At 39.6% G+C, this 243,793-nt stretch overlaps 10 protein-coding genes and 1 long non-coding RNA gene across 44 annotated transcripts in view; 5 read left to right on the top strand and 6 right to left on the bottom strand.

The window, feature by feature from the left end:
• Positions 1–2,121: 2,121 nt before the first annotated feature.
• On the bottom strand, positions 2,122–5,623 carry LOC113121946 (C-C chemokine receptor type 9-like). The gene is made up of 3 exons (XM_026292838.1): positions 5,545–5,623; positions 5,356–5,405; positions 2,122–3,490 (listed from the first exon to the last, which is right to left on the bottom strand). The coding sequence occupies exons 2-3, from the start codon at positions 5,398–5,400 to the stop codon at positions 2,444–2,446; spliced, it is 1,092 nt and encodes a 363-aa protein (XP_026148623.1). The 5' UTR covers positions 5,401–5,405; positions 5,545–5,623; the 3' UTR covers positions 2,122–2,443.
• A 5,312-nt stretch (positions 5,624–10,935) lies between these two features.
• lztfl1 (leucine zipper transcription factor-like 1) lies at positions 10,936–18,100 on the bottom strand. 2 transcript variants are annotated; one of them, XM_026292908.1, is made up of 10 exons: positions 17,828–18,100; positions 16,942–17,066; positions 16,588–16,782; positions 13,997–14,054; positions 13,436–13,507; positions 13,258–13,323; positions 13,098–13,175; positions 12,644–12,820; positions 12,042–12,145; positions 10,936–11,853 (listed from the first exon to the last, which is right to left on the bottom strand). In XM_026292908.1, exons 1-10 carry the CDS (start codon positions 17,828–17,830, stop codon positions 11,835–11,837), a joined length of 897 nt encoding a protein of 298 aa, XP_026148693.1. In that variant the 5' UTR covers positions 17,831–18,100; the 3' UTR covers positions 10,936–11,834. The 2 variants fall into 2 exon arrangements, with proteins under 2 accessions (XP_026148693.1, XP_026148694.1); XM_026292909.1 differs by having other exon boundaries at positions 12,644–12,802.
• A 3,471-nt stretch (positions 18,101–21,571) lies between these two features.
• dnajc13 (DnaJ heat shock protein family (Hsp40) member C13) lies at positions 21,572–54,980 on the top strand. 4 transcript variants are annotated; one of them, XR_003294727.1, is made up of 58 exons: positions 21,572–21,734; positions 24,317–24,397; positions 29,987–30,062; positions 30,778–30,927; positions 31,174–31,215; positions 31,447–31,647; positions 31,778–31,984; positions 32,736–32,831; positions 33,076–33,167; positions 33,452–33,618; positions 37,271–37,350; positions 37,461–37,630; positions 37,717–37,749; positions 38,458–38,557; positions 38,664–38,771; positions 38,922–39,077; positions 39,260–39,316; positions 39,416–39,537; positions 39,704–39,779; positions 40,062–40,157; positions 40,260–40,400; positions 42,008–42,025; positions 42,864–42,946; positions 43,254–43,407; positions 43,621–43,724; positions 43,825–43,984; positions 44,095–44,157; positions 44,258–44,359; positions 44,552–44,656; positions 44,938–45,140; positions 45,304–45,388; positions 45,491–45,645; positions 45,867–45,912; positions 46,014–46,168; positions 46,291–46,492; positions 46,610–46,725; positions 46,878–46,956; positions 47,043–47,178; positions 47,346–47,530; positions 47,649–47,723; positions 47,848–47,967; positions 48,298–48,693; positions 48,792–48,905; positions 49,315–49,431; positions 49,534–49,711; positions 49,830–49,921; positions 50,004–50,103; positions 50,199–50,273; positions 50,368–50,480; positions 50,574–50,743; positions 50,883–50,925; positions 51,008–51,181; positions 51,285–51,464; positions 51,911–52,051; positions 52,157–52,300; positions 52,410–52,509; positions 52,782–52,888; positions 53,935–54,980. XR_003294727.1 is itself a non-coding variant. In XM_026291936.1 (57 exons), the coding sequence occupies exons 2-57, from the start codon at positions 24,330–24,332 to the stop codon at positions 54,030–54,032; spliced, it is 6,819 nt and encodes a 2,272-aa protein (XP_026147721.1). In that variant the 5' UTR covers positions 21,572–21,734; positions 24,317–24,329; the 3' UTR covers positions 54,033–54,980. The 4 variants fall into 4 exon arrangements, 3 of the variants coding, with proteins under 3 accessions (XP_026147721.1, XP_026147723.1, XP_026147722.1); XM_026291936.1 differs by lacking the exon at positions 52,782–52,888; XM_026291938.1 differs by lacking the exons at positions 37,717–37,749; positions 52,782–52,888.
• A 971-nt stretch (positions 54,981–55,951) lies between these two features.
• On the top strand, positions 55,952–73,271 carry topbp1 (DNA topoisomerase II binding protein 1). Of its 2 annotated transcripts, XM_026292634.1 has the most exons (29): positions 55,952–56,135; positions 56,372–56,465; positions 56,556–56,690; positions 56,782–56,925; positions 57,186–57,367; positions 57,751–57,777; positions 58,351–58,544; positions 59,499–59,675; positions 59,811–59,974; positions 60,122–60,285; positions 60,861–61,105; positions 61,222–61,550; positions 62,299–62,471; positions 62,922–63,133; positions 64,708–65,015; positions 65,138–65,323; positions 65,571–65,686; positions 65,768–65,891; positions 66,074–66,232; positions 66,462–66,531; positions 66,628–66,760; positions 66,939–67,159; positions 68,431–68,573; positions 69,496–69,592; positions 69,955–70,118; positions 71,369–71,497; positions 71,603–71,692; positions 72,317–72,478; positions 73,039–73,271. In XM_026292634.1, exons 2-29 carry the CDS (start codon positions 56,379–56,381, stop codon positions 73,165–73,167), a joined length of 4,464 nt encoding a protein of 1,487 aa, XP_026148419.1. In that variant the 5' UTR covers positions 55,952–56,135; positions 56,372–56,378; the 3' UTR covers positions 73,168–73,271. The 2 variants fall into 2 exon arrangements, with proteins under 2 accessions (XP_026148419.1, XP_026148420.1); XM_026292635.1 differs by lacking the exon at positions 57,751–57,777.
• Positions 73,272–75,274: 2,003 nt separating this feature from the next.
• Positions 75,275–122,362, top strand: tmem108 (transmembrane protein 108). Of its 2 annotated transcripts, XM_026292622.2 has the most exons (5): positions 75,279–75,762; positions 101,060–101,143; positions 116,423–117,685; positions 119,350–119,501; positions 121,651–122,362. In XM_026292622.2, the coding sequence occupies exons 1-5, from the start codon at positions 75,627–75,629 to the stop codon at positions 121,765–121,767; spliced, it is 1,752 nt and encodes a 583-aa protein (XP_026148407.1). In that variant the 5' UTR covers positions 75,279–75,626; the 3' UTR covers positions 121,768–122,362. The 2 variants fall into 2 exon arrangements, with proteins under 2 accessions (XP_026148408.1, XP_026148407.1); XM_026292623.2 differs by lacking the exons at positions 119,350–119,501; positions 121,651–122,362 and adding an exon at positions 118,826–119,305 and having other exon boundaries at positions 75,275–75,762.
• Positions 122,363–125,488: 3,126 nt separating this feature from the next.
• Positions 125,489–141,939, top strand: cdv3 (carnitine deficiency-associated gene expressed in ventricle 3). Of its 3 annotated transcripts, none has more exons than XM_026292133.1 (5): positions 125,489–125,912; positions 126,992–127,068; positions 127,847–127,980; positions 129,899–130,061; positions 140,984–141,939. In XM_026292133.1, the coding sequence occupies exons 1-5, from the start codon at positions 125,727–125,729 to the stop codon at positions 141,003–141,005; spliced, it is 582 nt and encodes a 193-aa protein (XP_026147918.1). In that variant the 5' UTR covers positions 125,489–125,726; the 3' UTR covers positions 141,006–141,939. The 3 variants fall into 3 exon arrangements, with proteins under 3 accessions (XP_026147918.1, XP_026147917.1, XP_026147916.1); XM_026292132.1 differs by lacking the exon at positions 140,984–141,939 and adding an exon at positions 134,630–136,269 and having other exon boundaries at positions 126,995–127,068; XM_026292131.1 differs by lacking the exon at positions 140,984–141,939 and adding an exon at positions 134,630–136,269.
• Positions 136,480–138,902, bottom strand: LOC113121541 (uncharacterized). Its single transcript, XR_003294746.1, has 4 exons — positions 138,833–138,902; positions 138,283–138,333; positions 136,770–136,841; positions 136,480–136,593 (listed from the first exon to the last, which is right to left on the bottom strand). It is a non-coding gene; the product is annotated as an uncharacterized LOC113121541 (long non-coding RNA).
• Positions 141,940–145,121: 3,182 nt separating the features above from the next.
• On the top strand, positions 145,122–159,409 carry kif9 (kinesin family member 9). Of its 4 annotated transcripts, none has more exons than XM_026292503.2 (21): positions 145,122–145,189; positions 145,308–145,414; positions 149,879–150,050; positions 150,231–150,337; positions 150,433–150,663; positions 150,782–150,865; positions 150,998–151,090; positions 151,321–151,468; positions 151,556–151,620; positions 151,717–151,794; positions 152,583–152,651; positions 154,246–154,350; positions 154,450–154,505; positions 154,601–154,688; positions 154,826–154,956; positions 155,938–156,111; positions 156,206–156,414; positions 156,789–156,929; positions 157,091–157,170; positions 157,482–157,586; positions 157,697–159,409. In XM_026292503.2, the coding sequence occupies exons 2-21, from the start codon at positions 145,319–145,321 to the stop codon at positions 157,784–157,786; spliced, it is 2,322 nt and encodes a 773-aa protein (XP_026148288.1). In that variant the 5' UTR covers positions 145,122–145,189; positions 145,308–145,318; the 3' UTR covers positions 157,787–159,409. The 4 variants fall into 4 exon arrangements, with proteins under 4 accessions (XP_026148288.1, XP_026148286.1, XP_026148289.1 ...); XM_026292501.2 differs by having other exon boundaries at positions 154,598–154,688; XM_026292502.2 differs by having other exon boundaries at positions 145,150–145,196; positions 154,598–154,688.
• Positions 159,410–159,510: 101 nt separating this feature from the next.
• Positions 159,511–222,502, bottom strand: scrib (scribble planar cell polarity protein). Of its 19 annotated transcripts, XM_026292488.1 has the most exons (48): positions 221,462–222,502; positions 198,598–198,715; positions 197,086–197,164; positions 194,410–194,499; positions 193,556–193,612; positions 193,103–193,166; positions 192,226–192,300; positions 191,877–192,021; positions 190,989–191,107; positions 190,643–190,842; positions 190,083–190,249; positions 189,689–189,816; positions 189,295–189,420; positions 188,875–189,060; positions 188,374–188,724; positions 186,780–186,842; positions 184,315–184,404; positions 184,104–184,181; positions 183,695–184,003; positions 182,022–182,102; positions 180,118–180,366; positions 179,577–179,687; positions 179,270–179,446; positions 179,023–179,139; positions 178,649–178,837; positions 178,198–178,317; positions 177,576–177,632; positions 176,956–177,012; positions 176,353–176,433; positions 172,928–173,350; positions 172,237–172,308; positions 172,038–172,091; positions 171,391–171,444; positions 170,746–170,868; positions 169,979–170,089; positions 169,558–169,608; positions 168,352–168,519; positions 167,802–167,961; positions 167,528–167,714; positions 167,349–167,438; positions 167,078–167,260; positions 165,852–166,004; positions 165,124–165,263; positions 164,852–164,889; positions 164,248–164,322; positions 162,575–162,629; positions 162,413–162,442; positions 160,935–161,072 (listed from the first exon to the last, which is right to left on the bottom strand). In XM_026292488.1, exons 1-47 carry the CDS (start codon positions 221,618–221,620, stop codon positions 162,426–162,428), a joined length of 5,997 nt encoding a protein of 1,998 aa, XP_026148273.1. In that variant the 5' UTR covers positions 221,621–222,502; the 3' UTR covers positions 160,935–161,072; positions 162,413–162,425. The 19 variants fall into 19 exon arrangements, with proteins under 19 accessions (XP_026148266.1, XP_026148270.1, XP_026148274.1 ...); XM_026292481.2 differs by lacking the exon at positions 162,413–162,442 and having other exon boundaries at positions 159,511–161,072; XM_026292491.1 differs by lacking the exon at positions 164,248–164,322.
• Positions 222,503–227,490: 4,988 nt separating this feature from the next.
• Positions 227,491–237,279, bottom strand: LOC113121440 (poly(U)-binding-splicing factor PUF60). Of its 5 annotated transcripts, XM_026291940.1 has the most exons (12): positions 237,190–237,255; positions 236,556–236,652; positions 236,230–236,325; positions 234,186–234,275; positions 233,581–233,631; positions 232,336–232,497; positions 232,108–232,200; positions 230,856–231,069; positions 230,545–230,777; positions 229,879–229,993; positions 228,285–228,532; positions 227,491–228,130 (listed from the first exon to the last, which is right to left on the bottom strand). In XM_026291940.1, the coding sequence occupies exons 3-12, from the start codon at positions 236,305–236,307 to the stop codon at positions 227,831–227,833; spliced, it is 1,584 nt and encodes a 527-aa protein (XP_026147725.1). In that variant the 5' UTR covers positions 236,308–236,325; positions 236,556–236,652; positions 237,190–237,255; the 3' UTR covers positions 227,491–227,830. The 5 variants fall into 5 exon arrangements, with proteins under 5 accessions (XP_026147725.1, XP_026147724.1, XP_026147727.1 ...); XM_026291939.1 differs by lacking the exon at positions 236,556–236,652 and having other exon boundaries at positions 237,190–237,279; XM_026291941.1 differs by lacking the exon at positions 236,556–236,652 and having other exon boundaries at positions 227,831–228,130; positions 230,587–230,777; positions 237,190–237,279.
• Positions 237,280–238,117: 838 nt separating this feature from the next.
• nrbp2b (nuclear receptor binding protein 2b) overlaps positions 238,118–243,793 on the bottom strand; it is a 32,425-nt gene continuing 26,749 nt past the window's right edge. Inside the window, exons 8-18 of the mRNA XM_026292399.1 lie at positions 243,758–243,793; positions 243,029–243,084; positions 242,331–242,426; positions 242,109–242,241; positions 241,661–241,763; positions 241,519–241,569; positions 240,939–241,074; positions 240,598–240,651; positions 240,339–240,402; positions 240,028–240,083; positions 238,118–239,860 (exon numbers count right to left, since the gene is read on the bottom strand). The exon at positions 243,758–243,793 is cut by the window's right edge and continues 51 nt beyond it. Of these exons, the coding sequence (XP_026148184.1) occupies positions 239,774–239,860; positions 240,028–240,083; positions 240,339–240,402; positions 240,598–240,651; positions 240,939–241,074; positions 241,519–241,569; positions 241,661–241,763; positions 242,109–242,241; positions 242,331–242,426; positions 243,029–243,084; positions 243,758–243,793 (872 nt within the window). The 3' untranslated portion in view covers positions 238,118–239,773. The remainder of the gene's footprint in view (positions 239,861–240,027; positions 240,084–240,338; positions 240,403–240,597; positions 240,652–240,938; positions 241,075–241,518; positions 241,570–241,660; positions 241,764–242,108; positions 242,242–242,330; positions 242,427–243,028; positions 243,085–243,757) is intronic.

Here is a 243,793-nt window from a genome sequence, read left to right as displayed (position 1 = left end):
CAGACCGGGGGAGAACACACAAACTACACACAGAAAGGCCCCAGGCTGAGTGGGATTCAAGCATGGAATTTTTTTTTTTTTAAAGCCACTGAAAACAGATAACAGATAGTGACTAATAAATAGATGAATAGTTGATAAATATTTTTTGCTGCCCCAAATTACATAAGTGGGAAAGAATATTGACTGATTAGTCAAGGATCCAACAGAGACTATCAAAACAACAAATACATAAAAGGGGTAGTTGAGCCAATGGGATTGTGAATTTACATCTGGGAACTGCTGTTTTAAGACAATCCAATGCAACCGTTGTAAAACCATTCGCTGTGTACAATGTTTCTTACGATAAATAGTTGGCCACAAATTATTCGGTGTTATAGTGCATCATATTGTATGTTGTTTATTTTGTCCAAACCCTGTGATTCACAGGTGACCCTCACAGGAATGAGTTGTTCAACTCACATGGTGTATTTATGTCTTAGTCTGTATTTAGCTAGGGTCAAACTAAATCCACTGATTTATTCACACAATACAAACTCTCCTCCAACACAGACCACATGTCAGTTAGCATGATAAAAAGCATTTTGTAACAGGATATGACACTTTTTTTTGTGTTCCTCCTTTGTAAAGAAGTGTGGGATACAACAGTAGTCGGCTGCCAGACTATCAGATGGTCTATGGCTCCTACTCTATGTACGTTTAAAAAGACAAGATTTATATTACATTAACATGCAAGAATTAAAGCAAAGTATGTAGATTAAACAGCAATATACAAATCCATTCAGAGTTTAACTGAGTAGTACATTGGCATTAGCACTGCGTTTTGGTAAGACAGATTCAAGGCACCTGCAAAAGTCCATGAAAGCATCCATAGTGAGGCCTCAGTTCTGCAGTTGAGCGGGAGCATGTTGTTATTGAATGATGATTTCCTGCTTTGAGAGGAAGGAACACATTTAAAGAAAGAAAATAAAAGTGTCTCTGTGGTCTCACCTGAATTCAGCAGGTAGGCTGCAGATGTCTGGGCACAACCTCAGTGACCACAATAACAGTACAGGTTTTGTTTTTTATTGTTGATGTGCTACAATGTAGTTAACATGCACCTTGTGATCTTTCTCTGTTTTCCTCTTTCATCTGTCTTTTCTCCCTGTAATGTGCATGTAGATAAACAATAGCATCTGACAAAATTCACCTTAAAGATCCTTTCATTTAATTTCCATATCTAAACAAAAAGTTTACACCCTAACCAAACACCCTAACCTAACAAGCACACAGGCCTAGTGTTACTTTATGTCTTTCACTATTTCATGTGTAAATATTGGGTGGAGTGTGTGTTTCTTTGTGATAGAAACAGAGATATAACAAGCCAGGCTGCAAACCTCAACCTCAAACAGATTTAAATCTACTTTTGTTCAGGGATTTCAGATTTTATCAGATGTTTTTTATTGAATCTAGTGGTGAATCTGGTGGTGTCATGAAACTGTGAATATGGAACATATGGGGCTTATCGCCCACAGCTCACCCATCAAATAGAGGTAAAAAGCAGGCCATCAGCCCACCATTTATGTTTTCAGGTTTTTATTGGTAGTGGCCAAAACAAATATTTTGAACTGAATTTCACTTTTTACTGAAAAATATCCAAGAAATAAGTGTGCTGCTCTTTGAAGTTGTTAAAACTGAAATCCTATATAGCAAAGTAAAGCTGAGACATGCAAAGTTTTATAGAGTGACACTTGTCTGCCTGTTTGCCACCTGGCTAAAGCCAATGTGGGAAACTTATTGCATGCCAGTTTGAACGGGTACTTCTTGTGAAACTGCCAAGTCATTGCCAGACTCAGACAAGACTCAGCAGTTAAGAGCATCAGCACAGACAATAGCAGACTGTCAACAGGAGGACATCTACTCAGACCGAAAACATTGTGGATTGGACTAGCCACATTCAAGCGTGTTTCCCACCACATTAGGTACGTTACACCGGTGAAAGCTTTTGAATACTTTCCCATGTATAGTCAATACAAAAGCAACAAAAATCATTTATTTATACTATTATACTTAAAACAGTGGCTGCACCTCCTTCCCTCTTGTTTTTGTTCTGGATGGATTTAATAGCAATAAAGACAACTGCAGTATGCTGTAGATTTTTCTCATTTTTAATTGTTGAATTACATGAAAATAATAATAAAAAAAAACAAACACTTGTTTTATTCTGTTACTGCTGCACACAACGGAACCAATGTAAAAATACAAACACAAATTATTTACACACATTTACAGTTTATGGGGTTATTCCAGAGAGAATTGTATTTTTGACTGCCTGAAAATGAATGTAATGAATATAAACTCCAACTACTGTAATGCTGCTTTGATTGTTCTGCTGGTAGCAAGTAATGCTTAAGGTACTATATTATAGGTTCATGGGTCAGATTTAGGATTTTAGGACATTGTGCATTTATATGGAAAGGGCAGGAGTAGTATCAGTGTCTGACATGACAGAGGGACGTTTGGGAATTGTCTGTGTTTTATTGAGTCCCCCTTTGCCCAGACCACCAGCACATGTCTTTGCAATCCTTAAGAGGTCTTGTCTGAAACGAACTCCAATGAAGACATAGAGGAATGGGTTCAGGCAGGCATGAGTAAATGCTAAGCTCTTGGCTACCTGTCCGGCTACATCAAAACCAATTACAGTATTACAGTCTGTGATGGTAGTATTAGCTGCCTGGATGGCCTCCACTATCAGAAGACTATTATAAGGCAGCTGCGAGAGGATAAACACAAACACCACAGCGAAGATGACACGTAGGGCCTTGTGCTTTTCAAAGCTCTTGGCCTGCAGAAGTGTGCGGATGATGACAGAGTAACAAAAGAACATAACCAGTAGAGGAAAGCAGAAACCCATGCAGATCTGCAGACACAGCACCAGGATCTTAGTCCAGTTGTTTATGTTGTTTGAGTAGACCAAAATACAGAAGGACTGCCCTTGGTTCTGCTTGACTTGAGCAAAGATAAACTCAGGGAGGGCCAGCAAAGTGGAGACAATCCAGACACCTAAGCAAGCCAGTTTACTGTAGAATAACCTCTTTTTCTTAAGGTTTTGGGCCTTGATGACTTGTACGATAGCGATGTAGCGGTCGATGCTAATGCATGTGAGAAGGAACATGCTGCTGAAGAAATTGATCTTGTAGACAGCAGCCACCATTTTGCATAGACTGATTCCAAAGTTCCAGCCCCTGATGGCATCGACAGCCCTGAAGGGCAGCATGCACAGGAAGAGGAGGTCAGCCACAGCCAGATTTAACAGGTACACATCAGTCATTGTTTTCAGGCGGTTGCGCACAGTGGTATAGATCCAAACCACCATCAGGTTGCCCACAGCACCGAGGATGAAGATGATCGAGAACAGAGGCGGTTCGTAATGCCCACGAAATTCCCTGACTGAGCTTTTATCACACATCCCTGTGATTTCAGTTGTATCATAGTCTGCGTAGTCAGAAGTGGTCTGCATTTAAAAACAGAGAAACAGATTATCTTAATGCTGTGTTAAAGAAAGAGCCCCTCCCCCACCCCAACAGACATTTGGTGGAATAAGCACTATTATCAATTCAATCAAATTGAATTATAAAGCACTTAAAAACGACAGCACGTCGACCAATGTGCTGTACAAACATAATGTATAAATAAAATTTCACAAAAATCATACAATGCAGACAAATTTCTAAAACGAAAACATTGTCAAAAATAAACAACGTACAGTGATCAACTCTAATACTCTTGGCGTTGTGGTAACGAGGTGAACTGCTGCATTCACAAGGGTTTGGAGAGAAACTGGTTAAGCGTGATGTATTTCGCAATACAATTTCACAACAATAGTCTAGAAGTCACAAAAGCATGAACAGCTGTGTCCAGATAAAAAAAAAAAAGACCTGAGCCCACTCAGAAGCCACAATTGATAAAACCCAGTTAGCAAATGTAATTTCACAATCAAGTAAAACTCCCAAATTCCTAATTATTGATTTCATATACAAAACCAAAGAGCCCATCTCAAGAGATCAGCCACCTGAGAAGTCACTGTCCCCCATAATGATACATTCTGCCTTTTTTCATTTAAATGAAAGAAGTTGTTTGATAGCTGTAATCTGGAAGTTAATATGCATATCATTAGCTTAAAGATGAAAAGAAAAGCCAAATTTGTTCACAATAGAATCCAACAGGAGAACATTTAAAGAGAACAGTGTCAGACCCTGGAGGACATATGATGATAAGGACATATGATGATAAGGACGGCTGTAGAAGATGAGGAGCCACCAATATGTATTTGCACAGGTTCTATGAGACAAATATGATCTGAACCATTTAAGGGTCTTTCCTTGAATACCAAGTTGCTGTCAAAACCTGAGGGGAGTATGTTGTGCATAACTGTGTCAAATGCTGCTATGAGATCAAGGATAACTAAGAGAATCATCTATCAGCATCCATAGCAATTCAAATATAAATTACAAATATGCAACAGAGCTGTGTCTATGCTGTCTCGATTTAAACCCAGGTTGGAATTTCTCATCTATTCCCTTATTTCTTAAAGCCGACTGAAGGTCTCTGCATGCAGATACACTGCCTCTTTTTTCTCATTTTCATTTCCTGTCAGGCATACTGTGTTTTTCTGTCCTTGTTACCCAACACGCTAACTGCTTTCAGGGTTTCATAACATAACATACTTTTAGTGGGGCTACATTGATATGACATCAAACACTGTGTGTGACGTACAAGCTGCTCTCAGGTGCAGGTGTTGAGGCTGTGCCAGCAAAACCACACTGCTGCACAACTTCCTGCTGCTATCCAAGCCTCAGGGGGGTGGGGGGATAAACGATCCTGAGGGGCTCCAGAAAGGGGCCCACAGCAGAACTCAGTACCCCAGAAGCATCAGGTTTAGATGTAGGCCAGAGATATACACCTGAGCGAAGCCAGGGCTTCGGTTTACATAAACAGTGGAAAATGTGTTGCTGATACGACTGTGAGTCTTGACTGTGGCATTTGAGTATCCTACAGATGTCTGCCTCTGATAAATCTACTCTACCTGGGTCATGGAATTATCCAGGGATAGGTAAATGTTACAGGGTAAATATTTAACTACAAAAAAAGATAACATATCATGTAAGGACTGTGTGCCATGTGCACCGACTGATTTAAAGCGTCAGTGACAGTGTTTTACCTTAGTCTTAAAAATATACTTTAGATACAGCACAATAAATTAACACTGCACTAAAGACAAATGTAGCATCATGACATTTCTTGTAGTGAATCATACACTATATACTGCTTTGTGAGAGCTGTCATCACAATTGAAAATGATCTCAAAGTAATACTTACATATTCACTATAATCAGTTTCCATGGTCACATTTCGAACATCCATGTTATCTACAAAGAACCGGAGGATATTAACAAAAGAGAACACAGCAAAACGTTTTTAATATTTTAAAAATCTAGTCTAAAATATGAATAAATACAACATATGTTGGGAAATTAAAAATTAAAGGCAATTCAGTAAATCTCTTACCTATTCAGAGATAAATAGAGCACCCTCTCATTCACAGTTCTCTTTCTCTGTCTGGGTAGTATGCTACATTTGACAGCTAGTCTCATCTTCATATTTATATGGTTTCCCTTTCACCACAGGATCACGTGCTGATCAGCATCATTCCCTTCTGCCTCAGTTTGCAGAAATAGAGCAATGCACAATCCTCTGTGCAGCACATTGTTTACCTTAAATGCGGCTATGCAGCACTACAACTACTACAAACACAAAACTGTAAGACAAGTGGTTTCGAAGTATGATATTTGAGCAGTGACAACAGTGAGCTATTTTCATAGGATGCTCTGACCTTTAGACTTTACCCAGTGAACCATGGCCAGCAGACTTCAACCAAAATACTACACCCACATGCCCTCCACAGCCGATTAAATTTCAATTCAAAGCACATTTTTGACACACTTTGTGTACACAGGTGGAGGACTCAACACCACAGATGAGTGATACCTGAAACTGAAAACTATGAGGTGTTATTGAAGTCCGAACCTGAATGAGGTAGGATGTTGTGTTGTTGTAAGCCCCACTGTTTCATAGCAGTTTTAGCTGTCAAAAGCTCAAACACTGAGTCATAGTTCCCAAAATGTCTGACAGACAGATAAAACGACTCACCACTGTCATTACTCTACAGTAAAAGTATTGAAGCTGGGGGCCAAGAGATGGTTGGCTTAGCATAAAGACTCAGGGCAGACAGCTCCACAAAGTTACCACGTCTTGGGTTTTTGATGGATTAGCCAAACAAGGTGTGACGTGTTTACCAGTCAACCTTAGAGGAGCTGGACAAAACCAGGCTAGTTCATTCTCCATTTCTCGATTACATGCTGAGACAAGCTAACTGGCTGGTAGGTGAATTCACGTAGTTACAAAATAATATTATACAGTCCACAAATTTCAGTTTTGTGGACTGTATCACATACTGTAGGTATCCAGTAATTATAAAAATTAACTAAAGTTTAATTTAGGACCTTATCATAAAATGTTCAAAGTACCAGTAGGAACCAGTAAGTATTTTATTAGTAGCTCATGCATATAATAAAATTGCACTGTCAATTTCCAGCTGTATTACAAAGTATTACCATTTCTGTGAAAACAGGGAATGGCACAGTTCCTTGGTATGACCCAAAGGAAATTAATGAAATGTCAAAACGTCACACAGCAAGGTAGAAAGTCCCTGTCACGTTAACTTCTTCATCTGAAGCTCAAACCACAGCAAAAAACAAACTCAACATGTGATTAGAAAGGGGCATGAATAAAGTGACTACATTTAAGCCAGCAATGACATAGGTTCAGTCTTTATTAGTTAAGGGAAGGGAGTTTTCTGATAACATGCCTTGTAAGTGGGAGTCTTGTGAAGCGCTTTTGGCTCTTGTTCATTATGTCTGTAGGACAAACTAGGTGCTTACCCTTTCACGCATTCATTCTGCTGTGTTTAACTTTTTCAGTTTTAGCACATCATGAACACTCAATACTAGAGACTGAGTTTGTGGGCCATCAGCTCTTCGGATTTCTACCAATTGTTGGTTGCATTTCTCATTTTCAGTCATGGTATAACACACGGAAACGGCTGTGTCACGATCAGATTATTTTCTATCTGGGAACAAGCTGCAGAAGAAAGTGGCTGACAGAGGTTTCACTCACCAACTGCCAAAGTGCAGCTGATTTACTGCATTATTCTCATCTGTGAACCCAGTCTGTATAAAATAGACTGTGCATCATACTGCAAAAAGTTATAAAAATGTGTTCATTAATAAATAAAAACAGAAAAAGGTTTCACATCAGATGCCCAGCCAAAGATTATACGTATGCATGATGCACTTTTATCTTTGCAAAGTGGGCTGTCCTTAGATGTGCACTGTGGTCTGTGTGTCTGGTTAGAGCACAAGAGTAATCACAACTCTGACATCAACATATGACAAAATGAGGGCAAGCACTATCCAGTGAAGTCAATATTCTAATAATAATATGTCCATTAATCAAAGTAATGATTCAAATTAAATTAACTGACATCCTATTGTTATTTCTGTTTGGTTTGCTGAGGGCTGAAGTGATTTTCAGTATTAACTCTGTGTAAAGATAGATAGCCTTCATTTTCCCAAGAGGAAATGTATTTCCACTGCTGGGATATGCTCATGTTTCACCTGAAAAACACATTTCTGTACACAATAGATGTAACCATTCCAGAGGAACAGGTATATGGCCCTTTCTATCATGACTTAGAAAACAAAGAGGCTTTAAAAGCCTTATAATCCACAAAGGTCAGAGATGGAAATTTATTTTTGGTCCTTGCAAGAGCAGAGAAGATGCCAGATTCACCGTACTTTAGTTTTAATGCACATAAGTGATTTACGCTTAAGATATTGCAGCATGAATAGCATGAATAGTACAGGAGCCTATGTTACGGTCATATGTTAGAACTAAGTCACAAGTGTTTGATTCTCTTTTATTTTGGTGTTTCCTGTTTATAGCTCCAGTTGGATCATCTGACTGGCAAGCACCTGATTAGCTAATTTGCTGTGTTTGGGGTATGGACCAACTATTACACAAGGTCTGAAAATATGCATAGAATATGATGCAGATGTTTTAGGCACATTAGCTAGTACAAAAAGAATGCTTTCAAAAATAATGCAAAAACACGTTTTATCTATTAATTTATTGCAGTAAACAGATAACTCAGAACAATATTTGCTGTGTCCACCCTTTGCCTTTTAAAAGGCAACAGTGCTCCTCTGTCCACTGTACTTGGCAGGAAGGTTGATCCAGAGCTGGATCCAGGCACTGTGGGGAATATCTCACAGTTCTTCTACTGATATAGGTCATCCTCTGTACTCTCTGATTTGAATCCCAGACTGACCTAACCATTGCTTTGTGGGTGTAGCAGTGGTATTCTTGTCCTTTGCACTCTGACCTGACCGCAGACCTTGCTGAAAAAGTCGAAGCTCTATACCTGGTCACTATAAAGCTTGGCTGTTACCCTAAACATCTCCTCAACCAGCTTTTCTTAGTACCAATGGTTGTCAGAAAAGGCCCAAGAATGTCCACCCCCACTTGCACTATTAGCCCCCACTCAGAAACCTTAAAAAAAAACCTTGTGTTTCTAGAGTGTGGCTCTAGAGAGATCGCAATGTAGGTCAGTGTGTCAGCCGATATTTTGGACTATTCCTATTGCAACGTGCAATGATTTGCATCAGCCTCATGTATACTTTGTGTTTAGTGCCAATTTGTATAGTGTGTTTTCAAGCTAAACCACCCAGTCCATCACAGGGCCACATAGAGACAAACAACCTCACACACTCACACTCACTCCAATGGGCAATTTAGAGTCACCAATCAACCTGACATACATGTTTTTGGACTGTGGGAGGAAACCAGAGTACCTGGAGAAAACCCACACAAGCACAGGGAGAACATGAAAACTCCACACAGAAAGGCCCCTGATGGGTTTCGAACCCAGCACTTCTTGCTGTGAGGCAAGAGTGCTAACCGCTAAATCACTGTGCCGCCCCAATGTTTTATTTCTTCCTTTAAAATACATCATCTTACTTCTTTGGGTCTTGTAATGAAAGACCAAAAGGTTAAATCTATCTTTTATTACTCTAAAACTCACCTTCTTTTCTAAACATAGTATACTTTGGACATCACCTACATTGCCAAACTCTATTTAAATGTGCAAAACTCTCACAAGCAAGGGTCTACTGGTTGATTCTCAAGAACAAGCCAAAAAAAAAAGCTTTTGTTTTGAAGTGAAACTGAGAAAACCCCTTTGATGCCATGTCTGTGAACAGGAAGCTACATGTATTAACATTTGTCCCATATTGTGGGAAAGTACTGTCACTGCCACAAGCTTAAATTTGGTACTGACAGACAAATCACCACTTCCCGTGTACCTGCTTGCAGTGATTTATTTCATGCACTGGTAGACAACTGTTCAGTGGTTGCATCCTATTTGAAATAATCTGTTTTCCTATGGTGGTTGCTCTCCATTGCTACTAATAAGAAACAGATCCACACACATATATAGATTCACATACATACTGTAAGCACGCAATTGAAAACAATAACAATTTTCTGGTCTTTGTTTTGGTATGGGAATAAAGAAATTGAAAGAAAAGAAACACCCTTTCGTACCACTTTTACCTCATGTTTTAAGGACTACTGTTTTAGTGTCATAAGCGTATGTGTTTTTTTCATTGGTGCTCTTTTCCCTCCACCCCTTTTTTGTGCACCTATAGAAAAAAAGGTACACAATGTATACAACTCCTGCACATGATGTGAAAGCAACACAGGTTTAACTCAGGACATACTGTGGCTTGAAGAGTTTCACTGAAAACAACAAGGAGTTGACGGTTAACTGACTGGTGACCACTTTTTTTTCTTACTCTGCCACTATCAGACTCTTATCAAAGCCAAGGCAAAAACTTTTTTTTCCCCAGGACCTTAAACAGCAGAGGGAGTGGATAAAGAAATTAAATTTGAAGCAAAAACAAAAAATACAACACAACCATAATTAGCTTGTCAATAATCTATGGTAGAGTTTTGATATTAAATAGCTGAAGGATATATATCGTGATCTTATGACACTTCTGGTTCCCTAATGTTTAATCAGTTCAAACAGAGATGACATTTTGGTGTCTTTTCTTACTAAATTGGCAAATCTCACATTAAATTATAAAAACCAATAAATATACCATGTCAATAGTCTCACTTACTGTTGGAAAAATCTGTGAATCTGATATCCCACCCTGGACTGTTCTGACATATAAAAATTGCAATTTAACATAAGTTTGCTGTGTTCTGGTGGGCCACCATGCAACAAGCAGAACAGAAGTATCTCTACTCTAGTTAAGGACCTATTGCAGGACATTTACTATTCTCTCTACATATGCATTCCTAATAAAGCATAAACATAACATACCTTGTATTTGTTACAAATATCTCCCTATGTTGCTGAATTCACAATCCAATCCAATGCTGACTTCATTCAGGATGATTAAGAAATAAAGGGCACTCTAAGCTCTGGTCCGTCAAACAGAAATTACAAAAGGATATATTTGAAAAAAGAGACAAGCATTCATAAATATCCTTCCCTGTAAATCTACATAGTGATTAACAATGAAGCAATCCGCAACAACTCCAGATAATACTTAGATCCGAGATAAGGTCACAAGACCATGGACTCTTATGTTATGAGTTTTTTCCCAGTTTATGGAAAGACAAGCAATCTATCTGAATATGCCCTATACATTATTTCTGCATGAGAATTTACAATTCATCCATGTTTTTATTGTTTTAAAAGGTGTCTGAAGAGCTTTTCCTCAATAACCCTGTTTTTAAACAGGAATATCTCCAGACTTGAAATTATATGGTAGCAGCTTTTATTAACCCATACTACAATACATACAAATATACATCTAGTGTAATATAGAGTAGCTGTATCATACTCTACAAGGGCAATATTTCATAAACATCATGTATATATTTATGTTTTTCTTTTACTCTCCATCACCCACAGCAATAGAAAAAGTACACCATTTCCAGACAAAAATATTCTATACCAGTTTTACGTAAGCAGGGAAATTGATCTAGTTCAATATCTATATCAGAAAAAAATAAATGTACAAATCTGCTCAATGATCGCACTTTCACAGAATGTTACATCACTGGAAATATCTTGTGTGAAATCCTACTAAATGTTTTGGTAAGAAATGACAGCTAATTAAACTAGGTTAAGGTTTGGCTGAAACTCTCAATAATGGATTGAATTCTGACTATGAGATAGTCCACTAATACTACTGATTGGCAAAATAGCAATAATTACCCACACTCATCTGGTAGATAAGATTTCAAAGCTTCAGTGTTACCTGTTCAATTCAATAAATGGACAAGGCCTCATCAAACATGGAAATGACACTAATTGCATAGAGCAGAGGAAAGTCCACTAGCTACCATAAGTGAGCTCCAACCTGGGACCTAGAATAAAAGCACAGCTGAGGAAGTCTATCAGTTTTATAATTTAATTTGTGTATTCAGCTGTGAGTACTGTTAGCCCCATGCTATTCTATTAACCCCGCTCTTCACTTAAGCCAGGAACTACTGAAAATGCCAAAATAAAGCATCAAAAAGCAATTCCTTGTGGAAGTATTTGGAAGTCTTTCATGTGTCATATCAGTGGAACTGGTGGTTTCTTGTCCAAACCACAGTGAAAACCTTTGGTCCTGTCTTACCCTCTGGACACGTGTTGAGACAGCTATCTTTACCAGAGCTCATTCAGTGGGTTCATATCTGAAACAAGCAAAACAAATCAGTTTAAAAAAAAACAAACAAAAAAAAAAACAGTGAACCAAGAAATTTAAATGTACCATATCAGTGCTTCTGCTTATTTGTTATTTTATAACATACCACAGTGTTTTATGTACAATTAAGTATGCCATTGTTGTCTAAGAAATGTATACTTATTGATGGATGCTCACCTCTGCAGTCTCTTTCTCATTTCTTTGATTTGCTCATTCTTCTTGGTCAGTATCTCCTTCATGTTGCGGTAGGCCGCAGTTTGCTGGAACTTCTTCTCCAAGTCCTACGCACAAAGCATATACAGTGTATGAAATCCCAACAATAGAAAAGGCGTTTTCTTGTTAACAAACTTACCGATTATTCATGATTATTCATGATTCAGGTGACAATCTGAAAGCTGAAGACAAAAAAAAATCCTTTGGTATCCTTAATTTAAAGTTTAACTCTCCAACCATCAAATTTTATTCATCAGCATTGTGTGAGAGTGATTTGATCAATTGAAGCAAACCACCCTGCAATCTGTTGAATTTTGATTCAAATCTTGCTAACTGGTGCACAGATCTATGTGGCATCGTCTGAGCCCTGCCCACTTCAAACTTACGAGAAAAAGAAAAAGATACAAATACACAATCTGTCATGTGATATAACCAAAACTCCTCCATCTGTGTCGGAATACAAATCATGACCTATCATAAGAAACTAATTAGGAAAATATCTTTCTGTGGTTATAACTTTAGATAGTGGTTACTGTCAGAGGGAGATAAGGGCAACAGCAATGCACCTTCTCTGCTAAGACCAGCTGCTCTTGCACTCGAAGAAGCTCATGTTTGGCAGAGATCAGGTTCTCCTGAAGATCCTTCTGGGATGCAGCATTGACACTAAGAGACTTTTCATAGTCCTCCTTCAGAGCTGCTACTGTATCCTCTAGACTGCTGATCTCCTGGGATTGGGCAGCCATCTTAATAAAACATAGATGCAATGAATGGCAAACATTGCTATTACATGTTTTTACTACAGAATAAAACCCTTCTAATCCTGACTTTGGTCAACTACATACATACCAGTTAGGTCCAAGTTAGCATACAAAAGCAAATGACAGCAGGTGTTCAGATGCAATCCAATCCGAAAACAAAAGAGTTAAAAAATAAAAGCGTTTAAACGGTAAGCAAACTCAAAAGCAAAAAACTTTCAGAATCAAATATTATTTAACTTCCAAGTCAAATGTTTAACTGTACCTGCTTTTCACCTTGCACCTTCCTAAGGTCTTTCAGGGCTCTTTCTGCCTTTGTTTTCTCATCTAGAGCACTCATGGCCTGATAAAATGAATCAGAATTTAAAATTATTTATGAACTAGTCTGCTTTAAAATATAAAATATATATGAGAACATTTTATACCTGGGATTCTAAAGTCCGTAACCTGGCTTTCAGTTTATCATTTTCCCCTTGTAGTCTTGCTATCTCCTGGCAAAAGAAAAACAATATAGAAAGGTAGAAATGCAGGAGCATAATAATGATTAAGCAACTTTCTATGCAACTACTCTGTACATGTAATCTATGCAATGTGTTTCTTTACCTTGTTGAGAAGTTCAGATACCCCACCTTCATTCAGTGGCGCTAACTTGGGTTTGCTTAGATCCTGGTTCATCTGGAAATAAGTTAAAGATTGTAAAATTGTAAGGAGAGAACAGGTTTCACTTCTGTGACTAAAACATGTTAGGTTCGTTTTCTGTTACTGTATGTAAGAGATGTAATTGTTTAAAACAAATGCCATTTTTATGCTCATTCAGACTTGTTGTCTTTTTCTTCTTTTCAAATTGTCAAAATAATCAGTGCCTACCTCTCAGGAAGGTGTGAAAAGTCCAACCAATGAAAGAGTGAAGTATTGCATTACACAGTTGATTTGTTTTTCTTTTAAAAGGCTCCATAAAACCACATTAGCCTCAGTGATGTGTGACTTCTGAGCAAGACAGCTACCTGTCTGACATATGAAACTACTTAAAATGTACAGGAGTGCCGCACTGCTCTCTTCTTACTGAATGCTATGTGGGTGTAAATGTGCTTGGAACACATGATTAATGACATCTACACTAATGGTGATGTTTTCGCATCTACATGAGGTGCACAATATACTCACCTTATCAGGGGTTTTAAAGTCAGTCTTCTCAAATTCAGCCACTTGTTCTAACAGCTCCCTATATGGGTAAAGAAGAGTAAAAAGACAAGTCAGAATAATCAGGAAACGCTAAGTAGAAGCTATAAACTGCAAACTAAGGTTAAGGTAAATATGTTGCAATCAAACAAAAGTAATGTAATAATCTGTGATGTAATGTAATATAATGCATAAAATAATGTGTAATAAGTGTAATGGGATGATCTGACACAACTATGAGTTTGCCACTACATTGTTGTTTTTGACATTACAATAATCTACAATTTGGCAGTTATGATTGTTTTGTAAGGAAACAATGACAGTTTAGCACTTATGAAATATGACATATGCCTGTGGTGAACAGATGAACTCGCTGAAAAGCTTAAATGTGGTTTTAAAAAGCAGCCAAACACACGTAGACTGTAACATGGGGCGTATTCGTTGCTTTAGACACCATATCAGTCACGTAGACCCTGAAAAAAAAGCTACAGAATTTGTTTATCCACCCACGACATTCACATTATAAACAAAAGAACATTTCACACATGTAGTGCTTGATCAAGGTTAAAGGTTAGACAAGGTCAAAAGGTATATGAAGTTCATCTGAATATTATCTGCTTTGTACTTTGGATCTTTACAGTGATCAAACTGGCCAACTAGTACTGGCTTACTGCTGAAAATGTTTGTAATTTTATGACCTTTTGCTCTGATACTGAAGATCATCTGATAAAACATGGAAAAGACTTGCTTCCTTCCTTTCACTGGTAAAAAAGAGGAACAGGGTGACAACATTTGACGTGTAGTTTGATTTTTGCATTTGTATTTTAAAGCCAGTAATGTGAAGAAACTCGACTATAATTTCATAACAAATTCACAGATTCTTCTAAACTGTGTCAGTGTGAGTTATTGTTAATCTGTAAAGCCTCCATGACCTGATAATATTTGTGAAAACCTCACATTTACCAAGATAGCAAAGTATGACAAGAGTTCAAATGATGATTTATCTTTGTTACTAGTACTAAATGTGTATGCCTATATTGCTCTATGTTTAGGCTTTTAATATAAAAAAAGCATGGGCACTCTTATATATATATATATATATATATATATATATATATATATACATGGTCACAAGCCAGTGGTGCATGACCACACGACTTCACACAATATACCAATTTGTAAATGCATTATAATGTGAAAATTTTAAATTGCAAATTTAATTCTGCTAGGTGAGATGGTTAAAGATTTAGTTCAGCTAAATTACAAATTACTTTTTTTCTATTATTTACTCCTACTGGTGCCAAACCATGTAAACAGAATTACTTTTAGTTGGAGGTCCCTGTTGCAGAGTTCTGTAGTGTGTGGAAATTGGAGTGTGTTTCTGGTATTAAAAGCATTAAAAAAAATTTAAAAGCACAAATCCTAATAAAATGCTAGGACTGAATGTTTTTCTTACTCATTAGCCTCACTATTATCAGATATTGCTGGTACATAACATAAACCACAGATTAATGTCTTTTGAAGTGTTTAAAATCTGACATGTAACTACTTAGTTTTGGTCAGTTACTTATCAATCTGTTTCCTATGAAAGAAGAAAGAAAAACAATGTAAATAAAATTTGAGAAATTAACAAAAGGGACATTGCTTGTTATGTGATACATTGCCTTAACTAACTGAGTCATTAACATTCACTTATATTCTATCAGACCAAAAGGTCCATTTAATAAGATTTTATACATTGTGTAATAAATCAAGCGACAATAGGACAGGTCATGGTGTCTGTCTGTGATACTGCGCCCCCTCATGACACATTGCTACCTACACCTCTTCTGGTGCTGCTCGGTCTTCTGTAGCCTTTGTTTTATGGTCCATAAATTAGTCCAGCCTGTCTCCAACTGGACTGGAGGCTGCCTTTTGTCACTAAACATCCACAGTTCACATAATAGAGAAACAGAACAGGAGGAGCAAATGCCAGAAGGTTTTCTCTCACTACATGCTATAACAGCTGAAAAGAAATTATATAGATCGTTTTTAAGGTAGAGTTCTTAGTGATAGATACTTTACTCTGCATGGCTCAGAACAAATTAGAGATTACTAAAAAAAAAAAACTTGTAATGCAGGTGAAGTGGAAGATTATATTATAAGTGAACATCATTGTCAAAAGGAAACTTATGCCACTGTGTGTACATGATGCTTGTCAGTGATCTTTTTGCCTGGCACATGACATGCAACAAATCTAAATATAAGCAGTACTGAGGAAAAGGATGTCAGTTGTACAACTGAAGGAACTTTTCTCATGTACACAAACGTGTATTATTTACAGCTCACTTCCTACTCAGTTGTCACATTGATGTCACATTCTGCATCCAAAATCCTAATCTTGTGCATAAGAGTTTTAATTTTGTGCAAACAAATATTATCTATTGTAAATGTGAGGTTGTTGTATATTCCATAAAACTTTAATTATATCATTTATCCTAAATTAAAACGTCATCTTCCATCAAGTGCTTATTAGATGATTTTATGTTGTTAATAATTACAGGAGGCCTTTGTCTGCTTCCTTTCTCACAGCTCACCTGTTCTCCAGTTCTGAGATATCACTCTGCAATCGAAGGTAAAACTTCTCAGCCTGAGAGAAGAGCTGTCTGAGAAGCAACACGTTGGTGTGTGCTGTGTTGATGAGCTCCATCTCCACCTCCCCTCGCACCACAGCCTGCAGCCCATCCAGCATCTCCCTCACTTCGTCCACTGTGAAGGTTTCCTCCACTAGCCTTCAGACGAAACATACATGCACATAGACATACATATCACAGATCCATCTGAACTGAAAACCATTGGTTATATTTTCTTTCAACATAATGTGAGTCTTAAGTTATAGTTAAATTTACATAACAACAATGACACAAAATGTGCTGTTTATGAACAGTCACCTGCTATCTTTGAGTTCCTCAAAGCATGAGTCAATCGTCTTGAGCCTCAGGACTCTTTTTGAACGTGCAAATCGCATGTAATTGATGACTTCATTCTGATGGTGTTCATTAAACCCAAATTCAGCCTACAGGGAGACAAAAGGGTATCATTGGTAAAAGGATGCTGAGGTTAGAGCTGCCAGGAAGGAGGCCTAGAGGAAGACCAAAGAGGAGGTTCTTGAATTTAGTGAAGGAGGACATGAGGATAGCTGGTGTGGGTGACGAGGATACAGAGGATAGGGTTAAATGGAGGCGGGTGATTCACTGTGGCGACCCCTGAAGGGAGCAGCCGAAAGGAAAAGAAGAGAGACAAAAGAGAAGAAATTAGCAATGATTGGCATCAAGGCAGCACAGTGGATTGGCACTGTTAGCACTGTTGCCTCACAGCAAGAAGGTCCCCAGCAGGGGCCTTTCTGTGTTGAGTTTGCATGGCCCTGTGATGGACTGGTGACCTGTCCAGGGTGTAACTACCCCTGCCTTTCACCCAAAGAGAGCTGGGATAGGTTCCAGCAGATCCCTGTGACTCTGGTTAGGAATAAGCGGGTATAGATAATGGAAGGATGGATTGGCATGGAAGACAGAGAGAGAGAGAGACTGTAATAGCGACCACAGTTAGCTGATCAGCTAACTTGAAGAGGATTTTCCACTGCTAATATGTGACAGGGCCCGTTACCCATGACCGTGTGCATGCTGGTATCTAAGAGGATGCTTGCTAACAGGCTACCCGTTTTTGAATCCAGGCTGGACACTGTGTTAAGAACAGAGGTAGCCTTTTAGCATGCTAACTTCTAAAACCAAACGGGTGGCCTAGTTACCTGTAAAAGTTAAATAACAGCAGAAAACTCACCATGATGGCTGTGCGGCTACAGTTAACGTGACCAAATTAGCTTGCTTATGACGTTAAACCAAGCAGATCCAAATGGAAAATGCGTGTTTCAACCTCCAATTTAGGCCACGTAGCAATCAGACTTGAAGCTAATGTAAAGGGTTCTAATAAACTCTTTTGTACTTAAAGTATGACTCGGATAAGAATCTAAATGAAGTCTACTGAAAGCTATAAGATTATCTAGCAGACTGGCAACCTTAGCTATCCAGCTAGCTAAGTGTTTGTCTTGAGGACGCCTTGGTAACGGCGAATAGCGTCATCACCTTGGTTACTGTGGTGCGTTCACCGTGCTACGTAAAACATGGAAGTCTCATCGTTATTAAAATAAAAGACAAATCATTGCAGCAGCTTTGTTATAGTAGCCACATTTCAAATACATAGAGTAGACTAGGTCATACAACGCGAATTAAATGCATTTCGATATTATCCTTCCACTGAAATTGATTTTAAATACTAGCTACTGTGTAGTAGCGAAAACTGAATAAATACAGTTCTGATTAGTGGCTGTGAGCTCTTCCTCATTATAGGATTTTTTAGCACTGTTTCCTTATTGTCTTGATCATCAAAAGCAAACATAAGGAAGAGATATTCAGGCTTATGCACCCACAGCTAGAACTGTTCTTTAAGGTCACAATTAAGGTCAAGATTAAGACTTCTATGTTTCATATATTGTACTTTCATACTATAATTAAACTTTAATGCACCCTGTTATTTATCATTTTATTGTCATTATTTTTTTAGTTCATTTCATCCTCTATTATAGTCATTTTAAATCCTGTTTTTTAAATTTACATATACACAGTGTTATACACACAGTGTTATACATACCTTCAGTTTCTTGTAGAATCCTGTTGTGCTATACACATAAGTTTGTCGTAGGCCTATCTTTTATTTAGCAACATCACCTCTAATCTTACTCATTCGTGTTTACTCATATCAACATATTTTGTAATGTTCTACATTACATCAGTCCAGCTTCAAAATATAGTGCAACAGTAGATGGCAGTATTTAGTTAAAAAAGAAGTGTGAGAGGAACACAGCATGCTATTGTATTAACACTAACAAAGTATTATTTACAGTAAGGTACAGTCTGAGAGCTACTATGGCTGGACCAGGATTAACTGCATGTCTGTCACATAAACTATTGCCATATTCTGTAGTATTTTAGTTTTTAATTTTAAACACATTTCACCATTGATCACATAGCTCACTATTGCATGCCACTATTTGTTTTATTTGCAAGTTACAGTTAAAAGAATTAGTATTATTTGTATATAGGTTTCAATTAATTAACTGACAGAACACAACATAGCTGGTTCCCTATCCATTAATTAAACTTATTTGAACTCATGTGAACCAAATAACTTCACAGAGATTCATGGTCCTATCCAACCTCCATCCACCATTGAAGGCGAAAGGACATCACTATTCATTTTGTTAGGTAAGGCCCTAAGGAAAAAAAAACTTTTTCCCCTCATGTCTCTCTAGATATAATTAAATTAGACTAACGGGCAGCGCATGGTTGGTCACTTAATCAGATGCTTCACAATGTGATCACTCTGTGCTGTCCCGCTCAAGTTCAGTGTGTAACATCAGTCAGTCACAGAGGCCAGGATGTTTCCCCTTTACCTTGAATCACGGTGAGTCACATCCAATTTCAGACAGGGACAAGAAACTACTAGTTTAACACCATATTCAGAAGGAGTTCCAAGTATTAGTTTATGCTTCTCAGTTTTTGTAAGAGTCTCGTATGTTAGTACTATTGTTCTACGGTTAGTTGTCATTATTAACGTAATTTTTAGCTCTTGTGCAGATCCACAATTGGTGTTCAACAGCTGGTCTATGAAGTACTTGAGCAAACTGTCAAAGAATTGAATAAATAAGAAATAATAAATTACACCATACAAGGGTTAAGTGCAGGTTACCGATTTAAAGTAACTAATGATCTCTGCTGCTCTATATTCCTGCTCATATATAATATCTTGACACATGCTTCTGCAAATCATTATCTCTAAACATTCAGGGGTGGTGCTTAATTACACAGATTATTTTTGTCATACAACTTTGTCTGCGTGTGTGTGTATGTGTGCACTTTGTCTTTCTGAGGAACCTTCAGAGAACAATTCTATTGGAGTGAGGTCATTTTGGCTGGTCCTTCGGACTCCTGTTTGAGGGTTTTGAGGGAATTAGGTTAGGGTTAGAGTTGACATTAGGCATTTAGTTCTTATGGTTAAGGTTAGGATTAGGGTCTAGGGAATGCATTATGTCAATGAGTGTTGACATAATGCAAAGATGGAAGTACAATGTGGTTGCATGTGTGAGTGCTCAATCTTTTATACACCCTGGCTGGTCTTAGTCATTGTGTAGGCCTGATGCTGCAAATACTGTACCCTGTCTGAATCTGAGGTATTGTTGCATTGATAGGCCATGTCCCTGGAGGGCGCAATACACGTGTTTTAAGAAATATTCTTTATACTACTGATACATGAAAACCTGCAAATTAAAAAAAAATGAACAGGTTGGATTAACTTTTCAGTATTCTTTCAAAGTCATCTAAAATATCAAGAAGAAAATTACACGGAGAGAGAGTGGAAAACTGAGAAACTGAGAAGAAATAAAGTGTTTTCCAGTTTCCCTATTCATCGGGTTCAATTCACCAAGACAATTTTTTTCAAGTTGACTCTTTGTGAATAGAAAATGTATTCGGTTTTATCTGTCTTTATCTATCTAGCATTGGTGGAGGACATGTTCAGGTCCTTTACTTAAATAAAAGTACTAATAGGCTGTTGAACCATCAATGCAGAAAAATGGCCACTGGGATACTATCATGTAGTCAACCTACTGTATCATTTATTAATACCCATCCATATATGTAGGATTTTACTGTGGCAGTTGGTTGAGATGAATTGCATCCTTAACTACCTTGTGGGTTATCAGACTGTAGAAAATTATTATATTCACTAAAGATTATTTAGCAGATTGCTGATTAGTTTTGAATGATTTATTGGGTTTGTAAAAATGCCATCGCAGTGTGAAACTTTACATAAGCTTTGCTTTGTCTCAACAAAACAAAATTATTCAAAATTTGAAATGATTAGGAAAATCAGACCTACTCACATTTTGGGAGCTGGATGCATGAATTATTACTCATCAGCTCTTTGGCTAATGACACCTAAAGGCCTATTTTTATTGAACCATTTAATTTACATTGCATTATATATTTACAAAAAACATATCATTGGTTCATTAAATATGATGCTTTGTTATAAATTAAACTGCCACAATTCAAAATATATATTTTATATGCAAAAAATCTAGCTATTAAATAACTGTAAGAATGTTTCCTGTTCTAATGTAAGGCAGTAGTTGCATGAAAAGCAAAGATTCAATTAAATGCTTTTAAGTAACGTTACAGTATTTGAGAAAATGTATTTCTTTAGCCACTACGGTACGTTTTTTATACTGTCGACTATTAAGCCTTTGTTTTCCAAATGGAAACAAATTATTCTCCTATTCAATCAGTTCCGCAGTATCCAGTCAGATCATAACTGTTCCGAGCTCTGTTTCGGCTGCGACCATCCAGTGAAACCCTGAAGACAAACTGATCTAGAGTCAGATATCGCGATAATTCCGCGTCCAGATAAGCCAATCAGCTGACAGTCGCATGACAGACATGTATTGCGCATGCGCCGGAGAACGCTCTAAGCATCAGGAATATGGCAGCGTCCTGAGACTTGTTGGGGAGAAGACGGCATATCTGAGCAGCTTCATCACCACAGGGGGGAAACTGAGACCACACGGCCGCACTTTGAGGAGGGTGGGGGTCTGAGGGACGGCTACGAATATCACCCAATAGCGGTTTTACAGGTAAATCCAGTCGTAAGTGCTTGTCGCTTCCATCCATCTTCCATGTTTGGTTGATCGGACCCCGCTGCTAATGCGACTCGTTAGCTGTTAGCTTGTGGCTACCCGAGCATCATCCTGCCACAGCCCCTATTTTACATTTTGGTAAACAAACGCTGGGGATATGAGTGTCTGGGCTATGTGACGTTTTACTTAGGTGGAGCAGTAGTATCGACATCGTCAACACGGTGCCGTTGCGTTTGTTTTTAAAGCGGACACTTAAACGTTTAGGCCTGCTGCAATGAAGCAAAGTTTGGCTAGCTGCAGGAGAGCCAGGTAACGTTAATGCTACTTGTCATGGATTTACCTGACAGATCGAGAGCCAGCGCTCACCCTCAATAAGACGCTTTTTGTCTAACTTCTAGCTTTAAATGTGCAGTCACGTGTTTAACCTGGTTGAGTTTTGCAAGAGAGTCGTCAATGCAATTCAAATGCAGTCACACGAGTTAAAGTGAGGGTCAGTTTCACGGCTGACAGTTCCTGTCCTGGAAAAGAGATTGCTTCATATAATTGGTAAATAAATCAGGGGCCTTGCAAGATTAGTTCTGCAAGCTGTAAAGAGGAAAACCACACCACAGAAACCAGCATGATGTGCACTTATGTTTTTGCCTGTATAAAATGATTTAATTTGACGTTGTTGTAAACCTTCACCTTTTTTGTTCTGTATGTCATTTTACTTTGCTTTTCTTACACTATTGTAGCTTTATATTCAACAAAATTTGAACTGGAGATGTAAAACATTACAGCCATGTAATGATATAATAACACATGATAGGTTGGACCTTGTACCTGAAGATTTCCTGTGGTTTATACTTAGGAAACAACTGCTCTACCTCTTTTTCAGGGCAGCTGTGAAAAACAAGGTAGGAAAAGGGTTTGCTAGGAGTTAATTGTCAGGACACATAACCCGTGGCTGTTCGTCAATGCCCAGCCAATAATTTCAGCATGTGGTTGACATTTTCTACTGAGATGGTTGCCCTTGAGGTCTGATTAAAATCCTATTAGCATGACCACTTGGTGGATCTGAGTGCCAGTATACAGCATATGTTTGTAAAAAGTGTCAGATATATTCACCTAACAGTAACGATTATCTTAGCATTGATCAAAACGTTTATTTGTTAAAGTTTGAGAAAAAGTGGTGAAACCTGTCTGGAACACGTTATCATGTAAATGCGGAGTGTTTTGCTTTGGACTGCATTGCATTTATATTTACTTTCCTCCTGTTTACTTTTTTCTCTTTTGCTAAACTGTTATCAAACATAGCACATGAATAATTTACTATTGATTTGCATACAGACAGGAAGAGCTGGGATGGGCAATCATATGACCCAGTCCTGCAATCTGCTTTGTCTTTTTTTTTAATTTTTTATTCACCAGAAGAGTACAGTAAAACTACACTGCCTTCTTTTGTAGCAGCAAAACACCATGTTGTACACTCTTCACTGCTGACATATATTGTGCTCTGGATTAGATTTATTGTGCAACTCTATGATTTAGTGTTGTAAAAAACTGCTGATGCAAAACTCTGCTCTGGACCGTTCCTTGCACCTTTGTTTCCTAAGCAAGGGGGTCAGTCATTGAGATATAGACACTCACATAGGTCCTCAGTCAGTGTGTGGCTCCTGAAACTAGCCTGTATTTGTGTCCTGTCTTCTTTGAACATGAGGTGCTCTTCCCCATTGATGAATGTTGGATTCCATAATTTCAATGTATTTTGCTGCTTCCTGCCTAGTGTGCATGCTGAAATAGAGAGGAAGGAAAACTGGAGTCTGATTTTTCCAGGATCCTTGCAGATTGCTGACAAAGGTTTCCTCGCAGCTGCCAGCAAATGACTGTAATAACACCAGGAGAGGTCTATGGCTATGGTCTGGTGAATGGTTTGTCTTTGAAGCCTTCATGTTAATTTGTTTGAAATGCTCTGGCACGAAGTATGATATTTAACCTTTATGTTACATCACTATTTTACATAGCTCGATGTCTATATAAAGATGATCAATGCGCCTCAGTGGCTTTCACCAGACTATTGACACATGCTCTGGTGGTGCACTTTTATGTTGACTTTGTGTCAGTGCTATCAGCATGAAGTGGAAGACCTTTTAAAATTCTTTTTTGATTTTCCTGAGCATATTCTATCCCAGTAGTTCCAAAAATCAGTCCGTGATATTGGGATGCATTAATCTGTCTTGTTGGATAATTACTGTTTACCCTGCATTAGCTCTGTAGCAGAGGGAGTGTCTTGTGGGAGTCTTTCCCTTTTAGCTGTAGAATGTTGAATGACTGTGTGAAGTGTGTATAGCAGTATATTGTGAGTGTAAGTGTGTTACTTAAACTTAATGTAGTGAGGACTTCTGGGTTCAGGTAATTTATTTTGTGACTTCCCAATAGAGAAGACCTCAATAATTTTGCCGTGTTACTAAAAATATAATGCTTTCCTTCAAGTGATGCCCAAATAAAGATCTTACAGCTTTTAATTTTCTGAATTCTGTGTTGAATATTTAGAAAATCTTGCTGTTTGGTCCTGGTAATTATTTTTCTCTGTGTTGTAGGTCCTGTAAAAAGATGAATGTCATCAAAGACAACAAAGACCTGGCCTGTTTCTACACAACAAAACACTCCTGGAGGGGAAAGTAAGACATACTTTTTTTTAAATTTATTTTTTTAACCACACTCCTGATATTTCCGGACAGACTTGCCTATTTCATATCATCTTTGTAACATATTGGTTTACAAGGCACCATTATTCTTAGCTCATTACCTTGTGAAGGAGGTTTAGGAAAATCCTGAAATCCTGACTCAGTGATTCCATTGTGTTGGCTTCCTTATCTCAGTTAAGGATAGGAGGTCTGTAGGCCACTGTCTATAGTCACAGATCAGCACAATGGACTCGTTTTGTAGAGGTCTTATGAAATGTAACCCAAAAAACAGGCAGTAAACAATGCATTGAACTAGTCTTAAGGAAGATGACTGGCCTTCATTTTTTTGTCCAGATACAAAGCATAAAAAGCTGCCAAGTGTTCCCTCACAATGTATTACATCAGGTAATAGAATAAAACAACACCTTCATTCTAGCACTGTGCTGATTACAGTAGATGTTACATACTCAATATAAGACATTCATTACCATTATAGACTAGGTTGATATCTGCCTTTTATCGTTACTTTATAAGTTTTACAAAATTGATAATTATTTGCAAAGTAATTAATGTAGGGGAAGTGTTGGATTTCAAATTTTTTCATTAATTGTTGTCTTCCTTTTTTGTTTATTTAGAACAGAAAGGAAGTGTCACTATCATAGCACATATGTGCAGTTTGTCTTGTGGAGCTATAACACTTCCTTTATCCTTATGTGAAGATATTTATATAAAAACAGTACAGTATATTACAGTCAACATGTCTGAATGGTCCTTTGTTTATGAGCTTTTGCTGGTCAATTATATTTTATATGATACAATATCTGAATTCTCACTTTGAATAGGGTTTTTTTAGATAATGGTTAAATCACAGTGTATACCTTAAACTAGATGGGATGTTATGTTTGTACTTGGTGGCTCTCAAAGCTAACAGAATAGGCAAGCTCCTATTTGAACAATAGGCCAAGGGGATCACATTACCAATACCTGCTTTCCAAATGTGTTTGTCCCATTAGGGCCTGTCATTGACTTAGGTAACTTAAGCAGAGCATTATCCATCATCAGAGCTTCATCCTGCTAATGCTTCCTCGAGTGTCTGGCGAGACAAGTATTGATGTATGTGTGGTGGACAATAGAGGGAGATGCCCCGCTTAGAACAACACAGTGACGCAGTTTGAACCCACAGTGGTGGTTTATCTGACTGAATCGACATGTCAGCTTACCCTTAACATTTATTGGTTATTTTTATAGAGAGAAAGAGACAGCAAAATGAAAGTGTACAGGAATACAGAATGTGCATAGAGAAATGAAAATGAAAGTGTTTGGTGCTTGTGTAATGTGATTCTGTGGTTTATCTGTGAAGTGCAACTAAAGTTGCACACATAAATGTACAAATACTGGTAACCAAAGATTAACATTTGACAGCAGTGTCGTCCATCCACGCATCCATTTTCTATAGCGCTTATGCTGGAATGTCCAGGGTTGGTGTGCTGGAGCCAATCCCAGACACTGGTCGGGAGGTGCAGTACACCCTGACAGATCTCCAGTCTGTCGCAGGGCTGACACATAGAGACAAATACTACAGTATTCTCATGAACAGATCAAATGAAGATTAAAGAAAATAAATACAGCATTCAAACTTATTTTTTCTCCAGTGTCAAAGCAAAGCAAGCACAGCTGTTAGCCAAAGCAGAATGTGCCAAGTTTTGCCTTTAGTCTAATTGCCCATGTCCCAATACAGGGTAAGGTAGACACAGGATAATTTCTGATTTAAAGAGTTATATTTAGCACATACATAAAAGGAGCATAGCTACACAACGTGCAAGCAGAAAAGATTCTTTTTCAGTCCTTTTTCTTTTTTTTAGCAATTATAGTCAGTATTATTTGTTGTGCAGTTTTTATTTGCAGAATATTTCTCTTTTATACCAAGTGCTGATATTTAAAATGTCAGTTAAAATGAAAATAGCACAAGAATTAGTAAATTTGATGCATCGGCTCCAACGTTTCTATCCAGACCAGATGGGTCTGGAGAGATGTGGAGAGTATCAGCCATCTGTTTTACCAAGTGTTGAAGTTTGGTGTTGGCTTTGTAGTTTCCCCTGTTTTGTTGTCCTTTTAAAACAGTTGTGTTTTTTAGTGTTTCAGGCTGTATGGTGACAGTCAAATTTGTAAAAATTGTTGAAGCACTTGGAGTCTGAGTTACATTGAAATCTGGCCTGAGAAACGTTTCTGAAACAGTTAAACTACAGTAGACTTCAACTCTTGTAGTATGTGTCCAGCTCTAGTGGTACAGTGACATTTTCCACTCTCTGTCCTCATGATCATGTTTAATTCAAGTCTTGTGACTGTAGCTTTTAGAGAATATTAGATTTGTTGGTATGTTTCCTCCTAATGAAGTATATTTTTATTACTCTTAAGCAAATACATTCTGAGTTTCCTGTATCATTTTTTATTTCCAAATACAGGGTTTCTGTATTATTTTTCATGAAACTGTAAATAACAGTCTTCTTTGAATCTTTTTAAAAGCTGTTATATGTCTGAATATTGTTCCTTCAATGAGGAAGCCTAGCTGCTATTTGCTCCATTAATATTTTTCATTAATTGTTTTGTATACCAGCACATGTATGTTTGTTCAGTCTTTCACTTGGTCCCTTTGTTGTACAGTATATTGTTCACATTCAACTCTCCCTCGACCACCCTCTGCGTTTATGAAATTCAGTGTTTGTTGGGCCTTGCTTTGATGATTATGGATTGTTGTCTGAGATTTGTATTGAGTCAAACAATGTTTAATTCAGCCTTCACTGTGAGAAAGGGACCATGTTGTGCTAAATGAATAAGGTGGATGTTTTTTCACATCATCTGTCTTACAAAAAGCCCATGAAAAGACCAAAACAACAATGAATTCATCTTAATGGCATGTATTGTTTGTTTATCTTAAACCTGATTTAGTTCATTCATATGTGCCATAGAGCTCCATCTTCTTCTTTTCCTTTCGGCTGCTCCCTTCAGGGGTTGCCAGAGTGAATCATCTGCCTCCATTTAACCCTATCCTCTGTGTCCTCCACCCCCATACCAACTATCCTCATGTCCTCCTTCACTACATCCAAGAACCTCCTCTTTGGTCTATGTGCTCTAGAACTCCATGGTTGTCTAAAACTACAAAAACACATCAGTGAGCCAAAACCTAATGCTGGATGACCTTAAACTTCTTCATTACAAAAAATTTTACATGTTAGTTTATCATATCTTCCATTTATTGTCTTTAAGTCTGTATACAATAGTACTTATAAGACAGATTTGACTAAATAAGCTGATGGCATAACTTTCTGATGGAGAAAAGTAACTCATCATGTGGTCAGGAGATTCAGAAACTTATTCAGAGTTTTTAATTTTCTAATGCTTACTTTTTTCAAATTCAAAGAAAAAACAGCAGTTGGTTACAGTACATTGGAGCTATGTTCCCAAGTAGGGTCAGTGGTCTCTGCCTTACAGAACAAAAGTGCTAATATTTTACATAATATGTGGCTGACTGATTCATTTTTGAAAAGTTTTTGCATAAGCAAAATCATATTTCAGTTACACAGGCAATGTGTGTAATCAGTTAAGGTGGATTTATTGATGTTTTGGGTTTTTTTTTTTAAAGAAAAACATAGAAAATCACCAGTTTTACTCATGTGGAGAGGCTGCTGTGAAAAGACATAGTGAGATACAGGAAGTTGCTTAACATGATCTATTATGAAACCTTTTAAGTAGGAGGAATATGACTTTCCATATAGCAGCTAAAATGAAGAATAACCTGTTACTTAATCACAAACTATCTGTGGTGTAGGTTGGTGTAACTGGTGTTACCTGTAACACTTATTTATAGCTTAAAGTGTTAAAGGAACATACCGAATGCTTATATTTTTAATATTTAAAGACATGCTCCAGCTATTAAATGGCTGAAATTAGACTGTCAAGTACAGAATGAAATGCATTTAAAGTCATTTAGATGACACACTTTGAGATCACGACTATAGTGGCTGGCTTTGCATCTAGTGTTTGGTGCACACAGTTAAAATGAAACTTGATGTATTGTTAGCCTTAGCAATACACACTAGCTGGGGAGGGTTAGATATTGACAGGGTACTAAGATAGAATTAAGGAAAAAATTAGCCTCACAGAGAATGAATAATTGACTAGGTCTGTGCTGATACTTAGCACCAAGGTCAATATGTCTGAAGATGCAGCATGATGAGATCAGACGCAGTTCTACAGGCTTTCTAATGGTGAGGTATCTAAAAATGACATGGTATTTTTATAATTGTCAGGGAGGAATAATACCGCTGGTAGAACGTGCATGGACCTAATATTCCACTGGTTTTTCCTCGGGCTGTTCTCTTTTCTGTCCATTTGTGTTAGTCATGTACTCTATACAAAAGTAGAAATGCATTACGTGGAAATAACCATTTTGATTTCCTTTTATTCTGCTGTGTGATTAAAATTAACTGTCTAAATAGTAACTTCACCAGGCTCAATGAGGATGTGTAAGAAAGAAAAGAACCAAGTCAGGATGTTCAGTGTGCAGTGGAGGTGCCAAAGAGTATTATATTAAATAAGGATATATACTGTATATATGAGATGCATTTATTGTTCTCATGTGTGAGATTAGACAACAAGCAGAATGTTATGAACTGGGCAAAAAATACCAGCTGAATCAGTTCCCAAACTTCATTGTGATTAAGCACACACATACGTGCTTGCATGCTGATATACACACACACACACACACACACACACACACACACACACACACACACACACACACACACACACACACACACACACACAAACACACACACTCACAGTGTTAAACATGAAGATTGGCAAACTAGAATTTCACACTTCCTTCCTACTATGTTGGAAGGCCCAACTCTAACAATTCTGATGAATTCGTGTTGTTACAATGTGAAAGAGTGACTCATTACAGAATTGCTTATGTCCATGGAGCTCATTTCTAATCACTGTGACCTAATGTGGGAAATTAAACTTAAAAAACTGGACATAATGTATAAATATTCTGAAATCCCAACTGCACCAAAAAAAATGCTTGTAACAAGTGACTAATACTTAACAGGAAGAATTTAAGCTACATGTTCAAATTTTCAGTCCAGCTCTGCACCTAGTTTTTCAGCATTTAAACTGGTGTTCCTGCTTATTATCTTTTTACCCTGTTGGTGTCTGTTCTTGACCAGTGACTCATACAAATGTCTGGAAACTGACAAAACAAACCTGGATGATATCATTAGGTAACTGAGCCCCCCAGTGACATTGCCTGCCCTTGAATCATTATTAGCTTATAGAGGGCTACAATGGGATAGCAGATGGACATGCTCTTCTTACCATCCAGCCTTCTGTCAGACGTATTGGAGCTTTAGTTATAATGTGATATACAACATTTGGCACATAGGAAATCTTCAGATCGTAGTTTAACAGTATTTGGAGTTGCCAAAACTAACTCTTTGCGGTCTTACATGAAAAAAAAAAAGGCACATATTCACCAAATTTACAGTTATCATTCTAACTCATCTCATCACTGCCTTCCAGGTATAAGCGAGTCTTCTCAGTGGGAACTCATGGCATTACCACGTACAACCCTGCCACGCTAGAAGTAACAAATCAGGTCAGTATACATGCAGCCTGTCATACAGAATCTGTGTCTTCCATACAGTAGCTGGTGCCAGCAAGGTGTGCTGGTCTTGGATCCTTGTGACTACTGAAGAACATAACTTTTGCTAAGAGCCGAAAGCTGTATTTCATAACTTGGGCTTAGCCATTAAATATGCTATGCTTTCAGTACTGCAGTGAATGTGCAACCGCATGTCTTAGAATAAGAGCAAAAATATCTCAATCAATATCCATTATGCATGAAAGCTACTATTTTAACCCCTTCGGTCAAGAAAATGGCTAAACAGGATATCATTGTGGGTATTTTAACGAAAAAGTACAGTAAAAATAACATCGGTAATACTTTAAACCACCTCTTCAGCATTTATACACAGTATATAGTCATTTAAGAAATGGTTTATAACATGTTCAAGTAATATTATGCAGTTCTAAAGACATTTTTCATCATTGTACCTTATTTTATGTAGACACATTTATATTAGTAACAACAATTTTAGTATATTTTCATTCATTCATTTTTTTTTTTTGTCCAGCAGAATCCACTTTTCGGTGGCCACAGAAGGAGTTATAATTGTGCTTACATTAAACCATTTACAAAAAGTTATAAATAAGTGTAGTGTGTTTGCAATAAATGACACATTTTTGTTCATTTTCCTTGTTTTAATCTCCCAGCATATTTATTTTTTTGTTGTTGCTATCTATGTTGACAGTGGCCTTATGGAGACATCTGTGGCATTGGTCCGGTAGGAAAAGGTCAGGGAACAGAATTCAACCTCACATTCCGCAAAGGCAGCGGCAAGAAGTCAGAAACGCTCAAATTTTCAACAGAGCACCGAACAGAACTGCTTACAGAAGCACTGGTGAGGGAAAACTTTGCTGCCATTATTCTGGATGACTACAGACAGACCTAATTTGCATATTCTTAAAATATAATGTGGTGTTTGATGTGGTTTTTCAAAACAGCAGTATTAAGTATTTCCTTTTAGTTGTACTTTTATGATGTAGACAATGTTTTTAAAAGTCTTAACTGTGATTATTTTCTATCTAGCTGTGTAAGTCAGTATTATCATATAATATCATATAATATCTTTTTTTCTTATTTCCAGAGATTTAGAACTGAATTTTCAGAGGGAAAGATAACTGGAAGGGTAAGTACTAAGATCTAGTAAAACAAATGTTATGATAAAAAAATAAATAAATAAATATATATATATATATATATATACACATATATATATATATATATATACACACACACACACACACACACACACACAGTGGGTACGGAAAGTATTCAGACCCCTTTTAAATTTTTCACTCTTTGTGTCATTGTCAAAATGAAATGTCTTATGCTGGCATGTTCATTGAATTCTTACCAGCGTTACAACTGCTACAAACACCACTGGAGTGACACACGGAAGCCTGTGAGTTTAGAGGTGACACCTGGTGGCATCGACCAGATTGACCCTCACACTAACCGTGTGGTGTGTTCCTACGACTATCGAAACGTAGAGGGCTTTGTCGAGGTCTCTGATTACCAGGGAGGTTTCTGCATCCTTTACGGGGGCTTCAGCAGGCTGGTATACATTCATAATGATTGTATGCATGATTTTTATGCATGTCTGTGTGGATGTTTAACTACAGCTGATATGCTATCAAAATCTAAAATTCCTTTTCCTTTTTTCCTCTCTATTGCCTCAATTCTCTCAGCATCTGTTTGCCTCAGAGCACCGGGATGAAATCATCCGCAGCGCCATAGAGCATGCTGGAAACTTCATTGGCATAACGCTACGCTTGAGGAAGGAAGCTCTGACCTTTGAAGGTTTTGTGACGGACAGGTTGGGAAAGTATAGCTCAGACGAGAGCATCACTTCGCTGGCCGAGTTTGTGGTGCAGAAGATCACCCCTCGCCACCCGGTCAGGACACACTGCTACTCCTTTTTCTTCTCAATGTTGCATGGTAAAAGTATGACAGACAGAATAGTAGTTTAAGATCTTAAAAATATTAAGAGTTGTTTTTTCACCATACAGTGTCACTCACTTACTATACTAGAAGTTAGACTAGTAATACAGAAATGAATATTCTTTTCACAATGTAAATTGTCTAATTCCTCTTTTTTTTGTCTTTAACATCATTTGTGGTTTCAAAACTTAGGTTATTAATGTGAAAATGTTTGGTTTTGTTTAATTTCATTACTCTAAATTTAGCTTCCTAAAACATATTTTGTATGATTAAGGAAATGGGATAAATAGCCAGATATCCAAGTTATTTAGGTTTTTGCTGTAACTGCCCCCTTTTATGTAGCAGTAGATTTTATTGCACTATTAAATTTGTACAATGGGTGCTCACTCATATCTGCTGTCGTCAAATAAAGTTTGTGTACTTATGGGTGTTCTTTGTGTACCTAATACTGTATCATATTATGCTCTGATGAGTTTGTTGATATTAGCTGACATAATATTTCAATTGCCAATATTAGCAGGGCCAAGGTAAATCATTGAATCAGGCATTGTCGGCTCCTTCACTTACTTCTTCAGTTTCAAAATTGCATTTAATAATTAAATCCATCAAAATCTCTAATTTTTATACTGCATAAATGCACTGCATATTTAGAGCTGTTTGATAGTATTGTTACTGAACTTTAAGTGTTGTGCTGGTCTCTTCCAGGAGCCTGTTAAGCGTATCCTTGCCCTGACTGAGACATGTTTAGTTGAGAGAGACCCTGCTTCATACAACATAGTCACCGTCAAACCCTTTGGAGAGGTGAGTAATTAACGTAGCATAAAATCATAAAAACGTGATGCAGAAACATTTATATTCAGAATCTTTTTGCTCAGTCTAGTTGTGCTGTTGTGAAGATAAATATTAATTGAACTTTCTCTCTGTTTTATTATGTATGAACTGCATCACTGCAAGTTAACAGCTTCGATGAAAGCTCTTGTCTGTGTGATATGAGTAAACACCCACCCCCTCTCTTATACTCACTCTTCCTCTCATCTCTTTTCAGGTATTTGCTCTTATCTGTGATGTAGACAATCCTCAGGTGTTTACAGTTGAATTCATCAGAGGTCAGATCAGGAAGTTCTCCTCCACAGAGAGGTAAACAGACATAACGCATACACCTTTATTTATGTACGCGATGACCACTACAGACTGTGTGGGTTTGTTGAATGTTTGGGAGTATTTTTAGCCTCGTGTATTTGATTTTTTTTTTTTTTTTTTTCTATACAATATACCAAATTTCTAAGATCAATGTTTTTTTTGTGTGCATGTCTGCTGTATAGCCTCAACTCTTTCTTGTTATTCTGTGCTTACCATCAGCACTTCACACCACTGACTTGTGATTCATTTGGCTGAGTCTGTTTGTACGTGTGTGTTTGTAGGGACTCCCTCTTAGCCAGCCTACTTGATGGAGTCCGTGCATCAGGCAACAGAGACGTGTGCGTGAAGATGGCCCCCACACAGCGAGGGCAAAGATGGGGCTTACTGAGCATGCCTGTGGATGAGGAGGTGGAGAGTCTGCATCTCAAATTCCTGGCAGCACCTCCTAGTGAGTCAGTGCCCTGGACCTCATGATATTCGTGAAGCTGAGTTGGATTTTATATCATATGTTTTAGTTGGTTTAGATTAAGATTTTATTTTAATTTTGAAGCTTTGGCAGTGGTATCCACTTTATTAGTGTTTTTGCTTCTGGTCAGGCGTTTTAACACTTTGGTCCAGAACAAAATATTTCAACAACTGTCAAGTGTTGAAAGTGATGGAAACAAACTTAACATCGTCAGTGACATCATCTATGATGAATGCATTAAGTGATTTGGAGAAGCAGACAGAGACACTCATCAACAGAGGAGCAAAGCAGACAAGAAAGAGAACTCTGACAGCTGGTGAAGGAAGACAAGGGTATTGGGAAGAGCAGACAGCCAGGAGAGGATAAAGGTGCAATGAAGTCATGTGTGGAGGCCAGCTTAAAGGATCCACAAGCAAAGGAAAGAAGGCCAAGAACTAAGTTTGTTAGAGGCCCCTTTTAAAATGGTGAAAAATCTGCTGGAGGAGGATCGAACTGTCAATGATGGAGAAGGACCTGGGGGCAACCTACAGCCCCCAGAGTTCAAGTCGGGACTACCTAGGCTAGCAAAGTGATGGCTATAGTTAAGAAGCCAACGCAGGTTTTAGCCATAGTCCAAACAGTGTGCCATACACATTCTACAAGACTTGCCCTTCAGGTCCTGAGAGGCTTGTGGATGAGGAGAAAACATCTGGTGAAATGGCAAAGAGTAGTTACTATCTTCATCCCTTAAGAAAAATAATCTTTCTTAATAGAGCAGTTGGTAAACACTGATGAACATTAAATACAGGGTTTCCTTTTCTGTGGTGGTGAAAAATTGATGAACTATCTTTATTGCCTATTATTTAACCATCTTTATTGATACCAGCTGCCAAAAAGCAGGAAATCCTGGATGTCCTTAGTGTGTTGATCATACTTCAGTAATTTTGGACCAAATCCAGACAGTAAAAAAGGGGACCTCCATGTTACCTGGCAACACCTGGCCAACATATACTGCCATCAGCAAATCAGCTATGCTCTGTGATTTATCTATGTTCAAGAGTTCCTAAGACCTGAGGATCTGCCACTTGTTAGGGAGATACATAACATGCTGGCAGCAGTTGGGAAAGGGTATATTTGTGGCATGCTCCCTCTCCCCAGTTTTTTTCACTGCTCCTTTTGAAATGGTCTTAACAGGAGTGAGCACAGTGGCCAGAGGAGTAAAGAAGTCAGACTGGAGAGTGCCAGCCATAAATGGTTATGTGGATGATGTGACGAGCCTGTTCCTAACATTAATGTGCATGTCCCAACTCCTGAAAAGATTTGAAGAACTTCTATCATGGGCCAGAATAAAGATGAAACCAAAAAAACATGCAGTATATCCACCAAGAAGGGTGACGAGAACAAACATCACCTTTAGTGCATGAATGGAGAAGATCCTGTTTCTGGTGGAAATAGCCCATAAGGGGTTTTTACAGAGTATAGAACAGATAAGAAGATACTGCTGTCTGTCATGGAGCCTCTCAAAGCAAAGCTGGAGAAGATTGACCTTTCTTGTCTCCCTGGGAAGTTCAAAGTATTATGTTACCAATGTACCCTCTACCGTCCGATCACATGACCTCTGAAAATTAGTGAGATCATGGCAAACACATTGGCTTTAGAGGTCCAAGGACAACAGTTTCATCACAGAGTGCCTAGGGCTACCTCTCTGAATCATTATTGTCCGGCAACATCATCTGGAACCCACAGTCCATATGACTGCACTGTAAGCAAGAGAACACCAGACTAGTGCAAGAATTGAGAGTCCAACAAGCATTGTGTCTAAGGTGCCTTGGACCCAACTCCAAATAGAATGTACTGGAAGTCTGTCCAGCATGCCATCTCCAGATTATAACATCAACAACTGGGAGGGAGAATCCAACATGGAAGAGAATTCCTTGGATTGGGAGAGCAAGGTAAGATGTGGTTACCAGTCTATGAAAGAGTATGGATGAACATGGCGGTCAAAGTAACCAGGATGGAAGAAGAGTGGCTCTTTATGAAAGCATTGGAGTCAGAGTACCACATGGAAAGGCATCCTGGAGAGACTTATAGAATGGAAGGAACTGTAGCAAATGTCCCAAGCTTGTTTGAGCTTCTTGATGTGGGACATGTATGACACCATTTTGAGTCCAGTTAACCTTTTGTGCAATGGTGAGCTCAGAGATGTGTGCCCTCAGTCCAGAAATCTAGAGGAGGCAATAGATTCAGTTTGTCACTTCAGGCAGCATTGTCCAAAGGCGAACTGTGCAAGTGCCCTCTTGTTCGTGGCCCCTGGACAGGTCTGGCAGAAGATGGTAGACTTGGACTAGAAGGGAAGGCCAGATGTGGTCATCTGCTCAGCAGCTAAGAAGAAAGTACCATTGTAGAACTGATGGTACCCTGGAAGGAAAGCATAGTGAGGGTGCAGAAGAGGAAGACAGCATGCTGCACTACTTTGGTAAACAAGTGCAGGGCCAATGGCTGGAAGGTCATGGTCTACTCATTGGAGATTGGCTGTTATGACTACTTAGGTCACTCAAGAAGATGTTTCCTCTGAGATGTGGGAATGCAAACAGCTAACCTCAAGAAGGCTGTGTGAGATCTGGTGGAGGAGGCTGAAAAAGGAGTCTTGAGTCTCTGCTTAAGAAGAAAGGACCGGCACTAGTGGGAAGAAGCCAATGTTCCAAGGGTCAGCTGCAGGACAGTGAGACGTCCCTGATCACTACCACACCTCCATGAGATGTTCCAGGGTTAAAAAAGGAAAACATCTGTGAAAGTTGGTCCCTGGCTGTTGACCCTCCAGCTGCCCCTTTGACACCAGTGGAAGTGATTCAGTAGGAGCAGGAGCAACCATTACAGATATTTTTGGTTGCCAGAGGATAAAACCTTCTGACAACTGTGGTTCCTTATCTTTTCTTACAGCACCAGTGTCCAATACATTGGTTTATGACCAAATACCAGCAAAACTATCAATAATTTGTAATATGGATAGCATGGCAATTGTCAGTATGTTAGCATTCACATTGACAGCACTGTTGGTTGTTACCATTAACCTGGAATCCAAGCTATTTTTTTAACAATACCATGTGATATTTCAAAAGCCTTTACAACTAATGTAAAAGTATTTCCAGAGTTGGAACACGACTCTCTCTCTATATATTTGTCTTCCTTGCATACAAGAATGAGGCGATCTGAATATTGGAATCACCTCTAATCATAATACAGTCCAGTACAACATTACTTTTGATAACCACAATAATACATTTATATTGTAATTAAAGTCATGACAGTTCCTGAAAATTTCTGAGCTTCATAAACATAAAACAGTCTGTCTAGGTGACTGTATATCATTGCTAGGTTCCTGGATTCAAAATAAAATGAAATGAAACAGAAGACTGGTAACATTATTTTTGGTTGTACAGAAACAAGTTTTGAGTTTGCCCTCACAATGGGAATAAGTTGTCTTACATGATCTTTTAAATATGTGTGACCTGAATAAAATGGTAAGACATGAGCTACAAACTGGGGCTATGTTGTGCTTAATTACCACTAGTGTGGCTGTAAGATCTTAATCTAAATTTTTCAGCTAACATATTCTTTTGGTAATTTTTTTTTCATCCTCCTTTCTTTGGTTCAGATGGAAACTTTGCAGATGCAGTGTTCAGATTCAACGCCAACATATCCTACAGCGGAGTGCTACATGCAGTAACCCAAGATGTGAGTGTGTTCAGTTCCTGTGTGATTGATGTTTACTCCTCCACCTGAGCAGGATTTGCACTAATATTCCCGTCTTTATCTCTTTCTGTTTATCTGTCTTTTCTTTTCAGGGTCTTTTCTCTGAGAACAAAGAGAAGCTCATCAACAATGCCATCCTGGCTCTTTTAACCCAGGAGTCCGAGCTGCCGGCTCACAACGCTGAGCTTGAGAGCCATTTCCAGGCCATCCGACGCCTGGTAGCCTCCAAGGCTGGTTTCCAGGCTTTCACTCAGCTGCCCAAGTAAGAATGTAGCACATATGTTGCTTCGCTTTCCTGCTTTTACTTTTGTTGAGCTGCTCATAACAGGCATGCTCTGTCATTCCAAGGTCTGGTCAAGGGTCAGGACTCACAGATGCAACGTAAATATGAATCCATACATCTCAGTCTGCCCTTTGTCTGTCTCTGGAAAAGAATAAGAGGGAAAGAGTCTTTCTTAGCTGTCTTTCAGCCTCCTCTTCTTTTATCTTGGCTCTGCTTTCATCTCAGGCCTTTTAGACAGGCACTTCAGAGAAGAGGTTATGTCACTTTGCTCTGTTCAGTTGAGCTGTCTGCCTCGATTTTTCTTGACCCTTCTACTCTTGCCCTCTCGTCTTATTTTTGTGCATCTATATTTCTCCCACTACCTGTTTTGTCATCCTTTACATTTTTGTATATCATATATATTTTTTAAGTCTTGTAGTCTTTCTGGATACTGAGATGTATGAGAGGAACTGTATTTACTGTTTATTCCATGTTCCATGAAGCAAACGAGCCTAAATTGGTTTCCCCGAATGATTCATTGCTGGAGTAGTTTGGTGTTTCACCACCGCAAGATGTAGAACAGTATAAAAGTATAAATGATTTATCTTTGCTTTAAGGACAACTACCTTTAGTAGTTCAGTTAAAATTGTGACAGCTGGTTAGAACAACAAGCCGCTTCGTAAGCAATGAATATTTTGTGTTTCCAACCCAAGACCTCTTTTAATGATGTAATATTTGTGTGGTTTATATTCGGTTGTGTGTTTTTTCAATGCATGGTTCAGGTAGGAATGTTGTTAAATCCATGAACGTATGTTTTTCTGTTCCAGGTTCAGGGAAAAATTGGGGGTTAAGACGGTAAAAGCTTTAAAAAGGAACAACAATGGTGTGACACATGCTGCTATTGACATGCTCTGTGCCCTTATGTGTGTACGTACCATCTAAATATCTAATTTTAAACCATTGTAAACCAGATACTGAATGCTATTTGGCTGAGAGCATTTTTTTTGGTTTGTTTTTTCATCTTTCCTTTCAGCCCATGCATGATGATTATGACCTGAGGCAGGAACAGCTGAACAAGGCCTCTTTACTATCCTCTAAGAAGTTCCTGGAAAACCTTCTTGAAAAATTCATCACTAATGTGGTATGTTTCTTTTTATTTCCTCCTGTTGGTTTCATTCTGAGCTCATTAGAAACCTTAAATAGAATATTTTCTAAGTTTCTTTATTAGAAGGCTTTTTAGTTTCTCAAATCTTATCTTTCATGTTTTGTGTTGTTTGTTTTTGTTTGCCAGGATCATGGAACAGGAGCTTTGGTCATCAGTTCTTTACTGGACTTCTTAACGTTTGCTCTCTGCGCCCCCTACAGTGAAACCACTGAGGGGCAGCAGTTTGATATGCTGCTTGAAATGATTGCCTCCAATGGGCGAACCCTGTTCAAACTCTTCCAGGTAGGGCTATTAAGGCAAAGAGCCAAAGACTAGAAGTATGTTCAATAGGAATACTACTATTGTAATTAGAGTTGTAATAGTTTCCTGACTCCATGTACTTCTCACTTAAAAAAAAAAAAAAAAAAAAAAATCTGCATTTATGATAAAATTGTAAAAATGTATTGTGCTCTTCTTATCGCTAGCATCCTTCAATGGCCATAGTGAAGGGTGCTGGGCTGGTGATGAAAGCCATCATTGAGGTAAGTCAGGCTTGGATGTGAATAAATGTATTAGGATTGAATTGTCTTTCGTGTCCATGCTTTATAATAATAATAATAGTGCATTTGTTTAATAATTAGGAGGGAGACAAGGAAATAGCCACTAAGATGCAGGAGCTTGCGCTGAGTGAAGGGGCTCTTCCGAGGCACCTGCACACATCTTTGTTCACCATCAGCGCTGACCAGAGGATGCTTACAAACAGGTGCAAGCTTGCTAAATATCTCACACACTAGTTTAGTCATGTGGATTTGTGGTTCCAGCTGCTACTGGTTTCTTCTTAGTTACAGTTCACTAGTAAACTTTTTTTTTTTTAAAACATAACATGGAACAGTAGAAGAAAAAAAACTTATGTCACTTTTATTTATCAGGCAACTGAGTCGTCACCTGGTAGGACTGTGGACAGCAGAGAATCCTGTTGCTATAAATCTCCTGAAGAGGATACTGGTATGCCTCCATGTCAGCTGCATTTGTAGTTATTTGATGCCTGTCCAATACCCTTAGCAGAAAGTATTGATGGTTGAACCATGTAAAGTGTGCAACACCAGGCACTATTATTTATATAGCACATCTGGAACATGATGGCAAATCAAGGTCTTTACATAGGCAAAGAAAACATTACAATGACAATCAAAACATGAAGCAATAAAGAAAATAAAAGCACCTGAGATTTACTTTTTTAGGTTCTCATCCATTTCACTTTGTATTCCATTTTCTGTGCCTTCTTAGCCAACAGGCTTACTGGCTTACCTGGATAGTCCTGACCCAGTTCCAGAGAAAGATGTGGACAGAATGCACATCCGTGACAATTTGAAAATCGCCACGGTATCTAGACTTAAGCATAAAATTTTCTTCCAACTGCACACAAAGTAGAAAGTAGAATTTACCTTATTTTGAATGTAAATGTTTATAATTTGTTTCCTACAGGACCAGCTAAACCGAAACAAGGTGCCTGAGTGGCAGCGAATAGCAGGCAAAGCAGCCAAAGAGGTGGAGAAGTTTGCCAAGGAGAAGGCTGATCTAGTATTAATGCACTGGAGAGATAAGATGGGCATAGCACAGAAGGAGGTGAGGATTTATTTGCCTTAATAACAGGACTGAAGATTTGCATTTTATCTATTAGACAAGCTTCTGCTGCTGCTCAGGTGTCTCTAAAAGTTGCTGTTCCTGCTGTTGCTGAACAGTACTGCTGAATGCAGAGTCAAACGCAATATCCCACTTTTCAGTTGCTGCTGTTATTTTGCATGGAAGTCTAAAGCTATTCTGATGCTGCCTGACCTCATGGAGACAGAATATGACAACATAAAATCACCTTTGATTTTTCTGTGCTTTCAATATTTGCCGTTTACGTTGCTTGTGCACCTTTTCTTATATACCATATGTTTAATAGGTTTTTTTTTTTTGTTGTTTTGTTTTTTTTTTTTTACTGAGGAATGAAAACAAAAATTCATTATAGGTATATGTTGTCTGCGTACCTTATTATATTCTGGCCAAATTCTTATTTAAAGTCCAAGACCACCTCTGTGATTTGTTCCCAATGCCAGTGTTAAACTGTTTATTAAAATCTTTGGCCACTACTGTCTGCTCTCCAGCTTTTCAGTAATTCAAATCTGCATTCAGGTAAAGCTGTAACACAAATCCCTTTTCACCTGAATGTATTTAGGCTTCCTTTTCCTTTCAACACTTTCAACAATAACTCAAATCAGCTGAAACTGATCAACTATATATTTTGATGGGCTTGCTTTCACTGAATATTTCCTTAGCCACATCCATCATTCAATGTTTGTACCACATTGTTTGGATATGTTTGGTGGAAGCAATTCATACACAAACATACACAGTTGTGCTCAGAAATTTACATATCCCTGTCACAATTTGAAAAATATTGGCCAAATATAAATGAACATGCAAAACGTCTCTGCCCTTTTAAAGCAACACTATGTAACTTTTGCTCACGGTTTCCCCCATCTGGTTGAGAAGCACAATTGTCTGTTACCAGTGTCGCTGCATAAGTTTCGCCGTGGGCAGCATAATACATGTAAATTTGTTGACTAAGCTGAAGGAACCAGCGAATCCAGAGTGTAAGCCGGTCCGATATTGATTTGTGCTCGTGTCCGATCACTCTCTCTCTCTCTCTTCGCTTCCTTCGACCGACAAAACGTTAGAATTGGTGAGGTTAAGAGTTGTTCTACCCCTGAAATCATTTTAAAGACATTTAAAGACAAGGTAAAAAAAATCACATAGTGTTGCCTTAAAGTCACAATGACAACTCCAATTACTAAAGATACTATCGGACCACCTATAACAAAGAGTTTTCTGTGCAATCATTTGAAGCTTTTAAAAATGGCCAGTATTTCTGAAATTGTGCTAGTATTATTAGCACTGTATATGCAAAGTTCAAAAAATACAAATGATCACACAGAAAACTTTCTTTTCTAAGTGGTCAGATAGTACCTTTAGTAATAAACACATTTATTGGGTAACTAGGAAATAAATACAATGAATTCACTTATTGGTTTGTGTGTTCAGTTTTTTTGCATCAGTAGTCAAATGACCTGTGACCCTTTTTGTTGCGACTCATCTGTGTTTTATCCAAGGAACAATAATCTCTCTGTGTTGTCTCTGCCCCACCCTTCCCTTATCTTGTGTGGTTTCTCTGCTGTCAAACATTGTAGCAGGACAGAAATAACCTGGTAAGTTGGATTGACCAATGGGATCCATGTTGTTTTCTTTCCATGTTTTTTTTTTTTTTTTTTAAACTCCTCACCAAACCATTTTTCCATCTTCATATGACTTACTATGTGTGTTTTTTAATTCAGCCAGGCAATGAGTATTATGATCTACAAGGACTTTCCAAGTGTCTTAAAATATATGCAAGACAAGAAAAATAAACAAAAAATCTGTTATACATTCAGTATTAAAAGCATTGATTTGAATGTGTCGTGTCAGTCAAGAGTCTCTGCCAAGTAGTGTTAGGCCTTTGAGGAAGTGTTTTACTTTGCGCAAATCATTGCTGATTATGGAGGAAACTGGTCGCATTGCTTTAGCACCAAAAGGAAAAAAATGTTTGCCTTGCAAGTCCTACAAATATAATTTGCAAATAAAAAGTAATACATATATTAAATTTGTAGAAACTAATTAGCAACATCCGCAACTGGAACTTGCTTTTCTAAATTTGAAAATTTTATTTTCAGTCCAATCTTGGCTGAGACATGTTTTGCCTGGCAAGAATTACAGAATTCACCAAATTTTGGGATCCCATCATGTTTTTTGTTTTTTTGGTTTGATTGCATTGTTTTCGATGTTATGTTGTTTTTTGGGGGTTTTTTGTCTCTGTCGGCCTTGAAGATTTCTTCTTTCATTTTTCCTCACACTGGTGCCATTTATCTCTGGTGTTCATGTCTGTGTAAGTTGTGGGTCATATTAACATCAACTCTCTTTATGCCAAAAGCTGAAAAGGGACAATATTTGTATGTTGCATGTAATGATGAACTAATATGAAGCTGATCATTTGCCTTTGTTTGTTTTCAGAACCCTAACCAAAAGCCTGTCATCCTGAGGAAGAGACGCCAGAGAATAAAGATTGAAGCAAACTGGGAACTTTTCTACTATAGGTACAACATGAACCCATACACCTATAAAATCATATCCTACTGATGTTGACCCCATAATTTGGCTGACGTGTGATGCTCACACTTCAGCTTGATTTTTATTACACTCTGGCACCCAAAGTCAGCTCCAGCTCTAGGTGTTTTCTTTTTTGGTTTGGTTCCTGCATTTTTTTTTTTTTTTTTATATTTCACCTGTGTAGTTTAGAGATACATTGATAGGATACATGTCAGTTTTGACTCTTGAATAGCTTTTGCATAAATCAAACTGTACAAACTCAAATTGTGAAACTTTACCCTCTGTTTTCTCAAGATTCCAGCTCGACCATGCGCGGTCCAACCTCATCTGGAACCTGAAGACAAGGGAGGAGTTACGGGACGCTCTTGAAGGAGAGATGCGCGCCTTCAATGTGGACCGTGAGCTTGGCAATGCCACCGTCATCTCCTGGAACCACCAGGAATTTGAGGTTTGTGCTCTGCTACAGTGTACTGCTCTCACTGTCATCAGGATTTTAAGGCTCTCATATCCACCTGTCACCATGTGTAAGTCATGTAGCTTGCAAAACAGTGGCAACCAGCCTATTGTAGTACTGCTTGCTGAAACCACAGAGCAATTCATATTTTTCCCAAAACTGATAAATATACTGTAAGCCACATCTGTTTGTGTTCTTTACTTGCAGGTGAAATATGAGTGCCTTTCAGATGAGATAAGGATTGGGGATTATTACCTGCGTCTACTGCTTGAAGAGGATGAAAATGAAGAATCAAGTGCCATCAAGAGATCGTAAAACTAAACACAATAACCCAAACTGCATTAGTATTATCATTTTCTGAATCCCCACAGACGAACATATTAAGTTATTTCTCCTTCCCTTTTCTTTTAGATACGAGTTCTTCAATGAGCTCTACCATCGCTTTCTGCTTACACCCAAAGTTACAATGAAGTGCCTGTGCCTGCAGGCACTCGCTATTGTCTATGGCAAATGCTACGAGGAGATTGGCCCCTTCACAGACACAAAATACATTGTGGGCATGTTGGATCGAGTGAGTACAGTCAAACTCTGTATATAAAAGTGTTTTCATATGTGAAGCAATGACGCTGTTTTGCATCTTTTAATTATTCCTCAAATTTAATTATGCTCCTGTGGTTACAGTGCACAGACAAACTGGAAAGAGACCGACTTATTCTCTTCCTCAACAAACTTATTCTCAACAAGGCAAGCTCATAGAGGAAACAACACCTGTTGGTATTAAATACTCAGTTAACCCATACTACTTTAACTGTGTCTTGAGCAATCGTTCATTTTCGTTCCACAGAAAAATGTGAAGGAGGTGATGGACTCAAATGGAGTGCGTATCTTAGTGGATCTGCTCACTTTGGCCCATCTTCATACCAGTAGAGCTACTGTGCCCCTACAGGTAAGAACAGCGCTATAGCTTTTAGATTGATGCTCATAAGAAGAATGGCAGAGTTGATTTGATCTGATGTTGTATGTCTCAATGATCTGTAGATGAGCTGTAGATCGGATTAATTCAGCTTTGACACACACATGAAAATCTTTTAATGAACCAGTCTGCAGTGTTGAACAGAGGTCTGCTTAATTTCCTCAGAGTAATGTGCTAGAAGCAGCACCAGACATGAAGAGGGAGAGTGAGAAAGAGTGGTACTTCGGTAATGCGGACAAGGAAAGAAGAGGACCTTTCAGTTTTGAGGAGGTATGTGATCCTCTTAAAACAATCGAACACTACAAGCTCCTTTTTTCACTCTAAAAAATAAACATGAAATGCTTCTCTGACATACTGATAAATCCAAGACTACTTTTCTGATTTCTCATTTTTATCATCATATTATTATTATCCATATAACTGTGTGTGGTGTTATTTAAAAGAGACATATTGAGAAACTATTGTTAGCCCAGTTATTTCTGAATTGTTTGATTAGCTAACAGCTCTAGGTTCTTTACATATTTTTTTTTTTTTTTTTTTTTTGTCTTCAGATGCAGGAGTTTTGGAGCACTGGTGTCCTAACTGCAAAGACCCGCTGCTGGGCTCAGGGGATGGACGGCTGGCGCCCTCTGCAGGCCATACCACAGCTGAAATGGTGCCTCCTGGCCACTGGACAGGCAGTGATGAATGAGTCTGACCTGGCTACACTAATTCTTAACATGCTCATCACCATGTGCTCCTACTACCCTAGCAGGTAGGGACCACAAATTTCTCTGTGGTTGTGTGTTTTTGTGTGTGTTACATATTGTGATTCTTCTAGATATTAGTGTAGTGTTTGTTGTCAGTTTTGTTTAGATGGAATTATGTGACCATAACTCTGTACACAACAAACCTCTTTATTTTATTTTTTTACACAGGGACCAAGATAACGCCATTATTCGCCCTTTACCTAAAATCAAGAGGATGATCAGTGACAATGCATGCCTCCCACATATTGTACAGGTAATGCATAATTTTAATATATTTGTCATTGCTGAAATATGAATTGATGAATAAAACAATATATGATGAATGTTTCCAATTGTTTTACTTTGTTTTCTACAGCTGTTGTTGACTTTTGACCCCATCCTGGTGGAAAAGGTTGCCAACCTTCTGTATCTGGTGATGCAGGACAATCCCAATCTGCAGCGCCTCTATTTAACTGGGGTCTTCTTTTTTATCATGATGTATACCGGCTCCAATGTGCTTCCTGTAGCAAGGTGTGAAAATGCAACAAACACACACGCAAATATCTTGTACCAGCATCCTAGCATGCCACCATCATGATCTTCAGAAGTTTTTTTTTTTGGAATTGTGGTATTTGATGTTTTGTCATGAATGCATGATAAATTATTTTCGTTTTAATGATTTAATAAAAATTATTCCTGCAGCTGTTAAAAATACTGTGATTTATTTATTTATTTATTTTTAATATATATAGGTTCCTGAAGTACACACACCTGAAGCAAGCCTTCAAATCAGAAGAGGTAAAATTTATTTTAGATTTAAAAAAAAAAAAAAAAATCATTCTAAACATGATAATGTTTATTGTGTTAATGACAAAGGACATTTGGTGCTGTCTTTCCAGTCTAAAGGTCAGGACATAGTGCAACGCAGTGTTCTGGGACCAGTGTTGCCTGAGGCCATGGTGTGTTATCTGGAGAACTACGAGGCTGAACGGTTCTCAGAGATATTCCTTGGAGAATTTGATACACCTGAAGCTATTTGGAGCAGTGAAATGAGGTAAAAATTTGCCTTTGTCATATTAAATCTCCTTTAAAGGCAATGTTAAAATATTTTGAAATGCAGCAGACAAGACAGCAACTAACTTGTTTAATATTTAATGATGAAATTATCTCTTTCAGGCGGCTGATGATCGAAAAGATAGCAGCTCACATAGCTGACTTCAGCCCTAGGCTGCAGAGCAACACACGTGCCCTGTACCAGTACTGCCCCATCCCTGTGATCAACTTCCCTCAGTTGGACAATGAGCTTTTCTGCAACATCTACTACCTCAGGCATCTCTGTGACACCACCCGCTTCCCCAACTGGCCTATTAGAGATGCTGTAATGCCTGTGTTTTATTCCATAGTTATCCAAATATGTAGTTCCTAATGAATGACCTGCTATATATCAAAGAAAGGATTATTTTGACATTGACATCAACCATCATTATCCCTACAGGTGAAGCTGCTGAAAGACACTCTTGAGGCCTGGAAGAGGGAAGTAGAGAAGAAACCTCCCTCAATGTCTGTAGATGATGCCTATGAAGTCCTCAACCTCCCCAGGGGACAGGGGCAGTGAGTGCCCTTGATTTGTTATTCCTTTTTAATTTTGCATCATCTCTAGTTATTGTAGCAATAGATTCATGCAGTCTAGGACTGAGAAGAGTTGAGACCTATAAAACAAATCTGTAAATTACCTTTATATTTGGCATTTTTTTTCTCTGCAGGCATGAGGAGAGTAAAATTAGGAAAGCTTATTTCAGACTGGCGCAGAAGTACCATCCCGACAAGAACCCAGAGGGCAGGGTATGTGTCATTATTTTTTTGTCTATAAGGCTTGTGTTCAATTTGAGATTTAGGATTTGTTTTTAGCAACTTTTTGTATCTTTCAGGACATGTTTGAGAAAGTCAATAAAGCATATGAGTTCCTTTGCACAAAGTCTGCCCGAATTCTGGACGGTCCAGATCCAGAAAACATCATCCTCATCCTCAAAACTCAGAGCATCCTGTTCAATCGACACAAACAAGGTATGTAGATCTTTCATCTTCATTCTAATAACACATCTGGAAAGAAACAAATTCAGGCACTGTTTTTTAATTAGTAAAATAGTGAACCTAAGCAAAACTGGGTTTCTTGTTTGTAGCTTTTTCAATAATCCTGTGAATCCTCTCACCACTTTCTTGTCTGTAAATAGAACTGGAGCCTTACAAGTATGCCGGCTACCCCATGCTCATCAAAACAATCACAATGGAGACACAGGATGAGCTGCTTTTCTCCAAAGTCTCCCCTCTGCTTCCAGCTGCTGCTGAACTGGCCTTCCACACAGTCAACTGCTCAGCGCTTAATGCAGAGGAACTGCGTCGTGAGAATGGCATTGAGGTATATCAAGTAGTGTTAATCAAACATTATGGCTGTTTATGTATATGTGGACTGGCATAATGTGGTGTTTGGGTAGCTGTGACTGAATAAATAATAAATTGTTGCCCTGTTTACTCAGGTATTGTTGGAGGCTCTTTCTCGGTGTGTTGCTGTATTAACTGCATCCAGCAAGTCTGATGACATGGCTGTACAGGTAAAATGATTACAAAACACTGAGCCTTAGTTGACTCTTTGTTCTTAGAGAATACTCTATACTGCATACTGCACTCCTTGTAATGATTTCTTTAACACTTTTTTAACACGTTAATGTCCCACAGGTGTGTGGACACGTCTGTAGGTGCTACAGTGTTGCAGCTCAGTTTGAGGAATGCAGGGAAAAGATCATTGAACTTCCCAATATCATCTGGGATCTCTGTCACATCTTGTACTATGGAAAGGTGAAAATTTTACATTTACTTAATTCTTTTAAGTTTATGATTATATTCTAAGTCTGTACAAGAGCGACACCAGTAGCACTTCAGAGCCTGGAGTTAAACTTAGAAATACTGCACGTGATTATTTTCTTTTGCATAAGTCATTGTTTTTTAACATGTTCAGTTAAAAAACTGTAGCAAAATATAGTTTCTTATAAATGTCCACTTTTTGCCAAAAAGCAAAATCTTGCAGTTTAGTTATCTTACCCGTTCGTATTCCCGTCATGTGCTGATTCTTCAGCAATGTTGAATCTCTCAACCTTGAATCATGTTATCTCCCTCGCATCCTTTTAGGGTCTCCCAAAGACTGCAACCTTGGCAGTACAGTGTGTCAGCTCCTTTGCAGTGGATTTCTTCCTACAGACCCATCTGTACCATGCTGGTGTGCTCTGGCACCTGCTGGTCCACCTGTTCAACTACGACTACACTCTGGAGGAGAGCGGCGTGCAGACTAGCCAGGAAACAAACCAACAGGAAGTTGCTAACAGCCTAGCTAAGTTGAGCCTAGTGGCTCTCAGTCGTTTGGGAGGCTACAACCAAGCTCCACATACCACAGATGGAAACAACCCTGTTTCAGAAACTAATGGCACTGAAGGTATACCCCCAGAGAACCCCACCATTCGCAAGAGCTTAGCGGCCATGTTGACACCATATATGTCAAGAAAGCTGGGAACAGGATCTCCTTCTGAGGTCAGTTGAAAAGGTGGTTATGACTGTCACAAAGCATTTACTTAAACAGACATCTACTAAAGACTTGAGGTTTTTTACATCTCTTGTTTTGCATTGAGGTCTTGAAGCTGCTGAATAGTAACTCTGAGAACCCGTACTTGATCTGGAACAATGGGACACGAACTGAGCTGCTCGAGTTCCTGGAGGGTCAGCAAGAGGGGAACATCAAGAGAGTAGGAAATGCTTTTTTTTTTTTTTTTTCCTTTTCCAAATTTAATTTATTTAATTTCCAAATGTCCAACTGTATTTGAAACTCCAATGATGCTATTGAATTGACGTGAAAAAAAAATTAAAAGAAAGATACAGATTAAACGTACATTTGTGACTTTAGTTAAAAGTCTGATCTTTACCTATGAGGCATTTATATATGTACAGTACCAGTCAAAAGTTTGGGCACACTTTTGCATTCAATTCAAGGGTAAAGTGTCCAAACCTTTTACTGGTAGCGTATGAATAGTTCACACACAGATGCTAGTGTTAAAGATATAGTAAAGATGTAGTAAAAATGTATAATAAATATAATTGAATCTTCATAGTTATTGCTATAATTATTAATGCATCCTCATTGTGGACTTTTCCCAGGGAGAAAACGATAAAAGTTTTGGTGCAGAGTTTGTGTTCAGTGATCACAGCAAAGAGCTGATAGTTGGGGAGATTTTTGTTCGAGTCTACAATGAGCAGCCATCTTTTCCACTTGAGGTGAGTATAAAAATATGATAGTTATACAGTCACATTCAATAATAATTTTTTTTTTTTTTTTTTTTTTTTTGAGCAAACAAATGTTTTATCATTTGTTTTTAGTACCCCAAAGCATTTGCAGCAAGCCTTCTGGATTACGTTGGCTCCCAGGCCCAATACCTCCACACCTTACTGGCTATGAGTCAAACTAACAAGGTAGAGTCCCAGCAGCACGCCGAGAGGCTTCGCTTCGCTGAGATGGCTTTAGAGGCACTCCGTAATGTCATCAAAAACAACCCTGGTAAGATGTGACACTTCTAGTCGTGTTTTAGAACACATCTTTCTGTTGTTGCTGCTGTCAAAACAAAGATGTATACAGTATGTTACTTTTGTAAATAGTTCTCCCTTTATAATTACAGGTTCGGAGTCTGAATGCATTGGCCATTTCAAGCTGCTTTTCTCTTTGTTGCGGGTTCATGGAGCTGGCAGAGTGCAGCAACTAGTGTTGGAGGTAAAGCCTAACCTTTTTCTGAAATGAGTATCCGATGTTTTCTAAAGTCTCTACATTTAAATTAGGTTGGTTTCCCCTGCAGGTTGTGAATACAGTTACATCAAATCAAGAATGTGTGAGCAACATTGCTGAGTCTTTAGTGTTGTCCAACCTTCTGCTGCTGCTGCACTCGCTGCCCTCTAGTAAGAAAAACAACTCACTGTGTAATGTTTAGTTTTTTTCCTCTATATTTATTCTGGTGTTTTGATCTAAAAGATGTTTTGTTGCATTATTGTAGGTAGACAGATTGTGCTGGAAACCCTGTATGCACTAACATCTAACACAAAGATAGTCAAAGAGGCTATGGGCAAAGGTGAGTACATTTCTGCATGTTTTTTTTCTGAAGAGTGCCTCATATGTGAAATTCTGAGTTCCCAGAAGCTCCTGTTAACCTTTGTGTCCCCCAGGTGCTCTTATCTACTTGCTCGACCTCTTCTGTAACTGCACACACCCCCAGGTTCGCACACAAACTGCAGAGCTCTTCTCAAAGATGACCTCAGACAAGCTGGTTGGGCCAAAGGTCAGACTGAGCATGAATTCTCTCCTTATTAGGTTGTCAGGCATCATTGTATGTCCTTACCTCCCTAATACTTTCAATCTTTCATTCTGTTAGGTGCGTCTAACACTGATGCGTTTCCTCCCTGGTGTGTTCATGGATGCTATGCGAGACAACGCTGAGGCAGCAGTCCATATATTTGAAGGAACGCATGAAAACCCAGAACTCATCTGGAACGACAGCTCAAGGGAGAAAGTGTCCACCACTGTCCGGGAGATGATGCTTGAGTATAACACTTTAATTCCTTACTTAATCAATTGATAGCAGAGTGGATAAGAATGTGACAAACATGAAATGCTACAGTATATTAACTGTCTAATATGATTCTCAAAACCATGCTTTTTTGTTTTATTCTATCCTTTCTAGTCACTTTAAACAGCAGAAGGATAATCCTGATGTGAACTGGAAAGTAAGTACAATAACACATTGTTTTTGTTGAACAGTCATTTTAGTATGATTCAATATGACAGTTTTTTGGTCTATGTCCTCAGCTGCCAGACGACTTCACAGTAGCTTCTGGAGTAGGACAGGGAGAGCTTGAAGTTGGTGGAGTCTTCTTGCGGATCTTTATTGCTCAGCCAGGCTGGGTTCTGCGCAAACCTCGAGAGTTCCTGGTGTCACTTATGGAGACTCTGACTGAACTGCTGGAGAAGAATAACCCCAATGTGAGTTTTCTTACTGAAACTAAAACACACATTATTTGACATCTTTTACCTTGATGTTTTATCATCAGTTTCTCATATTACTGATATCTCTGGTCTCATGCAGGGTGAGGCCCTGGAGACTGTTACAACAGCAGCAGTATGTCTGTTCAGCACACAGAGCCAGCTGGCTGACCAAGTTCCTCCTCTGGGTCACTTACCTCGTATCCTGGCAGCACTCAACCACAAGAATAACGCCGTGCCCAAGAGCTCTATCCGCCTCATCCATGTGCTATCAGACAATGAGGTGTTTATGTTTTTTTAGACTAACCTCTTCTTAGCTTTTATTTTTGACATTTTTGATATATTTTTGATACATTTGTACCACTTGAAAACAGTTACATAATTTTTTCTCTGATTGTGGAGTGCATGCTCGCAAGAATGAGAAAAATGGCAATTACACATTTGTGGTGTGAGGAGGGAGGATGGCGTATCATAAGAGGATGCAGCTTTATTAGAACTTCACCCATACATCTTTGACCCATTGCATTACACTTACCCATTACAAGTCTCAGCTTTTTATGAAATGCAGTATTAAATCACTGAGAATCCCTTTTGAGGATTCAGACTTAAATCAAAGCTTAGACTCAACATATTTACAATATTCACAGTGAAACATTGTTGCTGCTTGTGTCTCCTTACTGAAACATGATATATTAAAATTGTCAACTGAAGTAATATTGTTTTGTCTAGCTATGTGTTCGGGCCCTGGCCTCTCTGGAAACTATTGGACCTCTAATGACTGGGATGAGAGTTCGTGCAGATATGGCCGGATTAGCTTGTGAAGCTCTCAATCGCATGTTTCAGAAGGAGCAGACAGAACTGGTTGCCCAGGTAGAATGTCACCATTATTTTCTGTTTTAAATCTTCTTGCTATATGTTTGATGGCCATGTGCAAATACTACTGCATAATACTGTATGCCGTTATGACCTGAACAGGCTCTAAGAGTGGAACTGGTTCCATACCTCCTGAAGCTACTGGAAGGAGTCGGCCTGGAGACATTAGACAACCCTTCAGCTACCAAGGCTCAGATTGTAAAGGCTCTCAAGTCCATGACTCGCAGTTTGCAGTATGGAGAACAGGTACTGCTAAATGATTTGGATCAGTAATTGATGTTTATCAGCCATTTAATTGTTGAAAGTCTATTGTGCTTGTTTATTAAATGAAACATTTTTTTTCATTGATTTGCAGGTGAATGAGATCCTAGCAAGATCCGCAGTGTGGAGTGCATTTAAAGACCAGAAACATGATCTTTTCATCTCAGAGTCTCAGACTGCAGGTTACCTAACAGGTAAAGTATTCCTCTAATGCAATTCTGCATAAAACCAGACACTTTATGAACAAACAGTTATTGAAACATTTGTGGTGAGTGCGTACAAGGTAGGCTTTGACTATATTTCTCTGAGCTGTGTTGAATCTTAAACGCTTGGCTTAATCCTAATCACTACCTTGTGGCTGACTCCTCACTTGTGCTTAAACCCAGCAACCCTTTTTCTCTCCACATCCTGTAACCACCTGGCTCTGCCCTTTCCTTCCTCTTTGTCCTCCACATTTCCTCCTCAGGGGTATCAACTCCTTCTCTCCTGGCTGCCAGCAGCCCACTGCGAGGTGGGCTCTAGACTCCTGAGCTGGGCCCTCACAGCCCTCCTCTCTCTCTTGCTCTGATGCAGGTAGACTTTGACCTTGCTCCTAATGCCATTCCTTGCCTCCTTAACTCCCTTCACCTATGTTTGACACTCCATTTCCATCCTCAGCTCTTCATTTTTGCCGTGGTGAAAATATTGTCACGAGTCTGGCAGAATCAGACGTTCCACTCCACACAGGGCTCTGGTTAAATTATTTATTCAAGAGCTGGAATGATTCTGTACATTATTGTTAATGTTGTAATATATTTAAGATGCAGAAATTAAATAAGTGGTTCAGTGTTTTGTAGAAAAATGGCATTGTCCTAAGAAAATGCCCATAAAATTTGGTTAAACTAATAAAAAAAAAAAAGTTTAAACACTAAATTTACCATACCTGCAATATTTAAATTATTAAGTTGTGATTTTATAAGACTATATGTTTTTGGCATATAGCATATTTGCTTAGAATAATTCCTTTCATATTTCCATTCATGTTACTGAGCAGAGCCTGATTAATACTCCATCTGCATGAAATCACATCAGATTTTATTCAAATCATCTTTTTTTGCTCTCATAGTGTGTCTTATGCAAATGAAAAATACGTCTTTGTGAATATACAAGACAGCATGTTTGTATGTTTGCGTATATGCTATAAAGCAGTTGGACTAACAAATTTTTATTAAAATTGGCCAAATGTTGGTATTTTCCAGATAATGTAACATTTCCAATATTAAGTTGCTTTTTCCACATTATAACATGGAAGTGCATCACTTGCACAAAAACAAAAAAATAATCATAAAATACTTATGTTCCCCATAAGCCATAGTCGTTTGGGGTTTTTTTTTTTTTTTTCACTACTCACACACATTATTTCCAATTGCTGTCCTGAAAAGAGACACATGAAGCTCTTTCCATTTCATGAGAATCATTTTTCATTACTATACATTTTAAATGTGTTGCAACAGGGCCAACACAGGAACACTGTAGTTATCATTTCCACATATGTCAAGTAGTTATTGTCTTAGTTTTGTATATCACTGTAGTTTACCATCCCTACACTATATCATGTGTACTGTTTTTTTCACCTATAGGTCCAGGAGTGGCAGGTTACCTTACAGCAGGAACTGGCACCACGGTAATGCCCAGCGTCCCACCCCCAGTGGACAACGACATTGGAGACCAAGGCTGACGTTCACACACAGTCACGCTCAGGCACCCAGACTGCTCTGCAGCACACAGCTCAGAGAGCAACTGAGCAACCCAGACAAGAGGATGGAGAGAGAGATGAGTGTGGGCCATCACTGACTGTCAGCAAAATCTCTTCCTCCACACCAACTGCAGTATCACTTTCCTCTCCCCTTAAAAATGGCACTCAAGTCTTCAGAAACACTTTGAAATTGTTTTAACCAGTGACCACATTTGTTTTCTGTGCTATTTTTCTTTATTCTTCCAATGACACAGAGTTTACTTTTTGTATGAATATATTTTTTACTCTAGATTTTTTCATCAGTAAAACATTGGAAGATTGAGGCATATTTTTGAGTAAATTGTCTCTTCTCCATTATCTTATTCTTCTTTGTCATACCCTGATTGGCTACATTTACCCCTAAAATCCCATCTAACACAGTACTAGGCCTCATCTGTGACACATTTGTGCACAAACCAGCTCATACATATATGTATATCATTTAAGAGTCTACATGCCAGATTCTTGTATGGAAAAAGAAATGGAAGTGTATGGTTTCACCACCAAGCTGATGCTCACCTCTGTCTAGTTTGGTTTGGTTTCAGACAGATTTTCTTTCCAAATGTTCAGCCTGTTATCTAAATTCATAGTTCATTCTGCTCTCTCTTTGAAGGCTTCCCTTTCTGCCTCACATTTTTAAAGTAATTCTCCTCCCCAAAATGCAAAAATGCACTAGAATATTTATAAGCGAATAACTATGGAAAAGAGCTTCTGCTAAGATGTGATGAATGACATTGAGTTTGATTATGAACCTCTGTGAAAGACCAGTGCAAATTGTGACATGTTCAATGTAATATTGCATATATAAACTTTCTATATTGAATGTACATTAAAAAATAAATCAGTCGCACTTGTACATAAAATTTTAAGAATTAAAGGGAACCCACAGTGTTCTTTTGTATTTTTGTTCTTCTGAAAGGACAGTAAGCTGTGTTTATTGTCCACTGATGTTTTTAAAAAAAACAAAACAAAAACCTTTTGTGTTTAGAAACTCAATATATCTACCAAAGAGTGAAATAATCATATAGTATGTGTTGGAATTTTCTGTGCCAAACCAAATCTCATGGTCATACGCTTGTGTCATATAAAACATGGCTTCCAGTGTTAGAGGGCCAAAGATACCCTTGAAGAGACAACAGTATTTTTTGTATTTTTTTCCCCTAGGAAGTACAGAATTTTACTATTCTGATGGATATTTCATAGACTGATTTTTTTCATTGGTAGACTCGAGAGAGAAGAAAGTAAAAGAAACAACAGAACAAGGTCTTAAACAAAACATGATCTTGGGGGCAGAGAAGCCCCTTGTTCCATATTGGGGAAAAACATTGTAAACATTTTTATAGTGGTATTGGTGTATAGACACATTTGGGCTTGTCGATATTGGTATCCTTGCAACTCAATTTAATTTTTGTTCGGAATGTGCAGAATTTAACATAAGAGGACTAAAATAATAATTGCAGGCAAATTTGTTAAATGAATTTATCATGATTGCAAGTTAAAGGTTGTACTGCCATGTGAAGGGCACATGTTTGAAAGAGTTCAGTCACAAGCTCTCAGTATCTTAAACTTTCACAACCAGTATTTTATTTATTTATGTTTTGTGGTGTTTGTATCAGTCCTCTCAGATAAATGTCTCTCGTAAGCTTTTTGAAACAATTTCTTCGGAACCAAACTGGCTGGCATATTTATTGGTAGGAAGCACTAGGCTTATAGGTGTATTTTAAAAATACAAATACCCTTACAAGATACGTTACAACAGAACAAAATAGAAAGCTTGATTCGCGTTTAATAGCGTCATGACGTCGCTCTCTACGCCCTGCAGCGGATCTTTTGGACGCTACATTTTGACTCCACACGGTTAGATTAGTAGGGAACACCGGAAGCTATGACAAAGGCGCGAATAACATCAACAATGAATTTGTTTTAGTTTTCGCTGCGCTGTTAAAATTACTGAAACATGTCGGTGTGTGTTTTCTACAATTTGGAGAAAAGTACACGTTAACAAATACCCTCTGATTGTTTGGACGTTAACCATTTAATTAAAAGGTAAGTCAACGCAGGCTCTGTCTAACTAAGTGTATGTTGGCGTTAGCTAAACTTTTATTTCGAGGGGTTTGTTGACAAGCCATAATAACCTTACGCTTCTTCGTTACTGTCGCAGCATGAGTTAACTATAGCCTAAGTCCATTTTTACAGATAGTTTTTTGCTAATATTATGTTGTACCAGCCCATAGCCATCTTAGTAATCGCTCACTGAAATGTCAAATTCCTGATACATTTAGGTTCATCATGTCCAAAGGAGAGGAGAAGGGCTTCCTTGTGAAGTTAGTGGAAAGTAAAGGACAAAAAACAAAGTATGCAGAAAAGATTTATCAGGTAAGCAACCTTATCTGACTCCAGCTTATTAAGGTTTACCTTACTGTCTGTGTTTGCAGCTGATCCTAATATTTGTTTGTGTGTATTCAGGCCATACAGGAGATGCAGTCTGAGAAATACCTGAAAGCCATTGATGAGGATGCTGTTTTACAAATGGACCAGAAAGACAAGTCTCTCTTTGTGTTCAGCAGCTTCACCACTCCAGCCTTTCTGCACTGCAAGAAGGTCTGACTCAAACTTAAATACATTAAGAATTGGAAAACATTAGAATAACAATTGACTCTTTTTTACTTACACTTGTTTATCTGTCAAATAGCTTGGCTGCCGTGTGGTGAGTCCACTGGTGGTGTTATACTGCCTGCAGCAGGAGCGCTGTGTCCCCAAAGCAGAGAAGCCCATTTATAACATGGCCATGGCTGATGTCACTATTTGCTGCACCAATTTGGATAGAGAAACACGGGTTAGTTCACTGCATCTTGAACTTTGTAGGTTGTTACTCCTTACAATGCAACAGTTAAGTTAATGCCAGACATCAGTGAGGATTTGAGTGATTGAGACATAAAGCTCAAAGCAATAATCAATATTGTTAAAATAAACATAGACCTGTAATGTAGTCAGAATGACTTTTGTCAATAGTATGTTAAGAAATAGTTAGCCAACACAGTGTCTTTTAAAGGTTCTTTATGTTTAGACTGTCTAAATAGGTGTGTTTCTCTACAGGCAGAGGTGATGGATTTGGTACAACTCATGGGTGGAGAGGTCCGCCTTGACCTAAATTTAACTGTCACACACCTGATAGCAGGAGAGGTTGGCAGCAAGAAATACCTGGTAGCTGCCAACCTGCATAAACCAATCCTGCTGCCCACATGGGTCAAACACTGTTGGGAGAAATCTCAGAACAGGTACTTCATTGTTTGTGTTACATTGTTGGTGATCCTGGTCCTTTGTTGGGGAACCCTTTATTTTTATCTAGATTATGTCATTATTACACAAAGTGCAAAACACCATTGAAGAAAACACAGCTACATATCAGGTTATGAAACAGCTAGGGATAACACGCTTGTTCATGAATGGACAGACAGAACCCAAGTTAATCAGGCTTAGCCAAGACTGCAGGAAGTAAACCTTGATACTATTTGTGAATATTTATGCTACAGGGCCAATTTAACTTGGGTTTGAAAGGGTGGAGGAAGGTAGGTATTGAAATCATTAGCGGCATTTCAGTGAGGGACATTAATATTTCATTCTTTATAACATCCAAACTTTAAAATGCTTGTACTCTTAGGACAGCTGGAAGCAGCAGCAGCTACTGGTAAGAATGAGCAACTTCTTTGAATTCATATGGAAACTCCTTAGAGACACATTGCTGATTTAATAGCTGCACTTACCGTCCCTCATTTTATTCTGCCCTAGAATCTATAGCAACATTAACACACTGCAACACAAGGACCAGCTAATGTCCTAATGTATTTCACTGAAATGCTGTTTAAGATTTCAGTACCTCTGTCATTAACAAACAAACCATCCATCTATCAAACCCAGTTTAAATTGGATCAGTCGTATCAACATTCACAGATATCAGTGGGAGTTTATTTTGGTATAGTGTTAGCTGACTTAGAGCCTGTCCAATCACAAGCAAGTCCCTGCCATTTTCTATCCATCTGAAATTTTATGATTTCGCTTTTAGCATTGTGTTTGAGGAAATGTTGGGTTTAAAAAAAAAAATATATATGTTTTGCACTTAAGGACAATTATACTACATATATATGTACATCACATCAATATAGAAATAATTGTTAGATTTGTGGAAGTTAAAATAATATAGCCTATAAAAAATATGTGAAACTGATCGCAAATTGTCTCTCACCTCCTTCTGCTTCTTCAGTCTTTTCAGGTGTACAGATTTACCCATAGAGGACTATCTGTGCCCTGTGCTGCGAGGTTGCACTGTGTGTGTAACAGGACTCTCCAGCACAGGGCGCAAAGAGGTGGAGCGGCTCTGTGAGCAGTATGGAGCCAAGTACACTGCTAAACTCATAGTGAACGACTGTACACACCTCATCGTTGGTGAACCAACAGGTAACACAAGCAGTTTAAGAACATTGATCATTTTTTCCAACTGTGTGAAAGCATATCAGAAATTTTGTCATTTTATTTTGAATGATTAATATTATTACATTCTGTAATACAACTTTTCCCAAAGTCCAAAACACAAATAATACAATAGATTATGATAATGTATTCTATCACATATTTAAGAGCTATCTATATGGCCCTTTTTGACCCACACATCCATCCATTATCTATCTAGTCCCAGCTAACACAAGGAAGGAAGTGGAGTACACCTTGGACAGATCACAGTTTATCACAGAGATGACACATAGAGACAAAACATTCAGGCTCACATTTCACACCTAGGAGCAATAATTATTATTGACACATTATGACATTAATGTCACCTGTCAATTAAACATGCATGATTTTGAGAACATGGAAACTCCACACAGACCCTGGTCATTGTAAGGCAACAGTGCCAAACAGTGCTCCACTGTACCACCGCTGGTTGGCACATTTTGAGTGTGTTTTGAACATATCTGACATTTTATTTACCAAAAATTTGGATTTGTCTAAAACCAACAAACAGCCCAGAGTTTCTTTAGCAGTTATTTCTGAAGTTATAAAGATAAGATTTATTCATGAGCATCTGCTCTGATTTGCTTGAGGTGATGCTACATGAATAAAACTTATCATATCTTCACCCCCAGCCAGTCACAGTAGGACTGAATGACAATGCAGGGGTGGACATATTATGTATCTGATTTCCAGTTGGGTGTGACGACATAACTGCTTGCTCTTGAGGCACCACAGAGTTAGAGCTAAGTTTTAGACAGCATAACTGATGTTCCTTTTGTTTCTTATTCATCATACAGATATTCTACATATCCTTGCACTACCTAAATATAATCAAAATATTTATTTTAGCTGTATACTTGAGCATGCTGTCCTCGTTTGTTTTTGTTTGTTTTGGTACAGGTGAGAAGTACAATTGTGCTCAGAAGTGGAATGTACATTGTGTGTCTCTGCGCTGGCTATTTGACAGCATAGAAAAGGGATTTTGTCAAGATGAGACAAGGTATACTGTGAAGTTCAAAGCATCAAAGGCTACTCAACCGCATACTTCTACCCCCACAGGCAACAACAAAAAAGAGGGTGAGGCATGAATGGATGAATCTCTCACTTTCATCAGGCCACAACAGTTGTTCCTTGCAATTTCTGATTTGCAGTGCTTAATGCTATAATGAAAATGTCTTTGTTTTGTTTTTTTTTGTTTTTTTGTAACTCTAGAGAATCTATCTCTGTTGGGCTTAAGCCACATCTCTGTCAGTGCTAGCGTGTCCATAAATGACACACCGCTCACCGACATAATCAGCAATATGGAAGGTCCAGATCCCTTAGATAGCCTAGACCTTACTGTCTGCCCAGCTGATGATATACTGGATGGCTGTAAGGTAAACAAAGAAATATTCCTTCTTGCATATGGTGCCAATTGTCTTTTCCCCAATGTTGCTGTAATTATTTCCTTTTCATGTGAAATATACATTTATAATGCAAAAGATTGCATCATAAAGTAAGGCTCAATTTCATGTGTTGTGCAGCTATATCTGTGTGGACTGCCAGAGAAGAGACTGGAGAAGTTGCGACGTCTCGTGAACGTTGCAGGAGGTCTGCGCTTCAACCAGCTCAGTGAGGAACTCACACATGTGGTCATGGGACACCTGGACCAGGACCTCAAGAATTTTCTCTCCAAACTGACTCATAGGTCTGAACTACATAAATTGCAAGAGTTTATAATATTTATATATTATATTTAAGTCTAAACACATGTCCAAAAGCTTCTGACCAAAAGTCAAAATATTTTCCACTGGTTTAAAGAAAAATGTGTATAACATGCAGAATAGTGCACCTAGGATTTAAATTTTTATTTCATTAAAAATTCTGCTTAGATTTGGCTGTTTTACTCAATGTACTGAAACCATGAAACAAGTTGATAGAGGATATATCTGTAACTGCTTTATCTACTAAAGATTAAAAGAAATTTTAGGGGGTATTTAGAAACATTACCATTCAAAGGGTTTGGAGAGTCTGGGTAGTTGAGTGGTTGCAGTGGAAAGAATCTGATGTAAATGCAAAATTATAAATAACCTCTGTTACCTTCAGTCCTTTCTAAGGACACACTCTGATCTTGTTCTTAATATTAAATTTATTTTGCAACATTATGTCTCGTCAAATATGCAGAACCCTGCAAAACACATTCAAATTACGTTTCAGCGTAAGATTGGGCGTGATGTCATGCAGTATATTAAATTGCATAACTGTTATTTTTTATTTTCCCAGACCTCATGTAGTAACAGAGCAATGGCTGCTCGACTGTTTTTCCAAAGGCAGTCTGCTTCCTGAAGCAAGTTACCTTCACCCTGACTCTCTGCCTCCTGGTCCAGCTGCTGTATCTGTGTCGACTCATCACACCACTGTATCCCGACCTTCAGTTGGTCCCCCTGCAGCAAGTCCTAGTACTCCCAAGCAAAAGAGAGCAGAGGAGGATCTTTTGTCACAGTACATGGATGATGAACCTACAATAGGTATCAGTTAATGAGGCATTTAGCAGATGTTCAGTGAAATTATTTGCTAATTTGCTAAGATTGTACAAGACATTTGAAGCCTGGTGGTTACATTTTGTTGGCGTTTTATTCTCCAGCTGATGAACTCCCACCATTAGAGGGCAACAGCAGGAGATCTGTCAAAACATCTGCAGAGCCTCAGCCTGAAACCTGGGAACCAAACCCCACCAGAGGACCAGAGCCAGACACAAGCCTGCAGGCCAGCGAGGCAGGGCTGTTTGTTGGGAAATGTTTTATTCTTATTGGCTTTGATACAGAGACAGAGGAGCAGCTCTCTGTGCTGGTGACAGAAAATGGAGGCAGGGTGCGGATGGGCACCCGTGATGTGGCAGATTATGCAGTGGCACCACTGTTTGGCTGTTCAGTGGAGGCCACAGTAGACAAGGTGGTCACTGACACCTGGCTGGTAAGATCACAGACATGATGGTTTCAGTCATGGATGGTTTCTTTTAATCTTTGTAGGGAGCAGTTGTGGCACTTTTGGTGTTTGCAGTGCAATATGTTGTTTTGTCAGCAGACCAACTGGTTAATTATCTTTTATTAAATGGCAAGGTGAGTTCATTTGTGTTGCACATTTTGTACACAAAGGCAATTGAGAGTGCTTCACATAATAAGAAAAAGTGCATTCTAAAAGAATATATGAGAAAATAGGATAGATAAAAATATTAGTTGAAGAGCCCGTGGAGATCTGAGACACATCACCATGGCGGTTGGCTTGTCTCATTTATATACAACAGCCACAGTCTTTGAGCCTACACTAGTCAAAGTCCGCCACATGTTAATAATCTGTTCATTTAGATCAGTTATCCAAAAAAATCCATATATTGTTTGGTTACACCTTTTCAAATCTGAGCTTTCTGTTTCAAATTATTGTGAATACTCTCTTTGAGTTTAGCATTGCTGGTCAGACAAAGATGTGAAGAAATCTTTGAGCTTTGAATTTTTTTTTACTTTTTAAAAGATAGGATAAACTTTATTAACCCCCAAAGGGAAATCCAAGACTAAAACAATTATTTAAAAAAAGGATTGATAATGCAAATATTTATTAGCATCAACCCCTCACAATTTAATTGACTTGAAACAGTTCTGGTGCTATGACAGCGCTTTGTCAGTTTTATATCCAAAATTTAGAATTTGTTCTTGTTCGTTTTCAGGCAATGTGTATGCAGAAGGAGTGTGTTCTGCCAGTTTCCTCCAGTCCTTTGTTCACCCCAGTACCTGTGATGGACGGTCGTCTACCTCTCAAGGATTGTGTTCTGTCTTTTAGCCAGTTCACCACAACAGAGAGGAAGTCTTTGGTGGAACTGGCCAAGCACCTGGGGGCCATGTATGTCTGTCTTGTCCAAAGCACTTCTACTTTTAGTTTTCATAGCATAAAATTTAAAAACTGCATAGGGGTTATGTATTTACCTTGTATGCACTGATGTTGGTATGTACTTTGGTCCAGGAATTGTTTCTGGTATTTTAATGTCATGTGCTCTATATTAAAAAGCTACATTTTTCAGGTTAACCTACCCTATATGAATATAATGTAGTAACAATACTGGTATTATTAGGTGTATTATTATGTATGGATACTGTAATAGCAGTTGTTTTTATGCACAGGAGAAGATTGCCTTTATATGTAAAATTTGCTGTAGAAGCCTGGGCTGTGAGATGTTAACTACTAAATTACTGTAGAGAAAATGCTGCACTGTATGCATTGCTCTAAAAATGGTTCACTTTGTGGCATTTTCATTTTTTAAAATGTACATATTTTCTTCTCTCCCTCCTGCAGTGTTCAGGATTACTTTGTGTACCTTCCCAACCAGAAGAAAGACATAATGACCAGCACTCATCTGGTGCTGCAGAGCCCTGAAGGCACAAAGTACAAGGCAGCAAAGAAATGGGGACCTTATGCTGTCACCATGCACTGGATACTAGAGTCTGCCCGGACCGGCCTGAGGGCAAAAGAGGAGCGATTTCTAGTTGACCAGCAACCCTCATCAGGTTAGACGGACATCCTGGTCAAAGCTTCTGTAATAATTATAATCATAGGAAATTTATATTTTATTTTTATTAGTTGATTAGATTCATTTACCACAGCAAATACATCTAATTTTAGCAATTAGTGTTTTTTGCTAATTTGAGCAACGCAGCTTGATTTGCCAGTATATAAATTGCCAAAAGCTCTTTTTTAAGTGGTTAAAGATTGAACATTTATGCTTGACGTGAAGATATGGCTTTATGGTAATACAGGTAGGTGTAAGATAATAGGTGGCCAGTTGCCATGGCTGAGACATGGCGTCTAGATAACTTCACTTGGTTGACAGAATCTTCACAGATATATTTCAGCACATTTTTGGAGAAAAACCCTGAAGTTGGTGCAGGAATATGAAGGGACAGCAAGGAAAGCAGTAGATTATCCCAGCAAACACCTGTGATCCATGGGGAAGAGCTACAGAGACAACAAGATCCTTCTGAAGTTACAAGAACAGCTACTCAATTAGGGGATTCGACAGGTCCACTTCACCATAAACATTCTGATGTAAATTACAGTCTTTACCAAGTACTATCCACCACTCTGCCCAGACTGGTTCAGGATGCAGTCATACAATATCCAGTTGGCACCATTGGCTCAACACCAAAAAGAGAAAGAGAGAATGAAAAGTTTTGATACCCTTCCCCTCTGTAGAGAAGCTCGCTGGAAAGAGAAAGAAGGATGGGAGAACTACAGAAGACACAAAGGACAAATAGATAAAGAACCTCTCAGACCCAACCAGAGAGAGCTATCTTAGCTAAAGGCCAAAATTTTGCAGTCACACTCAAGTATGTTCTTGTGCACTTCATCACAACCACAGAATCCGCCATCAAGAATGGCCTGCCTGTTGCAGAAGCGTACGTTTGGCTGAAAGTTACCCCAGCTTTTTCCAGTGTGAGGCCCCCAGTGCCTCACCAATGAGGAGGGTATGGCCCTGAAATCCCAAAGGATGAAACTTTCACCATCCTGCCTGTTGACAAAGGAAAATGCACATTCATCCTGAACTCAGTAGACTACCATAAGAAAGTCACCTCCTTTTTTGAGGACCAACACAACTAAGGCAAAACAGAGATGACCTCATCAGCACCTACAAAAACCCTCCTTTAACAGAGGTGGGGTCTCAGACAAAACCTTTTCCTTTCCTGCCATCTTTCATTTGTTCCTAGGAAGAACATGAACAATTCACATGTCCTTCAGAGAGGACACACTCTCCACCACATTCTGGATCAGAGGGAGCACAAATTGACCATTAGATCCTACTGACACTCATCTTTGGTCACTTTCCTTATCCAGCTAATGAGCCTATTCAGGCTAGGTGTGAAGTGAAACCTGGAGGATAAATTAAGATCTCCAACCAAATTTCGCCTTACGCTGACGAAGCCATTTGGATAATTGGTAAAATGTTTTAACTCAGTTAAAAGTACAGTTTCAGTGACTCAGCTTCTAGATTACGAGTAGTCAACTGCAGTTTATATCAAATTATAGGCCCAGTTAAGTATATCATTATCTATGGTTTAAGAGAATGATTTTACTTCTTTCACAGAGAGTGCTGAAGAGAACTTGGTTGGTAATTCCAGCATGGTTGTACCAGCTTGTTCATCTCCAGAGATCCCTTTGCTGGGTTTCCAGACCATTAAGGCCATCACTCCACTGGATTTAAGTCGCTTTCAGAGCAAAGCATTCTGCTCTGTGATGGAAAAAATGAAGCCCAAAGAGGATATGAGCAACCCTAAACAAAACCAGGAGGGTGACAGAAGGAACCCACTTCAGAAGGAGCCCTTGTTGCAGTTAGACACTCCCTCTCGTTTCCTCAGGAGAAACCAGCTCTTCAAGCCCTCGTTTAATGTCAAGGTTGGGACACATTGATTAGAAACAGAAGCCAGTGCCAGAATTATGATTTTTTTTTTGCTCAGACTTGTAGCATTTAATGTGCACTGACATTTGATAGATAAATCATAGCTTCTTGTATTTAGGATGCACTAGAATCTTTGGAGATCCCAAGTGGGAAATCAAAGCCAGGAGAGAGAGTGGAGACCCCCCTGACAGAAGTCATCAACAGGAATCTGAAGGTTGCTCTGGCTAATAGCAACCGCAATAATGTCTTGGATATGCAAGCAGCCTCTGCTAGCCCACAGTTTTCCAAGAGCACAGACAGGGAGGTAAGCAAAAATACATAAATATGAAGTTATTGGTTTATTCTCAGAAACACTGCATTTGTTGAATGTAATGCACAGAATAAATTACTGGTAATGCTGATAGATGATCTGAGTTACAGAAATCTTTACCATGAGACATTAAAATCTCATTTATAGTATAAAGGAAAGTGCACATACAGTATCACAGTGTGTGTTGTAACCTGTATATAGGCAGTTATCAACAAAAGCATTACCAATTTTGTTTTGTAAGGTCCCAGCAAACGATCCTGGTCCCCTGACTGGTGTTGTGATCTGTGTGGGAAAGAAGCTGAGCAAAATACAGAGTGAACTAAACGCCATTGCTGCCTCTCTTGGAGCTGACTTCAGGTACTTGACACGTTTTAGTTCTTAACTTAGATGAATATGGATGCAGACGGTATAAATATATATTTATCAACTTGTTTTTAGGTGGGCTTGTGATGATACAGTGACACACTACATCTATGAAGGCCGTGTGGGGGACAACACACGGGAATACAGAGGGGTGAAGACGAGAGGAGTACATGTGGTCTCCCAACACTGGCTGCATGCTGTACGTGTCCCAGTAACAAGTATAAGCAGATAAGTTAATGATAATCTCTTATGTAGAGATAAATATCAATGGGGACTGAAGCCTATCCCAGTACATGTTGGCAGAAGGCATGACACCAATCTGCCATCGCACACTGGAAACATAAGCCCATCTCTAACAAAACTACTGGTTGTGTTTTGCAGTGTGCTGACGAGCAGAGGCATGTCCCAGAGTCTCTGTATCCTTTCACCTACAACCCCAAGATGAGCCTAAATCTCAGCCAGATACCCAGCAGCCCTCAGAAGTCTAAACCTTTAACACCAGCCCCAGTCAAAAACACAACTCAGACAAATGACAACATGGTATGTCTATACATTTTGTTTTACTTCTGCTTAGAGTTTGTGTATTTGTAAGGCCAAACTCAGCTGTTGGATACTGTTCTGTAGTGGTGTAAAATAAAAATTCTCATAGGATTTAATATTTTATTTTGTATTAGTTTCTAATAAAGAAGTACTGCATTGATATGGGGTATTTCTTTTGATTATTGGTCTGTTTTTCATATAAATATATGTTCAATTTTGTGTCCCTCAGTCTGAGCATAATGCCACAGAGGAAGCTACAGTCCTGTCTCATGTAAGTGATAGAAGCACTGATCAGGAAGGTGGGTGTCTTTTTCCAGTTTTCATTTAATTCCACATCTCTCATCCGTAATTAGAGAACCAAGCATTTTATTCTGCTGATTATGTCTTTTGTCCAGACACTTCAGAGACTCTGGAAATGAGAGAGAACCTACAAAAACAGCTCCAGGAGATCATGTCAGCCACAAAACCAGCGATAGGGAGGCGTAGCCTGGCCAGAATCAGCAGCAGACGTACTCTAGAAGCTCTAAGGTACAGACATCATCTACTGTTAAGGCAATTAGTTAATGTTTAGAACTATACTAGTTTGAAAACAAATTGTAAACAAAAGCTTTTATTCAGAAGTTCAAATTGTGATGGAGCACATGTTCCACTCTCTATACATTTTTTCTTGTCAAAATAAATTCACATCATTCTGTACTGATTTCAGGGTATCCAGAGAAGCAGCTATGGACCTAAACACAGAACTGTCCCAGAGTGAACAGATAGTTTGGGATGACCCTACAGCCAGAGAAGAGAGGGCCAAGTTAGCTGACAATTTACAGTGGCCCTTTCAGAACTCAGAGCCCCTTGCACTTCCACCTCCCATCAATACAGAAAACACCGTCCAGTTGAAGGACTCCATGACAGACTCTGAACTAGTTGAAATGGGTAAGAGATGAAGAGCTGGTTGAGCTGTTCATTTAAAAAAATAACTAAACTCAAGAATACACCAATTTAGCTGAAAACCAGTGCATATTGATATTTAGTAGTGTTGATTGATTCAGGTCTAAATCTTGACATTGTAGTGTATTTTAATTCTTCAGTGTGTTACAAACATGCTGCAATTGAATTTTTCTATTGGCTTAGCTGGTGGCAGGTGACATGTACAATGGCAGCTTTCATCACATCAACACCCCCAACTTCTTATAAAATCATGTCTTATGCTGATGTAGACAGTCATGAGAAAGGAGTTGAAACTGCAGAGTAAATAAAGTGATAGTCAGGTTGCTTGACTTGGCGTATAAAGCATGTAAATTTCTGGTATTTAGTAGGTTTGTTAGTGATATTATATAGTTAATGGATTCTTAGATTTACAGTTTCAGTAGTTGTACAGTAGCTTAACGTTAACTATTAGTTCAACTTTGTGTGTCTTAGACTTCATTAGCTTTGCCACCGTGGTCCTCCACCCTCTGCCTGCTTCAATGGATTTAGGAGCAGACTAGTTCTCCTCCTTTAAAAGATCTCTCTGGACCATAGGTGCTCTGTGACTCTTGTCACTTTTCCTCAGTACAGATTTCACACTGTCCAACTCCTTCCTCACACATCCACAATCCAAATTTGTCAACATTTTCCATAATAATGAATTGGGTGGATCAGACTCATAGGTTTAGTTACTAGGTACTGCTTATAACGATTATTTGCTAAGTGCAGGATTATATGCAATTAAATTAAAACTCTTTAGCTACATAAAGAAGTTCTCACAAAGGAAATAGTTCTTCCTGAATATAAGATGAGGTGAACCTTTATTTGTCCCACTTGGGAAATTTCAAACATCACACCAGCATATAGACATAGAAGAAAAAATACCAATACTTAAAAAAAAAAGTTATTTACAAGGCATATACAATAAGAATATGGTGAAATAGAGTAACAATATAATAAAATATAGAAAACAATAATAAAAACAATGGGGAACATATTGCACTCTGGTGTAATAGAATATTTACAGTCTTTTGATCACAGAGGGATGTGGGGGAGTTCTCTAGTGGGAGCAGTACAGTCTGATAGCAGCACCTACTCACTGCCTGGAGTAATTGCTGCCAGCCAACTGAACAAAACAGAGAAATCATGGTGTCTCATGTACAATAGGCTCAGCTTTAACTGATGAAATTGACTTTTGGTTGATAAAACTTTATTGTATTTACTGTATCCTTTCCCAGCTGTTTGTGATGTCATTGACCAGCATATGGGCCAAAAGGTTAGGACCCCTGCACCAAATGGGGAAGAAAAGAACATCACCACTCCTATAGCTCAGAGCAACGCTGTCCCTCTCATCAATACCCTAGTTGCACCAGAACCACAAGTAAGTAATCATCTTGTTAACAGCAAGCTGATGAGCATGCTGCAAATATTAAGTGGCTCCCAGAGTACCAAAAGGTCATATATTTATATATTTTTTATATATATATATATCAAATTGAATAAAAACTACAAATGATAGTAATAGTAACAGTAATGATGTGCAAATTGAGTAAAAACTACAAATGATAGTAATAGTAACAGTAATGATGTGCAAATTGAGTAAAAACTACAAATGATAATAATAGTAACAGTAATGATGTGCAAATTGAGTAAAAACTACAAATGATAATAATAGTAACAGTAATGATGTGCAAATTGAGTAAAAACTACAAATGATAATAATAGTAACAGTAATGATGTGCAAATTGAGTAAAAACTACAAATGATAATAATAGTAACAGTAATGATGTGCAAATTGAATAAAAACTACAAATGATAATAATAGTAACAGTAATGATGTGCAAATTGAGTAAAAAGAACCATAAGGATAATAGCAGCAGCAACATTAGCAAATGTGCAGATTGATTAGGCCCGTCAATGGTATCTGAGGCCACATGAAAAGTAGAGCAGAACAAAGAGACCCTGAACTAGAGCGAGTAATTTAATTTTGCAACTAAGTCTTATGAGACTGCGCAACATCTGTGGAACCTGCCGGAAACGGCATATATTAGAAATTTGATTCTTGGATTTTATGACTCAATATCGGATCTTTCAAATGAAGATCCATTTGAATCAAATGACAACATGGTAGATCTGTACATTTTGTTTTACGTCTTGTCGGGTTTTTTCAAGTTCAGAGTTAATGTAGGAAGTAGATTAGAGATGTGGGAAATTGAGTGTGTAACTCTGACAGGTAACATGACAGCACAGGTTGTCTATCACAGATATGTTGCTGTTGCTGAAAGATTGCTTCTGTCTTTCAGGTGGAAAAAAAGGAAGAGAAACAGTCACCTATATTTCAACTATCCTCCCTTAGCCCACAGGAACGCATCGATTATGGTCACCTTATAGAGGAGCTTGGTGAGTTTCTCCCCTAATTAGGTCTCTAACAGTGTTTCATCATGCTGCAATAAAAGGCAGACATCACAAGCCTGAAATCTGAGGAATTAATCCCAGATGAGGATGTGCTTCTGGGGTCTTGGAGTACTTCCTCCTGTATAATCAGTCAGGTTTTCACTACTCAAGAAAGTTTTAATTATTTTTGCAATTTATACACTATAATTTTCCAAAATGCTTCAAATATTTTAGAAATGAAGCAGAGGAAAGTAGAAGTAAAATTTTCTCTAATTATACCATGAATGGGGGATGCGTAGTTACGTCTTTAGTTTCTGTTTTTATGTTGTTTTTTTGTGTGTGTGTGTGTGTGTGTGTGTGTACTGTAGGTGGCGTAGTCCTAGACAAGCAGTCTTTTGACCCCAGCAGCTCCCACATCATTGTAGGGACTCCAATGCGCAACGAGAAGTATCTGGCAGCACTGGCTACAGGAAAATGGATCCTGCATCGCTCGTACTTGGAGGCCTGTAGATCTGTGGGTCGCTTCATTCAGGTCAGCATCTGAAGATTTCTTCTGTATTGTTATAGCCAGATATTATTATTATGCATGGCAAACAAGGCCACAACTAACTCAACAGTAATATTTGACATTGAGACCTAAGACGAAATGTTTCACATTTTCTGTCAACAAATAAAAACAACAGGAAACTGTCAATGTATCCTCCAGTGGCCAAAATAGTGTATTTAAAACTTTCAGTACCATTCATAAGTATTTTACATCTTTCAGTCTATTTCATCTCAGTGCTGTTTTTTGGAAGAAAGCACACGAGTTACAATCCACTGAATGTCAGAGAAAAAGACTCAAAAAAACAACTGAGACAAACTACAAAAATGCAGAGAGTGTGCCAACATTTATAAAAAGGCCAGACAATTTATCATGAAGTGCTGTGCATGTAGATGTTACATTGAAGTAAGTTTCAGTGACTTTTTCATCTTCTGTGCTGCCATCGAAAGGAATGAGTGATTTCCTGAATAAATGTCGGCAGTCTGCAGCACGGTGAATGAGTGGTTAGCACTGTTGCAAGAAGGTTCCTGGTTTGAAACCCAGCAGGGGCCTTTCTGTGTGGAGTTTGCATGTTCTCCCTGTGCTTGTGTGGGTTTACTCCAGGTACTCTGGTTTCCTCCCACAGTCCAAAAACATGTATGTCAGGTTGATTGGTGACTCTAAATTGCCCATAGGAGTGAGTGTGAGTGTGTGAGGTTGTTTGTCTCTATGTGGCCCTGTGATGGACTGGTGACCTGTCCAGGCTGGACCCCTGCCTTTCACCTAAAGAGAGCTGGGATAGGCTCCAGCAGATCCCTGTGACCCTGTGTGTGTGTGTGTGTGTGTGAGAGAGAGCGAGAGTAACAACTCTACAAACAAACCATTAATTTAACCTCTGTATTACTAGCCAACATTTTTAGAGCATGAATAAAATAAATAAAGCTAAAGTGAACGGAAAAAGAACTCTCCAGCAAAAGCCAAGTTTCTGTTGTGTATTGCTGTTGTCTTGTGTGTATTTTAAAGACTAAGGCAAAGCTGGATTCTTGACCTAAACAGTCATTTTTCTGCTTAATCTGTTTTATTGGAGACCAGCAAGTACAGTAGTGACACTGTACACCTTCAATGTCAGATAAAACATCTAAAGTTGAAATAGAGCTGACAAAAAAAATACACCTCACTACAACAGTAACCAGAATATCTAGTGCAATTTCTTTCTTCATTAATAAGATTTTAAAGCTCTGTGGCCATTTGTTTTCTAGGAGGATGAGTATGAGTGGGGCAGCAGCTCTATCCTCAACGCATTGCCCAACATCACCCACCAACAGCGAGCACTGGCACTGGCTGCCATGCACTGGAGAAAAGCCCTGCAGGGACGCCATGAAGACAGGGTACATACACACTCCTACACACATAGATAACTGTTGAGTCTGAAACATTTCTTCTCTCTAAATAAGTGTTAATGATAATATTATGATAATAAGTGTATTTTTCAGGGTGCCTTCAGTGGGTGGACAGTGATGCTGAACATTGACCAGAAAAGAGAATCATGCTTCAGGCGGTTACTGCAAACTGGTGGAGCGAAGGTTACTGCTTGTTGATTGTTATGCCAAATCCATCATCATTTGTCCTTTTCCCACCACTGCAGTTATCAAAAGCCAGACAGCATTGTCATAATGGTTCTGTGGAAAATCTCAGACCAAATTGCTCATGGGAGAGACTGCTAATAATCCTATATTTTTATTTTATGAATTCATCAATAAGCCTGCATTTAATTTCTTATCTAATCATGACAAATACATATTTTAGATGATAAACCAACCATATCTTGACAAATCTTGCCCTGTGATCAGTTTAGTTAGATTAGTTTAGCAGATGGCAGCTTGAACAGTAGTCTCAGTCACTAAATCTGTGGAGTTTTCTGTATCGAACAGTCCCTCTGCTCCTTTTCCCTGAAGGTGAATGTTTCATTTGGATTTACTTCTTTCTTGATGTTTGTAAGGCTGGTCTTTCCTTTAGATGGTATTGCCCATTTCTGATTTAAAGCACAGTGGCAGGCCCTGACACGCCTACTGTCAACACTATAAGATTTTGTAGTTCTGATAATAGAGTAATCATGAAAGAGCAAAATGCTGGCACAAGAGTCAAAATTAGCTCTAAGTAAAAAACCATAACAAATCACAGCAAACTGACATGCAATTCCTTTCCAGGTCCTGCCCAGTCCCTCCCCTTCGTTGTACAAGGAGGCTACTCACCTGTTTGCAGACTTCAGTCAGCTGAAGCCTGGAGACTTCAGAGTTGATCTGGCAGGGGCTGCTTCGCAAGGAGTTGCGTGCTTGAGGCCAGAGTACATCGCAGACTATTTAATGCAGGTTAGTGGAGCTCTACACGTGGGTTATCACTGAGCCTGTTGTTTTTAGTGTTTCCAATGTTTTTCTAAAACCCTGTTCAGACATGCACTGACACTCTGGACTTTATGCCTGTTTGCTGAATGTGAGAACACAAACGTCTGACGTTTCCACCTGGACTTTCAGTGGACTTTACCCTGCCAGCTCCGAAATACAAATCACACAAAGTCAGATTAAGCACATGTGACATCAAGCTAAACACCCAAGGGTGAAGAACAGCCATTAACCTGTTAGAAGATGCCAATAAAAGATGACAATATTCTGAACTTCTGTTAATCGGGGTTTGGGCTGAAATTGTCAGCCTCGGTTGTTTATGATCAAATTACACTCTGACCTCCATAGCGTACTATTGCATCATGTCTTGGCTGCGTGCTCTATCCAGGTACCACCCTTCACATGAGTATTAAGAGTATGTGAGAAGACATCTGACATCTACACACATACACACACACAATGTTTCACTGTGATTAAATGCTAAAGATTGGCATTATTGTACTGACACTGCCCCTCTTTCTTTTCCCCAGGATCCTCCTCCACCTATTGAGCTGTACTACTTCACTGAAGGTCCCAGTGAAGACACCGCAGGCACTTTGTCACGTAAACGTAAAGCTGCAGCAGATGCTTCCAGGCTGAAAAGGTCACGTCTAAACTAAAATTTACTCATAAATATTGTCATCATAATAATAACATCTGTGAAAATGATTGAAAATGTGATCTTTTATGTATTGATGTAATTAAAATAAATGTGTCATTGGTTTTGTGATGTTTTCATTTTTATATAAGGGCACTGCAGTTGCTGCCTGCACTATGAGACTAGTTGTGATAGATGACTCAATGAAGATCTGCAGAAAATGTTGAGTCACGTTTTGTAATTGGGTGCAATTATATGCTTTGACCCACAGAGGGCAGTATATTGTCACAGCATAACTCAGACCTCGTGATTTCTCACCAACAGAATGAAAAAAAAATGCTTCTAATATGCTACTTTCTTTTTTTCTTTAAAAACTTGATTACCCAATGTTACCAACAACTGTATTACTTATGCTTAAGTTTGACTCAATGACATTATACTCAAACCAGAGCCCCCCTAGAATTGGATATTTGCTGCACCACCTTGAAAAATGACTTCAGTTTCCCCTTGCATTGTTTTCTCAAGATAAAACATGCATAATTAGATTTTTTTTAACAGAGGCTGTTGTGTTTTAAGAAATCATCCAGGCACTCAAATTACTGATGAAATGTAAACCCAGATCAAACAAGCCTGCACTTCCCCACCCAGTGATTATGCACATCTTGTAACGGGTGTTGATCTCCCCAAACTGTAAACACCAGATTTAGTTCACCTGGTGTTTGTTTAGGTCTTTGGTAAGGCAGTGTGCTGTTTCATACCGAGGTGCCAGCTGAGGTTAGGGTGTTCCCTCCCACATGGACAGATAAGTGGTTTAAACCTCAGAATAGATACACCAGCTGACAGCCTCCCTACAGATTTAGGGTTGAGCTGTGGTTTGAGAGGTGTGGGATTAGAGGAGGAAGCACTGTTCTGACAGAGGAGACGTGACTCAGACTTCAGGGCCCCCTAACAAAGTAGGAAGAAACTTCAGGTTACTACCATACTGCATGAAACATTGGCATTTTGGTTTTGTGGCAGTAAATTGTGAGATCTTCTGTCAGTGATTTTTAAGATGTGTGAATAATTTAAAACTTTTAAACATTTCGTAAGAATGAAAAAGATACTGTTGTTTTGCTCTTATATCCTGTGTTGTAACCCCACAGATGTATCACTGGGTGTCTAGTCTCAGGTTGAAAACCACTGGACTGATCGAAAGTCTGTTAAGATCATTTGGATTTAACCATCAGATTTGGCCTGTGTGACAAGGCTATTTATTATAAATGGGGGGAAAGAAACTGCAAGTATATTCATCTTATTTATCATTCAGCATTAACAAAATGCTGCTTGGAAATATAGTAATGACTGCATTCATCTTTTCCTCATTATTGATTCATTTTTATGTAATGCATCAATTTAAGATGAAAAAATGTTGTGTCAACATAAGATTGATAGAATAAAATTACATATTTTATCTGACCGAGTGGCAAAAAGCTACTAAAATAAAACAAGATTGCTTTATCAGGTTGTAATAGTGGAAACAAGCAAGTGAATTCGAGAAGCTGTAGAAATGTATTTTATGAATAACCTTATCTCATATATGTGCTCTGTCTAAATGTTGCAGCTCAAGTCTCAGCCCTGTCTTTCTGCAGCAGAGCACAGAGAGAGAAGGGAGTTACAGAAGTTAAATAGTGGATGATGGCAGTGTTTTGTCCAGGATGTCTGAATTATTTGAAATCAACAGGTGTCCCACATAGGTGGCCAATCAGACCCGTCCAAATTCAAAGCCGGGCCCATCGATATTGATTATTAGAAACTGATATATAGGTATACCAGTGGTTTCTAACACGGCGTGTTGCAATCTCAAGCGTTTTTACATCAGTGTAGTTTTCATGAACAACACATATTTTTGTTATTTTTAAGTAAAAGCTGGTGTGTAAGGAGTATTTTAAAATGTTAAGACAGTAGAGGGGCAGTCAGGGCCCATAATGACGGGTAGGGGCCAAATGTCTCAGGTGGCCAAGAGTTGAGTTTCATTGCGGGTTTGTTTCAGGCCGCCCCCTTCCTCTCTTGTAACGCAACTTTAAGGTTTTCCAGTGTGGACACGGGATTTAAGCACGACTCTCCGCTCAGGGAGGAAACTCTGCAGCAGTCCTCATTAAAATTCCCTGTCCGTACCACGAAAACCTCCTTCTGTGGGTGGCACCAGCGTCCTGCACGCCTCTTATTTGTGCAGCAGCCACAGATCACAGTTTAAGCACCGGGGGCCGCGGATCACGCTGCTCCGAGGCGGAGAGTTTGCTTCATTTCCCGCTATTTACGGCGTCGGGGGTGAGACGGGAAAGGTGGGCGCAGAGTCCCAGAGGTCCAGCAAAGGGTGGTGTCCTGAGCCTGTGGACACACTGTGACGCTTCCCGGGGGGGGAGGGGGGCCGAGGGACCCACGGCGACACGGTCCGCTCCTGCAGACCGCTGCCGGGGCTGCGCTGGCTTCTTGTTGCGGCTCATGATCGCGGCATTTCTCGGTGCTTACTGGCAACATGTGCGCTCGGATGGTGTGAAGTGTGACACAGCGGCTTTTGGGGTTGCGTTTCTCTCGGATACGCCAAGTACCCGACGTTACGGCGCACCTTGTTTAATAGGTAAGTCCATCAGTTTGTTCTCTAGTTGTGCCGCTGGTGTGTTTTATTGACTGCCCCTGCGCTGCCTCTGCTGGATCGATTATCAGCATCCGATTTTTTTGAAACCTTGAATGAAGGTTTTCAGAAGATTATACCGCGCTGCGTCCAACTAAAACCGCAACATTTTCTTAATCATGTCCTGTCCATTCAGAGCACCATTAACGCATAGCGCATGGGACTGACAGGGATCTAAGGATGGGGCAATGCCATCTTGGGAATTTCAGCTGCTCCTGTTCCTGGGAAATCACAATTTTATTGGGAAGGAGGAAATTATCTTTTTTCTCTCTCTCTTTTTTACATTGCTCTGATTATGCTCTATTTAGTCAAAAGTCTGGATACCCTGGATGAAAACATTGACTAAGTGAGGAAATTTGCCCTGAAGTGTTTCATTAGACTTTGGATGACAGTTTTTGACTGGTTGGCTGTAGTCCCAGTTCATTTACAGCAGTGATATAGTCTTGTTTACTTACGGAACTAATAGAGAAATCCATCAGTTTTACCTTAAAGTGAAGATCTCTGCCCTAATGCCCTTCAGGTGGTTTATCTTCACTGACAGCTCGGTACCTCAGGTAACAGGGGAATCTTTTAAAAATGACCAACATGACCAAACCAGCATCACCCAGTGCAAAGCTCCAGCATTGTTTTCACATGCTGATTGAACCTGCCAGCCACTCTGCATTGTGATCTCTCTCTCTCTCTCTCTCTCTCACACACACACACACACACACACACACACACACACACACACACACCACTCCCTTGTTCTGGGGGAGCGACTCTTCAGTGTACAGTGGTGGGGGTAGGGAGCAGGGTCAGGAGGGGTATTGACATCTGTGGCTGACAGCTTCTCTGGGGCAAGCGGACATGCTGTGATACCATGAATGGGTATTAGGGAACATATGAGCAAAGCACTTAACACTAATGAGGACATTGATTCTTTGTTCGCAACACCGGGGGGACCATTTATTTATCTTAGAGAGATATAATGCAAAGCTACAAATTATTTATTGACTGTAACTTGGCACCTAAAGATGACTGGTGTCATAGGCAGCTATTTTGATAATCGATTAGTTCCTAAAGTCATTTATCAAGCAACAAGACTAAACCACAACCATGTAGCAGCTCTGTGAGAGCACTGTGCTTAAACACTAACATGCTGATGATTAGCAGCTGTAAATGTATGTATAAATAGAGTTTATTTATCCTATTCACCGTTTTTACCCCTGCCTTTCACCCAGAGAGCGCTGGGATAGGCTCCAGCACATCCCTGTGACCGTGAAAAGGAATAAGCAGGTATAGATGATGGATGGAATCAATGGATTCACCATTTTTGTTTGTATGTTTAAACTTAGCCCCGATCATCTAAGCGATCATCAAAATTAGTTGGAATACGTTCTCTGGGGACCATTAGTGTCTGTACAGGATTTCACACTAATCCATCAAATGACTGTGAAATATTTCTGTCTCACAGACCGATAGTCATCCCTAGAGCCAAGAAGCAAACGCGTCTAAAAACATCAAACGCTGTCTGCTTTCAGCTTCTCAGGATGTAGTGGTTGCACAATACAAACAACTTGAAGATTTTGCCTCGGCCTCTAAGATGGAAATTTAGCAGTGTTTTCTGCCACTGAGGGATGAATCATAAGTAGCTGAGATGAAATTAAAAAAAATAATCAGTTTTTTCTACCCAAATCACAACTCCCTCTTATAGATGGTTTCACAGTCATGACACTCTCAATTTAGATAAGGACAACCTCCCAAAAACTTCATGGCACGTCATGGAGTCGAGAGCCTGAATGAATGACATAAAGAGGACAGCTACAATTTGGCTCAGCGGTTCTCGCCAGACGTTATCACCAACAAATCCTGTCAGTTCAAAAAGATGGAGAACTAAGTGTCTGTCAGTCATTTCAGCACCTTCCCATGTGGTGCGAAATCTGCTGTCAACATTAGAAAGGGTTTTCAGAGGGCAGTGGCTGAACGGTCTCTACAGCTGCTCTCTTATCACCAAAGTCAGAAAAAAAAAGTCTATGTTAACAATGAAAAACAACCGGAAAGTATCAGCTTTCCCATCCACAGTGACAGGACCTCCCTTAAACAAACTTATCAGGGAGGCTCCAGGAAAAGGGAAAAAAATCTGGTTTCTGAGTCTTGAAAGTCTGAGCTTCTGGGAAAGTTTTGGAGAGCATGTCTGTGTATAGTGTGAGCAGGTTTGAAACTTGTATGTGAGCACCCGTCACGATGGCACACCATGAGGAGGAATGCAGCCCCGTGTGTCCCCTCATCCTTCACATGTGTGTGCTCAGGATGGACTCTGTACTTTCCTCCCCTCCTGTCAAAACAGCGAGTGGCCAAAACAGGATTTCATCTCAGCAAATCCAGGAAAAATCCAGCTCGTGCCTCGTGTTTTTTTTCCTTGTGTTTTCTAAATGCCACACAGCATTAACGAAGCCCCCTTTGAAATGGGTTATACACGTGACCCACAGGGGGAGGTGACAGTCTGAAAAGCAAATGAAAGCCACTCTGCTGAACAAAGGGAAAATATTAATTTTTTCACATCCTCAGCCACTTATTATTGTATCAGCCAAAGAGCGCTCCCTTAGGGCCAGAAGGAGTGCATGCGAGTCATGGCTCAAAATAAAGGGAAAAACCCCCTCTTTTTCAAGGTGTTGACATTTGAAAGCCATTATACAGTACATACTAGTACAGTGCAGCCTCTCTCAGCCCATTGGGGGGTATCAGAGTGAATAATGCACCATATGGTGCCAAGTAAACAAAACATTTTAATTCTTGATCGTGGCAGTAGCCACGCCTGTCCAGACCAATCAGACGCCACAGGAAAAGCAGATAGAAGAAGAAGAAGATGAATAATGAATAACTAACCATTATGATGATTAAAGTCGGCGATGGCCATGGGGAGATAAGAGCGTGACCGTTCGAGCAAGAGGTGTTTACAAGGGGAATTCCTCACATTCCTCAGCTGCAGCCATGCCACTCCAATCTGCACCTCCACCCAGTGATGGTCGCTGACTGTACCAAGGGTGACCCAAGGGGCAAAAAAAAAAAAAAAAAGGCCAAATTATCTCATTGAACTGCGGATGCACGTGTTATGTAAGGCGAGGTTCGTCTGTTGCTTTAGAGATTCCTAGGAGTATATGATTGAGCAGGCTGAGAGATACGTGCAGTAGATCCACAGAGAGGTAAAATCAACACAAAAGCTTGTTTTTTTAGCTTTGAATGAAAGAAAAGGAGGTTTCCAGTCAAAGCTGGAGCCTGTAGGTTTCCACACGTTTACAGCAACACTATGGAGATTTTACTGTCGATTTCATATCAGTGTTGATGGTTTAAAATTGTCCCGGTGAATCTGGTGATGCAATTACAGTTTTATAAATATGCCAAATTAATTAAATTACATATCATAACAAATCAGGTGCAGTGCATCAAATGAACTGAAAATTTCTTGATGAGCGTCCATGGCAAAAGTTATTTTAGTTCTGCGAGCAGCACAGCTTTAGAGAAGGCAAAGTTGGTAACCACAATGTCAGTTCACCACTTTGGTTCTGAAATATTTGGCCCTGTTAAATGAATTCCCAAGAAGGGGCAGCACAGTGGATTAGTGGTTAGCACTGTTGCCTCACAGTAAGATGGTTCCTGGTTAGAAACCCATCAGGGGCCTTTCTGTGTGGAGTTTGCATGTTCTCCCTGTGCTTGTGTGGGTTTTCTCCAGGTACTCTGGTTTCCTCCCACAGTCCAAAAACATGTATGTCAGGTTGATTGGTGACTCTAAATTGCCCATAGGAGTGAGTGTGAGTGTGTGAGGTTGTTTGTCTCTATGTGGCCCTGTGATGGACTGGTGACCTGTCCAGGGTGGACCCCTGCCTTCCACCCAAAGAGAGCTGGGATAGGCTCCAGCAGATCCCTGAGACCCTGGTTAAGGAAATAGCGGGTATAGATGATGGATGGATGATTTTTCCAAATAAATCCTATAAACTTTGGTGACTTTTTGTCTAGTGCTGGCAAAAATGTAAAAAATGTTGGATGGATTGCCATGAAATTAGTTTCAGACGTTCATGTTCCCCTCATGATGAACTGTAATAACTTTGGTAATTCCTCCACTTTTCATTCTTACCTCCATTATTAAGATTAGATGTTAAATTTGTCCAAAACTTTAATATATAGCTAAATACCTGCAAATGCATTTGTTCGGTGCTTATTAGTAAATATTAGCACATGAACATTGTACCTGCTAATCATCAGCATATTCGCATGCTAACATCAGCACTTAGCTTAAAGCAACACTGTCACAAAACCACTGTGTAGAGCTGCAGACCTTTAGTCTTGTTTGTTTTCTCTTATCTTAGCATACAGAAAATTTGTATTTCAACATTAAATAATTCCCAATGAATTTCTCACTGTTTCATTGAGTGCAGAGCTCACACACACACGTCAGTTAACATATGAGGTAATACAAAAAGCTATTAAAAACACATGTAAATGTGTCTTGCAGAAACATTGAACCATCAGGTAATGAACCAACTCAAATATGTATTTGTATTTAAAGCTTAGTTACAAAATACTCTTTAGTCAAAGGATGTAAAAAATCTCTGGTGCCTTTTCTAGGACAAAGTCGTAAGACTGGGCTTAACCCCCCAAAGTCTATGAAACAAGTTTTTGCTTTCTTATATTTTTTTATAGGCACAGCCTTTAGGCTTAAGAGTTATTTGTTGCATTACTTTTTTCATCCTGTCTGTTTGAAGTGTTAGTTTGATGGTAAAATCTGAGATCCCCTTTAAAAATCATTCTGACGAGAGTCAGAATATTTTTGTGGTGTGAGAGGTGTGTAATATCCATGTGGGAAAAGTGAACCACAGGAGAGATGAGGTCTCCTCCATAGGGAATAGGGTTTGTGTTTCAGGATCAGCCAGCATTTTTTTTTTTTTTTTAATGCAGCACAGATGACTGAGTCTAATAGGATTACAGTATGAGAAGGTCTGGTGGGAAGAGAAGTCCCTGGGACCTGCATGTTACCCCTCCAAAATCCGACCTGAGCCAAACGTCTGGGGGTCATGTGATGGAGGGGGACAATACAAGCAGGTGTCAGCCTGATGATTAAAGGGTCTGAGGCTGGGCTATGAGGATTAGTCCGAGCCTCTAATGGATGGTAGGTTGTGATCCCAGCAAAGAAGGAAGCAAATTGTCAACCTCTGATGCAGAAAATGCCATCCTCATCCAAAAATGTTCTTCAGTATGGATTTTTATAGTATTATCTTAGCGCTAGATTTCTCATTTATGAATTGTGAATTTTCGAATTGTAGTCAGTGCTGATTTGTACACAGTATCTTGTAGTTATGGCATTTTATTTTTTTATGTTTGCGCAATCAGTTAAAATGAAACCTTCTCTACTTGCCAGACTCATCTGATAGAGGCTGCAGATTAAAGTGGCACCATATGCTGGGAACTGATGGAGTCCCCTTGGAGCTTATTATTGGGCTTCTGTGTCACTCTCAGCGGCTAATTGTTGCAGAGGATTGAGGTGGAAGGGGGAAACAACTTCCAAATCTTGTTTTAAATGCTTGGTCATCTCTACTTTACCGTTCTCTCTAAATTGAAGCATTTCCATTTTCAAACACACAAAGACACAGCCCATTTGTAATCACCCTGCCAACACCCAATTTCATTTAAATTTCAAGTTATTTTAATCCAAGTTGCAGCAGCCAGGAAAGGAAATCTGAGCCTCTGACGTATTTAAAACCATTGTTTTTTGTTTTGTTTTGTTCTCTGTGCCCTGCCCATGCAGTAGATGGCTCATTTCATGGCTGCTGGACAGCCTGATTGATGGGCTAAAGAGCAGTGGGGCTGATTTTTCTCATGTACCGCGCTTGGCAAGACAAGCGAAATATAGAGGAGGTGTTAGACAGAGGAGGGTCGGAGACTTGCAACGGAGCCTGGTTTGTGCCAAGATGCTCTTCATAGTTACCCGTTTTGTTCATGCAAGTAAGTCTGGTAATACAATGGTGTCTTCTCAGCCTCAGGTGCCATTTGATTGTAATTATTACATTAACAACCACAGGGAGAGCTTCTCAGATATGAAACTATCAGTGCTTGTCATCCCCAATTAAAAACTGTTTATATAGTTTTGCTTCCATTCCCCTATTCTGTCCCACTCTCCAGTCTAAGAGGTTTGTGGCCCCACGAGACTGCAAAGCTGTCTAGTAATGTGAGACAGCATAATACTAACTAAGACTGAGCAAGGCGTTGTTCCCACAAATTAATTTCCATGCAACCGTCGTGTAAAAAGCGGTAAAATGGCACAGTGGGATTTGTGTGTGTGTCTTAGTATTTCTATCTTTGTGAGGACATTTTGAGCACATTTCTATTGGAGTGAGGACAATTTGGCCTCCTTTTTGAGGGTTACCACTTGGTTTTATATAAGTGTTGAGGTTCGACATTTAGCTGTGATGGTTAACGTAGGATAAGGGTCTAGATAATGCACTATGTCATTGAATGTCCTCACAAAGACAGAAGTACCAGGGTGCGTTTGTGGTGCTTTTAGTGGTGGCAGAGATGGTTTGTGGCAGCTACATCACCATGGAGACAGTGGCATTATTTCAAAGGAAGGACATTGATGCTTGAGTAACAGCAATGGCAAAATCTGAGTGGACAGCAGCTGGACAGATGTCTGTTTGTGAAAGACAGTAAACTTGGAAATATTTCCTTTTCTTTAAGTGACCATCAGCATCTTTCACATCTATCCCTCCACTTCGTTCTGATTTAGACCCACTGAACCATGAGATCCATCTTCATACCTGGATTATCTCATATGTATGTACAGAGAATGGCAGTGCTCTGAACGACAGGCAGCATGAACCAAATAAAACTGCAGCTGGAGCTGCTGGAATGACTCCCCCCCCCCCCCCCCCCCCCCCCCCCCCTGAAGAGGAGAGCGTCCTTTGGGAAGAAGAGATGGCTTAACGTTTTGGGTTTGTCAGAAGCTGAATATAAATTGAGCACCCATGTCACTGCGCAGGCTGTTTGTGCTGTAAACAACACTGCAACTTGCTGTAGTATACAATTTGTCAAACATGCTGTCATAAATGCAATGACTTTTCACTCCCTCTCCACAGTGAGTTTATGAATCTGGAGTTTTTTCAGTTGGTTTCCTTAAAACTATTTTTTTTTTTTGGCAAACGTAAAGGACCATATCTCTGTTTTTTCAGGTTTTAGCCCTATAGAATTATAATCCTTAACAGTTTCCACTTGAACAGTCCCATTACTGGGATCAGGCTGGATCTGTTATTAAAACGTGACCTGCTGCCGTCCTGTTGAGGGGTTTGCGGAGCATGAGGTATATTGGCTCTTTAAAGCCGCCAACTACCTAAAACTGTGAGTATTGTGCTTAATTTGCCGTACATTGCATTACTTTAAGTATAGTTGCAGTTTAGAAGTTTTCAGACAGGTTCAACAGCAACAGGAAAAGCTTTTCAAATCTCACTCTGGCAACATGGAAAGTTACTGTATTTCAAAGTTCCCCTAAATGTTGCTCATCCATTCAGCACTAGGGTGACCATTTAGTGACTACAAAGACTATGTAAGTGCAGCTATTGTCTCATCTGTACCTAAAACAGCCCCCTTTTTGTCACAGAAGGCAAGTCTGTGTCGGAAAATGGCCTAAGTGGTTTGTAATAAATTATCAGTAGCATCTAAAACCCTGGAACGGTCTTTACATTGCAATGCACCCACAGCTTTGTTATCTGCAGTGCAGAAATCATGTCCTGCAGAAATTGTCACCACAGCAACTCTTAAAATAATGTCAGTGAGGTTTTGCTGGCTCCTCTTCTTTCCCCATGGGCATTCACTTCATTGTTAACTCTTACACTAATAATAGACCCTACTGCTCATCTCTGAGTATTGTGCCCTGCCCAACAACACACAGGAAGAGAGGAGCGGCAGCGTGATGAACGGAGAGACACCTGCGAATTCTCTCCCAGTCAGCTCTGTCTTCCCGCGGGGCATACCATTTGACATTTAACTACGAAAGCCATAAACAGGCCTCTGGAATGCCATTCACATTCATTTTGTCTGGCACAGTTATTTATTTTTTTTCATGTGTGTGTGTGTATGTTGGGTGGGTTTTGTCTCTCTGCAGCTCTGCTCTGTCGCACTTTAAACCCAACCCTGAATACTTTCTGAGACCAACAACACTGAGGATGCTGGGTAAAGGTAAAATTGTACTGCAGGTGTTAGCAAACCTTTTACCTCTTGCACAAATAAGTTCATTAGTAAATTACTCAGCCAACAGCCAAGATTACAGAGGATAGATAGATTGAACTATAATTCATAGATTGAAAAAAAAAACAGATTTGTGATTTTTTTTTTACTCTTTCAGTTCGTTGTAAAATGATTTTAGTTTGGTTGCACAAAAGCAATTTAACTAGTACTGTACTAGTGTTGCAAACCAGAAAACAATGAGACGCTCTGACCAAGTGTTAGAACAAAGGAATTAATTATTATTATTAGCAACCAGATGGATTGTTTCATTACCTGGCACATTAACTCTCTTATTCCTGGTTTATACATGCAGTAACTGAAGATACTGTCTGACCACTTTCCTTATGAGGAAGCGTTGGTTGTGTGTTCATCAGTAAAGTGGGTGCAGACAAATGTAGCAAACATATTATGAAACAGCTGTAGGCCCAGTTCAGCCAATGGTTCAATAATGTATGTCTGTTATGATAAAACCTGATGTTTAAAAGTGACAGTGCGCTGTAATTATCAATAGATACAAGTGAAAGTGAAAAGTGAAGTGAAAGTGACTTGTGTAGCCAAGTACGGTGACCCATACTCGGAATTTGTGCTCTGCATTTAACCCATCCCAAAGTGCACACACACACAGCATGAACACACACCTGGAGCAGTGGGCAGCCACTGCTGCGGCACCAGGGGAGCAACTGGGGGTCCGGTGCCTTGCTCAAGGGTCTCACCTCAGTTGTGGTATTGAAGGTGGACAGGGCGCTGGCTATTCACTCCGCCCCACCGACAATTCCTGCCGATCCTGAGACTCGAACTCGAAACTCGAAATAATTTAGCAGTACAAAATCAGAAAAAGAAAATACAGAGAATGAAATCAAATAAAAAAAAACATGGTACTAAGACACATGTTGTTGCTTTTCTTCATATTTGTTCATCTCTAGAAAGGTGGAGACTAAGACCTATGATCACTCCTTGGACAGTAAATATTTGCATCATGTTGTTCATTATCTTTCCTGTTGCAAGTCAAAACAAAAGGGTGTGTATCTGCTGTGGTTTATCACCTAATCGTAGGCTTTGTGAAGCTTTCCAGACAAATCGCTCCAAAGCTCAGTTCTTCTTCTGAGCTGCATCTTCTTCAGCCTACCACGTCATTGAACCACGACTTCAATAATAACATTTAAGCACTGCTGACACTGTGTGCACCTGCTGTGTCACAGATTTCATCCAAACCATGCTGAGTCTCAGTTGGTCAGTTAGCTATTCATTAATTCAGCCATGAGTGATGGAGGGGACAAACTAAAGCTCCCTATCCTCTGGTAATTAAACGTCTGTTGATGAGACACTTTTGTCATGGAAAAACACACACATACACACACATACACACACATACATACACTTGCTCTCTGAGATACTGCTGGTGGGTGTCCTGGGATGGCATTGGTAATTAGTGTGCTGAGTGGTTGCACTGATAGCTTCATAATTTCTCAGATAGGCTACTGTGAGAGATATTTGATGGATGCTTGGCATTAATCCATGCTAAAGCTTTTATGCACATCGTGTTCTTAAAACACTGAGAATACTTCACACCTAAGATCCCATACATCCATTATCTATATGGCTCATCCAGTAGAGGGTCACTGAGGGGCTGGAGCCAATCATAGCTGACATTGGTACACCTTGTACAGGTCGCCAGTCTATCACTGGGCTGACACATACAGACAGACAAACACTGACATTCCCATCGACGCCTACTGACGATTTAGAGTTAACCACTGCTCCACCATGCCTCCCTGTAGGAACAATGTTTTTTTTTATTTAAGTTACATTCCTCAAAGGAGCTTACATGCTGATCCTGATCCTCCTGCATCAGACTAGCTGCAATTGTGCAAGTATTCAACATAAACACATGAATCCAGTTTTAGCTCGCGTGCACCAATGTAGGAGCTTTACAGTTTGAACGAGACATGTTTCTAAATGTTCATCAGCAGGGCTCAGAGCCTCCTCAGCTTCATCTTAAGACTTCAAGACTTGGCAAGACTTAAGACTTGTTTTTCTCACAGAGGTTCACCGATGTGATGCCATGAGCAGGACAGATATTATTAGCTGTGTAGCCCAGTTGCAGAGGCGCAGATTATTTTTAAATGCTACAAGAAATGAGAAGATTTCAGTCATTGACAACAATGTTTAATCAGTTTGAGACTGAAGACTTTTATACTGGTAAATGTTTCAGTTGACAAAAATCAGAAAATTAATAGATGGCAACTTATTGTTTGTTATTTTTAAGGCATTTTGCTCGCAGCACATTAGATTAACTGAACTAAGATCATACCTCTTAGTATTTTGGTTGGTAATCATAGAGGTAATGAACAATAATTATCACTGCTGAAAATAACCATTATTTGCTGCTGTGTCTAAATTGCTACTGCAATATGTAGACACATGCTATGTCTTTGGAAAATCTTCATTTTTTGTGAGTGTGTGAATGAAGGAAAGTGGATTTTCTCCTCTGCTTTTATTGCTACTGGGCATAAATCATCTTTGTGCATTTTCAGATATTTTTCTGACATTGTAATTGTTCTAACTGTTCTAACAAAGTATATAGGCGTGTTGCATTGTAACTGTGAAAGAAAAAAACAATGTTGAAGACTTAAACTAAAGGCGGTACAATTGTGTGCTGCTTTTTCTTTCTTCTGCTTCTTTCAGAGATATTTCTTTTTATATAGCATTTATCTGCCTAGTAACGGTTCAAATTCTGCTTCTTCTGATACATTTAATCTGTGATTTGCTGCTTGCTAACAGATTTTCTGAGCACTGACTCAGAGTGCTGTGTCCGCTCTCTGATATTAATCCAAACAACATGTCACAACCGTGCTCCCCCAGCACCTCCTCTATTCTAACTGGACTCCCACTGGATCAGCTTCAGCAGGATCTCACTTTAAAATGTCAAACCTGTCAAGTCCCCACGTCATCATATCTTTTGACATCTCCAGGTAAACACCGGTCCCAGAGACACAGGGGGCCCTGCCTCGAGTCATTGCAGCTGCAGCTGCCACAGTTTCCTTGCCATCAAGTATTATGCTTCCACCTGCTAATTAAATATTATTTATTTTTATTCATTGCTCTCTTATGTGTAGGGTGAAGAAGAAATGTCACCCCTGTCTGGATGTAAAACTCTAGGCTCTTATCATTCACAGCAAGATCCACAAACGTTTTTGTGTGTGTGTGTGTGTGTGTGTGTGTGTGTGTGTGTGTGTGTGTGTGTGTGTGTGTGTGTGTGTGTTGCACAGAGTTTGATGTAATTGGCCTGTTAGCCCTAGAGTCTGTTTGGAGAATTGAACACGCTCATCCAGAGCTGCTCATACATAAATACATTCTCCAGATGCAGGCCAATTGTCCTTGTTGTGTTTTTGTAGAGTTCATCTGCCTCTGTCTGTCACACGCAGACAGCCTAATGTGACGTGTGTGTTTGTGTAGTTGTATTTCTGGCATTGCGAGGACCATTTTGAGGATTATTCTAATGGAGTGAGGACTTTGGGGCAAAGTGAGGACGTTTTGGCTGGTCCTCACGTTTTCAGACCCCTGTTTGAGGGCTAACACTTGGTTTTTGGGTTAAGGTTACAAAGACAGAAATATGGCGAGCCATGCATACCCTCAGGACTAGCAGCTCATGGAGTTAATCCCTCTCACTAATAGTGGGGGTTGGAGCAGAGGGGGGGGGTGGGGGGGGGGGAGGAGGGGAGGGGAGAGACGGAGGGCAGAGAACAATACAACATCTCTCTCTCCGTCCTTCTTGCTTTCTGGCTTTGGACACGTGGTCGTCACCAGGCGGGAAATCTCTGGACCTTGGACGTTCTCTAAGGATGTTGCTTCTCTCGTTCAGTCCTCCCATCTGGCTCTCAGTGGTCCCTGCTGCACTGCTGAAGGAAACGAGGTACAATACACTCACCCCCTCCAAAGAACACATTCCCCCACTGTTTTTTGTTCCTGCCATTGTTACCAGACAAGAGGCTGCGTCAAGAGGTAAAATTAAGGTCGTGCGTATTGAATAAGGAACTTCCTGGACTTTTAGTTTTTTCTTCCTCACTGAGGTTTTTCACTGCCCATGTTTGCAGCCCATGAAGTACAACAGGATGTATAGTGACACACTGACTGTGATATGTATTTCCTCCTTTGCAATTCAAATTCTTGTGTACAGCTCATGATTGCTGTGTCTACCTCATGGACATTCCTTTATGTGCCAAAGGGCCTTGTTTCCTGTCCTGCACCAGACATTAGCTCTTGTGTGGTTCGTAGATGTGTTCAAGCTTTTCAGATCATTTCTCGACAGGAAAGAGTGAATTCCACTGTCTATTGTCCCTTTACGTCGTGAAATCCATATTATAGTGTCGTTCTGGAACAAAAGGATTTCCTAAGTTTGGTATTTCCTCTTTGGTTACCTCAGATTAGACTTCCTAAGATATGTGGGTTGTGATTGTAACCCAGTATTTCAATGTGGAAATTCATTCTTGATCTCTAGATCATCTCAACTCGAGGTTCACATACTAGCTTTTTGGCATTTCAACTGCAGAATGTAAGGAAACAAATTTCTCATGTTTTAAAAATCATTTTATGACACATTTTGATTTTGCCTAGTGACTCTATGGGCATACCAACCTCTGAGTTAGAAATCACTGTTATATTAGTTTAGATTTGTCTGCAATGGACTGGTGACCCCTGCCTTTCACCCAAAGGGAGCTGGGATAGGCTCTAGCAGATCCCTGTGGCCCTGATAAGGAATTAGCAGGTATAGATAATGGATGGATGGATGGATGGATGGAGGTATAGATGATGGATGGATGGATGGAGGTATAGATAATGGATGGATGGATGGATGGAGGTATAGATAATGGATGGATGAATGGATGGTTTTAACCCTCACTAATAAAGTAACTATGAGTTGTTACAGCTGTATAGATGATCACATGACTGTCATCAGACTAAATTGCTCACAGCTCCGCAGAGTTTGTTGTTGCCCTCATCCCCTCAGCCTGAAATAGTTAAGACACTTACACCTGCTATGTTGATTTGAAGGGATTAAGTTTGTTTTTCGTGTTATGAACTGTATGTTTGTGGCAACCCATCGTGTCTTATTGTGCATTAAATAAAACCTAGAATAGAGGGGCTGGGTTCACTACCACAAGGTACAACCATTGTTTTTCCATCTTGCACCACTACATTTTTAATCTTCACCCTCCAGGCAACTAAAATTACTTTCATGTTCATGCATGATACTTTGCTAGATGACATGAATCATTTAGACATGCAACTTGACTGTCCTTTCATAAATAAACTCTCTTAATATCCATCTTGTTGTCTGAGCTCAACTGGATGTAAGGGCACTTCAGTTAACCCCCACTGGCGAGTGAGTCACCATTTCTTCTGAGGCCAGTGAACCAGGCTTTAGACCGCTGCCTCTCCTCTCCTCGGAAACAGCATCACTTTGAGTGGAAAGCATTTTCACAAGTGGTTCATCTCAGTTTAATGTTGCAGCAGTTGGGCTGAAGTGCACTAATTGTGCTTCTGCTCTCGACGGGCCCAAAGTTTAGCTGCGCTGAATCAAAGCGTGTGGTTATGCTCTGGCTGTCTGTGACTAAGTGGTGTTGGCTTTCTTTAATGATTTACTTGCTTGTCATAAAAGGCTAAGGTGCGCTCAGGGAGACCTTGTGTTAACTGTGATGCCCACTGGGAGGCTGGAGGATAGATGGTGGCTGACAGCACCCTTGGCGTTGCGGTGCTAGTGCTGTGTCATGCTATTTTGCTGTGGTATTGCCTTGTCTGTTTGTCTCAATTTAAAATCTGTGTCTGCTTTTATCGAACGCGTGGAGCTAAAAATACCTGCTGCCTTACCAATCAGAGCAGAGAACAGATTCAACAGGGAGATGAGATTGGATGGGATGTCCCACAGATGTTGCTCACTATTGTCTTAAGAAACAGGACTGCAAATCCTATGTATACATCCAATTTTGGATTCATTATATACACCATGCACACTTTTTTCAATGATCAGTTCTTTTTTTGTAGCTCATGGAGATGGAGAAACGCCGAAAATCTTCTCCACCTTTTTGACATTTGTTTGCTGTTTTTTGCAAGTGCTCTGAAGTTCCATCCTGTGCTGAAATATAAGAAAAATAAGACATATATGCAGGACTCCAGGGGTCATCAAAGGTAGCGCTCGCTTACATTTCCAATTTATGATTTTTAAAGTGGGTGTATATTTAGAAAAACAGTACATGGTGCAGTTTGAATAAATTTCCTCTAGACCAGTTAGACCAAAATTCAACTTATTAATCATTCAACCTTTGAATAAAAAAAAACAGAAACAAAGAAAAGTAGTTTGAGTCATTTGAGCATCTTGAAAGACACTGTTTCTCCAGCTAAGTCATTCTGTTTCTGCCAGTGGCGACTCCTAAACTGTGTCAGCTTGCCCCGGAGGGCAGTTTGAACTCCAGCAGGTCAGACATCACCTTGACTGGCAGACAGTGAGGTGTGACAGGTGTTCAACCTGCTGGTGACCTACTGTCAGATGGAGGAATCTCTGACCATCAGCATTATAGTCAGTTTTTCACATCATTTAAATTTTGGCACAATTACACCAAAAAAAAAAAAAATCTCAAACTAAGTTACACGATTTTCTTATCTGCCGCTCTCAGAATTACTATTAATAAAAATGCTTTGAAAAACACTTGCTGGGCTGAATGTAGGAGTAGGGCAGATGTGTCCTCAGATCAATTTTTTTTCTACCTGATGCTGGAGTTTGTTTCTAGGTGCATTTAGATGATACACTGGGGCTTTTCCCACATTGATTCTGCTGCTCAGGTGGTCTTTTGTAATGCTGTCCTATTATGCATCTTGGATTTTTATCTCAATTTTGTTGTCACTCTATCGTACTACCAAAGCTAATAACAGTGAGATTTATTCCAAGTGTTTTTGTTTAGACCCTCCGGTTGAAAAAAAACAGCCTTTTTTAGTGTAGAAACTGGCATTTTTCTTTGAGATGACATTTGCAGGATAATTTTTAGGTTGCTTGAAGAAAAACCAGAATCTTGAAAATCATGTTTCTGGCACCCTAAGTCCTAAATTCGCTCACAATTTTATCTCCCGAGGGAAATATCTGGTTGTTTATCTTCAGAATATCCCTATCTGTGCAAATGATCGGGTTCTAATTTTGTCTGCTCTTTGCTGCAGGAAAACATACAAGGTTTTTTTTTTGTTTGTTTTTTTTTTTACTGAAACAGGTGCCTGCTGCTGCCAGTAAAATAAGACATAAATGATAAAGTTGTGAGCCTTAAAATCAAACTAGTACAAAGGCTCCTTTGATGAAAAACTAAAAATCTCCTCGAACTTCAACCTATTTTGAAACTGTAAACTTAGTATTCTGTTTCTATGAAACAAAACATCACATTCTTGCATACTGTTAGTCGAAGTGTCTTCTCAGTCTAAGCACACTTAAGACTTTCACATAGCCAGAGCCATATAGTCACAATAAATCATAATAAAGGTTGAGATTTTGCGTACTAGATGAAAGTCTTTAAATTATTTATCATATTTTTTAACTCCCATTTTTAAGCTTGAAGACTCTGGCAGCTTTAAATTGCCTCTTTGGTTCAAGGGGTTGAGAACATGAAGACCAAGTCTGAAGTAAAGATGAGGGAACAGAAAGAGGAACGCACTTATTTCGATGAAAGCGCAACATGACATTAAAGAAGTCGGCAGCAAAGAGAGAGATAGGAGATGAAGGAGAGAGGCGCTGCAGCTCAGGGCTTTTCTACAACATCAATCCCAGTGTTGCCCAGAGATGTTGCCGGAGATCCCTACATAGAGCCATAAAAGCCTCTTGTGACGCCTCCGGACGTCAGGGACTTAGACACACAAGTTCGTCTATCATTCCCAGCCTTTGAAGGAAAAGAGAACATCCGACAATGAAAATGATCACCAAGTAGACACTCTGAGAATAGCCTTTCCAAATGTAATGTAATGCTTATGAAGTTAAATAAGAAGATTCTGCAGTGGCATGTCTATCCAGGGGTGGTTTCATCTTTGAATGATTAGGTCAGATACTTCATCAAAGGTCTCCTAGCATATCTTCCTGCTGTAAATTTAGATCTTTGACAGCCATTACGTGGAGGATTATGCGCTTGCTATCTGGTGCTGTGGCCTCATTGAGCGGGACTAGTCTGATAATCAATGTGGCCGAGCAGGAGAGGCAGACTTTACATATCAATCTGTTGGTCGGCCTGACAGTTTACAGCGGCACTGTGAGATGTAACAGTCTGGAGATCTGGCCGTGAGACAGACGCCAAGAATGAGGCTTTGATCAAATGCTTTTCCCCAGGTGTTTCAGATCTAAAAAAGAGCTCAAAGAGAGAAAGGTTTGCTTTTCATTTTAGTCAGGTAAGGCAACTTGCTCTAATAATTTACTTATCCTCAAGGCTGGTGGTCAGACGGCTTCTACAAGATTGTTTTTTTTTACATTATTCATCCTGCTTTGTTCACTTCTTGTTGTACAAACCAGCAGTTTGTACAACAAATGCAGAATCACATAGAGAAAGAGGAAATTGGAGACAAATCTAATAATTCCTGTGAAAACACCCCAGTCTGGCCTGAGGCTCCAAAAGTTGCTAGAAACCACTAACACTGTTTTGTTAAAGTGCTTTTAAATGTAATTTTTGAACAATTTCAATTAGATCTGTCAATTTCGTTTGTGTGATCAAACCAAGGCGGTGTGTTAGGATTGAAAAAAACACTATTATTAGTATTATTTCCATTGACCATGTGCTGTAGATTTGCTCTGACATGACCTTCTTAGAGCGGAGATGAATTAAAACATGCATTTGTTTGCAGCGTCTGTGCTGTGTTCAGACTGAGCCATGAAACCCCAGATGACTGTGGGAAGTGTCACCATGCATTCAATGAGCGTGGTGAATTTAACCATCGCCCTAAGCCCCTTTCACCTGCTTTGCAGTCCAGTGTTATTTTTTTGATTGTTCTACCGGTTGTGACAAGCACAGAGGGATGTGACACGCTGTAGTTTCACTTTACTCTTTATCATCAGTGAGCTGCTCACAGCAGCAGTCAGCTACTTAGTCAGGGGTCACATAAGGACGGAAAGAAGAAAGAGGGAGAGAGTGACAGAGAGACGGAGATAGGGGGAGGATATTTATGACTCAGACGGTGGTGAGGGTGAGCTGCATCCCAATGTCTGTTCCTTTACTGCCTGGCTCAATAACTCTCAGGAGAGTAGGTATCAGCTTGTGCCAAGGATTTTGCTAGTACCACAGGTCTCTAAGTCTCCCAGGTGTGTTAGTGTCCTGACCATATACTCTCCACATTCATTAAATTGGACATACTGTTAGGTGTCATTCAGCAGCTTTGGTAGAGTATTGTAATTTACTTTTTTTTTTTTTATGTACACTTTCTCTTCAACTGGTCTTTTTTGGGGTTTTTTTTTGTTGTTTTTTTTACTCTACCCATAATCGCCCACTCCCTTTCTTAAAAAGCATGACATTAGTTGACATTTTTGTATCTTTCGTAATAGATTTTCCTTCTGAATGTTAAACTTTGGTACAAAATAATAAGCTCTTAGTCTTTGATTCGCCTGACCATTTTCCATTGTCTGTTGACGTGTCAAACTACACTGCAATTTTGGTAATGAAGATTTCTCTTCATGCTCTTGACCTGTTCTGTCTTCAGCTCTTACCACCTCTATCCACTGACTGCAGTTTTCCCTCAATCTCTCCAAGTGCTTGATATTCAGTCTGCAGTGTCCTCTTTCCACTGATATAACCAGCCTGTCAGCAGTTCTTCATTGGGGCTCTGTTACCTGTCTCAAAACCCGACCTGAGGTATGTGTTACACAGCGTGGCTAAACTCATCACCACTGTTTCAATCCCCTGCTGAATGAATCAGACAGTATAACATTCCTTGGGTTTTATTCAGACTAAGACTTGAGACTTGGGTCATCCTAAAACACTGAAATGAGGATTTGAGGCTTGATATGGATGTGAGTCCTTGAAGACCTGACTTAAAATATGATACTAGTACTTGAGCTAGACTGAAGTCACAAAAATAACAGCTTGAAGGCTGGATTGGACTTACAGAGATCTGACTTAAGTTTCTCTCGACCGAAACGGTCTTGAACATACAGATGGAAAGACAGAGGTTTAAAGGAACCAGTTCCTTGGAAATATTATTATTTTTTCTTCCATCTTGTCTTTGTTGCATTGATGGTGTGCTGTGTATTTTAGGATTTTTTATTTACTATTAATTTAAAGATTCCCTCGGTGACGACTTAAAGATGTAGACCTCGAACACCAGCTGGACTGATTTGGACTGTGGTGAATCTTCACCAAATCGATTGGAATTTACGTCCTGGCTTGTGCTGGACTGTTATGAAACTTGACTAGCTAAAGACGTGGACATGAGTAGACTGAAGTCAGAAAAAATAAACTTTGAATTGACTCCTGCGACACTTGACTTACTGAAGATGTGACTGCATGTAGATGAACTTTGTGGCAGCTGTACACATCGGCCAGATTTCTGTCTGTGTCTCACATGTTCGCACACCCACAGATAGGCCTTCGGCTACAATGCCTCTGATGAATTGCTTTAGTCATTGGTCCTGGCTGCATGTGTGTGTGTGTTGAGTAATGAAGAGGCCGATGATGCTGTTCCACTCCTCTTCAGTCGCCCCTGAACACAGGTGCTCTGATCTTCCTGAGTGGGAGTTCTCCACTGAACGAGTGAGAAATTCATTCATCCTGTGACAGCACGAGCAGGATTCTTCATTGTTAATGTGATGTGGTTATGAAGCTGGTAGACAGAAGACGTCTAAGGAAACTAAAGAGAAAAAAAAAAAAAAACTCCAGTAACTCTGACTAATGCAGACTCAAAAAAAGAAAGTTCCTGCTTCTGTGCTCTGTTGCTTCTACATTAATGACTATTGACAGGCACATCATCTTTAAAGCTAAACCGTCCTCCTTTCTCTGCACTAACATATACAATATGTTAAACTGGGGACTATAGCCAAGACATTGATATGAGGCTGACAGCATGCTCACTGTCACATAAAACCTACCTGTATAAGCCTGATCTGGCATTGGAGGCATATGAGCTGAAACCTGGAGGCATTTTTATTGTTGAAGTTAATGTTTTCATACCTGGAAATTTGTTCGGACTCCCAGTTTGATAAACATTTTGGCCTGTAGCCTGATAATAAGTCTGATGTGTCATTTTGTTTTACTTCAGTATTCACTTTCACGTCATGCCCAGAAGAGGTTGTTGTTAAGGTGTTGTTGTTTTGCCTTCAACAGTCTGTAGCAGGTGATATATCCATCCTGATGGCATCATTTTAGTCGGCACAGACAAAACTCTATATAGTCTTTATATAGCACAACTACCAACTTATTTGAATTGTTTAAAAATCTTATATATAAGCAACAACTCTGAAAAATACATTGGGGCGGTACATTACCTCACAGCAAGAGGATTATGGGTTTGAGTCCCACTTGACCTGGGGCCTTTCTGTGTGATGTTCTCCCCATGTCTGTGTGGATTTTCTACTCTGGGTTCATCCCATAGTCCAGGCACATGCAGGTTAGGCTAATTGTTGACTTTAAATTGTGTTTGTCTGTCTCTGTGTCAGCCCTGTGGTGGACTGGTGATCTGTCCAGGGTGCACCTCATCTCTTGCCCAATGTCAGCTGGCATTGGGTCCTGTCCCCCTGCCCTGCAACCCTGGACAGCAGGAAGAAGCAGTAGTAATACATTTAGTACAATCCAGTTACTGATGATTTGTCCAAGCACAAAATGTTAGGGGATGAAACAACAATAACAGTGAAATAGTGCTTTTTTTTTATTCTCTGCTCTAACTTGGCCCTAGACTTCACTTTGGTCCACATGTTCCATGATGGTCATACTGTCTAACCAAAAGGTTTAGGCACTTTAGATGTTTTAGATTCTTATCACACAACATTATCAGGTGTCTGATTGATCCCAGGTTCATAGTGCAGGACATGAAGAACTATTTTCAGATGCAAGAAGAACCAGGAGTCCTGCAGCAGATGGTCTGACCCCCCACAGAGCCCTGATCTCACAGTGTGGAGTCAGTCTGGGATCACATGAAGAGACAGAAACACTGGGACAGCCTGAATCTACAGAAGAACTGCAGTAGCTTCTCCAAGGTGCTGCAAAGTACCAGGAGAAACTGTGTGCAGGTCAAACCAGAGAGATCTGCTGCTGTTTTGTTTTTTTTTGCACAGTACTATATATGCAGTACTAGATGTTATATACACTAAGATTTTTAATATACCTTTTTTAACAACGATATTTTGAAGATAATATCATTTGCACTTTGTCAGGTTCATAGAAAGTAGGCTACATGTACAGTGTAATACATTACCTGCTCTTCTGTAAACAGCAGTGTGTACCCTCCATTGTTATAACCAGGGTGAACATCCCAGCATACTGGGAGCTTAATGCTCTTTTAATGGCTGGTGTGTTGCTGTACCACGGGCAGCGCCCGGAGGGGAGTGATGGTGCTGATTGATAGCCCACGCATTCTCCACCAGCCTTCATGACGCAGCACCAGCAACTCATCCTGCCAGGTTTTACCATCCAGGGCCATGACAGCGACTCAGCAGTATGAGTGCCTTCAGGGATGGGAGGATGCTTGGACACGTATTGCTGTTTGTACTGCTTGCTGCTTGTATTTAATTTAGGCCTATTGTTACACTGAATCAATACTCATAATCAGTCAGTTGTGTGTATCCTGCCTGGACAATTAGGTTTTCAAGAGCCCCAGAGTCTTTCTTGTGCTTGAGTCACTGGCAGTGGCTTTTAACCCTAGAAAAAAAAAAATGGTTTCATAACTGAATTGTAATCAGCTTCTCTGTGGTTGCTTGAGCATTCGGTTGCACTGCAAGGTCACAAGTGCGTATCAACACCCCCTGGCAGTAAGGCCATACTCCTGAGTCACCACAGCCCCAGGCCAGCAGCACAAGAAACACGTGGACAGAGTAAGACTGAAACCCTGTTGCTATCAGGCACTGTTTGATCATTTCCATCAAAGGGCTAAAACAACATTGGAAAAAAGATTGAATGTAGTTTGTGTGGGCACGTCCCCTGGGTGGAAGGGCAGGGCTGAGGGAAATTGTTTTTGCACAACTCAAGATGGAGCTAAACTCTCTGAGATCATATCAAGTTTAGATTGTGATGCTGTGAAATCACTGAGGCAACCAGCTTTTTATATGGCACAGCATAACCACAGTCACTGTGATCCTACGACTGCTTTAATTGCTGACTGACTAAAAAGAACATATTTCGAGCCGCTTTCATACGTCGCCTCTCTAAAATCTGTACTTGCTTCCTCACAGAGCTGGAACAAAGCTCCCTCCAGTTCATTACAAACAGATAAATCAGAGCATGGCATCAAAACTGCAGGGGAGAAAAAGCATCAGTTTTGATAGGATGCCCAGTTATCAGTTGACTGAGAGTACAACACTGTAGTTCACACTGCCGTTGTTGACTTCCACACTTTCTTTCCTTCCTCCTCCTAATCCCTCGTAATGGAAAAGCTCTCAGGGTTCAACCACTGTGGGCAAGCCGCCAGCCTGCTGTCTGGGCTCTTATACATAACTGCAGAATAGAGGGAAGTCCAAAATTAAAAGCATTGTTATCCCTGCGGCTGGTGGCCACAGAGAGATGGAGTGACAGGCCTATTTTATTATAACGTCTTGGGTGACCTTGGCTTTGGCCTCTACTCTGCACCCCCTCTAGATGCACTGTTCAGACCTGTAGTTTGGGACCTTCAGAGACCAGAGCTTGTCAGAGGTCAAGCTTGTCAGCAGGACCACAAACACAAAGCCTATACCCATGACTAACGAAATCTTTACTGGATTTCTCACTTTGCTGAAGGTAAGTGAGAAATCCAGTAATTCCTAATATTCTCATTTTCCCCCTATTCTGTTGGAGCCCCAAAATGTCCTTGTGAATGAATTTGAATATAATGTACTATTAGGGTTGCTATGGTGATGGCTGCCGTCTGTGTGCATGTCAGTTGCCATGCAACTTTATTTCCTCTCCAGCAGAAAGCAAGGCTGTTATGTACGAAGTCTATTAAGGCATTTTCACTTGTTAAAATTTGTTCCAGATCATTGTTGATCTTGTGGTGTTTTCTATTTTTATTCTTAAGGGCAGTAGAGGATGGTTTTCCCATCTTTTTCCATATCATTTCACATGCACTGCAGTTCTTGCTCAGGACTTGCAGAGGATGTAGTCAACGATCTGGCCTCTTGGATGCCCATGGAGTTTCCCTTCTTTTCAATTGCCAATGTGAACCTTTATAACTGTATGAACATCCTCACCACTACTTTTTACTGGACACAAGAGGCTGCATTGGTGGGTGTTTGTTGTTGTCCTAAAAATGAGATCCAATCCTGAAAGTCTGGTTTATGGGTCCATGAGACTTTTGTAAGAGACGTTTGAAAAAGTATGAGGAAGTATTTCTAAATTATGGAAAGTTATTACATTGTGATGGACTGATGAATTCTGGTATCTGTAGTGGTGGTGCTTAACTTTGCAGAAACAAAACTACCAGCAGCTGCCAGTGAACCTCTCATGCTGTCTGAGGTTTTGGTATTAAATGCAACTATGTCTGTTATCCTATTTACCTGCCTGGCTTCTTTTACTTCAGCCCCCCAACAGCCTGTCTTTTGTTCATGCAGCTTCCGCTTATTTCTTAGCAGAAACCTTGTTCTACACTGTGATATTAACTGTCAATGAAATGATTCTTGTCATTATCTCATCTCTCCCACTCACCTTTCGCTAGCCTCACCTCTTCTGGCCTGTAAATTAGAGTGTATCCATAGGCCTGCACTTGCCTGCCTACTAGCACTGCTCATGAGGTTTAATCACCATGAAAAGGCTCAGCTGCTGCCTGCACACTGTGCCGTTGAGCTTATTAGACTCGGAACGTGGCCCTAAAAACATTAAAGCACAAACAGGCTGCAGACTTGGAGTTTGGGATGGTTACAGCCAGCGTCATTTCTTCAGATGTGAAACTGGGAAAACTCATTTTCTGCCACTACCTTTCTTGCAGCCTCATCTCTTTTACAATTACCTGCACTATATTACGATTGAGCCCATGCCATTATAGTCGAAGCTGTGAGTTAAGAGCGGCGAAGCAGCAAAGCAACTCAATGTTCATTTTCCTAACATTTGGAACAAGGCTGACAAAGAATTGTGTCCATATGTCATCCAAAAGCATACCTTGATAGCCAATTTAGTTATGTATTTTACATTGTTTTCATTTTTTTGAGGACATGACGAGCAAAGTGTTTTTTCCAATTTATCATTCATAAACAATAGATAGAGAGACAAGATAGCAATCTATTAGGTTACAGTCAGCAAAATTTGATATACAGTATCCAAACACAAGCATTATTGTAGATGAATGGATGTTAACCTAGATAATGTTGTTTGTTGATTGTACACACACTTGATATCATTTGATTGTTCACAATTTTCTCCCTCATGTTTGTTCAATTGTAATATTTCCCGATGCTTTTTATGCTTTTCATTTTGCCTTGTTAAGATGCAAATACAGCAGAAATAAAGTAGAAGCTCCTGATACATACTGTCGCTAGATTGGCTATTCATAGTGCCCTTTCCAGCAAACTAACATAAAAACCTTAATTGCTCCGTAATGTTACAATTTATCATATTTAATTGGCTAATAATGGCCCACATCGTCAACAAGGCTTATGTAACTTGCTGGACAGCATTTACACAAACACAAACCAAAGCTGTGACCGTCGGCTGAAGGGATGTTGACCAGCTACAGGAATAAATGTAAAATAATAAAATAAATAATTATAATAAATAACTAAATAAATTCACTGGGTTTTAGTTTGTCAGACCTGGTCTATATGATTTTTGTTTTAAGTCATCAATATACTATATGTACGTAATGTACCCAATGGACCCAAGCAAGAATAGCAATAAAACAATGCAGAACCCAACATAGATAGATAGATGGATGGATGGATGGACGGATGGATGGATGGATAGATAGAAAGGTTTTGCATCAACACTTGCCACTAATATAAAGAGGATGACTCAAATGTGGTGTGTTGCCTCATCTCCAGAGTGGGGCTGCTTTTATGAGAAGTAAAGCCTTTTGAAAGGATCAGCACCCTGTGCTTTTGTTGTCTGTCCCTCTCATTTCACACATCTCCCAGAGAAACACAGGTTGCTTGCAACCAGACCTCTCATCCATGGGGGTGCAAATCTAATTTCACATGTCACATAACAGATTATTCATGCAGGTAGGCTGAAGAGTGCTTAGGTGAGTCTGTATATGTTCAAAAACATCATTTCAGGAGTGTGAATGGGTTTATCGGGATGGTGTGTGTAAGTGGGCATGTGGCATTTCTATGAAGGGATGCAAACATGCATACACACACATGGACATACCAAGGGTAAAAGGTGTGTGCGTGTGTGTCTGTCCTTTTATTTAGCAGAAGGCTATCGGTGAGCCATTCTTGTAAAGAGCACCCTGGGGTACTTGTCTTGCTGACACACATGCAGTGGCTGTCTCAGAACAAGGTTTGCTGGTCAATGTTTAATGGTCCATAATTGGTTTTACTGACCAGCACAGGCTAAAGGATGCCATGGCTGATTTGAAGCCCAGTAGCTGAGGCTGACCACCACCTGTGTGGTCTGTTATAATGAAATGTCAGAGATGTGTCATTATCTGCTGTGAGAGGTGGAACTAGCAGTCTTTACAAAGATCACATTGTCAAGGTACACAATCTTTTCTGCCATCCCATCTTCCTTTTCTGTCTCTATTCTGCCTAAACTTGTCCAGACATAATCACAGTACACTGACTTGATCATAACTTAAATGTGAATTTGATACCTCAGTGCTGAGTTTCATCTTACCTGTCTTTTCTTTTTTACTCTGTCTCTACTAGAGAACCATGAGCACTGTGGAGGAGGAGTCGGATCACACGATACCATGAAGACAAGCCTGCAGGTCCTGCGCTGCCAGCTGCTGAGTGAGTGGACCCAGGGGTGTTTTGAGGAGGGGGGGGGGCAGGTATGAGGGCATCAGCAGTGTGTGCAGCCAGGGGCCCAGCATGTCAGCGGGCATTGCATATGAAAAGAGGAATTTGTTGTTAAAGTTGTGAAGTTCTATTGCTTTGCACTTCAGAGCCACGTTTGGTTCACTTCTGGTTTTTTATGAACAGTAAATAGCTAATATATAGAACTCTAGTGTAAAATATAATGTAAAATATCTGGCTCTTCTGTGTCAGCATTTCATACAAAGGTTTTATAGCTGGCTGTGAACAGAAGAAATTAAATATAATGAAAAAAGTCCATCAAACAGGGCCACATAACACACATTACATGGAACCCATTGCAATATCACGGTAATTCCCATATGAGACGGATGTGGCATTGTACTCGACAATGCGGATGTCAGCATCATTCTGATGTCTGAATCAGTCTGAGAAAGGCCATAGACAGCAGAATGAAATGAAGTAGTTCCTTGGTAAAGCTTCACCTTCAGAAGAATGTCCTGTTGCCCTCTGTTGGACATTTCTAAAGAGTGGATGCTTCATGAATCTTAAAACGATTTTTAAGACCACGTCTTTGACTTAATTTCTTTATTGGTGGAGACCCTTTTAAATGCAATCAGGTAACCACAGTTTTCAAACATCAGATACTTTACTGTATTGTATACTGTAGCCCATTAATTTGTGTTATACTGTTGAAGAGTCTGTGCTGCTGTCGGGGACTCAGAGGACAGGATCAAGGCTCTGGGCATGGATGCACAAAGCTGTGGCAGGTTACAAGAGCAGAATGTCACATGAATGGGGTCACACTGGAACCCACCAGGCTCCTGGATGATGAACTAAACAGGCTGATGATATCTGCTATGGGCTCAAAAGCTCCACCTCAGGGCAGTGGAATCTGCAAATCTGCCTCAATAGAAGTGATAAACTGGACAGCTTTGAGTAAAGGGCTTTAAGCTGTAGCAGAGGTGGAACGAGGTCCTTTTGCAGCAGTTTAATCAAAAGAGGGCAGTGCTCAGTCCAAGATGCTACTAGCTTTGCATAAAGTTTATAATAAGACCAGATTTTTTGCTTTTGTCCTCATCAAGCTTTGCTTTGATAGCATAACACCCACTCTTGTAATTCATGTCTCAGTTTGAGATTCACTTGAGCTCCAGGTTTCTTCAGGTAAACTAGAACTCCATCGGTTTTGCCTTTTTATAGCATGCAGAGCGGAGAGGTCGACCTGAGATCTCTGCCTTTGTGAAGTACAGAAACATTTTTCATTTCTCTCTCTGGACCAGCCATCTGTAGGAGACAGATGTGCTTAAACATCCTCAGGGTGCAGGCAAGAGAAGAGATGTAGCAGATAGAAGAGAACTAAGATGGATATTCCTGCATCATAACAGGCATCTTTTTTTTTCTGGTCAACCTTTGTGCTGCTTTTTCTATTCCGTCTTCTGCCTTTTCTGATTCCAGCATTTATCAGTGGTCTTTATGTGAGTATGTTATGATGATAACACGCCTGAATCAATGGAGAGAACTTACCATTTATTTCTAGCAAATTAAATTAATTTTCAAAGCAAACGCTGACAAGTACGACAATAGTTTTGAAATGGCCTCTCTCTAAAGGTAAAAATAAAAATGAAATGAAAACACACAAGGACAAAATATTCTATCCATCTTGTCTTGTATGGTTAAAGTTCATGGTTCCAACTGTGTGACTAAAGGAGTTGTATAACTGCAGACATGCAATTCAGCGTTCTCCCAGATTGCAATAAACTTCCTGTTTAATGTTTCTCCTTCCTGTCAGATCAGGCTGCTGTTGGTTGCTATAGCTAAATCATTATCCCAGTAAATAGCACAAGGACTCTTTGTTGTTCTTGTTTTTGCATTCCCCTCCCTGCCAGATTCTTCAGATAAACGTGCCTCTGTTCAAAGCTGCTGTAACCTGACAAACAATTTGCGGAGCATTCAAACAGGAAGCCATTATCCTGTTAAGAAAGCTTTCCCTCTTATCTCAAGGCTCACATCTGTGGAGCCCTCCACACTCCGCCTCTCCGCGCTCCGCCCACCCAGTCCTCGCCCAGGACGGTACTAGTGGTCCACAGGATGTGCCCTATCTGTCTGTTTCCTCCCTGGGGAAAAACACTCTGGGCAGAATGGCAGACAAACACACCCAAGAGCAAACCAAAGGAATTTTTTGTTTGTGCTAGTGTAAATATGACGCTCTATTTATACAACAAAGATTAATTTCAAAATGCTCTGTGTGCGTCTCTGTGGCCAAGCCAGCATTGTGATTGATGAAAGTTCTTATTCTTAATTGAGAGTTGAATTCATGGCAGACGAGTGCACCGCTGCAACCTCAACCCAACAGGAAGGAAAAGCTGTTGTTTCCCCTTTGTATAAAATTTTGGTTGTTAACTTTTGTTAAACTTGTTTACAAACTGTGATAAGGAAACTTGTCATGTGGGCCCAAGATCATAGCCCCTATGCTTTTGAAGGGAACCCACAAATAAGTTTCAGGGGCCCAATCCCACTGTAAGGGTAATTTACAATATTTTAAAGGGATTTTTGGTTCCAAGCAGTGGGAAAAGGAGTATGAAAACCATGTTGAAGAGCAGTAGCAGTCGTGAGGCTAGTTGGAGGAGTTAGTGGAGGAATAATAGTTGTAGCAGCAATAAAAGTAAGGTAGACATCTTGTTTATAGCAGTGCCCTCTCTTACAGGAAAAAACACTATTTGCTCCTGCACAGTTGTGCGCAGTAGCATATGGACATTGCCCAGTACAACCACACCAGTTAGTCCAAGTATTTGTAGTGGTAAAACTATAGCTAGTAGTACTAATGGTACTGTTGTAGCCCTGTTGGTAGTAGTGATTGTTGCAGAGGTGCAGTGGGTCTGCTGAAGTCAGTCCAGGTTGTCAGCACACTGTCCAGGCGTGATAATCCAATTTTGACAGCGATTAGTCAGACAGCACACCAATCAGGCTGCTGATAAAAGGTTTTGTCTGCCTGAAATGAATGGAGCTGAAGTGTTTCTATGCCTCACTGTGACAGCATGTCAAAGCCTAAAGTTAAAGGACTACCTTTAGCAGAACTTGCCATTTAAGGTTCATGATTTGGGTGTGTCAGCATTTATCTGCACTATTGAGATAAGGCTTCATTTTGTATCACGGGAGCCGTGTGTGTGTGCCGGCATGATGTGATACATGCTCATTGGTATTCTGATGAACTCTGTAGATTAAGCCTTCACCATTTGCCCTAAGGGATTTGAGGGGAATCCCATGGTGGTTTGACAACTACTGTGTAGGGGCTGTGATTAGCATAAACAAGGCTAAATAAAATCCATGGAGAGACAACCAGGTGGTGAGGAGGACATCCTTAATTACTGATTATGGTTCAGTGCCCTGGGGGATCCAAACTAGCAGTTATGCATGTTTAACCACTTAGTTGGTTTCTATTTTTACTGACATTATCTGATAGATTACTGGTCTAGAAACAACATTCAGATTCACAATCTTAAACATACATAGGACATCAGTGCATGAATACAACTTAAGCAGCTTTTTAGGATTATTTTTCTTTTTATTTATTTATTTATTTATTTTGAGCCATGGTCATGCATATACAAAATTTTAAGTCCACAGACAAAAAGCTTGGTATGCACTTGGCCCATGGTAAAGTGCTTATATATTAAAAAAAGGCAGCTACAGCACCATTTATAGAGCTATAAAAGTGTAAATATTCCTCAGACCCAATATCATAATTTATAAAATAACATTATTTAATAGTATTATTTTCAGGGAGCAGTCTATGGGAAACTGCATAAAACTGTGAGTAGTTCAGACACGTACAGAAATACATGGGTTCCCCTGGGGGTAATTATGGGGAACATATTGAAACATGTTGGCAGCAGCAGCATCATTTGGCCATTCATAGAGGCCTAAATTGATTAATGTTTCAAACCCTTCTGTTCCTACTACAATCATGCTGCCAATTTTATTATGTCCAGCGTAATTTGTATATGACTTCTTGCACCCTACATGTACTATAGGGTAAAGTATCTGATATTTGAAGTTGTGATTTGAACATATGAATAAAGTTTGTGAGTTTTGAGTTTCTGAATATACTTTTATAGGCTTGTACATATAAGCACCAGTATCTCAGAAACTACTTGACCAAGAGAGGTAATTCCTGGCAGACATAATAAATGTATATCCAAAGGATTCAGTATTTTCCTACTGGAATGTAATTCCTGGTGGTGTAAGGCATCTATAAAATTGCATTTGGTCCTTCATATTGTGAAACTAAATTGGCAGAAACTATAAATGAACAGTGAACTGAAAAATAGAATATGAAAATATTTTGTCACAAAAGATAATTTTAGACACTTTTCTTCTCTAGTCCAATAATCACTCAGCTACCAGGGCACCCCAGACACTTTCTTTCTTTTTGGGGTTGTAATCTCTGGTCAGGTTCTGCTTTTAGGTTTTATAGCAATAGTATAAATTCCATTTTGATTTTAGTAAATATAATATATAAGACATAGACATACTTGGTATATCTGGTAATGAGTCTTACTAGAGGATTTATCATAGTGTTACAGTTTCCTTCTTTCATTCAAGTGCCCTTGGACAAATTTGCATAAAATGTACTGTATGTATTTTGTTCACTGTACTTATAGTTCTTCCTTTATTTCACATCATGCTGCCTGATCAGGGAGATCAAGAGTTGTAACAGTTCAGAAGACCAGCCTGACAAACATTACAAACCTTACTGATGGATGATTTTGCAGCTCCTATTCCTGGTTTCCTGTAGAGCCTCCAGTTCAAGTAGTGATACTGCCAGCTGCCCACTGATGATGCGGCACAACCAGACCAGCTCCAGCACTTGCCTCATACACAGATTGTCACTCCACATATTCTAGCCACATCATTTTCCATCACATGTTGCAGGATTAAATAGATAAATGTCCCACCCTCCATTGCAAGTAGCCCCCCTCAGGAATGGCCATGCAGGAAGGCTGGTACAAATGCACTGATAGCCTCCGTACTAAGTGCTCCAGTATGATTGATTAGGCTGGAAAAATGAGGATGCGCTACATCTCTGCCTCAACAATAGTGTTGTTGTGGACTGTAGCATTTCATCAGCAGGAGTAAATGTTATGTTGTTTTCCATCACACTAGTGTAACTTTAAATTCTGTGGCAGTCACTTCAGCCCCTGTTGTCTGATACTGATTCTAACAGTGAATGATTGGCAGGACAAAAAGCGTGCATTGGACCAGTGTGCAAGTCCTGCTTTGCAATATGATTTATTTATATCCCTGATGGCATCAATGGAGGACTTCAGTGAATGTCATCAGCCTCCAGTGCATCAAGAGCTCTAATTCACAGGTTTCCTGTGTAAACTCCCCTCCCTCCAGACATTCTGATCTTAGTTAATGGAAAACAGGTTGATACCATTAATCAAATACAAATCAAATAAGCATAATCTCACAGTAATTTTAGCTAGACATTGTTTATATCCATGCTATTGACATATGGTCTACTGATATGATCAGATGAGTGATAATGAGTGCAACAGGTTGGTATTGGTGATAACAGTGTTAGCTGTGTGCCGCCCTCCAGTCCAACGAAGCATAACGTGTAGCAGAAGGACACAGAAAAAGTCCTACAGCTTAATGTCAACACCCGAGTCCAAATACGCCGATTCTGATCTTTTTTGTCTTTTTGTGAGTGAAGATTCAGAAAATTCTTGCAGTTTACGTCCTCAGTCCTTGTGTCATCACTCCTGAAAATGGCCTTGTGAGAAATCATGTCAGGCCAACAGCCAAGAGACACACTGGTGTTAAAAAAAATCATGCTGAGCAAGACAAATGTTTCAAAAAGTGCCTCTTGTGTTGCTTTATCTCTCACACCTTATTTTCCTTTAAGTGTCTTTGGTCCTTTGTCTAATGTGTCTAATCTGACCTTTTTGTTTTTGTCTTATCACTGATGAAACACCCACACATCTCCTGCTCTTACTCTCCGCTACATCTCTGGCCTTTCTCTGCATATTTTCCCACCTTTCTCAACCTTTTTATTCGTCCCCTTTTCCACTCAATTTTCTCATGTTTCTCCCAGCGCTTCAACTCAGTAATGTATAATCATAATGCTCCGTTCCCTTTCAGACTTTTTCAATCATTTCTCTTGTTATTTCATTCAGTGGGCCTGCCTCTCAGCTGCATGTCTTTGCAGAGGAAGGGCTCAGCTGCTTATACTCTCATTTCTTCAGCTGGACGCACAACAACTGACGTGAACAAAAAACACAGTGCATGTATAAAAACAGACATGATATACATTATATCCCTCAGCACATGCAGAAAGTCAGCAATGTAACAAACCTGAGATAGATAGAATAGATAGGTAGAATGTGTTTTTATTTATTGATATGTCACTTCTCCATCTTTGGTTCATCTTTTTCTTCATTATACCTGCCCATTAAGATGAACCTAATATGCTCTGTTGATGTACAAATCAGTTTTTTATGGACCAGTTTCTCTGTTTGTGGCCAGTGGGGGAAATATCAACCCCCCACCACCACACCCACCCAACCACTACCACACCCTGACCCTCTAACCTGCTCAAAAAAAAAAAACAAAACAGTAACATTAATGATTAATAAACATAATATTAGCATTTCCTAGAGTGCACAACCACCCTCATTCAGGATATTGTATTTATAAGATCAGCAGATATGAAATGACTCCAGTGTTTATAGTCAAAGTTTCATTTATAACTATATCAGTGGAGGGTTTAATTAATTTTATTTATCATGCAATACACCATATTCCCCCTTCTCACAGGCTATTTATTACCTTGTGTGCACACAATAAAAAAGTCATCTAACAGTGCATTTATGCATGGATTTAAAAGGCAGCTGTCATTTTTTGTGAATGACACTTTAAACTCATTGTGTGCCCCTATAGAAGGAGACAGCAGTGCCAGGCTGTGCTACAGGAAAAACTTGAGGAACATAAGAACCAATTTGATCATTTTTAATCCAGTGGAATTCAGGATTCAGCCCTTGTGTCCATATGTGCAAATTCACCGTTAGGACTTTGGAGGTGGGCAGCACGGTGACTGAGTGATTAGCACTGTTGCCTCACAGAGAGAAGGTCCTGGGTCCGCAAACCTTTCTGTGTGGAGTTTTCATGTTCTCCCTGTGCTTGTGTGGGTTTTCTCCAGGTACTCTGGTTTCCTCCCACAGTCCAAAAACATGTATGTCAGGTTGATTGGTGACTCTAAATTGCCCATAGGAGTGAGTGTGAGTGTGTGAGGTTGTTTGTCTCTATGTGGCCCTGTGATGGACTGGTGACCTGTCCAGGGTGGACCCCTGCCTTTCACCCAAAGAGAGCTGGGATAGGCTCCAGCAGGTCCCTGTGACCCTGGTTAAGGAATAAGCAGGTATAGACAATGGAAGGTTGGATGGACTTTGGAGGTTCTGTAGTAACAGTTTGAGCTGTTCAACCTTAAATTGGGCATCTCCTCATGGTTCTTTAAGGTTCTTCCCCACTGCCTTACAGTATTTTGCACTAACCAGAATTATTCTGCACTTTGATATACCTGGTAGGTTTGCCTTATTTGATTTGTTTTTTCCACCCATTACTATTGTGATCTCTGCAGTTAACAACACTGGCCCTCAGTTTTTTGTTTTCAACCTCAAACAGTCCAAAGGTAATGTTACTATCCCTATTGCTTATAGATTAAGGTAAATTGTACATGTTATGCTGAATTTCTGATCATCTCTTCAAATCATTCAAAGAATTCTTTAATTTTTCACTTTCTGATAATAACTTGGTTTCTGAATCGAGTCTGGATGTTATGTTTTATTCAGTAGCAGCAGAGTATCGAGTTGTCAGTTTGTGACTGCCTGGTCTGGCTACTCATTGAGATATGATTCAAGCCAGACAGTATCATGGTAAATGTCCTTGCTCTTAACTGCCCTCTAATATTCCTTTTATCTACTTATTTTAGCTCTAAAAACAGAATTATTACTCAGTATTATTTATAGCTGTAGAGCACCATATTACACAGCCACGTGATACACCTTTCCTATCTTACCAGTTAGTTTGCGTTTCATGAATTTTTCACTCTAGTAATTTATTTATTTACATACCAATCAAAAATTTGAGAACATTCCCCATTTTTACAGTTTAAGTCCAGAGAAGAACTTGAAATGGTACTAACTGGTTAACTGCCAGAAGTATAAATAAAAAAAGTTTAGGTTACTAAAAACTGAAAAATAATGTACATTACAAAAAGGCCTTTTCCAGGGAAAAAGTATTGTGTTAACAACTTAGAGCTGTTCTGCAGCAATGGAAGTAAATGAAGCCTTCAAAGATGTTGCTAACAATTTCTATAGGTGTCCCTACTCTTGCTAATTACATTCTGTCTGTATGGAGGCAGTGTTGGAACAGGCTGTGTAATTAAACCCTCTAAGTTATATTTGGACAGTACTGTTCTGCAGCAAGTGGTATATCGCTCTCATAAGGGCAAGAAAAAGGCAATTAACAAAGTAGGACAGACAGACCATTATCACCCTTAAAAGTTTAGGTCTTTCCTTTAGAGAAATTGCAAAGAAAGTCATGGTGTCAGTGTGTCCAGTTTCCTGCACCATCAAAAGACACTTGGAAACTGGAGGAAACTGACAGGAAGAGGTCTGGCAGACCCAAATCCACAACAGCACAACCTCCAGACTTAAACCCCATTGAGTCGGTTTGGGATGAACTGGACAGAAGGGTGAAAACAAAACAACACATTTGTGGGAACATCTGTAACAGTGTTGGGAAGAACTGTCTGCATTATATTTGGTATCTGTTGTAGAAATAACACCACGATTGTGTCCAGCTGTTTTACAGCTGTGTTCATAAATTTAAATACCCCTGCCTGATGCAATTTGAGAAATACTGGATATTGCATTTTTAAAAGCTACAAATGATCACACAGAAAATCTTTCTTTAAATAGAAAGTGCTCAGATTGTATCTTTAGCAGTTATTGTGATTTTAATAAGGCAGACACAGGTTCTGCATGTTCAGTTATATTTTGCAAAAAAATAGCTAATATTTCTCAAACTGTGCCAGGAGTATGTGAAGTTATGAGGACAGCTGTATCTGCAAAAGGTGGCTACTTTGATGAATAAAACAAATTTGTTTAAATTTTGTTAAACAAAACAACTCCATCCATCCATGTCCAAAGGTTTATTACATTTCAACAAAAACTGGAAACATGGATGTTTTAACTAGTTTGACTGTCTTTCTTCATGTTATCTGAGCATCTCAAATGGCTTTATCCTCTTAATTTACCCTTAATATGACTAGTATGGTATTGATGATCAGCAATAGTCCAAACACTTTATATCATCTCAGGAAAGACAAGCCATCATAAATCAAGGATGGTGTGTTATCTCCTCAGATATGGGTCTGGAGTGGGCTCCATGGATTAGAGACGTGACAGGCTTTGTTAATGGAAGACTGTGCCTGGACACTCTATGCCTCCATAGCCTGTGTGATCGGCTATGGAGCAATATGATTAATGGTTCAGAGGCTGAGTTTAGATAGTTAGTGCTTTGGGGTATGTCTGTGAACAAGGAGGAAAGAGGATGGTGTAAATGTAACCACCAGTTTTGCTTTCCGCCACTGAAAGCTGCCAAATTCATAAACTGAAACCTAAAAGTCTCTAAGGGAAGAAAGGATGAGTTGGGACACAAGGTAATGCCAGACCCACCGGAGTTCTGACGCAAATGTTCATGGATTTGCAGATACACTAGTAAGCAAAAAAAAAAAAACATCTTCCCAAAGAACCACCTTAAATCTTGGTTCAGTGGTTCAAATATAAGTGAGCATTATACCTTTATGATCAAGCTCCCTTGAAAGCACATACACACCACATGGTGAGTGCAATCCCTGAACCACTTTCAAGAAATGATTGTCATGTCTGATTCTTCTGTTGAACCAAACTGAGAGTCCTTGATCCAGCAAAGCATGCACATATCGACCCTGGCTCAAACTTGAAAAGAGCATACTAGTAGAGGATACTTTCTAGTTCAGTGCAGTTTTAATTACGTTGTGAGCACAGAACCACAGTAGCTAAGTGACTGAAAGGCAGATATGAATGACACTTTAAACTCATTGTGTGCCCCTATAGAAGGAGACAGCAGTGCCAGGCTGTGCTACAGGAAAAACTTGAGGAACACTCAACGTTCTGTAAATATGCTCTGAGGCAGTGCAAGCTTTATCCAGATAAGAACCAATTTGATCATTTTTAATCCAGTGGAACACAATACACCTGAAGTCTGGATTCAGCCCTTGTGTCCATATGTGCAAATTCACCGTTAGGACTTTGGAGGTGGGCAGCACGGTGACTGAGTGATTAGCACTGTTGCCTCACAGAGAGAAGGTCCTGGGTCCGCAAACCTTTCTGTGTGGAGTTTTCATGTTCTCCCTGTGCTTGTGTGGGTTTTCTCCAGGTACTCTGGTTTCCTCCCACAGTCCAAAAACATGTATGTCAGGTTGATTGGTGACTCTAAATTGCCCATAGGAGTGAGTGTGAGTGTGTGAGGTTGTTTGTCTCTATGTGGCCCTGTGATGGACTGGTGACCTGTCCAGGGTGGACCCCTGCCTTTCACCCAAAGAGAGCTGGGATAGGCTCCAGCAGGTCCCTGTGACCCTGGTTAAGGAATAAGCAGGTATAGACAATGGAAGGTTGGATGGACTTTGGAGGTTCTGTAGTAACAGTTTGAGCTGTTCAACCTTAAATTGACTGAAAGGCGGATGCCATCTGTGGCCCCTGAACTGCCACAGAAGATCCTGCCTCTGAGGGAAAGGCAAAAGCACTTTATTGTGCCTTATTCTCACCAGCAAACTAAGAGCCACCAGCAACATTCATTCTGTAAAGCAGCATCATGACTAGTAGGACTTCAGTTTGGCTACAGATGAGCCAGTACATCCAATTCCCAGGGAGAGAAACACAACAGGTAGTGTGTCAACATTGCTAAGCCAAATAGGTCAACATTCACTCCGTTATATCTTTTTCATATTTTTTGAACTGCCTCCAGGTTCAGTCTTCGCTTTCCTCACATAAAATTTCATCACTTTCATCACATAAAATGGTGGACCAAATGCAAATCTGCTTCCAAAAAACAGACAGCACCTGGGGGCTCCAGGTCCCCCTGACTCTCCTATGGTTCCAAACAGTATTCACTTTGGTATCTGGGGCCACTATTTTCCAGTGGGAAGTAAAGAAACATAAGGGGACACTCCCGCACCTGCAAACCTTGCTCCTCAGTGTTTCAAAGAGTGAGGACACTAGTGTGAGACAGTCCTTCTGTGATGCTACCTGAAGTCAAGACTTCAGTCTTTTGGAACAGACATGTAGAAGGTGCAATGAAAGGAGCCCCACAGGAATGATGGCCACAACGTGTATGTCCTCAGCCTGCAGTTGAGAAAGCACTGCTGCAATGCACCTCGCAGATGCCTAAAGACTTGTCTGCAGCTGGGCTCCCAAATCTTAACTACATCTAGTGCAGGGGTGTGTATCCTTCATACTGATTGGTTGATCCCTCTTCCTGTTGGGAGGCTGGAGAAGGCCAAACCCATGCTGTAAGGACAAAATGGAGCAGCTAGTGGAGAGACTCGCTGACAAATTGAAGAAATATAAACATTTATTCTTCATTGATTGTTCCATTTATTTTGCCACTTGATTTCACAAAGAAATCATGTTCTTTGATGATATCCATTCCCTTTCTTCTTCTATATTTTCTGTGCCTTGTTGTTTGAGCACCCAGAGTCAGAACATTAATGCACAAGAATAAATGTGCAAACATCTCAACCCAAATGTTCCCAAACCTTCAGTGAAGCAGAAGTGTAAATTCAGTTTAAGGAGCAAGTCTGAGGTAGACACTGGAAGGAGCTCTCTGTTGAGGCTGAATCCGAACCAAACTCTGAACTTGATATTTGATTGTCTGTGAAGATTCTCAGTCGTCCAGGGGAAGTTATCTAAAGGTTCAGTCATGGCAACTGTACTTTCAGTTTTAAGGCCAAAACGTTTCACCACCCATCCAGGTGGCTTCTTCAGTCTAAGAAAAAAGCAGGACTGGAAGCTCCAATTTATCTCACAGGTTGGTTTCACTCCACCCTTAGACCCATAGGTTCACTGGGTGAGCTATGTAAATCAGGTGAGAGTCTCCTGACCCACGTCCCTGAGTTGGTTTCACTTCACACCTGATCTGAATAGGCTTGTTAGGTGAACAAAGGAGTGAGCTCAGGTGAGGGTTGTTAGGATCTAATGGTGGACTCATGTGACCCCTCTGATTCACCAACTGGCTGCAGTCTGTCCTCTCTGGAAGACATTTGATTTGTTCCTTAATTTCCTGGGAACAGATAAAAGGGCAGCCTGGTAGATTGAAGACAGATTATGTCTGAGCCCTTCACCCCTGTTAAGGGAGGGTTTTTCCACTTGGACATAGATAGCTTCCCTGACCCCTCTCTCAAAAGAGTGTCCTGTTTCCTCTAAATGGAGGTGCACTGCTGACTGTGGTCCTGAGGAGCTGCTCCTCCTGTGCTGGTTGTTTGGTTTCTCCAATGTAGAGTTCTGAGCATTCTTCCTTTCACTGTATGGCATACACTACATTACTCCTCTTTGATTGGGTTATCTGACCAAGGAGAGACTGGTGCCAGCATTCTTCAGGGAATCTCTTCAAAATTCCTGAGAACCTGTTACTGAGGGGAGGGAGGATTCTGTCTTCTGTCTTCACCTTATGTTGCTTTCTTGTAAAAACATGGGCCCAAGCTGCAGTTGACAATGCATCTTCATCATGCTGGGAGTGGAAGTTCGAGAACGGTGCATGCAGAAGAAAGTGAAGTGACAAACCCCCCACCATAAACGGTCTGAGGCAGAGGTTCAGCAGGAACAAAGGCAGCAGGGGCACAGTCAGCCTGTAAATTCAGACGTAAGGCCCTAGGGAAACTCCGTTTTTTGAAAAGGTGTCAAAAACCAAAGTGTTCAACATTAGAGCAAAGGGTTTATTGTGCTTAGATTTTTTTCTTGGTGCATAAAACTTCAACCTTGAGTTGAACAGCGATACTTAAACTCTGAAGGACTGAATGAGGAAGGTAAGTCAGAAGTCAGTCTCAGTATTGATATTTTCAAGCCTAGCCAACTTAGAGGCCATGATCACAGTACAAGAAACTTGCTACCACGAAACACCCCCCTCGCCCCACCACCACCCACCCCCCTACACACACACACAAATATGCACATGTAAAATCACAAAGTAGTGGGCATTGTGAAACGAAACCTGTACATACATTTAAATAGCTGTACCTCATGAGTCACACTGACTACATAAATAGAGTCTTGCCAGAAACCAAGCTTCTTGTAAATCAGAAACACAATATGTAACACAGAATCAATACAATGGGTTTCTCAATTCAAGTCTGAAGTCTAAAAAAAATAGATGTTACTATCAAAATAATTGCCTGTGGTTTGTTTTTCCATAAGAGAACAGTATAGGGTTGTAACTGTGTCAAATGTGATGAATATGAAAACTGTATTGTTTTGTGGGGTGATGCCATATTTCAGTGTAGATAGACAACTAAATAACACAGAGCTGCAGAAATAAAATAGGAAATTGCCAGATGTTTATAGGAGCGTATTCAGAAAAAACATAGTTTGATTATAGTGATTTAACCGTTTCTGCTTTGGGCCCATCCCAAACATCGGTCCAGCGCTTTCTTTTTGACACATATAATATTCATCAGAGTGTTTCAAGTCTTTGTTTATAGCAGTCAAAAGAGTTTTTACATGGTGAGTTTAGGTGTCTCTGGTATAAACTACATTAAAAAAAATATGGATTTGGTACATTTTGTCAGGGGTAGAGTTTCCTAGTGGAGTTTAATAGGTTAAAAAGCACAACTTGGTGGAGGTAACTGTAAATCCCTGTAGTAATAAACGCAGCACCAGCTGCTCGGTTACAAGGCTACTATCATAGCCAGTAAGCAAATTTCTGTTAACACTAATAATGTACTCATTTTGAATGGTTTGGTGCAAAGACTGCTGGGTGTCAGGTCAATCATGTCAAGAGCCACAATCAGGAGTTTTTAAAAATAAAGTCTCATCCTCCTGCATCTGATGGAAATCTGTATATTTCATGCATAAATTTTTGATTTTGGTCTTGTTACAGGATTTGTTGGCAATCAGAATATACAGCTTCATCTTTGAAGCATTAGGCCATTAATGGTTTTGACTAAATAAAAACTAAATTTATTTGTACCAAATAGCCCAGAAATTTTATGTAGTATTCTCTGTTAACATCCTCTGGACAAAACATACTATTCAGTAGTATATTCAGCAGTAGCATTTACATGATGTTACATTTACATTAATGTATGTTATGTGCTCAGCTGAATGCATAGAAGATCACCCTGTGGGAGCTCTGCTGTGTTTAACAGTGTCAGTAAGGGATAGAGGGGAGGGACCAAGCTGGAAATTAATGTTAACAATGTTAACATTACATTGGGGGGAAAAAATAATTTTTTTCTCCAACTTTGATGACAAGACTTTTATGCTTAAATATTATATATTACGTTATTTTTCACAATGTTGTAGAGGTTAAAATTTAGTAATCAGTTGTTAATTCGGCCCTGTGATGGACTGGTGACCTGTCCAGGGTGGACCCCTGCCTTTCACCCAAAGAGAGCTGGGATAGGCTCCAGCAGATCCCTGTGACCCTGGTTAGGAATAAGTGGGTATAGATGATGGATGGAAGGATGGATGATATTTTACCATTTTAGTGAATGTGAACTCGCTGACACGTTTATGCACAGCAACAATGGTGTTGCAGCTTTGTGTGAACTCTGCATGTAAAGACAGAGACATCCTCCCAGTCCCAGCTGCCACCTTAACAATGCACGATTAGCCACTGTGGAACTTGCTTAGTGAATAATGCAGTTAATAAAACAATCCAGTTAGATTAGGTGTGTGACAAACATAGCCGTTCAGTAGATTAAACACTGAGTAGTGTAATGAATGCAAGACAAGACTACACGTCTCTTTTGGACACCTGAACAGTCGATTTCAGCTGCTGGGCAGCAATCTCATCTAGTTTTGCAACATAGGATCCTTGGGAGAAATGATGCACAGGCATGCATGATTGCTGAAAACAAACACTTAACATTGAGCTGGCCAGTAGTTCATAGACAACATTATCATGTGCTGTGCATTCTCTCTTTTTCTGCAGGCGTTCTAGCATTCCTAGCACTGCCGGTAGGACTGGTGTTATCAGCACAAGAGCTGTACCTCAGCAAGACGTCCCAGGACTCTGTCTCCATGACAGCTGCCCACAGCATCCCCACATTTCCTAGGAAACCTCCCCACTTGGACTGGCATCAGGAAGGCAGTAGTGGAGAATGGTCATCCAAAGTAGGCATTCAACCCTCAGATGTAATCCTCTCTACTGTTGCCCTCCACCCTTCATCCTGGCTTTACCCCACTCCCCTTCATGATGCAAATACTGCAACCCCAAACACTGTGAGCGGTGAAACCAGGATAAATCAGCCCATGGAGCCAAGCTCTGATACTGTAAACCAAGGCCACATAGACAAATTGGTCAGGGTACCTGAAGTCCGTAACCCAGTTTCTTTCAGCACTAACCAGGCAAGCAGCAGCAGCCCTACAGTTGCCAGCACAGTGTTTCAAAGTATAAATTTGGACTCTACTGCCAGAGAGACACTAAACCCCCTGGCTGTTTTGTCCCACTCTGGATCAGACAGAGGTGATACACTTCCTGCACATAGTGTAGAACCTCAGAATTTGAGTGCAGAGGAACCGGCGGACCCCAGCCAACATGTTCCAGATCTGCCGCCCAACTCATTTTCATCAATAGATGGTGACTTTTCACTTGGCCTGAAACTCAGGGAGCATGCTCAGGTTGCTCCAGAGAAGGCTGGACACCACACCATCACCATGAGGGAGGTGCATGCAGTGAACAAGCCGCTCACTGATAAGCTGGCGGTAGAGCCAAATGGAGGGTCTGGTTCTCCAGTGGAGGGCCCATTACAGAATCTAATTTCAACCGCATCCACCCCAACCCTCTCCACTGAGCCAAGCCTCAAAACACAGAATCTAACAGCTATCCCCAACAACAACACTTTAACCAATGTGACTGCCACTGTTGAGGGTCATGGCCGGGTTGTTCAAGATAACAGCACAGGCAGTTCCTCTATGGGACAATGGCTTGGGAATGTCACTGCATATAGAGATCTGCTGTCTGACTGGGGCTCAGTTGAGGAGTCTCCTCAGGGGAACAGCTCAGAGGTCCCTTCAACAGCCAGCGGGAGCTTCCTCAACCGGCAGGTGCCTGTTACCACCCTTGATCCCTGGACACCCGGCAACAGCTCAGGCCCTACTGTCAACTCCCCATCGTCCCGCATGACCATCTGTTTGAGCAGGATGGACATTGTGTGGATCGTGCTGGCCATCAGTGTGCCTGTGTCTGCATGTTGTAAGTAAAGTTCAAGAGGTTTGAAAAAGATGAAAATCAAAATTACTTCAGAGTTTTGGCCTTAAGCTAAAAACTGTTAATGTCAATATCATAAAATGTTTCTATTTGGACATTTTAAGAAACTCACTCATTTGTTTTATTGCCAAGAGTTGGATGATGAGGTAGCAACAAGTGTCACATCTGTATGGTAAATATGAAGCTTCAACTAGCCACAGGTTAACTTGGCTTAGCATGAAGTCTGTTTAGTAGTGAGCTTTGGAGCTGCTGGTATACAGAGTGTTTCATTTTTGGATACAGCCAAGCTTTGATTCTAATTTTGATGCAAAACTAAGCTCTTTGATAGAAAAATTTTGTGAACCCCTTGAAGTTACATGGTTTTCTACATTAATTGCTCATAAAATATTTTTTGTCAAACCTCCTTCGGCAGCAATAGAGTCAAAAAGCTCCATTTCTTGCAGCTACGTTTAAACCTGCACAATATTCAGGTTTTCGTCTTTACCGAACCGCTTCTCAGGTGTGAGCAGTTCCCTGAACTCATTCCACAGGACCCAAAAAGTGGATTTTCTTTGCCTGAAGCCATTCTCTAGTAGATTTATTTCAGTGTTCAGTCATTGCCCTGCCACAACATCCAGCTTTTACTGAGCTTCAGCTCATGGACAGCTATCCTGACATTATCCTGTATTAGACACCTTGATAAACCTGGGAATTAATTTTCCCCTTTATGACGGCAGCTGTATTGGTCCAGAGGCAGCAAAGCAGCCCCACTTTATGATGCTCTATCTGTTGTATTCATGTTGGTATGTGCTCTTTTCACACCATGCATAGTGTCTCTGAGCTCGTCTCCAATTGGCTTTGGTTGAGACCGTGGGCTTAGGGGTTCACAATTTTTTTCCAACTTGCCCAATTGTGAATAATTTGAATGATGTTTTTCAATATGGCAGAAGAACTATGCAATGATTTGTGTGGTATTAGTTGAAGTAGAGTGTTTGTGCATATAGAAAATGCAGGTGATTTCAAAAGTTTCTTTTATTTTTATTTGTACATTGTGTATTAATACACAGTGGCAATACATTCCAATGTTTATATTGTAATGAAATGTAATTTACTAATTTCATGCCCCTTTTTCCTCATCTTTTCTAGACTTATACACTGATTTCACTTAGTGATCAGCTGTGTTTCCCAGAATGCCTTTTGACAGCCCCTAGATATCCTTTATAGCCTCATATTATTGCATTAATGGGATAGAGTGCCGCAGCATAATATAATAGCATGAGCAACAGAATCTTATTTTCATGCAGCATAGGACTTGCCCCGTAGGGATAACATAATTTTTGCATTTTATTTAATTATGTATTTCTTATATTTTGATAAAAATGTTTTTCCTTTCATATAATTTGTTCTTGACATTAGTTTCTGAGAGACTGACAGCTTTTCAGATTGCTAAAAATGACTAGAATCACCACTACCCTTTTTCTAACAGTAATTTAGGGGTAGGAGGTTTTCTTTCACCCACACTTTACTCTACCAGTGGTATGCTGTCCTGAACCATGACAGCGTTTACTCGGAGCAGCAAGTGTGGGCAGTTTCAAAGGATATTTGAAGCAGCATTTCTTTCCACTACTGTACTAAGCCTCATTTTCCTTTCCTGACTCTGCCCGCTGCAGCTGTGTTATTGACTGTGTGCTGTATGAGGAGGAAGAAGAAGTCGTCAAGTCAGGAGAACAACCTCAGCTACTGGAACAATGCCATCACCATGGACTACTTCAGCAGGCATGCCGTGGAGCTTCCCAGAGAAATACACACTCTGGAGAGTGAGGTACAAACTACTGGCACACCGTCTCTATTAGTGTACAACACTGCACACTCGAGCGATGGGACGTTTACTTGATGCTTCACTATCTGTCAGCAGAATAGTTTTAATGAGTATGGAAACAACAAGAGGATCCATGTCCAATAGCCGCTGTCAGCAAACCTCGAGGTCTGCTGAAGTGCACTTGAGCATGACATTGTATTACTACGATTTAGTATAAAGATGCTGTTTGGAACAAGAAGCCGGAGAACTTCCTTGCAGGAAATCAGATAAAGTGCTGATTCTTAGATATCTAGTGTTTTCTTGATTTCTCGAGTCCAAAAAATAGCAGTATGTCATTATTATGAACGCATACTTTGTGATGAACTCTTGCTTTTCAAATTCTAGCTGAAGCATCACGGTGCTGGTACAAAGCCCTCCAGTGGATGTAATTTTTCAGAAAAAAATTCTAATCCTTATGCCGTCTAACTATGTTGGGATAATGTATTAATACAGTATTTTTTGACTGGTGTGACAATAACAATTTGTAAATTATTAATCAGTTCATGACATATTATTCTCCAGAGCGTTTACATTCCAGCTAATGCATATCACTGTAAACACGGACTACCAAGGAAGAAACAAGATTATCATATGGAAAATCATATTAAACAGAGGAGAAAAAGGAAGTATTTCAAATAGTATTCTTAATAATAAGAATGATTAAACGTATAGTTTGGTTTAATACAAGGGCTTGGATAGTATTATATTAAAAACTTACATGTCAAAGCTTTTAGAACCTGCAAATTCTTCTGTCAATAGTTGTGATTAAGTTGCTTAATGTCATTATTTTTATATTCAATTAAGAGATTTTATTGCATATATTGTGCAGCAGCTTGTACTGACATCTTCAGTGAAGCTATACAAAGTTTATATTTAGTGAAATTTGTAATGTTTCCATCACATAACCTTCAAATTAAAATATTTGACATTCTAAACAAATAATTGTTTATAGGTTTTACAATATTTTGGCTGCACATCACCATTTTTTAATAAGTGATCACCAGGAAAAAGTGAGATTTAAGGGTTATGATTTTTTTTCCCCATGTACATTATTTTCTCTTACACATTCATGTTTTCATCAATTTCTACACAAAATTTGCTCCTTGTTATGGTAAGAAAATTATCAAGATAAAATATAAACTTACTTAGTCTAAAGGTTGCCAGACTTACCTGTGATGATTAATTCTAGCTGGGGAGCACCTTCTTCAATAGCTGATCTTTTTGGTGCATTTGAGCGCCATCTGTTGGAAATGGTAGTATATGCAGTATAACATTGGTATGGATTTTATGGGCTATTAAATTTCCAATCTGTCTTCTCTTCTGTCTCACATCATCTTAATTTGTTGCTGCTTTGTTCATTTTGCATGTTTTTGTCATCTTTTGTCCAGTGACTGTTTTACTGTTTGTCCCCTTTCTTTTCTTCTTCTACCATTCCACAATGTGCATTCCTCTGCCGCCTGTGGGGGTATCAGCAGAGGGAAGCTGAGGTTGGATCATGTGTGGGATGCCCCTGGTGACACCCAGGTGTTATTTTAACCTGTTTTAACTGTCTCTGTAGAGCAGCAACCTCTTACCTTCCCTGGTGCTATAGGTAAATGAGAGCGCTCTGAGAAATGATCATAAACCTAAATGACAGTATTGGTTTGATTTGAGTGGATCTTGCTGATAGAATAGACTCATTCCTGCTGTAAAACAAATGATTTTGTTTTTCACACCATCCTCCTCCAGCACTGGTTCATTACTGCTGACTCACCATCAGTCTCTTGAGTCATCCCTCCCTTTTGTCTCTCTAGTTGTGAAGCTTTTACATCTTACCCTTCCTTTGTATCTTTGTTCGTCTAGCTTTGTCAGATATCTTGGTTCACCATCCCCTTAAAAGCCCCGGGGGTGCACCAAACCCATATTTTATTCTGTTCCACATTAAACTGTCTGACTGTGCTCATTGCCTGTAGAATGACTTAGATACAATAGACTGCAGCGTATGCCCTAATGTTGAGCCCTGAAGCATGAATCATGAATCACAGTTATTGTTTAACTGTTAGGCACCTGTGCTAAAATGTTTTCTGTGTGTGTGTGTGTGTCTGTGTGTGTGTGTCTGTGTGTGCATTTGCAGGAGCATGACACCTGTCTACCCCCTAATGGAGACTACAGTGGCAGCAGCATGGTCCTGGTTAACCCTTTCTGCCAGGAGACCCTCTTCATCAACAGAGACAAAGCTTCTGCCATCTAGAGATAGAAGCTTGTTGGATTCTCATCTTCTTCTTTCTCTGCTGTTGTTGTCTATTTTATATATGTGGTAACTATTCAGAGACTTTGACTTTATACTGTATATTAAACACAAAGAGCAACCTGAAAGAAGAGTGATGTTAACAGACACTATTTACTATGAGGATGCACTTGCATATTTTTCTGATGTACATTTTCTACAAAAGGCTTAATTGTGATAAAAGGTTTTTATTGTCTTTATAAAATACAGAGTATTTGTGGTTTTGTTTCATTCTAATGGCTTAATGGTGAAATATTCTTTAGAAATAGAAACATCCTATGAAAAAATTAAAGATACTCTTTGTAATTTTATTTTTCCTTTAAAATTAATTCCAAAATAATTATAGCCTGTTGAACTTGAATATAGTATCTACATACTTGGGAGGGGGACAGAGATCTGTGGCAAAATACTGTATGTGAAATCAGGGTCTGTATTTATCAAACTTCTAAGAAATGCATGTAAGGAGGCTCCAAAAATGCCATCTTAGGCACAAAAAGAATCAGAGACAGCTGATATATTTAACACATGATTTACTTCTACTTACAATAAAATGTACACACACACATGCCCCATTGTCTTTCATTTAATAGCATGTTTACATTTTACATAATGATAGGAGTAACATAATTTACATTTATTTTTCTTTCTCTGAATAAAATATCCAGTGTTAATTAAGATGGGAAATTAAACACATTTTCTAAACATTTACAATCCATTTTTGAATAACATCTAAATAATGCATTTTATTTATAGAACATTTTCTAGATATGCAAACGATGCTTTAATGATAACTTCAGGGTGAGTAAAAGAAAACCTGCAAACGTGAAAAAAAAATTAAGCAATTTTTAAAGGTTACAAATACATTATGAATAAAGATTAGATGATGGGAAATAGAATTAAATCTAAAACAAAATAGTAACCAAACTGCAGCAGGAAGTAGATTTGCTGGTGGTAGAGAAGGTACATCAGAGAAGACATACTGTATTGTAATGCCTCTGTGTGATATTTTTGTAAAGTCACTCTAAAATATGATTTAAAAAAAAAAAACTCTGGAGCTCTCTTGAATTAAAAAACAGTTTAAGTCATGAGAAATTTAATGGATAGGTTTTAGAGTAAGAGCAAAAGAGGAGAACTTTCATTTTTATCTTTCAGCAGTTTGATAAACACCGGCCCAGATATTGATGGTTAATTTGAGCAGACTGCTTGTGTGATTTGAGGTCAGTTTGACAGATCGTTTATCTGTCAACAAAATGTAAATGATGGTTAAAGTAACTTTCCCCCTCATTTGTCACCAGCTTCTCTTAAGAGGGACCACATAGATGTCTTAATTTTTATGTTGGCCCTTTATATATCAGTGTGTGTGTGTGTGTGTGTGTGTGTGAACGTCCTGTTTGTGCATGTAAGCATACTGTATGTGTGTACAGTAAAGTGTGTAAGTGTGAACGAATGAATACTTTAACCAAATATCACATTGTTGATTTAAGTCAAACAACACTTTGTATCACTTTCCGCTCAGTTTTATCTGTTTCTCTTTGTGCATCTGTTTGCGGGTGTGCCTCTGTATGTGTTTCTGTCAACCTGTCTCTTGTCGGTATTGTGGAGTGGCTACTGGTTATAGTCCAGTTTGAGAAAGCATTTTCTCATTACTGTAGGAAACATTTAAATCAGCCTTTTCTATGTGTCTCTCTTCATGAATAATGTGTTTGTCCACTGATGCAAATTGTGTGTTGAAATGTTAAATGAGTATAAGCCAGTTTCTGGGCCACATAATATGTATTAGAAGCTGTCAAAACTTTTGACCATTAAAAACACTGACGTTAATAATGTATGCTGAATATTTACTGTGAGCACATACAGAGGCGTTGCATATTTTTTTAAGTATTGAACCTGTGGTCCTTCTATCACCTGTTTTACTTTGCATTGCTGCAGTTTTATTCAGTAATCAATGCTGCCTGTTGCTAAAGATCTTTCTGCATTGTGAGATGCTGTAAAATCACTGATTAAAACAGTGATGGTGAATAACATGGTTAAACATATTGATATTTGCTGCATTTGGATGCTCACAGCTGGGCTTGTTGTTTTGCACGCTCAAAAACTGGATATTTTACAACATGTTCAGTGGCACGGTGGAGCAGTGTTTAACATGTATTTTTTGTACTGTAGTATACACTGTACTTTTTACTGCTGAGCAATAAAACAAAAAAATCCATTGATTGTTGTATTTGTCAGAATCATTTTTAAAAACAACAACAACAACAGCAACAAACAAAACTTAAATTTACCATGGCACATTGATTTTTGTTACTCAGGCGAAAACAGTGAAGCAATAAACCTTACAGTACGTGCAAGTTAGAAATAACACCTGCCGGTTTTTATAACAAAGCAGTGGTGTAAAGATACTTGCTGACCACAGCACATCCATTGATGCAGTGAGCCTGAATTTTTCTGTTTGTGCAGCAGTGTTGCAATGGATCCAGTGACCTCCAGCTCTGGGTGTATGACATCAGTTCAATGGTCTGTTTACAAGCCTGCTTTACTGCGGAGGAGAGGCTTAAACCGGTAATTCGGTGTGAACGTTGGGTATAGATTTGATGGTTGGTTAAAATCTAGCTAAGGAACATTAGCCAAATTTAGCTTGAAAAAAATGTTTGAAGAGTAGCCTAATTTGTGTAACATTTTTTCTGATATCAACATGGAAATTTAAGCCAATTTGTCTTGCACAAAAAAAACCATCTAATATAAAGATGAAATAAATTTAAATATGGATCTTTGTATGTTTTTCTATCAATAAGTCATTCTGTTATGGTTTTCAAGACTACATGCCTGAGGTAATAGTGGCTTGAAATTACATTTCTACATTTGGCATTTTTGAAAGTTCTAACTTTAATATTTTTAAGTTAGTCATATAGTTGGTTAGTATACTGTATGGACAAGTTTGTGCACACAAGCAAGGAATTTGACTCCGGTCCACTAAGATCATACTTCCACCTTGGATGGTAGCAGTCGTCTAGCCTTGTGGTATTTTTCCTTTGAAGGACCTATTCTCTGTGTTCTCTAAACCAGTCATCACTACCCCTGTTGTCTCTGAACCCAGCCGTTGATTCTGTCCCTGAGTAATCCGCTCATCCTCACGCTGCAAGACGCCTGGATCTCTGCTTTCCTAGAGTGACTACTCACCTGCTTCTGCTCTTGTCTCCTGGATCCTGGCTTCCAGAGCTTGTCCCTCTCATTCTCCTGTGTACCCTTCTCCTGATCTGTGCTCACTGGAGTTCACCATTTATCTGCTACTGTGGACATCTGTGGACCTGGGCTTGGTACTCAACTGCTTTTATGTGAATCCAGGATTCCTGTGTTCCTGGAACGTCTGACATTAGATAATCTCCAAACTGTATGATCCTCTACCATTATTAAACCTTATATATGTGTCCTTCATAACTCAGTTTGAGCTTTACTAAGAGACTCTTTGTCTGCATATTTTGGTCCCTTAAACTTGCTGATTTACTGTACACACACACACATATTTATATATATACCGACAATAAAGTAATAATAATAACAATACATTTAATAAGTGTTATTTTTAATGCCAGGTGTTTTATTTAGAAGAAAATACAAATGAATTGAATAACATGCGTATTGTGACTTTTATTTTTAAAGGCTCATAACATATCCGGTTCGTGTCGAAGTCCCTCCGGGTGACGGTGCAGATTTATCAAGTAGCTCCTGCATGGCATGGTTGACAGGACAGTCATCAGTCAGAGAAACGAGCTGGTCGTTTTTATCAGTCTCAGACACTAAGTAAGCTGGTAGAAAAAGCTGTTACTCGGTCTCTTCTGATAGTTTGACCCGCTGTCGCCAAACGTTATTCACGTTTGTCGTCGCTCTGTTAACGTTAGCTAACGAGTGAACGTTGCTCTCTGAAAATGGCGGATGTACCGTCGGAGAAGAGTCTGGACGATTTCTTTGCCAAGCGGGACAAAAAGAAGAAGAAAGAGAAAGGGAAGGGCAAGGAGTCCGCGGCCGGGCCCACGTCTAGTGCGGTAAAAAAGACCAAGAAGGAGAAGGAAAAATCGACGAAAAACGAGAACCAAGACGCGCAGATCGAGAAGGTAACGGACGCTAACTAACGTTACTGCCCGCTAACTTTCCACACACCGGCGTCAAGTTAATATCCACGTTTGTCACCTTCTCACATCTGCTCTTCTGCATTTCACCAATTTATGAGGAAAACTGTGGCTGTAGCTTCTGTTTTGACCCGCTGCTAGCATATGTTTGGCCCTGACATATTCGGGTAGTGCTTGCTGTCATTCCCCTCTTTGAATCGTGGCTTTCCAACTAGGCCGAGCTGCCATTTGTCATATGTTTGTTTATCGGCCTCTAGCTGACAAATCACACGAAGTTATGATGGAGTGACAGAGGCAGAGTTTTTTTTTTTTTTTTTTTAAGCTTAAACCATGCGTCACGCTGGTGGTGTACTTCATCTAGATGGCCATGGCCCGGGTAACCATTTCTTTGGCAGAGCTGGCTCAGGTCTTGATGTGGTGCCTCACTAAGCTAAGCATTACCAAAAAATATACAATACTTACTTTTTTGGTACGGATTTATAGAAATCTAAATTTCTAATGTCTTTGCAGAATGAAGACAGTTTTAAGTGCGTTATCGGACAGTCCTATACCAAAAAAACCGTAGTGCTTTATCGTAGACTGCAGGATTTGATCATTTGGACACATGAAAAGATACTTCAGTATTTCTAGACATTTATCTATATGATGACACACTGTTAAAATAACATAACATGAAAGTATGATAGATATATGATAAAAATCTTTCAGTACTGTTTATCCACAAGTCGCTGCTGATAGTAGCATGGATTCATAAGCGTAGTGCTAAAGCATGGAAGATGATATGATTTTAGTATGTTCATCCATAATGACTGTGGATAGGTCAGATTGTTTGGTAGGATAAAAATATTTTTTTCTGAAAATACCATAAATGTTCAGAAGTTGAAAGTTTCAAATCTTCTTTCATAATAAGTGGGTTAAGCAAAACAAATTAATCTTTCAGTATTTAAGTTTCTCTCAATGTTCTTGTTGTTATCGAAGCTATTTTATCTGTTATGATAACACTAACAATTGTAGGCAATTTTTTATTTTATTTTAAGGTTAAGTTAGTGTTTTGTTTTGCCTAGGAGGATGAGGAATGGAAGGAGTTTGAGCAAAAAGAAGTGGACTACAGCGGGCTCCGGCTCCAAGCTTTACAGATAAGGTGAGAGTGAAATTTCTATCTGACTTTCATGACTCCTTGTTCACACACGTCATCAACATTTCAAAACAGGTCCCTTGATAAAGTTATCAGCCTGTCAGCCTCCAAATACGTAGAATACATCTAAACCTTGGCTAAATTTCACTACTACCTGCCCAATGAAAGGGCACACAGGTGTTATATCCACAGGTTTGTTTTTATTTTGCTGTCTTTGTGTACACAGGTAACCTGGTCCCAGGCCTGTGAACCTCTGCCTGTGTCTGATCCCCCCCCCCACGCCAGATAAAATAGTGGAATGATTGTGGAATTCAGCTACTAAACTAAGATACTATCAGCTCACAAGGACAGTAGGCAGTGCTTGGCTGAAAAAGTCATCAAAAGTTCTTTATTTGTCCTTCGGTATAGATCGAAAAAAGAACTGCTTCCATTTTCACTATTCTTAGTTTTAGTTGCAGCTTCTCTCAGATTTTAGTACAGAACTGCCTTGTTTCAATGCCAGATTCTTATCCTAAAAACTCCAAACTGAGGTGGAAAAAGTGCCTACATCAGACTGTTGTAATGACAGCATTGGACTAACAAACAAACAAACACCAAACGACAATGGAATGATACAGGCACAGATAGACACTTCATAGAGATTTGCTCCATAGACCCTTTGAACTGAGACAAAAGTGTAGTGTTTCATCTTTGACACTTTGTTTTTCCAAGGTGTATGACTCCCTAAATATGTGCAGTTCATTATGTGTTCACCTCTGAATGACTGTCCTCTGATTGCTTGCAGTGATGAGAAAGAGGAAGAGGAGTATGAGAAGGAGGAGGTTGGTGAGGATGGAGAGATTATTTTGGTCAGTGGAGACAAAGTGTCTGGGCCCTGGAACAAATCTAGCTCCACGTACACTCCTGCTGCTCCTGTTGGTGAGTAAACCAAATTCAGCTTCCAAGTTTTCTCCAAAAATGGAGCACAGCAATGAACAAGGGTAGAAAAAAGGATTTTCTTTCCACTGTGGCAATTTGATCAGCCTTGAGCTCATAGTTTTAACTCTTTAAAACGTAACTTGTCAGTGCCAACACACATTTGCAGGCTGTCTTTACAAAGTTGTATTTTGCATTGCCATAAGATTAAGATCGATCTCAATGATAAGAGTTGGCGATTTTTTTTCTTACATGAAATGGACAGGTCTTCCAGCTAATTACGCAGCAGAAATATAAGACTGAGCAGCGAGGCACAAGTTTAGCACATGTTTACAGTTACCACCCACTTGTGATATAAGCTTGCTCTAACAACTCATTTTGTCCACATTTTGACAGAAAGCACAGCCCAACAGCCAGTGATAATGAAAATAGTGCCACACTGAACTAATCATGTCCCTGGAAGAGAGTTAGAGCACATCAGTTAGGCTGACTCGCATACACTCACATGCTAATGTTTGGGCTGGTGTCACTGTAAAAGCCAGTACATCAGGACTGGGGCCTGATTAAAGAGAAGATGAACAGAAGAGAAAATGGTGACGACAACTCGAGTGTCGCCGTTAATGGTGAAACACCCAAATGGACACAGCCCAGACCTCAAAAGACGAGAGCATTGTTGAGAGCAAGGGTCTGGGGACTCTAGTATTTAGTAGATAGATGGATAGATGGATTAGATATTTCAAGTCCAACAATTGATTCATGTCGGACACGGTCGGACGTCGTGCTCATGATTCCTCTAGTGACGTCACTCCCTGGCCAATTAGTGGCCCGCAGTCTGTTGACATCACATTTTAGTACTGGCTCTGCTCGCTTGGAACCTCGGCCCAGGGGGTGCTAAAAAAAAAAGTACCTGCTACCAGGTACTATCCCCTAATGGAAAACCCCAAAACCCGAATTGAGTAGCCAAGTAGTGCTAGTGGAAAAGCCTCATAAAAATTAACTAATACCACCAACCTGTGATACTTGGTGCACAATAACAGACCTAGTTTATTTATTTGGAAATGACCAAAGAATTTAGTTTCTCTTCTTGTGTAAACCATGAAGCTTTAATATTTTAATTGTAGATTCAAGATTTATTTGGAGCTGACCAAATTGAGTGTGTTCTCCCCTAACAGGCTTTTGACTGTTCAGAATGAATATTTATTTAATTTATTAGAAATAATATTTTAATCTAAATTAACCTTATATCTTTACATGTCACTTGGGAGTAAAAAGGAACATTTAAGCTTGACTGAAATAGTACTTTGGTTTATATTGATATATGTAGTGATATATTACAAAATTATTGTGATAAGATTTAGTTCCAGATCATCCAGCCTTAATTCTAGAACTGAGATTTTGGGAAAAATTTAAATTGCACCTGTGACCTGAGCTTTGTGCCAATACAACTTGTGTTACAGTGAGCTTCCCAGTTTTATATGAATTTTGGGCATCCATGTTCTTTTTTTTTTTTTTTTTTTTTTTTTCAGATTTGTTTGTTTGTTCATTTGGGCAGCTAGTGAGATAAATGTTAGTGATAGTGATAATGATAGTTTTAAGGAGGTAACAGAGAGATATGTGATTGTTAGCCCGCTGAGTAGTGATTTGCAGGGCACAATTTTCCTGCACATTCAAAGCCACTCAAATGAATTAATAATATAAAAAATATATATATATAAATTGTGGGGGGTTTGTTTTGTTTTGTTTTGTTTTTTGTCATGAAAAATGAGCTTGTAGCCTGAAGCAGTTATAAATATCTATATTATATCTATCTAAATATCTAATTATTAAGGTTTATGCAGTTCACATTTCATAAAATACCATAATAATCTGCTTAAGGAGGGCTGGTTGTCTAGTGTAATTGATATTATCACTGTGTTTTCAGAGGATGTAGAGGTGCCTGAGGCGAAGCCTTCTGGCGTATATCGCCCTCCTGGTGCTCGGCTGTCCACCACCAGACGAGGCCCGAGCCAGGGGCCTCCAGAGATCTTCAGTGATGCACAGTTTCCCTCTCTACTGGCCACTGCAAAGCACGTCGAGACACGGAAGTAAGTAAAGTCTGGGAGAATCTTTTTTTTTTCCCTTTTTTTTTTTTTTTTTTTTTTTTTTGGTTCAGGCTGAGGTCTTAGAGTAGCTGTTTTGATTCACAACTTGTGAATCAGCTTATTTGTGTTGTAGAAACTTGAAATAACCACATGTACACGTCTGTAGCATCAAAGAAAAGAGGTAGGTCTTTTGAGATCAGTTAAAGAGATTGTCCATACTAATAAAAATAGATCTGTAAATTAAACTCCATATTTTGACAAACTTTAAAGTTGTGGTTTAACTAAAATGATGAACAGACTAAACAGATAATACCTTAAATCAAACTTGACTTTTCAAAAACAAATTTTCAAACTCTTTACGTTCTGCTAATATGTCTTCAAAAATAACATGACTGACACAGAAGTTAAGCTGTAAATCACTTTTTTTTTCTTTTTTTTTTTTTTTAGAAAAAATGATTCTGCCATGTTTCTATTTTACATCAAACAATGTCAGAACAACGAAAAACAAACTAAACTGTAGCCTTGAATAAGATCAGAGAGGAAGGATACCTACTACAGGACAAAATAGATTTTAAACAAATAATGTACAAACTACAAAATGTAAAAACCTTGAGAACCACATGGAAACCTGAGATTTGTGTATGATGTTAACCACAAAGCTATAAAGTAATTCCCTGCAGGTTTATTGTTGTTGTCATCTCACCATTTAAGCAAGATGTTTCAGATTAACACCAGGAGAGGCTGAGCTCAAAAATAGGTTGCATGCTGCGATGTTAAATAAACAAGTCTACCTTTGTGGTGAGGGACAGCTTGACAGTTGTTTTGTTATCAAAGTATATGGGCACAAGCTATACCTCCTGTGGTTTGTATGTTCATGTTTTGAGAACCAGGACGCTCGTGGCTATATTAAAGGTGCTTTATGCGTTTTCAATGAATTTGTCAAATTCTCATTTCATAACTTTCAACAGTGTCAAAACAATAAAACCAAAAAAAAAAAAAACCTAACTTGTAGCCTTGACTAAAGAAGAGCATGGATGTCTTACTGCAGGACTGAATAGATTTCAAATAATTCAAACTAAACTAAAATACATGTGACACACAGCTTATTTCCACTCACCACTGAACCTAAATGCTTGACATGAAACTAAAAAATGTATACAATAAGACTATATATACAAGATACATTAGAAAGTTTGACTGCTTTTTAAATGACACTGCTGAGGTTGCAAGTATTGTATCTGGTGGTGGGCTATTCCACAAAATTTGGGAGCATAAGCCACATCTCCAGTATTTTTATAGACATGAAATTAGGAGAGCAGTTGTAGATTTGAGGACCTCAATGTATATGGATTTAAAAGTTCAACTAAATAGCCTGGACCTTAGCAATTTAGGGATTTATAAATTAATAAGGAGACCTAAAAATAATTTCTAAAACCTACAGGGAGTCAGTACAGTGAGGTCAGCACTGGTGTGATGTGATCTCTGTTTTTGTGTTGAAAGCCTAGCCGCAGAGTTAATATAGCAGGGAGACCAGTTATAAGCACACTGCTATAATCAAGTGTGTTTGAATGAACATGGCTGACTTTTTCTGCATCATGTTGGGTTAAAAAGGGATGTTTCTTGGCAACAAGGATCTCAGAGGAGTTCTTTTGATGGTCAATCTGTCTATTTATCTTTTGAATCAGTTAAGTCTGTAATATGTTCAAAAAGAAATATGAAGGTCACGGATTTGCAAGATGCTGCCAGTGTGGATGGCTGTTGCCATTTACCGTCACCTGTAATCTTTACGTAATTTATTTTGTAGAACTTTGCATCTGCTTTTTTGCTTTTCTTGCATCTGCCACACTTTGTCACATTAAGGCTGTTGAACATCAGGGACATGTCTACATCAAATACAGCTATGGCTAGGTGGAGAAGAAGAGTAAGTCTTCCATTTCTTCCAAGTTAAGTATTTTAAGTATTGTCACCTGAAATAAACTGGACAACCTCAGGAGCAGACCGGCATTTCAGTGAATGAATAAACTGTAGCGTGATGGTATTCACAAAGACCACGTTGGACCCATTGACCTCTGACTGCACTGTCACTCCAGGTGGACTTTTCATCTACCTGCAGTATTGGACAAGTGAGTTGGCGAAGAGTGAAAGAGGAGCTGTTTGCTTTACTGTAAGCAACTTATTTTGCAGATGTGTAGGTCATGTCCTTGGGCTGCTCTACCAAACTACAGCACCTTAATGATTGTGATCCCTTCTCCTTTCCTAGAGAGTTTACTTTGGACCTACTTACAGCTGTATACATCAAGCAATAAGCTGACACTGGTAGGCACTGTCATCAGCAAGCAAGTGACTATTTACTGTGGCTGGAGGTTTCAAATATGCAAGACTGAGAAAAGTCCTGCCACATTATCGTCATCACATCAGCTGTGCAACAGTCAGTGCAGTCATGCTGAACCATGGTTATACTCCATACTAAGAAGCATACAATGCCCTTCCCCAGCTGCTATTAGGCAAATTGGACCGTGCTTCAATTCTGCTTTTCTCCTGCCTGCTGCCTATTCTGCATACCTATCTATAGAGAATGAAACAGAACAGACCAATCACCACAACCATGCAAACATGGACATTTGATGCAATATGTTGTCTTACTGCTTCAATACAACAACGATGTTCCACTTAGGTGTCAAGCCTAAACCAGCGAAACCTTTGGAACTCACTGTCGGAACTTATTGATGATTAACAGAACTTGTATCAATGTTCCGCTTTGTTTCCACAATCTTCATCTTGCTTTGCAGACAGGTTCTTGAGGCACTAGTCAGGTGGTAGATCTGAATCAAGCCCCAGGATTTTGAGGGAGGAATGGCTGGTTGCTGTACATGTTGGTGGCTGTCGTCTCTGATTGGTTGAACATCAGGATCGTCATGTCTCAGGCATCAAGCACAGTGCGTGAAGCGACACCATTGTCGGTTTAGACGTAAAACAGGGACTTCAGCCATCTGTGGTAAAGTGGCAAAGACATCACGTTTCTGCAAGTCTGGGTTCTGCACAAACAACAGCTATTTGTGACCATTTTACCCAGCTGCTGCAATTCTGGTACTAAAACCATGAAGCTTATTGTATTCGTAACACGCGCTGAAAAGACTGTGTACCTGTAACACTTTCCTTTCACATCTATCCCTAACCCCTTCATTCTGCCTTGTTCCATTTGTATAGGGCATCAGGTGGACTTGATGGTCCAAAAAAATACTACTTCTCATTGTTGTATTTTGGAGGCTCAGCACTGCTTTTTTACATGTGCTCTGCTTTTAACACCTGCTCACACTTTGAAATCACTACCCCACTTTCCCTATTGTCATGCTAATGTAAAATGAAATGTCTGCAAGAAGAATGTTTCCTGGTCTGCATCGCTTTCCTGGCAGATGTCTTTATAGATATTTTCAACCTGGCCATTCTTTGGTCCCTACATGTTTTAAGATCATCATTGTGTCCATCCAGAAAAAAACATATCTACAGTTTGCATACAAACAAAACGGATCCACAGATGATACTTGCCCACCACGCTTTCCTTACCCACCTGGTGAAGTGGGTATATGATACCATAGTTTCCTTTCAGCTGGTGCAAGCTCAGGGACTTTTGACTGAGCTGTGCCTTGTGTGGCTCAGTTCTGAACTTTAACATTCAGGCCCTGGGGTATGACCTTTTTTGCCACAAGTCCACAAAAACACACAGCTCCAATGCTATACCACCATGATTGACCTCATCACCAGGAATAGCAGGTATAATGAACACAACCCCATCTACATACCCAGGACACTTATGGAGAGAGTCAACAGCTTCAAGCTACTCTGAATCCAAATCAGGGCCTGAAGGTATTGAGTCAGTGGGGAGGACTGCAAACCAGCACCTTTTCTTCCTCAGGAGACTGAGCAGGTTTGGTATGGACAGACGAAACGATAGTCCTGGTATGGAAGAAGCTCTAAGTCGGACTTACAAAGCGCTGTGCAACTGATAACTCACATATCATCACCAGGTCTGAACTGCTGTCTGTGCAGGAGCACTGCATCTAAAGGAAATGTTCCAACAGCTTCTATTTAGAGGCCATGGCACTGTTGAAATGAGGAATTCTGTGAACCCACACATACAACAGACAGTCAGGCGCACACACACAGCATTTTATCTGTTTATTAAAATACAATGCAAGAACTGAGCTTGCAAACTAGTTTGCAATAAATGTATAGTGCAAATATTTGATCAACTTTAAAAAAATATTTTTTCTATACTTTGTTCCTCACTCTTGTAAACATTTATTGTGATTGTGCTTTTGCATTTCTGTTTGTTTTTCTTTGACTAATTGGACTAGAGATTAAAGAATTGAAATTTCTTACTGTATTGCCTGGAAAGTAACCATAAAGCTCTTGTATCTTGCATCAAAGTGAGATCTGTGAGCATAAATACATTCAATTTGCAGTCAGCAAATGCTCTCTGGTAAGGTGAAATCAAGCAGTGTTTGACTGTTTCTTGATAAATGGCTTCGAAGATTGTTTCATCTCTAAAGTGATGCATGTCTGTGTTTTAGGGACAGAGAAATAGAGAAGACCTTCGAGGTTGTAAAACACAGGAACCGTGGTAGAGAGGAGACCATTGGCCCTTCTATGCAGCATTTACAACTTGACAACCAGTATGCTATCCTGGGCGATAAGTAAAGCCGCTCCCCTCCGTCCCCTGGCCCCTCCAGCTTGGTCCTTCCCAGCCCCTTTAAGGAAGCTGAACTCCAGCTGTGTGGACTGCAGTCCTGACAAGAGCTCACGCTGCCACCATCACAGTGCTGGTTCCTCACACAAACACACAGCTTCACACATAAACACATTTTACAAATATCCGGTTGGCAAAACTGAAGGACTGCACCTGAAGGGGCTGTCGAAAGAGGGAATGATTGAAAAGGAATTAGCAAAATACACCCAAACATACAACACTGCAGCAGCAACAGAAGACGACGTAGTTGTCCTTTGTGGATTGTACTCAGAGCAGTGGCTGTGTGGCACAACTTCTCTCTGGACTTCAACTTGCTTTGACAAAGCCACAGCAGATTGAAGATGACTTTAGATAATGATTTTAAAACAAACAAAAACAAAAAAAAAACTTATGTGAAAATATCTATTTTTTGCAAGGTCAATATAACCTCTTCGCTCATGGTTATTTTGGGGTGAGTTTTTGAGTGGCAGTTGGGGTTTCGATGCTACCTCGGCAGTATAGCTGGTGGTGACCATGTAGACTGAGCTTTTTCTTTTTTTTTGTTTTTTTTTTTGTGCTGTATTGGTGAATGGGAGCAGACACCAGCCCCTTCCACTTACAAGTTGACCATCAGGCTCTTTGATTTAGAAACTTGAAGCTTCATCTTTTTTCTGTTCTTGATGGTGATGATGACGACATTCTGCAAACATGTATGGAGAAGAAGCGATAGGTTGTGGTCCTCATTTAGAATTTCTATAAAAAAGTGGCCTTACTGATGGAGAAAAACTACTTTGACAGAGGACTTTGCTTGTCATCTCACAGGTTATCGCCTGCCCCTGGATCTATCCCACTTTGTGAAGTAAAACAACATACACACAAAAAAAAATCCACTCTGGTCAAGAATGTATTGCTGTTGTAGTTTGCTCAATGATCACAACTACTGTTTTTATATGCACTGTTTGGTTTTACTACCCATAAGATTAAGTGGAGCATGTTTCTAATCCAAAAAACATTCTTTTGGTAACAAATGTTACGTCAACACAGTGACAACCATACTTGTAGAGGTTGTACAATCATGTCAAAGTGGAACCTTTCAACGCCATTTCTGTTTTTTCTTCATCAGGACCCTTTCTCATAAATGTTCATACTGCTTTAGCCCTAAGTGCAGCCATGTAGAACAGGGATCTTGTGCATTATTTCATTTCCAGAGAGATACAGCAACTACTTGTCTGTAAACATAGATTGTCACCAAACCAACAGAGTACTATCCACTTACAGTGGTATACCCAGTTAAAATCAAACAGGGTTTACTACAAGTGTAGTTATGTTTATCAAGGTGAAGAAGAACTGGATTTATATTCTGTTTCTGTCCTTTCCATCAAAGAGGTCAGGGGGTGTTGATCCTGGCTGGGACATTTTGGACGTAGATTTTGTGATGAAAAGAGAAGAGCCTAACACACAAAATAAAGTGATCCTTCTGGCTTATGTCTTGTCTGAGTCTTTAAAGTTAAAAGCTGATTTTCAGAAGATCTGTTGGTTATCAGGTAAACACCCGCTGTCTCTCCCATAATCACTTACTTCATTCCTGAGAACCTGTTTTGGTCAGAGTAGGTGCCGATTTATCCACTATCTGTCAAAATCAAGTCTTTTCTGGGGAGTGGTTACAAAACATATTAAGAAAGAAAGTAACTTTTCTCACAGAAGACACAGGATGTTTATTTAAAGTAGGCAGTAACACCAGCAGAGTATTTAAGATTGTAATTTCTGTCATCTGTTGAACCCCTCTTCTTTCCTTCATTTTTGCTTCCCCTGAAAAAAACAGGACAACCAACATTTACGCAACTTAAAATAAATATTGGTAATTACTTGCTACATAACCTTGCTTTCTTATATATCATTTTTAAGGTTTATTGTCATGTTAAATGCTATGATACTTGCAGCATCATAGAGATGTTAATTGTGGTGAGTGCTTCATAGTTTCTTACCTGAATCACATTTCCATCAGTTGGTTCAGGTGGAAAACCATTGTAGTTTTCCAAAGGGCTCCATTCACCCATCTGAAGGTAAATTAATTATTTCAGGAACTTAGAATAAACTTGAGTACTGCAAGAATGCAGATCCCATCTAAAATATATTCTTTTTAAATATGTGATCGTTCTATATAACACTTCTAACACAATGGAGCAGTCCTAAGAGACTAAGTTGTTTGAAAGGTAATGTTTGGTTTACAATAAATATATGAAGATAAAAAAAGCAGACTGTTACCTAGACAGCCTTATCAGAGACTATCTTATAGACAGGCCACTGTCTTTACCCTTTTTAACATTTTAGACTTTTTGGTTGAAGTGTGTTTGTTTTCCTGATAAGTTGAAGATTTGCAGCCTATTAAATTTTTTGTGTATAAAATGTCAAACAATAACCAACAATGCCATTTATAAAGCATAAACTGTTTGTCCCACCTTTAGTCCAAAACATAAGGATATTAAGCCAATAAGACAAAGAAAACCATAGATTTTTGATGCTCTTTCTGCATTTATTTCACTATTTCACTCAAAGATTATGGGCTCCACTTCCTCCTGTTTGTACTGTTTCTGGCCACAAGGAGGCAGTGTATCCACACTGTAGGGTACAGTGTGCAGCACATAATGGTTGTTACTGCTGTTTAAAAAAAAAAAAAAAAACAGACCTTAAGTCTGGGAATGGGTTCAGACTTCAGAGGTATTTTTGTGATCTTCCATATCTCTTCTGTCTGTTTGGGTTAATAAAATGTTTGGCCTGGCTGAAATATTGGATTTGAATCAAATATTTCTATCAACACTGTGTCAGTACATTGTGTTTTACAATGGATAAGCTATGGCAGGCTCAGTTTCCCAGCAGTCTGAGAGAGAGATCTTTCGGATCATGAAATCACCTTCAAATACTGGACTAACTAAGTCCCATTTTCTAACCAAATGTAATTGTCTAAAAGTCAAAATCCTCTCAGGAATCCAAAGGCAAACGAAGATATTGGAATTTCAACAATCTGTACCTTACCAATAAGACATTCGGTGACATTAAAATGAATTACAGGTCAGAAATAAGGAGTGACAAGTATTTATCTTGAACATATATGAAAAAGTCTTGTGCCAAATTGCTAAAGTTATTTTTGCTCTTGAAAATCAAGATTTCCTAAAGGTAATGGCACGTGGTGCAGAGAACCAGTTCAAATCTTGCTGTCTCTTCTTTTTATGAAAACCTGTATGAGTATATTTAATGAGACAGACTCCCATGATTATCTGTATTTATACCTGTCATCTCAGAAGATAAGAAATCCAAATGCGACCTAACTCACATAGATTGCTGATGTTGCCTCTTCAAAAAAAGTGTGTTACCTGCTTAATTCCTAAAACATATATATGTACTGTATATACTCATATATTTCTATACACTGTTTCTAGCTGCAGCCGATGTGTAGGGTGAAGACCTTGTATAGACCTTACATTATTCATGAGCACCTACCATGTCATCTGCTGTGTCTTCTGCAGATGCCGCTGCGTCTCCATTGGACCACTGAAATTGAATTATATAACACTTGAATTAACCGACTTATCAAATAAAAATCTGTTAATGTAGCATCAGTAGTAACTTAGTAACTGAACCTTCAAAGACAATATATATATAAAAGAAAGAAAAAAAAATGTATATATATATATATATATATGTGTGTGTGTGTGTGTGTGTATATATGTATACGTATATATATATATATATATACATACACACATCTAAGTTTGTGCTCTTTATATTTTAAATCAAAATTGTTCAATTTAATAATGAAGACTAGCTCTGGCACCTGTGTTTAACACTTACCTGCTAGTTAGTAATAGTCCTTCAATAAAAAAGTATATGAGCTTTGGGTAACACCAATCAAGTATTAGAAGTGCAGTGCTTTGTTTAACAGACATCATACAATTACACATAAGACAAGCAGAACAATTGTAGTTATTTATTGTTAATCAATTACAGTTACATCTGGGAAACATCCACTTATCTTACTACACTCACTTACCGAGGCGGAGAAAAGAAATGCCACCAAACAGAGTAGTGCAAGACCTCTCATTTTGAACCTGAATTAGCTTGTCATGCTCATACTCCTGTTTTATAGTGGCCATGTCACCATGTCAGTAGGTGGAGACTAATATTGTTTTGTGTTGCAAAGTGTTTTGAGCTTTAGTTCTAGTTTAATTTCAAAGTCCAACTTTGTACAAATGTAAAATAGCTTACTCTCACAGCCTCTGCTGACTGCAAGTAAAAAGAATTACACACATGTACATGTATGTACATACATATATACACACACATACAACTACAGTACATACATATATACACACAGATGCATACATAGATATATGTCATGCTAGACAGCCTTTTCCACCATTACTGACACATGATATGAGGGAATATCTTCTATATAAATGATATTCATCCTTCAGTAGTGTTCAGAGACTTGTAGAATCAGGACCATGGTACTTTGAAGCTGCTCTAGCAGCACGTGGTTATTTTTTCCATTAATATTCTCTCTATGAAATGTAAGAAAAGGTGACAACTGGTACGTGCATCTTGGAGTATTTTCTGACTCACCCAGACTTTTGCACTCATCAGTTGCATATTTTCCAAATGAAGATGCCAATCTTTTAAAAAACAGCTCATAAATATATTTTTCCTATTTTTATTCAAGGTTTTTAAGATTCGTAGCTCAATAGTGTGCATGGCAGGAGTTAGCTATTCATTACCATTTTGAGATCAAATACAAGAAACTACAAAAATGAAACGGCAGCTTATTGTTAAAAAGATTTAAAAGCAAATAGTGATGACAAATTTTGTCACCTTTGGTAAACTGACCTATGGTGAACTGATTATTTTGACTGTGCTATCCCTGAGGACACAAAGGCAGCGTGCTGTCGGACTTTGTGCCCCAGTGGGTAAACAAGTGGACCTTCCCAGATCATATGTGCAGCATTTCAATCTCATTATAGCAACGCCACCATTCATTACCTTTTGTTAACCCCTAACTTGTTTTTTTACAATCCAAATGAGGTGCTCAGCAAGAATATAGAGTATGTACAAAAGGATTTTGGATTTTTGAATCTGTTGAGCTGATCCTTGTGCCATGTGTCAGCTTTCATTTTTTGGTACTTTCCTAAAGATTGATTAAATATTTGGAGTTGATTGCTAGTGCAATCTCAGCTTTTTGCTGTTCTTGAGTTCTGAACAGTTTCTTACCTGGGTGTCACCTCCATCAGCAGTTAGCGGTGCGAACCCATAGGTATTTTCAATTGCCTGCCTGGTACCTTTCCACTGAAGGAGAAGTAAGTCAGCAACGCTTTCCATGTAAGCATGATAGATGAATTATCGATCACGTAATTTAATGATAATGCCAATATTACACTTGTGTATGTTAACATTCTTCTACCTCCCCAGATATTTTATTGTATGAAAGTTACATACTTGCAGTGTCTCATTATGTCCTCTGCCGTCTGCTTCTACCTGAAATAGAAATGCATGTTTAATAAAAATCTATACTTATTTAACTGAATCCAACAACATTTGCTTTTTTTTGTTACAAGGTTATCATATTTGGATATTGCATCGAGCAGCAAAATAATCAAATCCACCTGTTTCACAGAAATACCAGCAGTGTGATACATTATCTAGGCCTTTACTCCAGCTTCTTCTTGGAAATTAAACATCTTCATAAAAATAAAATTCACATTTATTCCTGCTTAATGGTTACTCCATGCACACTGAAAACTCTATGAAAGAATCAGAAATCTTGCACCAATGGCAATACATTATGTATAGGTTAATTCTTTGCATGCCGGTGAGGAGTGGGTTTCAACTTAATCAAATAGATAATGAGACAGATGTTTAAAAACCAGGGACCTTAAGAACCTGAAGCTGGTTTTGAAGCTTCTCCTTTTCCTCCAAATATAATTCAAATTTCTAGCTCCATCATTAGTGACAAACCGTCCTAGTACCATTGTCCAGCTCTAGTTCACCTTCAGCTGGTGGAAACGTAAATCAGAACCAAGCAGTGTGAAGATGATGTAGCTACTATACCAGACACAGATGAAACCATTTTCCTGATGACTTCAAATGTGATGACCAAACTCAAAAACACTTTCAAATCTAAACTGAAAGCTCTGCTGTTGTCTTTCAGACCGTGCTCGGAATCATTATGACAAGCACCACCTGGTGTGACCAGCCATGGGAACTCCACTACCACCACATCTGTCAGGGGACAGACCAACCAACTGCACCCTATAGGCCCGTTCACCTTTATAAACATCTGCATTGTGGCCACTGCATCTCAGGGTACCACTAGTGGTGGTCAAGGGTATGTCATGACCCATGCCCAACTTAGGAATCACCATCTCAAGGAGGGATCCCAAGCTCCTCTGGCCAGACATTGCTTGCATAGTATCTGCAGCTCCATGCAAACCAGGATCCTGAAGCGTTGCCTTTGGGTAGTGGCCGCATCAAAGACTGACCCCTGTCTCTCAAAGGCCAGGAAAAAGCCCAAGGAAAAGTCTGCCTTGCTTATTATATCCTGCAGGGATGTGATGGACATCACACAGATTTTCCCTTGCAGTTCAATCAGCATCTTTAATACAATGGGGAGTTTCATTTGAGAGATGACAAGGATGTTAATATGAATATATTTGGTAATGTGGATAACGACAGTGACGAAGATGCCATTTTCCCCACGGCCTGGTAGCTTTATTAACTATGAAACTCAGCCCCAGAAGTTCAGCAGTCAGATTCCTGCTCTAAGCCTCCCTGGGATACATTGGCAGTTACCCTTCCCATGCAAAAGGAAGAGAGGGCAAGTTTTTCATCTTGGTCCCAGTCATTGTTGTGTAATATACATTCTCTTTACACCCCTGTTTCAGATTTATTTGATTTCATTTAGCTTTAATTGATTGTGTGCTGTTTACTTATTGATTAATCTTTTTAGGTTTTTATTGTTTTCTTTGCCGATGTAAAATATTGCCTTGTATGAAATGTTCTATATAAAAAAACAGCCTAACCCACTAAAGAATTTGCTGATATTCAAACCATTGCAAAGAAAGTGTAGTAAAATTGCATTTACCCAATGCCAAACTCAATAAAAACAGCGTTTCCTGATACCATCAAATGTGAAGAGAATTATTTAGTGGTTTCAGTCACTTACCTACTTTACAGCAGCCATAACCAAATCCTTTATTTAATTTCTAAACATCATCTCACTGCATCTCAAACTGTTGAAAGCAGATGAAACAGTATAGTGAAATCAAATCTCTGACTCACCTTTGATGAGTTGGTTGTTGTGTTAAACTCAGTTCCTTTTGGCCACTGAAAAATTTAATTTAAAAACAATGTAATCATATTATTGTTGTTCATTTTCCAATTTGATGGCAAATAATAAATAAAGCACTTTCAAAGACATAGCAGCAACACAGGCTCATACTATATTCTTTTACAGATTTGTGGGCGTAGGAAAAAATATAGAAGTAAAATGTATTTCTACTTATTCATGGCAGTGTTGTCACAATGAAAATTAAAAATGTTTTGGGAGGGTGGGACTTTGATCTTCAAAAGTAAAAAAATATGATCTAAACAATGTGTTTTTTTTTTTGTTTTGTTTTTTTATATATATTGAACAGTAACAATGATCAAACAGTGACCAATTATCATTTTATTGTATATTTAAATCCTTAGGGATTTTGTTTTCATTCATAAATCTTAAACTTATTGAACAATAATTTAAACTGAGTAAAGAATTAGATTTTTGATAAGTTTAAGTAAACTGAATAAAACTACACAATATATATAGCAGTTAATTTGTTTGCAGTGATATCTTAAAGGAATATCCTGTCAATCAAAGCAGTATGAGCCGTCTCACCTTGAAAATAAATGAGTTTACTATCTGTACAGATACCTGTTCTGCAGTGCTCAACTTGTAGGTTGACTCAAATTTTGTGCTTCACTTTTTTAGCTTAATGTTTGTCAATATTTTTTTTTTGGTTAATTTTTTTTAATATGCTCATCTAAAAACATTGACATTGATTTTCTAACTTGCATTTATTGTCTGATCCTGATTCTTTTCATCTAGAGGCTAATTGTTTTGATAGGATACCCATAACAAATCCTAACATTTTGTTGAAATCACACATAAGTTCATGTTTCTTTCTAAAAGGAAAATGAGAGGGGACAGACAAAACAGTTAGAGAAATACTCCAGAAATTAGCCAGATCAGGTGCTTTCTGCATAATTTCTTTTGTGATTTTTTTAAAATTGATTTTTTTGCCCATCAGTCTACACTCAATAATCCAACATGACAAAGAAAAAAGCTGTTCATAGAAATTGTTGCAAATTTATTAAAAATCCAAACCTCTAATCTCTCATTTACAAAATATTTCAGACCCCTACTTCAGTACTTTGTAGAAATCCCTTTTGTAGCAATTGATGTGAAGATATGCAAAACTGATATTGAACTTTCCAAAAAGACAGTTAACCTTGTGTATCTTCATGTCATTATGGATTATTATTATAGATTGATGCAAAATTGATTGATGTTTAAAATTAAACCTTAATTCGTTTTCTAAAAAGTGACAGAGTAGGAATACTTTCCAAAGCCATTGTGCACTGACACTTTGTTTCCTCATTAGAACTTTTTGTGTAATTAATAGTGATTGATCAGTAGCATCATGAATAGTAAATTAAATTGCCAAAAGAATCTGAGAAACAACGTTATATTTCATTTAAGTACAGGACACCTGGAAAAAGAGTGTGAATGTCAACATTAACAATTGATTGTTGATCATATTGATCATATTTAAGATTTCGTTTTTTTGTTTTTTGGGTTTTTTTCTTGCGATATTCAAATCTCCAAGGTCTGGGTTCTACAAAATACTGTGATGTTCAATTGTCCTTTATGTTATTGATGAGTTAAACTGAGTGAATATCTTTCTTTAAAGTGAAGAGAAATTATGTAGTAAAAGTAAACCAAAACTTTTTTTGGAGTTGAAGATAGAAAAATGTATTTTATTCAAACAAATCAAACTATCCCAAGCAGATTAAACTATCACTAAGAACATTCAGCACATTCCAACTTCCAAAATACTCAAGGAAAATAGCAAAGTAATTCTTCTGCAAAATACCCACCATTGTTGAGTTGGTGGTTATGTTAAAGCCATCGACATTTTCAAATGGTGTTTTGCTCCCTGGTGGCCACTGAAATTTGAACGAAATGTTATTTAACCATAGTCCAAGGACATATTGATGTTTAAATAGTAAGGACGCTGACACTAGATATCAAACACAGCAGCTGCATAATCGATACATTGCCTTGTTTTATAGAAACAGCTTAATACATGATAGTTCTCTACAACTGTCTTGTTAACAAAAATAAAAATGTATTTCTAGCTTTTGATTTAGTTGTATCAAAATGGAAATTACAGCCTAAGGCCTGTCAAGTGACATTTACGTTACTGTAGAGTGAAGAGCAATATTTTAAAAATTAGAATTTACAGGAAAATAAAACTAAAAATAAAATAGTTCCTACAATTTAAGTCATGCCATTTTCAGTGTATTTTGAGATTAGTGACCCACCCTTTCCTCCTTTTGTTCAGCTTCCTTTGCAAGACTGAATCCCACCAAACAGAGTATAAATCCTCTCATGTTGAACATACAGTATGTGCAAGTACACATGCACTGGCTTTATAGTGTTCCTGTTAGTAGGCGGCGTTGTGGTGGAGAATTTGATGTAACAACCTATGTGTGTAGGTGACAAAGGCCCAGATATTTCACACTTATAAGATTAGACATGGTGAACACTAACCCTAACCAGCTAATAGGGACATTGCCACATTCTGAATTATAAAGAACTTTTTAAGGTGGTTATTTGGATGCTGCATGTATGGCTACTTGTATTGATGTTTTCTGCCTGTTGGTGGCCAAATGCAGGTTAAAGTTTAAACAGAGAACAAACCTGAAAAATATCATAGAGTGTAAAACTCTAGTAATGCTTGATTTTGATTGTGGGTTTATAAAAAATATAAAAATAACAGAAGTCAACTTCAAGCATTTTCAGTGTAGGTTTATTCTATTTTGCATTTTATTGTAGCCTATATTTTATTTATTTTATATTTCTATTATTTTTCTTAAATAAATAACAAGCGAATTTCTAAAGTGAGTAGGTTAATATTTGCCTTATTTTCAACTCGCCCCTATACAGGACACATTCAGCACAATAACAAAAACAAAAACAAAACAATGCGGCTGCGCGCTCTGCCGCGCTGTACGTGCGCGTTCGTGTTCGTTGCCATGGCGCCGAATGGAAACAACACAAACCAAGCAGAAAAGATGGACCGGAGCTTCTAGAGTGAGCCGTATATTCCCACTTAAAACCTACGAGTAGATTTCAGATGGATTTATTTGAACAGTCTGACACAGGTTGTTGTTTATGGGCTGCTGACGTCTTGTCCGCTGGCGGTTTTCAGACAGGCACAAGATGAAGGCGCACAGCAGTGAGGTGGGGGTGTTTGTCCGGATCAGACCAACCGCCAACTTCGCTGTAGGCCTCATTGAATGTCTTCCTGGTGGACAGGTAAACCTCATTAAGTAGCTAGCTAATGTCTGTGATCGAGGTGACTGCCATTCATAAGAAGGTTAAAGATGTTTTATCTCATAACCCCCGTATGATGTGTAAAATGCCATCCATCCGTCTGTCATCTACCACTTCTGTAGGAGCCAGTATTGCTCTTCTGGTTGTGATGATTAGATGTGATGATTTCTGGACAGTGGGTTTACTCCGGGTACTCCGGTTTCCTCCCACAGTCCAAAAACATGCATGTTAGGTTGATTGGTGACTCTAAAATTGCCCGTAGGAGTGAGTGTGAGTGGTTGTCTGTCTTTGTGTGTCTATATGTGGCCCTGCGACAGACTGGTGACCTGTCCAGGATGTACCCCTGCCTTCCACCCGAGAGAGAGCTGGGATAGGCTCCAGCAGATCCCCGTGACCCTGAGCCAGGAAAAGCGGGTATAGAAGATGGATGGATGGATTTCTGGACATACCAGGTGGTGGCGCAAGTGAATAGGTTTAAGACAGGAGAAATGGTTAGAAGAAGGATGGAGTTAACGTTAGTTAGAACATGTGACCGGTGTACATGGATCTATCAAGTTATTAAATAAAATATGGTTCTGAGAAATCAACTGAATCTTTATTTGCAATAAGCAAACAAAACACTGGTGTGGTTTTATTTGGTTTGGGTTTATTTTGGTGCTGGTGTTTGTTTACATTTTGAGTGGTACAGTGACCTATATTTCATTCAACCACTGGTGGCGCTGTTGAGGTTAAATGTATATATGTGGTGACTGTGCACTGGGTGTTTGGGTGATGTGAGGTCACACGGTTTTTACCGCCTTCACCTCCACAGACACCGTTTTGTCATCCATCTTCCAAGTCGATGCCATAGACCGCCAGTCCGGACTCTGGACTCAAAACATAAAGTCATTTTTACATTCATGAAGTTTGTAATAAAGAGCCTGGATTTCACGCACCCAAAGGCGACTAATGGTAGGACTAGTAGCTACACCTGGGCCTACCTAGCTTACCTTCATGACAGAGCAAGGAGCTGCCACCCATCCATCCATCACTGTCTTCTCAAGTAAGAAACATCTACAAGGTATGAACAAGTGTTTTTTTTTTAGAAAGGCTTTGACAGGAGAGGAGTCGAGAAAGCAATACAAAAGCAAAAATACCAGAGCTGTGGTCAAGGCAAGGCGAGTTTATTTGTACAGCACAGTTCATACACAGAGGAATTCAAAGGGCTTTACAGGAAGAAAAGACTAGTTAAATGTACATAGGCAAGAATTAATATAAAAAAACCAGTAAAACACTTTTAGTTGTCACTGACCTCATTGACAGAGGCTATGCAGAAGTGGTTCCTCAGGACCAGCTGCTACCCAAACATGGAAGAGTATGGTATCTTCTCCCTCATGGTGTCTACCACCCGAGGAAGAGGACACTACGAGTGGTTTTTGACTGTGGAGCAAGCTATTAAGGGACTTCATTGAATAGCCAACTCCCTCCCTCTTTGGTCTACTGACCAGATTCAGGCAAGAGAAAATTGCACAGATGACAGACAATCAGGCTGTGTTCCAACAGGTAAAGGTGTCACAGAAGCATGTGGACTTTCTCCACTTCCTGTGGTGGACATTGGGAGACACCTCAATCAGCCCAGTGGAGCACCAGAAAACAGTCCACCTCTTTGGAGCAGTTTCATCTCCAAGCTCTGCCAACTACACTTTGAGAAGGACTACAGCAGACTATAAGGGCATCTACAACAAACAGGTGACTGATTTGCAAGAGCTTCTATGTGGACGACTGATGTGGACTCAAAGGGAGGATTTCAGCTGCTGAAGTGGACAAGCAACAGTCGAACTGTGTTGTCATCCATTCCAGAGGGAAAGCGCTTTAAACGAACTAGACGGCTTCAACTGGAACAAGACAGCCTGCTTGTGGAGAAAGGAAAATGAGGTTATTGGTGGCTGCCCCCCCTGGTACTGACTCCTGGAAAGATAAAAGAGGAGATGAAAAGGAGCAGAGCTACTGTTTGTACAGAAACACTGTCAGTGAGTGATCTCTCCAGGGTAAGATTCAGAGAAGAAATCAGGACCTTGCAGAGTGGAGAATCTGTGTTGTGAAGAGCAAGAGTGACATCTACAGGTTAGATCTGGTACTGAAAAATGGTTTATAGGTTTATGTTTTATGTTGCAGAGGCCCAGTGCATCATATGAGATCAATGTATATATATGTCATAATATATATATGTCATAAAATATATGTGTGTATATATATATATATATATATATATATATATATATATATATATATATATATATATATATATGTGTATATACATACATACATACAGTATGCTGCTGCATTTGGATGTTTTCTTATGTTGATTTGTGTGACTTTGTATAAGCACTTTCATTGACTTTTAATTGTGTTTAAGCACTATATGAATAGAGACTCATTGAATTTGTGTTGGGCAAATTTAGAACTTTTTAAAAAAATATTTCATAGATAATATGATAAACAGACTAATCAAGAAAATGGCTAATCTACAATGCAAAATGGACATGCCATTTTTTTTTCTTTTAATGTATTTCTGATTCATATATAGATGTCCCTTAGAGGCATAAATAGAGGAAGTACAGTGACCAAGTGTTCAGACTATATTCATATCTGTAATGTATACAGTGGGTACAGAAAGTATTCAGACCCCTTTAAATTTTTCACTCTTTGTGTCATTGCAGCCATTTGCCAAAATCAAAAAAGTTCATTTTATTTCTCATTAATGTACACTCAGCACCCCATCTTGACAGAAAAAACCAGAAATGTAGAAATTTTTGCAAATTTATTAAAAAAGAAAAACTGAAATATCACATGGTCATAAGTATTCAGACCCTTTGCAGTGACACTCATATTTAACTCACATGCTGTCCATTTCTTCTGATCCTCCTTGAGATGGTTCTGCTCCTTCATTGGAGTCCAGCTGTGTTTAATTAAACTGATTGGACTCGATTAGGAAAGACACACACCTGTCTATATAAGACCTTACAGCTCACAGTGCATGTCAGAGCAAATGAGAATCATGGGGTCGAAGGAACTGCCCAAGGAGCTCAGAGACAAAATTGTGGCAAGGCATAGATCTGGCCAAGGTTACAAAAGAATTTCTGCAGCACTCAAGGTTCCTAAGAGCACAGTGGCCTCCATAATCCTCAAATGGAAAAAGTTTGGGATGACCAGAACTCTTCCTAGGCCTGGCTGTCCAGCCAAACTGAGCAATCGTGGGAGAAGAGCCTTGGTGAGAGAGGTAAAGAAGAACCCAAAGATCACTGTGGCTGAGCTCCAGAGATGCTGTAAGGAGATGGGAGAAAGTTCCACAAAGTCAACTATCACTGCAGCCCTCCACCAGTCGGGGCTTTATGGAAGAGTGGCCCGACGGAAGCCTCTCCTCAGTGCAAGACACATGAAAGCCTGCATAGAGTTTGCCAAAAAACACATGAAGGACTCCCAGACTATGAGAAATAAGATTCTCTGGTCTGATGAGACTAAGATTGAACTTTTTGGCATTAATTCTAAGAGGTGTGTGTGGAGAAAACCAGGCACTGCTCATCACCTGCCCAATACAATCCCTACAGTGAAACATGGTGGTGGGAGCATCATGTTGAGGGGGTGTTTTTCAGCTGCAGGGACAGGACGACTGGTTGCAATTGAAGGAAAGATGAATGCGGCCAAGTACAGAGATATCCTGGAAGAAAACCTCTTCCAGAGTGCTCAGGACCTCAGACTGGGCCGAAGGTTCACCTTCCAACAGGACAATGACCCTAAGCACACAGCTAAAATAACAAAGGAGTGGCTTCGGAACAACTCTGTGACCGTTCTTGACTGGCCCAGCCAGAGTCCTGACCTAAACCCAATTGAGCATCTCTGGAGAGACCTGAAAATGGCTGTCCACCAACGTTCACCATCCAACCTGACAGAACTGGAGAGGATCTGCAAGGAAGAATGGCAGAGGATCCCCAAATCCAGGTGTAGAAAACTTGTTGCATCATTCCCAAGAAGACTCATGGCTGTACTAGCTCAAAAGGGTGCTTCTACTCAATACTGAGCACAGGGTCTGAATACTTATGACCATGTGATATTTCAGTTTTTCTTTTTTAATAAATTTGCAAAAATTTCTACATTTCTGTTTTTTTCTGTCAAGATGGGGTGCTGAGTGTACATTAATGAGAAATAAAATGAACTTTTTTGATTTTGGCAAATGGCTGCAATGACACAAAGAGTGAAAATTTTAAAGGGGTCTGAATACTTTCCGTACCCACTGTATGTTGAAACCTCTTCCATATTTACCTATTTTACAGCCAAGTCTACTTAAAGTATTCACCAGGCAGTTTGACCTTCAGATTTTCATTGTGTTTATTCCTGAAAGCCAATACAGAGGGTACGCTGTGACATAATATCAATTTATGCAAAATACTCTTCTATTTTGGTTTTTAGAGAGTGAACATTTACCATAGAAAAGAGTCCAGGAAACTCAAAGACTCCAAAAACGGGCAGCCAAACTCCTGGTCATTCCAGCTGGATGGGATTCTGCAGGATGTATCCCAGGAAGAGGTGTACACTCAAGTGTGTAGGAGGGTGGTACAGGGAGCACTGGATGGCTATAATGGTAAATCTGTTTATCTACTTAAAACCAACAATGTGTGGTCTAGCATAACTAACATAAGCATAACCAATTTAATGCCAGTGCACTGTATTTTTGTTGGTTTTGGGGGGTGTTTGGTCTAATTTAACTTCACAGAGGCATGTTAATAGACTTGTTTATGACTTTCTGCTTTGTATCTGACAGGTACAGTTATGTGCTTTGGGCAGACAGGTGCAGGAAAAACCTATACCATGTCAGGATCTACAAAATCATACAAGCAGCGGGGAATCATTCCACGGGCTCTTCAGGAGGTACCTCTCATTTTATGAAGATATTCAATTGTGAAACAAGCTGTCTGCTACACTTATATATATATATGACATTAAATCTCTAATATGGTGTTCAGGTGTTTCAGGAGGTGGAAAAGAGAACTGAGTATTCCATCTCAGTACATATGTCCTACCTGGAGATCTACAATGAGACCCTGGTGGACCTTCTGTCACCACTGCATGGCGCATCCCACAGGTCTCATCGGGGTAAGCTGGTGATTGACGAGGTGGGCAGAGAGGTCTTCATTAGAGGTCTGTCTCTTCACCCAGTTCACAGTGAAGAGGTGGCACTAAACCTGCTGTTTGAGGTGTGTGAACTTCTGGGTTTTTACAGCTTCTAAACTCTGTCATGAAAAATTTTATGGCATAAAGTAGATTTTAAAATTTACACACCTACCTTAAAAAAGTTGTTCTGTCTTTACTCAGGGTGAGATGAACCGCATTATTGGATCTCATGCTCTGAATAGGAACTCTTCCAGGTCCCACTGTATCTTTACGATACATATAGAGGTATGAGTATAGTTACTATCATGCATTACTCTGTGGTTTACTGTAGCTTTGGTGCTCAGATGTGCATCTTTCTTACATTCTTTGTTTTGGGCCATTGTTTAAAGAAGGACAAAATGTCTGTCTTGATCACAGTCTCGCTCACGGACTTTGTCTGCTGCCACATATGTCACCTCAAAGCTGAATCTGGTCGATTTGGCAGGATCTGAGAGAGTGGGAAAAACTGGGGTGAGTGACCTCAGCTGAACACTCCCAAACATCTTACATTCTTTGAATTGAGTAATGTTCAGGTGTGTTAGAATCCTTTTCTAGTCTCTCATTCTATTTCAGACTTGGTGAGTGCAAGGTCTTACCATTTTTTTTATTAAAGAGAAAAAAGAAAATAACTTTATGATTTGTCATATAGAAATCACAATTTTCCTTTTTCCACAATTCCTTTCATCTTCCTATCCTTCCAGTCAGAGGGTCAGATGTTCAAGGAAGCCACATACATCAACAAGTCCTTGTCGTTCCTGGAGCAGGTCATCCTGGCTCTGGCAGATCGTCGCAGAGACCATGTCCCTTTCAGACAGACGAAACTCACACATGTCCTGAAAGACTCACTGGGTGAGAATGCCAGTAATATCAGATACCTGATAGTCGGTACTCCAAGTGTTTATTTGTTGTGCAATAAAACAAAGTGTGGTTCTGTAGGAGGGAACTGCAACACTGTGCTTGTGGCCAACATCTACGGTGAAGCTGCACAGATAGAAGAAACAGTAAGGAGTGGAATATATGATGTAAACAAAAGGCAGTCTCTTTTTACTGCACACTATGTGTTTTCCCATCTGGGTGATAATTAATATGCTTTGCAGCTCTCTGCTCTGCGTTTTGCTCACAGAATGAAGGGTGTCAAGACTGATCCTGCAGTTAATAAACACTTGGATCCAGCAGTGAGTTCACACGATAACACAATACTGCAAAACTACCCTGGGAACTTAAACCTGGGTGATTACAGTTTGCACTGTGCCATGCTGTTTGTGCCGTTCATTAGACAACAGAGATAGGAACTTGAATTGGTGACTCATACTCTCTGTAATCCTTTAACACATTATATTGTCCATCTGCCAACAACAGACATGTGACACCTAGAGAAAAAAAAAAAACACACACACACAAAAAGGTGTGTGGATGACTGGATGTAGTATTAATGTCTGCTGTTGTTGAAGTGTTGTGTTTGGTGTTAGGCTTGTCATCTAGAACACATGCTTCTTGCTCATAGTGCTTCAGATTTATGGTTATTTGCAAAACTCAAAACCTGTTATATAGCAGAAATGTCAAGTAATGTGGTAATGGTTATGTATTATATCAAAAGGTTGCAAATCAAAAACGTTTCGTGATCCAGATTTGTTCTGCCACATCCAGTTTGCCCAAAACATATACAGTAGTCTGTATTTTGAGTTATTTTGAATATTTGTTTGCAGATTTATAAAGTTCAACAAGGGGAAAAACCTCATGGAATAGACACATTAAGAAAACTTTAGAGATTTGGGATTTTTTTAGTCAAACCGCTTACATCACACTCACTGTAACTACTCACCCATTGGGGCCCACCAGAGACTTGAGGCTTGACTGTGACTCTAATTGAAAGACTTCTGACTTGTTCTAGATTTGCATTTTGCAGCTCAGAAACATCTCTCTGAGAACAAAGTGATCACATGACATTTTCTGTTGTGATTAGCTTCAGATTAAGGAACTGCAAAAGGAGGTACAGATGCTCAAGGATGAACTATCCATCCACAATACACTGGTAAGACCCCGCAGCAATATTGAAACATATATAATATATATATATATATAAATATATTATATATATATATATAATATATATATATATATAAACCCAACAAATCCCTTATGAGCAAGCACTTGGTGACAGTAGAGAAGAAAAACTCCCTTAACGGAAGAAAAAACTTCCAGCAGAACCGGACTTAGTTTGCCTCAACCGGTTGGGGTGAGTGGATAGAGCAGAGAGAAAAGAACAGCAACAATAAACAACAAATAGACACTGCAGGTTGGTGGGGCCAGTAACTGCACATCAGCAATATACAGCTCCAGGACCAGGGACACCTGCAGAAGGTACAGAGAGAGAGAGAGAGCATAAAGTTAGTGACATTCAGTGGTGGAATATACATGTGAGGAAGGAGGAGAGGAGAAGAGGGGAAGGTAGGGTTAGGGTTAGGGTTGGGGTTAAGGTAGGGGAGCTCAGTGCACTGATGGTCCTTGGGCAGTCTAGGCCTATAGCAGCATAACTAAGAGATGGTTCAGGGTTACCTGAAGCCAGCCCTAACTATACACTTTGTCAAAAGGAGGGTTTTAAGTCTAGCCTCATAAGTGCACAGAGTGTCTGCCTCCTGAACCCAGACTGGGAGCTGGTTCCACAGGAGAGGAACTTAATAGCTAAAGGCTCTGCCTCCCATTCTACTTTTGGAAACTCTGGGAACCACAAGTAGACCTGCACTCTGAGAGCAAAGATTGGGATAATATGGTACTATGAGGTCTTTAAGGTATGAAGGAGCTTTATCATGAAGGGATTTGTATGTCAGAAAAAGGATTTTAAATTCTATTCTGTATCTTACAGGGAGCCAATGAAGAGAAGCTAATATACGGGAAATATGATCTCTCTTGCTAGTTCCTGTCAGGAGGTTTTTAGGCCCAAATGCAATAACTTCTGTTTTCTCTGAATTTAAAAGTAGAAAGTTACTGATCATCCAGGCCTTTATGTCAGTTTGACACACCTGAAGTCTGGTTAAGTGGTTTGTGTTAACAGGTTTCATACATAGATACAACTGAGTGTCATCTGCATAGCAGTGGTAATTAATAGAGTGCTTCCTAATAACATTACCTAAAGGAAGCATGTACAAGGTGAACAGAATCGGTCCTAGCATAGAACCTTGTGGAACTCCATAACTAACTTTCGTGCGGGTGGAAGGTTCATCATCGACATGAACAAACTGGAATCTGTCCGATAAATAGGATTGGACACGTTTTAATGCTGTTCCTCTGATACCAGTCACATGGTCCAGTATCTGTAATAAGATAGTTTGGATATTGGTCTATAATTAGCCAAAACTCCTGGATCAAGACTAGGCTTTTTGAGTAAAGGTTTGATTACTGCAGTCTTAAAGGCCTGTGGTACGTAACCTGATACTAGAGATAAATTTACCAAGTCTAATAAAGATGAGATAATTAATGGCAGGGTGTCTTTAAACAGTCTAGTCAGGATGGGGTCTAAGAGACACGTTGATTTAGGTTTGCAGTATGTCTCACTACTCCAATCCAAGTGCCCCATGTTACACATTGTTACACATACACATTAAATTTAATCGTTCACCTTACACCAGGTGAACCGGCCAAACATCACATATGAGCCATTGTCTGAAGCCCAGCTGGCTGAGATCAACAGTCAGGTTCAGATGTACCTAGATGGACGCCTGAAGGAAATAAATGTAAGACCATCATAAAGAACACAGCTATTAATACTTTCTGATGCGTTTTATTGTAGTTTTCATTCTAAAACGTTTTTTTTTTTTTTTCCTGGTCTACAGATCATAAGTATCAGGCAGGTCCAAGCTGTGTTTGCCCAGTTCAAGCTTGTTGTGCAGTGAGTATCATCTACTTTGTGAAGTCTCCAGTACATACAGTGTATATTTACACAAATTTAGGAACAATTTATTATTTATGTTTGTATGTGAGCAGGGAACAGAGGCAGATGGTGAAGACTCAGCTATGCCAGATGTACAACTTGGTTGAGAAAGATCAGAGTGCTAACACATCTTCTCTCAAGGTATTAACTAAAGGCACATCATGTAAATGATCAATTTTACCAGTAAATTGTTTGCCTGTAGTACCAATGAAAGCCTCTTTAGTGAACGGTTCATTGTGGCTGAGGTTTGATCAGTTGTTGTGCTGTAAATTCTTTAGGAGTGGGATAGCAAAGACTGCAGTGAGGATGCGGAGGCTGGCGGTTCAGATGTGTGTGCTGAGTCACAGAAGCAGACGCCGCATCCGAGTTTGACTAAATCCAAAATTGTGAAGTCCAGGGACAAACAGATGTAAGTTGAAATTTAGATTAAAACTAGTAAAGTAGTATTTTTTTCATAATAATGCAAATATGTTAATTTTCCCATTAAGTCTAATATTGGGCAGAAACATAGATTTTGTGTAATCGTCATTGAAAGTGACTGGCTGGGAGGTCATTAAAAAGTAACTATGCCGTAAGATTCTGTCGGAGGCCTCTGTGTCAGCATACTTCAATAATACAACAGAGCTGGGGAGCAGCTATGGGAGAAGGTGTGTCCTTGTGGTTATGCGATGTGTCATGTAGAAGGTCGGAGGACACAAGGGGGACTGTTCCCTGCTCAGTATAGCATGGTCAGAGTTAGAACTAACAACCATGACAAGTTACTTTTCTCCGCTGTTTTACACAGGGAGCTAATAGAGCTTTGACAGTCACTGCAAACATGTTTATGGTCCTTTGACAAAATCACTGAGTTCGATTTCTAAGCAATTAAAGATAATGTACCAAACCCTGAGTTACTTTCAGTTTGATTAGTAGTTCCTACTTTTTCACCAGATGTGCCTGCGGAGAGATATTGTAATGCATGTCGCCAAACATCAAAGTGGGAACAAAGGTGTTAATGGCACACTCTATAGAAGTGCATGGTGATAGTGATTTCATAGTTTGCCATGCAGTGAAGTGGTAGGTTGGTGTGTGAATTTCTGTCATTGCTGTTTGTGGCCAGAGTTTGGAGGGTGAATGCTACAGATTTGTCTACAGTGAAAGCATATGAACACACACTCTTCATCACAGTTTAGCATTGGATTTATCTTTGTCACATATTAGTTACTGCATTTATTGCCAGGCCAATTCCAGCTGCTTTCTTTTTTTTTTTTTTTTATGTATCATCTTTGATGTCTCACGCAATCTTTTTATTTATTTTTTTTCCATTTGCTTGTTCTTTCTTTTACATGTTCTGTTATGTTCTGTCATGTTCTTTGGTTTCACAAATGGTACACTCAATGTAATAATCCAGCCAAAACAAGAGACAAGGAGAAGGGAGTCCTGCCTCAAGGAAGCGACTGGAGAGTGAATCCAAATCAAAGCTGAGCTCTATCCAGACACCTGACAGGGAACAGGAGTCTCAAGAGCTAGATACAATGACCACGGACACACAGGAGTCACAACTACCTGGCAATGAACCCCTTCAGTATGTGTATGATATAAATATAGTGATATCAATGAAATGCTCAGACACCAGTCCTATAGTGTGAAAACAATGTTTTATCTCCTGGCCTCCCCAGGACTCCTCCATCCAAAGCAGATGCATTTGAGGACTTTAAAGTGGGACAAGGCAGCACGATTAACAGTATCCTTAAAGAGAACAAGGCTGTGCTGCTGGAACGCCACGGTCTTCTTCGACAGCTCACAGAAGAGATCAACAGCATCAAGAAAGAGATTGATTGCACAACCGCTACCATACAGCAGCAAAAAGAAAAGCGAGAAACCCAAGGTACTTTGCATATGTCATGTTTTGGTCAGCAACACAGTGGCAGATGTTTGATTTCTTCTTTGGTGCTCTTAATGATCCCATGACTCTAAATCTGGACTTTATTTATGCAGTGTGCTTCTGTCAAAGCTTTTTATATTCTGAAGTGTGATCCAGTTAAGGATACAAGTACAGGACAGGATTGTTGTGACAGATTTGACTGGTGATTGAATGGATAACCCAAAACCTGGGCACACGTCACATATGGAAACAAGAAATATAGACATTAGAAACACTATTAACTACTTGTGAAGACTTGACTGAAGTGCCTGACAAAATACCTGTAAGCTTGAAGATGTTTATATATATATATAATTTTTTTTATCAATTTGTGTCAGAGCCAGATGCCAGTTTGTTATTGAAGATCAAAGAGCTGAAAGCCCAGTACCAGCAGAGATATGAGGCGCTGCGCGACATCAAGGCAGAGGTCAATTACTGTCAACACCTCGTGGATCAGTGCAGAGTGCGTCTGCTCTCTGGTCAGTTCTTTAAAGTCTTATATTTATATTTATATTTATATTTATATATATATATATATATATGTATGTATACTGCCTACCTGATAGATCATAAAACTTACACAACTTGAACATTATTGGCAGTCAAGGTTACTCATAGTAGTCCATTTCTCATGTGTCAGAATTTGAAATCTGGTATAAGCAGACTTTCATGTTACCTGAGGAGGAGCTGGAGTTAACTGTGGATAAGACCCTTGAACAAGTGAGTTTGTCATACTGTATACCACATATTTTGTTGATTTTAGGAGAAGAAAAGATAATATAACCCCAAAGGCAGACAGATATTAAAATGAGAATGTATTTTAACATAGTTTCTGGTTATGGTTTTACTAAGTAAGTACTCTTAATAGGGTTCCCAAACTTTTGGTAGCATTTAATTTTTAGGCTAACATTGTATTTCACAAGTAGAATTTAAAAATTGCTGTGCATTATCATACTGAACTGATATTGATTGTGTTGAGCTGTAATAGAATGTGAGTAATGTTTATAAACACAATTTCCTGATATTTTCAGAAAGAGTACTGCCAGAAGTCTTCAGAGCTGCTAGAGAACGAACTTCGGACTGATGACCGCAGTGCTGAGTCCTTCTACAATGCTCGCTACAGGGCGCTGAAAAGAGTATGTATCTTCCTTTTAACAGCTGCTTTAATGCAGATTTTTCCTCATTTGATCTAAGTGGTTAGAACCAGTAACTGTTAAAATACAACGTTTGATTTCTTCCCCTTCAGAGGAACAGCAGGGTGCCACCTGTTACTCCAGTGCAGAGGAACTCATCCGCTGGGTCTGGACAACAAAAACATCTTCCAGTTGTCAAGTGAGTCTTATGGATAAACTAAAGTCCATGAACTATGACATCCACGAGTGCAGCGTAATTTCCCTTTTTAAAAAAAGTCCTTAATTTTTTTTTTCTTCTCTTGGTCGTCTTTCCACATGTAATCTTTCATATGTAATTTGTGGTTTGTACATAAATCACAAACAAAAGACACAACACTATGAGTCATTTCTTAAATGAAAAGTAAAATTTATTATTCCTGAACCACAAAATAGACTTCTTTGGTTGTACAAATTCACTAGTTACAGTCTTGTATGAGCTCTAACCCTTGACCCTAGGACTTCTGACCCTTTCCCTCCAACCTCTTTGCAAGTAAAAGCCCCCAAAGCCAAACTCAAGACAAAAGATAAACACTAAAACTTGAAACACTGCATTAACAATGTAGTGAACCCCATCTGGAAAAAAACATTTACCTATTGTACGTTAAAGAGATATTAGCCATTGCAAATGTTGTCATACTGAATTTCACTCAGTGAGAGCAAAATGAAAAGCTATAATTAGAAGACCCTACATTAAATTAACACAAATTGCTACTATGCTGTGATTCTGCAAAAATATCTGTCAGATACATAAACTGACAGTATGTCAAGCAATGTACTGAACATCTGAATGAGATCAATGTCTTGAGAGGAATTTCTAGTAATTTCTGCCTCTCGTGGCTCTCCCATTAACAAACCAATATACATGCAGAGAGCGTCCCAACACCAAGCCTCTCCGAACCCAGATATCTCAGCAGTCCAGACACTCACCTGGTCTATGTCAAGACTGGCTCAGTTTCACACCCAAAGTCTGCTTTTCTTTCAATATTTGTACATTATTCACAAAATAAATGATTTTCAGTGGCATCAGATTTAAATTAACCATAAAGACAAAAAATAAAACACCTGCTACCTTCACATCACTCTGGAATAACTCCAGATGAAGCAACTATAGATAGTGATTCACATTGATAAAATTAAAAACTACCCCCTAAAGCAGGGCAAGGTAAAGTACCGTTGATTAATATCTGATGTTAAAAAGACAGAAAATAATCTGAATGTTTTAGCGTCTGTAAAACTGCCTGACTAATGCTGCTCTCTCTAGTGGGAATGTAAATCTGGACAGATGTGCTAGTTTTTGCCTAAGCAGTCAAATTCATAGTTATGCTTACCTCAAAAATAAAAATGTTTATAATGTAGACTTGATACAGAATGATATGTAATTTGTTAGTTTATTGACCCATAATTTTATCATTAAAATCTTCAATGATACATTATGAAATATTGCTGCCATCCTCTAGAACCCAAGTAGACTGGATGCTTTAAAATGTGTAAAACACAAGGCCTTCAGTTTAAGTAAAACATTATAGTCTTAAAATGCAATTAAGTGGAAGTGCAAAAAAGAATATGTTCTGTGTTTTTAAAATGCTCTCCACAGCTTGTGACTGTGAAGGTAGCAAGATGTTCCCTCCTCACTTAGTATATACACTCCTGTCCACCAAAGTCTTAAGAAACCCCCAACATTTTACAGTTTTTGCTGAAAACCTAAAAAATATCATTCAAGACATTAGTATAGTTATGACCCATTTCTTCTCTTCCAGTATTTTTTTTTTTTTTTAACAAAACCACTGGATGTGCACAAAACAAAACAAAAAAAAACCTAGGGCTGTGCCAAATATCAAATTCTATACTGCATCGCAATAAAATTACGATAAGAGTTGGCCGTTTCTTCATTCGATATGGACAGGTCTTTCAGCTAGTCACGCAGCAGAAATATAAGACTGAGCAGCGAGGCACAAGTTTAGCACGTGTTTACGGTTACCACCCACTTGTGATATAAGTTTGCTCAGTCAGGTTGACACACAGCACAGAGCATGTAGGAGCAGCTGGCAGCAGCTCACATGCTAATGTTTGGGCTGGTGTCACTGTAAAAGCCAGTATGTCAGGAGTGGGGCCTGATTACAGAGAAGATGAACAGAACAGGAAATATTGACAACACCCAAACACAGATACAGCCCAGGGCTCAAAAGACGAGAGCATTGTTGAGAGCAAGGGCCTGAGGACTCTAGTAGTGTGAAGATATTTTGGATATTTCAAGCCCAGCAAGAAGCAGAGTAGCATGCACTGCAAAACACAGACGTATATTTGACACGAATATACGAATGTTCCACTAAGAACAGCTAATACCACTAACTTTTTTACCCCCTAAAGCAGTGCCATCCTCTAGCGCACATAAAATACAAGACTTTACAGTCCCAGACCCAAGCAAGTGTTAGTGGTCCCTTAAAACAAGAGTGACGCAACAGTGCACAACAGAGCCAGTTCATTTGTTTGGAAGTGACCAAAGACTTTTGTTTCTGTTCTTGTGTGAAACGTAAAACCTTTAAGAGTTTAGCTGTAGATTCAAGATATAAGAAATAGGATTTTGTTTTATTTATTGGGAGTTGCCCAAATTGAGTGTGTTCTCTTGTAACTTAAGGCTTTTGACTGTTCAGAATAAAGATTCCAGCCCCTTTACATATCATTTTTTCTTTGAAATGCAGTTATAAAATGTACTATGGTTGCCATGTTCAATTTTTAAAAGAAAATAAATAGTTAAATAAAAATTAAACTTATATTGTTTAATGTCACTAGGGGGAAAAAATGAACCTTTTAAGTTTAAAAAGCAACCTTTAAGTTGGACTGAAATAGTGCTTTGGTTTATATCCTGATATATATCGACATCGACTGATATGAAAAAACTTATCGTGATAAGATGTTTTTCCGTATTGCCCAGCCCTACAAAAACCTTTGGTCACCTCCTGTAAAATACAGCTTCCACTCAGCAAACACAGTTAACAAAACAGAATGGTTGGTAATTAGCAATGCTACCTAACCACACCAACTCTCTTTCTTGCTCTAGAGGGGACTGGTGAGAAACCTGCCAACTCGTCCACAGACTGTAAAGGCAAGACTGGCACGCAGGAAATGGATGTGTGGCGACTATCAGCTTTGTAGTTTCTGCAGTGGTTATATATGGGAGAGTAAATCTTGCTCTACTGATGCTGTGTGTAGTGTTTAGTTACTCTGCACCTCCTGTGGATACACCCACGTGTTCCCACGCTTCCACAGTGTATGTAAATGTCCGTCTCCAGGTTTCTTTTCTCAGCATGGGATGTTATGTGGGCACAGCGGTTTCCAGGCTGCGGCGACCCTGCCTCAGTTTGCGCTTGTTGCTGTACAGAGCCATCTCCTCCAGGGCTGAGGTGGCAGGCAGTGGGGTGGGAACTTCGGCTTCAGGGGTTACAGCAAGCCCTAGAGAATATAAACAGCATCCTGTTGCAGTTAAAACTTTCCACTTGACATGTAATCCCAAATGCCAACTGTGGAGAGGAACAACGATCAAGGTAACTGGATAAAAAGTTTGTGAAGCACTGACTGAGAAGAAAGTGGAGGATCCCTTAAACCTGCAAGAGAAGCCCCACATTTAGATCAGCAGCTGGAAAACAAGCAAGACCCATAAGCAGAAACCTAAATCGTCTAGCGGCTGCATGTGTGAGCATGCTACCTGAATCGATTCTACGTTCATACTCACAGCAAGAGTGCATGCTGTTAAAATCACTTCAAGAACTAACTTGCAGTCCCTGTGTTAAAAATAGTTTTGTGTTTACATGCACTTAACTGACTGGGTTACAGTCACTCCTTCAGTAAGAAGGTTTACATATGCACAAGAAAAAGACCAGAGCTTCCTCATATTTAAAGTAACTCCACCCAAAGTCAGACTTAAAAGCTAACACACCCCTTAAAGTCTCAATTCCACTGCTGACTTCAAATAATAGGAAGTGACATCTGGTATCATTACAGTCACTTAAAGTCATGTTTCCAAAATGCAGTGAGGGGTAGGGGAGATTTCTCATCATAACTCTGCTGCACATACACACATTTTTACAGTAACCAGGTTACTGTGTGCAGGAGCAAGGTTTCTATTACCTGCGTAAACTTTCTGGTGTGCATGTAAATATGCAGACACCAACAGGGTAAAATAATCTCTTAGAGATCCCTGTGTTTACTAGTTTCATTCAAGCTTTAACACCCCTTACCATTCCTGTCAGATTCAACATACCCAAAGTAAATTGGTGGTTTTGCTCTTTTCAGAGGAAAGTTCAAAGGCAGTCCAAATCACTGGCATTTACGAATAGAAACCAGATGCCTGTAGATGACTGCAGAACAGGTTAATAGCGTTCAGCCTCAATGAGTTCATTGTTCAAATCTGAAAACAATACCACAGAAAATAAAAAATTTAAAATAACTCAAGAGCAAAAACATGGCTGTCAAAACTCTGGGGGCATATAGTTGGGTCACAGGAATGGTAAGGGGATAGAAACCGTCAATCAATGTAGGATTGTTAGTTTAGACAATTAATTCCTCTTCCACTTTGGTTTCAACATTACTGCTGGTTCATACCTGGTGAGCACCAGCAGGTGAAGTGCCCCCAGGTAGATAACCAGATTAATACCTGAACGAACCCACAGCTGAGCCACAGTTTGCCAAACAAGGTGGTTAAAGTACACGCTCACACGCTTATTACATGTTCCATACATACTCAGTTTAACAATCACACAGAGAGCCACAGACACATGCACACAGGATCCTACCAATAGGAGCTGCTTATCCCAGGTAGTCACCTGAATTGTAGGGGATACAAGACATTTGGGTAAAAAATGCATTTCTTCTTGTCCACACACTTATTTCTCACTTGTCCCTTCTACAAAGCCTGTTTTCATACTGAAATCTTACTGAGTAGTTTCAGCACTCACCTGGGTTGCTGGAGCCATCATCAGTGAACTGCACTTTTTCAACTGTGTCAGGGGACTGGAACAAAAGAAAAGACAGTAAATACCTGAGTGGCAGGGGTGTTTTAGTAACCTGTATCTCCAGTGAAGCCTTCACCGTGTGAGCAGTGGAGCTGGCAGCGAGGGAGACTGTGAGGCGATATGCCGGCTGCTCACTGCTGCTTTAGCAGGCAGCACATACCTCCCAGTCTGTCAGAGCCCCAAAGCCAGAGAGCCTCTACCTGACTACTCCCACAGGAGAGGTGGGCATGTTAAAGGAAAGGGAGGTTACGTTAGGTCATCAGTTCCGGGGTTTGTTGTATAGCTTGTGCACATCCACAAAGCGACAACAGTCACTGTACAGCTGCCACAACGCACAACGAATGACCAAGTTGTAATTAATCCGTCCTTTACATACGAACACGACTAATGTTAATTTGACTTTGTTGTCAGTGTCTAGGTTTGTTCCACATAACCTTACACCTTACTCACATGTCATTCCTTAATACTGGCCATGAAGGGACCCCTTCCTCCCTGTAGTCCATAGTAACATCTTAAAATATTTGATCTAAAAGCTAAGATATAAGATATAAAACAGAATCACAATGAATTCCCTAATTGCCATAGCTGTATTTTATGCTAAAAAGTGATATTGAAGAGGTTCTGATGATTCATGTGACTAAAGGTGGCCAAAATGTGTCATATCTCTATGAAGGGGTTACATCATGGCCAGTACAGGTGTGAGGACATTATTACAGTGACTAATACCTATTCATATAGGCAAGAACTTATCCATTAAGCAGTTTGTTTGTGTCTTCATGTGCAGAAATCTCAAAATACAAGTGCACATACAGCAGTAACAATTCAATTACATCCATCCAAAGGAGGATTCAAACACAAACTAAGGTCACTGTGCAATAACCAAACCACACAAGCCCCACAGTTGAAGGAGCACAGACTGTGACAGACAACCACAAATACTTGACCACCCCAAAATATAAAAGACCACATCCAGACAAATTCTCCTCACCCCTGATACCCCCTCCTATCTCTCCCTCCACACAAACAGGAAGAAATGAACTACACCACACAAACCTACAAACACCTATCGAAAGCGCAGGAGGAAACCCAGAGCATGAGAAGAAAGGGCATGTTATTCCTCTGCCTGATACACAATCCATGCATGGGACGAGACAGCTGGTGGAAGTGAACGAAAGTGGATGAGATGCAGAGTTTGTGGCCATTTCCCCCCCGGAACCAATTCTGGTTAGTGGGATCAAAAACCTGTCTGTCTCTGCAGCTGGTGAGCATTGTTGTCTACAAGCGATTAATTAGCTGACAGACAGTTACTGTTAAAGATGCTCTGACATTTATCAGTGGGAGACCAGAAAGGGGGAGACAAAATGCGAGGGAGGGTGATTCGACTTGTTATTTTAGATATAAAAATCTCTCTGCAGTGTTCAAGTGAAGGTCAGTGAGCCACACCGCTATAACAGTGCAGAGCAGCAAGTACTGATCAGTCACTATGCCACAACCTAGACTCGCTGTTGCCTCTTGATGAACAAAGACACTAGAGGGAGAGAGGCAGCAGGAAAAGCCAGGGGGGAGGGAGGAGGCCGGGGAGGAGGGGCACCCGGAGCTCAGCATGCAGCCAATACCTGGATGTCGTATACGGGTTTGGAAGAAGGAATGGCAGCAAACTGTCGGTAGTCAAACTTCTTTGACGACAGGGACTAGAAGGATAGCAAACAGGAATGAGCAGAGATCAAGGGAAAGGAAAAGACAAGGACAGCGAGAAAGGAGGAGGAGGAGGGTGGGACAAGGTAAAGAATGGAGAAGGTTGGAGAAGGAAAAGTCAAAAGAAAGGAGAAGGAAAGGCATAAATGGAAATGGAAAAGGGAGAGGGAGGAGGTACAGAGGCTAAAGGTTGATTCAAACAGCCAGCTGTGACGTATGGTGAGAGAGCAGTGTGTGTTCTCAGCTCTGATTAGCTAGAGCGACAATGAGGATGGATTAATGCCAGTGTGTTTTGAAACAAATCTACCTCTTCCAGCCTGTAAACGACCCTATTTGTTACCTTTTTCAAATAAAGATCCTTAGATGAAACTAAAATGTCAGTGTGATACCCTTTTTAGTCAAGATTTGATGATTCAGGGTCTCCAAGTCTGTACAAAACACAAACCAGACCAGTAGAAAAAGAAGAAAAAAAAAAAAAGCCAAAAACAGAAGTGGAATTAGAAGGTAAAAAGGTTTTTTGCTTACCAGCCTGCCTGGTGAGGTTATTCCTCGAGGACTCAGCTCTGACAGAGGAAAAGAAATATGGTTACTTTTTATAAAAAATAAAAATAAAAAAAAAATCACAACAGGGTAGGAATGAAACATCAAGTTTAAGATTTAACTTGCAACCAACATGAATCAAAACTAATTTAATTGAGAGATCGGAGCCATTATCCATCCTTAATTAAGGGAAAGTAAAAGATGGTGTCTGTCATATACACAGGATTAGGTGTTGAAAAGGAAAAATAGCTTCCTACCTTCCATAGGTGTGGGAGAGGGTGTGGGTGCGGGTGAGGGCGACTCTGTCAGCTGGTCTAGCGTCCCACGTTTCTTCCCATCCCGGGATTTGGCGATGACCATCTGTGCTTTCAGTGCGTCCTGCTCCAGAGACTTCATTCTACAAGAGAAACCACCACAATCAGATAAATAATAGTCAACACAGGAAAATTAAAGAAATAAATAAAGACACATTGACAGAGGCACACACCACTATCGCAGGTGTAGTGCAAATCACTACTAATGTTGGGTGCTCCTTGTCCTGGTTTGCTGTGATAAACAACCAGTTTAATGACATTACGCAATAAAAAAAAAAAGAAGGCATTCCAGGAAAAGGACTACCTACTGCCAGTAGGCTTACCCTTAACTCACAAACAGCTTGCAAAACTCACTGCCGGCCAGGTGTTAGTAAAAGTAATAGTGTGAAAATCAAGACAACAGCAAGGCATAAATGAAGACGATGCTGCAGAGAGGGGGAGACAAGACAGAGGATAAAAAGGAGAGAATGAGATGGAGCTAGAAACGCAAGGACGTGCAGAAGCAAGATGGCACGAAAAAAGGCAGTGGAAGCACTGTCACAGTGTTGCTGCTGTGAGTGCTTGCTTGGACCTGTCCAAACTCTGCCTCCGGCAAAATAGCCCAAAGCACCCCAGCACAACCCCCACGATGCCGTGCGTCTGCCCCTGGTGGCTGGGGCTGAGGAGCAGACCTGAGCTGGGAGGCTGCAGAAGAGGAGGTAGAGGAAGAGGTGTGGGACTGGGGGGCCACAGCCGTCCCCTCAGATGCCCTCACTCGGGCCCGGTAGAGCCTCTTAGCCAGGTCCTGCTCATACTGCCTAACATCCTCCTCTAGACCATATGGCCTGTGCCCCGCAAGGTCACAGAGAGGGGGAGGAAAGGGTGAAAGGTAGAGAGGGAGTAGGATGAAAAGTACCCCAGAAGGAAGAAGAAGAGAGGAAGGAAGAATTGCACACAAACAGAAAAGAGAAGAAAACCCAAGAATGGTAGGTAAAACACAAACACAGCCAGGAATAATAAATATACAGACACATTAAATTATAGACATGAAAGTATTGAAAGAGGGGAGACAGACAAAAAAGACAAAGGATGGTGTCACAACACAGAATCAGCTAAGAACTTAATGTATGTGTATTAGAATAGCAAAGAGCATTTTCACTATATATTAATTACACTATGCTATTTGTGTTTAATGTTTTGCTTTTAAATATCCATTTAAACATCATTTTCTTATTTTGCCTTGTTATCAAAGGTGCTACACCGCCCCGTATCAAAGGTGCTACACCGCCCCGTATCAAAGGTGCTATACCGCCCCGTATCAAAGGTGCTACACCGCCCCGTATCAAAGGTGCTATATAAACAGAGATTTGTTTGTTCTGATCAGCGTTTCAAGCAGGCAGTAATATACTGTAGGCGTGTGAAAAAAACTAACAAAAACATGTTTTGCACCATTTTTTCCTTTTACTTGTGTTTCTTCTTTGTCCACGTGTGAAACCCAGTCGAGGTTTGTATCACGTGTGCCATCATCTGTCGCTCAAAGAAAACAAATCCTGCTCCAGTGGAGGAAAGTGACATTTGCTGTACAAACACTTAAAATATTAACTTTAATGTGTCAAGGTCCCAATCCATCAGGCTGCCTAATGAACGTGTGAGCTTTAGTGAGACATTAATGCTGAAATAATTCCATTGTATTAATCAGATGTTCCATCAAATGACATATTTTATTGAAATATTAACTTTAATAATATTAAAACACTGGAAACAAAATATGTCTGGATGCTTCTTTTTTAACACATCCATGTTATACCAGTGCTAGAAATACAAGCTGAGGAAAAAGGTGGAGTTAAGTAAAAGTGGAAACCAAACACCTGATATAGATATTACTGTCAGTGAGTATGTGTGACGTTGTTGTATTTACCGTGCTGCTCTCCACATGGCTCTCTTCTCAGCCTCCAGAGCTCGTTTCTCGGCAGGGGACAGGTCCTTGTCGGGGGCCACAGCCAGTTCAGGGCTCTGCATACGAAGTCTTTCTTGATGTCTGCGCTCCGCTTTGGCTGTGCGGATGGGAGCCGCTGACTCCCCAGGATAAACTGGGATCAGACTGACAATGCAAAGTAAAAAAGTAGAATAGAGAGCCAAAAATGACGGCACAGACATTTCAAAATGTGATACTGCACATTTTCATTTACCCAGTCATGGAGTTCGGCCTCTGCTCCAGCCTGAAACTGTCTTCCAGTGAATTCCTTTGAGAGTCACCCTTGCCATCAACCGACGAGGGTCTACACACATACACAAAGAACAGTTTTATTTATTTTATTTTAAAAAAGAAAAATGGTAAATGAAACAATTATAATATACAACTTCTTACCCTGAGCTCAGTGGTGTGGAGCAGTGCTGAGTCGGGGTGGATACTGGCTCCACCTTATACTCCACTCCATCCAGCAAAACCTTGCCAGTGGCCTTCATCTGTGCCACCTGCTTAGCCAGGTCCTCCTCCTCATCCTCGTCATCTTCATCCAGCAGGTACTCCCTTGCCCGTTGCTCGAACTTTCTTTCTGGGGTGAGATAAACAGACAGATTGTAAAGAGAGTAGAGTTAGTTATTGGCCGTGGAGGCTGAATAAAAAAGACATTGGAACAAACCTTCTTCCTCCCTCATTTTCTTGAGGTCGTCCTCTCCAACAAGGGAGACTCGAGGTTTGGGCTTGTCAGGTGTCTGCTGCTTCACGTCAATCTCAAAATACTTCTGTCGGTCCCTGAAAGAGCGCTGCTCTGGGCTGTTCTTGCCACCAGGAGATGGACTCTGTAGAGTTACAAGGAAAATCAAGGACAGAATACAAAATGATGTTAGAGTAGGTAGGTGCTACGATCTTGGCACCTGAAGTATTTACAAATATCAGAACAGCAAAATAAAAGCTGCCAAAAAGTAGACGCTTATTGCAGAGCCATTTACCGAAGGAGCAGAGAGTATCACAAGAGATGTCACGAAACGAGAAGAAAGAGAAAGTTCAATCAGAAGCCAGAACCATTTAGCTGATTTAAGGTCAGTTAACCGACAGTCCCAATACCAACAGAGGGAGCGCGGCCGTCTCCCAGTCTGGGGGAACAGAGACACCACCACCGGTCAAGCCAAGCACACCACAGCCCGCATGAAGAACAGGGCTGCCCTAGCTTTGGCGAAGGTAGTGGATACCTGCAGTTCCATTGAAGGCCTGGAGAAGCGAGGCACTGCTGCCAGGCTCATATACTCCCGACGGTCAGATGTGAGGGAGGGCCGGGGGGAGACCTTGCTGGTCTGACCCTTATCAGTTCTCTCCTGAACATGTACGTCATCATCAAACACCTCGTTGTTCAACTCAGGCTGAAAAGGCCACAAGATTTGTCACCAGGCTGTCAGTCTACGAAACTAAGAGCCCTTGTTTTGTGTTTTTAAATTTAGGTGTATAGATGGCCACACCTTAAATGTAAGACAAACCATATGGTTTTGTTTTAAAGTGCTGACCTCATAAAAGAACATGAACATGGCTTTTAATTCAAATGATTTATGACCATTGTTTATTTGATTTAAATAATTTCACTGTATTTATATTTCTGATTAGCAGTTTTTGATTTTTTGTCCATTTCTGCTGAGAGTGCAGCCCTATTACAGTAAGACACCCGAAATTCACAGGAGTTACGTTCCTAGAGCACCTGTGAACTTTGGATATGGTCAAAAAAAGCCTATAAATGCCTATTTTTATAGTTTAACCCTAAATATGCCCTGAAATATGCTCCCAATACACTTTAATTTCATTTCAAACTCAGCTTAACACATTATTAGTAAATAAATTACTAAGTTATATTGTTCTTAATAATTTAGCATTAAAATGCATGAAAAAGCCACAAAAAAAGCCATAAAAAATTGCGGAGGATATTTGCAGTTTCTGTGAAATTGCGGGGGTTTCCACGAACAATTATTAGTTAGGTTCTAAGGGAAAGGCCACGAATGACTGAGGCCACAAACTCTGAACCGCGACTTCGCTGGGGTACATTGTATTATGAAAGGTGATACAGAAATAACTGCTTGAAAATTACTTATTTCTGCAGAAAATACATCAGGGGCTTTCAACTCCTCTTTATCAGTCATAGATTATTTTCCTTTGTGGCAGGAAGACACTCCTGTGGGTTACATGATGCTAGTGAAAACCTTCTAGAGCAAACCAACTTTAAAGAAACTTGAAAAAGGCTCTCTAGCAACATGAAGGCCATGAGCAACTCATTGGGCAACACTGCAAGTCCATTTATAAAAAACATTAGGACCTCTAGTACAATGTGATCTCAGTGTCCCGGTTTCATTCTACGTTCGGGCCAATATGGCACAGCAGCTGCACTTATAACGCTTTAGTCGACGTGTACTCACCTCTGGAGAAGGCTGATTTAGGTGCAAATTATTCCTCACGCTGTACAGGTCCTGTTGGACACAGTAGAAGGTTAGTAATGTAAATCAAACTCTGACTCAAAGACAAAGACAAAGATGTACAGAGCAGGCAGACTAATTCACAGCTGGGACATAACATATATATTTATATAATAAAGGGGACTGATTAGTGAACCACACATGAAATGGATCAACAGGGAACAACAGCACGACAGATGATGGCACTGTAGTACAAAAATGATGAACGCATTCCACACGTCACAGCACGGCACAGGCCCCCCCAACACGGTACAGGCTTCTTATAGGACAGCCTGCTCCAGTCAGGAGGGGGCAGGGCGAGACCAACCAATCAGCACAGCATGCTTGTGTCGTGACCCGGGTGAGTCCGGGCAGCACGGCCTACCTGAGGTGGCTCCAGCACTGCCAGTGAGCGAGGCACGGCGGCAAACGCCTTGTATGCCTGTTTCACATTCATGGGGAACTCGTCGGGCGAGGTGGGGGAGGGGGCGCGAGGCTGTAGGGGGAAGGGACGCAGGAGCATGGGGGATGGGGGAGGTCAGTATGGTAAAGGAGGTGAAGGGAAGAAGAGGAGGTAGGAGGACAGACAGACAGAAACATTGGGGAGAGGGGAGACTATGAAAAATACAGCAAAGTTGAAGACGAGGAGAACAGGTGAACAGCATGGCAGCTGGTCTCATGTGAAAAAGGACGGGCATATGCCAGAAGAGACAGACAGCTGGGCTTGAAAAATTCAAAGCCATGACAGATTCTTTGATAAGCACCTTTGTGAAACATCAGGAAGATGTGAGGTGAAATCATAGCTTCTTCTTTGTTTACCAACTCAACTAGGCTGCTTGCCAAAAGAAGAAATGAGAACATTTCAGAAAGCTGCAATTAGAGGGAATTATGTGTGTTTCATGAGCTCAGAACTGGGCTCACACACCAATCACATCCAGTTGTGTCTGGTGTTCACAGTCGGCAGCACCTGCACACACACGCTGCCGTGCATTCAAATACAAATCTTTTCTTTAGTTCTAGCCTCACTGAGAAACAAAAATCAGCTTTGTGCCACAATTATATCTGCTGTACTGCTGCTAGACACCATTTGAGCTTTTCAGGGCTGCGCAGATTGGGTGGAAAACAGCCCTAAGTGGAGGTGAGGGGTCTTACAGAAGTCTGGGAGTTGAAGGGGGAAGGGCCATGCTGAAAGGGATTGGGACTGTGGCCGTCTGGAGTGGCAGGAGAAGTACCAGGCCGCACACGCCCAACTGGCTGGATGGCACCTGGTCGGGTCTGGGGAAAAAAAATAAAATAAAGATATATGTATATGTATTTTCAACATTAAATAAAGAGCCAAAAATAAACGTTGTGATGAATGACAACTCAAAATGATGAGTTCATGATGAAAATGAAAATGCACCTTCAGAAAATTACCATTCAGATAATCAGCTTTTATAAGTTGAAGATCAGAACAAGATGGTACAGAATACAACACCCAATTTGTAATTATAATCCAATTCTAACTTTATATTTTTTATAATATTTAAATTTTTCTGCCTAATTATTACAAGAATAAATGTCTTTCAAAAACTACAAATTTAAAGCCCTAAACGATGTGGTCTTCATTAGGCTGAAAATATAAATACTTTGGCTCTTACTTGAAAACAAATATTTACTAAAAAGGCAAATATACTTATACAGTTATATATATATATATATATATATATATATATATAAAAACCAGTATGACCAATCCACCTCTACTCAAAGAAATATTTTTTCCACAGGTGGCATTTAGGCTTCTCAGACACTCACTGATGAGGAAGTGTTGTCCTTGGCAGTAGGAGTAGAGGTGTAATGAATATTTGCCTGCAAAAAATATAGTAACAATAAAATAAATAATGATAATGAAGGAAAAAAAAAACCACATGGATCAGCGCCATTTCATTTAGTTTCAACCAGCAGTGCATCCAGTCAATACATTTTGAATCAATGGGGCTTGAAAAGGAGGGTCAAGTAAAGACACCTGTCAAACAATGCACCAACAGAATTTACCTTGAGCCAATGTGACCACCAGCTGTGGGTCCTTTGGCACATTTTACCAGATTTTACCAACTAGATTGGCACTAGAAAACTTTGCTGAAGAAAAAAATAGAACCTAGTTCTATTTTGTTACCATCCTGTGAGAGAACATCAAGCCATAGCTGGTCAGTAGAGCCGTGATGGGCAATCGGTCAAAAACCTACAATTAATGCACATCCAGTCTCCAAGAGGCAAAGCATCAACTATCAGCTGATCAGCTGCCAACAGAGAAGCAGTCACATGCTATTCAGACTGGTAGGCCTGTAGCAGACACGGCAGCTGTTCTAGTTGTTTTATAAACAGAAGGCTCAGAACCACTGACAAAAAAAAAAAAACAGACCATCCAGACTAGTACAGACAGGGCCATGAGACCCACTTACAAAGCGGGTTTCCCTGCCTGCACACAGGGAACTGTTGGAAGAATGGTGGCTGGGCTAAGGGTAGGAGGAGAGGTCAAAAGGGTAAAGGGTTAAATACCTCTTCCATAGAGCTAGAAGTGAATCATGGAAAAGGAGGAAATAAAGTAAAACTATGGTATGATGGATAATGGAGAGTGTGCTCAGTGCTGAGGCTGCTCACCGGTTGGATAGTGGGGGAGTACGGTGTTTCCCTGATCGGGCTGTCTGTCCTGGTAAAGTCTGAAGGCGGCGCCTGCAAAAACAAAACAGCTGCCATTAGTAAAAGCATAATGAAGCAAAACTTAGTGGTTAGTACTTTATTACTTTAACCAGCTTTCAGCAAATTCTAAGAAAAACAACCTCTTGCTAATAAATATGCACATTTTTGTGAGTCCTGCAGGTCGGGTTCCTTCATGACTTACAGCCCTCCTTGCAGCTGTTGGGACACGCATTCTAGTCAATCCTGACTATACGCCATGTGTCCAAATACCTCAATAGGTACTGCCAGCTCTGTGCTCACAGCAACAACATGCATCTATTCAGCTGGTTGTTACACTGACATTAATACTGGACGCACACGTCCTTAGAGAAAAATGCTGTCCCCATGATTATGTGCACTGACAGAAAGGTTCAAGTGAAGGGATTTCCTGTGGGACCATCCATTTTGTGTTTTAAAAAGTGGCTCCATGCGATTAATTATCATCTATGCAAACTATACAATATATGCACACTTATTTCTAAGTTCTGCTACGGATACTAATCTCGTAAAGCTTCTCATGTATGATCCAGTTTAAGGGATGTGAGTACAACAACAAACTGTGTGCAGTAACACACCATGCTGCCTCCAAACCACACTCAGGCAGCCATCTTGCCTTGCTGAACAACCAGGGCTGCAGCTGGCCTTCTCTTCCGTAGCCCACAGGAGGCCCTGACAGGAGCTGTTCTCCAGGAGGAAGACCTTTTCCTTTGCGATTGGCCACTAAGAAGGGATTCTCTTTGAAGCAGATAGGCTGAGAGTCAACCAGGCACTCGTCTCCTTCAGGTACAAGCGTCGATGTTGAATTAATCGTTGTTGAGGTACCAGCACTGTTAGTAGTGGAGGTACCATTATGGGAGAACTGGGATCCATGAAGATTATCATGCCCTGTGCTCGGATCGGGATAGGACTCAGGATCCTTGTTGCTCAGGGGTTTTGTGGGCTGAGCTAAGCTGAACCTTACAGGCTCTAAAGAGGCTCCATGCTGGGTCTGCAGGGGTGCCTCCATGGGGGCAGTCAGAGTAACAGAAGTAGAGAACTAACAAGGAGCGAAGAGGGAGGACAGATAGAGTAAAGTGACGTAAAGGAAGAATGACAAGAAAAAGCTGCACTCACTTATAATAACTAGGCTTTCATGAGGAGATTAAACGATAATCCTAGTTTATAACAACTTTTATTCTATTTTTGTTGGTTTGGTCAATTTTTCAATCAATTATGATCAACTTGTCACTGTGACATTATTACTACATGGCAAAAAAAACCTTCAAGCACCAAACGAAGCAGTTTTATATGGAGGTAAAACCAGCACAACCAGTGTTTCATCATCATCTACTGCCTATTCTGGTACATTCAGGGTTAAAGGGAGCTGGAGCCAATCTTGGCTGACATTGGGTGAGAGGCAGGCTACACCCTGGATAGACCACTAATCCATTGTGGGGCCAACACACAGAGACAGACAAACACTCACAATCTCCACTACGGGCAATTTAGAGTCACCAATTAACCTAACCCCAAACTGCATGTCTTTGGATTGTGGGAGGAAGTTGGAGCACCTGGAGAAAACCCACAAAGAACAAAACAAACAACAACAACAACAACAAAAAAAAAACAAAAATCCGAAGGTCGAACGGGATTTGAATCAGGAACCTTCTTGCTTTAAGGAGTCAGTGCTAACTACTGTACCCGCCGTGCTGCCCCAATGTCTGTTGTGCTCACTTTAATCACTACTCACACAGAATAAGTGTGTCAGCCAACAATTACAACACAGTAGATAAAGGATAAAGAAGTAGAAGGGTAGTTATTTTAATCTTTCTTGATGTTTTAAATATTTATATTTATAAATTATCAGAAAATCATCAAAATGCCTGTGATAATTTTCTGCAGGTGAAGGTAAATAAAAAAAATAAAAACTAATGGGGGATATTCTGCTGTGTGGTTGTTATAAACAGAAACACGTCTCACACACTTCCATCACTAAATCTGTCCTAAAACTTTTAACATCCGTTTCATCAGTCATGATCTGTTAACTTGTGTTGCTTGTTACAACCACATCACTGCAGTAAAGGCTCTTGGCCTTAAATAACTATTTTATCAGAGCAGCAAAACAATCAGGCCCCATCACACCTTTGACTCCTACTGTATTAATAGAGCAGACAGCTGAAGTCACTGCATATAAAGAGAAAATATGCCATGTAAAGAAACCTGGCACTATACTTAGAGGTGTTCTTACATATCACCTAAAAATACATCAGAAACAGCTACATTTCTGATTTGATGTGAAAACATGTGACATACAGTTGAGTTTATGTCTTGACGTATGTCGTGGTAATGGCAGTAGTCAGGACTAAGAATACAACAGGCCTTGTGAAGCAGAACTTTGACTGTCTACATGCCGACTCTAGTCGATGGTGTGGGGGTCAGTAGGATGGAATGTGAAGACTGTGAGAGACAGCTGGGGTTGGTGGTGTGAGACAGGAAATGAACGCTGCTAGTTCCCAGCATGCCAACATGCAGAGTGAGCCATGCTGGGAAGCATGCAAGTCAAAGGTACTGGGAAACTTAACAATATAATTTTATTATTTATTTATTACTGTATATATTCACTTGTACATTGTTTTTTTTTTTTTTTGACAGAATTTTCATTTCTGATGTGTAAAATAAACAATTCACGCTGAAGTGCTTCTCACAAACACATCACTTCCCTTGGTGTATTTTAATGTCACTGACATACAAATTGGATTTGGCTTTTTTGTGTTAAGCAAAAAGCTTTAGTATGCACGACTGCCGCTAAACATACGCAACCTAACGTGCTGGATCAGAGATGGACAAAAACAACCTACAGCACTCTAGCAGACGTTTCTGCACCTTGCATACAGTAGTGTATTAGTGAACGTAACCCTAATGTTAACAAAGAAAAAGTGCTTGTTTTTTTTTACTCAGTATTTACATTTCCCTTAGGTGTTAATTTTTCAAAGAACTAAAAGTACGAGACATGTCTTTAACCAGGTCACCTAACACAGACACAATGTTGAATCAAAATAACGGGAATTAATGACAGAAGCAGAGACAAATAAAAAAGCCGAAAGAAAAACTACAAGCAACAACAGCCAACTCTCGTCTGTTGGACTTCTTTATACTCACTGTACAATGTAGGTTGGTAACAGGACGGTGCGGCACGTCCACGTGAACTTACTCCTCCAAGAACTCAAACTGAAACACTTGTCTGTTCCTCTTTAGACAACACCCTCCCTCTGTCTCTGTCTGGCATGCCAACCCCTCAACAGACTCCATCCAGCTCTGAGCCATGTGCAGGTTTAAAATATCACAGTGGATAGGCTGGTTGATAGTGGGCAGCTGTCTCCTTCCCAAACCTCGTCACCTCTCTCACACACTCCTTTTAATCAGTCTGGACAGTGCCTGCCCCTTGACCATGCTTCTTTTAATTTCTTCCACTATACTTTTATATCTATTTTATTGATTTATTTATTTATATTTTCTGGTCTTCCATCAGCTTCCTAAACTTTTCTATGGATCAGAGTGGGCTTCAAATTCATTTTCTAAACTTTCTGAATTATTGCTTGGTCTTCTTCGTTATTTCTTCAATCCGATCATATCTGCTTGTGTTAATCCATGTACATAAGTAATCCATGGACACAGATAGATCACACCAACTTAATATGATGTAAATGTGCTGTAATATGTTTTTGCGTTGAGGACGAACATTAATATTCTGTGATCTTGACTAAGGGTTATATATGCATGGATGTGTCAACATTCCTGTGCCTGGAAGGGTAACAGGTTGACTCTGGGTCACTAAGAGTCTCCCAGGGACATAAACATGAGGGATTCCATGAGTCTATTCTGAGCTCAAACATAGCCCACAGAAATGCACCTCACAAACACTTCACAACTGAGAGGGAAATAAAGCTTTTCACGTTTACGCTCCATTTCAAACATCATAAGACATCGTGCTGATGTAGCCTCAAAGTTTGTAGATTTCTAACCAACATCTGAAGCATCCGAACATAACAAGAGACTCACCCTGTTGACCTTCTGCAGGCTGGTGGCAGGCAGTGCAGCCAGGGTTTTGTAGTCAAGTTTTAGAGGTTCAGTGCCAATATTCTACAATGAAGTAAATAGAAACAGAGGTGAGAAGAGGTTTAAACTAAGGTTTATCAAACAACAAGCATCGATTCAAAGTGAATTAGTTTTACTTGTGATGGACATGTATGGAAACCTCTTGGTCCCTATGAGGTAAAGGACCCACATTTATGGTCTAACTAGCTAGAAAAATTTAGTAGTAAATTTGTGTAGTATGTTCATTTATGGGAATGTCACATTAAATATCTGCCAGTAAATAATAAATAATTCTTTATCTGCTGTATTTTTATTCATGCATCACTTGAAAACATGTTTGTCTTACCGAGGACCTTCACTAGTAAAATGAAGTCACTTTGAATATAACATGAGACTGGTCTATTTAAAATAACCCATAAAAAAGAATATTGTATTTTCCTTGTCAGGCCAGGCATAGAGTAAAATTGTAAAATCCTGTTTTGGCAGTTCTGTGGTGTTTGTGCTTAAACTGCCATTTTCCACAGACAGGAAATTTGTCTGAGGACCTGCTGATGAGGAGTGTCTCACCTCAGTCTCCTCTTCTAGCAGGCGAGTTGCCTCCTCACGCTCCAAGCGCATTCGCTCCTTCACCAAGAAAGGAAGGGGAGGAGGAGAGTATAGAAGGGAAGACACCCATCCACACACACAGCCACACAGTAATGCAGTGAGGGGTGATGTGAGAAGGTGGATGGACAAAGTGTTACAGGTGTGAAGTGGAAAACACAACAGTGGACAAGTGGTATGGAGATGGGATGAATGGATGATTTTGTATCACACCAAACACACCAAAGGTAAAGGAGAGATAAGAGAAAAACAGAAGGGAAAGAAAGGATAGAATCCGCACACATTAAAAAGTACTCTATTCATTAGCTATAGGAGAAGAAAAAAGCATGCAAGGTGGGGCATCGCAGGAGTAGCTTTGTCAAACACAATACCCACACAAGGCGCAGAGGAGACGCTTCATTCACCCAATAACAGACAAACCCAAGCATCTGACTCTAATGCTCCACCCTAAGCTAATGTGCACATGAGTATTTTTCTGAGCGATGACGGAGACAGAATTTTAATTCTTTTGCTTTACTGTATTGACAGATACAATTTTAGCTGTAGCCTTCCCATAAGAGCACTGGATTTTAAGTTTCACTTACCACTTTCTCCATTTCTTCACGCTCCCACTGCGATGTCTCTCTTACCATCTCAGTCTCCTGGAGAAAAAATGAGATTTTCAATCCAACAAATGGTTTCTATTCACTCTGAGAATATTAGTCGGAGCACTGCCGGCCTGAGTATTTTATACTTCTGTCATTTTCAGTATGTTCTGACTCTGAGTGCACTGATATTATATTATCATAAATATGACGAGTTAACTCAAAATTAATCAAAATGTGCAGAGGAACAAGAGAAACTACCATTTGGTACACCAACCCAGACCTACATTCTTTCAGCAGGGGTGGCCCCTCACAAGCCAATCTGGACAAAATAAACAACTGTGCTGGTGCTTTCTGGATGCTGTGGTAGAAAGGTGGTGGTTTTGTTTTGTGTGCATGGTTGGAGGTGTAAACTCCACCTAACACCAAACTGCTGTGGAAGCACAGTGTTGGTGGAGCAGAATCACTGAACAAAACATCTGACCTATGTGTTGACTTAAAAAGCATTAGGTTCGATTTGATCAGAAGTGGCCAAAATGTACTGCAGATAGTTATGTACGAATTAAAATGCTGCATTGCCTTTATGTAAGATGTATAAACCATTGTATAATATGTATTGTACCTTCTGTATGATGTCCATTTCTTCAGGGCTCAGGTCTCGATCTATAGAAGAGATGCTCTCCATACTGTTCTTACGTACAATGCCTGTTGCAAACGGGTTGGCGATGATGCCAGGAGATGCCTGGAATTTTTTTTTTTTTTTACAAAAAGACATATCATCAAAACTTGGTTCAATTTCTACATACACAAATCATACATTGTAATATGGTGAGACATCTTTGAAGCAACAAATGTATAATTGCCATTTTCCAGCTGAACAGCACGTCCATTACTGAGGGTAAACGTCCTGTGTTATTATTAGTGTTAGTGCCACATAGGCAGGCTTAGCAGATCTTTATTTAAAAAAAAAAAAAAAGAAACATGTATTATGTATTATGTAGTGCATAGTGATGTAATTCTGTTTAGGTCTAGTGTCTTTTTCATACCAATTCCGATCCCCAATGGTGTCTCACCTCCACAGCAGCCACTTTATGTGCGTCGAAGCCATCACACACCAGCATGACCAGGGAGTCTCCGACAGCACGAAGCACTCGCACAGCCTCTGTGTGTGTCATCCCCAGAAGACTGTGGTTGTTCACCTCTAGAATCCGCATGCCAACCTGCAGTCGGCCATCTCTTGCTGCTGCACCGCTTGAGCTCACCTGTTTCAACATCAACCAAAGTGTGAAAACAGGTTTTGCACTAATGATTAAATGATTGCCATTTTTTACATCATTCTTAAAGCTAACATCATACAATTTTTCCAGAAGATTTGTATTTAGTCTGCCACATGTGCACATTTTGAATGTGTAGTGCAAAGGTGTGGTTCATTAGATAGTTTCACTACCTTAGAGATAAAGATGCCCTCATCTGTGGGGTCAAAGGGGTTTCCAGCATGACCCTTGGCCCCTCCACGAATACTGATGCCAAGTTTCTCCCCCGGCTGCTTCTGGATGACAATTTCCTGCAGTAATACATATATGCAGCTGCTCAGGAAGTTTGCATTTAAGCGTCTTTTGGTGCATGTTAGCTTGACTTCACTAAAAAAAAAAAAAGCTAAGTATATGAATATATGATTGTGTGGATTGCCTTACCTGCATCCCAGGTGGTGATGGGTCCCTCCGTACTAACATGCGAATCTCCTGCTTGTTAGCCAGCAGGGCTCGCACAGCCTCCTGGTGTGTGGCATGACGTAGGTCAATGGAGTTCACCTCTAATATCCGGTCCCCAACACGCAGTCCACTTTGACATGCCAGACCATGAGGAATCACCTGATGACCAGATGCATGGCCAGTTAGATGAAAGCCAAGGTAACAACAACAATCCAACATATTTTAGGACAGGGAAAAAACAAACAAACACAAAAGTGGAAAACAAGGAACAATTCTTTTAAAATAATACCTTTGAGATGAACACCCCTGGCTCATTGATGCCAAATGGGTGGCTGGCATGATCACTGCCTCCCACAATGCTCAGGCCTAGAGGGCCACCTGACTTGAGCAGGGTCACTTCCTGATAGGATGAAGGGTTAAACAAAACTTTCAAAATGCAGGCTAAGTGTAACAAAACTGGCTCAATTATACATCAGACAGAAATCCATGGGTCAGGCCTTTGAACCGTTTTGTTCATAACAGCCATGCCTCCATCTATCTACATATATAATTTGCCTAATAAACACAAACTTGTTTGTATTGCGTGCACATCTATATGTTAGCATCATTCACTATCTGCGGTTGATACAACTGGTGTTACCAGCTACAATCTATAGCACACCATTACATAAATCATACCACCATTCATACCATGCACCATCTTCTCTGGAACTGGACAGCATTAAAGATAAGGCAGCATCCACATAAACGAAAATTAATGCTAAGTGGTTCGATCAAACTTCACCAGCATGGTCTAAGCTATAAAGCTATTTAACGACTGCTTGACTTACCTCGATTGGATACTCATCTTCCATCCGGCTTAGGTGGTTTCCATGAAGGGAAAGGCCTGCCTCCTCCTGGTCTGGAGAATCTGAGGGCTCTGGGGGTGGAGGGGAGTGGGCTCGTGCTCGGGACTGACCTGGAGAGGCCCCTGGTGCATTCAGGTCTCGCTCCACCAGAAGAGTGATGGTGGGAGAGGTGCCAGTAAGAAGCGCTACTGCCTGGTCATGCCTGGCCTCTGTCATGTCTACACCATTGATCTGGATTGACAGTAAAACCAACCACGGATGGTGTCAGCTCACCAGGAAGCCCTCAGTGTCAATGGGTCACATTTACCACTGGCATCATGAACATTAAAGAACAAATACTTGCTGGAAACAGCACGCTGCCATCTCTCCTCAGATCCCACATCTCATTAGTCAAAACTTCTTGCCCTTGTTTACTTAAAATGCAGGTGAAAGTATCTAATTTCTCCAAAATGTTTGATCTTAAGTCAACAAAGGCAAACAAGGTAGTCATAAGACACCTGCACTTATTAAAAATAACCAACATTATAGAAAGTAAACATTCTGTTATTTTTTAAAGGATTAATTAAAAAGGGTAACCTTCAGACATTCACATTCTTAAAACTACTCTGGTCAAAAGTGAGTAACAGAGGTCAGCACTGACACGACAGTACCCGCTCTTAACATCGGCTGATACGCTGCTGCGACAGCTGTCATGGCAACATGTCTACCATGACAGCGGAGCGACAGTCTCCGTCCACTCCACCAAAACACCGTACCCACCACCAAGGAGGCAAGAATATGCAATTAATGCAACAGTGAGCATGCAGAAAAAGAGATTAAGAAAGAAAGAAAAAGAGGAAGCCTACAAATAGAGACAGAGAATAACAAAGAAGAAAATGCCACAAAGGAAAACAAAAGAGGCCAGTTCAGAAAGTTATCTATGTTTTCCATAAAACAGGGGTTTGCATCAAACGAAGAGCTACATATTTTTGAAACATTTTCAAGGAGATGCTGTTTTACTTTTCGAGGAACCTTTCAGTTCATTATCACCAGCAGATTTAAAGAAACATAACGACGACTAAAATCAAAAACATGAGCAGCTGGTATGCTGACAGATACAGAAAAGTGATGTCAAGTTCTGAATGTGATCAGCAGAGAGCAAAGAAAAGCAAACAATGGTTCTGTGGGAGCTGATTAGTCATGAAACTTAGACTCTAGATGCCGCATTAATTAAATCAAAGGAGCTACCTATACCAAAAGTAAGAGGTTGGGTTAGAATTAGTAAGTAGTGTACAAAACTTCACAATTCAAAAAATGTGACTGAAAACCTGATTGCAATATCCATAGTTCTGGACTGAAAACTTGCTGCTGATGCACTGTGGTTTAAACAACGTTTTTACAATAAACAGAACAGTTTTAGCAAATGTTCTGGCCTAAGAAGAAATAAATTACTTTAACTATATTGTGAGTGCCCTGTACTGTGAGTCAAACTGAACCGTGGTCGTATTGTTACAACCCTAATGACGTCACAACAACTTAACTAAAAAATAGATTTGGTGTAAAGTCTGATACCTTAATCTTCACCATAAACATGCAATCTAATCTAAAAACACATTACATAGGGCCAGACTGAACATGAATAAGGAAAACAGCAATGTGGAAGCAATGCATACAGTTACACAATTATAATAAAAGTGATAAAACAGAAAAAAGTCAGTGTTATACCACTAAAACAGCCTATGTCCATATTTGGATTAACTGTTTGTATGATCCATGAGCACTTAGCCAAGGAAAAACTCAAATAGGCCAAGGATAAATCCTAGATCTTAAAAACAACATTTTCTCACATCATTTAAAGTCACACTGAATACTATGATGTCCTTAAGGCAAAATAAATGAGTACTCACAGAGATCACCCTGTCGCCTACACGCAGTGTGCTGTCTCTGTGTGCAGCTCCACCCTCTGCAATGCGAGAGATATAAATTCCCTAAAAACAGACAAAAGAAACATTTCTGTGTACATCTGTGGGAAGCTCCAACCTACAAGATGCTCTTTCTCAAGCTGTTTTAAAGCAAGAGCTAAAAATAAAACTGCTGCTGCTAAAATACTGTCACTGAAAAATACTTTTAATAAGTCAAAGATGTTATCTAATAATTCACAATTTAGTTTTTTTTTTATTTTTTTTATTGTGTACCAAATTAGACAGGGTTGGTGCAAAATGTCTGGTGTAACAGGCTGCACTCCTGTGATAAGTAAGCAAACTGTAAACTGTCTAGTAAGGTTGTCAGTATGTAATATCCTGCAGTGAAGATCTGATTCAAAAACAGATTACTTAATTCTTTACAAGCTGCCAATTAAAAAAGCCATGACTCCTGAGAGACACTCGGTGACAAATGAAACCCTTTTAATCAAATAAGAGCCAGCTAAATTCCTGGTCTGCTTCTCCAAAAAGTGTGTAAATACATGCAGCAACAGAGGATATCACACCTTCTCCACAGACCAAGTAACAGCCAATCAAGTCGCTGCATCCATTTCAAAAAGCTTTTGAAAAAATAAAAGGCAAGACTTACAGCCAGACACGCCTAAATTATAAGTTTGAGTCCTTTCCTTTTTGTGGGCTTGGTGAGCTGCATAACTTGCAATGCACTATTGAGCTGGCCCAAATATACACCTCACCCCGTCCAATTACAGCGGACCTATCAAGTGTCAAGGCTAGCTATTCATATCTGCGTCTCCCTGGTGATGACTGTGGCTAGAATAGATGCTGTTAAATGACACATTACTGAGACATTACTGCAAACACTTGTGACTTTACTTCCCACCTTCAAGATTACATCTGTTATAAATAGGCTCTTTTTTGTAAAATGGATTATGTCTGTAGCTTTGAATATTTTCCCAGTTTCATTTTTCACCTTAAACTTAAACATATAATCTGAATCTACTGCAGACTTCACTTCAATGCAATTGTTAAATCCAGTCTGTGATGAAAAGTTTTAAATATTAATGTATACACTATTATAGGCCAGGCCTTTTTAATTTCTGTAAATGACCTGCTCCTTACTTCCCCTGTAATCTGTCAAGTATGTTCTTAATTAAATGGTTGATTGTTTTATCACAGTTGCATCAGAAGATAATTTAAGTGCAACATAATGTATCCAAATAGCTTTGTCTTAGCTCAATAAAAGATCCAAATACAATCCATTTACTATGAAATATGACTTTAGGAGGATAAAATCTGTTACAGTTATCTCATCATCTTAAAAATATCAGATTCTAAAATTTGTATTTTTGAGTTAACTGCAAAAAAAAAAAATCATAAAAAAGATATTTTTTGTTTCTAAAGACTCTTAACATGATTGGCGACAGCAGAAGACATTGAATTGCTCTGAATCAATTTGCTTATCTATGGGGACTTTGCATTGGATGCTATGATATGTGCTATCGGTTTCATATACAATTAATTAATAATGTTCAACCTACCAGAAACCAAATAAAGTCAACTTTCTCCTTACATTATACTGTCAAAATATGCGCAATAAATATGAAATTTGTGTGATGCCTGCATTTTGTGTCTCTCACTGTGTCTCCTGTTCGATAAGGCGTGGACCCTTTTCCCCCAGCAATGCTGAAACCAAGTCCTTTGTCATTGCGCATCAGGCAGGTGGAGAGCCGCTGTTGAGGGCTCGTCTCCATGTTGAAGGCAATGCCACTGCTTCGTCTCTCCCGTGGGAAATAGTCATCCTCGGGCCTCAGTGGAGTGGTGGTAATGGCATTCTCTGGTTCGACCATACGCTCACGTAATACCGTCATGGAAACTGTAGCACCGGAGCTACGAAGAGCCTCCACTGCTGTATGATGTTCTGCTTCATGGAGATCTACTCCATTCACCTGAGGCAAAGATGTGGACATTGGAATTTATACAAAGACCTTTTCTTTTCACTGTTCATCTTTTAGAGACTGGACATAACCTTTTTTTTTTTTTTTTTACCACTAAGAGCTTGTCTCCCACTTTAACCCCTGCTCTCGCTGCAGGTCCCTCTTCAGATACTCTGGAGATGAAGATTCCCTGAGAACACAATCAAAATGAAAACGCAAATTTGTATAACCTACGATTTCAATTATAGCTGTGTGTGTATAGATATTAGATTTTTATATATTTACTTTAGGTAATTATTGTTTATTTCAGTTACAGGTCTTACTTCATCATCTCCCTTGTACGGTGTGGAGCCTTTCCCCCCTGCAATGCTGATACCCAGGCCACCTGTTTGTCGTAGGATAGTCAGGGCGTGCTGCAAGTCAAAGATGGGAGAGTCAGGACAAACCATACTGAAAACTTGTCAAACACAACTCAACTCAGGACAGATTCAGAGGGAAGTGAGCCCACGGTGCTGTAATTCTGTTACTCTATGTTTCTAATTGACTGCCATTTATTTCCAAATCTTAATATGAATTTCTGGGTGAGCTTGTTTTTTTTGCCAGAAGCTGGAGTCAATCTTATCAGAGCTGCATGCTTTAATCAAGAGTTGGATAGGAGAGACATTTTCACTTGTCAGGAGTCTAATGTCGATTTAGATTATTAAAACGATCATAGCAAAACAAAAGCTGGAGTCAAATCATCTACCAGTAAATACTTAACAGCCATTAGACTTCAGACAAGCACAGTGTATTGTACATGTTTGGGAGAATGGACTTTGAAATGTGAGATGCACACTAAATATCTTGTAACAGACTGTATATTCTGTATACTTTGCAAGCCATGCAAAAAGGGTGAAGGAGTAAAGGTGAATGATGGACCAAGAAAGCAAATGGGAAAGAGTTACAGACAAGAAGAGTGTGCCATACTGGATGTGGAGACACTTTTGAAGTAAATCCCCAGCATTTAATAAAATGAGACAGCATTTATTTAGGCACATAACTGCTCAAAACAGCAAAAAGAGGTGCTGTTTATTTTCTTCATAACAAACAAAAAAAACTAAAGAGTGTGGTATGCAAATGAAGGTCAAAAATTCATCAAAAAATGTATAAAATTGTGGTATAATATAATGTATTTGATATAACAGCCATCTATACAAGTTTATGTTTATCAAAATTAGATGTCTAAATAGTAAACTTCATCTTCATCCACCTGGAGATCTGGTTGGCAGCTGTGTTACACTCCATCTTTGTATACCTGTGTATGAACAGATATCCTGGAGGAAACCGGTGAGACAAACCTGCCTCATCACAGTGCAACCACCGCACTCATTCCAGGGCAACACAGCAGAGAATGACAGGGGAATGACAAGGAGAAAAACAGCAGAAGCAGAGGAAAGGTAGGAGAAATGGGTGGCAGAACCTGATGGTGCACTAGGACTTGTAATACACTGTCTCCAGTTAAACTGTATTTATATAGAATGATATCAAAAATCTTAAATTTGCCTCAAAACACTTATATTTGCCTCAAGAGACATATGACACCTTAGACCCCTGGAGGAAAGGAATAAGGAAAAGCTCCCAAAAAAAAATCCTAAAAAAAATAAAATAAAAAAAATAAAAATATGGAAGAAACCTCCGGCAGAGCAACATAGGATGGATCCCTCTTCCTGAACAGACAAACCTGCAATTGATGCTGTGTCTGTGGAACAGAGCAAAAATAATAAAGAAGTCTATATTTAACTTCTTTGGAGGACTGATTCTGTTGGACATCACTCGATGCAGTTTCCTTACGAATCAATCCACATCCATGCACTTTCAGATCACTAATTATTTGAGAAGGTCAAGGTTTCTAACCGCTTAATAAAATCTTGCAAGTCACCCAAATAAAGCCTTTCAGGTTTCACATGCTGTGCAATTTGCAAAGTTGTAGTTTCCTGTAACTGAACTTTACAAAGCACGAACGTCTAACCTAACATTGCAAAATCACCTCAAAGGGGTAGTAGAGTATGAAATTATTCAGAGTTCTGTTGCTTTAGCCACATCTGCCTAATGTTTATGCAGCACTGTTTGTACAACAGATGGCCAAATGACTTTTCTGAGGACATATGAGACTACACATTCAGTGTGTTCACTGAAACACTCAATGGATAAAAAAAACAATGGAGGATTGCTTTTGAAATTGATAATGTGAGGACGAACAGTTAAAACAGCTACAAAAAACTACAACGTTTAAAGTGTGTGAACGTTTTTGTATGAGGTCAAAGCAGCTGAAAAGCCCTACATGGATAGGAACAATGCTATATGGATGCCAAAATGCTGTCACTTTACCTTTGTAAACTGATAACTGAAGGTTATTTAGAACCATTAGCGAGGTACATGAATATAAGTAAGACACAAAATGTGAGACACAATCGGTTCAGTTTGTGAAGCTAGTCTTAATATCCAAGGACGCACTTCAGCAGAGGTTTGTATTTGCGAAAACCTCACTGCATGTTTGCTACCACTGTGTTAGAGGGTTTCAACACCTGAAATCAACCAGAAATCAATAAATTTAAATAAAATATTGCTATTCCTCTTCTGCATCCAGGTTCTGCCACATGAGTGTTAGGGGATCTGTAGTGATTGGCTTGAGAGAACAATGGATTTTTATGGGTATTTTGTCCACCTCTGAATATCAGTGGGCAAATGAGTGGGTGAGTGAGGGATATAGAAAAATAGATGGGTGGGATGGGAAAGAGTAGGTACAGACCTCTTCCTCCTCAATTCGAGCAGGTTCAATCAGCAGATTATTGACTTGATCAAATGACACCCCCTGTTAGGATAGGAACCAGCAAGAGGCATGCGGATTAGTCAGGCCAAAATAAAAAATATGCTCACACGCACACAAAGGAAACACTTTCCATAAACTTCACCAAACAGACTCAACACTCCATTGTCTGCTTGCAGGTTGTGGGACTTCCATGTCCAGCAGGATGGACCACATTGAAGCAGAGACAATCCCACACTCACTCCCCAGCCACCAGAAGCAAATAAAGGCAGAGATGGAAAGACAAGACCAAGTAGCTAAGCTGTAGTACAAAACACACATTGTAGAGAGCGTGAACAAAAGAAGGCAAAAGATCCCAAATCAGAATAAGCCCCGCCTCCACACAAGAAGTAATTTCCTCCAGTAGCAAGCCTTAATTTAGGTAATAGGCCCACTTAGGTAAAGACTGTGAGAGGTTTTTATAACAGTTTCAACCTAAAAATATTAATCTACAAGATGACTGTAAAAGTTTTTCATAGAAAATTCAACAAAAAGTCTAAAGAAAATTAAGTTAAATTCTAATAAAATTATCTTGCTGAGCGTGATTTACAAGAACAAGTAAGAAACATTACTCCCTATAATCACTTATCCATCCCATTAAAGATGTCTAAAACCTTGACACAAATGACGCTCGTTGGATCTCACATTCCAGCTCTGCCAATACATGTTCCAGTTGGTCTAAGTTCAGCCACACACTCACATCCATAAACACACACCAATTTTGCGAGATGATGATTGTTTGATCGGTGTTAAAACAAAATTCTACAATTACCGTGCTAAATCAACAGATCTGATTCAAGTCTCCCCAAATACTAATGATCAATAACATTTCATTTTCATAGGTGGCACCTCAATAGACTCCACTCACTCAATTCCTACACACATGCTCAGTGTTATAAAAGCAGCGTGTGAAAATGTCATTACTTAATTAAATCAGGAGATGGCTGATAATATGGTGAGAGGTTTAGTACTAAATTGGACTCAGACTTGTGAAAAAAATACTGAACCCAAGCCTGCAACTGCTTGTGTGAAAGAGATATCATTTGATCATAAAGCATCTATATGTCATGTGTACGTAAAGATGAAGATGTAATACTTATTAAAACAAATTTAAAATGGTATTTTGCTTATCTATATCCAAGTATGAGATGCCTCATGCTTTATTGTTATTATGACATCACATGTTTGAGTTCATGTTGAGTGTTCAAATGCTTTTGGTGGAGGACACCTTGCATTTGTGAGACAGAACAAAGAGAAAGCAGAGGTCTGAGGATGGCGTTCTCAACGGTGAGTTTTCGGTTGAGCCACAAAAAAAAGGGGGGGAGAGGGGAAAAAAAAGTCCCTTCATTCCTTCATTTCCACAATTACCCTGCATGCACAGACTTTCAACTTTCAAGATGGAAAAGAAATGCTATGGGCACTGTGATAACACAGATGAGAATCGGGATGTGTTTCTACTTGTAATACAGAATTCCTTCTAACTAGCAAGCCTCAATTTCCTGAAATGCGTCCTACCAGTGTAGGGACCTGTTTTTACCTTCACTTGACTGGAGTTGACCTGTTGCCGGCTATCCTCCAGCTCCTCTGGTCTGTGATGTTGTTGCTCTTCCTCCTCATCCTCCTCATCTTCGGCAGCCTGTTTAGAAGAGTTAAGCCCATCTGGACTGAAGCCCTGCAGCAGTGCAGCCACAGCCTCGGGCTTGGGTAGCTTGGTGATCTTGAAGTGCTTCTTGTAGTGTGGCGTGTCCTTTCTGATGAGACGCTGCTTCTCTGCAGGGAAAGCTGGTCTCTCATCTTCTTCATCACTCCTCTCAGCATCTTCCCCATCCTCATCATCAGCATCATCCCCACCACGAATGATGGGCTCCTCTGCAAAGTGCACAGTGGGCTGAAGAAAGGAAGGAGTGAGATTTTCAAGTTTGACAACAGAAATGAGAACCACAGATGAAAATGTATCTAATTGAGAACTGTGGTTACTCTTAATAAATTTGTTTGTTTTTTTCCTGAAGGTAATTTTGAAGACGTTTTGCATAATCACCTCAATGTACTCCACCTCCATCTCATCTAGCTCTTCATCGTCTTGCGGGGAGTGACCATCCACAAAGTCCTCTCTCCGTGAGGCAATGGTCACATTTTGTCTTCCTTCATGGGAGGTTGCTGACAGTGTGCTGTTGGAAACCTGAGAGTCATGGCTCTGATTGGAGAGGTCACTCAGCCGTTTCTCCTAGAACCAACATCATTAGTTTGATCAACTACAGGATCAACAGAACAAGCAGGTAGGTAGACAAAAACGAACTGGAGATAATGCCGTTTCATTTCCTGCACTACGTGGCCCAAAATTATTTTGTGTCTACAACACATTGCAGCTGGCAATTTCCTACCTTTGCTTTCATTTTCACAATTGTACAAGCAGATTTATTACGTGTAACAGTGGATCCATACAGTATCGCATATGTACCTGTACGTCAGGGGACTCTTCTTCTCCATCAGGTCTAGAAATGTAAGGTTCATTCCTCCTCTCTTCAATCACTTTCTTCATCACCTTCAGCTCACTAGGGTGTGGTGTGGCTCTGCGCTGAAGACCCTGCAGTAAAAGAAAAACAGCATCATTATGGACTAAGTACAAGTGCTTTGTAATAACCTCAATCAAACACAGAACAGCTATATGGTTTTGTGACGGCACAAAAATAGTCCACTTGATGTTTCCTCACTTGAACCACTGCATCAGGATTCACAATAATAGAAGTGTACAGCATTATACTGATAAGCAATAGCGCAAAACATATAAACCCTTTCACAAGTAGGACATGAAGGGAGACAGATAATGACACTGTATTGTTGAGTTTCCTCACTCTGCGTTCTGCAGCAGCTGCATCATCCTCCTCCTCAGCCTTGGTCTCTTCCTGGAACTGAATGACTGACACTCGGTTTAGGTTGCTGTCTGTCCAACTATCATCCACACTGTTCTGCAGCAGGTTCTCTGGAAAAGGTGCAGAGGAGGTAAGGTCAAGTCAAACTGAGATAAAAGCTGCAGATTACCTTTGAATGAACAGCTTCAAGAACAGACTGGTCAACGTGTCTTTATGAGCTTACAACTGGTTAAGGAGGTAGGCTGACTAAAAACTACAAAAAGACAAACTTCCTACCACTTACTACAGTAAACAGAGTAGGCATTGCACATATCATATATATATCCAATTCAATAGACATTAACAAACCAATTCAAAATAACTAAATGCTACTCACCAAGGCTAGGGGAAGGCTGCTGGGGCAATAAATAGCAGGTCAACACCTTTTCTCCTGTTCGCTCATCATCCTCTGTCTGGAACTTGAGCATTGGCTGTGACTGGTTCTCTGCGAGCCACATGGCCTTCAGATTGAGGTTTGTCAGGGCAAAAGGCAAGTTTTGTAACCTGGATAGAAGAAGGGATGAAATAAGAGGAGCTCCATATCAACTGGTGATCACAAAACTCACTACCCTAAAGTTAATGAAAAACTCTAAATGGATTGTTTTACAGTATGTATCCATAACCAGGACATTTGAACAGGATCCTGCAGTAACTTTGTTTTTGCTAAATATACCCTTTGACAATGATGCAGTTACTTACTACCTACCTTAGCACCACAGTCGTGAAAATGTACATTAATTAACACTGTTGGCACATCAAAAGCACTAATTTGGTGGAGCATTGCCTCTGTGGGTAATAACTAAGTCTGTTTTGGCAAAGGCCTCACATTTAAAGGTTTATCTGTAAAGCAGAAAAGCTGTTGCACATAGTAACAGTTCAGTGTGTTAATGAGGTTACCTGTTTCCAGCCACATCCAGCACATGCAGTTCAGTGGCATCTGCAAGCTCAGCAGGCAGTTTGCCCAGGCGGTTATCTCTCAACGAGAGAACATTGAGACTGGCACAGCCACCCAGCTCTTTTGGCACACTGCCCAAACGGTTGCGGTCTACGTTCAAGTTGGTCAGCTTTTTCAGTTTTCCCAGCGAGCAAGGAAGTGACTTTAAGGGAAGAAGACAGGTGCGATTAATAATCAGTGCAATCAATAATGACAGTGACATCGCTGGGACTTTGACACAGTATGAATGAGAATGGTCAAATTCCACACGGGTCCATGGAAGACTGAATGTGGCTTATGTCTTTCTACCTGTAAAAGGTTCTCTGTCAAGACGAGTTCTGTGAGGTTTTCACACTCTCCTATTGAATCCGTCAGGTGGATCAGTCTGTTCTGGTCCACCTTCAGGATAGACAGCTGTTTTAGACAGCCTGGAAAAAAAAAAAGCAAAAATACACAATACCATTTAACAAAGTGTAGCAATAAACAACCAACATTCCCAACTACTTCTGACTAAAATCTTGACTATTTAAATACGTATCTGCTAATATTTGTGGTTTTAATGTTTGAAATGTTTTTAAACTCAGACTGATCCTTGTCAGAAACAGACCACAAGCTGTTGTTTTTACCCACACCACTTCTCAAGGGCATTATTTTTCCACTAGAGGGCAGTGCTGTTCCTATTTAACAGGGCAGATCACCTGCATACAGTGGGTGTGTCCCCAGGTCTACATAGTCAACAATGCTGCTTAATTAAAGGCAAACATCCACTTACCACTGAATAATCAAAAGTCTTTTAACAGGAAGCTTATAGCATAGAAATCAACACTGGGAACTTGTTCTTCTTGTTCTGGCCTTATTTGAGAAGCACACTTTAAAAAACATTCTAATATAAAAGTAACGTGTCAACATAGTTGACAGCTAATGTTATTGTTGATGATTACCTGGAGAGATGATGCAAATGTTTCTAAAAAACATGTGTGTATTTATTTTATCAGTTGTTATTGTTTTTAATTACTATTGCAATTTATGGAGATATTTGGAAATTAGATCACACTCAGCATGTGTACAATGAACTGACACGTGCATGGGCAGAGACCTCATCATGTTCTTTCAAAGCTCCAACATCACCAGAGACATGGCATTTCCATTCTCTTATACTAAGACAATGTGTCTTTCCTCCCTCCCTTGTATTCTCACCTATGCTGTCTGGGATGACCTCCAGCAGGTTCTGAGTGAGGAGCAGGTCAGTAAGAGCCAGGAGGCCATTCAGCTCTGAGGGAAGCTCCTCCAGACGATTCTCTGACACATCCAAACACACCAGTCTCCGGAGGTTCCCTAGCTCCTATACACACACACACACACATAAGAAATATCACTCTGAGTGACATAAAGGTGCCATCTATTTACTTTCACAGGAAAACAAAGGAAATGGGAAAAACCTATTGCAAATAAAATTGATTGGTCATGTGGTTTTCCAACAATTTTAAGAAAAAAAAGGTTCTTGCAACAGGACAGCTTTAAAAAAATATTTGTAAACAACACTCACTGGTGGTAAAGAGGACAACTGGTTATGGTCCAGCCACAGCTCCCTCAGGTTGGGGAGAGCACCAAGGGTGTCGGGCTAAGAAGCAAACACAGGCTGGTTATTTTTGTGGTGCAAAGAAAGCAAGTAGTCAAAAACACACCAGTGACTGGAAATCTACTCAAATGGATAGCTATTAACAGAAATAGTGTGCCCTAAACATAATTCAAAATCTCTACAGATTAGCTGAATTGTTATAGATCATTTAGAACAAAATGTATATTTAGTTTTCAACTGTGGACTCCTAATTTTCAGTCTGACTAAACTTGAGTTAGCAAAAAGGATTTATCTCATGCTCATTATTCGTTCTTCTCTAAAATTCAGTTCCTCCCTTTATGATATCCATGAATGGGAACATGTTTTTATTTGCAATTACAAGGTTACTGGGCTAAAAGCTCATAAATGACCTCAAATTGAGGAATAAGTGATATATGAAATTAAGGAAAATGTCACAGAACCAGTGGCTAACCATGCAGGCGAGCGAGATTTCATCATGATGTCAACTGTTACTCAGCCTCCGCCCTTGTCTAGTCACTAGGCAATGTTTACCCCTTTCCTGTTGAGACAGGTGGATGTTCCCCGGCTAAAAGCAGGCTCACTCAGGGGTACAGTTCAGGCAGAGTCTTAGCTTTGACAGGCTCTGCTGTGTTTAGTGAGGTAAATGTGGTTTGGAACATAAGTATTGTGGCAGGAATGAGGGAAGCATACCGATGATACATGTCACTGTTGTTTGTGTGTTGAACTAGTGGAGCAAGTAAAGTACAGCTAAAGGGTGTTGTTTGAGCAATCAAGGGCAGAATTAATTATGTATATTATATGATCAAATTAGTTGCTGACTTACCAAAACTTCCAGTTCATTGCTGCCCAGGTCCAGCTGTTCCAGTTTCACCAGGAAAGAAAGTGACCTGAATACACACACAAAGTAGAACAATTCACACAATAACGTGCAGCCTGAAAGAAGAGACGGAGGGGCTTTGCATAGAAATACAACTACTAATTAACATGAGCTGGAATACCAAAGAATGTTTGAGTCCTAACTTGGAGTTTCTGTCACATGCTTCCACACTTTCTTAAAGATCTGTATTTGTACATTTAGTACATTCTAGCTAAAGCCTGTGAGGAACATAATGCAAAGTTATGAACAGCACCAGGAGAGATAGTATTTCTTCTTGCTGTGTGGGATCATTGTCATCTTGTGTTGTCAACAGTTGCTTATTGTGCTTGATGAAGATGTTTGGAAATTAGATAAGAGATTATGCTGCATATGTGCATGCTGAAGGAAGATGACACTTACGTGGGCAGAGACTTCAGCATGTTCTCTCTGAGCTCCAACGTCACCAGATTGGCCAGGCTATAAAAGGCAGAGTGGCAGGGAAAAGGAGGCAAGTAAAAGAGAAAGAGGGGAGTTGGCAGGAGTTGTCATGCAACAAGAAGAGAGGATGGGGGAGTAAAAGAGAGAAGAGGAGAGGCAGGTCGGTTAATCAGATGGCAGGTCTGTTCGTCTGAGCTGTCTGCTACAGTGAGGGGCTCCTCAATCTGCCTGAACACAGCAGTGGTCTGGAGCATGGAGACCGCCTGCCTCAGAGCCCACTGAGCAACAGAATCCCACTCCATGAAAACCTGCTCAGCCTCCTGATGTACCATGGATCTGTGTCCTAAGTCTTCAGTTTGGCAGCATGGATCAGTGTAATGGTGTGATTAGACAAAGGTTTAACAGGCTAGTAGACTTGAACCAAGAACCTTCTTAATATGAAGTGACGGTGCTAACCACCACACTGTGCTAAATAATATAGCAATTAATCCTTTGTTCATTACTCTAAATTTTATATGAGTAGACTTAGAAATGTAATATAAACTTTTTTTTTTCAATGAGTCACAATGGGTTTAAAAATGTATGGACTCTTCTTTGAATTTGAAATTTTGGCCCAATCCCACTATTTTATATATTTTCGCTTACTCCTACAGGTGAAAACACAAAACTGAGGGTTAGGGCTAAGTGGGGGTGAACTGGGATTGGGCCTCTGAACCACCTATAGAGATACAGCAAAGGTTTCTTTAACTACCCAAGAGAAAAAGCACATTACAAAAACATAAAACAATAACAATAACGTAAAAATAACTACTATGAATCATTGTGTGTGCACATACTTTCCAATATCGTTGGGCAACGTCTGCAGTGAGACGTCATTGAGTGCCAAGTGAGCCAGTGCTCGGAGTTGAGTGAAACCATCCGGCAATCTGAGGCAGAAAGACAGGAGGGAAAAATAGTGGAGACAGTTTCTTAGGAACCAGGAGATCCACTAAAATTCAACACATATATGAGTAAAGTTACTCCAAAAAAGGAGAGAGGTATGGTTGCAATATTCTCAAGCCTTTGGTTTTACTTCAAAACCATTATAGAGAGTTGGGTCCAGTTTGGTTTCAGGGTTTGAGTGTTCTGAATGTTAACAACAGGTTGCCTATATAATCAGCACAACAACCAGGACGCCTGAATTTGAATATAACAGATCTTCATTACAATTTCAGTATAGGACCCTGAATAGAAGTAAAACAAAAAAATCCTCTTGGAGCCTCATATTGTTACACATTCAATGTCCTTGGTTAGATTTTTCTTTATTTTTGAAAGATGTCTTTCTTCTCCAAATTTTGCAGTGAAGAGCAGATGGATTCACACCTTGGGACTTGTTATCTGGTGAAACGGATGTACTGTCCTACATGAGACTTCTTTCAAAACATGGAGAAATCATTGCTGAAATTTACATCATCTGTGTGACCATAAGACAACCACTTGTTAGTGAGGCTAATTGGAATAAAACACCTTAATTTGCTAAGGAGAATAATAAAATTGGACTTTGGGGCAATGTAAAAAGGTTATGCGGTCTGATGAGTCCAGGTTTACCCAAGTCCAGACCAACAGTTTAGTCAGGGCAAGAATTGAAGTACAGGAAGCAATGTACCCATCATGCCTAGTGTCCACTGTCCAAGCTTCTGGAGACAGTGTTCATATCAAGGGTCAGCAACATTAGACTGAAATAAAAGTCAGCTGATTGCCTGAATGTTGACATAGCCATGGCACATGTGTACCGTAATCAAAGTCAAAGGTGGTCCAACAAATATTAGTGTGGGACTGCTTTCTGGCCAGGTGCTGTATACAAACTTGAGTTGTGGGTGAAAAGCATTTATAGAGCCCAGGATTCAAAGATAGTTTAATGGTTTATCTAGGATGAAAGTATTGTCAAGAGAGTTTATATAGAATTTAAAACCTGTTCTCTTTGAAATGAGAGTCTGTTCCAGTTCAGGCATTATGTTTGCCAGAACCAGTCCCCAACATAACACCAGTCAGACTGGCCATGCTAACCTCTGCCCACAACTGATAGCTCCTACAATGAGCATGTGAACGTCAGATCTGGACCAAAGAGTAATGCAGAAAGGTGACCTGGTCTCATCCAGCCAGCTTTATTTTAAATCACATGCACGCATGGTGCTTCATTTACCTGAGAAAAGACAGGATGGGCTGCAATAGCAAGTTCAATCTATGGATGTCCCATCTTATAGCACACAAGACTTAAAAGGTCTGCTACTAAGATCTTGGTGTCAAATAACAGAGGACATTTTCACAGGTCTTGTGGAGGATCAGAGTTTTAGTAGCACAAGAGGGACCTAACACAATATTAGGTGTAGGCATAAGACATACAGAGCCTGTTTCAAGAACTGGAATATCCACCAATCTTTAACACATATTAACGTAAAGGCACTTGAAACCATCAACAAGAGCAGGTGAAGGTGACAAGGAAACATCAGCTAATTAATAGCAGGTGTGACGGCTGAGTGTTCAGGTGCATCAGTTAGGCTGATGATGCCATCAGCACGAATTCACTACATTGTCCAGATAACTTAAGTATCTGCTTATAGCAAAAGCTTCTTTTAACATCAGTATGTCCCAGTGTAGTCAGTTCAGTTTTTTTTTTGTATATTGGCCCATGGCTGGCTGCTTTCTGCATGAGTTGGCTCTTTTTCACCTTGACGTAGCAGTCCTATCTAGCAGTTTTACAGTTTCAGACACTTCAATTACTTGCATGATGTCAAATCTTGTCAAACGTCAAATGTTCATATATGGCACTATTGGGTCCCTTTGGGTGTTAACTTAATCTGGAAGTCTGTATTCAGTTATCCCTACATAAACATTATAGCCATCAGGACACCTGAGGGGTTACACAACCAAACATCTGGACACTGACTGTAGAATATTTGGTAAACATTAAATAAGAAATCCATGTGTTATAAACACAATCTCTTGGTTGGATTTTTTGTTGTTTTCAAAAGACATCTTTGTTCTCACATTATTTCCAATGAAGAGCAAACAGCTCCATAAGATAACACTCCACCATATCAGCTATAACTGTAGAAATTTATACTAACCTATCAGAATTTTCAAGGGAATCATATAAACTTGGGTTGTTGGTGAAATGCATTTAGGCATTTAGACCATATTCAGAATCTAAGCTTTTGCAAGGGTTTCACAGTTTTTCTATTTAGAAACCAACAGAATAGCTAGTATCCTCATTAAGTTAGTGGGACCATGTTTGATTCAGAGCTATGTTTAATCAGACAGTGCACAGTCACATAATATTCACTTCCAGGCATTTGTTCATTCATATATATAAAATACCTTCTAAGCTATGGAGCTCACAAATTATATATATTGTGCTTTGTTTCATTTTTCAGAGTAAGGCTTATTCTCTCCTTCGTTTTTGGACCTGAGTAAGTACAATATTTTCTTAGTGTGGTTATGAATAGAAAAATGGGCTGTTCCAGTCCACTTACCTGGAGAGGGGGTTTCCACTGAAGTCTGCTATCTCCAAGGCTCTGCAAAACTTAATACTCTCAGGGATCTCAGGAATGTCTGTAGGAGAAAAGAGGAGGTGGGGGAGACACAAGTCAGCACAATGGACACACAGATGTAGATTTGGGGGGATGTATTCAATACAGTGAAACATTTTTAGTTCTTAGTAATCACAGCCAGATGGCTTGAAGCAGGGGAGTAGGAGAAAGGAAGAGGAAATGACCCAGAAATAGAGGGAAGCAGGAATAGCGAGGACATCAATTTAAATATGGATTGCAATTACACATTGTTTTTTAATAACTTAAAGGTAAGCCTAATCCTGCTTGACCCTACTATCAGAATCTAAATGCAGTTACAACAGTGATATATTCTTAACAGCCTATAGTTCCCATGTGTGGTAAAATGCATAAATTAATTAACAAAATAAGGAAACACATTTATTAAAGACCAAAATATAAATATATTACAAGTCTACAGTTGGATGATGTAAAGGCTACTTTAAATGTACAATTATTATTTTTATATTTTATTTATTTATTATTTTGTTGCTGTTACTGTTTCTGTCATCACGTTTTTAAACATGCAAATTGGATCTGTGTGACAGTAAGCATATATTATATATTAGTATACAAAGAAGACATGGTTTTCATCGTAACAGCAAGTCCAGAAATTCTTCAATGTTTTCACAGTACAGCAGATTCGAGCCAAAGCTAGAGCTTTCCAAAAGAAACACTCACTGCTGCACCTTGTCCCATACAAAATACAAAGACAGTCTGTATAGTAACAGCTTAAAATACTAAAGGAAGGCATAGATTTATCATCAGTTATGCAAGTTTTAACTGATGCATACACAGAAGACAAGTAGAAAACTGACCTAGTGGTCAGAGCAGAAAGTACTTTTACCATTGGCTCCTGCAGGTGCATGTTTGGAAATCCCTACTGAGCCAGGCAGCGTATGACGCTTATCTGGCTCAGCGTTGTCCTGCAGCAGGAGCAGGGAAGCAGGCAGGCAGACAGATGGAAAAGGCCCTCACAGGCCACTGCACACTGCTCTCATAGCATTTTATACAGTGTGGAGCAGAGCAGATGTCTCATATCTACCATATATGCCCTTCCTGACACTGAGTATAAGTGTATTTCTAAGCAGCATGCAGGAAGACAGAGAGGGCAGGACATCTATGTGTGTTAGAGATGATGGATGGAAAAATAGTCTGTCATGCATAACTAAAAGGAGTTTCATCTTGCATCTCTTACTTAGCACAGAATCAGAATTAATTTTTGCTTCTTTATGGTGATAAATTATTGTCTATGGTTATGTTCAGTGCTATGCCTGTAAATAGAGTGGGTAATCTGGCAGGGAGCCTGGTGATATTTATCTAACAGATGTTGCTACACATATCATTAAGGTAACTGTGTATTAATGGCTGGTCTTGCAACCAGATACAGTACAGCCACTGCCAGTTCACTGTGAACATATTTGTGTAGCTGTGTACCATTTCTGGAGATGTCAAGTTCCACCAGTTGCATGAAGTTGGCCACTTCAGGAGGGAGCCTCTGGATCTCATTGTCACTCAGGCCAAGCTTACGTAGATTCAGTAGTCGGAAGAAAGGCTGCAAAGACACACACCACAACACCCCATTAGTCAACACTTAAACAGTTGTCTTTTCAAGTTATTTAAATTTAATTTCATCATGATATTTTCAGAAAGCATCATGGAAAAAAGCACCAATGTTAAATGTTAAACAGGCCAATTCAAGTTTTGCCTGTAATGCTGTCAAAAAAAAAAAAAAAACACACACACATACACACACACAAACACACACACACAAAAAAGTTGGAAATGGTGGGAAATGCTTAATGGCATTTATTTTTTGAATCACAGCTCTATCATTGGGTCTTTACAGTAGAGTAAAGAGTTTATCAAAGAGTTTATCAAATAGCTTTTTTGTCTAAGCAACAGAGCAGACTAAAACCCCAACATCCATCCATCATCTATACCCACTTATTCCTAACCAGGGTTACAGGGACCTGCTGGAGCCTATCCCAGCTCTCTTTGGGTGAAAGGCAGGGGTCCACCCTGGACAGGTCCCCAGTCCATCACAGGGCCACATAGAGACAAACAACCTCACACACTCACACTCACTCCTATGGGCAATTTAGAGTCACCAATCAACCTGACATACATGTTTTTGGACTGTGGGAGGAAACCAGAGTACCTGGAGAAAACCCACACAAGCACAGGGAGAACATGCAAACTCCACACAGAAAGGCCGGGTGTTGATCACAATAGAAAACAGTGTTCCAAGTCCAAGATAACATTTTGTAGAGCTGATTAATCAAAAAGTCTAATCTTAATATAAAATGAATCAACTGATTGGATGACTGAATAATCATCTCTGTAATTTTTAAAACTGATTCTGGCTCAAAAAACATTAAGATTTTATGCATTTCTTTGTCATACATAACAGTAAATTTAGTATCACTGGGTTTGGCTGGTTTTACAAAACAAGTCATTTAAAGATGAGATGTGGTAAATTATAAAACCCATTTTTAAAAATACTTTTGACATCAATTTTAATTGAAAGACAAATTGATAACAAAAATAATAATTAGTTGAAGCAAAGTAATGCAAAGGTGAACCAAAGAGTAACATTTCAAAGTGGTAGCTAAAATATGATGGGTGTTGTTGCTTGGCAATGACCCAAACAATTAAGAATTAAGGCCACATAATGGACCAATCGGGCTACATAGCGTATGAGTGTTTTAAATGTTGGAGACACACACAGAGGAGAGGGTTGTTTCCAAAACTAGTTTTTAAAACATTCCAGTCATATTCCTCAAAACTCCTCCTCGCTATGGCAACACCAAACAACCAAAGTGTTTTTTTGATAGGAGAGCTGGGGAAAGTGAGGTGGCTGTGTCCGTGCCAAGTACTTTCACAAGAGTCTGGTTGTTGGACAGGACAGCATTCAGAAACATTCCTCTGCCAGCAGCGCTGTGTGTGTCTGTGTGTCATCTGCTGCTCAGATGGACAGACAAGACAGGCTGGCGGGGAACAGCAAGAGTTACACGCCAAAACTATGCAGTTATTAACCCCTCAATCAGTGAATGGGTCTGCAGCCCACAGAGAACCCACTGTCTGGCCTGTCAAGGGCCAGCAGACTTCTTAGACAAAAGGAAGGAAGACTCTTGAGAAACATGCTCACATAAGTTTGAATAAACATTATTAAGGGAAACTTTCCTAATGCGGACATCTAAATGTTTAGAGCCTAATCCTCAATTTAAATGAAACCTGACATCTGCTGAAAACATTCACTGTATGTACATTAAAAGAGATTATTATACCAAAATAAAAAAAAAACCTAGAAAAGATCCTCCTCCTCCTCTTCCTCCTCCTCCACAGGGATTAAAGATTAACAAATTCAGCAATGTTGCAATTCAACAACACCCCCCGTCTCCAAACTGCAGCATATAAATAGTATAAATCAGATAACACAAATCTGCTCTGATGTGTATTGTCAGGTTTCTGTACACACACTCAATACAATACTCTGTGACAATTCTCTACAATTACACTGCCAAAGTGAAGAATGCTGCAGTTCAGCTGTACTCTGTTCTTCAGTGACAGACATTTCCTGCTCTTAGCTGCTAAATGTGTATTGTGTTGCGTGTTGGAGTGACGTGGCCATAACAGCAAAAATCTCACAAACTGCCTGGGTTTTTGCTCAGTACAAGACTGAGCTTGTCAGTACTTTCCCCAGTATAAAAAAAAAAATCTCCCAGCATTAGATTTATAGTTCATATTAGTTCATATTCTCCATCTACTGGAGAGTGAAATGGCAGGAGGCGTGAGAAGATAAACACATGAAAGTACAGAGCCAGCGAGACAAAGAGGGTGTTGGCTCACTGAGTAGCAGGTGACAGGTATCAGATGGCAGGAACAGGAAACAGGAGCTCAGGCGACCATGTGACTGGGGCCAAGCCCAGATGGGACCCAGCCCGCAGGAGGGGAGGGATTCTTACTGGCAGAACAGGTGACACTTGGAAGCTACTCAGAGTGAGATCTGAAAATGCATGCTGCAGATAAAAGAACAAACGTAAAACTTAAAAACAAGTCAAAAGAAATAGCTCTACAAAAACGCTGGGGAAGCTTCAACTTTTTCCTCACATGAAGTATGACTAGCCATATTACCCCTAACAGACCATCAGCAATTCTTCCCTTCAGATTAGACTATTCGCCTAATAAAAGCTTTTGCGTCAGTGCATTCTTAACCTCTCATGATATCATCCAGAGCTGGATTCAGAAATGAGGGAAAGCTAGATACTAATGCAATCATGTCAGTGAACAACTAATGATGATCACTCACAGAGATGGCCATTTACTCAAGAGTAGCCGCTTGCAGACAGGCTCGTCAGCGTTTTTCTACAAAAACAACTATGACGTGACACACAGCGGTGATAGCGATCTGAAAAACTATAAGACACTGAATAACTTGTCCAATCATCAATATTTTACTATTTTATGTGTCCACATATTTTCAGAAAACTCAGTAACTGCTGATTCCGTTGATGAAAACTGGACCTGGCCTCCTTGTACTTTCAAGTTACATAATAAACGGCCAGCAGTGTTGCACGGGTTGAGAGGTCAACTGGAATAAGAAGTGGGGGCAAAGGGATTTAGTGTACCACCACTCTCATCATTGTATTTGTGAGCCACAGCAGTCTGCTCTGTCACTCAGCCAGCCTTTGCCAGACACCGATTGTGTAACCATTTGCAGAGTGAGACAACACAATGGTGAAAACCGCTGTTTCACATTTCCTTTAGAGCTTTGCAACTGGGAATGTTTTAATGAGGATCTTACAAGAACTGTTTGCTTAAGGAAGGGGGTGAAACTGAACAGACATGCAGTACAGTGGAATAAAATGGAGTGAGATGGGTAGATGACAGCCATATCAGCAGAGGGCAGTGTGGGTTCTTAGAGTACTGACAGTAATGCACTGCATACCAGTCATCACAGCCCACTTCCAAACTACCATCAAAATACTATGTACTAGTTTTGCTTTTGCCCAAGCAATAATCAAAGATAATCAAACGTCTGTGTGCCACTTCAGTACTCACAATTAAATGGCCTAACAGAAAATATGCTCTTTACAACTCAAACTGAATTGCAGAGAAAAATAATGCAGATGAATTACATTAACAGTGGTTTAGGCGGCTATAGTAACACAGCTGCACAGACTGGACTATGTTAAGGTTTTAATCAGAGGAGGATTGGGTCTATGTAACATCTACAATGTGGCCAACTCAAGCTAGTGTGAAATGGGTTCTGTGGTGTGGGTGTGTTGCACTACCCCCCATTATGTTACAGTGAATGAAGCCTAGTCAGCCATGAGCAACCTGTGCAAAGAGCTGCGAGTTTGCAAACCGAGACACTGAGACACTGTGTAAAAGAAACAATGCACGTCAGTATGTGTGTACAGTCGCAAAATGCTTTGCTTTATCTTATCTGCATCACCCTGCTTAGCTTACATTCCACTCAGAACGTGTTAATGCACCTCAGGATGTGTGTCTGTATGTGTGTGCATACATGCTTGTGCATTTTGCAGACACCTTTAAGTTACAGGAGAGAAGATCCTGTGCTTTAGGCCTTCAAAATCAGCATGCGCCTCTATTGACAGTCTTAGTTTTACTTTGGTTAAGGTTTCCAAGAGCACTGGCTATAGTAACTGGACTTAGCATGTGAGTTTGGGGGACAGTGCAATATCTCAATGTGTATATTTGTGTCTTCGTGTGTATTAGCAGCAGTGGGTGTTTGTTTAAGAGTGTTTATGTGTGCAAAAAGAGACTGTAAATTCACAGCGAGGAATGTTAATGCTTGCGGGCCTCACATCACTCCAGCAAACTAATTAAAATGTGATTACAGACATCCAAGAGGCCAAGTGTGTATGTGTAAACTATGTTCTCTGCAAAAGTAACGGTCCACTGTAGGTGCAGTGAGCCGAAGCCCGATGGTCACAGAGGCTGCAGTGTTTCAGTCAAGTGAGTCGTTAGCTTATGATTTCCTCCAATCGTGCCATCAGATCACAGACAAACACACATACTAACACATATTGCTATATTCAGTCTTTTCCTGCTTTGTGGGGCCAAACACCACAGTTCATGTTTGCCCTTATTTATTAACCTATGGTATGTTTAATGACTAAAAACCTATAAAATAAAAGCCTTAATTCCAGCAGCAAAGGAATAGTTAATATAATTTCTACATAGAACATAAAACTGGTATTTAAAAACAAAACAAAACCAAAACCAAAAAAAAAAAAAAAAAAAAAAAAAAAAACACACACACAACAAAAGCGTTGAACTAACTTGTTCAGGTTGCCTACAATACCATTTAATCAACCAAGCAACTCATCTCCAAGTTTGCCAAAAAGAGCAAGTCAAATTCTGTACCACTCTCCTATGATCTTTCCTAACTTTTCTGTTTTACCATAACACACTTCCTTTCCTCTATAAGTGTATTCCTATTCACACATTCCAGAGCCTCTTAATCTTGTGCCAAACTGCCCCATCGGCTAGTCGTTATATCCCCACTTGTCCCAATATCCACTCCCTTACAATGCACACAAACCACACACACACACACACACACACACACACACACACACACACACACACACACACACACACACACACACACACACACACACACACACACACACACACACACACACACACACACACACTACTCGGGTGAGGGGCTTAAAGAGAGGGGAGGGGAGAGCACATGCTTTTGTGCTGGCATGGACTTACCCGGGGAAATAAAGAGCAGAGAAGATTTGGTTGACTGACTAACTTGGTCGGTCACTCAAAAGGTGAGACTCATTACTGCACACTCGTTTCTATACACAGCTACAGTCATTGTTGTATAAACCACAGACACAAGACAGCTCTAGCACCAGGCAGATCTGCACAAAAAATAAATCAGTCTTCCTCATTTGACTAAACACAATACTTTCAGTGCAGAGCTATGTGAAGTTGAAAGTAAAAGCAGCAGACTTTTGCAGTCATCTCAAGACCAGTGCTAATGAAGCAATATAGGCTGATGCTGCTCTGCTATTTGGCCACAGCGTCCCCTCCCCCTGTGGAGTGCTGTTTGAAACTCAAAGTTCCCAAAGCTTCTACACATGAATGACACCGTAACTGGTGCTTTTCCCCTCCTCCTTCGCCGCTCCACCCCCCTGGGTTCCCTCCATTTTCCTTGGCAGAAGGACAAAGGCCAAGCAGCCTGCCCCACACAGGGCTGTCAATCATAGGCTAGCCTTTGTATCCCCCCCTCCTGCAGCTAGGCTAGGGATTCCTCCATTGTCCAAAAGGGCACCGCAGTGAAGAGAGAAAGGGCCAGAAATGCAAGGATGAGGACTTGATAGAGGAAAGTGGCAAAGGATAACAAAAGGCAAGAATGACTAAGAAGGATAGAGATGACAAGAGGGGAGAACAGAAAAGATAGATTGTGTGCAAACTAGAGAGGAGTGATCTGAGAGAAAGGGAGTGATGGTGGATTATTAATGAAGAATTGAGGGTAAACACTGGATCTCCCACAGTGCTCTGGACACTAAGAGGGACAGAGACTAAATTATGTTGCCAAACTATAGACTTACTGCCCTTGTCCCTGACAGATGATTAATGTCATTTATGTATCAAAACCAAAACATGCTTTAAACCGACAGACTGTCTTAATGTGGCTTTGTCTGGTCCACTGTGCCTCATAACCAGCGTGGAGTACAATGTTCCCTTTGGACTCATCAGAACACCCACACTCACACACACATCAGAGCAGCAATACAGCCATCCACCTACCCGCCGCTATAAACCTACATTCCACTTCCTCTGCCCTCACCTACTGTCTCCCACACACTCTGCCTCTCGTGTCTGTTACTTAGGGGTGAGGGGTGTGTGTGTGTGTGTGTGTGTGTGTGTGTGTGTGTGTGTGTGTGTATATATGCTTGCACACACTGAACTCCACTGATGAAGCATCGTGTTCATTTGATACATCAATAAAACTCATTCTGTTAACTTCAATCAATCATAGTCGCACACGATCTACAAGAAATATATCTAAAGAATGCAGATGGCTTTGCATGTGTATTCACTTGTTTGCGTGCCAGGAAAAAAAAAAAAAAAAAGAAGGTATGTATATGCAAGCTAGTGTTTGTGTTTCACTTAAGTGGGGCTTTCAGCTATGACTACTCTATTCTGGCTCCCATCCCTGGACTGAACAGGCCACACAGAGTGAAAGGCGTGGTTAAGTCACTATGAGTGACAACCTGATTAACTTACATCTACTTACACCTGTCCCGGTGACTTTGATCAGTGCGTAGAGCAAATACAGCTGAAAGTCAGGTCAAGCCACGTCTGAGCCTACTGCAACACATTAGCAGTTGTGCACGACACAACAGAATGTTAGAAAGACGGTAAGAAGAGATAAAAGGTGCAGCTTGCTGTTTTGATAGCAACTGCGCCATTATCACTACCAGTGGTGGAAAGTACATGTACTCAGGTATACCTCAGAACATTTCAGAGGCAAATACTGCACTTTTTACTACACTATAGTGATTTTAAAACCTTACTATTCCCTTGTGACAAGTTCATAAGCTAACCAGCTGTATTTTAACTATATAGTTAACAATTAAGATTAGTTCCACCGTTATCTCATAACAACATACATTATACATGAATACATAATGTAATATACATTAATGTCAAATGTGCCACTCAGCAGTAAGTAATTTTACTTTTGGTACTTCAAGTATATTTTTATACTATGCTTCTTTTATACTTTTTGTTAAGTAAAAATGTTCAGTGCAAAAGTTATAATAGTGTAATTTTATTGTGTGATATTTCTACTTTTACTTAAGCGAAGGATTTGAGTACTTGTGAGTCCAGAAAAAATTTGTATGAACAAGAAAAAATTGCATGTGTGTGGTGGTTAAGATCGCCTGGATTAGAAAAATAAATAATTATATGATGCATATCCCTTCTATAGGTGTCAAGCTATCCAAATTACCTAACTAATGAAAGATAATGCCTGCACACTCATTCCAAAGCCAGAAAGTTAAAAAAAAACAAAAAAAAAAACACACACTCACACACACACACACACACACACACACATATATATATATCAAAACTATTCTCGGTTTGATCTATTAATTGATTAATTCTAATGAGGATGACTCAGGACAGAATTAGTGATGAGTGGATGGATCACCTTGGCTGAAACAGTTTGGCCTTATACAGTTTATGTATGTCTGTTTTTAATTCTATGAATGTGAAGGAACTGGGGTATTTACGCCATCCCAGTCTGTATAAACAGGGGAGGCCTGGAACGACTTAGACTGAAGAAAACAAGAATTTCACCGGAAAAGAGGGAACCCTCTATTCAGGGCACACAGTTTCAAACAATGAAAATGTGCCCCTCCCCCTTAAAGATGGCAAACTACCCACTGAAAATACACTACAGTGCTTTCCACTTGGCTACTATGTGTGCCAAATGTTTTGTCCAAATTCAACATGGTTAATAAACAACCAGAGTGACAAGAGGAGCTTTTCCCACTTTCATTCCTGGGAATGCTCTAGATTTTTGCTCAGGTGCAACACTATTATGTCTCTGCCTGAATTTAGCCAAGTGGGAGGCCTGAAATGTTCATCTAACAGATTTGTATTTGACTGCTACAATGTCAACATACACCAGGATAAAAAAAGAAATCCTACATATATCACACCTGTGTCTGTTAAAACAGCCTCCAAAAGGCTGAGGGAAGATTGAAAGGGAACAGGTGGGCATGGCATTGTGTAGCTAAGAGGTTCTTACAAAAACACTTGGCTAAAGAGCACCTTTGTGACACATCCATATGTACTACACATGTTCTGAGATCAAGATCAACATGTTTGAAAGATCAATATAATTGCTTATTTATTTTAAATAGGGGCAAATGATTGTTTTTTTTCATCATACCCAAGTTTGAGTACAGAAAATGTGAAAGTGTAGCCTGTTATTCAACAGTGAAAATGCTGAAGTGCAATAAACTATATTTACCTCCCAAAAACAGATCTATAATAATAGTAAACAATGTGGTATGTGGCATTCTTGATTATGCTCTCTGCAACCAAGAACGTTGATGGCTTGGTGCAATTAAGTATTTTAAAAATAGACTAGTAATCCCTCCACTGTTACCATATTGGTGGGCATTAGTCCAGTGCTTTGGTTACTATAACTGTCTCAGTCATAGAAAAGCTTGCAGCACAAGTCCTGGCACACCATGTGTCTTGATTAAAACAAAGACACAGAAGGAGAAAGAGTTAGCACTGAAGCCCAGTGCAAATTTGCAATCCAAACCAAATTCAAAGCAGCAGTCGAGCTCAAAGCCTTGAACTTGATCTTTTCCGAGCTCTTGCATCTGCTTATATTTTGTCTCCGTTTCAGGTTTTATAAAGCCGGTCTTCCACCTGATTTAAAAAAATAAATAAATAAATTGAAGAATAATGCAACATAATCAAAACTATACTAATTAAAACTATAAAATGGCATGTGTCTGTACGATATGCCCAAAGGAATGAGCTGCTATGCTGAGCCATGCTGGAAAGATCCTCTGGAGATAATCCTCATGTAAAGGCCTCTGTCCAAAAAAGGGTGTGGCATAATCAACAACAACACTGCCTGAAAATGTAAATAATGACTGGTCCTGCAGGTGTCTGGGAAGTCACTGGGCAAAGCATGACCACAAGTGAACACAGAGATGGGACCAAATTTTGAATGCAACATTTACTAGCTGATAGATAAATAGATAAGCAAATGCACACAGCTCCCATTTAGACCATGTTGTTTAGTTGAGCTATTGTCATGAGATTCTGCATTTATGCTCTCGCACAGCAAGAACAAATGAGCGCACAGGAAATTCAAAAACTACAGAGGACGCCCTCCACCCCCAACCCCCCTTTCCCTGACTTCATCACATGCTTTTTCAATGTTCCCACAAACATGACACAAAACTAGAAGCCCTATTGTTTATAGTCCACAGAGGACGTTTGGCTCTTTCCTGGATGGGCTGGATCCGGTATGTGCTGCCTGCCTGCCAGCTCTGAGTTAGTCGCACAGTGAAGACGTGCTGCAGGGTACCAACAAGACAACCACAGCCTCTGACAACAAATGTCCCGCCAGAGTTTACACAAGTAATTTGCTGGCTAGTTAGTATACCACCAACATGACCAAAAACGTTTGCAGCACAAACAATCTCATAATAGATACGATACTAAAGAAATATCTTTACTCCTGTAGTGTAACAAGTTATTTGAAATACAGAAACAACTGCAAAGTATTACCAAAACCTTTTGATGACTGCATGCAGAAATTTGACATATTTTAGCCAAGAAGTCGGCTGTACCATAAAAAAAACCTAACTAAAAGTGTGTGCACAAGCCGTCTTTGTACAAGAGACTCATTGTGTGTGTCCAGGTTGTGGCCTCCCTCACAGGATCATGTGCCTCGGTATCTTTCATTTTCCAATAATGGTTGTGGCATTCACTCTACTGCAGCAGGTCTTCACATTTCTTTCTCATTAATGTTCCCTGGCCATTTGAAATTGACAAAATAGACATCTATTGACATACCACAGCCTCACTAGTGTTTCAGATACAGTGTTAATATGTGGGTGACCTATGCCAGTAGACTGACAGACCAGCAGGTACATTTTCAAATGCACAGATTTTGGGGGACACAGGTTTCAAACTAAGACTTTATTTTTTGCTGCCAGGTTCTGTGACACTGTAACAATGATCATTACTTACGCAGTATTTATCTGTACGTTTTTCCAAGTCATCGAGTATGTGGGATGACACTGAACAGCAAGAATGGCTTTGAGTAGGACTGATGATCACATATAATAGCTAACAATTATGTTACATTATGGTGAGAGAGACTTTAGAGCTGGGAAAGGAGCTTTCTGCATATTAAAAATACCAATCTGATCTCAGTAAATTATAATGTCAATATTTTCCCACCTACTGAAATTAATTGACAAATTGTGTGAAACATAGTGGTCACATTAATTCCTTTGCATAAATTTATGACTCAACTACAGAGCTGGTTGAGTCACAGAAGTAACCCTTTCATCTGGCATCAGCAGTCAGCCTTGTGCTGCATAGACATGAGCTCAAACATCTGTCAGTCCTGCCTGGATCCAATGATTATGGATTACAGCTCTGAATGTTTTTCAGTAAATAAATTAGAAAAGGTTAAAGTTAGCAGAAATGTACTCTTCCATATGGCACTCCATGTTAACAGAATACAAATAATTTAGTTAAGCTGCTTAATTTACTGTATGTATGTAGTCTTTATTACATAGGATTTTTGCAGGTACATTTAGAATTTTTTTAACTTTAAAAATATCTAGTACAGTATGGAAACAAGTGGTTGACAACAGTAGCACAAAGTCACCTCTATGTAGTTCACTGATCTAGGATCCCAGCTGCTGTGGAAAAATAACTGCTCCACTTTAGTTGTTGCTATAAAGTTTCTCTGCCTTGCATCCGTAGCTTTTTCTAGGCCCAAGGACAAAGCGTAGCGAAGCGAACAGGTCTTCTGTCTCTCTTGCTTCTGTATAACATGTTTGGCTCAAGCAGAGGCCAAGGTTATTGTCTTTCAAGCTGATCTGAAACAGCAATTGCTAGGGCCTCTGGGCACACACGGAGGTATAGTAGGTCTGTAGTGACAGGGAAACCCCGGCCCATCTGGTGCCCTTCCTTGACAACATAGGTTAAGGGCGATCAGGCAAAGCACTGGCCCTGGGAGATCCATCACCTAGGAGACCAGCGTTTGTTCAGTGAAGAAGCCCGGAGAAAAAGGAAGAAGAAACTTCCCTAGTGACGCTCAACTGACAATGACATGAAAACTGAGCTTCACTTGACTCAGAGACACTATCACAGATAAAGATAACAAATGATGTCACATTGTATGTGAACATCTGCATTGAATCATCACAAACTATGAAACCTTTACTGTGATGTTATATGACTTTACGTCTTCATTTTGTTTGTATGTTATGGACTTCTTTTAGAAAGACTGTGCCAAAGGACTTTAATACATACAAATATCTTCAATAGAAAACACACGACAAGAATGTTACTTAGATTTACAATATGGCATGGAGACGGTATAATTACAGAGTTTGCACACCCCCTCCCACATGACTCCAGAGAGGATCATCACCAAGAACAACCAAAACGCTAGCCCTAAGCCCATATTCAAGCAGTGGCACCAGTGGCAGTCTAAGGCATGCTCCTCTACATGTCAGATGCCTTGAACCTGGTTTGTGGATAGTGGAAATAGGCATCAGAGGGGAACCTGATTAAAAACATAAAAATAATCACACAGTAGAGCACAGATTTCATTTTCTGTATGTTATCCAACATGCTATGATTTTCTAACACAGTACATGAGATGACAAAAGTCTGTATGTATGTAAGTATGGCTAAACTCTGCTCTTGTCATTGACCTTACCTGACATGCTCATATCCTCAAAAGAGCCATTTGTCTGCTGAGCGGCATGCATACAATCGCTGTTCACATACTAACCCGTGACTATACACCGTGGTCTGTGTCAGACTACTCCTACAGTCTGTAACCCCTTGTTTCCAGATATGCAAACCTGAAAAGCACTGACTTAATGTGGGGTAATAGTGAAAAAGATAACAGAAAATATAAAAGGTTCTTCTTGCAACCTGTGGTAAGTCATGGACACACACGTGTCATGGCTTTGCCACTTAAAAGCAGATAACTGAAAAGGATGATCCAATTTAAACTCAATTTGTATTATTGAGAGTTTCAATGTAATTACTGTAGCAATGCGTGAACTTCTGCTATGCACAAAGTGGAAAACTACTGTAACAGCAAGTTACAGTAAACATCTGTACTACCAGTTCAGAGACTTCAATGGTCTTTTATAGGTAAAACCCCTCCAGCACTCAAACAGATACGGATAATAGAGAAATGTACTAAGCTACACACATTAAACAAATTATTGACGTGTCCTAATCTGAAAATACTGCTAGTTCACATCTAAGAATCAATGCGCAGGAATTACCTGAGGAAGATCACAGGAAGGTCACCGCAAGTTATATTTTTTTCCTTTTTTTGAGCTTAGCTCCATTTGTGATTTAATTCCAGACTAGTTAATTAAAACACCATAATAACAGGAGCAATAAAAAAAAAAAAAAAACACAAGAAAGCTTGTCCTAAATATGGTGACACAGAAATTAAGAGCTTGATTAGATTGACAATTCAGCTAAAGCAAATGTGCATATCATGCATGCTTCAGCGTTGAGGCTATGTATAGTGTATGTGTGTGGGCTTCACCGACAGGAACGTAAAATGAGAAAGTTCAAGTGTGTGTGTGTGTGTGTGTGAGAGAGAGAGAGAGAGAGACGGAGAGAGAGGAATGAGTGGAGCTTAAGGAGGGCAAGGCAAACTCCTGCAGATTCCAGGCATGCCTGTATTTCCTCAGATGTCACGTGCTGTGTTGCAAACACAACTACACCGTATTAACTATACAGAGCACAGCACGTTGCTTACTTTTCTCAAATGCTTTAGACATTAACAAAGCCATTACTGAGGGAAAGTTGTTTTTTTTTTTTTTTAAATAGCCAGTTACATAAAGTGTTTCACGAATAAAGAATAGTATTGTCTTTTTATTTAATTAAAGAGCAGAAAGGAAGAGAAAAGCACATGCTTAAGAGCAAAAGAGTTTTATTTTCTGTAGTAAAGCTAAATATTATTTTGTGAAGTCTGTCTGAACACTCCTATAACCATGATGGGAGAAATATTATTAGAACGCTGCCGGGAGAAGAAAGCAGACACAATGAACACAAAGAGGTACATTGTGAAATGTTGCAATTCCTTCAGTTAAAATAGCAGCCCTTTTACAGTAAACAATGCCCTAACTATCAACACTTGCCAAATCAGTCTTCAGATTTTTCTGGTCTGCTGTGACCATGTCAACTGACATAAAAGCTACGACATCAACACAAGACACAGCAAAGAAAAGGGTTAAGTGCTGAGGCCAAAACATATTCACACAAAATCAGGGCATTTTTGTTGCACTGGAGGTGATTAGATGCACCCGGGGGTCTAATTACAGGACCGCTGATGTGCACACTTGCATGCACACACGCAGCAGACACAAATTTGCTGCCATCTCCTTTTCAATAGACCTGTTACTGCTTCGTTTGTTATTCATTCCTGGCATGAGCATGACACATACATGCGTGCATACTGCTTTGTTGTCTCCAAAGAACCCTGCTGGGCTTTCAACCGACCTCTAATCTATTCTCTGTGTCGTGCACACAGACATTCACCCATCAGCACCTCTCTATTAGGTGCCTGGAACTGGCCATGTGGCACAACCCACACACTCAGTCTGTGTAATATTGTGTTTGCTCAATAACCAATTAACTAACCATGACCTTGTATCATTGTTAAATTCTAAACTCCTTACATATGAAAAAGATGGTCCCAAATCAGTAATCAGTTGATTGTTAAAGTAATTTAATGAGTCCAGGTTTTCAAATGTGAACATGTATTGCTTTTCCTATATTCTTGCATTAAAAGTAAACTGAATACTTCTGGGGTTTTCAATAGTTGGTCAAACAAAATAAACCGTCAAAACTTTTGCTCTAGGATATATGGACATGTTTCCCAGTTTTCTTATGTTTTACAGATCAAACTTTCAATAATCAGCAGATTATATCGGTAATGACAGTATTTTCTATGTATAGTCCTGAAATTAATATGATTACAGTGCTCTGCAAAATTTGCAGACAAACACTAATCGAACTGACATGCAGCAGCAAGATGAAATGCATTAGCACAAGATAATAAAAGAACATCAACACAACCTGCTTAAATAACTACAAAATAACAATACAACTAAACTTTTTTAAAATAAAATAACACTTTTATCTAATTATCTATTATCCATTATCACCAAATCACACTTAAAGTCAATAAAAAATGGTAGAAAATTATGATAAAACCTAAATAAAACCCTTGTAAATAAGAGATTGTTGATAGACTCAAATAAAACATTGATCAGTATAGGTATCACAGAAAATGCAATAATCTAGTAAGAACACAGCAGATTTCCTTATATATAGTATATAGACATCATGCACTGATCTTGGCTAATGTCAATAGTCAAGTGACTACAAAATCAATAGTGCAATCAATAAGAATAAGTAGCAGACAACACACATTTAGCTATGTTGTAATTGATAGTCCGCAGATTGGAATTTTATTATTCAGTAGGTAAATACTGTATGTCTGTGCACTAAAAAATAAATTTGTGTCAAAAATGTGTGTATGTGGAAAACGTATGGATGGCTGCACATAAATGCCTGTCCAGCTGTTTGGTAAAACCTCTCCAGTGCAAATACAAGCAACCTCGGTGTATGACTGTTTACCACACATTTAAAGTATTTCCCAGATTAGTTCATGGTCAGGATGGATTACTATTAGCATTAGTTTCTTATTTGGGCACATTCAGATCATAGACTTGCAGTTTTTGTTTCAATTGTAACATTTTAGACACTAAATGAGCGCTGTTGGCTGCATAGGTTGATGTACTGTTCATGTACAGCAGTGTTATCAGAGCTTAGAAATAAAAAGAAATGGAGAGACAGCGTTTCTCAATGGAGTACAAACATTTCTGCTATTCAGAAATGCACTACATAGCATTTTCGAGACAGTCATCAATCAAAATTGGCTGGGCTGGGGAAAAAACATTCCCTAAATGGAACCAAATGTTAGCAAAGAGTGAGTCAACTGAAACATTTTTTTTCAAGTGGGGCAGACACTGGCATCATGGTAGTAAACACTGCTGTAGCCGCAAGTGTATTACAGCCCTCCTTTATCATGACTCTTGAGCTCCTGTGCTTAACATTCCTTTATCAGCCAGTGTCACATCTTGTAGGATTACAGGAAAACAAGGTGCTTTACAGCACTTATCATAAACACAATCAGTTACAGACACTTCTGTGTGTGTGTATTAGAGAGAGGGAAGGGTGGGGAACAAAACAGAAACAGGGCTCTACTCAGACGGAGAGAGATGCTGGGGTAAACAACATAAAACATAGGCCTAAAAACCTAAAAACCTCTTGTTTTCATGCGTAGAGTCCCTTAAAGGCTCTACAAAACAAGATGCAGACTGGAGATGGTCACACAAAAACAGGGCATTCCATGGTTCACTTGATTATTCCCACTTCCTGTTCACAGACGCTCCCAACAAATGGAATCAACAAGAAAAACATGGCCGTCAACAAATCACACTGGCCCCAACCTAGATGCTGACTGAGTGCCCGAGCTAAATGCTAAAGCCCATGCAAGTACACTGCTTCCTTCTCTTTATCTTGGAAGTATCGTCCACCATACATGCTAAATCGGATGGATATGAGACCCATGCAAAATCACTGGTAGAGAAAGAAAAGTGGACTGAGGATGTGAGGACTATCACATTTCATAGTGATAGATTGATGCCTTCAATGACTCTGTGTGGCCAGCAGATAAAGGGCAGCATTTGTTTGTGGTTTGGTTTAATGCCATCCTAGGTGACCTATTCGCCCACAGGGACATCAGTAGTGACAGTTTAGCCTTTAAGAGGCATGTGTGTAACTGACAGTGTAGTTCCTGAGCTCCTATATGATCAAAAGGTTCCAAAATAGTGTGCCATGCCAAAGAAATATCAATGCCTAATTTGACCACTCCCAACCTCACCTGTTAATACTGCAGCACAGCCTCTTTTCAGTTCTATGATGTGAAAATTACCTGAAAAATATGTGCAAATGCCTTCAAAAGAGCGTTTAGTCACACAGAATAAACAACTACACAAAATGACCTCAAGCCTTAATGAAAAGATGGGAAAAACCAAACACCTGCAAGGTAATTACAACTAGTTGATAAGTATGCCTGTATTTACGAAGTCTTATTGACAGGCAGCAACTAATAATGTATGTTTCAGACTTTTCCTTTCCAGCAGACAACCTATGTCGTACTGTGCAATTTAGATCAGATAACACTTTATTGATCCCCCAGGAGGGAAATTCAGGACTTCCAAAAAAAAATTCAATAATGAATTTTAAAAAATGTAATAATAAAAGTGAAAAGTATTTTGTTTAGAAGTGGTTTGTCGTGTGATTTTGACATTTATAATGTATTGTTTTACATTTATTGTGCATGTTCAAAGGGATTATAATTTTAAATCAGTTCATGAAAATTTTCCATACATCTGTGGTCAACCATGTTTTTAAAATTGATTACATTTAGTGTGGCCAGCCAAATTTGAATTTGTTCTTGCTTTATGTTTATCATAAGGATTTAAGTATTCCACTCTGTGCCCCTGGCTACAGGCCGACCAGTGTGCCCTTTTGTCTTGAGGTTTGTACACAAGTGCTGCTGAGAGGATTCAATAAACACAATTGGACAAAAAAAAAGTGACAAATTGGCATTACCTTACACATCTTGTCTGTGTGTATATAACGCCTGTAGCCAGCAGATCTCATATCCTATCACAGTATTCCAGCAGTACATGCTGCACAGCTACAGACCCTCCCCTATCGCAAACAGCTGCCACTGCCACCACAATCATCAATTATTCACAGGAGCTTGGCCTCTTTGTTTACCTTTGAGGCTGGTGACTGAGGCCAGAGTGCATGGGAGAATAGCAAGAAACGATGACATGAATGTACAGACCAGTTTAATGTCCAAAACAGACTGCCACTGCAGGCAGGTAGGGAATAATTTGACATGTTATATCAAAAGCCTAAACATAAACATTAATAGGAAATGTTACTGTGCTGAAAGTCATTAGGTCACCAAAGGGTGGGAACAACTACATAATTTCTCTAGCTCATAGGCTGACAAAAAAAATCATCACATCCGTCATTGAACAATCTGACAACTTTTGTTTTCAATTAATATAGTCCTAACTCAAGCAGCAATCTTAAGCTGTTCAAATTACTTGTTTTGTGCAATACATGGTCCAAAACCCAAATGTACTTAATGTACATTACATTAATCATTTAAGCAACCAAATACTTTAAGCAGCTTGAATCAGCAAATGTTTGAAATGTCAAATTAAATTATTCAATTAATAAAATTACTAAACTGATTTAGTGTCTATGAAGAGTCAAACTGATCAAATTCTGGGGTTAAGAAAAATGCTGCATTTCAAGATTTAAAGCAATGAACCAATGGAATAGGTTAGTGTCATAAAGAAAAGCAGAGGACCAGTGGTATGTAGGTTTATGTACATAAAAAATACTAGGGGTAACTGCATCCCATATAGTAGTACTGTGTACTGCAGGCTTCACATTACAGTTAATAATGCTGCTATTCCCCACGAAGAATGCATCATTGTGAAAAGGGGACGGAGAGATGTGTGCTTGTTGAGCACCAAGATCCATCTACACTAGTGCACTAGTCTCCAGCGGACCCCCCCATTAGTTCTGTGACCACCACTTCTTTCCCCCCTAACACTGCATGTCAACCCAGACTCTGGTATTCACGGATGGATGGATGGCCCTAACATCAAAGATGCAGAGGAGCAAGGATCAGTGGAGCTCAGATCACTTCCTCCAGTAGAGGTTCCAGAGGCCCCTCCTCTTCTTCTGTTAATCCATCCCCGGAATAAAATACACCCCCACCATCTCCACTATATATTCACTCACTCTCTCTCACACACTCACACACACCTCCCATTGCCCCTCTATCTGACCAGATTGGGGGGAGGGTGCAGGCAGGATGTGAGGCCAGCTGGTTATCAACTCAGACAAAGAAACCTGCTGAATGTGCTGTTGCATCAAAAAGAAATTCAGATTTCTCACATTGTCGTTTCTTCATGGCCTTGTCTGCTCTGAATATCTTTCACTTTTCAGGCACTGTGATACAGCCTAATCCTCTCAGCAGGGGCTTGATAAGAAATGATTTTTTTAAAAAAAACTCTACTTCTGTTTTTCTCATGGATGTAGTCTTCTGCAATCAGGGTGGGGGTTAGATCAATTACAACCACAAATTGAGGAAACCTTTAAGTCTGGTACATGAAAACAAAACATTTACACCACAAATTTGAATCTACATTAATTTACACCAAACAGTAGTGCATAATACCAAAGCATAAGAGAGGAGAGTAGAAGAGTGAGAAAGCTGAGCCAGAGTAACGATGTGGTTTTACCGCAGAGAGGCCAGTGGCAGGTGTAATTTATCTTGGGCCTAGCCTAGTTCAGCCATTCACTGGGGAGAGAGAAACCAGGGCTCTCCCATTGAGTTAACTGGAAATTCAGGAAGATGATACAGACTCCAGAACTCAAAAGTACATTGAAAGGGCAAAGTGTGACATGTACATGTCCTAGATTATAAAACTTATATAATTATATAAAACCTACTATTAAAAAACTTTGGCTTAAAAGCCAAGGCAGGATGGATTTTTTTCCTCACACTGTCAGTAGGAATTAAACAGTTATCAAGTCCAACACAGCCATTTTTTAGTCTTCCTTGGGATAAATATTTACAAAACAAAGAGACAAAATGAAACACTTGGCCGGTAAAGTCTGGGTAAACAATGACAGACCAATTCACATCCATCAATAACTGAATTAAGTCTCCTAATAAGGGTTTCACTTGATCCAAGGCTGAACATACGCAAGGGACCCAAGTGAAAAGCACTGAGATTTTTATTAGGGTATTTGTGTGATCCAAAAAAAAAAAAAAATCCAAATAGCAGAAAAGCTGAAGGCAGAGTAGGCATACACTGTGAAGCACTGGCCTGTATGCAGAGGGGTCAAAACTGTAGTGTTGAGGGATGTTTTTACGGGCGGGTGAAGCCGTAATCTGCCCTTTAGACACCGATCTGTTACCACACACAGAAAGGCACTGGTGACAGCAGAGGATTAAAAAGATTGCAAAGTCACTCTTCCTATTTGTCACGCATGTATACTTCCTCTTTATTCAATACAAACAACATAAACATATTTAAACATAAACAACATAAACATACTCATTTCAAAAATATTTCACTAACGTGGCTGTTCTATCAAGGAAATAAAACAAAAGCTGGCAAACTCACAAAATCAGTCACATATTCACTAATATTCACTAATAGCAATGGAACATGTCCTAGTACGCCAGTTACTGAACACAACACTTCCCATATTTCTGGTTGCGGCAAATGTTGACGCAGGATATTAGCACTGTAACACATAAACTGTATCTAACAGGACCTATTAGGTAATAATACTGGGAGCAACATGCATAAAACCTGTTTTGCAAAGTCTGATGGGGACACACCCATGAAGGATTTGTTCCTATTTCAACAATAGAAAAGCCAAGACAAAAACAAGTAGATATACTCAGTCTAGCACATGTGTTACAGCTGTTTTTGGTCTGCTACCTACTATCCCTGTGGGACCACCTGGTTCCTCCAAAGGTCTCTCCAATCTTACAAATTACTGCTTGAGTCATGATATGCATGCAGCTTTAACGTAAGCCTGCTCAGGGGCAGTGCAGTCCACACGATAAACACAAAGGGCCATGACATTAGATATTAGGGGGGCTACCATACTGGTGAATGGACTTCTTTGTAACCCGTCATGGGACTTGAGAACGGCTAAAAAGATAATTCTCTCTTCCTCAGCATAATCTCTGAAGCAGGGATTGTTTTCAGTGCAGCAAAACAAATTTAGATCACTGTAGTGCAACCTTACTAGCTGAAAGTATACACAGACATGTACTGTGGGAGGTATTATTTTTAATCAGATTCTTACAAGTACTTTTTTTGACAACTGAAAACTTGAGCAAACATGAGATCTTCCTATATATATATATATACAAACATTTTAAAAAGTGATAAATATTTTCTCCATTACTCCATTTGCATTTGAATTAAAAGCATAGTTCCTTCATGGCAAACTACTTGACAAGTCATAAAATAAATATCCTAACAGTAAAAAACAACAGAATCGGACTATCTGAACTTATTTTCTGTGCAGTGATTATTATCTGACAAAAACACTCATTCTATTTTTCATTTACTTTCTCTTTTTTTATTATTATTTATCAAAAAGTTTTATGTGGCACTGTGACATATTCAGCCCAGAGAGTATAATCTAAGACTGGTGGGCAGTGTGGTGGGGGTGTGTCACAACAAACTTAAGAAACTGTCAGGACATCTAAATCTCCATCTGTTCACTATGTTAAACCCCTACCAATACAATCTGAACCATCCACCCCCCAGCAGCACTGCACTAAATACTGCTGCAAGTCAGTATTGCTTTATTGTCCTTCATTAATTTTATAAAACTGAACTGTTATATGTGTTTGAAATAATATGATGGTAATATTATGTCATTTTATATTTCTGTGGTTTCAAAATGTAACTGCATACATAAATCGTCCTGGCCCAAGCAACTGTGCTTGACTGGGCTGCGTACTTGTGAATGCGCCTGCTAACAGGCTGGATTCCCCCCATTTAAAAGAAGTGACACGTAGTGAAGGTGTCACATCTGAACCAATTATCCTCTTTCTGTGACATATGTTGCATGAGGTGGTGCAGCCAATAAGCATGCTAACATTGTCCAGGCTGTTTGTCATGGAAGGCAGTCTCTTCACAGGCCCATGGGATGAACTGATGAGCAAAAATGACCTGGGATGTTAGACTGACATCTAAAAATAGACAGAGCAAGTCCACAGACTCATCTCTGACTTGAAAACACAGTGACAGAGAATTAGCACAAAAAGGCATAAAGGCCTTCAGCCTATTTACTTTCTTGTGAGCTCATTATGGTAATGCCATTCATCATACAGTCAGTGCCCTTGTTGCCAACCCCGTATGGGCCCGACCGCTCACACTGCTCCCTTACTGAAGCCCTGCTGACTCTGAGGGCAGGACAGGGCTCATACGCTTAGTGTCTGCACGCATTCACTGCAGCCACACGAGACATTGTGTCACCACAAATTTATGTCTCTTGGTTGAAGTAACCACCACACAGAGACTGTGTCGGTTAACTGTCTGCTCCAAAGCACTTGGCTGTATCCATCAGACACACTGCCATGCAGCAGGTACAATGTGGATGTCTGAGAGGTATGATCCACGTAAAGGAAACATACCACCTGTCACTAGCTAAGCCTTGTTATTTATTGAACGGGTTGTGCTTTGAGCATTTACCAAACAGCCAAAAAAGTATTCTGTAATAAATCTGCATCCATTGTGAAAAACAAAAAAAATGTATTTATTGTTATTGAAATGATTTATTATTTTTACAAATGAGGTAACAAGCAGCCTTGTATCCACATTTCTCCCACTGTTGACCTTGAGTTGTGAACAATTTTCATTAGTGAATGTGCCACTCACCCTTTCCAACACTAAACTGGAGCCATGAAATGTGAGAAACTGACAGCGTCTACTACTGAACAGTGTGTTCATAAAATTTTCCTGCTCCATCTCAACTAGCGCCAGTGCCTTGCCCCAATAACGAACAATACCTTGAACTGAATTTAACAAGCATAAAGTTGACCAAGTGTTTTGTTCTGCAGCTTTGAACAGAAACAAAACAATTTCGCTACCCATAAAATAAACTGTTCGGCCATCCAAAGAGAACTTTTGCCATACTTCAAATAGTGGGAGTGTGGGTGTGGACAGCCTTGCAACTCATTTCACGCATGCCTTCCCACACTGCATCCAATCCAACTGGCCACTGATGCCATTACTACAGTTTTGGTCCCTATGAACCTAGACCAAAGCTGTTTACCCATCCTACATGCAAAAACGTCCTAGCAACCTGGCCTGCTTTTCTCCGCAGTGTATTTTATTTCACTCAAGTTAATTAAGGCAGCACTGTTCTTGGAAATGCTTGACAGTGTTCAGCTCTGTGAAGGTAAACAGCATTAACCAGCTGTGCTGTTTTTGACTCATAGTGAGTAAAGTTCATAGCTGATTTATATGAGTGTAGTTTCTGGCCATCATCAATACTAAGAGAGGCCTGCAGGGCAGAATGACCAAAGGCAGAACACAATCACATTTACTGAAAAGGAAGTACCTGAGCAGGTGATGTCATGCAAGCTGCTTTACTGCCTGTATCACCTAGCACTGACCTTTACCTTCCACATGCATGAACAGAAACACCGCCGGTGTGCAAATGTGTGGTGGAAGGAGGTGAATTTGTCATTTGGCAGGAAATCTTCACTTCAGTTACAGAAACAGTACAAGACCCCTGAATGACACCGAGGACATATTCTTGGTCTGTGAAGCCTGCATACCTTTGGTAGCTCTTTGAGTTGGTTGGCATCCAGAAGAAGCTCTTCCAGGCTTCGGCTGTAGCGGAATATCTCATCAGGGACTGTCTGCAAGTTGCAATGCCGCTTGTCCACCGACTCAACGTGGCGGTTGCAGCGCCACAGGGGAATACACTTCAGCATGTCCAGCCGCCGTGTGGGATTTTGTTGCCGGTGCTACTGAAATCTCCGCATCGGAGGCTGAAGCAAGGGGGGGAGGTTCTTTTGTGGGAGTGGGTCAAACGCTGACCACGATGCCACGACGATCCTGATTAGAAGGCCGAAATCCACTTAGAGATACAAAAATAATCCCTTCCGATCTGTTAGCGATATTCCCAGTTTCAGCTCAGATGCGTTCAAGGACTGTCAGGTTCGTCCTAGCGTCATCCACCCCGGAATTAATATTAACATAAACACAGCTGAGAACTCCCACTTGCCTCACGTCTTGTACTCACTTTCTCTTCCTCTTTCTTTTTGGGCATTTACCACGGACAATGTCTTTTTAGCTACCGCCACCATCCATGAATCCGCCCGGAGCTCTGCCGGGGCTAGTTGGAAAACATGCAGCCAACGACCGAGCGATGTAGAAACGTTGCTTGAAGTATCCCAGTCATCGGTGGCGACCAGTGATACAACCGCTTAACTTAGATACGACATAAACAACTATCACGACCCCCGGAGCGGGCCGGTAGAGATGAATCCGAGTACGGCAGCGTGTGAGCGTGTTGGTCCTCACCGGCTGTGTTGTTAGCAGGCTAGTTAGTGTTAGCTCCGAGCAGCTAGCAGCTCCCTGAACACCTTTGTGCCTGCCGTTAGCTAACAATGGTGCCACGAAAACTACGCAAAACACCTCCTGGACCGGACAACTCTCAGTGGTACCAACATCCCGACAGACGACAAGGAAACTGCCCGGTGACTGCTCCGCTACTGCGCCAGATAAAATCCCACCACCGAGAGTAGGAGCTTTGACCAACAGCCGCGCTTCGCCCCCTTGTTGAACCGAGGTAGATCGGGTTGGCGTGTGGGGGGCTGGGCTCGGTCTGAAGCGCCACCGCGCTGCGGAGTAGGAGCACTTACGCTGTGGTGCCATCTACCGGCGGGTGACAGCAACTACTACTAAAGCTTTCTCATAATAGCAAACCAGTTTTTTCTCATCATGCCCGGAATATTATTATTAAATAACACAGTCACACTAACATAAGTTTAATTTCAAATGACCCAAGGTTTGCTCATCTGCTCCTTTATTTTAGCTGCATCACCCAAACATTATAATCAGTGCAGAAACTGATTACTCCCAGATCAAGTGCATGTAAGAATATGTTTTCCAGTCATGTGCTTGAACACAAAATTAAAAAAATAAAACGGATTCAGAATCAGATCTTATTTAAGGTGAGGCTTAAATCAATAATTTTGTCATCAATGTTATTTTCATTAAAAACAATACCTTCGTCAGACATCCATTTATCCATTATCTATACCTACTTATTCTTATTTAGGGTCAGAGGGATCTGCTGGAGCCTATCCCAGCTCTCTTTGGGTGAAAGGCAGGGGTCCACCCTGAACAGGTCCCCAGTCCATCACAGGGCCACATAGAGACAAACAACCTCACACACTCACACTCACTCCTATGGGCAATTTAGAGTCACCAATCAACCTGACATGCATGTTTTTGGACTGTGGGAGGAAACCAGAGTACCTGGAGAAATCCCACACAAGCACAGGGAGAACATGCAAACTCCACACAGAAAGGCCCCTGATGGGTTTCTAACCAGGAACCTTCTTTGCTGTGAGGCAACAGCGCAAACCACCAATCCACCATGCTGTCTTTATCCACAATATAATGTTTTCATTTAATGAATTATTGCCTGTAAGGAGACATTACTCCACCTGGTCTATTGCAGAGATACAGGGTTAAAATATTTTCTCTTAATTTATAGTACATTTGTTACAAATAAAAGCTCAATGTGAAATGGGAAGCTGTTTAAAAATCTGTGGTGACATCACAAAATAAATGCATTTGCACTGTCCATTACAGGATTGGTTTGTTAATCCTGGATTAAGTTAACCAGTTATTTAAATAAAGGGGAAAAGAGTAAAGAAACATCCCAAATTCACATCCTCTTGTTGTTTGGGATGTTACAGCGGTTAGTGACACAGTACAGTCACCCTTTGTCTTGTCTTTTCACCATTCTTTAATTCTTTATTTGATAAGCCCAAAAATCATCTGCCCTCCACACTGTTCCTATATTCTAAAATACTTTTAAAACTGATTTCTTATAATCATAGCTTCTCTAACTAGATGAGCCTTTCCACTGTGTATGTCCTGCATGAGTCAGTTACATGTTGTATGGTTTCTATTTCCTGTCAGCGTTCACAACGACCTGATTAGGACTGCTATGACCCATTCTCATTAATGTTAATTGCTACTTGGTCTTTCCTCTTTTTATCTCTGCTCCTTACCATCCTCATCCTGTTCTAGAATGAATGCAGATGTTTTCCTTTTGATACCAATACCAATACCAATTCAGTCCAATTCTGCTCCACTGACTTTTCCTTTCTGATTTAATGTTGATAGCTTGTCTACCCCAGGTAAACCAATGTGTGTCTCCTGAAAATTTAATTCACCTCCAAAAAACAGTCTTACTACATGCACTGGTCCATCAACAAATATACCACTTCTCATAATGAAGATGGATTTACTACATCCGCCTGTGTATCATGTTTACGTGATAATACTGCCCCGTATTTCAACCTGAATGGTTCTTACCTTTAGAAAGTCTATAATCCAATTGATCATTTTCCCTTCATCTCCTATTAAATGCAGTTCGATTAAAAGCCTGTCTCCACAGCATGTCATACACTTTTTCTACCTTCAAAAAGCACATCAGCCACTGTATCTTCTCCAAACACAACACTGGATCCATAGTACTCCTTCCTTTCATTAAACCACTTTGATATGTGCCATCCAATACTCTTTTCTATGTAGTTCATGAATTTGTCATTCACCATCTGCTCTATTAATTTAGCAGATGTGTGATGATAAGACAGTTTGTCTGCAGTTTTCTCACTTTGCCAGAATCTTTCACAGGTTTTCTTGTAGGGACAATTATCGTGTCTTTTCAACTCACTGGTATTCTTCCTTTTCCCCATGCTCTATTACAATACAGCCACTACATCTTCAGCCCTTCCTCATTTAAATGCTTTAACAGGATGTAGCATAGCCTATTTCCTCTATCCATGGTGCTTTCATGTCTTCGTTAGTGCCACACTTAACTCTTCCAAAGTGAATGGAACATTTAGCTCATCATCTACACGCTCTTTCCTGCACTGCACATCCAGGGGGTTATATTTAGTTTCCTGACTGCCTCTTCTTCCTTCCCCAGACTGCTTATTGAAATGACGTGCTAAGACAAAGGTCCTTACCATTAACTCTGCATTTTTCTCACAGCAGTTTCATTTCTATGTCAGAACAGGATAATTCATTCCCTTTTGTCCCTTGCCATCTTTTTTAAAATCACCCTCACCCTTCTCCTACTCGTCTTTCCAGTGAAGTCACAGTGCCTCTGTCTTATTGTCGTCCTCCCTGTTGCTCAGGTGCTGACATAACACAACACATCCATGTGACTCCCAGAGAGAAACCCTCCTTTCCATTCCAGTGATACAACACACCAAGTGATACACACACAAACGCACACACACACATACGTAGATACATATTTATACACACCCATATACATGTATGCATAACAAAAGAGAGAGTGCACATTTAAAATATGGAGTTAGAATATAATTTAGATTAAAAAAAATGTTATAATGAGATTGTAGTTTATGTCTCAGAAGCACAACACTTCAGGCTCATTTATTATTTAGTTGACTCCTTAACAACAGTCAGGGTCTTTAAGAGTCCTTAACCATCATCTTGATAGACTCTTCACTCACATAATGGCACTACTGGAGACCAGTGTCGGATCAAGCACGGATTCCTTTTCTGTAGCCTATTACCATCTATTGCTGCCATCTATTAAACATGCTAACTACTTTCTTCTTTGACCATTGCTGTTTGTCCTCTCACTCTCTAATATGTTCATGTTAAAATCCCTACATCACACAATATTACTCCCTATAAGGATTATAATTGGTTCATTCACAATCACCAGCTCTTTGTCTCAGTTTAGACCTCTACTACACATATTCCTATAGCACCCTTTACTGAATGCCCTGCTTTATAAAAGTAGCACATCCTTGTCCTCCATCTGTCCTATCTTGTCTGACTGACAAATACAAAATCTAAGTTAGGCTTTAACCGGGAATGAAAACTGTGCCTATTGTTTCTGTTCTCATCAGACATTTCCAGCATTTTACTGATATTTATTACTATAAAAACAAAAAGCATTGTTACTTTCCCCAGTTAACCTAGAATCAGTAACTTCAACATCCACTTTTGGTAGCTGAGGCCTACAGCTTATTGTAAGAAATCAAATTTAGCACGTTCATAGGCCAACTTAACACACTGTAAGTTAATTTGTTTTATTCCCTGTTACTTTTACATTTCTGACATTAGAACATCTAAAAGCTACTATTCAAGGTGAATGACAGGATGACCAGCGGATGGTGGTGGAGCAGAGCCCCTGAGAAGCCACAGTGCAGCAAGAACATGTTCATATCTATGTTAGTTTTGGGTGTTGCGTTTATAATCTCTCCAATGAATGTCAGTGGTTACTTCTTTTCTATCCAGACATTTTTCTTAGTTTTCTGCTCTTCATTGCATCCTCCTTCATCCTCCCCAATACTAAGAGTGACACATAAATCATGCTCTTACTTTCCTTTCCCCAGCTTTTACCACTTTTGATACCTTGGCTTTTCCAACAATGACAATTGACCACTTTCGGTCCCTTCGCTACACCCTCTCCGCCACCAAAGATAGCTGTGCCACTTTTCTTTCTCTTCCAGTTATTCAGCCTCACTCATCAACTCCCTCTCTCATTTCCCTCCTGTCATCAGTACACAAATAAATTGCCTATTTCTAGTGAGTGTGCTTAGACCATAGGTTATGTTAGTGCAGGGCTGTTTTTTTTTTTTACTTCAGATGTAAAAACCTTAAGTGATTGCTAAAAAAAAATTTGTTGGAAACTAGATTCAAATGCAACTTCCATGAAAGTTCAATATTCATCATTTAATAAGTTTAACAAATCACTATTTGTAATGCGGTAAGTTTCTTTCAATTGGATTGTTTTTTAAGTGTTCACATTTTAATTAGGACTTTGATTGTCTACAGGTTCTTAAACTGTAAATTTAAATGTAAAATCCACGTTGGCCCAGTAACCTGCTTTACACCTATAGCCAATACATAATTTTCTTTGTATTTCTAAGTCTGAAGATAAGTCCACATACATCATGTGGTTCACCCTAACATACCTTTTGTCAAGATTTAGCTCACTATCAATAAGCTGCACGTTTATAGGTTCAGACTTAAACTACTAATGTATTACTAACAGCTCTAGATAAAATTTAAACCAGCTTTGAAGAATTAAAACAATCCAGACTGCAGTCAAACCACTAACAATTTAATCTTAACTGTTATCCACATTACCCAGCCAAGAACTGGGAAGTGAAAAGTATACATAGTGTAAAAAAACTAAAAAAAAAAAAAAACGAGGTTAAAAAAGGAACAGAAAGAGGAACAAATTCTGCCAGACATCTGAAAATGTCAAGCTACCATAACTGACCTCAAGAGCAATGGCAGTGACATTTTCAGCTTGTTCCCTCACTCTACACCAAATAGTGGAATCTATTATAAGAAACTTGTGTCACCTTGTGTGCTATATAACTACTTTATTTGTATTGTGTACTGTCCAGTGTTGTTCCACAAGCCGGGTGTAAATGGGCGGAAAAATAAAATATATATAAAAACAAACAACCCCCCCCCCCCCAAAAAAACAAAAAAAAAAAAAAAAAAAAAATCAGATTTTTCATCCACAACCATTTTTAAAAAAATTGCATCACTTTTTTTTTTCAACAATAACCTTTAATTGTACAAAGTAAAACTGTCTAAATGTCCCAACAAACTGCTTAAAGAAAAGAAACTAAAGCAGGAAGACAAATGTTTTACAAGATCAGATTACAAAAAAGTGAAACTTGCATCAAAAAGGAATCTTCACAGATCACAAAGCAAAATCTGACATGTAAATATTTTTAATGAATTCCCAATGAGGCAAGTAACATTAATAACAAAAAAATAAAATTAAGCATAATTACAACTTTCAGATGCCCTTATCTCTAGCTGCAGTGGCTGTGGTCGACATGAGTTTGGGCAGCAGGTATGGGGATTGATGCTGGTAAATCATTTTAGACACTTTATGCAGACAGGTCACTGTTGTTAAAACGGTCTTGGTCATAAATCTCTGCGACAACTTTGCGACCTCCAAACCAGCGGTCATTGAGGGCCTGGATAGCCTTGTTCATCTCTGAGGCCATGGAAAACTCAACAAAGATTTTGACAATGATATCTGCATCCTCCTCTTCTCCTTGCTTTTCCTGGTAAATGATGACTCTGTTGACGGAGCCGAACTTTCCACACTCTTCTGTCACTTCACCTTCCAGGTCGTCGTCAATGTCCTCTGGTCCAACCATATTGCGAAGCACCATTACTGTGGACTGGAAAAGAGCAAAGCAAGAATATAAATAATAAAAATGGTTGAGATGGGGGGAAAAAATAAAATGAAAAAAAAAAAAAAAAAAACCCCTAAAAAAAAACAAAAAACAACGAATTAAAGAAAATCTAACAGACACCTTGTTTCCCAAATCTCACCTCTGATTTTCTAAGCAGTTTCTGCATCACCATATGTCTGGCACTGCTGCCTGAGATGCTCATGTGCTCTTGGTCACTCAGCATCTCCTGCCCTGTACTGTCCTGAAGCATCTCTTCTTTCTCCTCTTTCTTCTCTTGTTGGTTGGAGCCACCTACTTGGTTACACAGGACTGGGGGTGATGCCAGAACAGGGTTCACAAGACCAACCTGGGGAAGCACTGGTATTGGGGGACGCACTGGAGTCACACCTTTTGACAGCAGGCAAACATGCAAAAAGCAAAAAAGTTGAAACAAACGCAGACCAGCCACCAGCTGCGATAATTATGCTAAAATATATTTTCTCAATAATAAAACAGGGATATCATTACATCCACTCCATATGTATGATCTAAATTTCAATGGCTCTCCTATTTGGCAGATATGTTGTTAGACAACTATGACTTGATAAATAATGACTTGATAGTTTTTATGGCTCAGATCTGAGTCCTTTAATACAAGGTATCTGCCTATACTCTGACTAATCCAGTACATAAATTTATGTAGTTATCTCCAAAATAAGCATGTGTATACACACAGTCGTGTCTAACTATAGTTGTGAGGACACTGATAGAATTTCCTTTCTTCTTAATCCTACCTTAATCAATACGTAATCCCAATTCTACCCTTAACCCCAAAACCTAGCTTTAATCCACAAAAAGACAAACATACACAAAAACAAGCATACACAGCTTTTTGAAATCATCAGAAGGAAGAGCTTGTCTGTCTAACATAAATCACAGACATAAAATTAGCATTTGTTTTGATCTCAGTCACATCAATTCACCAAAATTAACAGGGTGAAAAAACAACCTTAGCGAGTTGATTACAAGAAAAGAAGATGTCACATTTCAACAAATTTGTGTTTGGCTTGTTTGGCAAAAAGTTTGATAATCTCCTCACACTGTCAGTCTTGAATGACTGTGCTGCATATATGGTCAATGAGTACGGTTGTTGACCTGTGAAATATAACATTATCTCCTCTCTGTGAAAAGCTCACACTGAACTCACACTGCTGCTCTAAATTGAGAAATAGGAGGATGGGCACCCAAGAGAAGACAATGAAGTACAGACCAAGAGTTTAAAATCTGCAGGAGCTGCATTTAATTAGCTTCATGTTAACCAATTACTGATCTTAAATATGCAAAGATTGGCCCAAATACTGATCCTTAGGATTGGTTCAGGACATCTTAACAATATATAAACAAATTACAATTACCGTATTATGAAAGACAATTTCTAACTAAAGCCAATTAGGAACATACATTCTGACTTGTCTGGTAAACATTGGGAAAATCATAGAAAATGGGTAAGCAATCACTACTCACCTACTAATGTACTGTACCAGTCAAGTACCAGTTTGGACTCACCTTCCCATTGAATTCAAAGGGAAATGAATTGTGTTTACAATGACAAGTGTTTCATATAGTGCACTGTTTGTAAAGCTGAATGTTTTGCTAACACAATCTGAATCTCCCCCATGCAGGATGAATAAAATATCTATCTATCTACAATTAAGATGATGCAAAAGAGCACTTACGCATGTACTGTTACACACCTGTGATAACCCCCGGTGCCTGGGCAGCCATGACCGCCTGAGGAATTCCCATTTGCTGACCAAGAAGCTGGGGCGCAGCTAACGCCCCCAACACTGACGCACCAGCTACAGCCTCCTTAAGAGAGGGGGGGCCGAAGACATTAGGCAAAGGAAACACACAGAACACAGCACAAGGCAGCACAGTCAACAATGCCATTGCAGAGTGAGCTCAATTTTGATTCTTTTTAGTGAGAATAAAGGTCATAGTACAATTTCAGTACAATTTTACAATTCATCAAGTCAAAAACATATAGCTGTGACACTGAAAACTTTTCCATTATGGCTAATCATTGTTACGGTTCAAGCTGAATAGCTGTCAACATGCTGATGCTAATTAACAGAAAGACTCTTAGCATAGATACTAAAATTAGTAAATTAAAGTTATTTTTGTCACTATACAACGTACTTGGAAGTACACAAACAGTAATTACATCTTTTATTGTGTGCATAGATTCTATCTATATATTAAACTGTATTAAAAATGCTGGAGCCCAGAACAAATCATTTCAGGGCTGTTTCTATGATCTATACATAACTGGCCTTTTCCCTGGCACCAAAAAAAAAATTCTATGCCTATGTTTTCTGTGCTTTTGGTGTCAATTCTAGCTATATCTGAATTATATTTACCTGGAAGGCCATTAAATCCCTTTGGAAGGGATTCATACTTGCCTGGGCCGTTATCTTAGCAGTGGCTGCCGCTGCAGCCACCGCTGCAGCAGGGGGCAGACCACCGGGGGTCATGGGGGTTAGTAAGGGCATGGGCGGAGTCACTGCTTTTCCCACTCGTAGGTACTGACCCCCAAGGTCAAAGAGGTTCATAGAAGACACAGCATCCACGGCTGACTGAGGCTTTTCATACTCTGTAAGGGAATAGAGATAGTCAGTAGAGCAACAGCCACACAGGAGCATGAGCAAAAGAGGCCCCCCCCCCAGCTCACCAATGAAGCCAAAGCCTCTGTGTCGCCCTGTGGTGGGGTCTCTGGCTAACGTGCAAGACTTGATCCTTCCAAAGGCCTCAAACACACTCTTGATGTCATCATCTGACAGGTCAGGGTGAACTGACGCCACATAGATCCGGTTAAAGGCACGTGCCTCCTCTGCCAGCTGGTCAATGATGGGTTGCGCCTGACCGATGTTACTTGGCCGCCCAACCTATAGCACAGATCATACCAGTAGGGCTTCTGAGTAGGGGGTTTAAAGTACTGGCTGATAACGGACTACTCAAGGCTTAACTTTCAGCAGCCACCAACTACAGTCAAAGTTATTCTCATCAAATAATCATAACAGTGCTGTCAAGCAAACAAAGTTACATATTCACTACACTTTCTAAAAATATAAGTTGGTTCTGAGATTTGAAGCACTCCACATTTCTATCATTCTCATCCTGGTCACAATGTAAAGTGTAACACTATATAATCCATATCCATGGACAGTATTTAACACACTTTGCAGAGACCTCTTATTTTAAATTACCTAGACTGGACCACTCAAACAAATGGGATATCTTAATCTCAAAAATCAAATTATTTAAACTTCTGATAAGTCATGTAAATTTTAGAACCTGGAGGCTTTTACCTAATACCAAATATCACTTTAGTGACAAGAAACTACCATGAATATCAAGGAAATCTAAATTTCAAAACATTCTATGAATGTACAGCGTAACTGAAGAGTGGCAATACAAAAGGGAAACGCAATAAATGTTCATGCTATGGAAATGCACAGCAGACTTCTTCTTTGTGGGGGAGGGGGGCTGAACTCCCTATGTAAGACGAGAATTTAAGTAGTAGTGTGATCTGTACTACAGATGAGGCGACCAAGCAACACCAACCAGGCGCAGCCCATCATTAGCACACCATGGACACAGAGCGACGACATAGGCCGCCGGGCATCCTACAGGAACTTGGCATTAAGACTGCCTTGATGACATCATGGAAGCATAACACACAACACAAACTGTACACCAAACATACATACACCAGACGCACCTGAAAATCAACAGACATAAACACAAATAGAGAGGGAAATTAGTCAAATGACTTAACCCGTTTAAGTATCACAATGAACTGACTCATGATTCCAAAAGCTGGAAAGGAATCCATGTTTAATCAAACTGCACACAAAAACACACCAACAAATGGACAATGTAACTAAGACCGTGAGATGTAGTAATTTATCCATACAATTTACCTTAATGTTTCGTCCCCCCAGCATGACTGAGTTCATCTGCTCCAGAGCAAGTTGGGCAGCCTCTGGCACATCATACTCCACAAATGCAAACCCCTAAACAGTGAAATAAAACAAAAAAAAAATTAACACCTACAGAAGGCCTAGCTGCATATTTTCTGATCATCTGTAGTTGAGCCAAGGTGGAAGTGCAGAATATACATCATACACATCATGTTAAATGACACCAACCTTGTGTTTCATTGTAACGGAATCCCAGGACATGTCAATGCTCTTGATTGGACCAAATGGGGCAAAGGCCTGTCTGATGGTGTCTTCACCAAGCTCATAGTATATGGAGCCCACATACACCCGACACATGATGGCTAGTGCACGTTGCCGCTGAGCTGCCACCTGTCAACCCAAAAAACACCTGGGGTAAGCATTACATAGCATAAGAAAGGAAGAAACACACACACACAAATAATAAATGTGTATTTTCTACTGTGCTTGCTTTCCCCAAAATAGTTAGAAGCCAATTTCAAGTTAGGGAGTCTGGACAAGTAAACAGGGTAATAATGGGATACTGTAATCTATGAACATAAATTTGTGAAAAACATGTATATCAGTTATAACTGATGACGCCACTTGTAATTACAAAATGGCCTCTATTCTGTTACAACAGAGCAGACATATAGAGAAAAACACTCTGAAGTGATTGACATGCACAGCCCTCACAAATATTTGGCTTCAGTAACTGACCTGTAGTCCAGGGATGCAAGTAAGGTAACAAAAGTAATCGTGGAGTTCAAACGAAATCCATACAAAGTCTTGATGAAAGCATTTCAAACTTTCTTCTCACGTTTAAAGGGAGTGATGTTTTAACCACCGAAAGTTGGTGTGTTTTACTGATGGCTTTTAAGTCAGTCTGCTTCTTTTAACTCCTATTACCAGCAAAATAAAACACGCCTAATTCATGACATCATTCACAGAAAAAAATGTGACTGAGATGGCCAAAAAAATAAAATGTCCCTGTTGCAACAGTTCTCAGAATTTGGTCCATTAAAGGGATTGCTATCCCTCTTTTGTCCCATGCCAACAGATGCATTTTTTTAATTGACCAAATGCATATTTTTCAAAGAGACGTGACTTTTCTCAAATAGATAAACCCTTCATAAAGTCCTTTAAAAAGCCTATTAACAGCCAAAGAACCCTGGCTCTTTACTTGTTTAAAAAAAACAAAAAAACAAACAAAAACACTAATGCAATATATCCCATTGCTACTTAAGTGCTTAAACGACAGTTATTCTTCTCATAATGGGTTACGGACATGATCGCAGGTACACTAACATTAGAAAGCCATGTTTTCTTACAAAATATGCATTCTTTGGTTAGATAAAAAGGCAGGGATTGTTGCCAAAGCAACCAGTACAAGAAGGGTAACAGTCCATTTCCATTGGGAATGCGCACAGAAAAAAAATTTAATAATCTATTGACCGATTGTAAAGGTGAGAGAGGATCTCCAAAGCCCATTGTCACTGCTGCCATCTGAAAGACAGTAAAGATGAAAAAAGTGCTGAAAAGTAGGTTAGATATCCCTTAGCTATGTTTTTTTTTTTTTTTTTTTTCAAAAAAAAGGCAACTGCTTTGCTAAATAGACAAAAGTGGTTAGGCTAAAACTATATTAAGGCTGTCCCTCTAAGTAACATACAGTTTGGGGAGTTGTCTCCCCTATCTAAATTACAAATCACCATACAGAAATAAACATAAACAAGGTCCTTTTATAACTGCAAAGCATTAAACATGATCACCAGTGCCTTTATGAGAATCTTCTCCATCTGAAAAAGAACACAGGCAAAAATCAAGGGCACATGGTCTACACATGTGGTCGTTTTCACAGCATGAGGGAATAGGAAGGAAGACGTCCAAAAAAGCTAAACCAAAACCGATTTCTGAAACAAGAGATGTCTGAAATTCTAATGTAAGGAGAGGCTAAGATATTGTGGCTAGAATCGGGACTCACAGGTGACCCACGCATTACAAACTTTTGGTATGGCGTAGAATCAAATTTTTATTTTATTTTATTTTTTTACACATCTCACCTGCAGGTTAGTGAGCTGCTGTTGCTGATGGGCAATGGTCTGCTTCACCAACACACTCTTAATGCTTTGTTCCATGGCATACTTCTTTGCCTGTGAAAGGAAAAAAAAAAAAAAAAAAGTTACTTCTATTTGAATCCCTGTAACATCCCTGTATATTACAAAAAAAAAAAAATTTGACAGGTTGTAAAAAAGTGCATTGACAAAAGGTACAAAAAGCCACATAACCCAAAGAAATCATTAATTTAAACACAGACACTAGGTTTACATGCACAGCAGAAAACTAGTTACTGTAAACTGCATATTTATTGTGGCAAGTCAACATTTTTAAAGTATGTTTTACACTGATGTATGTAGAGTCTGCTTTCTGTTCATTTCAGTTGCCGTTTCAAAGAAACGACTTTAATCACGAGGATGCATCCTTATGTATACCAATCACTCCTCATCTCCATTACTTTACCTGAAGAAACTTGGCCAGATGTATACATGCCTAAGAAATCGCCTTTCAGTTTTTTTGAATCCCTTACCTAATGCCACTTTTCAGAGTCAGAGTCAGAATCAGGTGTATTGCCAAGTATGTTGGACACAAGAAATTTGACTCTGGTATAGTGGCTCTCAGTGACCTTGTCCAACAGTTCTCATAATATGTACATAGGTCAATTAAATATCAAATATCATAGGTTAATTAAATATCATTAAATATCAAAATATCAGTGGGGAAAATAGAAAAGAATACATATAAGAATAGGGATACAAACAGAAATAGAATTGGGAGTAAAGTCCTGAGAGTAGAAGAGCTTCCGAGTGATTATGTTGTATATTTACAATATTTTGTTATTCACAGTTACTGCAGCAATTACAGTCACAGTGTTCTGTTGCCAGATAACATGGATTAGTGATAAGTGTTCATCAGTGCGATGGCGCAGGGACAGAAACTCTCTGTGTGCCTGGTTGTACAGTGTTCTGTAGCTCCGACCATAGGGGAGGAGCTCAAACAGTTTGTGCCCTGAATGTGAGCGGTCTGCAGAAATCATCTCTGCCCTCTTTCTGACCCATGAAGTCTACACCAGTGATTCTTTCTGCAGCCCAAACTTTCCATTGTAGTCTCTTTCTGTTGTGTTTGTTTGCTGAACCACAGTGATGGACGTACAGAGAACAGACTCAATTGATTCTCCTGTAGAACTGTATCAGCAAATCCTGAGGCAATTTGTACTTCCTGAGCTGATGCAGAAAAGAATATCCTCTGCTGTGACTTCTTGGTGGAGCCAATGTTAGGTGTCCACTTCAGGTCCTGGGAGGTTGGTCGATCCCAGAAAGGTCCACTGCTGATGCAATGCTGCTGATTATGGTGAGAGGGGGTGGGGTAGGGTAGGGTGACTCCTCGTGAAGTAATCTCCATTGTTTTGAGGGTGTTAATGTCCAGGTTGTTGCGACCACACCACAAAACAAGCTGTTCTGAATGATGTGGATCAAACCGTGATCAGAAAGATCCAGAGCGGTACAGGGAACAAAGCGATAGGTGTTAGTCCAGTTAACAAGAAGCAGGTCCTCCACTTTGATGGCTAGTGAGCGGAGATTTGCCAGATGGATAGACATAGCTGTCGTAGTTTAACAAGCATTCCAGTGCGTTTTCCGCGTCATCTCCTCCAACTGCAACAGAGGGGTGATGCTCCTCCAACTAAGATCTCTTAACAACTTTCTTCATCAACAATGACAGGAATAAAACCATTTGGAGTGTTTGCCTGATATTTAAGAGCTCTTCTCTAGTGAATATGATCCGAAATGGTTTGCAGAAAGCCGGAAAAAGATAAAAACAAAGCACGACAGAGAGAGAGCAAGACAGAGGCAGCCATCTTTACCAGCGCCATCTTGAATTTCAAAAACTGAAATTTACAAAAGCAGCTTAATGGAAGAAGCTGACAGTAACCTGGCTTATTACATACCTTTAAGTGAACTGATATCATTTTAATCATAGAAATCTACACAACTAATTGCCTTATTACCAAGACCACATTTGGGCAGATGTTGAATGATAAAGTTTTCCTACCCTTTGAAGGGCCTCCTGCTGGTCTGCAGTGAGAGGCGGCAGACTAAGCTTGGAGCCTGTGCTCTGTCCATTCTCCATCGTCAGAGCTTCACCTCCCTGCAATTCAGAACAACCAATTATACAAAATCATCACACAATTATAACAGAGCATTTAACATCAACGCCTGCCTGTATACACTTGCATATCCATATTCCTTCTTAAGGAAATCCCCGTATTTCAATCAGAAGTGACATTACCCCACACAGCACATGATGTAATTGAATATGCTGGCATATAGAGGACATACACCCGGATTTAAACCAGGTGGGACCGGTTTACTCCTTACCTACGCAACCCACTAATCGCCGGGTCCACCAGACTGAGGCCGGAAAGCCCAGAAGGGGAAGAAGACTGATGGGGAAGCTTTAACAACTCAACAAATTCTAGGGAAATAAAAAATGCCTTCAGACTAACAAAACAGAAATAGGCAGCTACAATGATCTTACAATGCAATCTACACAGAACCATCCCGTTTCAATGAGCTAACGCTAGCTTGATGCACATGAATGGTTACGGATTTTACCCTCATCGTAAGCGAACCTAGCATTGACGGGCTAAGGTTAAACCGCACGCGTGTTTAGCTGAGGTCGATGTGGATATTACGTATGACCTGACTTTATTACATGCCAGTAACCTAACTTTCAAAACCTTTACAAAAGCACTACACGATTAGCGCCATTGCTTCATTTTAGTTTAATATTACGTTCTCTGCTGCTAGCCAGAAGCTAACGTTAGCTAATAATAGCTAATGTCAGGCAATATGGCGCGTCAAGCAAGCTGTATTTTCCCCAGTTAACTATACTGTCGATTTACAGCATCTTTACTACAGCTAACATCCACCCAACCTCATAATTTGCTTACGCATCGACCGCCGTCGTTGAAAAAGGTTAATATTTTTATTTTTTAGGGAGTTTATTTACCGCAGCGTCGGTAACCGCCATGAAGAAGACCGTATCGAAGAGGCCCACGCACTGCTAGAGCTCGCGGGATCTTTACGCTTTCAATACACGATGTCGCGATAGTTGAAACCACGCGATACTAGGGAGTTTTAAATTTAGCCTTTCATTTGTCACGAGTGAAGTGCCAATGTTTTTAAAATACTGCATTTTAATACAGTGCCTTGATTATTCCTTATTTTTGGCACAATACTCCATATTTTATACATTTACGGCTAACGGAGTTATTAATATAACTCAATTATAAGCCATCAATAGAACAATTTGGATTGCTGGGTTGTGAATTTTTTCCTTATCTTAACAAGCTGTTTATTTTATGGGGAATAGCTTTCCAGTGGAAAAGGGTTGTAGTACATCTGGACAAAAATCCATTTATAGCCTACTCCTTATGAACATTTACAACAGCAAACATGGTAGGCTATAGCTATTTATTAACTTATAGCTCATATTTTGATAGGTGCTACTAAAATTTATGATAGTCACTGTCATCCCATCTTTCTTACAGTGGTTTTTATAATAAAGTTATAGTAATAGCACCTACAGGACATGTAATGGGATATATTACCCAAGCCAAAATACCATTCATGAGCTTGTAGTAGCTTGTTGTACTACAGGTATATCAAAATCTGTTTCTTCTTCTATATTTGTCTAACTTGGCAATAGCAATAAAGATTTTTCTATCATTGTAAGTACCGTTATCAAGAAACTGAAGATGCTTAATTAAACTAAGTTTTAAAAAAAATGTGTCACCACCACATCACCATCAAAATATAGTGTATCTGTTATAAATATATTGGGCTCTCAGTAGTAGTTACCTCAGAATGATCAACATTCAATCCTAAAATAAACCAACAGTTATAGTAAATAAATCAACAATATTTTCAGACATAACCAACTTTTCATATATTGTTTAATAACATATTCAATTGCAGTAGCTACAATATTTAACAAAGGTTTAAGTAGAACACATCCAAAGGCAAGTTTCATTCACCAGAGTTATGGAAAAAAAAAATGGACAAAAAGTAAGACTGATATGAATGTTTTTTTTTCTTTTCAGGATTGCATGGTCTAAACATTCATTTTCTCGGTCAGGTCCCCTCTCAAGGTGAACTGTGACTGACAAAGGCAAAAATGCAATTTTTTTGAATGGTTGTAGGCTATTAACACATGCAGCTTTACTATATCAAATGAGAGTAACAGTGGCACTGCTTTGCATTGAGTTTTGTCGAAGTAAACCTTTTTAATAGCCACAAACATATATCTACACCACAGTCTATGCAAGGCAAATGTCTGAGAAAATTCTCCTCTTTAAAGACCCAGAGATAAGAAGGTTTGACACAGAGTATAATAAGTAAGTACTGTAAGCAATGACTGTACAGCAGTGGTAAGTGTTATGAAATTGCAATCTTACAGACCCCGGCGGCTAATAAAGTAGACCTAAGTGAATCTGAAAAACAAGAGTATACTGCTGAAGACTGATCAGACAATTCACTGTTATTTTCTTTCTTTTTTTACTGTCCAGTTTTGTCAAGGAAAAATCCACCCAAATGGTAGGTTTATACAGTGCCAAGACTAGGATTTTAAGATTAAAAATCTGGCTCAGCCGAAGAGATACATTCTATTTTTGGATTTCTGTGGGATGAGGTGCAGTCAATTCTGGAGTTTACTTTGATATGGTCTGAAATAAAAGTGCAGTAGATGTGATTCTGGGAAATTATCAAAATCAATGCAAAATACCAATCCAAAGCTTCCCGTGATGTAGTCCAATTCTCCTACTGTTTTTTTTTTTCTACAACAGCAGCTCTTCCTAAAAGCTCCATTTAGGCATGGTGTTTTTAATCTCTGGAAGGAACAACCTTTAACCCAAGTGAGCAGTGAGGTGTGTTAAGAGAACAGGTAATAAAAAAAAATGCACAATGTGCAATGCTTCAACTGTTCACAGTTAAACAGAAATAAATAAATCAACTGAATGAATATTAACAGTGCATGTTGGACGGAATATTAAATTCCTAAAACTATAATAAAGTGAGGATTCTGAATTGTAAGAGAGACCTGGGTGAACTGTGTTGTTTCCATTTCAAAGTAAATATTCACCAATTAAACTGTATGGTGGAGTGCAAACAAGGCTTATGAGCAAGAAAACGTCTCACTAAAAACATGGGTGCTGCATTTGTAAATAAAACAAAACTGTTCTGAATAGTGGCATTACGGAATACCTAAAATCTTAAGGCATGATAGCCCTTTCCGGCAGGGAGTTTGTCAATCTTCCACTGCTTTGTGGGATTGCTGAACACAGCCGTGGTGCCTCTGGTCCTCTGACCAGAGGTGCTTTTAGTGCCTCTATCAGTGCTGGCATTTCTTCTTTTTCTCTGGGATGGTTTACTGACTGTCAAGGCCTCATGTTCTTCTGCATTTGTCCCCTTTTTATCCCCAGCTGGGTCTGCTCCCTTTGCTTCCTCTGTTCCTAGCTATGTGAATCTGCCCATCGATCTGTGTGGTCAACACCCCAGGCCTCTTCATCTGGGCCGGCTGCTGTCATGACCGCTCATCACAGTGTGCTCCCGGAGGCGAGTGCTCGGACCCGGTGTCGGCTGATGGCGTCTTCCAAGAACCATGCCACCTTCTCACTGTCCTCCTAAACAGCATATATGACATGACAGATAAAAATCGCTCTTTTTTTAAAAAAAAACCAAAACAGTTCATGTATGTTATATTTACTTTTTATAATCAATAATGTATATCAACGTGCATCATGTGTAATACTCTGAGTTCTTGATTTTATACAGTAGCTTATATACCTACCTCATTTATAAACGCGTAATGAACAAGTTCACTGGCAAGATCTTTGGAAGTATCAGCTGAAAGATTTGCATAAAATATTTCAGTTACAAAAATGTATTTAAGCTGTTTGTCTTACTAAACAAAACAGTACATTATCAATAACACATGAAATAAGTGAAGGACTGCATTGAAAATGTTCACTATGAACTCCTGGTTAAATAACATTACTAAAAATAAAAATATGAAAACAAGCTCTAAAAGCTACAGCACCCAGATATTTTCTGAATACAGGGTATTTTTTTTTAAATAAGTCACAGGTGAAGTGAACTTACTTGGAAAGATGTCACAGCTAAGCTGTCTGTGAAGTTTATCGTCCATCTTCAGAAACAAAGAGAGCTAGAACAAAAGAGGTACAATTTTATAACTAGGGCTCAGTTCTATATGCTAAACACATGTTTAACTATCCTGACTGACCAGATTCAGAAAGAAATGTACACCATAGACCCACTGGAACAATGTTAATAGGAAAATTAAAACAGGCAAGTGTTTCTACTTAAATGATCAAAGTATCTGTAATATTATGTGACTCACATGAGTTTTGGTCCCTTCTTCATTTGACTCCAAATTGCAGTGTATCTGAACAACCTATAACAAAAATGACAACAGTATGATTCAGAGCAAAATGGGGACACATCAAAAATGTTTTTTTAATATACTGTTTTTTGGGTGATTTATGTTTAATATCATAGATGAAAAAGCATAATAATAAAAACAAACAGATATGCATATAAACACAAGATTGTATTTTTACCTATGTACAACTAGCAGTCTCAGATTGGTATAAAACAAGATAATGTAGATATGTGGTCTGTAGGCAGCAAGCTTGTGCATCTAGCACAGTTGTGTTGATGTAGACATGTAGAAAGGCTAACCTTCCTTGTTTCTGTTTCCTGTGGTTCAGGAGTGGGCGTCTTGACTGTCTCAACCTGCTCCTGAGACAAGGACAGGGCACGAGACACAGGCTGAGGGCGAGTCGAGGCAAAGTTCATCAACGGATAAATCCCATTCCTGAAGAGAGGAAGGGACAAACTGTTGGAACCTTATGCTGAAATCATAAGACTATGTCTATGAAGACATAGACATGGCTGCAGCTCATGTTTCTTTGAACAGGATAATGACTCAAATGTACATCTAAAAGTACCAGGACTCTTCTGAAGTGCCCTCGGCATGTGTTTATCATGCACCTCAGAATCCTAGGAATCATGCTGAAAATTACCTTGGGAGTAAAAACACTCCCACCTCAGAGTAGTTATTAGTTATGTATGGTTTGTTTCACTCTCTTAAGAATGATTAAATAAATGATTAAATTATCCTTATTAGGACTAATATTTTTTTCTAAATCACAAGAATAAAGCTGAACTGATAATAGTGGCTCCCAATAATTTTTGTCAATTTCAACTTACTTCAAAGAAAACAGAAAACAGTTTTTCTATGTTCTACAGGTCCACTTACTTGACATCCTCCAGAAACTTGTCAAGTTCCAAAGGGGACACATGGGAATATCTAAGAAATGTGAAAAGAGCACAGTGAGTTATGTGTTTGACAAATTGTGATATTCACAAGTCGGCAAAGAAATGTAGTTATTTGATTTTACTTAAGTTGAACTCCTGGTCTGTCCTCATGTTTAATTTCTGCCATGACAGCGTTGGGGTCAAATGACTTTGTTTTCTCCTCCACACAATTCTCTGGAAGCAAATCTGCAGGTGCAACATAAGTTTGGGAGTAATTATACTGATTTGATACACATAAATCATTCCAACAAATAATCCAATTCCTATGAGCACAAATGAGATTAGACAAACAAATGTCCCACTTAGTAGAATTTTAGTAAGATTACTATTACTTATTGAAAAAGCCTCTTTTGCATAATACATTCTAAGACATCTAAGCTTAATAAAACTATTTTCATTTCATTTCACATCAGTTGAAATTTTAACATTTTGGCTGATGCTTATACAAATTCTGTGACTGAGAAAGAGTGGTAAAAGAGAAACAAGTGATTTTTGTGTGCTGAACCTGGCACGTGGAGGCAAGAAACTCACACTGATTGTTGATAAGACAGTGGGCTGCGAGCAGTTTGAGGGAGTGAACCTCGAATAAGACTCGGTGGAACAGAAGGTCATGAGCAGTAGGACGGAGCTTGGCTTCATGACGTAAACAAGACTGGGTGAATTCCTGCAGAAGGCAACAGGACACACATAACAATTGTCTTTATCTCAATGTTCCCATTAATATTTAGGGCATGAAGTATTTTTGACACTCACCCTCATGAGAGGGTCTTCCAGAGATTGACCTGCATTGACAATGGCCTCCTTGGACACAGCGGTGTCACCATTGGCCTGTATCTCCAATACTGCCATCTAGGGGTACAGATAATCTGTTACACACACACACACACAAACACAAACACACACAAAAACACATATACACAGTGGTGGAAAAGTACTAATACCACAGTTTAAAAATACTCTGGTAAGTACTGCATTTAAAACTTTACTGTAATTAGCATCATAATACTCTTTGAAGTAGCGATAGTAAAACTAGTCAATGGCATATCTCACATTAATGTATATTATATTATTTGATTATAAAAATTGATGCAATATTTTGTTTTTCCAGTTTAATACTGCAGCTGGTAAACATGAAACCTAACTACCTTATATATTTTCCATTACAAGTAGTTTATATACTTCCAGGTAGCTAAAGAAATTTCCCTCTGGGATGAGTAGACTTCTATAATTATACTGTATTTTGTTTTATTCTGAAAAGTAACTAAAATTATGAGGTAAATGTAGTGGAGTGAAAAGTATGAAATTTCCTTCTGGGGTGTAGTAAGAACTAGTAGCAAATTGTATTAAAGTCCAGTATTTGAGTAAAGTACGTACATTCCACCACTTCATGCACACACATATACAGACACACATATATCACACAGCACAGCTTGCATATCTGTTTCTCTCACCTCCAGCGCACAGATGCCAAATGAAAAAATGTCTATGGCATAATCATCTTCCCCAGCTAGAATTGGAAACAGAGAAGCAAAGAGAGTAAGATGAGAAGGGGGCAACACAGACCAGAAGCAAAATCCATCCATCATCTATACTCGCTTATTCCTAACCAGGGTCACAGGGATCAGCTGGAGCCTATCCCAGCTCTCTCTGGGTGAAAGGCAGGGGTACACCCTGGACAGGTCACCAGTCCATCACAGGGCCACATAGAGACAAACAACCTCACACACTCACACTCACTCCTATGGGCAATTTAGAGTCACCAATCAACCTGACATACATGTTTTTGGACTGTGGGAGGAAACCAGAGTACCTGGAGAAAACCCACACAAGCACAGGGAGAACATGCAAACTCCACACACAAAGGCCCCTGATGGGTTTCAAACCAGGAACCTTCTTGCTGTGAGACAACAGTGCTAACTACCAAGCCACTGTGGTGCGATGCAAAATCTTATCTCAAAATAAAAACAGTTATTTGTCCCTGCATTCAGAATAAGCAAACAAGTAAAAAAAAAAAAAACATATTTTCCTCAAAAGGCTTTTTAATCTGTAAAGCATTCAACAGCCTCTATTCTTAAATCTTCAGAAGTTAGCTGGTGTACGTCAGATTGAGCCTTATAACAACTGAAGTATTAACCAGTTCTACATGGGGCACACAGAAACTTCACTCTAACACACATCACCTCCATATTCTGGAGCGAAAAAGTGGAGATTCCTCT

This window comes from Mastacembelus armatus, chromosome 20 (assembly GCF_900324485.2).
Source record: "Mastacembelus armatus chromosome 20, fMasArm1.2, whole genome shotgun sequence".
In the NCBI taxonomy this organism is placed as follows: domain Eukaryota; kingdom Metazoa; phylum Chordata; class Actinopteri; order Synbranchiformes; family Mastacembelidae; genus Mastacembelus; species Mastacembelus armatus.
This window is presented reverse-complemented; position numbering and strand designations above follow the sequence as displayed.

Excerpts from the sequence above, each read along its gene's own strand:
- kif9 (XM_026292501.2), top strand. The coding sequence starts at position 145,319 with ATGAAGGCGCACAGCAGTGAGGTGGGGGTGTTTGTCCGGATCAGACCA. Across the intron at positions 151,621-151,716 it reads CTGCACAGATAGAAGAAACA|CTCTCTGCTCTGCGTTTTGC; the intron begins GTAAGGAGTGGA and ends TATGCTTTGCAG. Across the intron at positions 154,957-155,937 it reads AAGTCCAGGGACAAACAGAT|CCAAAACAAGAGACAAGGAG; the intron begins GTAAGTTGAAAT and ends GTAATAATCCAG.
- topbp1 (XM_026292634.1), top strand. The coding sequence starts at position 56,379 with ATGTCCAAAGGAGAGGAGAAGGGCTTCCTTGTGAAGTTAGTGGAAAGT. Across the intron at positions 59,975-60,121 it reads ATATACTGGATGGCTGTAAG|CTATATCTGTGTGGACTGCC; the intron begins GTAAACAAAGAA and ends TGTGTTGTGCAG. Across the intron at positions 62,472-62,921 it reads GCCAAGCACCTGGGGGCCAT|TGTTCAGGATTACTTTGTGT; the intron begins GTATGTCTGTCT and ends TCCCTCCTGCAG.
- LOC113121440 (XM_026291939.1), bottom strand. The coding sequence starts at position 237,210 with ATGGCGGTTACCGACGCTGCG. Across the intron at positions 229,994-230,544 it reads GGGATTTAATGGCCTTCCAG|GAGGCTGTAGCTGGTGCGTC; the intron begins GTAAATATAATT and ends CCCTCTCTTAAG. Across the intron at positions 228,131-228,284 it reads AACTGCTTAGAAAATCAGAG|TCCACAGTAATGGTGCTTCG; the intron begins GTGAGATTTGGG and ends GCTCTTTTCCAG.
- dnajc13 (XM_026291936.1), top strand. The coding sequence starts at position 24,330 with ATGAATGTCATCAAAGACAACAAAGACCTGGCCTGTTTCTACACAACA. Across the intron at positions 46,169-46,290 it reads ATTTGGAGCAGTGAAATGAG|GCGGCTGATGATCGAAAAGA; the intron begins GTAAAAATTTGC and ends TATCTCTTTCAG. Across the intron at positions 47,179-47,345 it reads GTTCAATCGACACAAACAAG|AACTGGAGCCTTACAAGTAT; the intron begins GTATGTAGATCT and ends GTCTGTAAATAG.
- lztfl1 (XM_026292908.1), bottom strand. Across the intron at positions 13,508-13,996 it reads ACTTTAAAACCCCTGATAAG|ATGAACCAGGATCTAAGCAA; the intron begins GTGAGTATATTG and ends ACTTATTTCCAG. Across the intron at positions 12,821-13,097 it reads AGGTGCAAGGTGAAAAGCAG|ATGGCTGCCCAATCCCAGGA; the intron begins GTACAGTTAAAC and ends TGTTTTATTAAG.
- cdv3 (XM_026292131.1), top strand. The coding sequence starts at position 125,727 with ATGGCGGATGTACCGTCGGAGAAGAGTCTGGACGATTTCTTTGCCAAG. Across the intron at positions 125,913-126,991 it reads AAGACGCGCAGATCGAGAAG|GAGGATGAGGAATGGAAGGA; the intron begins GTAACGGACGCT and ends TGTTTTGCCTAG. Across the intron at positions 127,069-127,846 it reads CTCCAAGCTTTACAGATAAG|TGATGAGAAAGAGGAAGAGG; the intron begins GTGAGAGTGAAA and ends GATTGCTTGCAG.
- LOC113121946 (XM_026292838.1), bottom strand. The coding sequence starts at position 5,400 with ATGGATGTTCGAAATGTGACCATGGAAACTGATTATAGTGAATAT. Across the intron at positions 3,491-5,355 it reads AAACTGATTATAGTGAATAT|ACCACTTCTGACTACGCAGA; the intron begins GTAAGTATTACT and ends TTTTAAATGCAG.
- scrib (XM_026292481.2), bottom strand. The coding sequence starts at position 221,620 with ATGCTGAAGTGTATTCCCCTGTGGCGCTGCAACCGCCACGTTGAGTCG. Across the intron at positions 189,817-190,082 it reads GCAGCCTTCCCCTAGCCTTG|AGAACCTGCTGCAGAACAGT; the intron begins GTGAGTAGCATT and ends CACCTTTTCCAG. Across the intron at positions 186,843-188,373 it reads TCAACTCCAGTCAAGTGAAG|GGGGTGTCATTTGATCAAGT; the intron begins GTAAAAACAGGT and ends CTATCCTAACAG.
- tmem108 (XM_026292622.2), top strand. The coding sequence starts at position 75,627 with ATGATCGCGGCATTTCTCGGTGCTTACTGGCAACATGTGCGCTCGGAT. Across the intron at positions 101,144-116,422 it reads CCTGCGCTGCCAGCTGCTGA|GCGTTCTAGCATTCCTAGCA; the intron begins GTGAGTGGACCC and ends CTTTTTCTGCAG. Across the intron at positions 119,502-121,650 it reads TACACACTCTGGAGAGTGAG|GAGCATGACACCTGTCTACC; the intron begins GTACAAACTACT and ends GTGCATTTGCAG.